Source organism: Elgaria multicarinata, chromosome 3 (assembly GCF_023053635.1).
Source record: "Elgaria multicarinata webbii isolate HBS135686 ecotype San Diego chromosome 3, rElgMul1.1.pri, whole genome shotgun sequence".
NCBI classification, from domain to species: Eukaryota; Metazoa; Chordata; class Lepidosauria; order Squamata; family Anguidae; genus Elgaria; species Elgaria multicarinata.
The window spans coordinates 148990630-149256022 of NC_086173.1; the positions used below are offsets into that span (position 1 = coordinate 148990630).

A 265393-nucleotide genomic window follows, 5' to 3' on the forward strand; every position below is an offset into this window, starting at 1 on the left:
AACATGCCATGATGGCTTTAAAAAATCAATTCAATACCTCAGGAGCAAAATTAAATTAAATGGATGAATGGATACTGTTGTTTTTATACTGTTTTAATGTTTTTTTAAAATTTTTGTATACTTTTAATGTTTACTATTTTTAATTGTTGTAAACCGCCCAGAGAGCTTCGGCTGTGGTGCGGTATATAAATGTAATAAAATAAATAAATAAAATAAATTAATAAATTAATAAATATAGTGCAAAGTTCATACACATGAAATCAATAAATTTCTACAGTACAAACATTTCAGCTTCGTGTTCTTTTGCATGTTCACAGAAGTAAGTTCAGCATGAGTTCAATGGCCTTTACTCCCAATAATCTGTGCATAGTGTTGCACAATCTTATAGTTTATGGCACATTCCCATTATTATTATTATTATTTATTTATTTATATAGCACCATCAATGTACATGGTGCTGTACAGAGTAAAACAGTAAATAGCAAGACCCTGCCGCACAGGCTTACAATCTAATGCATCTTTACTCGAAAGTAAGCCCCACTGATTTCAATGCTTAGTTCATTTAGGTGTATATAATTTTCCTTATAATGCAGAGAAGAATGTAATTCAACAAAAAGGTGATTTGGGAGGGCATGATAGAAGTTTATCAAACCACTCATGAGGTGGAAGAAGTAGATAGACATTTCTCTGTCCCAGAATACTTGGGATCTTCTTCCCAAATAATCCCTACAGAAATACATATTTACAGTGCAATCCTATACATGTTAATGCAGAATTAAGTCCCTTCAGTCCATTGGGGCTTCCTCTCAAGAAAGTGTGCAAAGGATTTTAGCCTGAAGGGTGATTCTCACATCTGAAATCAGCCCCAGCTGTGTTTTGAGTTACACTCAACTTTTGCGGGGCCCTCAGGCCAAATCCTGCAATCAGCCCTTGAATTCTGCAGTAAAAGAGAGAATGCATCTCTGAGCACATACAGAGTGTCTTACCTTTACAGTTGAGCAACTACATCTTGACCCACAAATCTAAGTTTGGGAATAGACTTTTTTAATTTTAGGAATAGATTTTTTTTAATAATGAAAAACATACTGCTCAGAATTACACCCAGCTGCAAAAACAAGTTAGAAAAACACCACTCTTATCAACATCCACCTAATGAATAACAAATTGTTATTAATGTGTTTTAATGTGTTTTTATTCTGTTTTTATTCTTTTATCCTATTTCTTCACTGCTCCAAAACTCTTGAATGGGGAGCAATATATAAAAATATAACAACAATAATAACAACAATAATAACAACAACAAGAACTAATATATACATCAGTCGCATTAGCAGAGATGTAGCCTTCTCCAGCCATGAACTTCCTCCATGTCTTTGGTGGAAGTCTCTCCTTTTCATTCAATTTCTTTGCTTCTGCAAACATGAATGAACTTTCCACATTATACAAATGTTCTATTTAAACTTCCTTATTCCTTTGAAACATTACTATTCATAACACAAACAAATTGATTAGCCTAACAGTAGGTCATGGGATGTTCCATAATTCCTTTATATTCTTCATATTTGATTCTTTGTCCTTTTTCTTCTTAAGTGCTTCCAAGTTACAGGATGAGACCTCTAAGCTCATCTGATTTTATATCTCACCCTTCGTCCAAGAAGCCCCCATACAAGAGAGATTGCCCCCATTTTTATCCTCACAACAACCACGTGAAAGAGGTTAGGCTGAGAAAGAATGGGTGGGTCTGGTAGTTTTACTGATGTGTGGCATTAAAATGTATTAAATAAATACAATATTAGAAATGAAGCCCTGGATGGGTAGTTCTGGGCTGGGCATGCTGCAAAGCAGATATTTATTTATTTTCTCATGTTCCATATCCCACCCTGCCGCCACAGAGCATACATGGAGACAGCTCCTGTTTTATCCTCACAACAACTCTGTGAGGTCGGTTAGGTGGAGTAACAGTAACTGATATAAGGTCCCTCCACAAGAGCTTTATTTATTTATTACATTTCTATACCGCCCAATAGCCGAAGCTCTCTGGGCGGTTCACAAAAATTAAAACCATAATAAAACAACCAACATGTTAAAAGCACAATTACAAAATACAGTATAAAAAGCACAACCAGGATAAAACCACGCAGCAAAATTGATATCAGATTAAAATACAGAGTTAGAACAGTAAAATTTAAATTTAAGTTAAAATTAAGTGTTAAAATACTGAGAGAATAAAAAGGTCTTCAGCTGGTGACGTGGCTGCTTTGTGGCTGCTGTGGGAGGATTTGAACTGGATCTCACTGGTCCAAGTCAACACTGTAACCATGTCTACTCCACACTAGCTCTAATTCTACCATTGCTTAGGCACAGATATGTTTTAAAATGTATGACAAGGTAACTTTTTACATACATATCTCATGTATGTAGCTGAAGGCTGCACAGTTGGTCTGACAGGACAAGAACATAAGAGCCATGATGGATCAGACCAAGGGTCCATCTAGTCCAGCATTCTGTTGGCCAACCAGCTGTTGACCAGGAACCCACAAACAGGACACAAGTGCTACACCACCCTCTCACCCATGTTCCCCAGCAACTCAGTACATAAGCTTACTGCCTCTGCTACTGGAGTAGCACATAGCCATTAGGACTAGGAGCCATTGATAGCCTTCTCCTCCAGGAATTTATCCAACCCCCTTTTTAAGCCATCCAAATTGGTGGTCATCACTACATCTTGTGGTAGTGAATTACATAGTTTAGCCATGTGCTGTGTGAAGAAGTCCTTCCTTTTATCTGTCCTGAATCTACCACCAATTACTTTATGGGATGACCCCAGGTTCTAGTATTTTGAGATACTTCATGGTCAAGGTGTAATGAACTCACCATCTGACTTAGGCTTGGTTTTAAACCTATTAACTGATCATCGATTCTAGCCAAAGCCAAGAAAGAACATCTCTCTCTTTCCTGGCTTCTTACATACCTCATTATAAAATCCACAATTAATAGCCTCCATTACAGCAGAGAACATACAATACTGTCAGTGACCCTATTTCAGGTTTTAGACAGAAAATTTCAATAACAAAGCGTGACTATACGTTTAACAGCAATTGTCTGCTTGGCTATATTCAAGATTAGAATTGTCAAAGGGCAGCGCCTTTTAATAGTGTAATCCCATTAGAAATAAATCCCATTCCATTTTGGTAATTCCAAGGAAATCTACATGGGAAATAATCTCCTCTTGTCTGTTAACGCATACAAAAATAATTCTACAAAATAAAACATCTTACAAGATACACCGTCTATTGTTTTTATGTGGGTTGTTAACTGCCCTGGGTTCCTTGTGAGGAAAGGACGGAATATAAATATAAATAAAATACATACAATAAATCATATCTCATCAAGGATCAATTTAACATTCCTTTTTTCCCTTCCTCTTCTTTTTTTTTAAAGTCTTCGCTGCCCAAACAAGAGTTGTTGTCTATGACAGTGTGATCTAAGAGTTTACTGTGCTAGAAGTCCATTTTTATTCCTTATTCCTGTTTTAAATGCTAGCATTTGCCTTCTCATCACTATAACCTTAAATCCCTTGGAAATTGCTCAATCTATCCCAGAGAGGTCAAAGATTCTTATCTGACCAAGACACACCATTCCCTCGCAGACATTCCATTCCTAAACCTGATTGTTCAGTACCTAGAAAGTGGTAAAAGGACAACTGATGGCTGAGAGATAAAACCACAGGAGTCAAGTTCTCTCCCTCCCTTTTCAGGCCCTCCCTCCCCCACAGAGGTGTCAATGCTCTGGAACTAGGACAATGTATCAAAGAGCCTTCAGTGCCCATTATCTTGCAAAGGGGGCTGTCAAGTTATCAATGGCTCTTGCAAGGCCTTGATGGCTCTCCTGTGGGGTTGGTTTCCTGGAGTCCTTTTCTCTCTGGCTTACTGGAGTTGCAGCCACCACCACCACCCCCACTGCCCACCTCCAAAAGGACCCATTGGCTTCCCCCCAACAATGAGGCATTCACACCTCCCTATTCTCCCTGACAGTGCCCCCTCCTCAAATTTACCCTATAGTTGTAAACAACTTTTTCTACTGGCTTCAGCTGTATGGTGGAAATCAAGGTCATCTAATCCCACTCAAGAACACCCCCCTCCACCCATTCACCTACACACTAACCATACGTACTGCACCTATTTAATAAGTACCTATTTAATCTTATGTTTCATGTGAGCTGTTGTAGACTAGTGGCTAAGATACTGAGTGATGAAATGAAGAGATCTCTGGTTTGAGTCTTGCATTAAGCAACCATTCTCTCTCCTACTGAGATGCAATCTAGGGAATAATAATACTGATGTATTTTACAAGGTTGTTGTAAGGATTAGAACTTGATAGTGCATATAGAATCATAGAATCATAGAATAGCAGAGTTGGAAGGGGCCTACAAGGCCATCGAGTCCAACCCCCTGCTCAATGCAGGAATCCACCCTAAAGCATCCCTGACAGATGGTTGTCCAGCTGCCTCTTGAATGCCTCTAGTGTGGGAGAGCCCACAACCTCCCTAGGTAGCTGATTCCACTGTCGCACTGCTCTAACAGTCAGGAAGTTTTTCCTGATGTCCAGCCGGAATCTGGCTTCCTTTAACTTGAGCCGGTTATTCCGTGTCCTGCACTCTGGGAGAATCGAGAAGAGATCCTGGCCCTCCTCTGTGTGACAACCTTTTAAGTATTTGAAGAGTGCTATCATGTCTCCCCTCAATCTTCTCTTCTCCAGGCTAAACATGCCCAGTTCTTTCAGTCTCTCTTCATAGGGCTTTGTTTCTAGACCTCTGATCATCCTCGTTGCCCTCTTCTGAACACGCTCCAGCTTGTCTGCGTCCTTCTTGAATTGTGGAGCCCAGAACTGGACGCAATACTCTAGATGAGGCCTAACCAGGGCCGAATAGAGAGGAACCAGTACCTCACGTGATTTGGAAGCTATACTTCTATTAATGCAGCCCAAAATAGCATTTGCCTTTCTTGCAGCCATATCGCACTGTTGGCTCATATTCAGCTTGTGATCTACAACAATTCCAAGATCTTTCTCATTTGTAGTATTGCTGAGCCAAGTGTCCCCCATCTTGTAACTGTGCATTTGGTTTCTATTCCCTAAATGTAGAACTTGGCATTTATCCCTATTAAATTTCATTCTGTTGTTTTCAGCCCAGCACTCCAGCCTATCAAGATCACTTTGAAGTTTGTTTCTGTCTTCCAGGGTATTAGCTATCCCACCCAATTTGGTGTCCTCTGCAAATTTGATCAGCGTTCCCTGCACCTCCTCGTCCAAATCATTAATAAAAATGTTGAAAAGCACTGGGCCCAGGACTGAGCCCTGCGGCACCCCACTCGTTGCCTCTCCCCAGTTTGAGAAGGTTCCATTGATAAGTACTCTTTGAGTCCGATTCTGTAGCCAACTGTGGATCCACCTAATAGTTGTTCCATCTAGCCCACTTTTAGCTAGTTTGTTAATCAGAATGTCATGTGGTACTTTGTCAAAAGCTTTGCTGAAGTCAAGATATATGACATCCACAGCATTCCCACAGTCCACAAGGGAGGTTATCCTATCAAAAAATGAGATCAAATTAGTCTGACAGGATTTGTTCCTGACAAATCCATGTTGGCTTCTAGTAATCACTGCATTGATTTCAAGGTATAAAGCACTTGTATACCTGAAAGCACTCTATGATTACTACTACTACTCTATGATTACTACTACTACTACTACTACTACTAATAATAATAATTATAATAATAACTAATACAGCACATCCTACATGACTGTTTCAACTACATTACAGTCCTGAATGCTGATATTCTGGGGGTGAAAAATATCAATGTTTATATGGAGTTAGAGCAAGTTGTTGAGTGACAATGAATATGGACAAGGCTGGCGTTCGGATAAACAGCACCCTGGGTGACCGCCCAGGTCGCTCACTCTTAAGGCCAGCCTTGAATATGGATGAGCATCTGAATGTAGAAATGGCCCTCTGAGGCTTAAGTGAAAAGTGTGTGTGTGTGTGTGTGTGTGTGTGTGTGTGTGTGTGTGTGTTGACAATGTTAGGGTAAAAAAACCAACCAGAAGGGAGGGAACAGGGAAACCAGACAAGTCCAGATTCAGTGATCATTCTTTATTGAACTGCACGTGTAGGAGGAAACTCAACCTCAACAGGTCGAAGATGAGTTTCTCTACCCATCATCCACAACCAAGGATCTCTCTCTACTCTCTCTCAGTTGCAATGGCAACTTTTATAACATTCCCTGCCCCTCCTGATGAGCTCATGGCTCCTCCCTCCTCCCATCCCTTATTGATTGCAGAGTTATACATTTTCCATAAATGAAACTATTTCTAACAGCTCACAATACATAATATTGTGACAACTATGCCCTGTTTATGTAACTTACTGTACCAGATAAGCCCCCCATGCAAGGGCGGGCGAAGCTAACTTTGCTGACCATTGGGGTGGTTTTCGTGATAACAAGGAGCAAGCGCCGAAGCGTCTGGGATAATGGCAACTTGGATCCGGGATGCAAGCCTTAGAAGCTGTGTTTTTGGAAACTGCTACATTTGCTGACCCTGCTTTGGGGGTGGTGAGTGCAGGGCAACCTTGAGCAACCAGCCAACTGCATTCTGATGACTCTTTATGAATGAACAGAGGGAAAGGAGGAGGGGTCTGGTGGCAGAGTCTTGAGTGCTTGGTGTACACTTTTCCCCCCAGAAAGGGGGTCTTTTTACCACCTTAACAACAGCGCCTTGAACTTGGTTATCTGGCTTGCCCCAAGCAATAAAAGCAACACACTTAGTCAAAGAGCAACATGCTAGGACAACTCATTGCAGATATCAGTTGTCTGTAGTTATGTTAGCCGGGATTTCCAAGTCATGCTGAGAACCCAAGGTTTGTTGTTGGGTTGTTCATTCTCAGCATGGCTTTTCTTTTTCTTTTCTTTTTTTAAAAAAATGTACATGCTTGCTTAGAACAGTTGTTTTGTAAATTGCCCCAGCAGAAATGGCTTCATTGACGTTGTCCCTATCTTCAAAAAGGGCAAAAAGGAAGAACCTGGGAACTACAGACCAGTCAGTCTGACATCCATCCCTGGGAAAATTCTGGAGCTGATTATAAAGAAGTCAATCTGTAAACACCTTGAAATCAATGCAGTGATTACTAGAAGCCAACATGGATTTGTCAGGAACAAATCCTGTCAGACTAATTTGATCTCATTTTTTGATAGGATAACCTCCCTTGTGGACTGTGGGAATGCTGTGGACGTCATATATCTTGACTTCAGCAAAGCTTTTGACAAAGTACCACATGACATTCTGATTAACAAACTAGCTAAAAGTGGGCTAGATGTAACAACTATTAGGTGGATCCACAGTTGGCTACAGAATCGGACTCAAAGAGTACTTCTCAATGGAACCTTCTCAAACTGGGGAGAGGCAACGAGTGGGGTACCGCAGGGCTCAGTCCTGGGCCCAGTGCTCTTCAACATTTTTATTAATGATTTGGACGAGGAGGTGCAGGGAACGCTGATCAAATTTGCAGATGACACAAAATTGGGTGGGATATCTAATACCCTGTAAGACAGAAACAAACTTCAAAGTGATCTTGATAGGCTGGAGTGCTGGGCTGAAAACAACAGAATGAAATTTAATAGGGATAAATGCCAAGTTCTACATTTAGGGAATAGAAACCAAATGCACAGTTACAAGATGGGGGACACTTGGCTCAGCAATACTACAAACGAGAAAGATCTTGGAATTGTTGTAGATCGCAAGCTGAATATGAGCCAACAGTGCGATATGGCTGCAAGAAAGGCCAATGCTATTTTGGGCTGCATTAATAGAAGTATAGCTTCCAAATCACGTGAGGTACTGGTTCCTCTCTATTCGGCCCTGGTTAGGCCTCATCTAGAGTATTACGTCCAGTTCTGGGCTCCACAATTCAAGAAGGACGCAGACAAGCTAGAGCGTGTTCAGAGGAGGGCAACCAGGATGATCAGGGGTCTGGAAACAAAGCCCTATGAAGAGACACTGAAAGAACTGGGCATGTTTAGCCTGGAGAAGAGAAGATTGAGGGGAGACATGATAGCACTCTTCAAATACTTAAAAGGTTGTCACACAGAGGAGGGCCAGGATCTCTTCTCTATCCTCCCAGAGTGCAGGACACGGAGCTGGACATCAGGAAAAACTTCCTGTTAGAGCAGTACGACAATGGAACCAATGACCTAGGGAGGTTGTGGGCTCTCCCACACTAGAGGCATTCAAGAGGCAGCTGGACAACCATCTGTCAGGGATGCTTTAGGGTGGATTCCTGCATTGAGCAGGGGGTTGGACTAGATGGCCTTGTAGGCCCCTTCCAACTCTGCTATTCTATGATTCTATGACTCCCGCAGTAATTACACCTGCCCCAAAAGGTCCTTCAGCCATCACTTTTGGCTCCTCCGCCCATCCCCCTGCTTATCAGACAGGTCAGGGGGAGCCCCATTGAGTAAGAGAGTGACCAAGAATGAGCCTGTTTGCCCCAGCTACCCATCCCACTGGGTCAACATTGCCAGGCTCACTGCAAAGCTCTACCCATGTATCCTCTTCTATGCAATGTTGAATCTTGATCTTCCCCTGCCCCCCCTCCCCCCATAAATTCCCCACTGGACCTAACCCTTATTGTGCAGTTGCCATGCCTCATTCATGGAATTTTACGCATTGTTCCAGATGACATCATCTTCCATTTGTACCTCTCCCATGTTTTCCCACCACGTCTGTCATTTTTCTTACCATGGAAGATCCATTAAGGAGAAGGAGATGGAATAGCTGCACAATGTCCTTTGATTGGTAACAGTAAGAGCTGCTTTTCTGGAAGCACCCTCTGTGACCCATCTCACTGGTTAGACTGATCCAGAACCCAATACTCCTACTGGAAATGGCCAGATGGGCATGACATCTGAGCCCCTTTCCCCCAATTTCCAACAGGGTGATCCAAACAGCAACCTCTCCTCCTCTAGTTACCCACATAATCCAGACCACAGTATAGCACGAGCAGAAAACAAAGTTGCCATAGATCGAGCTCGTTCAGAAGACACCTTAAACCATGGCTTTAACCACAGTGAATAAGGCTTTTTGCTTTATTCACTGTGTTTAAAGCCATGGTTTAAGGTGCCTTCTGAACACGGCCAAGCTTTCTAGCTTAACCACCATGGTTAAAGCCATGGTTTAAGGTGTCATCTGAATGGGGCCAGTGTGTGCTATTGGTGTTTGCCCGCTGGCAAGGCTTCCGTGCTTTTAACAATTGCCTGGCAGAGGGAAATCTTTTCCTCTTTACAACAAACCTGTAAAGTAGGTGATGTTATTGTCCCTATATTGACTCCCTAAATTGCTCTTCTTAAAAAGAAAAAAAATATTTTGTAAGTTGTAACCGTTGATTGTTATATATTTAAATATGACAAGAGTCAGTAGTGCTCTCCCCCTGCTTTCGCATTTGCACCCTCCATTTAGGATTCAGCAACAGAGCACCCTCTCCCTTAAAAAGTCCCGCCCCCTAAAAGTGTGAGGGTTGCCAACTTTTTCTTTACCACTCCTGCTCTTGTGCCCTTTTAATAGCACCTTGATCCACGGACATTTGGCAGGCGATCAAGGTTTACCAGCTGACTTACCATTCAAGCTGGGGATAAAGTTACAAGACCAGATCACGCAATCCTAGAAAGGTGAGGCTGTGGTACTACCTATAGCAGTACCAATAGCAATCTCCCCCAATAAATAAATAATATAGAAACAAAAACACACAAGCATTCAGACATGCAAATTATTTGCATTTCCATTTTTTTTAAAGATCATCATTTATTCAGTTTGTGGTGGATGGAATAAACAAGGTCAAGTTGTGAGCAAGTGAACCAGACTGGGAAAGAGTGATGTAAGGAGACGGAAGGGCCTGGGGGGGAGATACTGGAGACAAGAGAACAAGATCCTGTCTTCAAAGATCTAATCACCGTCCCTCCCTCCCCCCTCCCTGCAAGGTTCCTGAGCCTTTAATAGCTGCAATAACAAGCCATTTCCAGAGGGGTAGCCACAACAGTCTGTGATAGCAAATGCAGGGGGGAAATCAGAGTCTAGTGGCAACTTAAAGTCTACACAATTTGTTATGGCACGACACTGTCCACTTCATCAGAAGCAGAAATCAGCAGAAGAGGCATAGAGGCCAGGAGAGGGAGAAATACACTGGCAATACATAAAAGGAGTGTTTGTCATTTTTGGTCTCCCTTCTGCCCCCTACAGGTTAAGCAGCCTTGAGGACACACCCAAGCCTACCATGCATAGCTGGGAATGTACTTAGGAGCAGTGACTGGCCAGAGGTAATTTATGCAAAGGTGTGGCCAGCTGCAGAAGTTTCTGACAGCTGCAGAGGTTTCTGGCAGGTACAAGCCCCCCCCTCCCGTACCCGAGGCAGAAAGAAGAGAGGCAGATGCTCTATAAACATACAGCAAGCATACGATGACACATACGACACTGATGTCTACTATGGCAGACACATGGATAAGGGAGTATGTGTGCCTGCGAGTGTGTAGCTTAGGGCGGGGAGCTGTGCTTATTGGAGAAGACATTCCCTCCCCCCAACATTTTAGAGATGAAAATAGGGCCACACCAATTGTGGGCCCATTCAGAAGACACCTTCCACCGTGGGTTTAACCATAGAATCATAGAATAGCAGAGTTGGAAGGGGCCTACAAGGCCATCGAGTCCAACCCCCTGCTCAATGCAGGAATCCACCCTAAAGCATCCTTGACAGACGGTTGTCCAGCAGCCTCTTGAAGGCCTCTCGTGTGGGAGAGCCCACAACCTCCCTAGGTAACTGATTCCATTGTCATTCTGCTCTAACAGTCAGGAAGTTAACCATGGTGGTTAAGCCAGAAAGCCAGGCTGTCTTCAGAAGACACCTTAAACCATGGCTTCAGCCACAATGAATAAGGGTTTTTGTGTTGTTCACCATGGTTAAAGCCGTGGTTTAAGGTGTCTTAGAATCATAGAATAGCAGAGTTGGAAGGGGCCTACAAGGCCATCGAGTCCAACCCCCTGCTCTTCTGACTGGGGCCATTGTCTACTCCACTTTTCCCCTGCCTGTGGGCCTCCAGATGTAATAATAATAATATAATAATGATTGGCAGTTGCTCTCCAGGATTCCCAGGCAGAGAAGGATTTTCCCATTATCGGTTTTGTTTTTTAAAACTTAAGAGATGCCAGATATTGAAACTGGGTCCGTTTGCATGCAACGTATGTGCACCACCACTGAGAGATGGTTCCATTCCCATTGTGTTTAGTTACCCAGTGTAAAGCTGCTGAGGCAAGGGTGGCAAGCTTGTTGTTCCTTTGCAGAGAAGCCTACTGTAGTGTAGCTGGTAGGGTGCTACATTTAGACTGGAACTGGAAATGAAAAATCACTATTCAGCGGGGAAGATCATTGGGTGGTCTTGGATCAGTTATTGCACACTCATGATTGGTCACTCACAGAAGTTTGTGGGTCCTTTTCACAACATCAACAACCTCCAGGATATCTCTCGTGCTTTCCCCCTTTTATCCCACTTTCAAAAAGATCAGAAATAAGCTGAAATAAAAATTAACGAGTCATTGGAGTCCACCAGGAGAAGAGCCTTTAGTGTGACGGCCTCTTCTCTTTGGAACTCCCTGCCCCTGGAGGTCAGGCAGGCACCAACACTAGGCTGCTTCTGGTACCTTCAGAAAACTCTATTTCACGAAGCTTTCCTCAGCTGACAAGCCACTGGTTTTATTGGTCCTTTGTTTTAAACTGAACAATTTTAATTTGCTGTTTTTAACCTTCCTTTTTACTCTTTTATTCCTATGTGCACTGCTCCGGAATCTATTTTCGATATGGAGTGGTATATAAATATTGTAAATTAATAGCAGTATATAATGCCACAGTAGTGCTATAATACAGCCACTAGAGACGCTATTTCATTGAACATAAAGAGCATTACCAAGGAAGTTTTCAATTTCAAATCAATTCCAAATCAAGACTCCAAAAGAAGAAAGCTTGGTAAGTGTGATTTTTGCTTAATGTAGAGAAGCTCCCAGAGGCCTCTGGTTGTCCATGGGGGCGGGGGGGAAACGGGATGCTGGATTAAACAAGCATTTGCTCTGATCCAGCCCAACCCTTCTTAGGTTCTTATGGACTCTGCTACATGCTTGCTGGGGATGATGGGTGTTGTAGTCTAACAACTCTGAAGGGTGCCAGGTTGGGGAAGGCAGGTTTAATTGTTCAGTGATTCGATGTTTCAATCGCCCTTCTACAATATAAACTCACTATGACTTTATGACGATGCCTATTATGCCATGTACATGCATTATCTTTAAAGGAAGCATGTGTTTTGCATCAGACGAATGGCTTTGAACCACATACAAATCAAATCAATTGATTAATCAATTATTCAACTTAAACTCATACGATAAATCGTATACATTTTTTTTAATTTGGTGATAGCCCTGGACGCATGCAAGCTACACGTAATTCTCAGATTCTATTTAACGTTGTTATAAACTGCAGGTGTGTTAGCTATTGCATGCACGTGCACGCGCACACACAGGGAGAAAAGATCTAGTTTGTGCCACGCATGTAACATGTCAACAGATGAACAGATTTGACACTCAAGCCAAGGGGTGGGTTTCTTTGCTGTAAGGGTTCAAACTCGCATAGGCTGTGGGAACAGAGAGAATGTACAAACACCAACCCACTCATACATTGTAGGGACTGTTGAGATTCGGGTCTCTGTCTTTACAAGATTTATGTATACTCCATGCTAGCCCGTGACACAAACCAAGGTGACCTGAGATCCACAGACCCTGGCACACACATGGACCCCTGATGAGGAGCTCCGTGCGCAAGCGGGCGCTTCAAAACATACCGGGAGCTCATGCATGAGCAGGGACTTCCCCATTCATTTCAATACCCAGGCAGCACCATGCTTGCATCTGTTGACAACATTAGCATCAGAGCACCTCACGCACATGGGTACTTGCATGGAAACTTGGATTTACACTGCTCAAGTTGAGGAAAGGAAGGGATTTTCTGGATCGTTCAGTGGATGTACCATTGTGTTTATAATGAATCCCTTTGCTGGGTCCCACCCTTAGTCAGCAAGAAATGAATGTGCCTAGAACACATTCTATATCCTCTTGCGCAGTGCACAGGAAGAGAGGCAGTGGTGAGCAGGTCGTGTTTTGGGAAGCTCATCTGCCATTACTGATCTCTTTCAGGTTAAGCTTCCTGACGAGTTTCCAAAGCCAGGATCCTCCTGAAGACAGTTTGAAGACCGGTGGGTGTGTCATGTTGTACAGTATTAGATGGTTGTGATGCAATAGGATTTAATATTTGATCACAGAAGGCCTTCATCCATTTTTGGTTTTCTAATAGATTGGCAGGCTAAAGAGCATATTTGGAAGCAGAATCTAGGAGCACTTTGGCAGTATGCCTGTATGGATCTAGAGAGCGCGCAACACAGAACTTTATCTGTGCGCTGAAAGCCCTTGACACAAATCATAACGCTTTCATAAACTCACTGGGTGTCCTTTGGCAAATCTCTCTCTCTCTCTCTCTCTCTCTCTCTCTCTCTCTCACACACACACACACACACACAGCTAAGCCATGATTAGGCCATTGACACTTTTGCAGCAAATGGTTAGTGAGCATGTTTAAACCATGGTTATGTAGCCACTATGGTTAGGAATGGTTCACACAACACGCTAAGTCATGGTTCACATGATACACAAAGCCATGATGTTTGGCTCAAAATGCTTAACCACTATGGCTTAGTGGGGTTGTGTGAACAGGGTCTTTCTCAGCCTTTGAGAGCCCACATCTATAATAATGAAATAGGATGTAGGTCTATTTGCACCTGTCACTGCTGTAGCTCCAGGAACATGAAACTTAAGTCAGCTGAAACTTGGCATGCAAACTAACAGGGCCCCAGGAGTGTGCACCTCATGGTTGTTTGGTTTTGAAAACACACTAATTAATTTTTATTAATTTAAATGTGTCCATGCGTTTGTAGCCTGCAGTAACACCTTCAGTCACTAGGTGGTGGACTTCCTACTAGCGCTTAGGGTTGCTGTAAACACAATTTGTAGCCAGAGGAGCTTAGTAGGTTGAGGGACAGAATTATAGACCTTCCCCCTGTGGTCTGGGGCAGCCCCCTCACTGAGGGGAATGGAGTGGGCAGATCCCTCCCTTGGGGCTAGAGGGGTGTACCATAGCCAAGGGGTGCTAGGAGTGGTGCCTTCTCTCAGATAGGGCAGGCACAATGGGTGCAATGAGGACATCTGCGTAGCTGCTTGAAGGCTTTGTTGTATCAGACAAAGGACTATTCCAACCTGTGAGAAGCTGCATGATTTTGCTAGCCTGTAATATGGGTATAATGTTGGACTGCACTTGAAGGTTGTTGTAAGAATTACTGAAAGGATGTATACAAAGGTTTTTCAGGGCCTAAGAAAAACCACTAAATATGAATATTATGTATTATACTATCATTGGTCATCATCCTGATATCCTTCGAGTCCATTCTCCATCAACTCACACAACCCGAGATCAAGCTGCCACCAAAGCAGCAACTACACCAGCATGGCGATGCGAGACTCAAGCAAGCGAGCCAAGTCAGGTGCTGCAGGAGAAGGTCATGTACAAAACATTTCATTGAGACACATCTACAGTGCTATTACGTGCAGTGCATGGATTTCAACCCACAGGTAGCTTCCGAAACACCGACAGCCGCAAGATTAGAATGTGGTTAACGTGTGAACGAGAGTGAAAGGCAAATCGCAGAAGAGAGTCTGTCAAGCTTCTTGCATGTACAAATTCCACATCCTACACAGACATGGAATTAGGTAGTTGTATAAACATGATGGCATTCATGCACATATAGGGAAAGGTCTGGCACACAGAATTTCCTAGTCCATACAGAGGCTTATTAGGAAGGTGAGATCTAAGGGTAGCCGGGACAGGGCCTTCTCAGCAGTGGCATCCCAGCAAGGGAATAACCTCACTAAGTGACTTCTCCATATACCCTTTACTGCCAAGACCCATTTTTCTCTGACTTTTAATCTCATGCAGGCCCATTGTCAGAGGGATGTTGTATTGAAGCTTATCCACAATAACTGTCCATAACTGTCTGTTTGGAAGTTTTAGCAATGTCAATGCTGTTGCCTTTAAGTCCCATTGACTGCGATACTTGAATATTGAACAGTGCCTTTGGCTGTTCATAGGAAAAGACGTAATTAAATCATATAAATAAATAAAATGAAATTAAGCTAGTGCCCCCAATTCAGTTGTGCTTGCAGGCAAATGGTCAGGCATAACTGGGGACGCTTGATATTGAGGCATGCAGCCACCTTTTGTATCAAGACAGTTCAACAGGGCCCAGGGAGGGGACGGCCCTACCGTTAGGCATGAGAGAGGAGGCCACCTCATCCAGGTGATGTTGGGTCTCATGAAAGGGCAGCAAATTGTTAATTATCTAATGTATTTTATTATTATTATTATTATTATTATTATTATTATTATTATTATTTCTATTGTATTTTGACTGTCAGGGACGGGAGGAGGTGCTTTGGGGATTTTCAGCCTCAGGTCCCAAAATAATTTGACTGTGCTTGGGTATTGTGTACCATGATTTGCTCCAAGGCAACCAAATGCCTTGAGCCAATACACTTCTAAACGTGCATATGCGTCCACATCAGCTATGCAAGAGGAAGGCTGCTTCTGCTCATAGAAGAGTATTGTAATACTGATGAGCATCTAATTGCACATATGCATCCACATCAGCTATGCAAGAGGAAGGCTGCTTCTGCTCACACATGTTTCACTAGCTGGATTGGGTAGGGTAAATGCTTTCACCTGGAAAATGAATGGAACCAGGAGCTTGAAAATGGATCTCTAACGCAATCAGAAACACTAGGGATGCGAGCTCGTTGTCAGGAAGGTGTTGATTTGAAGGAGATCTATGATCAAAATCTCCTAAAAGCTGTCTTACCCAGTTTAAACTAATTCCCATTAGTGGGATGATAGGAGGAAGATGGAGGAATAAGTGAGACAAATGCTGTCTTCCTTTAACAGAGCAAGATAGACAAACAGCACCTAATGGGTGCAGGAGCTTTTTGTGAGTCTCTGAACCTTCCCAACATTAATCCAGGAGGTGTAGATGTGGTTGAGAAAAAGAAAAAAAACTGCCCTTAGGGAGGACATCGGTGTAGGGTGGAGGTATCGAAGAGAGGGTTGTGGATCTCCATCTCTCCGCTCTGTGGAAAGAGGAGAGGAGAAAATGTTAATCAAGGTGTTCTTAGGGCTTCTTTAAATGAGCGACTTATAGCATACTCATAACTGGCCACTCGTAGTTGTTTGACGACGCCATGAGCCTCCTGCATGTCTCCCGTTCCATTTCCCAGTTTTAGGGTTAAAAAATAAGCCTCAGAAAACCCAACTCTTCTGAAATATGTCAGGACTTGTCAGGATTTCCTGCCGTGTGAAGGCAAAGTTCCTCTATAAAATGCCCAGTAGAGGGCATTGTCCCGTTGAACCGTATGGGCCACATGCTCGCTGCTTTCTTCCCCATGTAATTTCAGCTCATTTCAAAAGTGGAAGAGAAGCAGGAAGCAGAGCGACGGTAAGAAAACGCCAGGGCTGGTGTTGGGAGTTGGCATCATTGGGCACCTGTCAATGCACACTTTGCAGCAGTTAAGCCTTCTCCCAATCCCTGAAGCCCCCCTGGCTCTGCTGTTCCTCCAGCTTGCTGTTGCTGGAGGAATACCTGCCCCATTGAAGTGAGTGAGCAGAGACAGGAGCAAAGGGAAGAAGGAGAAGCCTCCAATCACCTTGTCTTCTCCATCTGGGTAGATTGAGCCCGAAGGCAAGCGAATAAGCAGCGATGATAGCAGGGAGAGCAAAGTGGGGCCAGGCTACCTGCGGGATCGCCTTCTCCCGTACAATCCGCCCCACACACTCAGGTCCTCTGGGAAGAATCCACTTCAGCTAGCAAAAACTAGATTAACAACTGTTACCCAGAGGACCTTCTCTTCTGCTGCTCCCAGACTGTGGAATGGCCTGCCGGAGGAGATTCGTCAATTTGACAGTCTTTTAGAATTTGGAAAAGCAATAAAGACTGATCTATTCCGGCAGGCCTATCCAGTGAAATTTTGGAATGTTTTCAGGATGTTTTAATCATGTATGGTATGTTTTAATTCGTTTTAATGTGTATTTTGTCTCATGTTTTTGTACTGTTTGTTTTACACTTTGAATTGTTTTAGTTTTTGTGAACCGCCCAGGGAGTTTCGGCTATTGGGCGGTATAAAAATGCAAATAATAATAATAAAATAATAATAATAATAATAATAATAATAATAATAATAATAATAATAATGCCCACTCAGGGACGGGGCCCACTGAGGACAGATTGCCTGAAGGCCCCTAAAACCTGAAGACAACACTGATTCAGAAAAGAATTTTGCCTGGGCAATGAGACCCTTTACTGGCTCTGGCCTCCTGGCTTGTTCTTTGACATCCCAGGTTGTTCTCTGGTCCTGCCCCACCCTCTCTCTCTCTCTCTCATTCACACACACACACACCTGACTCCAATCCTTGATTCCCTGACTCCTTCACATCTGGCTCAGCTCTGATAAGTGAACAGCTTGTTACAGCTCAGCAGGCAAGGGTGGTTCTGGATTTAATGGTCTTACAGGGGTCCCGCTCAGTTTAGGCAGTCATGTGGAAATGTGTTTTGCATCAGGCCAGCCCTACCATCAGGCAGAGTGGGGTGGCTGCCTCAGAAAACAGGTTTGGGGTGTCATGAAGGCCAGAAAGTGGTTAATTATTTAATTTCTTGTAAATTTTATTTTTACTACCAAGGACAGATAAGGAGATGTGTTTGTGGGATTCCCCACCCCCACCCCCCCAGTGCCAAAATAACTTGGCTTGCTTTGTATATTATGTGCTTTGACTTGGGTGGGCACCATTTGCTGCTCTGCCTCAGGCAGCAAAATGTCTTGGGGCCTCCCTTGCTTGTACAGCAGAGACTCCAAGACGGGTTATACATACCGGTGCCAGTCCTGGACACTCGAACACGGTGTAATCTCCATTTTCAGTCTCTGACTCTGTGGAGAGTTGTACTTCAGGTTTCGGGGATTCTCTACTGGGGAAGGAGATGACAACATGAGGCGAAGGATTTCAGCAGCTGCAATTGGAATTCCCTTCCAGAAACATCCTCCCTGTCCCAACTCTAGGCTAGCTATCACTAGGCCAGCTATCTCCAAAATACACCATCTTCTCCTTCCATCACTGTTCATTGCCATTCGCCAGGGGGAAGGAACCTGTTTCATGAAGCATTATGACATGGAGGCGATGATGAAGGTGCTGCTGCAAGACTTCTTAAAGTGTTGGCCTTACAGTTGGGACGTTCAGGGGGGATTGAGCAGGGGGTTGGACTAGATGGCCTTGTAGGCCCCTTCCAACTCTGCTATTCTATGATTCTATGATTTGTATTCCGTTTCAGGCTGTGAGTTGTCTATTTATCTATCTAATTTTATAGTCTCCATAAAACATTCTCTGAGCAGCTCACAATATTAAAAATATACAATATAATTTTAAAAAATACATTGAGATAAATGCAGCATCAAAACAATGTGAAATAAGATCAGGAACAAATCCAAGAAAACAGAATAAAAACCAGCAAAGCAAAAACAGAGTTAGCTGCTAAAATGTGATTTTAAAGGCCTGGGAGGGAAAGGCCTTGGCTTGGTGCTGACAAGGCAATGTAGTTAGTGCCAGGTGGGCCTCTCTAGGGAGTACATTATTTGGCCAGGGGGCAATGACTGAAAAGTTCCTTTAACTCATAGTCACGTGCTGTACCTTACTTGGTGCGGGCCCTCTTGCTGTTGGATCGAGAGAGCTGCTGTAGACTTGGGCTCCAACATGTATCTGATTAATTGGTGAGATCAGTTCATTCAAATGATTTTTTACCAGTTCAAGAAGTGTTCCCCAAATAACTGGTCAGCAGCTTTTAAACAATTCTAACTATAAGCACTTACTGCAGATGTGACAGAAAGGGAAAATGCCTCTTTTAAGACGGTGCTGGCTGGGACACTGGTATCCTCTCAAAAACAGAGGGTGCTTTTTTCTGTAGAACTATTTTTTTTCTTCATGTGCAAATTTATGCAGATTTAATTTAATCAACCGCCTAAAACTAGGACAATAAAGGGCACAATCTTATGCATGTTTAGACAGAAAAAGTCCTACTACTCCCAGCATTCCCCTAGTCGTTGTGGAGGCGGCCACCACCACTTTGAATATTTAAGCCAGGGTGGAGGCACATCACAGCTTCCCATTACGTGCAAACCTGGGATGGTAGGTTGTTGGAGTGGTTGACAAGCCACCCGCAATCCTAAAACAGCCCGTAGGTTCTGGGTGACTTGTCAACCACCCCAGTTGCCCACCCTTGCTGGGTTCACACGTAATGACAAGCTACAGTGCCCCCGCTGCAGCTCAGATATTTATTTGTATTTATTTATTATTTTATTTATTTGTTACATTTTTATACCGCCCAATAGCCGAAGCTCTCTGGGCGGTTCACAAAAATTAAAACCATCATAAAACAACCAACAGGTTAAAAACACAAATACAAAATACAGTATAAAAAGCACAACCAGGATAAAACCACGCAGCAAAATTGATATAAGGTTAAAATACAGAGTTAAAACAGTATAATTTAAATTTAAGTTAAAATTAAGTGTTAAAATACTGAGAGAATAAAAAGGTCTTCAGCTGGCGACGAAAGGAGTACAGTGTAGGCGCCAGGCGGACCTCTCTGGGAAGCTCGTTCCACAACCGGGGTGCCACAGCGGAGAAAGCCCTCCTCCTAGTAGCCACCTGCCTCACTTCCTTTGGCAGGGGCTCACGGAGAAGGGCCCCTGTAGATGATCTTAAGGTCCGGGTAGGTACATATGGGAGGAGGCGTTCCTTCAAATAACCCGGCCCCAAACCGTTTAGGGCTTTAAATGTCAATACTAGCACTTTGAATCGGGCCCGGACCTGGACTGGCAGCCAATGAAGTTGTAAAAGGACTGGCGTAATGTGATCTCGCCGGCCAGTCCCTGTTAGTAAATGGGCTGCCCTGTTTTGTACCTGCTGAAGCTTCCGGACCGTTTTCAAAGGCAGCCCCACGTATAACGCATTGCAGTAATCCAAACGAGAGGTTATCAGAGCGTGGATAACTGTAGCTAGGCTATCACTGTCCAGATAAGGGCGCAGTTGGTATATCAGCCTAAGCTGATAAAAGGTGCTCTTTTATCAAAGATATTCAAAATGGTGGCTGCTAGTGCAACAACAACAAAAACCCCAGGGTAATTCAGCTACTTGGAAATTCTTTTTAGCTGCGAACCGAGTCAGAGAGTTCTAAAAAAATAGAGCACTTACTCCTCTCCGGTGAGCAGTTTCTTCTGATGTTGATAGTGGTGCACCTGGCAAGATTCAGCTAGTCTAGAGTCCATGTACTGAGGGGGATCAGAGAGAACATAGATGAAGAGAAGCCCTGCTGGATCAAACCAAAGGCCTATCTAGTCCAGCATCCTGTGTCCCACAATGGCCAACCAGGTGCCTCTGGGAAGCTCCAGACAGGACAAGACGTTAATAGCACGTTCCCACTGTTGCCCCCTCTGATCCTGGAGGTGTTACATAGCCCTCATGAGGACTAGTAGCCATGGATCGCCTTATCCTCCATGCATTTGTCTAATCCCTTTTTGAAGCCGTCCAAGTTGGTGGCCATCACTACATCTTGGGGCAGTGAGTTCCATAGTTTAACTCTGCGCTGGGTGAAGAACTACTTCCTTCTGTCTGTCCTGAATCTCCCACCATTCAGCTACATGGGATGTACCCAGGGGGGTTCTAATATTATGAACTGAAAATTGTCAGGGCATTTCCTAGTATCTTCCCCTCCCCGCCCTTCAACCAAGGAGCAACAAATGACAAAATCACTTACTGCACTGGGCTGATGGTATCGGTACTGGCTCCCTCGTGGGGCTGTGTATGCCATCTTCTGAGCCAAGCGAACCTCTTTCTGTAGCCTGGAAATTAATCATAGGCTGTTGCAACAAGTAAGAACTCCCTCCCTTGTAAACTGAATACTGTGCATATCTGCAACAACACCACAAACTTATTTTAAAGTCAGAGAGCAGCTGGCCAATATCTTGACATAAGCCTTATCTTGACATAAGAGCAGCCATGTTTAATCAATTTGATTAATCCAGTTAGAAAAGTCAGACGTTGAGCATCGCTAAATAAGCGGCACAACACCAGGCATATGCATAGTTACAGATGCTTATTTCATTATTATCCTTTTCTGTAACAGAATGATGCTTATTCTAAAGAAAATATATCCTGCATAAGGATGACAGAAGCAAGCTCCATTTTATTTCTGTGGTCATGATGGTGGTATGATTTAAGCACGTTTAAAATACAAAACTGCACATGCTCAGATTGTTTCTTTTTTACCAGGGAGGACAAACAGATGGGCATTTTTTTTCTGTAACAGGAATGTAATGGTAAAACTGGAAGCAGTTGTAGAACACACAATGGCAGTGAGGTAGGTAGGGGACAAGAGAAATATTAGTTAAGTGCTTCAGAACTCAAATAATGCACATCTTAAGCAGGACTGGGGGACCATTTAGTTCAGGGCCAAAAAATTACTCTGTTGTCTTCTCCTTGGCTGAAATTTTTAATCTCCTCTGGTCAGAGACCTATCTTTTGGTTTATGGAATTCTGTAAAAGCGCCAATGAAATTGATGGAATTATATAAATCTGGGATGGGCAGGAGATAGATAGTCTAGAGCAGCCTTCCTCAACCTGGGGTGCTCCAGATGTGTTGGACTGCATCTGGGGCATTCTGGGAGTTGTAGTCCAACACATCTGGAGCGCCCCAGGTTGAGGAAGGCTGGTCTAGAGTCAAAGGGTAGATCAGGATTTCTGATTCCCAGTTGTTTAACAATAGCAATCTTACATAAGAAAGTGGTGGTGTAAAGCTTATTACTAGAGATCTACCAGATCAATTTTGCTCATTTTTGTTTTCAACTGAAGCCAGAGCAGTCAGTGTAAATGTGCAGAAAAATTAGAAGCTTCAAAAAGGTTCAAAGCTCGAGCTTCAGGCAGCTTGGGAAGGGAGAACAGAGAGGGATGAGGCAAAGGGGAGGTTAGTGTAAAGTATATGCCCACACTGTGCATGTAATGTAACAAGTGACACAGTGTACATAAGCATGTGTAATAATGCCTACTCCTGCGAGCTCTTAGAGTGCTGGACCAATAAAAGGACAGGCACAGACTCTTGGGAAAGGGGCTGAAGAAAAGTCGGTGACAGAGTAGGAGGACGAGAAGCTGAGAAAAACTGAAAGGACACCAGAGGGAGAAGAGAGAGAAAAATCTTACATCACATATTTTTTATCTCAAACTTGAAGAAATAGTGAACAATCTTTTTAAAAAGAACATTTTGTTTTTGTTTCTGCCTTTGTCAGTTTATTTGTAGTACATTTGTTTTTAAAGTGTAAAGTTGTTCACGTCGCAAGGGAATGAGCAAACATATTTTTATTCAATCATTCTCAGACTACACTTGTAACAAAATGAATTCCCACCACCACCACCATTAAGTTATTCTGCTGAAATAAAAACCGCTTAAGGTAACCAGGAATGGTTTTTTGTATAGAAGGACTATGAGCTGCTTTAAGCTCTGGTACTCAGCAAATGCTCAGAAGCACACTGTTCTTTAATTTTAAGTGTATCTCTTTTGTAACTAGCTTCAGTTGGTGGATTTGGGGGTGCTAGAAAAACACAAAGTAAATCCCACAAGGCTGAAGTCTGCCTTCCCTCGATATTAATATTGTTAGTAATAATACAACAAAATTATAATAATCTATAATAATAAAGGAGGATGTGTGTCCATCTGTCAGTGCCGGGGTGGTGTAATGGTTAGAGTGTTGGTGGACTGGAACTGTAGAAATCTGGGTTCAAGTCTCCACTCTCAGACCTACCTCACAGGGTTGTTGTGAGGATAAAATGGAGAGGAGACTTATGTAAGCCGCCTTGGGTTCCTAGTCAAGGATTATCAATATCTCAGCACACTTATTAAACAAAATGGAGACAATACCAAAGAAATCAGAAGAAGGTTAGGTTTAGGCAGGGCAGCTATGAGAGATCTGGGGGAAATCCTTAAAATTAAAGATATAACATTGGAAACCAAAGACAGTTTTATTCAGGCCATGGTATTTCTGATCTCCATGTATGGGTGCAAAAGTTGGACAATGAATAAGGTGAATAGAAGGAAGATCAACTCCTTTGAAATGTGGTGTTGGGGGAGAGTTTTGTGGATACCATGGACCGCGAAAAAGTCAAATAAGTGGGTTCTAGAACAAATTAAGTCAGAACTCTCACTAGAAGCAAAAATGCTGAAATTGAGACTATCCTACTTTGGACATACAATGAGAAGAAATGACTCATTAGGGGGGTAACCCCAATAATGCTAGGGAAAGCAGAAGGTAGAAGGAAAAGAGGAAGACCGAACAGGAGATGGATTGACTCCATAAAGGAAGATACAGGCATGAAGTTACAAGATCTGAACTGGGTGGTTTACAACAGATGCAACTGGAGGTTGCTGATTCATAGGGTTGCCATAAGTTGAAGTCAACTTGAAGGAACATTAACTAAGTAAGTAAGTAACTAGGGTTCCTTAGAGGAAAAATGATGGGATATAAATGTAACAATAAAACAAATTAATGGCACCATGAATCCTAGACATCTAAAACTACAGATAACATTCTGTGGAAATATTTAACCCTTCATATCAAGAAGGTTAACTAAGAGCTACAGATTTAACCCCCTCCTGTGTGGGAAGCCCCCTCAGGGGAAAAGAGGAGGCATTCATTGGGGTGCTTCCCTCAGCCAAGGCTGGCTTAATATCTTCAACACTGCTCACTGTGTCCACATACTGGTTTTAGCTTGATTAATGGTTTAATTTGTTTTTAGCTGTGTATATTTATTGTTTTATACTGTTTGAATGATTTTATCTGTATGCCGCCCTGAGATCCCAGTGATATTGGGCGGTATGCAAATGTTTTAATAAATAAATGAAATAAATAAATATTGAATGAAGGGCCATTCCAATCTGTGTGAAGCTGTGTCCTTTTGCGCGAATTCATAATACAACGAATGAATAAAAAGGGGCAAGTGCAATTCCTACCTGTACCAGCAAATGGCAGCAACCACTAGCCCGGAGACGCCAGTCACTGTGCACATCACCACAAGAGCTGTAAGGACCACAACGAACCCTTTTGAGTTCCAGACAAATGGGCCTGACCAGAGACCACTTTCCTGGCTGCACACACATCCTGTTCCCTTCTCCACGCACCCTTGAGCTCTCCTGCCCCCCCCCATCTTTCCTGAATGACTCATACTCACTGAGGGTCACCGCTTTGTTCAGACTAGTAGCTGGGGGCCGGGACCTTTGCTTGAAATCCACTTTCACTCTCCCTGGGACTGTGGCGGCCGAGAACGGAGTGCCTTCGTACAACTGTGAGGGAACTGGGCTGCTGCTTGCAGAATAGGAGACGTTTGTGGGGACAGAGGTGGGGAAAGGGGTGAGGGAGGGGAAGGGGGTGGGAGAGTTGGGTGGCTCAAACATCTCAGTCCTGTCTGAAAGGCAAAGGAGGTTTTCATTTGAAGAATCCCATTTTCCAATCCTAAGACCGCCCCCTACTTGCACATTGGGTCTTGCCACTTTCCCTCAGGGAAAGCGCTCCCTAGTAAGTTCAGTAATATAGCAGAGCGGTTAAGCCTAAAATTGTGCACTTTGGGTTAAAAATATGGAACTTGGGACACTTAAACAGTGACCCATACTGAAATATATATGGATCCCAGAAAGCAATGCCCCTTCAAGGGCAGGGGACTGGCAAATGAGTTATTCAGTCTTTTAGTCCACATATCACATTTAAAAACATCTTACCCTATGTGTTGAAGAATCCTGAATCTCTCAGAACCTGGAGAGCTACTGCTATTCAGTGTAGATAAGTAAAATTAAGCTATAGGGACCAAATGATCTGGATCAGTGGTTGCATTCAGACGATGGCGGGGTGAAAGAACCCATCATGGGTTGCAAGTCGTGAATTGCAGGGCGAGTATGAAGCCACCCCTGCCACGCCATGCACCCAGTTTGGATGATATGTTCAACCCCCACTGCATCGTAGGAAATGATGTACATCACGGCCACATGATCGGGACACACTGGGGCCAGGAAAGAACCTACAATGGCTTCTTTCACCCCGCGATTGTCCAAACCCAGCTAGTAATAGGGTAGCTTCGTATGTTATGCATGCCAGCATTACCCTACCATGAGAAGAAGTGGGGAATTGATGGTGGGTTTGCATACCAGGCAGGGGGGTCTCTATGCTGGGTGGTTGCAACCCCTTCTCGTGCTTGGCCAGGAGGGAACGGATGAGTCCAGGCAAGTCTTTGGGCCTCTTCTGGGTTTTTGTTTTGCTTTCTAAACGAAAAGGGGGAGAAAACAAGGCACTTTAAGCACAACTCACACATCCCCTCCTCCTCCCTGCTGGTCAGCTGTACCTATTACAGCACCATTAAAAGACATGGTTCTACTTTACAGAGCAACGTAAGCAAGAAAAACTGCCCCACTCTCAGTTTACATGGGAGAAAATGCGAAGTCCTTTAAGGAAGCAGATGGTGGGTGCTAGGGACGCATGGGATGTAATTCAGGGACAAAGTTAGCATGGATGAAAGCCGTGGGGAAGCAGCGTTGATAGGGTTATATGGCAGGAATTGTTAATGAGCATGGGCTTTCCAGCCAGGAAAATCGCAGCACTGTTGACAGACAGCCGTAACACTCAGCAAATATCAATGGACTGAAAACAGTGAAACCCTTCCCCCCACCCCCCCGGCAGTTCTGCGCAACTTTGAAAGCCTGTAGCATCTGTGCTGCTATGGTTCTGCACTGCTACAGTTCATTGAAGTTACGTGATATTCATCATAACTGCCCTTACTTTCGTCCCCCAGACTTTACTACTGCAATGGCTTGTCGAACCTCCCCCTGCCCTGAGTTCCCGTGCCTCCCCTGCACTGGGATCCGCCCCTAGCTACGCCCACTCTCTTAATCCAAACTGAAGACACTATTGACAGACCACAAATAACTGTGGTGACATAGGAGCAATGTAAAAAGTGGTGGTAAAATGACACATTGAAAAAGCTCACTTTCATGGGGACTAGAACAATGTGACTGCGAGTTGGCAGCTGCATCATTTAGACAATGGGGCGCAACTGCACAACCACGACAGGGTATACAGAGTGTATAGACATGCCTAAGGAGTCTCCACTGGATGTGGAAGAACATCCAAACACTGGGTGCTTTCACATTAGAGCCCTTTATTGCTGCTGAGATGTTATTATTATCATTGTTTATTGATGTGATATCTTGTCTTTCCACCATAAAGTGTGTTCAGGGTGGCTAACATCAATAAAATGCAAGATGAAATACAAAATTATAATCAAAGCATAAAAGCAAGTCGATTACCAACAGCCAGTGTGGTGTAGTGGCTAAAGTGCTGGACTGGGAGTCGGGAGATCCGGGTTCTAGTCCCCAGTTGGCCATGGAAACCCACTGGGTGACTTTGGGCCAGTCACAGACTCTCAGCCCAACCTACCTCACAGGGTTGTTGTTGTGAGGATAAAATGGAGAGGAGGAGGATTATATATGCCGCCTTGAGTTCCTTGGAGGAAAAAAGGTGGGATATAAATGCAATAATAAATAAATAAATGTTGACAAACTTAAATTCAAAAAGCACTCACCAGTCAAACCTACTTCAGCAAACTGACAAGTCCATTTAAAGGCCCAAAGGTTGTCTGAATGAGAACGTCTTTGCCTGCTAGTGGAAGGGCATCAATGGAGCTAGCCTGATCTCCTTTACATGGAGGACTAGACCTTGGGAGCAATCACTGAGAAGGCTCTCCCTTGCATTCCCGCTAAACGTACCTACAGTGATGGTGGGACAGAGACAAGGCTTTCCCCAAGTATCTTAAAATCCAGCCAGACTCCTATGGGAGAATATGGTCTTTCAAATAATCTGCCCCCAAGCTAGATAGGGCTTTATAGGCCATAAAAACATTTTGAATTGTGCCCCATAACAGATCAGTAACCAGTGAAGCTGTTGTAACATAAAAGTCCCATTATCCCTAAAACCTACCCCAGAAACAGTCTGGCTACAACATTCTAGAGCGACTGAAGTTTACGAACACTTTTCAAGGTAGGGGAAGAAGAAGGACCGAGGGGACAGGAGCAGGCAGAAGTAACATCGGGGCTTGCTCCTACTGGACTCTCCCCCCCCCCCCCACAGGGCAAACTGCCATCTTGGCCCTGTGGGGAAGAAGAAGGACCGAGGGGACAGGAGCAGGCAGAAGTAACATCGGGGCCTGCTCCTGCTGGACTCTTCCCCCCCCCCAGGGCAAACTGCCATCTTGGCCCTGTGGGGAAGAAGAAGGACCGAGGGGACAGGAGCAGGCAGAAGTAACATCGGGGCCTGCTCCTGCTGGACTCTCTCTCTCTCTCTCTCTCTCTCTCTCTCCTCCCTCCCTCCCTCCTTGACTCCTTTTCCTTGTGTGTCATGTCTTTATTAGACTGTAAGCCTGAGGGCAGGGACTGTCTTTTTTGCTAAATGTAAGCTGCTCCGAGAGCCTTTTTTGGCTGAGGAGCAGGGTATAAGTATGATAAATAAATAAATAATAAATAAGGTAGCCCCACATAGACTGCATTGGGGTGGTCCAAATGAGATGTAACTAAGGCATGTCGATCTTACATTCTGCTCTTTTTGGCACCAGGGGAAGGCTGTGTTATTTCCCCAGGCATTTTAATCTTTCAGTTTCTGTTGTTTTAAATCTGTTACTGCATTTTAAACCTTTGCACTGCTGCTAGGTTTTATTTTGGTTTTGGTTTTTATTTTATACTGTCGTTTTCCATTTTTAAACTTTTGATTTTGTGTTTTATCATGTTGCATTTTATAGCTTGAATCGTTGTGAACCACCCAGAGAGCTTCAGCTATTGGCAAATCAGACACGTAATAAAGAAATAATAAATGTGTCACTGTGGTCAGATCTGATATTTCCAGGAACAGGCATAGTTGCCATACTATCCTTAGATGTGTAAACACACTGCCTACCACCAAATTCTCAGGATCCAGGTTCAGGGCTGAATCCAGGAGTACACCTAAACTGCAAATCAAGGCCAGTGTAAGCCTATGCAGAAGGGATACTATCCTACAGGAGAGAAAGAAAGAATGAAAGAGAAGATGGAAGGAAAGAAGATAATTGAGAAGGCCAGACCCTTCCCTTACTTATCGCTGAGCCTCTGAGTGCGATTTCCCTCACACGATTGTTATATATGGATAAACGAGATGTCGACCAGAATGTATTTTGTATGCTGAATCATTCATTACCACAACCTGAACATCCAAAACACAAAGACCATACCTTGCTTAGGGACCTTCTTTGGCACACAGTCGCCACCAGAGTCCTCCTCATAATTGGGGAAGCAAGGGCCACAGCTGGGCGCTCCATCAGGCCCGCAGCCCAGACGTCGACGGAGTAGGCAGTTGAGTTTGTACCTGGCAGGGCAGAGGGGGTCTGCAAAAGAGAATACCGGAATGGGGAGGGGAAGGAAGGAAGGAGAGAAACCAGCTTCAAATCAAGACGGGCAGCAAGTTTCTTTGTGTCGTTTTGCCAGATATCCTCACACACCCCATCCCAAACTGGCATTCTTCCTCCCATTCTGGAGCCCCGGCTTCTAAGGACTAAGCTACATGTTAACACAGCAGCACATCCAGTCTTTAAAGGCAAGTCTTCCTTCATGTACCTGCAGAGTCGGGTAGCCACTTATGAGTCACCCAAAAAAGAGTAAATACTGCAGCAAAAAGAAAGAGAGGGGACAGGTTTGCATGAAATTGATATAGGCCTAATGGCCCAGTGGGGATTACTCACCGCCACCCCACACCAGCGATACTGCAGGGTTTGGCGGCACAGCGGCAGCAACTCAGTGCCGTAAAGACAGCTTAGGAAAGTTACTCTTTTTTCAGCCTCAGTCTCCCTATCTGCAATATGGGGTGATAATAATACTGACTTTACCTACATGGTTATGTTAAGGATTATAACTAGAGAATGCATGCGAAGCAGTTTGAACACTTGAAAGCACTATGCAAAAAATATAAGCTATCATCATCATCGTCATCATTAGTACTGCATATGCCCTGGAAGAGCAGGATATAAAATTTAAATTAAATAAATGAATAGTTGTGCACCTAAGAATGTAAAGTCTGAACACAGCAAACACGTTTGTAATCAAGAAGGATCTGTTCCTTTTGTGATTTAAGTTTTTGAACAGGAGTTAGGGGTTGGAAAGTAGGGTTGCTGCCTTGTTTGTGCCTCAAACAGGGCTTTTGTGGGGCTTCTAACAGGCAGAAATTAAATTTTATTTATTTATGTATTTATTTATTACATTTTTATACCGCCCAATAGCCGAAGCTCTCTGGGCGGTTCACAAAAATTAAAACCACAATAAAACACCCAACAGGTTAAAAACACAATTACGAAATACAGTATAAAAAGCACAACCAGGATAAAACCACACAGCAAAGTTGATATAAGATTAAAATACAGAGTTAAACAGTAAAATTTAAATTTAAGTTAAAATTAAGTGTTAAAATACTGAGTGAATAAAAAGGTCTTCAGCTGGCGACGAAAGCAGTACAGTGTAGGCGCCAGGCGGACCTCTCTGGGGAGCTCGTTCCACAACCGGGGTGCCACAGCGGAGAAAGCCCTCCTCCTAGTAGCCACCTGCCTCACTTCCTTTGGCAGGGGCTCACGGAGAAGGGCCCCTGTAGATGATCTTAAGGTCCGGGTAGGTCCATATGGGAGGAGGCGTTCCTTCAAATAACCTGGCCCCAAACCGTTAAATGTCAATACCAGCACTTTGAATTGGGCCCGGACCTGGACTGGCAGCCAATGAAGCTGGAAAAAGACTGGCGTAATGTGATGGCGTAATGTGTTAAAGTATTTCCCATCTCTGTATCTTTGTATCGAAGGATGCTGCACCTGTTGAATGCCTGCTTCTCACAGAACTCTTAAAAGCACAAGGATCTTGTCAGGGAAGGGGAGGGAGTCCGTGTCCTTGGAAAGGTTCTGTGGACATGGCTTCTATGGACATAGGAAATCCCAAGGAATAGGGCTTGTAATAGAGAGCTGGCAGCCAGGATGTCTTTGTCCTCTATCAGCAGTTACATCTAGTCCGTTAAATTGTTGAAGGTTGGACCAGGGAACAAAACTCTGGGGTGGAAAGAAGGAAGGAATTGTTTCGCCCAAGGCTTTAAAGCGAGGGCTCATTTCTGAAGCATGGGATCTAACAAGAGAAGAGCATGTATAGAGTGTGTGTGCCCCCACCCCCCATCTCACTGACATTATCCATAACCCAACCTATTTGGAATTTAGCTGAAGGGGTTTCAGGTCAAAGGGGATGGATAAGCAGGCAGCCTAGGATCCCCTAGGGTGGGTCTGAGAAGTTAGAGCAAAAGGGAGCAGAGATTAGGCAGGGCATTTGATGCCAAGGCTGCCGGAGAGCTGGGTCTAAGCTGGTGTATTACATCTCCCCAGCCCAACCTCCGTCTCCATTGATCGCTTCTTTCCAAATGGTTTATTGTTCCCCGGCTTTCTTTTTTTTAGCCCTTCCTCTGCTCTGAGGAGCTGAATATTTATTTCACGTTCTGTTTTCCTCCCTCCTTCTCCACATTTAGCTTTTCTCTCCTCTCGCATCGGTCTTCACTCACATCCTTTCCGCTCCCGCACGCATCTTCCCGAAACCCCGATTCTGCATCCCCTCCCCACCCACAACCAGGTGCCCCCCTCACCTGCTTCCCAGTTGGCCCCCGTAGCTATCAGGACTGCGAAGAACCCCAGCCATCGTATCGCTTTGCTCAACATCTCTCCTTTCAAAGAATGGATGGATCAGTGTGTGTGTGTGTGTATGGGGGGGGGGGGGGAGTAGTGTCCACCCAGGTTATAGCAAGGGGTTGTCCCCCTTTGCAGCCGCTGCTGGCATCTAGCCGAATGCGTGAAAAGACCTGGAGCTGCCGGGGGAGGGACTGCGGATCTTTATGAATGAACTAAAGAGGGGAGGGTGGACCGTGTGTTGTGTGGAGGGGGGAGACAGGGATGGAGAATTAGGCGGAAGAAAAACCTTCCTCCATACCTTGAGTGCATGCCAGGGTGGGGGAGGAATGGGGACAGATTGATTGATGGGTAGCTGGATAGATTGACAGGTTAATTGAATGGAGAGGTAGAGGCTTGTATAGCACATGCAATGGATGTATGACTAAGTGAATGAGAAGCTGGTGTGTTCAGGGTCTGGCAATTTCCAGGCCCATAGCTATGGGGAGCAGTGGCATTCTACTCCCCCTTGTATATTTTTGCATGCACATCCAATAATAATAATAATAATAATAATAATAATAATAATAATAATAATAATAATAATATATTTCTTACCTGCCTCTCCGATTGGATAGAGGTGGGGAACAACAGTGAGCATAAAATACTGATTAAAAACATAGTACACACTATTTAAAAAAAAATCCTAAAAGCATCCTAAAATGTAGATCCCCCCGCCCCCAATCCCAATATTCCTCTCGCAGTTTTGGGGACATTTTAAATTCTTGAAGAGTGGTAATGCTACATATCTGAACCAAAAATCTCCAAGATTGTTCAGTGTGTTATATTGTACGATTCTTACTTTTGTCTGTTTAAAAAACAAAATTTTCTTTCTCTCTCTTTTTTCTCCAAGGCTTAAGATCTTTTATATATATATATATATATATATATATATAAAGCCTTTGCGTGAGAATACAGGTTTTGAAAAACAACATGCAAATTTATAAAATGTAAGCAAGTGTGCATGCCCAGACACGTGCACATACCAGAGTCAGAAAAAACACACAATGATCAGTATTTGGGGACACGGGTGGGGAATCTCAGAGGGCTAAATTGGGGCCCTTGGGCCTGAGGTTTTGCAGCCTTGAGGTTCTGCATTAATGATGTGTTAATTCAGGTGCTCCTTCCAATAAATGGCTGCATCTCAATTCCGGAGTAGCAGAGTTCCATGTAAAAAGTAGTTGCCAAACAGTGTAGTCTTATACATGTCTACTCAGAAGTAAGCCCCATCAATTCAATGGGACTTTAAGTGAAGTATGCTTAGGATTGTAACATAAATTATATTAACATGCTATTAAATTAGCTTCTTATTGTACGGTGATCACCCAACATCTATTCACACTTGACCAATAAGTCATCCAAATTTGTCAAGGAATAACTTCAGATATTCAAAATCAGACTTAATCTCTTCATTATCCACCTTAAAGCATACCTGACAGATGGCTGCCCAGAGGCATTCAAAAGGCAGCTGGACAGCCATCTGTCAGGAATGCTTCAAGGTGGATTCCTGCAATTAGCTGGTGGTTGAACTCAGTGGCCTTTTAGGCCCCTTCCTCTATTATTCGATTATTTATTTATTTATTTATTTATTTAATGCATTTATATCCCGCCTTTTTTCCTCCAATTAACCCAAGGCAGCATACATCCTCCTCCTCTCCACTCTATTCTCACAACAACAACCCTGTGAGGTAGGCTGGGCTGAGACTTTCTGCCTTGCCCAAAGTCACCCAGTGAGCTTCCATGGCCGAATGGGGACTAGAACCTGGATCTCCCAACTCCCAGTCCAATAAATAAATAAATAAACACTTACACACAGTGATTATTCTTTATAAAGGGGTTATGCCAAAGGAATACCATTGCCTTTCTCTAACCGCTCAAGGAAAAAATCCAGCCAACACAATAAGGGTATTTGTGTTTTTCAGTCTCCATGAAGACACATCTTCCCACAGCAAGAAGATGCAGTTATAAACATAGAGACAACGTGTGGGGGCCATATTTGGGGGAGGAGGACTATTTATAGTTATTGTTGTTGTTATCATCTTGGGGCCTCAATATTAACCTTTTACTTGTGTCAGGTTAACATAACACAATGGAAAATTAAATGTCACTAGTATACGCCATCTGTAAAATGGGTAGAGTTTCCTAGCCTCTTTTCTAAAGACCAGCAAGGAAAAGTTGCCAAATTTACAAATGTGCAATCTTTGATAATATGCTACTTGTGTGCATATTATATTTTGTGGCTTGATGTGTAGTCTGTGGATGAGATCGTGTGCTTGAGTGCTTTGTGCATGTTGCTTTGTGCATATTTCTAGTTCTGGTTCTGTGCTTGCGGCAGATAGTTCTAGTCTAGACTATGATATTTTGATCGCGGTGGCCTCATATAATCTGTGGGAGTTTACCTTCTCCTTGAGTTAGAATTTCACCTTTGATAAAGAGCCTAAACAGCCTAGCTCCTATCTATAATCTTGAAACCTCTGTGTAAGAACTCAGGAGCTACCTAGTCTGGCCACCTTTTCCCTGGTACATCTCCTATTATTTTTCATAACTGCATGGCAGGTAGTAATCCAACAGGTGTCCTTAATCCCAGCTGAGATGCAGTGATGAGGGAAAACTTCACCTGTTGAATTTCTTGTTTGTTGTGCCAATGTCCTGGCACAGGATCTGTGCTAGGACAGGGGTGGGGTGGGGATGACAACACCCCCTATCCCACTCCCCACTTAGCGAGGCCTAGTGCAGCCTTCTCATCTCTACTTCCATGCCAATGGTTGCCATAGCAACCATCTCTCCTGGTTGCCATACCGTAAATTCCTCCAGCTTGGACTCTAGTGTTGCCATGACAATGGAATGGCAGTGGGGGAGGAGAATAAGGCTTCATCCTCATTTGGTTGGAGAATGATGCAGTTATTGATGGAGTGATAGAGGCAACAAGCATGAATAAGGAAGTCTCAACAGAACATTAGAGGGGAGAGCAGAAGAATGACATTATATTTTTGCGTCTTTTATATTTAAATAATATTAGCCAAATATACGTTATATCAAAATGGTGTAGATACGTTGTTTGTTACAGCAAAAGTTTACGATTTAAAAACAAGTAGTGCCCTGGAATTCTTTATTTTTGGTCATGGGAAGGGGAGGGAGAAATACAGATGAAACAAATATGATGGATGAATAAAGGGAAGAGAGGGAATGAAATAATCACCTCATAGAGAATAAAACTGCAAGAGTGAGAAGGGAGCATAGTGACAAATTTTTCACAAAACCAGCAGAATGAAAGGTAATAAAAACTTTTCTCACATGGAGTTTTTAAAAAGTATTTTTGTGTGTGAAACTTTTCTCTCTGTGTGTTGATGCAAGGGAAAGCCATTTACAGAGCAAGGTGAATTCAATGTCACTTCATTGGCTGAGCTGTCGATGTATTGTAAACCTAGGCTTTGACTGCATCATCTGTGAATGCTTACTTGAGTGTAAGGCCTGCTGAACCTCTGCATAAACATACTAGGTCGGACTGTTAGATTTAGAGCATTTTGTCTAAGGCAGCCTTCCCCAACCTGGTGCCCTTTAGGTGTGTTGGACTACAATCCCATAATCCCCCAACCATTTTATGGGACTTGTAGTCCAACACATCTGGAAGGCACCAGGGGCAAAATCTAACATAAGTCTGGCCTGGCTGAGTGTTAAAATTTGTTTTAAATGTTAGCTGGTTTTATGTTTGTAAATTTTGTATATTGATTTTTAATGTTTAGTCTTTTAATGTAATCCTTTTAATTTTTGTAAACTGCCCAGAGAGCTTTGGCTGTGGGGCAGTATATAAATGTAATAAATAAAATAAAATACATAAAAACCCTACTTAGAGCAGACCTATAAATAAATGGAATTTATATTAACTTTTTTGTTGTTTATTCGTTCAGTCGTTTCCGACTCTTCGTGACTTCATGGACCAGCCCATGCCAGAGCTTTCTGTCAGCTGTCGCCACCCCTAGCTCCCCCAAGGTCAAGTCTGTCACCTCCAGAATATCATCCATCTATCTTGGCCTTGGTCGGCCCCTCTTCCTTTTGCCTTCCACTTTCCCTAGCATCAGCCTCTTCTCCAGGGTATCCTGTCTTCTCATTATGTGGCCAAAGTACTTCAGTTTTGCCTTTAATACCATTCCCTCAAGTGAGCAGTCTGGCTTTATTTCCTGGAGTATGGACTGGTTTGATCTTCTTGCAGTCCAAGGCACTCGCAGAAATTAACTTAAATTAAAGTTAATTTAAATTAACTTAAATTAAAGTTAATTTAAATTAACTTAATCCCCATTCATTTCAGTGGGTTTACCCTAAGAAGAATGATTTTGGATTTTGCCCCAGGTTGGAGAAAGCTGGGCTAGGGTGCCCAACTTCAAAGGAGAAAAAGGCTCCTGCACCATTACGAGCTAGTAGAAGAGGGAATTTCTGTAGGGACACTTGTCATGCAAAGGTAAGAAGAACTTCATCTGCAAGTTTATTTTATTCACAAAAAATATTTTAGATACTACCCCAATATAATTAGTGTAATATATAGGCTGTGAATAAAACATTCATATAAGAAGCATTTGTAATGTCTTCATTTAAGTCAAGGTAATTCCATAAATGTAATTAATGAATGCTTGTACTTGTAAATGTTATGCTGAATAAAATGTTTTATGTTGCAAGTATAGCAATTTGCTTCTGTGAATAAAAACAACTTCCAATCTCTTGGTATTTGTTTATTTTTATTTAGTTATCCTTTTGAGAATCATCAAACAGAGGTGTGGCTATGAAAGAGTTTCTTTACAGATAGCCTGTGAGAAAACATGGGTTAGTTCTTCCTTTTTAAGAAGCATTTCATTTAGAGATATGGGCGAAGGTCTTCAGATTTGATAAATTTCTATCTCATCATTCAATGTGTATTTCCAAAGAAGCTGGTGTTAGCTTATGAGCAACCAACCTGTGTTTGTAAGTGATATATTTGTAAGCTAATTCTAAGTTCTGTTATTACGTAAGGCTTGATTAATAAACCTTTTCTATTTTTTTGTGGTAAGATAAAACTGCTACATATTTATATTTATGTTTTTATTATTTTAAATGTTTCCACCTGTCAAGGAAATTCCCTGATTCAGTAGGAAGGGGACAGGACTCCAGGCATGTCCAGATTCAAAGACTTTATTCAGGATCTACCTACGCAGGAGAAAGCTCACCTCCACCAAACCGAAGGCTGAACTCTCTACAAAGCTAAGCCTACAATAGCTGTTTATAAAAGTCTTCTGTAGTATACTAAATGGGATGTTCTTTTTTTTTTCAATTTAATTTTTAATTTTTTTTATTTCTAATAATACCACTTAACATAACATACAAACTAAACAACGAATACAACCAATTACATAACAAATTACTTGAATATATAAGTATTAACTGCTTGTTATCCATAAACAATCAACATAATCCAACCAGTGCACCCCCTTCCCTTCGGGATCACTCCTGTTTCCAGAATCTTAGCACCTCTTCTGGTGGCGGATTTCCACTTCCCTTAGAAAACACAAAAATTAGGAACTGTTTCCATATCACATCAAATTCGTTCGTCTTTGCTATACCTCTTCTTACCTTAATATTACATGTCAATTTATCATTAATATCAATATCAATGGGATGTTCTGAGAAGAATAGAATAAGGAATGCTCTGTACAGTCTAATCAATGGGAAATTGCCCCAGCTTCATATGTACTGTTTTTGTAGATTCAAAATTGAGGCTGATTCAACAGAAAATGATGTTTCATGTATATTACACGCTACAGAGGCTTGTTAAGAAGAAGCTGGCCAGCTCTGCCCAAAGTTGGCATTGTAATGAGGATAATGCCTCCTTTAGACATATGATGTGGGCACATCCTTTTCGTTGAAAGTCATTGCTCGTATAAATTTTGCTCTTGAAAAATCTGGGATAATAGTGGATGTTCATTCACTTTTAAATTATTTTCCTACTTTGTTGGGATTAACAGATGGACAGGAAAAGTGGATGGTGAGAGCATTTACAGTTGCAAGGAGACTTATACCTCAGGCTTCGAAGGGTAATACCTGTTTAAGTGTAAATAGAAGGATGCAACAACAGCTAGGCCTGTAACTCGTGCTTTATTCAGAACTGAAAGTGGAAGCTGCCATGAGGCTAGGTGCTGTTCCCTTGAATAGTTTCCCCCCGGGAACCTGTTGTCCTTGACTTCAGTTCCACTAATCATGTTACACCTTCTCTATTTTACAAATACTTTTAACCCGAAACATGAACTACTGAACTACAACCCAACTTCCTCCCAGTGGTTATTAATATAATTTCCTAAATCTTAAGATAGAGGCTTGCTAAGTTACATAGTCTTGGAGGTGCTGTGGTCTTTTCAAAAGTCGACCATACTGAGAGTATCCTCTCGTGGTTTCTGTGTCTGGTTCTCTTTGGGGATCTTCTTCGTTCTCTGTTGCATTCACTTCTGGGTAAGTCTCATTTTCTTCATTCCTTGATGGCATCTTTTTGTCTACCAGATGCCCCTGGATGTTCTGTCTTGTGGAACGTAAATGCTTTCTGTTTCTGCGGATCACTTGCCCTTCTTGTGTAACCACTTCATATGACTTGGGTGCTACTTCACCTCTCACCATACGTTTTGTCCATTCCTTCTGGTTCATAGCTGTTGGTTGTATATTAACAGAGGTGCCTGGTCTTATAGGTGGTAGGTCCTTGATTGCTCCTTGGTGAAAAATTTGTGCCGCTCAACTGTTTCATTTTGTTTGGGGGAACAATAGGCATCTAGGGCTCCCAGAACTGCTGTCAGGGTAGAATCTGTGCTCAGCTTTAGAGTGGTGCACACCTCTCTTCCCTGTTCCCCTAAGAGATAAAACAAAAGCTTTACTTTCCTTGTTGTGTCCTCTCCTTCCACAGTCAAATCTGTGTACAGCTTGAACTCTTCCTTCCATCGGGCCCAGCGCTGAGTGAGGTTGCTGTCTGCGAGATCTAGAGATGCAGGAGGCTTCAGACCAAATTCCATAGCTTCAAGATTCTAATTGCTATATTTTTGAGAATTCAAAGTCCAACCGCTGCCACCATGTTTAAGTGTAAATAGAAGGATGCAACAACAGCTAGGCCTGTAAGTCGTGCTTTATTCAGAACTGAAAGTGGAAGCTGCCATGAGGCTAGGTGCTGTTCCCTTGAATAGTTTCCCCCCCGGGAACCTGTTGTCCTTGACTTCAGTTCCACTAATCATGTTACAATACCCAAAACCCATCATTCAATGAACTGAAGATCTTACGCTCTTGCTACATTTCAACGTATCTCTTACAGTCGTTGATCTCATATGGATGCTTATTTAGATATACGGACTGCTCATATTAACTTACGTATATGAAGTGGAAATGTTACATCCTTCTTTTCCCGTCCTTGTATAAAGGTAATGTAAATGATTATTGTGCATAGATATGTTGTTGATATGTGGGGTTTTCCCACCTCCTTCTCTCTTTTGTTGATCCCCCTCACCTTTTGTTTTGGTTTGTTGGTTTGTTATTGTCATATTTGCAGAAAAAATATATTAAAACACAAACACACATAGGCTTGTCATGTTGTATGAACCTAGCCATACTCTGGATTTTAAAGATGTGTGAACTATGTCAATGTGAGTGAAACATTTGTTTGACGTTCAGTGAATTGTACCTAGAGATGCTTTGCAAGCAGAAATAATGACTGGTATTCATTAATTCATTTAGGATGCAATCCTATTGGGATAGCTGAAAGTCTCTGAATTCAATGGACCCATTCAGAAGACACCTTAAACCATGGCCTTAACCATGGTGAATAAGGCTTTTTGCTTTATTCACTGTAGTTAAAGCTGTGGTTTTATTTATTTATTTATTGTATTTATTGTATTTATATACTGCCCCATAGCAGAAGCTCTCTGGGGGTTTTACAAAAGTTAAAAACAGTAAACATTAAAAACAAATATACAAAGTTTAAAAACATAAAAAGCATAAAAACAATATCTCTATAAAAACAGCTATTTTGGGGTCCGTTAAAAACAGTACTGTTTAGGGTGTCTTCTGAACACAGCCTGGCTTTCTGGCTTAACCACCATAGTTAAAGCTAAGGTTTAAGGTGTCTTCTGAATGGGGCCACCTTTGCTTCCATTCTTTTCCCACTCTACATTTTGGTAAGATGGGCTTTTTTCGCCTGTCTAGCTGGAGCTCTGTGGAGTGGGAGAGAAGGAGGCTGGGGAGGCCCAAGGATGCATTGTAAGCCAGCCTCCCCAGTGCCCTCCCCATCGACTGGCATGCCCACTTTCCCTTCTCTCCAAAGAGGCAGCTGGCACAGTTCTTTCTGCACTTGCTGCAAGGGGACGGGGGTGTAGAGCTCTGATTCCTGGCTCTGAGGTTGGAATGGAGTCTCCAACCTCAGATCCAGGAATCTGAACTATCCTATCACCCACCCACCCACCCCACCTTCTCTCTCTCTCTCTCTCTCTCTCTCTCTCTCTCTCTCTCTCTCTCACACACACACACACACACACACACACACACCACTATCTAGGGGTCATCAGCAAGGATTTATGACTCCTGATCTAAAATGATAAAATAGCATGCCTGTCTGCCTGTCCAACTAACCATCTGGCAGCGCTATAGGGTCAACACCATGCAACTTAGGGCTCATCTACACCAAGCAGGATATTCCGCTATGAAAGCGGTATATAAAAGGCAGGAGCCACACGACTGCTTTATAGCAGTATTGAAGTGCACTGACAACTGTTGGGGCCCATTGACACATACCATATCCTGCTTTCATACCAGTATATCCTGCTTGGCGTGGCTCCTGCCTTTTATATACTGCTTCCATACTGCTTTCATAGTGGAATATCTTGCTTGGTGTAGATGAGCCCTTAGACAGCTGAAACTTGACATGCATACTAAGAGGTCTACACCTCTAGTTATTTTGGTTTTTAAAAGTATTAATTAATTTTAAGGTATATCCATGTGGTTGAAGCTTGCAGGGGGTAGACCTTTTTAACCAGCACATAGTTTTGCACTCCGTACAAGTTGAAGCCAGGGGAGATGAGTAAGCTGAGGGACAGATACACCTGCCCCTCCCCTTTTATCAGGGGTGCACCATGGCAGGGGCTGTGCCGAGAGTGCCACAAAGATATGGTGGGCACAGTGCGTTCAACTCTGCCAGCTATGTAAGTTAGCTCAAAGGCTTCGCTGTGTCAAACTGAAGTCTATTCCAACCACTACAAACTGAATGTCTGTCTCCGTGAAGAACCTCGATGGCCTTCTCTGTAGCAGCACCCATCCTCTGGAAAACCTTCCCTCCGAATCCCTCGTGCAGTTTGGGAGGCGGAAAATATAACCTGATGTAAACGTCTCCTGAAAAGACATCTTTTCCTGCAGACTTTCCCCGGGCTGTAACTGCCGCTGGGTTTATTTTGGTTTGACATCGTATTTTTTAAAAATTTTAAGCTTCATATTATGTATTTCATGATTTTAATTTTTGTGAACTGCCCAGAGAGCCTTGGCTATTAGACAGTATAAAAATGTCATAAATAAATAAACGCAACAACAAAATTCTTCCCCACACCCTAAATTACACTGCTGAAATGGAGAAAGCTTGGGGTAACCTGGAGTGGATTTTTGTGTGGAAGAACTGTGAGCTCCGTTCCTGGGCCCAGAATTCTATAATTCCAAGTGTTTGTCTTTTGTACCAAGCTCTGGTGGATTTCAGGATTCTAGTAAAAATTGAAGTAGAGCCTGGAAGGCTGAGGTCCACCCACCCACCCACCCAGCCCCTACAATATGTTTACCCAGGAGTAAGTCTTCTTCCCAGGTAAACGGGTAAAGGATTGTACCTTAAGTGTGGAAACTGGGTTGGGGAGTGTGTGCGTGTAAAAAATAGGAACCTGAAGGGTGTGTTATCTTCTTGATGCAACCCAAGGTGTATTTGTGGGTGGGATCATGGCTAATATAGTTGAACATTGTTTTGTCTTGCTAATATAGTCAGACTATGGAAAATGCATTGCTTAGAGATGGGGAAAAAGCGTTTTGCAAGCATTATAGTAAATAGTGTGTATTGGTTTTAATGCTGGTTTTATCTGCTCTGCTGAATTTTCATTACTCTTGAGCTGTCCTGCATTTTTGTTTTAACTATGATTTTATATTTATTGTTTCATTAACTTTATTTGTTCATCATCCCAAATGTGTTATTCGGGGATGGCTTAGACTTCTTTTAAATAGTTATGTGAAAAGATAAGAGTGAATCACCTGGGATATGGTAGTAACTTCTTTTTGTGAACTGCACAGAAAGCTTCGGCTATAGGGTGGTATAGAAATTAGGGGTGTGCATGGACCCCCCACTCCGCTTCACTTCCAGATCCGCCATTTTTCGGATCGGGCCGCTCCGCCCCGCCCCCACTCCGCCTATGCCCACTCCGCTCCGCTCGGAGCTCCGGATCCGGATCGGAGCTCCATTCCCCCCCATAGGAGGGGTTACCGGGCCCTGCCGCCATCGCCGCCCATGCGGCGACGGCGGCAGAGCTCGGTAATGGGGAGGGGGGCCTTACCTGCCTCCGTCCGCAGTCCGTCGCCGTCTTCAATTGAGCCCGCGGTTCCACCAGGAAGTCTGGGCCGCAAGAGGCCCAGACTTCCTGCTGGAACCACGGGCTCAATTGAAGACGCTGACGGACCGCTGACGGAGGCAGGTAAGGGAGAGGAGGGGGGGTTACCAGGCCCTGCTGCTGTCACCGCATGGGCGACAGCGACAGCGGCAGGGCCCGGTAAACCCCACTTACCTTTCCGGCGGAGCTCCGGATCGAGGCGAAGGATCCGCCTTCACCTCGATCCTCTTCGCCACGCTCCGCCGGCCCCCCAATCCTCTTCGCCTCCGCCTTAAGGGCAGGCGAAGCCCCCCGCTCCGCTTCTAATTTGCCGGTCCGATTAGAAGCGGAGCACATCCCTAATAGAAATGCAATAAATAAATAAATATGATTTTATTTTAATCATATAAAATAATACCATATACAGATATATAATACAAAAAAGAAAAGAAAAAAATGATATGATTGGAAACGATGTTTCTGCCTTACCAGCCTTCCCCATCCTGGTTCCTTCCAGAGGTGTTACACTACAACTCCCATGCTAGCTGAGGATGATGGATGTTGTTGTCCAATACATTCTGGAAGGCACCAGGTTAGGGAAGGCTGCTCTAAATCATAGTATATTTGTCATTTTAAATTGGTCTCATTTACGTTTCCCAAAAAGAGCTGTGGACAACTTCAAACTGAACTGGAGGATTAGACCTTCTTTGCTATGGGGTGACATTGTCAGCTTTCTGCCTAATTACTATGAATAGGTTAGTCTGGGCTTTTGGGTTGTTGTGGTTTGCTTAATTTGACTCTGTACAGGACTCAGGGGTATGACAAAAGAACTTTAACGTTCATTTAATGACTTTGTGTCCTGAACGGGCAATTCACCTGCGAAGGTGGGGGTGTAAACTGCATGTTTAACAGATTCTTATGTTTGATGAACAGCACCTTGGAAGAGACAGACCCTAGAGGTAGGCAACCAGGTGCCCTCCACATGTTCAGGGGTTTGATCTACGATCTGCCTTCCACGAGAGGAAGGGAACTTCTAGAAAAGCAATGGCTCTGCTTGTGGAAGGTCCCTCCACCCAATTTTTATGTGTCCCAGTCCCCGCCCCCCACAAACCGTCATTCATCCAGTTCAGCAAGGTCCCCTAATCCTCTGTGTAACATTTCCGGGGTGTTGGAGGAGCTGCTGTGGGAAGTAGGGGGGCAGGAAAGTCCACTTCTGCTACTGAGAGTCGATCCAGGATAAATCTGGACCTAACCCCTGGACTAAAACTAGCTGTGCATGTTGGGAGTTACAGTCCAAAATATATCTAGAGGACACCGGATCACCTGCCCTATTCTGAAAAATATGCTGCACCTGATCAGGAGAGGGAGAGAGCAGGTCTTCACCTGCTGGTCCTATCCCTCCTGTGGCATCCGCACCAGTTCTTTCCCTCATTATTCACACGTTGGGGATGAAGGTCTTAAGAGGGGAGGCAATGACATAGTTCGCAATAATAATAATAATAATAATAATAATAATAATAATAATAATAATAATAATTCTTACCCGCCTCTCCCTCTGGATCAAGGTGGGGAACATTAGATACAAATACCATAAAATACATCAAACTGATTAAAACATATAAAACTAATACAATCTTCTATATATATATATATATATATATATATATATATATATATATAAGCCCAGAGGCCTCCTCCAAGCCAATTATGCAAATAGGAGAGAAGGCAGAGGCAGTGGATTGGCCTACTGGTTGGTGATGTCACAATGACATTGCCAACCAGTAGGCCAATCCAATGCTTTGTCTTCTCTCCTATTTGAATGTTCTCTCCTATTTGCACTTATAGGCCAATCCACTGCCTTGGAAGTTCTAAGAAAAATAACTGCCGTCTAGGGAAGTTCCAAGATAGAAAGCCAGAGGGCTCCTCCAAGCCACTTCTAGGTTTTGCCCTCTGGCGCCTTCTAGTGATGTTTATCGGAACTGCGACCTTCTATGAAAGTTCCAAGAAAAATAACTGCCACTAACTTCCAGCCTAGCAGAGGGGCCAAAACCCACTAACCTCCTCACCAGACTGTTTCTCCTCACAATTAGAAAATTGTGAATATGCCCCCAAAACGTAAAGGAACTGTTGTCGAAGACGCAGCAATGAGGGAACTGGCTAAAAGGCAAAAGGCAGAGCGAAACAGAGCCCAACGTGCAAAATTGTCTGATATACAAAGAGAACTGTCTCTGCAGAGGCCACCAGTGAGGGAGGAAGCAGCAGCCAGGCACCTCTCCACCGTGCCTGGGTCCAGCTCCAGCTCAGAGCCCCCTCCCTCCTGCTGTCATCTGTAACTGCTGAACTTTCCAACTAAGATTGTAGTGCCTGAATTTGCTTTCCTTTTCCCCCTCCTCCTCCTCCTCCCTCCCAATCCCCTTTCCTTTTGTGTCATGTCTTTTAGATTGTAAGCCTGTGGGCAGGGACTGTCAAGAAATACTTTTGTAAGCCGCTGTGAGGGCCTTTTTTGGCTGAATGGCGGCATAAAAATCCTTAAATAATAAAATAATAATAATAACGTGACCGCCTTCGCCATCGTGTTGCAAATATGACTCCTCAGAAGATTACACAAGGTCATGTGTTGTCCCAGGGAGAGGTTTCATCTCTCTAATGAATGTAATGTGCCAAGGGTTAAAGATGGCTTCTCTGCCAAAGGGTGGCTACATATGGCTATATGCCAGATTTGCATTCCTTAATGGTGGACATCAAAGGGAAAAACTTTCAACCAATAGAGCATTGAATGCAACCTATGAGTCGTTGAGATTGTGCACCTTAACTTGAAAATTGAATGTAACTCAACTTGCTAATCCAGAACTGACCAATAGAAGGGTAAGAAAGAGACTAACACCCTCTTGTAGTCAGGGCCTATATATACTGTGACATTCCTTTGTTCTGGGTGCCTCCATCTTGTGGAACTGGAGAGCACTCCCATACTGTAGTATCGGAAGTAAATGGATTAAGTGTATTCTCCAGCCTCGTGTGTTTGATTGGCTATTAACGCGCCGGGGAAGCGGGCCTTTAAATCCCTGGTTGAGGGACAACAATCATGAACCACATCACCTTGCGAAGATGCCGGCACAGCAAATATTGCACCAAAGACTTGGTAAGGCAACCCGACGACAAATACAACCAACCAGAAATGAGGCTGTTCTTCACGCTGGTGAAATTTTAGAAGCAAATATTGATGCTCGTAACTGGTCCCATGGACACTATTTGCGCATTTTGTCAAGCAAAGCATTTTGTTGCAGAACAGCCATCTGACAATTTTTTTATGCAATGCTGCCATAAAGGCAAAGTTAAATTGGATGCTATAAGGTCAGCCCCTGTTATTGAACAGTTAATGAAAGGACAACAGTGACCAGAACTGTACACAGGATTCTAAGTGTAGTCGCACCCTATCTCTCTCTCTATAAAAGCCCAAGACTGCTCCTCCAAGCCAGTTATAGTTTTTGCCCTCTGGCGCCATCTAGGGACGTTTCTCGGAACTGCGGCCTTCTATGGAAGTTCCAAGTTCCGAGAAAGAAATAGTTTTGTCTCATGAGGGTAAATTTGATAGAAGGATGGGAAAGAACAGGGGAAGTTGATTCAAAATTTTAGCCCAAGGACAGACATTAGAAAAGGTGGGCGTTTATTTGCCAGAATAAACCATGGACAACTGTATGTGGCAATGTCCAGAGTCCGACGGTCTGAGGATAATTGATGGGGAAGAACAGGGGAAGTTGATTCAAAATTTTAAAAAAGTGTATACCAAAAATATTGTATTCAAAGAAGTGCTAACAAAATAAATACACCTGTCGTATGACATGCTTTTTTGCTAGTATTAAAATAACAGTCAAATATCTTAAAATTCAACTGGGTAGGCCTGCCGGAAGAGATCAGTCTTTATAGCCTTCTTGAATTCAGAAAGACTATTAAGTTGATGGATCTCTCCCGGCAAGACATTCCACAGTCTGGGAGCGGCAGAAGAGAAGGTCCTCTAGGTAACAGTTGTGAGCCTAGTTTTGGCAGACTATAGCAAATTCTTCCCAGAGGATCTAAGTGTGTGGGGCGGATTGTATGGTAGAAGGTGATCCCGCAGGTAACCTGGACCCAAACCATGTAGGGCTTTAAAGGTAATAACCAACACTTTATACTTCGCCCCAAAACTAATTGGCAATGGCCTGGATCAACAACGGCTTGTTGTTGAATTGTGAGTTGTTGTTGAATCATGGGTTGTATTACATACAGGCCCTGCACTATGTTTCAGCTATGGGTTGTTAACCACGAACAACCTAGAAGGCGAACTCATGGTTTATTGTTAGGTTGTGAACTCTGGGTTATTTGTGGTTAACAACCCATAGTTAAATCATAGTGCGGGGTTCTTATGTAACGACATCCTGGGCCAGATCTACACCTCGTGTCATATCAGTACAATCCCATAATGACAACACTACAGCCCTCTTGTGCATTTCTACCCTGTAGCACACACAATGATGTTTGTTGTAGTATTTTGGATAAGGAATAAAAAGCAGGAAATAACGCTAGAAAAGCGGTGTACGGAATGCATAATGTGCCCCAACAGTCATCAGTGCACTTCAGTACCGATAAAAAGCACTCATGTAGATCTAGCCCAGATCTCCTTGGAAGAAGGGCAGAAATAAAATGTAATAATTAAAGGCATTGGTTTTCAAATTAGGGACTCTACTTCTCCTTATGATATTAACGGGGTGTAGCTGTACTATCTTTCTCCTACTGTGGCTATCATCTAGCTAACAGCCCTATTAATTAAAGAATAGAAACTAGGCATGTGCTCCGCTCCGATTAGGAGCGTAGAAGCAGTAGCGAATTGGCCTGCTCCGCCTTACCCAGAGGCGGAGTAGAAGCGGACCGCAGACCCCTAGAAGCAAGGCGAAGAGAAGCGGCCATTTTTGGAGCGCTTCTCTTTCCGCGGAGCGCTCCGATCGCCATCTTGAAAACATTTCGCCCATAGGACTGCATTGCGGAAAAGAATCGGGGATAAATGGGTTGTTTTTGAAGCTATCGTTCTGGAAATTCTTGTGCTCTCAGAGAGTCGTGGATGGGGGTCATTTTGAGACTACTCTCACCTCTCTGCGTGGTGCAGGTTGCGTGCTAGAATTTTTTAAAAATCGGGTAAACAAACGGACAGCGCGGGTCAAACAGCGTTTTTTGCCCATAGGATTGCATTGCGGAAAAGAATTGGGGTTAACTGGGTTGTTTTTTAAGCTATCGTTCTGGAAATTCTTGTGCTCAGAGAGTCGTGGATGGGGGTCATTTTGAGACTACTCTCAACTTTCTGCGTGGTGCGGGTCGCGCGCTAGAATTTTTTAAAAAATCGGCGGGAAAAATACCTTTTTCAAAGGGCTGAGGGGCAGAGTCAGCTCCCGGTCATGATCCCATGATCCCAAAGTTGGAGGAGGGGATAGGCAAAACGGGTAACTTGGGATTCTGGGAAACTTCTCTTTCTTAATCTGAATGGGCTTTTCCCAGTGTTTTTTAAAACAGTAGCCCCACCAAATGCACAAACACAACCTGAAATCATATACTAAGCCAATAATAAGAGATAGAAACACAGCACTGCTACCCACCCTAACTTTGGGGAACAACTGAAAAGATGTGGTGCAAGGGGATGAGCTCCCCTAGGGCATCTCATTGTGGACATGCCCCCACTCTCTCCTGTACTTGGAGGGCCATCAGAGCCCTCCAAAGAGAGTAACCCGGTGGAGCAATGCCTATCATGAGTCGAAGTGAGCGTTCTACTTCTCTTAGTGGTGGAGCAATGCCTATCATGAATTGAAGTGAAAGTTCTACTTCTCAGAGCTGTTGGTAAAGCAATGGCTTTCATGAGTCGAACTGGCAGCTGCTTCCCTCTCCCCCAGGCACGTCCCCCTATTACTGGTAAAAGACAGATATAGCCTTTTTTAAAAAGTTCTTGTTGTTTATTCAGCAACACTGCTGCTTTTAATTCCACCCCTCCTTCGTTTATTTATTTATTTATTCCATTTTATATGCATTACTGGCTTATCCTTGGCTCACTTCCTTATTCCCCCAGAAATGTCTGCTGCATGCCTGCCTGCCTTCCCTCCCTCCTCCCCTGCCCACCTCGCAGGGATGTTGTGTGTGTATGGCTTTAACTCAGGGGAGAAGTCCTTCCTGCGCTCACTTGGAGTTTTGGAAGTTCCAAATTTTGCAGGCTTAAGCCCCACCAAAAAACGGGATGATGGGACTGCCTTGAGTCTCGGCGTGCGTATGTATCCCTGGATAAGCTTTCATGGTGGTGAATTTGAGGGTTTTTTTAACTTGCAAATTGATGGAGCTATGGAAAGGGGTGTTGGATTTTCATAAATTCCCCAAAAATCAGGGGATGATGGGACTGCTTTGAGTCTGGGCGTGCGTGTGGACACATGGATAAGCTGTCCTGGTGCCGAGTTTGAGGTTTCTAACATGCAAATTGACGGAGCTATCCCAAGGGGTGTGAATGGGGTGCCCAATTTTCAAAAATTCGCCAAAAATCAGGGGATGATGGGATTTGCTTGAAACTTGGCGTGCGTGTGGACACGTGGATAAGCTTTCATGGTGCCGAGTTTGAGGTTTCTAACTTGAACAGAAAAAACATTGTTTACTTTTTTAGCTTTCAATGCAACCCTATGGGGGGAAAAACGGAGCTCCGATCCGGATCCGGAGCTCCGAGCGGAGCGGAGCGGAAGTGGGCAGAGCGGGGGCAGGGCGAAGCGGCCCACTCTGAAAATGGCGGATCTGCAAGTGAAGCGGAGCGGTGGGTCCGTGCACACCCCTAATAGAAACCATCAGTTTTCTATTGCTTAAGAATCAGATGACTATTCCATCCAATAATCCCTGACCTAACAACCAGATATAAATCAAACACCATTCGTCATCACAGAAGTCGATTCAGGATCAGGTTATTTCTTAATCTACCATCTTCCCAGATACCATCAACCTGTCAAGGCATGGCATGCCTCTGTTACCAGTTACTGAAGTCAAGACCATAATTGAATTTAGCCAAACCTAATCTGGATTTATTCTAGCCTCTGGCTGTTATTTCAGGACCATCTGGACATTCTTTCACTGTTAAAAACCCTCTGTTAATATGGTTATTTATGGTCTGAGATATGTCGATCCTCTCTTTCTCTCTCTCCCACTCTCTCACTGTTAGTTTTAACTCTGCATTGACATGATGCCTTCCCAAATGATCAGGTGCACTGTTGTGATAAGCATACCCTTAAATATCTGGTATTAATGACAAAGAGTCTTGTAGCACCTCAAAGACTAACAAATTTATTCTGGCGTCAGCTTTCACGGACACTGTCCACTTCATCAGAATATTTCAGAATAAATTTGTTAGTCTTTAAGGTTGTTTTTGCTGCAACAGTCTACCCCTCTCGAAATGGTACGAATGATTAAACCTTTTAAGACGTATTTCGATACAACTATGTACAGGAGACCTGCCCTCCTTTTCATATGGTCACCCCATTGGGCAGAATGAGGCAGCCACCACAGATGGCAGAAGCTCAAGGGCATGGAGTGGCGGCTAGATGCTGTGTGCCATGCTTCCTGCCCTAAACCCCCTACATTGGCCTGCTGCTTTCAGGGGCGATGGAGATTCAACTGCCAGGCCAGCCAACCTCTGTACATGGAATGGGGAGGGGCGCCATCTTGTCCTTTGCTTGAGGCATCAAAATGTCATTGGCCAGCCCTGCTTGTGGGCTTGTCAGAGGTATGTGGTGGGTCATTGTGAGAAACAAGATGCTAAGCAAGATGGACTTTCTGGTCTGATCCAGCAGGGCTCATTCTTAGAGCCTTTGCTCTGATCCAGCCATACAGCTCTTTTATGCTCTTATATAGCGGTGGCTATTTGATATATAAAAATGGCTGTGATTGCAGCTGAGGAACGAAGTTCACAGGTGCCTGAATGAAATGTTTTATTCTGCTTGATGCGTTTCACAAAGCACCAGGCACTTTCTTCAGATATCAGAAACAATCCTTCCTATGTATCTTCTATCTCAGTGGTTCTCAACCTTCCTAATGCCACGACCCTTTAATACAGTTTCTCAAGTTGTGGTGACCCCCAACCATAAAATTATTTTTATTCTTCGCTACACGATCCATTGTCATGGGATGGTTTGCTAATGAAAATAATACATAACAATAGCTTTAATAATACAAAAGATGATACATGACATAGTTCAGTCAATTCAGTTTCCTAAGACCATCGGAAATATGTGTTTTCCGATGGTCTTAGGCGACCCCTGTGAAAGGGTCATTCGACCTCCAAAGGGGTCCCGACCCATAGGTTGAGAACCGCTGTTCTATCTTGAAATGCTCAAAAGCATAGGAAGTAGGGGTGTGCACGGACCCCCCGCTCCGCTTCTCTTCCAGATCTGCGATTTGCGGATCGGCCCGCTCTGCCCCGCCCCCGCTCCGCCTATGTCCGCTCCGCTCCGCTCGGAGCTCCGGATCCGGATCGGAGCTCCGTTTCCCCCCCCCATAGGCTTGCATTAAGCTAAAAAAGTATACAACTTTTTTTCTGTGAAAGTGAGAAACCTCAAGTTTGGCACCATGACACCTCATGGGGGTATACACACACACGCCAAGTTTCAAGGCAATCCCATCATCCCCTGATTTTTGGGGAATTTATGAACATCGGGCACCCCATTCACACCCCTTTCCATAGCTCCGTCAATTTGCACGTTAGAAACCTCAAACTCACCACCATGAAAGCTTATCCAGGGATACATACGCACACTGAGACTCAAGGCAGTCCCATCATCCCCTGATTTTTGGGGAATTTATGAAAATCCAACACCCCATTCACACCCCTTTCCATAGCTCCGTCAATTTGCACGTTAGAAACCTCAAACTCACCACCATGAAAGCTTATCCAGGGATACATACGCATGCCAAGACTCAAGGCAGTCCCATCATCCCCTGATTTTTGGGGAATTTATGAAAATCCAACACCCCATTCATACCCCTTTCCATAGCTCCGTCAATTTGAACGTGAAAATCTCAAACTCACCACCATGAAAGCTTATCCAGGGATACATGCACGCCAAGACTCAAGGCAGTCCCATCATCCCCTGATTTTTGGCGGGGCTTAAACCTGCAGACATCTCAATGGGGCCATTTCAAAGGAAATCCCAACATGCCATGAACTGGGGAGTAGAGATAAACCTATGAAATCTTCTTCCACACTTGAAAAATGGATTTGGAACTTCCAAAAGTCTAACTTCTTCCCTGAGTCAAAGCCAAACACACACAACATCCCTGCGAGGTGGGCAGGGGAGGAGGGAGGGAAGGCAGGCAGGCAGGCAGCAGACATTTCTGGGGGCATAAGGAAGTGAGCCAAGGATAAGCCAGTAATGCATATAAAATGGAATAAATAAATAAACAAAGGAGGGGTGGAATTAAAAGCAGCAGTGTTGCTGAATAAACAACAAGAAGAACTTTTTTTAAAAGGCTATATCTGTCTTTTACCAGCAATAGGGGGACGTGCCCAGGGGAGGGGGAAGCAGCTGCCAGTTCAACTCATGAAAGCCATTGCTTCACCAACAGCTCTGAGGAGTAAACGCTCACTTCAACTCATGATAGGCATTGCTCCACCACTAAGAAAAGTAGAACGCTCACTTCAACTCATGATAGGCATTACTCCACCGGGTTACTCTCTTTGGAAGGCTCTGATGGCCTTCCAAGTACAGGAGAGAGTGGGGGCACGTCCACAATGGGATGCTCTAGGGGAGCTCATCCCCTTGCACCACATCTTTTCAGTTGTTCCCCAAAGTTAGGGTGGGTAGCAGTGCTCTCTTATTATTGGCTTAGTATATGATTTCAGGTTGTGTTTGTGCATTTGGTGGGGCTACTGTTTTAAAAAACACTGGGAAAAGTCCGTTCGGATTAAGAAAGAGAAGTTTCCCAGAATCCCAAGTTACCCGTTTTGCCTATCCCCTCCTCCAACTTTGGGATCATGTGATCATGACCGGGAGTTGACTCTGCTCCTCAGCCCTTCGAAAAAGGTATTTTTCCGCCGATTTTTTAAAAAATTCTAGCGCGCGACCCGCACCACGCAGAGAGCTGAGAGTAGTCTCAAAATGATCCCCATCCACGACTCTCTGAGCACAAGAATTTTCAGAACGATAGCTTCAAAAACAACACAGTTATCCCCGATTCTTTTCCGCAATGCAATCCTATGGGCGAAATGTTTCAAGATGGCGATCGGAGCGGTCCGCCTGAAAGAGGAGCTCCGAAAAATGGGCGCTTCTCTTCGCCTTGCTTCTAGGGGTCCGCGGTCCACTTCTACTCCGCCTCTGGGCAAGGCGGAGCAGGCCAATTCGCTCCTGCTTCTGCGCTTCTAATCGGAGCGGAGCAAATGCCTAATAGGAAGGATTCTTCTCTTTTGTTTTGTGATATATTGGTGCCTCCCCCTCTTGCTATTTTTCTGTGATTGCGGCTGGCCAGTTTGCGCTGGCATACAATCCCATATTTTTTGCTGAGTCATTGGGGTGTAACTCATCGGTTCAGTGTATTTGACTCATCCCAGTGAGGAAAACAGGCTGTTATGAATTTAGGAATCTATTAATCACGGAGGAGAAGGTTGACCTGGCATGCATTACTGAGACTTGGGTGGGAGCTGGGTGGGGTTGACCTGACTCAGCTCTGCCCACCTGGGTACTCAGTGCAGCGCCAACACAGATTGGAGGTCCGGGGTGGGGGAGTTGCCGTTATTCATAGATCTTCCATCTCTATCACCAGGAAACCGCTCCACCTTGGAGCAGGCCTTGAGGGGTTGCATCTGGTGTTGGGCCATGGAGACAGATTGGGGATGCCACCCAATCTGTACCACCCACCCTGCTGCCCAGCATCCTCCCTGACTGAGCTGGCGAAGGCGGTCTTGAGTGTGGTGTTGGAGGAACCCAGGACAGTGGTTCTGGGTGACTTCAACTTCCATGCTGAGGCCGTTTCTGGAGCTCCAGCTCAGCACTTTATGGCCTCCATGACAACATAGGGCTGTCTCAGTTTGTCATCGTCCCAACACATGAAGCAGGGCATACCCTTGATTTGGTTTTTGCTCCAGTCTGCACATTGAGGAGTTGGTAGATTGGGGGGCCGGGATGGAGTTGACTCACCATAGGGAAGCAATTTTGGACAGCATCTCCACAGCAACCAGAATAAGTGCCCTGGCTCACAATTTGCTACACCACTGAGGTTTCTCTGGATTGAACCAACAAAGGAATTGCATGGTGTGTGTATGTGTCAAACAAGGAGGTTAAGCAGGGGGTGTCAATTTATTTAGAACATAATGAGTCAGAATTTCCCCCAATATCTTACCTTTCCTTGAAATCAGTATCCAATTACTTCTCTGCTGCCCCCTGGTGGAGACAATGAACTCATACGATTGCTGTCCAAATAGTCTTTTCTAACCCATTTACTTCAACCGGGACAAGAAGAACATCATCAAGAGTAGGGTAACAATATGAAAAGGGGGACAGGGCTCCTATATCTTTAAAACTTGCATAAAAAAGGGAATTTCAGCAGGTGTCATTTGTATGCATGCAGCACCTGGTGAAATTCCCTCTTCATCACAACAGTTAAAGCTGCTAAAGTATAGCTAGAGTGACCAGATACAAAAGAGGGCAAGGCTCCTGCAGCTGTAACTGTTGTGATGATTGCACTTTTAGTCACTTCTGGCAGGCCTACCCAGATGAATTTTAAACCTAAGAATTTTAAGATGCTGTGATTGTTATTTTAATAGTGTATTAGTAAGCGGAGTGGTCAATGCCTCCCTTCGCCAAGGAAGGGTCCCAGCCTGTTTGAAGGAGGCAGTGGTAAGACACACACTGAAAAAGCCTTCCTTGGCCCCCACTGTATTGGATAACTACTGGCCAGTCTCCAACATCCCATTTTTGGGCAAGGTATTGGAGCGTGTGGTGGCCTCCCAACTCCAGGGATTCCTGGATGAGACAGATTATCTAGATCCATTTCAATCTGGCTTCAGGCCTGGTTATGGGACAGAAACAGCTTTTATCACCTTGGTGGATGATCTTCACTGGGAACTGGACAGGGGCAGTGTGTCCCTGCTGGTTCTGCTGGACCTCTCAGCAGTGTTCAATACCATCGACCATGGTATCCTTCTGGGCTGCCTTGCTGGGATGGGTCTTGGAGGCACTGTTTTACAGTGGCTCCATTCCTTCCTGGATGGGCGGACCCAGAAGGTGGTACTGGGGGACTCCTGTTCAACTCCTTGGCCATTGGCCTGTGGAGTCCCTCAGGGCTCTGTTTTGTCCCCTATGCTATTTAACATATACATGAAACCGTTGGGAGAGGTTATCCGGAGTTGTGGGGTGCGGTGCCACCAGTACGCTGATGACACCCAACTCTACTACTCCTTTTCACCCAATTCCAAGGAAGCAGTTTCTGTGCTAAACTGGTGTTTGTTGGCAGTAATGGATTGGATGAGGGCGAACAAATTGAAGCTTAATCCAGACAAGACAGAGGTGCTCCTAGTCAGTCGAAAGGCAGATCAGGGAATAGGGATTCAGTTTGTGTTGGATGGGGTTACGCTCCCCCTGAAGATGCAGGTCCGCAGCTTGGGTGTACTTCTGGATTCAGCCCTGAGCCTGGATGCCCAGGTTTCGGCGGTGGCCAGGAGTTCATTTGCACAGTTAAAGCTAGTGCTCCAGCTGCACCCGTTCCTAGAGATGTCAGACCTGGCCACGGTGACACATGCCTTAGTTACATCCCGATTGGATTACTGTAACACGCTCTACGTGGGGCTGCCTTTGAAGAGTGTTCGGAAACTCCAGCTGGTTCAAAGAGCTGCAGCCAGATTGTTGACCGGGGCTGGTTACAGGGAGCAGACAACTCCCCTGTTAAAACAGCTCCACTGGCTTCCAGTCTGTTTCCGGGCACAATTCAAAGTGCTGGTTATGACCTATAAAGCTCTATATGGTTCGGGTCCAGGTTATTTGAAAGAACATATTCTCCCTTATGAGGCTGCCTGTGCTTTGAGATCTTCTAGAGAAGCCCTTCTTTCAGTCCCACCTTCTTCACAGGCACGCTTGGTGGGAACATGGGAGAGGGCCTTCTCGGTGGCTGCTCCGGTGCTCTGGAACTCTCTTCCTGGGGAAGCTAGGCTGGCTCCCTCCTTGATGGGCTTTCGGAAGCAGGCTAAAACTTTTTTGTTCAAGCAGGCCTTTGGAGAATAATCCAGCCCTCCATCTATGTTAATGTCTTATAATTTTGTTGTGTATTTTTTTAATTGTTTATGGTTTTGTTTCCCTCCTCCCCCCATGTATATTTTAAACTTTGAAAGGCCGCCTTGAGGCCCAGCATTGGGCAAAAGGCGGGATACAAATAAATATAATAATAATAATAATAATAATAATAATAATAATTTTAACTAATTCTATGTATTACTAGCAAAAAAGCCTGTCATACAACAGGTGTATTTATTTTGTTAGCACTTCTTTGAATACAATATTTTTGGTATACACTTTTTTGAAATTTTGAATCAACTTCCTCAGACCGTCGGACTCTGGACATTGCCACATACAATTGTCCATGGGTAAATACCAGTTCTGGCAAATAGATGCCCACCTTTTCTAATGTCTGTCCTTGGGCTAAAATTTTGAACCAACTTCCCCTGTTCTTTCCCATCCTTCTATCAAATTTACCCTCATGAGACAAAACTATTTCTTTCTCGGAACTTGGAACTTCCATAGAAGGCCGCAGTTCCGAGAAACGTCCCTAGATGGCGCCAGAGGGCAAAACTATAACTGGCTTGGAGGAGCAGTCTTGGGCTTTTATAGAGAGAGAGATAGGGTGCGACTACACTTAGAATCCTGTGTACAGTTCTGGTCACTGTTGTCCTTTCATTAACTGTTCAATAACAGGGGCTGACCTTATAGCATCCAATTTAACTTTGCCTTTATGGCAGCATTGCGTAAAAAAATTGTCAGATGGCTGTTCTGCAACAAAATGCTTTGCTTGACAAAATGCGCAAATAGTGTCCATGGGACCACAGTTAAGAGCGTCAACATTTGCTTCTAAAATTTCACCAGTGTGAAGAACAGCCTCATTTCTGGTTGGTTGTATTTGTCGTCGGGTTGCCTTACCAAGTCTTTGGTGCAATATTTGCTGTGCCGTCATGTTCGCAAGCTGATGTCGTTCACGACCTTGTGTAATCTTCTGAGGAGTCATATTTGCAACACGAAGGCGAAGGCGGTCACGTTCTCTTTGTATATCAGACAATTTCGCACATTGGGCTCGGTTTCGCTCTGCCTTTCGCCTTTTAGCCAGTTCCCTCATTGCTGCATCTTCAACAACAGTTCCTTTACGTTTTGGGGGCATATTCACAGTTTTCTAATTGTGAGGAGAAGCAGTCTGGTGAGGAGGTTAGTGGGTTTTGGCCCCTCTGCTAGGCTGGAAGTTAGTGGCAGTTATTTTTCTTGGAACTTCCATAGAAGGCCGCAGTTCCGATAAACGTCATTAGAAGCCGCCAGAGGGGTGGCTTGGAAGAGCCCTTTGCCTTCTGTCTTGGAACTTCCCTAGGTGGCAGTTATTTTTCTTGGAACTTCCAAGGCAGTGGATTGGCCTATAAGCGCAAATAGGAGAGAACATGCAAATAGCCTAGAAGTGCAAATAGGAGAGAACGTGCAAATAGGAGAGAAGGCAAAGCATTGGATTGGCCTACTGGTTGGCAATGTCATTGTGACATCATCAACCAGTAGGCCAATCCACTGCCTCTGCCTTCTCTCCTATTTGCATAAGTGGCTTGGAGGAGGCCTCTGGGCTTTTAGATAGATAGATGATGATGATGATGATGATGATGATTAGGGTGACCATATGAAAAGGAGGAGAGGGCTCCTGTATCTTTAACAGTTGTATTGAAAAGGGAATTTCAGCAGGTGTCATTTGTATATATGGAGAACCTGGTGATATTTCCTCTTCATCACAACAGTTAAAGCTACAGGTGCCCTGCCCTCTTTTAAATCTAGTCACTCAAGTATAGCTCCTGCACCTTTAACTGTTGTGATGAAGAGGGGTACATCACCAGGTGCTGCATGCATACAAATGACACCTGCTGAAATTTACTTTTCTATGCAACTGTTAAAGATACAGGAGCCCTGTCCTCCTTTTCATATGGTCACCCTAATGATGATGATGATGATTAGGTCCTTTAACAGTGCCGCGGCTTGGTCACTTTAAGAAATATCAATGGACATAACTCTCTCTGCCCCCTCTCTAATTTCACACACGTTAAGAAAAGGGTTTTCCTTTTAATAATCTGTGAGCCCTTAAAGAGCAATGGGGTAATCATCCCTCCCCTTTAAGACGAAGAGGAGTACTACAGACATCAGAGAGCGGCCCCTTTAAGAATCTTCTTTCTCTTCCCTATTCGCTTCCGAGTGCGTCTGAAGTCAGCGTTTCCGTTGTCCCGCCTTCTTCTTTGCCTCACGGCGCCTGCGCAGCCCGGGAAGTTCTTTCTGGTTCTGAGGTTTGGTCCACGCGGGTGCTTTGCCACTGTACTTGGCAGCGGCTGCAATGGTGAGTGGAGGGGAGTCTGTGTGTGACGTCACAGCCCTCCTTTTGTGACGCAGTTATGTTTGCTCATTCTTAAAGTAGAGGTGTCTGAGTTAAGAGGACTGTTCCTGGGAGGCTGTTTATCTATTTTTAGGGAGGCAATACAGGGTCAGCCTTAGCAGTCGGGGAAGCTGTTTGCAAGTCAAGGGGTGGATTTATTTGCACTGGTGGCGTGTACTGATGGAGATGTACTGTTTTTAATCGTTGAAGATAGCAGGGAGCCCCTGTTTGGCTAGAAAAGTAGACAGGCGGGGTAGCTGTATGTATTTAAAACGGCCAGTTTATTTAATTAACGTAAACTTATTTTTAGTCTGCCTTGAAGGGTGAAACACTCCCAGAGAGGCTTATGTTGCCTTAAAGAATAATGCATTTATTTATTTTATTACGTTTCTATACTGCCTAATAGCCGAAGCTCTCTTGGTGGTTCACAAGTGTAAAAACCACAAAATACATCATAAAATGTAAAGGTTTAAAGCTGCAGTATAAAAGTACAAACTGAAATAAAACCTAGCAGCAAGGCAGAGATCTAAAATATAGTAACAGATTTAATGCAACTGAGCTAAAAGATGAAAATGCCTGCGACAATAAAAAGGTCTTTACCTGGCACCAGAAAGAGCGCAACGTAGGTGCCTGGTGAGCTTCTCCAGGAGGCTCATAGCCGGGGTGCCATAACAGAAAAGGCCCTCTTCAAGGTAGCCACTGCTTCGCTTCCTTTGGCAAGGGCTACCAGAGAAGGACTGCTAAAATTGATATTTGGTCTAAGGAAGTGATCCTTTAAATAACCTGGCATGTATTATGGCATAAGGTAGCTGTCATGGGCTAGATCTCACTTCACGTTTTATTTATTTACTTGCTGTTTGTTTGAAATGCCTGTACTCCACCCTTCCTTCAAGAGGAGCACAGAGCGGCTTATGATATTAATAAAGCAAGTACCCATAAAATAACTATAAAGTCCTACTATCAGCTGTTTAAAATGCAAGAATGATAATCTAACCTAAAAGCACCAAAACCAACAAGTCAGGCACCAAATGCTGTTGTAAACAACAACAAAAAATACATGAAGTGTTGTTCTAAGTTGGCAGGCACATATAAATATGGATGGAATATTTATAATCAGTTACCTAGGGAGGTTGTTGGCTCTCCCACACTAGAGGCATTCAATAACCCTCTTCATCACAACAGTTAAAGTACAGGAACTATACTAGAGTGACCAGATTTAAAAGAGGACAGGGGACCTGCAGCTCTAACTGTTGTGATGAAGAGAAAATTTCACCAGGTTCTCCATATATAAAAATGACACCTACTGAAATTCCCTTTTCAATACAACTGTTAAAGATACAGGAGCCCTGTCCTTTTCATATGGACAACCATCTGTCAGGGATGCTTTAGGGTGGATTCCTGCATTGAGCAGGGGGTTGGACTCGATGGCCTTGTAGGCCCCTTCCAACTCTGCTATTCTATGATTCTATGAGTCTATGTATGTGTGTATGCATATAAATAGTCACTGGTGCAAAACGATGAGCCCCTCAAATGGGGGCAGGACGTTGGCTATAGGGGGAGTGCCAGTGGGCCGGGAAAACTGATGTGTTGTGAGTAAAGGTGAGCATCATTTCCACTAGCTGTTAAGGCGAGAGGGTGTGTGCGTGTGTCCTTAGCTCAATTTGGAGATGGGAGTTTTAAAAAGCAGTAAGTGTGTGGAACATGCAGTGGTGTAACTTTGCCTTCTGTTGAGGGATGGGAGGGTTAGACTTCTGGATCATGTGTGCATATGTGTACTGTAGTCCATTTGGCACACATCACCGCCTGCTGAGCAGTGTGGTTCAAGTTATGTGTGTGTTTGTTTCCAAGTTCAGGATTTCTCTTGGTGATTTCTTATGTTCATTCTCCCTTCTGTCTCCCCCGCCCCTATCAGCTCTTCTACTCATTTTTCAAGTCCCTCGTAGGAAAGGACGTGGTGGTCGAGTTGAAGAATGACTTGAGGTACTTCTCTTTTTCTCCCCAGCTGTTGGGCTGGAGGCAAATCTTGCTTCTCTCGGGGAAAACTCCGAACTCTTGGCTCCCAGTTCCTGACTCTTTCCTTAGCTTCTACCTTCCTTTGCCCCTAGGCACGGGTGGGCAACTTGGAAAGTAAAATACTTTCCAGGTATTTTAGCCAAATAAGTCAACAACAGAGTCAGCACGTCTTTGCTGTACAAAGCTCTTGTAAGACGATTTCCTCATCCTAATTGTAACTTCGATTGTATATGGTTGTTTTTAATCTTTTGTATCAGGTGTGTTAACTGTGCTTATATATTTTAAATATGTGTATGTTTCAATAACCTTTTGTTGTATAATGAATTAATGATTGTGTTTCTATAGTTTTAATGATGACTGCTATTGTTTCTAATGGGTCTGTGACCTCAAAATAAGATGATTATGATATTTTAGCCTACAGCTCCCAACATCCCTCACCATTGGCTACGCTTCCTGGGGCTGATGGATGTTGTAGGCCTAACATCTGGAGGGCCACAAGTTGTCCACTCCTGCACTGAAGGAGCAATGGCTTCCTTTAGACCCTACTGTGCTGTTAAAATAGAAGGTATCCTGGTTAGCTTTTAATTGTGTCTCCCTGCCCCCTTTTCTTACAGTATATGTGGGACGCTGCACTCTGTGGATCAGGTAGGAATTGCTTTCAATCTTTTTCCTTCCCTCCTGGCAGAGAAACCAGCCAGTTCCTTCTGTATGATTAGAGGAGAAGCAAAGGAAGATATTTTTTTAGCACCTTGGCACCCATTCTTAACATTTGTTTAGAACTGAATACAGAAGATGGGTCTCCAGTTAATAAATTGGATTTTTGGCATAATAGATTTTAATTTAATAGGAACAGACTAATTAACAACAATTAACAATAGATATAATATTCTAATTGTGTTGTCTACAGCTGTATTGGTAATGTATATGTTATCAATTGACATATTGTTATAATTACTTGTTAAAATAATTATTTAATTTTTTGGGGGGGGGAAAATCTTTCCCTCCTGGAAAGGAGGAGAACACATTTTTAAGGATTGTATTCTGCCCTATCCTCAGGGCTAGGAGTAGATTCACAGAAACATTCATTCCCTAGGTTCTATGAAGAACAAGTGAATTTCTGTCTCCAAGAAGCTCACGGTTTGAATGACCCGCTGAATGGGGAAAGGGGATGTGGTGTGCAAGCAGATCTGTGAAACGCAGAGCATCTGTGGAACGCAGAGCATCTCTGCATTGGGGTTTTAAGGCAGCCTTCTCCAACCTGATACCATCCAGGTTTGTTGGTGTACCACTTCTATTATCCCCAGCCAACATGGCTATTGGTCATATTGGCTGGGGGTAATGGGGTTGTAATCCAACACAGGATGTCTTCTTGATCAACTCGGAATGCAGGACACTGTAATGGGCTCAAGTTACAGGAAGCCAGATTCTGGCTGGACATCAGGAAAAAAATCCTGACAGTTCGAGCAGTATGACAATGGAACCAGTTACCTAGGGAGATCGTGGGTTCTCTCACACAAGAGGCATTCAAGAGGCAGCTGGACAACCATCTGTCAGGGATGCTTTAAGGTTGATTCTTGCATTGAGCAGGGGGGTTGGACTCGATGGCCTTATAGGCTCCTTCCAGTTCTACTATTCTATGATTCTATGTGGAGGGCAGAGGTTTGGAGAAGACTGAATTTTGTTTTTATTGTTTGGTTGTTGATTATTTCTGAATAGGCATGTGTAGGATTGCGTCAGGTTGGGGGTGGAGTTTGCCTCCCCCCCCCCCGTCTTTTGGCAGTGGGGCTTTTTCTCTCACTATATAAGCCATAGGCTTATCTAGGGAGCGACAACGGCTTGGTGTGAACCTCAGCCTGGCCTTGTGGGTCTAGTGGTGTTGGTGGGCACCATATTGGAGATCCCTGATGTCTTCCCAAATGCCATCAGAACAACCCCTTATTGGGATATGTTGCTCTAATATTCACAACCTTATTTTAGTTATTGCCAGACTGGGCTTCTGGCCAATAATCTTATAACAGAGTTTTTGCAGCGGTTTCCAGCACAGTCAGCACAGATACAGATTAAGACAGAGACTTTCAGTAGGTTTAAAGAAACCTTTACTGGCATATAAAATATAATTTAGTTATGGCAATCACAAATACAAATACTTACATACGGTCAGTCAAAACAGCTCTGATACATGGAGTGATACAGCGATACAATGATCTCTGATACATGTACATGGGAATACAATCCTTTTTATAGGCTAACTGTACAGTGATGCAACTGCTTGCAATCCCTTAATTGAAACAATCAAGACACCAATTATTCAATCATGACATCAATGTCCAGGTGCAACGTTGACCTTTAAGTTTTCTGCTGAGTCTTCTGATTCCTCCAGCTCCTCAGCAATTAGTAAATCCCTGGAAACATAACCAGGATCCATTCCAGGATCCAACACCCCTGTCCACTGGCAGGTCTTGGAGCCAGCCACCTGCAGGGTACCTGTTGGCTCGTTGAGAGACTGTATTCTGGAATGAGCTCAGTCGGCCTCCGTTCGAAGAAGTTCAAAACTCAAGACCCACATCTTGACTTCTTAGCTAAATAGACATAAAGATGGTGCCCTAAGGTGGATGGGCAGCCATGAGTATCCAGGGATGTATAAAAGAGCTGCTAAGCTTATTTTGGCCCTCCTCAACTCTCACAAGACTGGGAGCCGTCCCCGTCTCACTCCTTGAGTGGTTTGCATCCAGCTGATTGTGATAACTAACTTTAAGAATGGGTGCTGAAGTTTGTATTTTTCCTCCTCCCTCCTCCACCCCTTTTCCATGTATGTCATGTCTTTTTTTATTATAAACCCAAGGACGGGAACTGTCTTACTACTGACATTTTGTAAGCCACTCTGGGGACTTTTTTGGCTAACAGGAGGGTGGGGATAGGTAAAAATGCTTTAAATTAATTAATTTAAAATCTGCTATGACTGTCAAACCCATTGATGGCTTAGCTTTCCTCTTGCTCTTCTTTGGCTTTGCAGTACTTGAACATTAAGCTCACAGACATCAGTGTGACAGATCCAGAGAAATATCCTCACATGGTGAGTAAAAGTCATAGATGGGCGCTGAGATGTCTTGGGAGGCAGAGATGGGTATCTTTTTTTAAGCTTGTAGCCCAGCCTTTCTCAACCTGGGGCGCTCCAGATGTGTTGGACTACAACTCCCAGAATGCCCCAGCCAGCTCTGCTGGCTGGGGCATTCTGGGAGATGCAGTCCAACACATCTGGAGCGCTCCAGGTTGAGAAAGGCTGTGCCAATAAGGCACCATAACCAGTACATGAATATTACAGTTTTGGCAGGGAAGCGGGGGGAAATTTGAGGTACCTTAATGATATCCACAACCCCCATTTCCCAACACTCCCAATTTTATTTATTGAAACTATTTTTACACCACATTTCAGGGCCAGAGGTCTTTTCAAGAGAGATCACAACTAAAAGAATTTATGTAATATTTATTTAATAGATTCTTATACCACTGAGCATGATAATATCTCTATGCGGTTCACAAGATACCATATACATAAAACACATAGAAATACATAAAATGGCTAAAATATTAAAATCAATTAAAATTCAATAATTTGAATTTTATTTGGTCATGGTATATAATGCATCTATGACTGCTGCTTTAGAACAGGTCTATCAGCTGTTTGCAGCTGCTTACATCAATTTAATTTTTCTACATTAAAAAAAATAGGCTATTTTTATTGCATTGTATTTTGTACTTTTATGAATGGTTGTAAACAGCCCAGAGAGATTTGGCTGTGTGGCGGTATAGAAATAATAAATACACAATGGCAAAAATGTTGTAGGAAAGGAAGAGGAAAAGAGAGGAAAATATAAATCACTGGCCATGGAAGTTAAAGAACTATGGCAACAGGAAAAGGTCACACTTATTCCATTAGTCACAGGCATCACATCAAAAAACTATACAGAAAACCTTCAGAAACAGGGCCTCTAAAAATACATCCACACCAACGTCCAGAAAGCAGTCATACTTAGGAAAGGAACCTCTCGTGCAAGCACTGAGTCATTGCTTACTCTTGGAAGGATGCCAGGTTTCGCTGACGTTTTCTTGGCAGGCCTTATAGCGGGGTGGTTTGCCGTTGCCTTCCCCGGCCATGATTACCTTTCCCCCAGCTAGCTGGGTACTCATTTTACCGACCTCAGGAGGATTGAAGGCTGAGTCGACCTGAGCCGGCTGCCTGAAACCAGCTTCCAGCTGGGATTGAACTCAGGCCGTGGGGAGAGTTTCGGCTGCAGAAACTGCTGCTTTACCACTCTGCGCCACACGGGGCTCAGTCATACTTGGCAAAGCCCGGCATGTCCGTTTAAAAAAAAACGCCGTGAGCAAGAAAGAGATGATATAATAATACTAATAAATAATAATATTTCCAGCATTGCCATAAAAGGACCAGGGCAGCTCTTTCGATCGGGACTAGTGCATGGGAGGCTTTAACCTCCCCTTCCTTCCAGAGACTCTGATGTGGCCGGGATTGTTGTTTTTGTACCGCTTCACTTTTTATATACTCTATTACACTTCCGAACCGCTCAGTAGTCGAAACACTTTGAATGGGAAATCCGAACCCAGTTCGATGCTCTTAAGGTCACCACGCTGATGCTCTTCCCCCTCCTTCCAGCTGTCTGTCAAGAACTGCTTCATTCGCGGCTCCGTCGTCCGTTATGTCCAGCTGCCGGCTGATGAGGTCGACACGCAGCTCCTGCAGGACGCCGCACGCAAGGAAGCCCTGCAGCAGAAGCAGTGACGGGCTCTCCTCTTGTCTGCTCTGTGCTCCCCCCCCCAATCCTGCCTGAGGCAGAGTTGGGGGATGTAGGAAAGCCATAACCAGCATTTTTCTGGAGGGAATCTGTGTGTGTGCGTGCATCCATGTCCAACCATCCCAAGGGTCCGCCTGTTGGGTGAGAGAATGTGTGTGCATGTTGGTATTTGTGTGTTTTTCTGTGTCCATAGTGGAGTTAACTAACCTGTTCTCTGTTAATATTTCGAAGGTTGTGTACACTCTTCCATTCTGCTCTTGCAATCCCCTTGAGACGTTTTGCTCAATAATGGGAGTGACTTTTTTTTTTTTTTTTAACTTAGAACCAACTAGCAATTTTTATTTCTCTACCAATACCTTCCATTCCCCCATACACTACCGTTCCTTTCATCTCCAAAATATTACTTTGCACTGCGTAGCGGTGGGACAATTCCCTTTTGGCAGAGGGCGAATATTCCCATTTCACGGTCAAAATAAGCCACCTTCCCTTCTCCAACCTGGGGCCCTCGAAATGTGATGGACTACAACTTCCGTCATCCCCAGCCAGCATGGCCATTGGTGCCTTCCAGATGTGTGCCACAATTGCAATCGGCTATGCTAGCTGCAATGATGGGGGTTGGAGAAGGCTGCTTTACGAGAAAAAGGGAAATCAATTTCACCCCTAAAGGAAGTATAAGACAGGAGGCTTCTGTACTTTACAGCGGTCACAAGGGATGGATTGTTTGCTAGCTTTGTCCATTAGCTATCTAATGGTTTGTCCTGCCCTACACCTTGGGGCTAATGCTGCTGGGTGTCGGCACGTCTTGGTTTATTCCCCAACATGTTAAATGCAAATCACGCATTTGTTGGTATTCCGGCAGGTGTGTAAGGAACCTGCAAGCTCCCAAGATCCAGAAGTGCCAGTTTTACTTCTCTTTTGTGATCTGTATAATTCCACCCAGGCTCACCTAAAGGCACGAAGTCTTACCAATTATATCTCTATGTTCTCTTGAGCTGCCAGAGGGGCCGCTGAGGACAGTTCCCCTTGAAAACGAAGTTCCCGTTCTTCACTGGTTTGATGCCGCAAGCCCTGTATTCATTTAACGTTGTGTTTCCGATTGTTTTCTTATCCTTGTAATTTCTGGTGTGTGTGTGTGTGTGCGCGCGCATGTCTTTTAAAAAAAAAAGACCGTAAAAGGATGGAAGATGGTAAAAGGATGAAAGAAATGATACGTAGAAATCATTTCTACTATGGCAGAATAAAAGTTTAAAAGATGTTCGCTGTGGGATAATTTCAGCATTTGTTTTTTTAAAAATAAAATCACAGTTTTGCATAAATGATGTGCAGTAAGAATATGTACTTGATTTATTCCCCTTTTCTAACCCTTGGGTAAGTGAAGGAGCCACTCAATGGCATTACTGCATTTTAAGTAGTCATCATCTCTACATTCTGAAGGAAGGCGGTCTTTATGGGTTAAGAGCTAAAACATTGCCTCAACATAACCACATGTAACGATAACTTCCTCATGTCGTTTATTTATTTATTACATTTCTATCCCGCCTTTTTTCCTCCAAGGAACCCAAGGCGTCATTCATAACCCTCCTCCTCTCCATGTTATCCTCACAACAACGTTCTGCACAATTTGGAAGTTCCAAGCACCACGTACAACGCATTACAGTAACGTCACTGAGAGGTTACCAAAGACTAGATCATCGCAGCCACTGTGCCTCTTCAATACTTATTGAGTTAAGCCTTTTATGCCCTTCCTATGTTTTATATAGGCTTCATGGGTCATCCTTTGAAGCTGATTGTTGGAAGATTCAGGACAGATAAAAGGACAGCGCGTAGTTAAAACTATGGAACTTGCTACCACAAAATGTAGTGATGGCCGCCAACTTGAATGGCTTTAAAAGGGAGGTTAGACAAATTCCTGGAGGAGAAGGCTATTAATGGCTACTAGTCCTGATGATTCTATGCTACCTCCAGCCTCAGAGGCAGTATTTTATTTATTGCGTTTATATCCTGCCTTTTTTCCTCCAAGGAACACAAGGCAGTGTACATAATCCTCCTCTCCATGTTATCCTCACAACAACAGCCCTGTGAGGTAGGTTGGGCTGAGAGTCTGTGACTGGCCCAAAGTCATAGCGGGTTTCCATGGCTGAGTGGGGACTAGAACCCAGATCTCCCGACTCCCAGTCCAACACCTTAGCCACTACATCACATTGGCTCTCAAGTGCAACATACATGTTCCTTGTGTTAGTGAAGATTCTCTTCTCCCCTGATCTGGGGATGATAAACAAGTGCAAATCAGGAACGTTCTACAACCCACCAAATTTCTAGCTGCCATTACAAAACCACCTCTGTTCCCTCCCCCCCAGTTTAAAGCAAGCGTATGAAGTCCAGCAGCACTCCTAAGTGCCCTGCTGGATCAGACCAAGGGTCCATCTAGTCCAGCACTCTGTTCACACAGTGGCCAAATAGCCATCGGCCAGAGATCAACAAAGTAGGACATGGTGCAACATCACCCTCCCACTCCTGTCTGCCTACATTCTGTCCTGTACCACTTGGCTTTACCTCTGGAGGTGCTGGCCTCTATCACAAAGTGAATGCTGCCAGTTTCAACCATCACGCATTTACCATGTCCCATCACAGTAACGGGTTTTTTTTTAACAATCAGGATATTGTAGACACGTGTACCAAATTTCAGCTTTCTTGTTGGTGGTGATCTACTATTGCCTTTTTGGGGTTGAAGGGGATACATTTAATCACTCCTATGTTGACGTTTTTCTAATAATTGGGCCTCTTGAACGACATCTATACCAACCTTCAGCCTTCTAGCAGTATTTGAATGATAAGCCTACAAGCCTCACCTCTTGCTTGACGCTACTATTTCAGCCCATACTGCTGGTCCTCATAAACCATGCTCCCTACTCAACAGGGGATTGGTATCTTTACTAATTGGGAGATGGGACTGTAGTGTCACCATTAATACAGCCATATCCAGTTTTTAGTAATTGAGGGTCTTGAGTAACAACTCCAGTTGAGGGCCAACTTATGATCATGATGATCACACGTCTGGCTTTCATGTGTGTGTACTGGAAATCTCTCCTTTCCTGGCTACACCCTTCTCTACATCCACATAAAAGGCAGCTGGGGGTGATTATATCAAGCAAGAGAAAACTACACCGAATCATGGGCCTGTGCACATATTTTGTGCATTAGAGAAAGACTCTGTCTTTCTATGGACATGATTTCAAGCACACTTTCAAAAAAATGTTGTTCCTCTTGGTCTGAGTTACCCCAATGTGCTACGATTTAAGTCTTAGCTCCAGCTTTCTCCCCATTTTAACCCTGATCATGTTTCCCCCCCAGTATGAGTTCTCTTGTGATTAACAAGCTGTGAGCGTTGACTGAAGTGCTTCCCACAGTCTGCACATCCGTACGGCTTTTCTCCGGTGTGCGTCCTCTTGTGTTTCGCGAGGAGGGAGCTGCGCGTGAAGCTTTTCCCGCAGTCTGAACAGCTGTACGGCCTCTCGCCGGTGTGGCTCCGCGCATGCGCATTCAAAGCCGACAGCTGCTTAAAGCTCTTCCCGCAGTCTGAGCACTTGAATGGCCTTTCGCCCGTGTGGGTCCTCTCGTGCGCGAGGAGAATCGACCTCTGGTTAAAACCTTTCCCGCAGTCCGAGCACTTATAGGGCCGCTCTCCCGTGTGGGTTCGCTCGTGCACAGTGAGGGCCGACCTCTGGTTGAAGCTTTTCCCGCAGCTGGTGCATTTGTGCGGCCGCTCTCCCGTGTGAACTCTCCTGTGCGCGATGAGGTGCGAGCGATGCCGAAAGCGGTCCCCGCAGTCGGCGCATGGATACGGCCGGTCTCCTGTGTGGACTATCTTGTGAGCAATAAGGTTTGAGCAATGGCTGAAGCGTTTCCCACAGTCTGGGCATTCATAGGGCCTCTCTCCTGTGTGCGTCCTTTTGTGTACGGTCAGACTGGACCTCTGGCTGAAGCTTTTCTCACAGACGGAGCATATGTGCCGTTTCCCTCCCGCCTGGACTCTTTCAAGGGCTGTACGGTCACCCAGAAGGTGCTCTCCTCTTGCCTTTGCTAGTGGGCAGTTTTCCTGCCGGCATTCAGAGACTTCTCCTTGATCAAGGCGGTGGGAAACGTCTTGTTGGCCTCTTCCTGGCAACATCCAACATGGTTCCGCTTCCCTGGAATGTTCTGCCTGGTTTTGCTTCTCCTCCTGGGGCTCCCCATCACCTCCTAGAGGGAAGAGAGAAATGAACATCATTTCCCCCTCAGTGCACAGTAATAAGATAAAACAAGACGGTGGGACTCTTTCCAGCACGATATTCTCTCTAAACCAAATAGATCCTGTTCAGACGACACTCTAAGCCATGGTGGTTAAGCATTTTGAGCTAAACACGGCCTGTTCAATAAACCCTGCTGGTGAAGGCTTTTGGTTAAGCAGCAGGGTGTAAGGTGTCCTGTGCGTTACATTTTGCTAAACCCTGCTCACTCACTAGTCACAGTCGGACCATCTGCAGCAGGGTTAGCGGCTCTAACAGTGGCTTAAACTGCTGTGTGCGATAGCACGGCTTGTGGTTAGTGCTAACCCGAGAGTTCTGCTAACCACAGAGTCAGAAGTGTGGTCTGAACAGGCCCGTTTATGGCTTAGCGTGTCGTGTGAGCCATTCCTAACCATGGTGGCTACATAACTGCGGTTTTGCACCATTTGCTGCAAAAGGGTTAGTGGCCTAACCATGGCTTAGCGTGTTGTCTGAACATACCCCCGTCTTCTAATCTCCACAACCTTGTCTCCTCTTCTTCTACGTTCTCAGCAGCTGCTCTGCTCTTTCTGGAGATTTTGTGTGTCCACCTATTTAGTGCCTTTCATGATCCGTATATGTCTCTCTTGTCTGGACCTCCCCAATTTTACTTCTCCCTGGAATGTCATTTTGGACATGCCATTCTGGGGTTAACAATATTAACACCCCTTAGTGATTTTCCTATATTAAGTGGCATATAACAAATCCATAAACCAATGCCTGTACTGTTAGTTAAAGAAAGGACTGAAAATCCAGTAAAAAGTTTTGGAAATCAGAAAACGATATGAGGATTTTGCGGACGTGGTGCTTTCCCCCTGCAAAATAGTTCAGTCCTCTAGTAGAAGTGCTAACCAGAATAAAGTATTCCATAGTTATTCTGAAGGCAGCTCAAAATGCCTTGGGATTCATTGGATTTTTTTTTAAAAAAATAAACTCATATATTAAGCATTTATACAGATATATTTGTCAAACGTATATGCAGCCTTTAGATGAGGCACACAGCATAAGGACCTGAGCACGTCTGCTTAGCTTTAGCAATGCTGCAGTATCTCGTGCTGCTAGCCCACTCCCATCTTGATAAGGTTTTAACATTTTTAGGGCACAATCCTAAAAAATTGTGCCCTAAAAAAAACAAAACAGAAAAAAACCCCTCCTACGACTGCCAGCATAGCTAGCTGGGGCAGGCTGGGAGTTGTAGGGCTTTTTTCTGTCTAAACATAGAATAGTAGAATTGGAAGGGGCCTTTAAGGCCATTGAGTCCAACCCCCTGCTCAATGCAGGAATCCACCTTAAAGCATCCCTGGCTAGTGGCTGTCCAGCTGCCTCTTGAAGGCCTTTAGTGTGGGAGAGCCCACAACCTCCCTAGGTCATTGGTTCCATTGTCGTACTGCTCTAACAGTCAGGAAGTTTTTCCTGATGTCCAGCTGGCTTCTGGCTTCCTGTAACTTGAGCCCAGTATTCCGTGTCCTGCACTCTGGGAGGATCGAGAAGAGATCCTGGCCCTCCTCTGTGTGACAACCTTTTCAGTATTTGAAGAGTGCTCTCATGTCTCCCCTCAATCTTCTCTTCTCCAGGCTAAACATGCCCAGTTCTTTCAGTCTCTCTTCATAGGGCTTTGTTTCCAGACCCCTGATCATCCTGGTTGCCCTCCTCTGGACACACTCCGGCTTGTCTGCATCCTTCTTGAAGTATGATGCCCAGAACTGAATGCAATACTCAAGATGAGGCCTAACCAGGGCCGAATAGAGGGGAACCAGTACCTCGTGCAATTTGGAAGCTATACTTCTATTTATGCAGCCCAAAATAGCATTTGCTTTTTTTGCAGCCACTTCACACTGTTGGCTCATATTCAGCTTGTGATCTACAATTCCAAGATCCTTCTCACTTGTAGTATTTCTGAGCCACATGCATAGGATGGCACCCTTACAATACATCTACTTGCTTTGATTTGTGGCACAACAATGATTATATCCATTTATGGTGAAAACTTTTCCACATCAGTAGATGGCAGTTCCAAGAATTCACTTCTATAGTAAGCAATTTAACCCTCCTACCTTACACCCTCCAGATATTTTGGACTACAACTCCCATAAACCACAGAAAGCATGGCCAATGGACAGGGATTCTGGGAGTGTTGTCCTAACTATTTGGAGGGCACCAGGTTGCCTGCCCCTGGTGTACCCCACACCAAACGCATTTCATTTGGCATTCTATTGTTTTATTATCCAGCCTTACCTCTTCTGTATTACTGTTCACCTTCTAGAACCAGATCAATCAATGTGTTGGGCAAATATTTTTGATCAAGGTATTTTGGAATTATTTGTACTGAAAACCCAGCTGGGAGAATAATGCCTTCTTCATAAAAGGCATGCGCTTTGAAAACGTGTGCCGTAAAATTTGAGACATCAACAGTGAAAGGATACCCACCCACCCTGAGGTTTAATTTGGGAATTCAAGATGATCCTCAGATTTAGGCACCAGGAGTCCTTACCTGGTGGGCTGGCATCACAGTCAACCTCCTGTTTGATCTCCCTAAAGAGTAGTCCCTGCCTGGTGTCTGATGAAGCCCTCTCTCCCTCTGGGCAATGTACTGCTACCACCTTAATCAGCTCCGGTACCTGAAAAAAATATGAGGATCCCATTTAGGGCAGAGGCTTGGAGGGCAAATGCTAGGCATAAGACCTAGATCTATCAGCCTTTCCCAACCTGGTGCCCTCCAGGTGTGTTAGGACTATAACTTCCAGCTACCCCAGCCAGCCTGGGAGGGTATCAGGAGGACACCAGACGAAGGCAGGCTGGCCTGGAGTCTGCAACTCATTCACTCTCACACCTAATCTGGACCACAAACAAGAAAAGGGCCGTCTGTAAAAGTCAGCATTAGAATAATCTGTTCTGTGTGTGAAATCACTGCCTTGCTGGTCTTCAAATATTAGTGTATGCAGTGCAAAATGCTTTCACACACATCCTCTCAGTAAATCCTTAAATCGTTACAACAGCCCTGTAAGGTAGTCACTATCTCTCTTACTGAGAGGGGCTGAGATTTAAACTGGTAGACTTGGTGGCTCATAGCTCACGCCTCAATTACCAGGCTATGCCATAGCTGAACATTGCTTTATAGCACCTGATGCCGTCTCAGCTGCAATACTTTCCATGGAAGAGCCCTGCTGGATCAGACCAAGGGTCCATCTAGTCCAGCACTCTGTTCACACAATGGCCAACCAGCTGTCGGCCAGGGACCAACAGCACTCTCTCACCCATGTTCCCCAGCAACTTATTGCCTCGGATACTGGAGGTAGCACATAGCCATCAGGGCTTGTAGCCACTAATAGCCTTCTCCTCCAGGAATTCATCTAACCCCCCTTTAAAGCCATCCAAATTGGTGGCCATCACTACATCTTGGTAGTGAATTCCATAGTTTAACTATGTGCTATTAGAAGAAGTCCTTTTATCTGTCCTGAATCTCCCACCAATCATCTTTTCACTGTTCATCCATTCTACTACGAGATGCTGTTATGAAGCGAAACTGGGTTTTCATTCTACATCCCCTTTGGACCACCAGCCTCTGACCTCTCACCTGAACTTCTGGATGCCTCAGCAGGAAATCCTCTGCCAGGGTCACAGCCCAGGAACTGGTCTGCGGTCCGCCATCCCGGACCCATTTCTGGACTTCTTGGGGCAGGATGGTCAGGAACTGCTCTAAAACCACCAACTCCAGGATCTGCTCCTTCGTGCGCCTTTCTGGCTTCAGCCACTGATGGCAAAGCCGCCAGAGCTGCCTCCAGACCTCTTGGGGCCCGTCGGCTTCCAGGTAGCGGAACTGCCGGAAACGCTGGCGGCCTGCGTCTGTGTCCAAGATGGTGGCGTCTGCGTCCAGGTCCTCCTTCACCTGCCTGCAGTCGGCCTCGGCATTACCTGACAGTTGGCCACCAGTTTGTTGGGCTTCCAGGCACATGCCTGGCAGGAACTGGGCCAACTCTCTCGCACCAGGCTGCTCACGGGAATCAGCTACTCCCTCACAGGGGGGCAGAAAAGCCATTGTCTGAACTGGCACAGTCCCTGGCAACTGTGGGTTTCTCCATTCTGACTGGGGGAAATCTACTCTTTTCAGAAACGCCTGCAACTGGGCCTCCCAGCACTCCTGCAGCCGCTTGTGAGGTTCCTGTTTGACCTCTTCTGATGGGGTCCGTTCCTCACAATCCCTGAAACTCTCCACACGGATAGAACAAAGGCGGTTTCCTGTGCTGTTCCTCAGTTCAGGGCCTGTGGGCTCTGGCTCCTCTGTTTTCAATCCCTGATTCAGCATTGCTTCAAATGGGAAAGCCAGCCCTGGCGCATCTCCTTCTACTGCAGCCATTTTCTCCCTCCAAAAGGGTGGGGTGGGGAGCAAAGCTGAAGTGGTGCTCCTACTTAGTTGCAAAGGCTCAATGCGAATTTCTCAAACTTAAAATCTCCACAGGTAGAATGAAGTATTCCTAAACAGCAGAGAGGGGATTTTCCCTGAGGGAAAGATAAGGCAATAGGTAAAAATGAAAGAGAATTGGCATTTGTAGACTTGGGTCCACGAAGCCTTGCCTCAGGATCTATTCTCCACAGCTCTGGGTGTCCATTGGTGCCAATGGAAGGGTTTTTTCCTTAGCTTGATTGACACAAAGGGGTAATTTTCAAGGGGGGATTGTAGTTGGGGAGAGAAGGGTTAACTGTTCCCTCCCCACACGCTGCAACATCCCACCCCACCCCACCCCCACAAAAGAGCTCTCACTGCTATGGGAATGAAGCTTAGAAAACACTTTCCCCATTGGTTTTATTTATTTATGTGTGGTATTTATATACCACTACATACAATAGAACCCCTAAGCAATTCACATATAAATATTAGAGTCGCATTTGAAATACAATATTAAAAACAATTCCAGTTCGATAAGAGCAATACAAGGAACAGCATGGTGGATTCGATTACAAGCTGGGGAAAGCCTGTGTGGAAAAGTGTGGTTTCAGGAGACTTTTGAAAGATGCCACATTTTCTGCCTCACGAACTGCATCCCAAAGGGTGGATACTGCTGCCGAGGTATCATGTGGCGACAATCCGCTTATTTCAGAACGACCAGCAAGGGCTCATCTGAGAGCTAGTGTGGTGTAATGGCTAAGGTGTTGGACTGGGAGTCGGGAGATCCGGGTTCTAGTCCCCACGTGGCCAAGGAAACCCACTGGGTGACTTTGGGCCAGTCACAGCCTCTCAGCCCAACCTACCTCACAGGGTTGTTGTTGTGAGGATAACATGGAGAGGAGGAAGATTATGTACGCCACCTTGAGTTCCTTGGAGAAAAAAAGGTGGGATATAAATGAAATAAATAAGTAATAATAAATCTGACAATCTTTAAAAGTCAGCTGGGTATATATAAGGGAAGACAGTCTGCTAATTATCCTGGCCCCAATTTATCCTGGCTTTCTATGACAATAACATAACCTTGAACATGGCTTGGAAGTTGGTAGGCAGCCAGTGCAGTTCTTTTAACACAGGTGTTATGAGAGCAGGGTGTCCTAGGCAAGATCTACACTACTGCTTTATAACGGCATTGACTACTGTTGGGGCCCAAGATGCATTCCATATACTGTTTTCAAACCATTTTCAAAGTGTCATATCCTGCTTGGTGTAGATCTGGCCCCAGTGAGCACCTTATCTGCTGTATTCCGCACTAGCTGCAGCTTCTGAACCAGGCACGAGGGCAGCCCCACATAGAGTGCAAAAGGTGCAGGGGCAAAAATACCAGCATATTTCAGCCCAAGGCTCTTACTACCAGTAACTAAACTTCAGGAGAGGAATTTCAAGCTTTTAGAATGTAGAAACGTTGGGGAAAGGGGGCATCAGGAATGCTAGATTTCCCCCCCACACCTCTAGAAAAGCTTCCTTGAAGTGTAAATCACTTGCCACAGATTATTAACCTATTAATGCAACAATTCCTGGAAAAATAAAGTGCTGGTGGGGTAGAGAAAGAGGCAGGTGAGTAAAGATTATGCTGATCATCTCAACTAAGAGCATGATAGGTTGTGTGTGTGTGTATCATATTGGTGTATGTGTGCTACACCTGCCTTTTTTATTTTTATACCAAGCAAAAAAGGCAGAAATGACAATTGCTACTTTTTCTCTTACAGCGCTCCTTCAAGTTTAGCAAGTTTAGTGTGGCAACCAGAAATCCAACAGGTAAAGCATTTGCCAGCTCTGCAAGCGCATGCCCGAAAAAGCTGCCACAGACTTCTGCCTGTGTGGTGCATCCAGGCCCTTTGGGGTTGGGTAAGGGAGCAGAGGCAATCATCCTACACAGGCAGCAAGTCTGAAGTGTGTGATAGCAGCAGGACAGAGGCAGATGCAGGAGGAGAAGGAGGACTTGCTTCTACCTCTCTACTGTTGTGTAGGTCAACAGACACAGCTTTGCATGATAAAAGCTGCATCCACCAAATTCTCTTCTTAAAGATATCCTGCCCTGACCCTCCTTTGCATCTTGAGCAAGGAAGATGCAGCACTTCATGATTCCTTTTGCTCTTGTGGTCCTCACGCCCCTCTGTCCATTTTAAAATTTCCTGCCTGTCTCGATCTCCCTCTGCCCTCTTTAACTCACCAGATTTCCTCCCGCAAGCTGTGAAGAGCCTCCATCCAGCGCCTGAGAAATTCAGAGTCTATTTTCCCACGGGAGGTGGGAAAGGAAGGAGTATTTTGTCCATTTAACCCTTAGGAAACAACACGCTCTAATTCAGGGGTGGGGCACCCCTCCAGATGTTGTTGGACTACAACTCCCATTATCCTTGCCATGCTGGTGGGTCTGATGGGAGTTGGGATTCCAAGAACATCAGGAGAGTCTCAGGTCCCTGGGTGTTTTCCATTTGGTTAGTCGTACAATTTCCTTGACCCCTGAGCTGCAGCACCGAATCCCTCCCACCACGAGGAGGCACTCGCCGCTATAACCCCCCCTGGCTGCGGGCCTTTGTGCGGAGGGGGCCCTCTCTTGCTTGCAGCCACAGACTTCAAAAAGGGAGTTAAATTGCCCTCTCCCTAGCCGGCGCACGACTGAAAGCAGGCAAGCCGCGTGCTCCAGTTGTCTTTCTATCTCTATGGTCACGCAGCACTTTCTCTACCATAGAGTCGCACACCGTCGCAGCCCTAGTCGACACTTCCGTTCCAAAAGCGCACTGGTTTCTCACTCGTTCGGGGCGTTTGCCAAAGAGGTGGCAAGGGCTAGAGCGAGTCAATTCTATGCTCGTAGGCTCTTACGGCCCAGTGGCGGCTTTCAACGTTTACCGGAAGTTTAGGATGTATCTCATTCTCCAACTGACTTTTCTCGTGTCGCCTCTATGATTGTCTGAGCCGGTTGCCCGACCTATGACAAGAGGCCCCCTGCTTAGGGCTGTCTAAGGAACTGCCCGTGTGAAAATAGCCTTCATACGGGATATGATGCAAGTCGGCTGTAATATAGTACAATAGTCACTGTATACGATTGATCCCGCCCCTTTTTTCCCTTTAAAACTTATAAACCCCGACTTCGTCCCAAAAAGGGTATCTGGATTTTATCACAATTCTTTAAAACTCAGTTTTATAAATCTGAAATTTAGGAGCATTTAAATAGAGATTGAGAATATATTTTCTCCCCCTCTTCTCCATTTCCCTGTATTAGGTGTTTGTTACACAGCACATATGGGGATTTGATGATGGCCTCTAACTTGACTGACGTACAATCCTATGCATGTCTACTCAGAAGTAAGTTCCACTGAATTCAATTGAACGAGTACTCCCAAAGAAGTGCATAGGATTGCAGTCATAGTTGGCTTTTTTAAAAAAAGAGGAGCAGGGGGAAGAACTGGCCAAGTTCTTGGAATTAAGTGTAACCAATGGCAATCTCAGTGACACTTCCAAGAACAGAAGCAGTCTGCAGAGACTAGGAACAATCAACAGGGAATGGCTATCACCTTAACGATTCTTATCTTCCTCTCGATTTTATTCCCACAACAACCCTGTGAGGTAGGTTGGGCTGTGAGTCAATGGCTGAATTTGGACAACACACTAATCAATGGTTGTTTCCCATTCTGTTCCTATTACACACACACACACACACACACACACGGTTGATTAGCGTGTTGTCCGAACTCAGCCAATGACTGGCCAAAAGTCACCCAGTGAGCTTCATGGCTAGAAGTGGAGGCTAGAATCCAAGTCTCCCTAGTCCAACATTAACTACTGTACTACACCACACCAAAATGTCTCTTAGTGTGGACTAGATAATCCTTTTAGCCTGGGAGTAATCCTATTAAACTCAGTGGGACTTACTTTTGCTGTTAGCCTAGTTCAGACAGGAAATACTTACATTCTGATTAAAGAGCTATTTTCATTCCCTGCTCTCATAAACACCTTATGAGATCAATTGTTAATGTTCTCTTCTTAAGAGTTGTGAAAGAAGGGTAGTTGTTCCAAGGCCACCAAGTCATACAGCATTGGAAAATCTTGAACCCAGACCTTCAAAGGTCAAGTTCAATTTTCTACCATATAGCAAAATACAGCCAGAGTTTTGTATCTATTACATGGTAGCTGTGAGGGATGGAGAGGGCAACCTGTGCTAAAGCCATCTTCACATGCAGGGAAGCAGTTACTTAATTCTGCCACCATGCACAAGGTTTATCTTGGCTCACCTTTTTGCGTGTTCCTTCGCATAGGTTAGTTGCAACATCTGTCCTAGACCAGCTAGAGTGATCTGGCTTCAAATCTCTGCTCAGTCATGATGTTTATTGGCCGATCCTGTTCAGACGACACATTAAGCCACAGTAGTTAAGCATTTTGAGCTAAACATTATGGCTTAGCGTGTTGTGTGAACCATTCTTAACCATGATGGCTACATAACCATGGTTTAAACACTCTCACTAACCATTTGCTGCAAAGGGGTTAGCGGTCTAACCATGACTTAGCATGTTGTCTGAACAGGTTCGCCCAGTCATAATCCTTCAGCCTAACCCAACTCGCAGGGTTGTTGTGAAAATAGAAATGGTGTATATGTGGGTGTGAGTGAACTATGAACATTGCATTGCGCTCTTGGGATGTGGAAGGTGTAAATGTATTATAAAATAATAATAATAATAATAATAATAATATCTTCCAAATGACCGAGACCCCTGACTTTCTGGCTTAAAGCTAGCAGGCCTGGAAGCCAAGTTGAAGCTACTCAGCCATAGTTGGGGGAAACTGCATATGTGCATAGGATGCTGGCTTTATTATTGCTTCATATAAACTGACAATAATAACAAGAAGGAAGTGCTGATTACTTATAATCAGCTATATGGTGACTATATGGAAAGGAGGACAGGGCACCTGTATCTTTAACAGTCATATTGAAAAGGGAATTTCAGTAGGTGTCATTTGTATGCATGCAGCACCTGGTGAAATGCCCTCTTCATCGCAACAGTTAAAGCTGCAGAAGCTATACTACAGTGACCAGATACAAAAGAGGGCAGGGCTCCTGCAGCTTTAACTGTTGCGATGAAGAGGGCATTTCACCAGGTGCTGCAGGCATACAAATGACACTTGCTGAAATGCCCTTTTCTATCCAACTGTTAAAGATGCAGGAGCCCAGTCCTCCTTTCCATGTGCTCACTCTAGATTACTAGGCTGAAGAAGGGAGGAGGTACCCATAGCGCTTGTGCATCCTAAGAGCACGGACAGTCCCGTCAGAATCTGAAAATGTGCAGCGAGCTGGATACAGAATGGATGTATTGATGTTCCCTGCAGTTTGTGATGATGACTCAGGCTTTGCTGTAGTCGGCTACAGGCTGGGTCCTTCTGCAAAGAGAAAGTAGCACGTGGGGGATAAGCAGCAACCGGCTGGCGGTGCAGGTAAGGAGGGACCCCGCCCCCTCCCTCCTCCAGAACCCCGATGTCCTGGCTGAGCCCCCAAACCCCTCAACCCCCTCTTCCCTTTCCAAAGAGCCCCCATGCTTCCCAATACCACCTCTTCCCATCTCGCAGGGAACACAGCAGTCCTGCCTCCCAGTTTCCTGTTCACAAGTTCGCTGTAACTGCTTTCTTCCAAAGACCCCAGGATTCTTGGATTTCAGGCATGTCATCCCTATCCTCATGGGAAATCACGTTTCTCCCACAGAAACCGGATTACTGGCTTCTACCAGACTAATTCATTCTCTTCCCTGTTCTCCTCCAAAGAACCCATATTCTAGGTATCCAAACCTGCTGGGTGATTTGTTTGTTTTTTAATGGGCCGTATGGAAGGGCAGGGTGATGGGGAAGAGGGAAATTTCCCATATTTTACCTCAAGCCAACAGACGTGTTTATGGGAGAAGGAGTCGGGGTATGTGTGTGTCTTTCATACTTCTGTGTTATATTACGAGATATTGCAGTGTTTTCTTTTAAATATTTGTATGCTTCAAATAAAATCAGCCTTGCCCAACTTGGTTGCCTTCCTGATGTTTTGGATTGAAAGTCCCAGGACCCCTGACCATTGGCCATGCTCGCTGGGGCTGATGGGACTTGTCATCCAGTTGTTTTGGACTGCACCAGGTTGGGGAAGACTGAAATAATCCATTCATTTTTTGACAGCTGTCCTCGCAATTTACCCTTTTCATTCACTCCTCGTGCCCGGGGGAGAGGCAGATCTGGCTGGAGTCTTGGGAGTAGTAATAATAATAATTGAGAACAGGGTAGCAGTTGCTGAAAGACTGGATTCCTGATGTGCCTAGAAAGGGAATAGGATTTGAAAACTTGGGATAGTGCTGAAAGTCCCAGGACCCCGGCTCCTCCCAGGAATCAGATACCTTCCCTCCATATGATAGTACCTAAAGAAGGGTTCCCAAAAATCATAAAGTTGTGAAAGAACTATGTGTATGCTTGAGAGATGGGGATCATGGAGAAACAAAAAGCTTTTGGTCTGTCTGGGTCATTTGCATTTTTGCCCTAAAAAACAAATTGATGAGTCATTGGAGGACTGCTGTATATTGCATCACCTAAGTGACAGACTGTTGCATGTTGAACAGAGTCAGGTGTATTCTAAAAGGTAGGGAATTCCTTAGCCTATGTATCAGCTCCTCGGTGGTGGTGAGATAATCCTGTGTTTGAGGAAGGAAAGAGTCCTATTGCATACTCCAGCCTAGGAGTTGCAGGACGTTTTTCTGTCTAAACATGCATAGGATCGCATCTTAACTGGCTTATTGCGTCATAAAGGTCATTTTGTCACGAAAACCCGCCGCTGTTCATGAATAGAAGAACTCCCAGGCAATCAAGCAGAAGAGCTATTGCAAACTGGAAGAAAGCTGGTTCTTCCTCTAAACCCACCCCCCACTTTCTTTTTGTTTTTCACTGTTGGTGAGCCACAAATGAAAAGGGTAGATAAATGTGATGGGTAGGCTAATCCCCCCCCTTTTTTTTTGAGGACTAGTACTTGTTTTGAATAGAAAGAACACAGCATCTTGTAGTACCCTAAGTACAAACAAATTTATTCTGGCATAAGCTTTCGTGGACACTGTTCACATCATCAGATTTATTTGAATAGATTCGTGAGGATTGATGTACAGGGGAGAAACCCCTGGCTACGTTCAGATGCAAGGCTCAACCACAGTTTAGTGTTATGTGCCAGCCCTTGTGTGATGTGACTAGAAGCTTCCAATACTGTTTTTAAGCAAACCACAGTTTGCTAGTTCATCGGAATCCTGCAAGCTGGTTTTGCCCACAGACCAGCATTGCAATCTACGGTGTGTTTCCATGGTGGGAGCCTACATACTTACAGCCCCCTTCAGACTGGTGTTGAACATGCATTGGCCAGGGGTCGTTGCTGGCACACGCATCACTGTCTAGAGGGCAGGGCTAGCCCGTGTATTCTTGCTGATCCCTCCATGTGCTTGGTACTCAAAAGTATCGATTTCTTGAATAGGTCTTATGGTTTGCAGCAAACCTAGTCCGGAAGCCTCTTACTGGCCCCATTCAGAAGACACCTTAAACCACAGCTTTAACCATGGTGGTTAAGCCAGAAAGCCGAGCTGTGTTCAGAAGACCCCTTAAACCATGGCTTTAACTATAGTGAATAATTCACCATGGTTAAAGCTGTGGTTTAAGGGGTCTTCTTAACACGGCCTGGTTTTCTGGCTTAACCACCGTGGTTAAAGCCGTGGTTTAAGGGGTCTTCTGAACAGGCCCATTGTGGCACGTGATGAAGTGGGGCAGGGAGTGCATGAGCTTGAGCCTCCTGGTTTCTCATGCTCATAATGCTAAATCATGATTTAGTGCAGTCTTGTGGTTAACAACTCACTTGGTCACCATAGGCGATCAGGACTGCCATGCAGGTGAGCGTATAGGATTTCCTGCAGGTGAAAGAGTGAGCTGGTGGAAGAGGGACGGATCTCTCTGCCAGTCGGTTTGGTTTCTGTGCTGGCTGCAGGGGGAAGAGAAGCTTATTCCTCGTCCCTATCGGGATGCCCACCAGCCTGCGAACTTGGAAGCTGACAAGCGTTCGATGCAGGGCGGGAGGAGCACTGAGGCAATCTTTGCCGCCATGCTCCTTCTGCCCTGTATTTAGCTAGGCCTGCTTTTTCACCCGTTTAACTGGGGCTCTGCGGAACAGGAGGGAAGGAGGCTGCGGAGGCGACTTTTCATAAGACAGCCAGCCTCCCTGGTTCCCTGCCTGCAGAACTGCCCCCTTTCCCTCCTCTCCAAGCTTGCTTTTGCAAAGGGGTGGGGGCGGGAAGCTCATGCTCCTGGGTCTGAGGCTGGAGCACTGGTCTCTGACCTGGGATCTAGGAATCCGAACTGACCTATGCCCCAACAGTCTAGAGGCCATAGCATTACTCCCTAGGTGATATGAGTGGTGCTAGGTTCAAGGTTTCATATCATATTCCTTGCTATGGGGAATCTGTGGCCCTCCACATGTTGCTGGGCCACAACTTCCTTCCTCCCGGATCATTGGGTATGCTGGCTGGGGCGGATGGGCATTGGAGTCCCAACGGCACCTGGAGAATCATGGATTGCCCACCCTTACAGTATATGATACCTGTCCCTCAAGGGCTGGCCTTTCGCCACTAACTCTTTTGCCATCCTTTGCTTCCAGGTCCCTCTGTCTCCTCACCATGTCCACCCTGTATCTTTACCCGCACCCTGATAACTTTCAGAACCTCCGTGTGCTCGTCGCAGCCCAATATGGCCGAGAGGAGCCCAAGGTGGTCGGGCTGCCTCCCGACATAGAGATGGGGAACTCCTCCTTCTCCCTGCCCAAGCTCCCGGCTCTGGAAACCCAGGCGGGCATCTACGTGTCTGGCCCCGCAGCTGTTTCTTCTCTGCTGTCCCCGGATGCCATGAGAGGGCAAGGCCCTGAAGCAAGCGCTCTGGTGCGGCAGTGGATCAGCTATGCCGACTTGGAAATCGCACCTGCGGCCTGTGCGTCGGCCTTCTCTGTGCTGGGGATCTCCAAGCAAAGTAAACAGGTGAGAGGCAGGACGCGTGGGCCGTGCTGGTGGCGTGTACCATAGCTGGTGTGTAGTGCAGTGGTTCACGGGGTGAGCGGTGAGTCAGAAAGCCCCTCATTCAGATCAGAAAGGGGGAAGGCGCCAGTGCAGAGCCGAAAAGGAGGAGGGAACTCTAGGTGCACTAAATACTCTTAATCTGACCCAATTCTAAAAAAATAATACTCTTCCAGGGCACGACCAAACACAGCTCAAAATTAATATTTCGCAAATTATTTTTTTTAAAAGATGTTGTGCCAATCAAACTGTTTTGTGCAGCTTGAAGTGCCCTCCCCCCTTCCCTCCCCCTTAAATCTGACCTGAGCCACAAACTTACTAGGCAGCCTTAGGCAAAAAGGAAGAGGCTGTGAAAAGGTGCACAGGGAGGACGTGCCTTGGGAAGCAGAATTGCACTCCCGCCGGAAGCATGATTTTGCTTCCCAGCATGTCGTGCCCTGTATGCGTGCCTTGTTTTAAAGGAAAGCCTTTGCTTTTTTTGCTTCCGTGCTCTTGAATTTCAGCAGCAAAATTAGAGGCACGAGAGCAGCAGAGCAAAACCAAACCAAACCAAAACAGCAGAGCAAAATAAACGTAAACCAGCTAACTAAATCAACTATTGACATGCCTCCAATACGTTGATGGTGCTGGGAGAAACCTGTGTGCCACTTTTGGAGGAAGGAGAGGGATAAAAATATAGTAAAATAATCAGAGAGGTCCCAAATTTAATCCTTTATGCCAGAGGGGGCTGTGTTCCATACGTGGTATACGAGCCCTATCGTGCGCACTCTTCTCCTGCCCAGGTGATAGATCGTGCTGTGGCAGAACTCCAAAATCTTCTTAGGGTGCTGGATGAGCACTTGAAGCTGCGGACGTACCTGGTGGGGGAGGCCGTGACGCTGGCTGACGTGACCGTGGCTTGTTCTCTGCTCCTGCCGTATAAACACGTGAGTCTCCTTGAAATCCCACCCGACGTACACTCTCCTAATATTAGACAGAAACCTGGTATGCCCATTTCTAGACAGGCCCTCCTTCCGGTCTATTTTTCGTAAGGGGTGCTTTGCAACTTTCAGGAATTGGCAGGTACTATGAGTTTAATCAAGGGTGGGGAGAGGTAGAACATTTGCAACGGCAATTACGTTTTATCACATTTCATGCATAAAGAAATAAAAGCAGAAGTATCCTGTTTACACCGTACCAGTGATTCTAACCTTGATGATTTCCTCTGGGACTCGGAACTTCCACATAAAATACAATGAGTTTTACCCTAAAATGATCGTGTAGAGAAATTAGGAAATTAATAGATTGGATCCACAATTAGCTTCTGCCAGTGGTAGCATCTCTTGAGCAGAGTTCTGCTCAGAACACTCCTGCCAGTGGAAAAGGCTGCACAGAGGTGATTCTTGCTGGTTTCCCCCTTGTCCTGCAGTCTCCAGTGCTACTTGCTACTCTGTTCTGGAGGGACCCCTAATCCTCAGGAGTAGAGGTGTAAAATTCTGGAAATTTTGAAGCCATGGAAAAAACCCACGGGAAAAAAACGAAAATTTCCGGGAAAATTGAAATAATGCAATATTAGCACTTTTTACAGATTGAAAGTCACTTTGTTACTTCAGGAACCTAAAATGTAATTATATCCAAGTTGGTTTGGCATACAATTATTAGATTTGGTTTATTAAAAGTACAGTGTATTCAAACAATTATTACAAATCGAGTTTACTTTTTAAATTTTAAATGAAAGGAACCTCTTTGGTTCTGCCAGTTTATGAGGAGCAGGCAAAAAACAATTAAAAACAACCACAACAGAAGAAACCACCAACATTACTAACAAAGAAAATTATTTATGTCTCCGCTAGTCCTCCACAATGTCAAGTGGACATAAAGCACCCATCCCCATAAAAAGAACTGAGAAAAAGGGGGGCCGAGATTCAATGAATATGCATGAAATTTAATCAGACTCATTTCCTGAGCTATAGCTATCTCTTACCAGTTTCAGTCTTTGCTTTAATGGCAGTGGTGCCCCCTAGAGGCAGAAATGCATTTTGCTCTTGCATTTGAGAATTGTAGTCTGTTTGCAACCTAGGACTTGCTTGTCCTTGGTGCACAGAAATTGTAATAATCTGATACTGTACATAGTTTTTAGAAATCATTTGGAGAAGTAAATATCTGAACGCCTTGTCTAAAACATTTTATGTATCATGGTAAAATAAAACATCCCGTAATCCGTTTTTTTCCTTCAATTCTTTGGGGAACTCCCCCCAAAAAAGGCTTTGGAAAAAAACAGGAAAAAATGTTTTCCCCCCCAAATTTTTTGAGTTTTTTCTGGGCCTTCATATTTATTTATTACATTTTTATACTGCCCAATAGCTGAAGCTCTCTGGGCGGTTCACAAAAATTAAAACCATAAGAAAACAACCAACAGGTTAAAAGCACAAATACAAAATACAGTATAAAAAGCACAACCAGGATAAAACCATGCAGCAAAATTGATATAAGATTAAAATACAGAGTTAGAACAGTAAAATTTAAATTTAAGTTAAAATTAAGTGTTAAAATACTGAGAGAATAAAAAGGTCTTCAGCTGGCGACGAAAAGAGTACAGTGTAGGCGCCAGATGGACCTCTCTGGGGAGCTCATTCCACAGCCGGGGTGCCACAGATCCACTCCTCATGAGTGGATTTCATGGAAGCCTGCAGTAGGAAGGGGGATTTGATGAAACTTGCCTCTCCCCCATTCTGCCGGCGGGATCCCTTCACAGGATCAGAAGCCTTCTGCAGAGGGAAGGGAGCTTTTCCATTCGTAGGAGGCGAAGTCCCCAACATATTTAAGCGTATCGTCAAAGGATGGTGATAGCATGACTTCAGCGGTGCCCGTACCTTTGCAGTATTGGCAGTGCAAGTGCTATATGTGTTTACTCAGAAGTAAGTCCCACTGAGTTCACTGAGACCTGCTCCGACCTAAGTGTGTATAGGCGTGACACTTTTGGCAAAATAAGCCACAGCTTCAGTCAATATCAGGGTTTTGAAAAGACAGCTATAACTCAGCTCTGTTACATTTGGCATCTGGATATCCACAGACGAAGGTTGTGTTTTCACTCGGTTATTCATCTGCTTAAGAAGCCTGAAGATTTGCACAAACGGAAGCACCGATAGTCGTCTCATTCGCATTTCAGCCTGAATTTCATTCGGAATTGAAATGCTACTTTAAGGGAATTGCTTAAGGATTTAATCTTGTTGCAGTGGTTCGTTCTGCGCAGCCGGGAGCTGCCGTTAGGATCCAGTTTGAATAAAAAGGCAACGAATACATCTGTATATGCCAGTTGTTCCCAGCTGTCCGTCACACTCTGGTATGATCAAGAAACATGGCCCCAGCAAGTTGGGGCAATGTAGATAAGGAGCCGGCTTGATTCTTAATGGCTTCTGCACACTTGTGTGAGATAAGGCTAAGAATCAGTGGGCTGCAGTCAGCAAGGCCAAACCTGTCCCAGGAAAGGATGTATCAGGCACTTGTGCGCTCCGATTCCTGCAATATATGTGCTCTCTCTGTCTGTCTCTGCCCCCATACCAGTCATATTGTTGCGTAATTTAAGCGTAATAATAGCACGTTTGAGACCCAAAGCCAATTTCTGTTAGTTTTAAATGCAGACTTGCAGTAATTCCCGTATTTCTTCAATTCTAAGACGCGCTTTCCCCCCATATAAACATCTCTAAAAACGGGGTGCGTCTTAGAATCGTGGGTGTGTCTTAGGTGTTTTTTTTTCTGTTGGCAGTACTGAAATTAGTGTGCGTCTTACAATCGATGGCATCTTACAATCAAAGAAATATGGTATTTGCATTAGAACGCAGGAAGGATCAAATGGAGGCAATAGCAACAAAATCCCTGAAATAATATTCTCAGTTTTATTCTTCATAGTCATAAAAAATGTTTCCTGGACTAGTGCCTCCCAAAATCCATGCCCCCCCTCCCCAATCAGCCCTATTTATAATGGCGTCTCCCTATCTAACAGCTCTCTTCATCTAATTGTTAATACTACCCCCCTCACCGGATGTTTTCCCTAGGTCCTAGGCCAAGCCCTTCGCACTTCTTACACCAACGTTACCCGTTGGTTCCTGACCTGCATTAATCAGCCAGAATTCCAAGCTGTTCTGGGTCCAGTGAAGCTGTGTGAGGAGGCGCCTGGAGTGGGTACCCCAAAATCGGCTCTCAAAGGTAAGATGCTGCTACTGTTATCCTCGGCTGAGGGCAAAGCCAGTTCAGCAAGGAATAGCACCGCTGTGTTGAACCTGTTAATCAATTCAGCCTCCCCCAACCTGGTGTGCTGGACTACAACTGCCTGGGGCTGATGGGAGTTGTAGTCCCACACATTTGGAAGACACCCGGTTGGGGGAGGCTCTCATAAACACAAGCAGTCAGATTTTTTGAGGGGGCACTGGGGAGAAGTTGGGTCTAATGCAGGGATGCTTAACCTCTGACCTGCAGGCCTAATCCTGGCATGTGGGGTTGATCTGGCTTGCGGAGATTCCACATCCTGCCTACAGAGCATCCTTGGGTTCTTCCGATGGGTGGGGCTTCAAGCCCGACACCCTGGAGGACCACCCCTGGAGAAATCCCCACTGTATCTCCACTTGGCAGTGGGGAGAGTCGGCCGGCATTGGGAGGAGGGTTCACTCATCCCAGTGCGAGACAAGCCTTTTGTGTGGCGCACAGCGGCAAGTCAAGGAGTCAGCCAGCTCTGTGAGGAGCCCCTGCTCTTCTTGGCGCCAGTCAAGTCCTTTCGCATGGTGAGCACCGCCTGAAGCCAGGGATGTCGGTGGGTAGAGCGTATGTAGAGACATGAAAGTCCCTGCCTGCTGGTGATGAATCAAGGCTTATTAACCGGGCCGCAGAGCGGTAAAGCAGCAGTTTCTGCAGCTGAAACTCTCCCCATGGCCTGAGTTCGATCCCAGCGGAAGCTGGTTCTCAGGCAGCCGGCTCGGGTCGACTCAGCCTTCCATCCTCCCGAGGTGGGTAAATGAGTACCCAGTTAGCTGGGGGAAAGGTAATAGCGGCCGGGGAAGGCAACGGCAAACCACCCCGCTATAAGGCCTGCCAAGAAAACGTCAGCGAAAGCTAGCGTCCCTCCAAGAGCCAGTAATGACTCAGTGCTTGCACGAGAGGTTCCTTTCCTTTTCTTGGGTTCATTGCTCTTTGGTTTGCCCTAAAGAACCAGCGGTATCTCCTGAGGCAGAGTTGGCAGAGCCACCACCCAAAAGTGCCTCCCAGCTGAAGAAAGAGGCCAAGAAGAAAGAAAAACTGGAGAAGTTTCAACAGAAGAAGGAAAAGAGCCAGCAGCAGCAACAGGGGGAGGTAAGGATTCTAGAGTGAAATCAAACCCTTCTGCTTCAGGGTGTGTATGTGAGAGGGGCGCTGCATTTTTTGAGTGCTCCCTGTCCCAGCAAAAACTCACTTTAAGAGCTGGTGCCTGAGCTTGCTTTTTTCTTCCTCTTCCCTCCTCATCCCCTTTTCCTTCTCTGTCATGACTTTTAGATGTTAAGCTTGAGCATAGAGACTGCCCTACTGCTGATATTAGTAAGCTACTTTAGGAAATCTTTTGTCTCAAGAGTGGAGTAAAAAAAATATGCCTTAAATACATAATCAATTAAAGGCTAACATATTTACTGTGGCATAAGCTTGTGTGGACTAGAGTTCACTTCATCAGATGCGTGAAGTATAAATGGCTTTGTTAATGACGTTCCTCTTTCATTTGTTTTCTTTGGATCTGGCTTTCCTTTGTCCTTGATGGCTTCTTTTAAACTGTGGTTTCATTCTAATCCAATTTCAGATTAGAGTATTAATTGTAGAACATTCTAAATCTAATGTAGTCTAATCTAATTTTATTATTCTAAACAGTTTTAGGAACCATTTTCACCGAAAAGGCCAACAGTGGAAGGAATAATGTGCAATCGTATGCATGTTTGGATAGAAAAAAAAACAGGCCTATGAGCCCCAGCAAACACTAGACCATCCTTGCTTGCTGGGGGATGCTGGGAGTTGGACTTTTCCCCATCTAAACATGCATAGGATTGCCCTTTAGGTGGGCGGGGCTTAGAATAGCAGACAGAAGTTACCTGGGTTCAAGAAAATAGTGAAAAAGCAGGGGACATTGTCATAGTACGTAGAACCTGTAACTACCTTTCTCCGCACATCCTGCTTCTTTGCAGAAGAAGCCAAAAGCTGAGAAGAAAGATAAGAAAGATCTTGGAGTCATGACCTACAACGTGCCGACCAAGCCAGGGGAGAAAAAAGGTATTTTACAGTGGAGTGAAGAAGAGTCAGCTGGGAGGGTCGGAGCTCTTTGCCCACCATGTTATCTCTACCTATAAAGCTGAAAGTATGTGTGTGGGTTTGTATGTCCGGAAATGTTTACCTACTTCCGGAGGAGTTAGAAATTTGAAATTTGGCATGCTGATAGGTCTGGCTGTACAATGTACCAGAAAAATCTAAAAACACTCATTTTTTCCCCAATTTAAGTATTTTAAAAGAATTTAATATGAAACATAGGCTTATGCCTATAGCTGGCAGCATGCCTTGGGTGGAACGCCCAGCACGCCTTGGGTGGGAGGCCAGACTTTGGCGGCCGTTGTGAGAAAACACTTTGTATGACGATCTGCTTCTCAAGGACTGAGTGTTCAACCTTTGAAGCTACACAGAGCTGATTCCCTATGCTCCTTGCCAAAATAGAAATCTCCTACCAACTTAAAGACGAATGAGTCGCAGAGATCTTGGTTATTTATCAGGGACCTGGGCAACGCCGAGTATATCAGCTGTTGTTGTTTATTCGTTCAGTCGCTTCCGACTCTTTGTGACTTCATGGACCAGCCCACGCCAGAGCTTTCTGGGCCGTTGCCACCCCTAGCTCCCCCAAGGTCAAGTCTGTCACCTCCAGAGTATCATCCATCTATCTTGCTGCCAGCTACTCTTATATAAAAGGGGAGCAGAACCTCAGCCCCAGGCGCCAAATCTGGACATCCTGGGGTTCCAGTCTAGCCCTCCAGGGTTCCTTGGAGGGCCACACCCCTTCCCCCCCCAACTACTGATCATTTAATGGTTTCCCAGCTTTTGTGCAGCTTTCCCCCCATCTTAAAAGGTTGAAATGCTTTAGGGTGGATTCCTGCATTGAGCAGGGGGTTGGACTCGATGGCCTTGTAGGCCCCTTCCAACTCTGCTTTTCTATGATTCTATGATTCTATGAAATGGCTCTCCTAAGGCTTACATACTGGCAGCAAGAGCAGGGATTTTGGCCCCACCCCTTTTCCTTTGGCCCCGCCTACTGCTGGAAGGCAGCTCCTGCAAGCCTTTCTGAAATAGAATTTGGCCCCTGCATGCCTGGCAAAACTTGGTTGTGTGTGTGTGTGTGCTGTAAAGAGGGAGGTCAGAGGGAATCGAAATGCATAATGTACAAACGACGATACTTATTATAGTGGGCATTCACAACATAGTTGTTGGGTAGGGTGACCATATGGAAAGGAGGACAGGGCTCCTGTATCTTTAACAGTTGTTTGGAAAAGGAAATTTCAGCAGGTGCCATTTGTATGCATGCAGCACCTGGTGAAATTCCCTCTTCGTCACAACAGTTAAAGCTGCAGGAGCCTTGCCCTCTTTTGTATCTATATAAGAAACAGAGAGGAGCTCTTACAGAACATTTGTGGATTGTGCATTAGTATTCTATAGGGTTCATTAAAGTATTGATATTTTCACAACCCCTTCTTTTATATGTATTGTGGTATTAGGTCAGGGGTATACTTTCATTCAATGAACCATTAAGACACTGTTTCCTTAAGGAATTCTCCACATCACAGGCACATACCTTTCTGGAGGATCCACTCCCTCTTTTGCATCTGGTCACTCTAGCTGTACTAGAGGTGCTGCATGCATACAAATGACACCTTCTGAAATTCCTTTTTATGTATAATTGTTTAAAGATACATATGGTCACCCTATTGTTGGGTGGTAACACACCCTCACATTGGGGAGCTGATGAACACATGTAGTGTGTGATTGCTTGCAAATAATGAGCCTTGTTTACTGGCAATTCCTTCTTTAATTTTTCACCTCTACATAGAATCATAGAATAGTAGAGTTGGAAGGGTCCTATGAGGCCATCGAGTCCAACCCCCTGCTCAATGCAGGAATCCACCCTAAAGCATCCCTGACAGATGGCTGTCCAGCTGCCTCTTGAAGGCCTCTAGTGTGGGAGAGCCCACCACCTCCCTAGGTCATTGGTTCCATTGTCGTACTGCTCTAACAGTCAGGAAGTTTTTCTGGCTTCTTGTCACTTGAGCCTATAGTGCTGGATTGGATGGCGTCAGAGAGTGGGCTGGGTCTGCTGGCCGGGTGCTGTGCCCATCCCCGCTCACTCCACCGTTCTGCTTTCTCCTTCTTTCCAGATGTGACCAGTGCAATGCCTGACTCCTACAGCCCACAGTACGTTGAAGCTGCTTGGTACCCATGGTGGGAGAGCCAAGGTTTTTTCAAACCAGAGTATGGGGTGAGTGTGGGACTGGGGTTACTGTGATCTCCCTGCCAGAACTCGGATAACCTCTCCCACTCCCTGGCAGTAAAACAAGGTTGCGATCCTAGGCGTGTTTAGTTGGAAAAAAAGCCCTACAACTCCCAGCATGCCACAGCCAGCTAGTAGGGGGGATGCTGGGAGTCATAGAATTTTTTCCCAGTCTAAACATGCATAGGATTGCACCCTAAGTAACTTACAAACATGCCACCCTTCCGTGAGACCCAGGATCAGCTGGCTAAGGCAGCTGCCTCACTTTGCCTAATGACAGGGCCGGCCCTGGGTGTCTGAGTAGGTCAACAGCAGTGAAACGGGATGCCATTGCAGCTTCTCCCAGCCTCTTCCTTCCCCAGTTCCTTTTCCTGCAGAGCAGCCACCTCTTCCCTTCTGTGCTACAACTAGGGGGCAGAAAGAGCCGGCACACCAGAGATATGTGCCCAAGGGGGTCCTTCCCTTCCACCCCTCTTCACCTTGACCTGAGAAATGCCACAGGTGAAGGGAGGAGGGAGAAACGGAAGCAGTAAGCAAAAAGCTGGGAGGGGTCGGAGGTGGTGTCAGAAACTGAATCCAGGACTCATCAGTCCCAAAACTTGTGCTCTATCTCTGCCCCATTGCTGGCTCTCCTGTAAGCACTTGGGGGTCTTACACTCCCTAAAGTGCTTGTTCCATGTGGGGAGGGATCATGGCGGAAGTAAGTTTCAACCGTTGGATGACTTCCCCCTAAGTGTGGTCTGGCCTTCCTCGTCCCAGCCACAGGCAGGGTTTCTCATGCCTCACATCAATATCTGAAGGAACACCTCCTCCCATATGTACCTGCCCGGACCCTAAGGTCATCCTCAGGGGCCCTTCTCCATGAGCCCCTGCCAAAGGAAGTGAGGCAGGTGGCTACCAGGAGGAGGGCCTTCTCTGCTGTGGCACCCGGGCTGTGGAATGAGCTCCCTAAGGAGGTTCGCTTGGCACCTACATTATATGCTTTTAGACGCCAGGTGAAGACCTTTTCATTCTCCCAACATTTTAACAATCTATAAATACATTTTAACATGGTGTTTTAAATTTGTAATTTTGCATTGCTGCTGTTTTTATCTGGTTGAGCTTTTATATTGTATTTTATATTATGGTTTTATACTGTTTTATACTTTGAATGTTTTTAATTTTTGTGAACCGCCCAGAGAGCTCCGGCTATTGGGCGGTATAGAAATGTAATAAATAAATAAATAAATAAATAGTTTTCTCCCCTTTCCAGCGCCGCAGTGTCTCTGAGCCGAACCCCAGCGGCCTCTTCATGATGTGCATCCCTCCGCCCAACGTCACAGGATCTCTTCATCTTGGCCACGCGCTCACCAATGCCATTCAGGACTCCCTGACACGATGGTGAGGCCTCAGCCTGGATACATCATTTCCCCCTCTGCCTCATTCCTGGTGCCCTGGTGGTCCTTGATTTTGCCTGCCCCCCTGTTGTCCCTTTGCCATGCCTGTGAACTGTGCTTATTCCAAGTCACACAAGGGCCACTATTCCAGGCACACACAGAAAAGAGAATATGAAAAAGACCTGTGTACCAAATCCAGATCCCCCAGAATTGCTGCTTCTTGCCCTTGCAGTTGTGCAGGTATTTCTGGGTCAGTGCCCAACATGGTTCCTTGCCCGCCTCATGTCTGGCATGGTTCTACCCTTAAAGACGGACTAAAACTCATTTCAAACAAATAAACGAAAACAGAACAAGGTACACAAAACAGTAAAAACAGCAGAGTATGTTTTCTTGATTTGCAACCTGGCTAATGCAGGTTGCTAAATCGAGATAGTCTTGGTACAGAGTTTTTACAATGCAAAGCAGCCTTGGGAGGTTCCTATTTTGAGCAGAGGAATGATGGCATAAGAACATAAGAAGAGCCCTGCTGGATCAGACCAAAGGTCCATCTCGTCCAGCACCCACTGGCCCCCCAGTTGTCAACCAGGGACCAACGAAGCAGGACACGGTGCAACAGCACCCTCAAACCCATGTTTCCAAGCAACTGGTGCATATAGGCTTACAGCGTCTTGATACTGGAGGTAGCACATTGCCCTCAGGGCTGGTAGCCCTTGATAGCCTTCTCCTGCAGGAATTTATCCAACCCCCTTTTAAAGCCATCCAAATTGGTGGCCATCACCACATCTTGTGGTAGTGAGTTCCATAGTTTAACTCTGCATTGTGTGAAGAAGTCCTTCCTTTTATCTGTCCGGAATCTCCCACCCATCAGCTTCATGGGATCTAGTATTTTGAGAGAGGGAGAGAAATGTCTCCCTATCCACGCTCTCCACACCAGGCATGATTCTGTACACCTCTAAGGGGCTCTTAATCCTTCCCCAGTGCTACTTTTTCCACTGGAAATCCCACTCCCCATGTGCGTGCTGGTGTGTGTGGGGGAGCAGCTGGGGGTTTGGTGCTTATGAAAACCAACCAGAGGGAAAGGGGACCTGCACCCCACCCTATTCATTTCCTGTTTATGTCACTAACTTGTGAGCTCTCCCCGTTCATTCTCAGTGATGTCACGGATGTTGGCCAGTAGCTGCCTGCTAAACTCAAGCAACCAACCGTGTTCTAGGCAGAGCGCTCAATTGCAAAGACCCCGCTAGCTGGGGAAAGAGCTGCATTTCCCCCAGTGGCAAGGCGCTGCAGCATCAATACTGGGAAAATCCCAGCAATCCCCAAACAGAAGGGTTGAGCTCCATCTGCTCACGTTCCCTTATGAAGTGTTGGTCTGGAGAGACGCCCACCCAACTCAACCCCACTGTCTTGCAGGCACCGGATGAGGGGGGAGACGGCCCTGTGGAACCCTGGCTGCGACCACGCTGGCATCGCCACGCAAGTGGTGGTGGAGAAGAAGCTTTGGAAGGAGCAAGGGAAGACGCGGCATGACCTCGGCCGCGAGCGATTCATCGAAGAGGTCTGGAAGTGGAAGAACGAGTGAGTGATCCTACTGACCCCTTTTCTAGCACCTTACATGGATTCGTGTAGCTTCTCACACCCTCTACCAACGTGTTGTGGTCAGCATGTTCTTCTGTGTGTCTCTTCTGGCAGGAAAGGTGACCGGATCTACCACCAGCTGAAGAAACTGGGCTCCTCGATGGACTGGGACAGAGCCTGTTTTACTATGGACCCAGTAAGAACTGCAGCAGAGGGGAAGGAGGGTGTATGCGTGTCTTTCAAACCGGTGGGGGGGCCTCCTGCATTAACTTTCCCTGACGAGTTCAGGGGGTGACAGTTAATGGGATATGGCAGTCACCTTTGAAGGCACTTCCGTTAGATCAATGTTCTTTTCACCCAAGGACGAAATCCAAACAGCCCTTAAGCACGACTCCACCATTCCAGCGACAGCGGGTTCAAAAGCGCTTTATTGATTAGTAATCAAGGCCTGGTCTCTTCAAAGGGAGCAATCAGACAAAAGACATAGGGAATACAGTGCAGTATTTGAGCCTGCAAGGGGCAGGGCCCAGTAGCAGCATAAACCAATCAGAACATAACACTGGGGCATAGCTAATTATGCTAAACAGTTCTGTAAACAATACCTTTGGCCTGACAGTAAGTTACAGACGTTAACTCTGACACAGCAGCACTGGAGCCAGGGTTCTTGTTTATGTTAGGTAAGAAGGATGCACTCCAGGAGACATTCTCATACAGGACATCATGACATTTTGCTTGGTGTATTTCACAGTTTCCTTTTAAAAATGGAGACACTTATGCTAACATTAGACAACTATGCTAACACTTCCTCCCCTTACAATTAGTCTGTAAGGTAGGTCAGTGTTTTTATGCCCCATAATACAGATGTGGTCAGTGCTTGATCTTCAGAGACTGTGTTTTGACCAAAGTATTCCAGAGGTCACTGCTGAGCTGAGAATTCCGTTGCCACTAAAGAAAGAAATTGGTGGCGTCCAAGAATGCCCCAGAAGAAGATCTTCATTTGAAATGCATTGGGCCTAATAACCCAGTGCAGCTTCCTCCCACCTGGGGCCCTCCGGATGTGTTGAACTACAACTCCCATCATCCCCCAGGTGGCATGGCAGTACTGGCTGAGGATTATGGGTGTTGCAGTTAGGGACATTGCAGGCACCCGACTGGTTCTGTCGGACTCCCCTGCGTCGGGCCCTCCAGACCCATTTGGGCACCCACGGCTTGTATGGAGGTGCTGTGAATCAAGTGCCCGTACTGCCCCACAAGAGGGCAGCAGCCGTCTGTCCTCGTCCAAAGCCTCCATTTTTGTTGTGTCCAATGGAGGCTCCGGTGAATGCCTGCCGGATGCTTGCCAAGTTGCCAAAGAAGCTCGCACAGCGTACGAGTGGGGGCAAACGGCGGCGGCGGCGGCAGGGCGAACGTCTGATGAGTCAGACCCAGGTGAGTTCGCCCATCCCTAGTGCAGTTAAAGGCATCTGGGGGGTTGTAGGTTGAGGAAGGCTGACCTGGTGGGTTCCGCTGCTGCTTTTCCAGCCATGGTGCCTTCCCACTTTTCCTTCCTTGAGCCGTGAATTGAACCAGGGGATTTCTAGCTCATGCTCTCAAGTATTAAGTAGCCTAGGTTGGTAGCCAGGGATTAAGGGCATGCGCTGACAAGCTTCTTCCTGACTGAGATGGCTGAGCCAGCAATGCAACCTAGAGGTGAAGTCTTTTGCTCCCATGTCATACTCTTTGCAGGAGGAAAGACAGGTGTCAGTTGCACCTAACGTGACAGTGCAAAGGCAACGATTACGATCATGACGACTGGAAGCCCAATTCCAGTCCAAATGGATTGATTGCATCTGCTGGAGGGTGAAAGGGGCTAAACAGCAGGGATGGGTGAACCTATTAAGCTAGATTTTGTTGCCATTTTTCCATTGCTGAGCTCGCTCCACCCTGATTCCATGACAGCTTTTTTTTCCCTGCATGGAAATTTGTACGTATCCGAGTAAGGATTTCTGACTGCAAATTGCGTTCAGGTCAGTGTTTGGTTACTGTGTGTGTGTGTGTGTGCGAATTGGGTAATCTTGTGTAAAAATACGGGCTCAAGTTACAGGAAAGCCAGATTCCAGCTGGACATCAGGAAAAACTTCCTGACTGTTAGAGCAGTATGACAATAGAACCAGTTACCTAGGGAGGTTGTGGGCTCTCCCACACTAGAGGCCTTCAAGATGCAGCTGGACAAGCATCTGTCGGGGATGCTTTAGGGTGGATTCCTGCATTGAGCAGGGGGATGGACTCGATGGCCTTGTAGGCCCCTTCCAACTCTACTATTTTATGATTCTATGAATGCAAGGAAAGTCTCACTCACCCCTACTGAACGGAGTTGTTCATTCGTCTCCTTGTATCACCCACAGAAACTCTCCAATGCTGTCCAGGAGGCTTTTATTCGGCTGCATGAGGAAGGGGTCATCTACCGAAGCAAACGCCTGGTCAACTGGTCGTGCACCCTCAACTCTGCCATCTCAGACATTGAGGTGACTGGGGCAGGAGAGAACGTAGGACATGCGTAACCCCTCTCTAACGTAAGGCCAAGGGAGTGGAGTCTAACGACTCTTGCTATCCCTTTCTCCCCAGGTGGATAAGAAGGAGTTAACAGGCCGGACGCTTCTGCCTGTCCCCGGCTATAAAGAGAAGGTTGAGTTTGGGGTGCTGGTCTCCTTTGCCTACAAGACCAAGGGCTCAGGTGAGTCAAGAGGCCTGGCTGGCGGTTGGGCCTGGGTCCGGACTGGAAGCCTTTCTCCTGGACTCTTCATTGGCTGTATCCTGGGGACTATCAGTCTCGGAGAGGAGCAGTAAACCACTGTTTTCCTTCCTAGATGAGGAAGTGGTGGTGGCTACGACCCGTATTGAGACCATGCTGGGGGACACGGCAGTGGCAGTCCATCCCCAGGATCCCCGATACCAAGTAAGGAACCCTAAGAACAAAGTTATGGGTGTAGTCCAGGGGTGAAGACAATAGCCAAGAACTCAGAAGAAGGTTGGGTTTGGGAAGGGCGGCTATGAGAAATCTGGGGAAAATCCTTAAAAGTAAAGATAGAACATTGGAAACCAAAGTTAGGATTATTCAGACCATGGTATTTCTGAGCTCCATGTATGGATGCGAAAGTTGGACGATGAATCAAGCGAATAAGTGGAAGTTCAACTCCTTTGAAATGTGGTGTTGGAGGAGAGTTTTGCAGATACCACGAAAAAGATAAGTGGGTTCTAGAACAAATTAAGCCAAAACTCTCACTAGAAGCAAAAATACTAAGACTGAGACTATCCTACTTTGGACATATAATGAGAAGAAATGGCTCATTAGGGGGAAAACCCCAATAATGCCAGGGAAAGCAGAATGTAGAAGGAAAAGAGAAAGACCTAACAGGAGATGGATTGACTCCGTAAAGGAAGATACAGACATGAAGTTACAAGATCGGAATAGGGTGGTTTACAACTGATGCAACTGGGTCGCCATAAGTCGGGGGGGGGGGGGGCGTCACCATAAGTTGAAATCGACTTTAATGCACATAATTAACTACTAACTAACTAACCGGGGGGGGGGACTTGATTCCTGGGGACCATATTTGGCCTTCTGGGGTTCCCACGCACCATGACCCCTTTTCCCAACCACCAATTGGTGGTTTGCTGCCTTTTGTCCAGTTTCCCTGCAAACCTCCACATCCCCCACCCCCCCAAATTCTCAAATGTTGAAATGCTTCTCCTATGGCTTAGATAATAAGCTACAAGATCTGGTATTTTGGGCCCACCTCTTTTTCCTTCGGCCCTGCCCACTCCTGCAATGTGGCCCCCGAGAACGCCACCAAAGTTGAATCCTGCCTTCGGGCTGAAAGAGGCTCCTTACTCGTGGTGTAATGTTCTGGATTAGACTTCAGAGGAAAGAGATCCAGCTGTAAACTCATTGGTAGGACAAGACCTTTGGGCTTACAGGTGCTTTCTTGAGTGTTGCTGCTCCCATGTTCCCAGATGTGGTCAGTATTCCCAGGCTGAATAGGAAGCACTGCCTGTAGAATGGGCATATTGGCCCCTTGATAAAAGCCCCCCTTGTTGGAACAAATTTCCAACAACTTTTGCCAGAAACTAATACCTTGTTTTCCCCAGGATAAAACAAGAACCTGCCAACTTGGATAGCAGGAGAAATGGCAGTGGGAGAAGAGGGGAGTTCAAACTTGGGCATCGTTTAAGATAGAAAGTTGTGATTTGGGGTTGAGCATTCCAAGAGTTGAGCATTGAGCTGTTGCAGGTGCCATCAGAAGATTCTGTAAGGATTGGTTGTCCGAGAGAGGCATCCAGGAAGCCAGAACATATTCTAGATTTATCTTTTCAGACTGTTGCTTATCTGGATGATCTGGGGATACTTCAGCGAGTCTGTTCTTCTCTCCCAATTTCTCTTCCAGCATCTGCACGGCCGGTGCGTCCTGCACCCGTTCACCGGACGGCTCTTGCCTATTGTATGCGACGAGTTTGTAGACATGGCGTTTGGAACTGGTACGTCTGGGGTTAGTGGCCGGCTGGCGGGCAGGAGGGGATGTGCGTCTCTAACCCCAATTTAAAAGTAACAGCTCCACTGGCTGTAGGTGACTTCTACTTGCTGGCAGGATTGCCTTGAGGTGGTTAAGAACAGAGGAGCGCTCCCGGCGGGTGTGTTTATAAGAAAAAAATTAAGTTCGAAGAGTCCTAGGTGGGACTGTGGGTGAATCCAGGGCAGCCTTCCCTGACTTGGGACATTCCAGATGTGCTGGGACTGTAACTCCCATTATCCTATTGGACATGCTGGCTGGCAGTGATGGGAGCTGTAGTCCTTCCATGGAAGATGCCAGGTAAGAGAAGGCAGATTTAGGGGCTGCAGTGGGTGGTCCTGTCAAAGAAGAGCAGTGTGTGTGTGTGTGTGATAGTACAACATTGGAAGTGTGATAAATCAGGAAGAGCCTGCGTAAAATAGCTGTGGATTGGGGATAGAAGTGAGGACTCCAAGGGAAAGAAGTGTCTTTGGTGTTAATGGAAAGGTAGCAAGGACATCTGGCTAGCTTCATGTCTTCAGTTGTATTTTAGAGGCAAACGGAGTTGTTGGGGAATAAACCCAAAGACCTTGAGTCGGATCCAAATAAGAGAGCCCCTTCTTCAGTTCCTTGGGCTGCAACTTGCATTAAAAAGTTCCTCCTCCTCCTCCTCCTCTCCCTGCTCTCAGGTGCTGTGAAAATCACGCCGGCCCACGATCAGAACGACTACGAGGTCGGCCTGCGCCACGGTCTCGACTTCCTCACCATCATCGACGAGGACGGCTACCTGGTCAACGTGCCCCCTCCTTTCTTGGTACCTACGGGATGAGCGGCGTGCAAGAGTGGAGCTGGGAGGATCTCTTTGATCCCTGTCTGGATCGGTTGGGATGGGACGGGCTTTAGTTGGAAGTGTCTGATACGCGAGGATCTTATCTTGGCAGTACTAAGGGGCGGGGCTTAGGGAGGGGACCTCCGTGCCCCTTCCAGCCCTATCGTCACCTGCTTCTCATCTCCTCTTCCTCCTCCTCCTCTAGGGCATGAAGCGGTTTGATGCCCGCCGAGCAGTGTTGGAAGCTTTGAAGAAAAAGGGGCTCTTTCGGGAGGTGAAGGACAACCCCATGGTGGTACCTGTCTGCAGGTGAGGAGAGGGATAGCATTGGTGTGAATAACCTGTAGACCCGTAGTGGGAGAGCTCCATTCTCCGGGGAGTGGGCCCAGGGGCCGGGAGAGTCTCTTGCCAAGCCCCGAATAACCGCTGCTTCGTGGATATTTGGGCTGCGGAGTATCAGCGGTGTCATCTAGCACGAAGGGCTTCACAGTTACAGAGCCACGTGCGTCCCGGCACATAAAACATCCAAAGAGAGTTGTGATGTTGAAGTGAAGCAAGTAAAACCTTCATTTTTCCCTTTTGGGGATGTATCAGCCCGCTGTCATTTGCTCCAATCAGGACAGGAGCAAAGGAAGTGGTGCTTGCAAGTAGAGAAAGGGGCGTGCGAGCCCAAAGCGTGGTCCTGATGGCCAAACCACAGTTTGGTGGTAACGTACGAACCCCGGGAGATGTGACGTGGTCAAAGCCATGCTATTGGTTTATTTCATTCATTTAAGGCAACGATATACTGTCCCGCCTAATATCTATCCCAGGGTGGTTTGCACTGCAGATTAAAAACAAAGCAACATTTACAACAGAACGATTCAAAATCAATAAACATAATTAAATATCAGTTAAAGCAGCAGGAGCGAAAACTTTATTTCAGTGGTTAAAAGGCAGTATTCAAGTACGTAGAATACAAACTATGAAGGGGCCAGGTAGGCCTCTGGCAAGCCTGTTTTGGGAGGGAATTCAGTAACGGGGACGCCTTAGATGAGCGCACCCTTTCCTTTGTTGGGCAGGTTAATACAGGAGTAGTGGGCACTTAAGGGAACCGGGTCCCACTTCTCCTGGGTAGCCAGGTTTTGACCAGGCAGAATTCTAGAAGTCTTTATATCGTGTAGTGGGGATTAACTCTGGGCCAATGGCACCGGCTGCATTTGTGGGCCTCAGCTAATTCTGCATTCCGCTTTCCTGCCTGACGCTACAGCCGTTCCAAAGATGTGGTGGAGCCGCTGCTGAAGCCCCAGTGGTACGTGCGGTGCGACACAATGGCCCGGGGAGCAGCCGAGGCGGTACGCCGGGGTGACCTGCGGATCGTGCCCGACTTCCACCTCAAAACGTGGTTCAATTGGATGGACAATATCAGGTGGGGTGCTTGGGTAACGCCCACTCCCGGTGACGTCGCCGAACGTGTGGCAAATGGAGGGAGGGGACTACAGTGTTGGGGGAAAGAGCAAAGGGGGCAAAAAAAGATGTCTGGTGGCAGTTGGACAGGCAGCTGAGGAGAAGGAGATGAAGAGAAACCTGAGGGGAAAATAGAAGAAAAAGCGAAGAAGACAAGATGTTCGAAAGTGGAGTGAACACAGGCGACAGAACTAACAAGTAGGGCCTGCAACAAATGTAGTCTGGTTCTAGCAACACTAGAGTGGCCATATGAAAAGGAGGACAGGGCTCCTGTATCTTTAACAGTTGTGAAGAAAAGGGAATTTCAGCAGGTGTCATTTGTATATATGGAGAACCTGGTGAAATTCCCTCTTCATCACAACAGTTAAAGCTGCAGGTGCCCTGCCCTCTTTTGTATCTGGTCACTCTAGTATAGCTCCTGCAGCTTTAACCATTGTGATGAAGAGGGAATTTCACCAGGTGCTGAATGCAAACAAATGACTCCTGCTAAAATCCCCTTTTCTATACAACTGTTAAAGATACAGGTGCCCTGTCCTCCTTTTTATATGGTCACCCTAAGCAACACACACATTTCCCCTTTGGTTGTTTTTCTCGATGGGTTGCCCCTTGGTTCGCCTCCCCTTCAACATTTGTAATACTTCTGCAACCCGGTGCGTTTCCGCTGTGCCTGCTGATACCTCCCTCTCGTTTCTCAATGGACCTATTTTTGCAGCATGGCTGTTGCCACTCAGCACCTAAGTTCGGTGTGAGAAGGAATGATAGGCAGAGAGGAATTGTTTTATGTCAGGGATGGGCTGCAGTTTCGCTAGTGACAGACAAGTGACACCGTACCACGGACGTACAAAGATCTGGAACCCATTCCGATGTCTCTGTTGTAGGGGAACGAGAAAAGACAAGACGAGATAGAAAAATTGGGCAGGGGGGACTGGAAAAATTGCAGTGAGTACAACTATCAAAGACCGAATAAGATTGTATCATTCCAAATCATTCAGGCATCGAAATGCGTGAAATTGAGTCCAAGTGGTGTTTGGGATTATTTCGTGTGTGTGTGTTTGTTTGTTCATTGTTTAATCGGTTGTTTAATCGGTTGTATTAGCTTATTTTAATCAGTGAGATAAAGAAAATGTACATATTCATTGGCAATCACTTTTGAGTCTAATTAGCCACTTCTGAACAGTGTACATTATTTGTTAAACTTCTTTAATCTGAGGAGTGACGCTTAGAGTAAGCAATCCATTCTTTTTGTGTTTTGCATATTTCAGCTAGAATGAAACTGGAATGATATTCTCTAGTTTGGGGCATTGGTAGTCAACTTTCCATCTTGCTTTGATTCCCCGCCACCACCCCAAAAACAGATTTGTATGTGTTCTGGTGGGTTCTTCTGTGTGTCCACGCGCACACGTGCGTTCTGGTCCACTGGAAATCCTAGAATTCTACCCTGCAGGCTTTTATGACCTCTTTCTCCCTTTCGGCTCTAGGGATTGGTGCATTTCTCGGCAGCTGTGGTGGGGCCATCGTATCCCAGCATATTTCGTGACTGTTAACGACCCTTCGGTGCCACCAGGAGAGGTAAGACCTCCCAGCCATTGTGCGCAGGTGGTGGTGAGAGGGGCCAAGGAGCCGAAGAAATGAAACACGAATTTTGGTGGGGTGGATCTATAGAGGCATCAGCGCTCTGAGCACGTGGCTGGGGGACGGGATGGTAATGGGAATAGGGTTGGAGAAATGCAGGGGGAAAGAGCTATGTTTCTTCACACATTTTCTGTGTTCTCTTCACAGGACACAGATGGTAAATACTGGGTAAGTGGCCGAAGCCAGCAAGAAGCAAAAGAGAAAGCAGCCAAAGTCTTCAAGGTGACCCAGGAGAAAATCACCCTCCGGCAAGGTACAGAAAATCAAGGTTTTTGTGGGGGTGGGTGGGGAGAATTAGCAAAAAAGGAGGATGTGAAACACCTGGGATCCTCCAATTGGATGGGGTGGGGGCTTGCTACACATCACCCCACTGGAAACGAGATGGGCATAAGGACATAAGAAGAGCATGGCTGGATCACACCAAGGGTCCATTTGGTGTGATCCAGCTATTTTGGGCTGCATTAATAGAAGTATAGCTTCCAAATCACGTGACGTACTGGTTAGGCCTCATCTAGAATATTGCGTCCAGTTCTGGGCTCCACAATTCAAGAAGGACGCAGACAAGCTGGAGCGTGTTCAGAGGAGGGCAACCAGGATGATCAGCGGTCTGGAAACAAAGCCCTTTGAAGAGAGACTGAAAGAACTGGGCATGTTTAGCCTGGAGAAGAGAAGATTGAGGGGAGACATGATAGCACTCTTCAAATACTTAAAAGGTTGTCACACAGAGGAGGGCCAGGATCTCTTCTCGATCCTCCCAGAGTGCAGGACACGGAATAACGGGCTCAAGTTAAAGGAAGCCAGATTCCAGCTGGACATCAGGAAAAACTTCCTGACTGTTAGAGCAGTATGACAATGGAATCAGTTACCTAGGGAGGTTGTGGGCTCTCCCACACTAGAGGACTTCAAGAGGCAGCTGGACAAGCATCTGTCAGGGATGCTTTAGGGTGGATTCCTGCATTGAGCAGGGGGTTGGACTCGATGGCCTTGTAGGCCCCTTCCCACTCTGCTATTCTATGATTCTATGATTCCATCCCATCCAGCATTCCGTTCATACACTGTCCAACCCAGCTGCCCACAGGAAGTCCACAAGCAGAACACGAGCGCAACAGCGCCCACCCACCTATGTTCCCCATTCCCCAGTGTGCTGTAAATAGGCGTACGTCCGCTGATCCTGGAGGTAGCATATAGCCATCAAGACCAGTAGCCCTTGATAGCCTTGTCCTCCAAGAATCTGTCTACCCCCTTTTAAAGCTATCTGAATTGGTGGCCATCACTACATCTTGTGGCACACAGCTGTTATGTATTTACTGATTTATTTAAAGTATATCTGCCTTGCCCTTTCCTGATATAGTCCCTGACTGCTCTTCTGTCTGGGCTAAGTGCAATGTATTCGACCAGGTGGGATCTCCTCAAGGTTTTGAGCAGACGTCTTTTCCAGCTTCCCTGCTATTTGAGACCTTTTAACTGGAGATGCTCAAGATTGAACTAGAGACCGTTATACACAGGAAAGATGTGCACAATCGTACAGCTGCAGCCTTTCTTCTACCCAGTCCCTAAACTCCTGTCTGCCTGAACAATATCATAATCTCTCTGTGTGTCTTTTTACCGTGTGCTGATTGCTGCCTTTTTATTTACCTCTACGACTCTTTCAGGGAACCAAATTACTCTTTTTTGAATGGAAGCTGGCTTGTTTTGGAATAAACAGACAAACACACGCCTTTGTCTCTCTGCTCTGCTCAATCGTTCTGTGCATTTCTTGTGTCCCATTTCTAGATGAGGATGTCCTGGACACCTGGTTCTCGTCCGGTCTATTTCCTTTTTCCATCTTTGGGTGGCCAAACTCTGTAAGTCCAATTGCGACGGAGGTTTATGAGGCTGGGCCGTGAGTGCGTGCCTTCACTCTTCTCCAAATTGCAGTCCCTTGCTCTAACTCCTTCTTCTTCTTCTTCTTCCAAGAGTGAAGATCTCCAGGTTTTCTACCCTGGGACTCTCCTGGAGACGGGGCATGACATTCTCTTCTTCTGGGTGGCCCGCATGGTCATGTTGGGTCTCAAGCTTACAGGGAAGCTGCCATTCAGAGAGGTGAGAAAGAGGCTGAATTATTTTCTTCCCTGATACTGGCAGCATTATCCCTCCCACCACCACTCTTCATGGCTGTGGTCAGTTGCGGAGGCTTGTTCTGAATGCAGAATCAATGCTCAAGCGATGCAACCAGTGGAAGCGACTGTCTGCTGTGGAATTTTCTGTGTTTTCTATATGATGAGTTCTACAAGATACAATCCCTCATGAAGGCAGCACAAAACTCTGGTTGGGTTTTTTTTACTTTAGTTATTATAGTGCTCTGTACAGATGCTTATTTATCCCTGTGGGGTTACAGATCTCTTGTGTGGTTACAGACTTGATCCGATTCTAGTCTTGAAGTGAGAGTTGAGGAAAGACTAAAATGCCGACTGTTTGAAAATGTCCCTGAGGATCAGAGGGCCAGTTCCAGAATTGCGAGCCTCCCTCCTCTTGGCGCCCAGGGGCCTGTTCCCAGCACACCTCTGCCACGGCCTTTCTGTGGTTCCTTTCCAGGTTTACCTTCATGCTGTCGTCCGGGATGCCCACGGCAAGAAGATGAGCAAATCGCTGGGGAATGTGATCGATCCATTGGACGTTATCACTGGCATTACACTGGAGGTGATCTATGGTTTTAGGCGGGGGTGGGCAGATCTCAGGCTTGTGGGATCTACTTTGCTTTTTCCTAGAACCCCAAGATCCACCAACCGGAACCTGTGCAAAAGACTTACCCTGAGAATTAAATTGATCTGAGCCCAGGAGTTTGTTTTGAGTAGAGAACCGAAACTGAATGGCGCTCACAAATCCTTCCATACAACAACCCCTCCCGGCCACCCCGGGTTTTCTTCATTTCAGTAGTGTCATGTTGTTGCTCTTTCATCCTACAGAAGACCAACTTTCTCTTCTCTTCCTCTGTAGGGCTTACATGCTCAGTTGCTAGAGAGCAATTTAGACCCAGCTGAGATTCAACGAGCAAAGCAAGGACAGGTATGTGTCCATCTGTCCGTCCCAACCCCCTGGTCATGGTTCATGTTTGCCAAATGCAGATGGTGCACTGCTCACTGTTTAGATACATACATTGACACACACAAACTTAACAAAACAGCTGCAAGTCTAAACATTATTATTCAGATTCCTGGATAACTCTTCCATGGGAAGCCAGTTTAATAACCTCTTTCAGTTTTGACGCCTTGATTATATAGGTGGTGGTGGTTATTATATCTCGCCTTTTTCCTAATATTGGGTCTAGTTTTAGGGGGAATGCTTCAAGACAGGAGTCCCCAACCTTTTCGGCTTGGTGAGCACATTTAGAATTTTGAGAGCGTGTCATGGGTACTCTCACAAAATGGCTGCCATGGTGGGGAGGGGGCTGCTTGCCCATTCATAAAATGGCTGCCATGATGGGCAGGGCTGGTCAAACAAATATTCACTTCTCAGCAGACAAGCTAGGAAGGCTAAAAGAAAAGCAATTTCCCCAAGAACCTAAGTACAAGGCAGAGGTGGAGCCTGAGCTGCAAAACACCCCCAAAATCTTTTGAACCCAAATAAAGATGGTGCTGGAGAGCAGCCTTTTCCTTGCAGCATGCCAGCCTCCCCGTTGAAAATGCAATATATTTGTATATATTTTAATTCTTAAGAAATAAAATAAATATCAGGAGAAGGAGGGAGTCTGGCAAGTGCCAAGAGAGCAGTCCGTGGGCATGTAGTTTGGAAACCCTACATCGGGCTACTTTTGTGCCTAGTCCAGAAACTTCAACTAGTTCAAAATATGGCAGCCAGGTTGGTCATCGGTACACCTAGGGGTGACCACATTACACCAACTTTGAAATCTCTTCACTGGCTGCCAATTCGTTTCCGAGCGAAGTACAAAGTGTTGGTTATCACCTTGAAAGCCCTACATGGTTTGGATCCAGGCTACCTGCGGGATCGCCTTCTTCCGTACAATCTGCCCCACACACTCAGGTCCTCTGGGAAGGGTTTACTCCAGTCAGCCACAACTAGGCTGACAACTGTTACCCATAGGACCTTTTCTTCTGCTGCCCCCAGACTGTGGAATGGCCTGCCGGAGGAGATTCGTCAGCTTAAAGCTCTCTCAGAGTTTAAGACAGCCGTAAAGGCTAGTCTCTTCCAGCAGGCCTACCCAGATGAATTTTAAACCTAAGAATTTTAAGATGCTCTGATTGTTAATTTAATATTGTATTGGTTTTATATGCTCTTTTAACTAATTTTATGTATTATATTGTGTTTGGTGTTTCCCACCTCATTCCAGAGGGAGAGGCGGGTAATAAATAAATTTTATTATTCTTATTATTAGACCCCAGCTTTAAAGCTAGGATGGTAGACCACTGGGAGCCCTATGTACGATATATGTGTGCGTGTGTAAAATACATACTTCTGGTTGCTTCACAGAAAGCAGATTACCCCAGTGGCATCCCAGAATGTGGGACTGATGCACTCCGCTTTGCTCTCTGTGCGTACACATCTCAAGGTAATTTACCTTACCTTCATCTCAGAGAAGCGCCCACCTTTGGTTACCTCATTCCTGGCCTCTCTCTTTCTTGCCGATGTCGGAATGCTCCTCTTTCTCCCCTCAGGCCGGGATATAAACCTGGACGTGAACCGGATTCTGGGCTACCGGCACTTCTGCAACAAACTGTGGAATGCGACCAAATTTGCCATCCGTGGCCTTGGGGATGGATTCCAGCCACCGCCCAGTGCAGAGGTGAGCCTGTTCCCAGCGGTTCTTCTACATTTCCCCCCAGCCTCCATTCCCCAAATACTTTACAGCAGTGGGATTGGCCGTTGGTGCTACCGTGAGTTCAGTACAGACTGTGGAAGAGTGGACTCCTCTCCCCCCGCCCCTCCCCCCACACTCACTCACACCCATCGGGACCACCAGGAGCACTTCCTTGTTAACAGGAAATGTCTGTTGCAGCTCAGCGGCTCAGAGAGCCTCATTGACGTTTGGATCCTGAGCCGCCTGAGCCACGCCGTGGAGTTATGTGACCTTGGCTTCCAGGCCTACGACTTCCCTGGCATCACCACAGCGGTGTATAACTTCTGGCTCTATGAGCTCTGTGACGTCTACCTGGTGAGTGGAATATCTTTGAGGGCTTTTGGTCCCCTTTCTGTTTTAAGGGGTGCAACAACTCTGCTTCTGGACTAAACCTGTGTTGGAGAGAGAACGTTTATCCCTCACCAACCCACCGAGACACCCCAAGTACACACGAATATATAAGCTAGTGGGGTGTAATGGCTAGAGCCTTGTTTTGAACGCGGCGCCTCCAGTTTCAAAATGTCTGCTCGGCCGTGAAGCTCATTGTGTGGGGTACAAATCTCACCCTGGTCTACTTCGAAGATATATTTTGAGGCTCTTATGTCACCAACGCCCTGCCTCATTAACAGACGTTCAGATGACGTCATCCCCCACTCGTAACCCTCCCGTGTTTTCCCACCGTTTCTTGCGTCTTTTTCCTTACCACCGGAAATCTGTTAACAAAACTAAGATGGAACAGCTGCACAGTAGTGCTAGGAGCCCGCTGGCTGGAAGCACCCTAAAACCCTGTTCCAAGCCTCCTGGAGGAAGGGAGGAATGCAAATGCCATGTTAAAACATAATATTTTAAAGAGTGCTGGACATACCCTGAAGGACCAGTCTTGTATTCAACAATCCGCCTGAGCGCTAAGGAGTTCCATGCAGGTATATGAGCAGCTGGGACAAATGGTTTTCATCCCTCCTCCATCAGCCCACTTGGTAGATGGCTTTTTTTGTTTTGACTGTTCTGCTAAAGAGGCTAGAAGCCACAGCCTCTGTTAGCTTCAGAGTACGGGGGTCCCATCCTCTCAGCTGCTAGTTTCTGAGCAAGTTTGTAAAATCATATATATGTCTGTGTGTATCTATGTATTGTCTCCTCCTGTGTTTTATGGCTTTAATTTAAAAAAAAACAAGTTAAAAAAAACCATGTTTTTAATATTATTGAACGTTTAATTCCATTTTAACTTTTGTAATTTATATTTATATGTTTTAATTCTACATGTTTTAACTTGGTTTATGGTTTAATTGGTTTTTAGCTGTGTATATTTACTGATTTATACTGTAGGCTTTTATCTGTACGCCGCCCTGAGTTCTTATTGATATAGGGTGGGATATAAATGTTTTAAATAAATAAATAATAAATAAATGTTTTAATCTTGTAAACCGCCTTGAGTCCCAGTACTGGGGAAAAGGTGGGATATTATTATTATTAATAATAATAACAACAACAACAACAACAACAACAACAACAATAATTTGTTGTGAACCACCCAGAGAGCTTTGGATGTTGGGTGGTATAGAAATGTCATAAATACATACATACATAAATGCCTGAGGTTTGCTTCTTTTTGCTTCTCCTTCCCAATACCATTTCCTTTTGTGACTTGTCTTTTCGACGTTAAGCCCGATGGCAGGGTCTGTCTCAAAATTAATCTAGGTGAGTCGCCTTGGGAGCCTTTTTTTGGCTGAAGAGTAAGGTAAAAATGCTGGAAATAATATTTATTTCTTTGCAGGCTAGTAACTTGTGTGGGCTGCATTGCATTAAGGCAGGATTTCCGAACCCTCACGCCCTTTTTACGTTCACCCTTTAGGAGTGCCTAAAGCCTGTGTTTGCTGGTCCAGACGAAGCCGCGATCCAGACGGCCCGGAACGTTCTCTACACCTGCTTGGACGGCGGACTCCGTCTCCTCAGCCCTTTCATGCCCTTCGTCACAGAAGAGCTGTACCAGCGGCTGCCCCGAAGGTCTCCCTCCGACGACCCTCCCAGCATCTGTGTCACCCCTTACCCCAGCACAGACCAGGTAAAGATGCAACGAACTCTCAAACTCCTAGTCTGAACCATTGTGGTGGGGAATCCCAGGGGCCCACACTGGTGTGTGTGTGTTTCTGTGTGTGTTTTTAAACTTTTGTAAACCGCCCAGAGAGCTTCGGCTATGGGGCGGTATATAAATGTAATAAAATAAATAAATGAAATATGTATGGATAAATACATAAATTATATATGGATGTGAAGCAGACAGTAAAACTATAAATATAGTTAGTGCAATTTTTTCTTAGGATTTTTTTTTTTGAGATAGAGTTAGAAATGCAAGCGATGAAAAGGAGACCACACAAATTATTATTTTTATTTATTTATATAGCACCATCAATGTACATGGTGCTGTACAGATTACACAGAAAATAGCAAGACCCTGCCGCATAGGCTTACAATCTAATAAAGTTGTAGTAAACAATAAGGAGGGAAAGAGAATGCAAACAGGCACAGGGAAGTGTAAACAGGCACCGGGTAGGGTGAAGCTAACAGTATAGAGTCAGAACAAACTCAATATTTAAAAGCTGTAGGGAAAAGAGAAGTTTTTAGCTGAGTTTTAAAAGCTGTGATTGAGTTGGTAGTTCTCAAGTGTTCTGGAAGAGCGTTCCAGGCGTAAGGGGCAGCAGAAGAAAAAGGACGAAGCCGAGTAAGGGAAGTGGAGGTCCTTGGGCAGGCGAGAAGCATGGCGTCAGAGGAGCGGAGAGCACGAGCGGGGCGATAGTGTGAGATGAGATTATTAATTGATTAATCGAGCATGAATGCCATGACCGCCCCAACGTCATTATTATTTTGTAAATAAATAAATCAGGAAAATAAATGCGTTGGATTGTCAAAGTAGGGAAATCGGTGTTCGCTCCAGGGTGTCCTTTGGATCATCGACTTCATTCTTAAATTGCGTGATGCCGAAAATATCATTCAGGAAATACTTTTTTTAACCCTTTTCCTGACTTGCTTCAGTACTGCTGGAGAAACGAAGGCTTGGACCACGCCATTGACTTCGTGCTGAGCATCGTTCGGGCTGTGCGTTCGCTCCGAGCAGATTACAACCTCACCAAGACCAAAGCTGACTGTGAGTCCAGGGGGTGAGGAGAGGGGAGGGTTTTTCCCTGAAAGAGGGAGACGGGGAGAGGTAGAACAAGGAGTAATAATAACCAAAGTGCTACCGGAAGCCAAGGGAGCTTGTATGATATGCGCAAACTCTCATCTGCTGGACTTGTTTTGCCTCACTTTTTTCTGCTTCCGCTATCTCAGGAAGGAGCACATGGGCTGCGCAGAGTTCTCAAGCTCTGCCCGCGGATCCTGCCCGTTCCCTGCTCCAGGTTCTGCAATTTCACAGGGCTTTGTTCCCACGCTTTCAGGGCCATCTCTGCAACCTGAAGGACTAAGAACGTATTTTTGAAAAAGCTTTGATGGTTTGCGATGCTGAATTTCGCACCCGGTACTAATTTCTGGGCTTGTGCGGCATTGTGGAATTCACAGAGGCCTGGGAGAAGGAAAACTGGACTTGAGAGGCAAAAGAAATGGGAAAATAAGTAGGGTTTTGTGGTTTTGTGAGGGTGAGTGGGAATAAAGTGTGCTAGCAAGCCAGGGGGTCTTGCCACCAGTGGATCATGAATCCACTCTGGGTTTCAGTCAGACCTCTGCACCTTGGATAGCTCTTTTAGAGGTCTCCACCCTACTGACATCGGACCTACCAGCTTCCACTGCTCGCCACGTTTCTGAAAGCGATTTAGGCTTTGGAGAACCTCCAGAAGGAAGAAGGTTGTCCTTGGCAGCTGGGCAGCTACTGAGATCTGTTCCCAACACCGCCGTCCCAGCCTGGCACAGGGACAGAATAATTACAAGGGTGCTTTCAGTAGATCTAAGTCATGCGGAGGGCGGTCAAAGGAGTAGAGGGTCGTCTACAAAGAGTCTTGAGCACAAGTTGAGGAAGGTACAGTCAGTCCAGCACCTGATCTTCTCTAACTCCACTTCTCAGGTTACTTACAGTGCCTGGATTCTGAGACGGCCGCGGCTGTGGCGCGTTGCTCCGAATACATCCGCACGCTCTCCTCTTCCAAGCAAGTGCTGGTTCTGGAGCCAGGGCAAGCGCCCCCTCCTGGCTGTGCTGTGGCTATCGCCTCCGACAAATGCACTGTCCATCTTCTGCTCAAGGTAACGGAAAGCGCTCGCGCAGTGGGGTGGCCAGTAGCCGGGAACCAAGGAGATCCATGGGTCTTCGGAACAGAGCACTTTTCTTCCTGATTTTGAGAAGACAGCCTGTGGTCCCACTGTAGCCGTGTTGCTTTCCCTTCTCCGTCACCATGTTGTTCTCAAACTGCATATCTGCAGCGTATCCACAGTATTTCATGTACAACTGCAAAAACTGAAGCCGGCCACCTTGAGAAACCCATGTTTCTAGCCCTCAAGGTCATGAAGAAGAGCTAGAAAGGGGTGGATATAGTATGGTAAAGACTTCAATCCTGAATGGGTTTGAACCTGGGGCTCTAGCAGCTGTTATGGTCCAACTCTTTGCAATCTACAACAGTTCTGTCCCCAGCCATCTCACTTTACTATCTAACTCGGTCTGAACTCAACCTTCAAGAAGAATAAGCTGTGCAAAAGAAGCACACCATTTAAGTAGATTTAATCATAATCCACAATCGCACATCGTGGTGTTTGTTTCTTCTCTTCTGAAACTTTCAGGGAGAGATTGGACTCTTGCTTTCCAAGCTTTTCTCAAAAATGATGAGGATTAGGATTCCCCCGCCCCCCACCCCCTAGAAAACTAAGAAATGTCAGGCTATGCAGTACAGCGGTGGCCAAAATTGTGGACACTTTTTGAAATGTTCACGTTTTGCAACTTTGCATACTTATATAGAAAGTGTTCTGTTTCACGAACTTCAAATGTTTATATATCAATTGAAAGAGAATTTGATGCTGAATTCAATACAAGAATCAGAATGCAAATATCTGCAGTACAAAAAAAGCTTTGCTTACTTTAGTCTAAAAACAAACAGGTGTGATTGAGTGAAGAAACAACTGGAATTGCAAACCCTACTGGCCAATCACAGTCCTTGTTCTGGGGACCAATCACATGGCAGTAGCTACGATACATCATGTTTCAAGTTGGGGAAAGTCAGTTTTGCTGTGTGTTCTGTAACTGAAGCGCAGTTGGAGATTGTGTGAATATTTGAAGTATTTCTCAAATTAAAAGTGTACATCATAAATAGAACAATGGCACCAAAGAAAAGAGTTGATTGGACACCCAGGAAAAGAAGCAGGATTGTTTTATTACGTGAATCGGGTCTTTCAATTGATATATAAACACTTGAATTTCGTGAAACAGAACATTTTCTATCAGCATGCAAAGTTGCAAAACATGGAAATTTCAAGAAGTGTCCACAATTTTGGCCACCACTGCATACTGAAGGCTAAGGCACGCTCTTCAGTGCAGTATCCACTAGGGGGAGCTGCCTCTTTTTGGGAGTGGTGGAGACTGGAGAGGCAGGCACAAGGGTGTTCTGTTGGTCCCTGGGAGCGGAGTGATTCTCCCTGCTGTCCAGTAATAGGCACTGTGGCCTCCTCCCCTGCACCTTTCTATCCTCCATCTCAGGGCTTGATCGATGCCGAGAAGGAGATCGCCAAACTGGCTGGCAAAAAGGCAGAACTGCAGAAGCAAATCCTTCGGTTGCGTGAGCGCATGGACAGCCCAGACTACGCTGCTAAGGTGCCCGCCAAAGTCCGGGAGGCAGACGCAGCCAAGGTAACGCTCACCCTCCCCTATAATGAGGCAGGGTCATGGATGCTGGGCAGTAGGTGCTGTGTGCCTGTCGTAGGGGAACACGAGTGGGATTTGTGGTACAGGAATGTGAGTTGGGACTGATACTGACGCCCCGACAACAAACCTATTTCGTTTCTCTTTCTCCAGCTGAAACAAAGCGAAACCGAATTGCAGAAAGCAGATGAAGCCATCGAGAACTTCAAGAAGATGATCTGAAATCGAGGGAAGGGATCTACGGGACTGTTAGAAGATGTTTATCCTGAAGTTAGGGTCGGGGGAGGCTGCCGTTTAAAGCCAAGCCCTTCTCATTTGAGGAAAGAGGACCTGTTTCTTCTTTTCAGCTCTACTTGGTTTATTCTATTTTCGGTAGAGACATTAAAATATTTTGCTGAGTTAGAAGGCGGACTCCTCATTGGCGTGAAGAAAGGCAAGGGATGGAAGGAGGTGGCGGCCAGTGAGGATGCACGGTCCTTTGGCTCCGTGGACTGGTTCGCTTTGGGGTGTTCATCGCTTGTTGACTGCAGTGTCAAGTGATGGCTTTGTGCGTATGTGTGGTGAGTGAATGGGGCCCTCACAGGTAGGCTTTTCAGATGACCACGTATGCAAGGCTTTTGAGGGAGCCAGTCCACACATTGAGCTATGATGAGTCATCATGTGTCAAATAATGAAAAATAAAGGGGGGAACATACAATCCAACCCTAAAGGTCAGTTGAGAGTTGTCAGGGCCATGTTTATTCCATGTCAAATACACACGCACACACACACACGCGCGCGCGCACACACACACACACACACACACACACAGAGGCATTCTATATTCTCTTAGCCAGAGTTGCATTCTGCTCCCTTCCCAAATTACAGAAATTGTGCATTTTTTATTTATTTACTTTGCTATTTCGCATAATTTATGTTGGGAAAGGGCAGGGAGCAGTGCAGGTAGCTAACCCCCACCCACCCCAATCACCAGAAATCTTACTCATCCAGCTCTCGCAAAGAAGCCAGAGGTTGCCTATGCACTTAAAAATAAACTTGGTTTTTATCATGCATGGAAATGAGAATTTCAGGAAACTTCTGTGCTTTTTCTGCACTTCCGCTTTCAAATTACAGCACACACACATACATGTGATCCACATTCTTTCTCTCTCTCTCTCTCTCTCTCTCTCTCTCTCTCTCTCGCACATATATTAGACTAGCTGGGGCCACAGGACTGATCTAGGGCAAACGTTCACACGTGGTGTTCTCTCTTGCACTTACGTAGTGTGGCCATGTAGCATTTCTCATGTTGCAGGACAGAACACAGGTATCATGCTCACACAAGTGGGGAAATTAACTTACCCTCCTATTCCAAACCTTCAAAATGCAATCTTTTTTTTTGGCACCGCTCCTCTCCTACTTGGCCGTGATGTGCTTAAGTCACAGTAGGAAAGTGTGCCCCAGCCACCAAATTTTACCTAAAAGGTTACGCCCCCTTTCCCCACCTCATTGCTGATCAACGTGTGATAAGTTCATCCACCCAGGAATTTCCTAGTCCTCAAAAAGCTCAAATGTTGAGTCATACCCCCCTCTCAGTACATTCGCACTGTGCTGGCTAAAGTGCTTTTAAGAGGCTGAAAGTATTAGTACCAGGGCTTGAGGAGGAACGGTATGTACGTTGAAACAGGGCTTCTGGACTCCTCCGTGATAATTCTGCAGCCGCCTCCCATAACTTTGCCCTCGACAGTGGTTTGCTGTACGGGATTTTTATAGCCGATGAAGCTTTTCATAGCACGGCTATAAACATTTGCTGCGGACGGAGGTGCTGTACAAGCCACAGCAGGGGAGCTGGCTGGTTGGTCACCCTAGCACTCCCCACCACCATTTCTCTCCCGTAGGGCTCCTAGGCTCCTTGCCTGCTAGCCCCACAGCCCCACCTGACTCTCAGAAAACAGTAACCCTGGCTTCAAGTCCATTCCTGCCCACCGCCAGCCCCCGGCAACCCGGTAGGACACTCCTGGTACACAGCAGTCTCTTGCTATGACTCAGCTCCTTTTCTGAGCCAACAATCCACTTAGGTTAATATGGAAGAACCTTTTCCCTGATGGGCTAAAATCTCTCTCTTGTGGGTTAGCTGCACTGCAGATCAGCAGCTGAGAGAGAAGGCCCCGGCACAGCTTTTAAAGTTGGCACATTATATGCCCTCCTTGCCTTTTCCGTCCTATAAGCGCGAAGTGCTTTCTTAGACACCCTTATTTCCTTAAGATTTGCCACCTCTTCCCCACCCAGCCCTGTTGACACAAGCTCTGTTCCTTTCGGAGCAACTGCCTAAGAGGCGATTATGTGCCAGGTTGCTGTTAAAGACACACCAAGGGGAACAGTTTCTTCTATACGAACGGGTGGGGGTGGGGGAGGCATCTTTTGCCATAGGCTGCAAAATACTTTGGGACAGCTCTGATGGAACAGCATTGTCCACTGTACCTGGGGGTACCAGATTAGTTTAGGGGGTCATTGGACAGACCTCGAGGTGCCCATAGCTCTGCCCTTAAACAGAAGAAATTGGCTGATGGTGGAGGGGGGCGGCTTAAGAGGAATGGCCTGGTGGGGGCCATTGACACCGTTGGCTTTTCATCTTTTAACCCATACCTTTACCGAGGCTTCTGCTTCTAGATTCTTTGTGGGATTAAGATCGGCTCCTTTACACATCATCATCATCATCATCATCATCATAAATTTATTTTTTACCCGCCTCTCCATTTGGATCGAGGCGGAGAACAACAAGAAGTGTAAAATACATAAAACTGAATTAAAAACATAGTCTACATTATTAAAACATCCTAAAAACATCCATGTTACCCCCACCCACCTCCACCAGGGTTTTTCTTTCTCTGGCTTTCTAGATGTTTTATCACACAATCACAAGATAGTGCTGTGATATAGCTGAATTGTGCAAATGCAGGAAAGTTTCATTCTTCCAGTTCTAAACAATACCACACTTTCCTTGATTGAAAAAAAGAAAGGCAGGGAAATGGTTGCAAAGTACGGGAGAAGCCCCGGAGGAGGAGAGTGTCATGTAAAGGATCCGCAAACTACTGTGAGTGATCAATCAACAGCATACAATAAAAGCCTCATGCAGAAAGGCTCTGTGCCTAATAATGATTGTATCTCTGGGTGGATGGGGCTGGGGGGAAGGCTGGTGACATCTGAACTCAGCAAAAACAGGATAGAGTTTTGTGACACATGAAAGACAAGTTTATTCTGGAATCAGCTTTTGTGGACACACTGTCCGCTTCATCAGAAGCATGAGGGCTTAACCTTAAGTTTGCAAATTTAGATACACATGTTTGGGGGTGCTGGTGCTGGATTGTCCATGAAAGCTAATGCCAGAATAAACGTGTTCGTCTTCAAGGTGCCACAAGACTCTTGGTTGGTTTTGCTGTAAGAGATGACCAGGGTTCCCACTCAAAACCCACTGAGCCAACAGAACTAAAGCTAGAAACCAGCCTTCCTCAACCTGGGGCGCTCCAGACGTGTTGGACTGCACCTCCCAGAATGCCCCAGCCAGCTGGCTGGGGCATTCTGGGAGTTGTAGTCCAACACGTCTGGAGCGCCCCAGGTTGAGGAAGGCTGCTATAAACCAACAGTCCAGAACATTCCAGAAGGGGTTGAAGAGGGCTTGTGGAAGGCAGGGCTCCTGGGATCTTAAGACAGGGATGTGCAGGAGCAACCAGTATCCTCCTGGATTCTCCCCAAACCCCTTAAGTCTTTGGGGGAGGAGAGGAGAAGAAGGAAGGTAATGTTGGAAATCATGTGCACACCAAAAGCTTTTGCAAGGGGTGAGGCGGAGGAGAGTTTAATCATTATCCTTTAATGGCTTGGGGTGTGGTGGGGAAAGGGAAACAAACTCGCAAGGATCTTCCTTCCTTCCTTCCTTGCTTGCTTCTAACAGCAGCCTGAGCCACAGAAATGCAGCAGGTGGGGAAGCTTCCTTTTGCATGGACAGTAATGAAGGTTAAATTCTGGATCTCTGGGTGGATCAGGCACCCCTTGAAGGCCAGCCAGGACTGTTATTTATCTATTTACAATATTTATATACCGCTCCCCATTCAAAATTTCAGAGCGGTGTACAAGGCAAAATAAAACAAAAACAGAATAAAACACTTTAAAATAGATTTTAAAAGAAGCAAAATGTACAGTGGTCATTAAGGAAAGGCTTCCTGGAATAATGACTTTTTCATTAGGGTTGGCGCCTGCCTGACCTCCAGAGGCAGGTAATTCCACAGGAGGGGGGCCACCACGTGGAAGGCTCTTCCCCTGGGGGACTCCAATCGGAGGATGGGTCTATGCGGAACCACCAGGAGCGTGCCCTCGGATGACCTCAGTGATTGGGCAGGTTCGTTGGGGAGAAGGCGGCTGGGTTTTGTGGGAGCCGGGTGTATGGGTCTGGGGAGGCCAGCCCGAACGCCTGGGTCCCCCGGGGAGGAGCCGTTCAGAGCCGAGGGTTGGCTCAGAGGCGCTCCCCCGGCCTCGCCCTCCTTCGGCGCCTCCGCCGCGTCCTCTCGCAGCTCCGGCTCACGCGCGCGCTGCTGTAATTATAGCCCCGGAGCGCAGGGGCGACGGCACCGCCACCGGCTGGCACCGTCCCCGCTCGCCAGCTATTAATAGGGGCCGGGCTGCTGCTGCTGATCCGGGTGCTGCCTGGGCACGGGGAGAGATCCTGCGCAGGGCAGAGGGGCGGCGCCCTCGAAGGCGGCGGCGGCGGCGCAGCCACAACACCCCCCCCCCCATCGCCCAGGCAGGGGCGCAGAAGGGGCAGAGGGCGCCCCGGGGACGCGCGCCGGAGCCCCTGCCGATTGCTCAATCGTCCCTACCTGGTAGGTCCGGCTGTGTGTGCGCGCGTGCGTTTTCTCGGGGGCTGAGCGAGGGCAGGTTCTCTGGGGAAAGGGGGGATTGCCGAGGGTCCTCGGAGGGAAAGAGGCTTGGGATGCCCCGCGTTGGGCTGCTCAAGGGCGTCTCAGCGTCTCTTTCTGTTTTATTATCCAGGATTCCCCCCCCCCCCCAACCTGCAACAGGGAATCAACCCACTTCCCTTTGGTAGAGCCAACCTGGTGCCTCCTGGTCTTTTTTGGACTACAGCTCTCCTCGTCCCTGAGACCATCGGCTGTGCTGTCTGGGGCTGATGGGCGTTGAAGTCCAGAACATCTGGCGGGCACCAGGCTGTGGGGAGCTGTCCTATATCTATGTGATCCTCCATCTTTTATATCTAGTTATCCTCCTCCTCCTTTTTCTGTTGGTTGTTGTTGTTGTTGTTTTAAATAACAAACAAAAACAGCTAGAGGTGATGTGCCACTGATGAGACATACCTTTAAATAGCGGCGGAGGGAGGGGGGTCGGTGTAATGCAATCACAGGTCATGTGTCCCCCCTCCCCCAGTAGAAAACCTGTGCTTTAATGCCTATCACCCACCCTGTGTTTACTCCTAATCATTTTGGTCAATTAGTCATTTTGGTAAATTTAGTAACCATCCCAGTCTTCAGTCTATGCTTGCATGTGATGGGAAGAGGAGCCCGTAGCTCAGTGGGTTACATGCTTTGCATGCAGAAGGTCCCGGTTCGATCCCTGGCTTCTCCCGGCAGGGCTAGGAGAGAATCCTGCCTGAACCCCTGGAGAGCTGCTGCCAGTCAGTGTTGACAATACTGGGCTAGATGGACCAACGGTCTGACTCTGCATAAGGCAGCTCCGCGTGTTCCTCTGCTCTCGCCTGGCTCGGAGCTGGTGAGGTTAAAGGCACTCTGCATGCAGTTAAAGGTGCGGTTTCTTTCACATGGTTGTGGGCTAAACCTTGCATTCAAAACAAAGTCTGGGATGGATTGTTGATATGTTCTGGCTCAAATGAAATGGGGTGGTTTGGGGTGGAGGACCATGAGTAACAGTGTAATAGGGAAGTGTGTTACTGTTTCTGTGGTGTGTTCAGGTGTGTGTTGAAAGCTGTGAAGGGTGGGTGTAACTCGTATGGCACTCGATTGTATGCAACTGAAAGCCAAACTAGCCACGATACCATTCACACAGTTAGGAATTTTGTGAATGGCTCTTAAAAAGTAAATTGCAGGCACTGGGGCAGGATTTGGCCCGTAGCAGGGTGTGCATGTGCAAAGGATTACACACACACACACACACACACACACACGCACAAAGCCTGTGCCAGGCAGTTCATTTAGTTTGGCCCTGAGGGGGTTCTTGTATAAATTTGGAGGTAGATGTGTAATTTGCACAGGCATATACAAGATAATTGCTTTTGAATCTGAAATAAGTAGCATAATGTCATGACTTCAGGTTATGTAGTTCTCTACTCCCTAGGATTTTAGAAAGGATGCGATGACACAACTCTTTAATTTAGCCTTTTAAATTCTGCAGTTGTTCAAGTGTTTTACTGTTTTTAATGTTGTTGTTAGTGGTTTTATTGTTTTAAATTGTTACGCACCAGCTTGATGAGTTTTAAGCCAATAAAGCAATACATAAATGTTAACAATAACATCAATAATGAATAGCAAATAGTGTCACATACAGATTTTTTTTTAAACCCATCTATACTGGCAAATTGCACACGATAGTGTCAACAAACAAAATGAAAAAAGCATTAAAGTAGATTGTTATTGAGAACTTTATCCATATCAGCAGGCGGCTAAGTGGGTTTGTAGTAGATAAGGCTGATGTAGTTTTGCCACTGTAAAAGCAAAGAGAGTGGGTTTTTGTTCTTATGGATGAAGTAACACATTTATAAAAGAACAAAAGGGAAAAAAGATAACGACAGGACAATTGAATAAATAATTGGATCCCACTTATTGATTATTGTAAAAAAGAATGTCTTGCTTCCAGAAATGCAGTGTAGTTTTTCCACGCTCTGAATCCAGTGATTATTTGATTCTCTAACCCCAACCCTGTTTTCTTATTTCTGATCGAATATAGCTAAAACTAAGTATAGTATTTGCTATTTTATTTTAATTAGAAATTATCAGGACTAACTTTGGAATAGAATTATAGTAGGTTGTATATGTTTTAAAAAAATAACTTCGCAATTATGGTTCTTGTGAAAGCAAAGAGAGACTTTTGTAATGGTGTTATCCCATTTTAAAAATTGAATCAATTTGTACGTCGTCCCTCAGGTTCAGCCTCAGGCAGGATTAGGGTCTATTTATGCCACGGTTCTGTGGGAATGCAGCAGCAAAGGTGCAGAATGTGGGCTTAGGCTTTTAACCAGTGTAGTATGGTGGCTAAGGTGTTGGACTAGGAGTCGGGAGATCCGGGTTCAAGTCCCCACTGGGTGAATTTGGGCCAGTCACAGACTTTCAGCCTAACCTACTTCACAGGGTTGTTGTTGTGAGGATAACATGGAGAGGAGGAGGATTATGTACGCCGCCAGGGATGCCTTTAAGGTAGATTCCTGCATTGAGCAGGGGGTTGGACTCGATGGCCTTATAGGCCCCTTCCAACTCTATGGTTCTGCTGCTTCCTAGTTCCCTATTCACAATCACTACAATAGATTCAGGGTTGGTGTGCTTTCCCTACTAAGAGGAAAGGGTTATATTTCTTTTTAAAATGTGAATAGTGTGGGAAGTATGTATGGGAGGCTTTTCCCAGCCTTTCTCATAGGCAGTACTTAGAACTCAGGGATGCCTAACTGATTGGCAGTAGACTCAGGACAGACCAAAAAGAAGAAAGAAAGAAAGAAAAAGCAGTAGCTCTATGGTTGAGAACGTGCTTTACATGTGGAGGGTCCCAGGTTCAATCCCCAGCATGTGCAGGTAAGGCTAGGAAAAGAACCCATCTAAAATCCCGGAGAGTGTAGAATGTCCTTCCCCAACCTGGTGCCCTCCAGATGTTTTTGAATACAATTCCCACGAGCCCCAGCCAGCATGGCCAATGGTCAGGGGTGATGAGGGCTTTAGTCCAAAACATCCAGAGGGCACCAGGTTGTGGAAGGCTGAGCTTAGACTCTTCATGGGGAGGCTCCCTTGCTCCATGGGAGAGCACCTGCATTGGGTGCTGAAGGTCCCTGGTTAGATTCTCAGCATCTTCTGACAGGGCTGGAGAAGACCCCTGCCTCAACTGGAGAGCCGTTGCCAGTGTAGAACCAGATGGACAGATGGTCTGACTCACTATGAAGCAGCTTCCTATGTACTAATGATGCTCACACAAGATGTAACTAACTTATGGAACTCACTGCCACAAAGTGTGGTGATGGTAGTAGGTGGCTTATCAGAGGTCCCCAGTGTGTAGCTCAGGGGCCCCTCCAATGGCTTTCTGCGAAGGAATTTTCAGCATGGTGCCTGCGGGCGCCCACAAAACTTTTTTTTAAAATCCTCCATTATTTTATTACACGTACATGGATTTGTATGTATTCATAGCAATGAATATATATATACAGTATATGAAATGCATACAACTTTCTAGCAATTATACATAGGCTTCAGTGAAAGTGGACCAAATATCCAATAAGTATCCATTTGAAGGTGGAGTCTATGTGCCACCCAATCCAATATTGAAAGTGTTATAAGGACCTCAATACATTGAATTATAGGAGGTGAGTGTTTATCCTTCCAATATTGTAATATCAGTCTTTTAGCTTTCAAAACCGTGTAGAAAATCCATTTATGCTGATCATTTGTTAATTTCTTTGAAACAGGTAAATAATCTAAAAGAGCGTGTACATCTGTGAATATTAAAGGCTGTAGCAGTGCAAAATTTATCAGTGTAATATACTTCTCCCCAAAATAGGCAACTACTGGACACTGCCAAACATATGTTTGAAAGAAGGATTAGCTGTATTGCACCATCAGCAATTAGCCAAATTAGACACCTTATGAAAGAGACGCCGCGGTTCCGATAGACACGAAACAAACGTATTTGTTGGAGAAGATACAGCCTAAGACCATAGACGTGAAAGGGAGATGCCAAAGCATTGATCCACCGATCATGCATTTTGTGTTGGTGCCCGCAGCAGTTTCTCAAATTCCCAGATGCGCTCACGCGTCCCACAAAGTTGGGGACCCCTGGCATAGATGGCTTGAAAAAGGCATTAGAACAATTCATGGTGGATATATCTGTACAAACCCTTCAGGTGAATGGAACCTCCAGGTAGAGAGGAAACCAATCTCTGCGTACCAATCTCTCCCCCGTCTTTGACGGGGACAAAGAACTGGGGGAAGCCATCGTCTACATGTCCTGTTTATGAGCTCATAAAGCATCCATCTGTCTATCCTTGGAAACGGACTAGATGGACCTGGTTCTGATCCGACAAGTCAATTTTGATGTTCTCTTCACTGTGAGTTCAGAATTGTAGTTAAAGTTAGCAGGGCTGGCGTTGACCATAGGAACAGGCTGAGGACACAGCTCTAAGGGTGTCAGTTCAAGTCAAGAGCACCATTGGAGTCCAGCTTTCCACGCTGCTTCTAACACGGCTGCCTTCCTCTGTGTGAACGGGAGAGTGTAACTGGACATCCAAACTCTCTGCGATGTTGCTGGGTGCTTCTGCGGCACGTCCCCAATCTGTGCGAGGAGCCAGCCACCCTGGAAGGAGTGCAAATCCAGGTGCTCCCTCTGCATGTGCGATCCATCTGTTTCTCTGTGCGATTTGTTCAGTTTGGGTATGTGTGTATGTGTGTGAGAGAGAGACGCAGGAGCTGTTATCTTTGCAACTCAAGCAGCCTACCTCGCCAGCCAAGTTCTAAGAAATCACTCATATCTCAACTAACATGCCGGGGAGGAAAAAGCAGGGGGAAGAAGACCACTAAAAGGAGAGAGGAGGGGCCGCCATGGATTTGTGTGCAATGAACCAACACTGAAACGTGTTCAGTGCTACCACGTGTGTGTGTGAATGTGAATGAGCCTGCTTGCTTAGCTCACCCAGAGCCATTTGCTCAGAATACTTGGGACCACAATACCTGACGGAATGTCTCTCCCGACGTGAATATACCCGGTCACTACGTTCAACATCTAAGGTCCTCCTCCGGGTGCCTACTCCGAGAGAGTCTCGGAGTGTGGCAAAGAGGGACAGGGCCTTTTCGGCGGTGTCCCCCAGACTATGGAATGATCTCCCTGATGAGGCTCGCCTGGCACCAACGCTGCTATCTCTCCGGCGCCAGGTTAAGACTTTCCTCTTTGCCCAGGCATATGGCGGCACATCTCAATCACCCACATGTTTAGTTTTTTTCAACGGTTTTTAATGCTTTATGTGTGTATGTTCTGTGTTTTAGAATTTTAAATTTTGTATACTCGTTTTTATCTCAATTTTAGAATTTCTGTAAACCGCCCAGAGAGCCCTGGCTATGGGAGCGGTATATAAGTGCAATAAATAAATAAATACACCTGCCGTCTGCTCGTGTTTCATTGCAGGGACTGATGTGCAGTGAAGCCCTGGACCTCCCATGTGACAAGTCAATCGCCCAATGGGGTGGGGGGGATCCCAACCTCTTCTTTTCGGTTAGGCGAGGCACCTCAGCCCTTTGCCACTGGAGGTGGCAGATTTGCAGTCAGGTGCTGGTACCTTTCGTGGTGCAGAGGTAAGAGCAGGAGGTATGACTGGCAGGAGAATGAACCTGCCTAGAACAGAGGGTGTTTACGGGGGGCATTCACTCCTTGCACAGGCGCCCATTTCCGCTGCCTGACCAGCATACACGTGCAACACATGTGTTTGCAGAGATACGTATCAACATTTGAACGGGGGTTACATGGGCGCGACTTGCGAGTGGATAAATACATGGCTGTATGGTCTGCTTTTCTTGAAACCTATGCATAACCCCCTTTTTATTTTAAATGAACGGTATACCTGATGGAAAAAATAATGATATTCATATATATGTATTTTTTTCCTTATTTCTTTTTCACAATTTATTTAATTTTGTTCTGTTAATATTCATGATAAAAAGGGAGAGAGAGAAAAGAGATGCATTTTGTCACATTCATGCATTGCACACTACTGTTTTTTTTTATTTTTATGTGCACGCTATAAGATATTTGAAGTGGTCGTTTGTGCTTCAAAGCTCTGAGATTCTGTGGCTGTTCAGCTGCATTCAGCTGATGGTTTTTCTGTGGAAGCCCCAAGTGCGCTCTCCTAAAACCAGTGGTAAATTTTGAACTGCAAGTGCTCATGACAGGGCCCATAGCCACACCTCCACAAATGCAGGCAGCTGTGTTGATCCATATCTGGATATGTGAAGTGCTGTATATGTGTGCATGGGATAGCTCACAACAACGTGTTGTTGCGAGGATAGCAACAACAATTTATTGTGGTGGTGGAAAATACCCCTGCTCCTACGAGTGTGAGGATTCCAGGAGAACAGGGAACAGATTCAGGACAAATAGAAGGAAGGACTACTTCACACAGCTCATAGTTAAACTATGGAATTCTATACCACAAGATGTGATGGCCACCAATTTGAATGGCGGGGGTTGAATAAATTCCTGGAGGAGAAGGCCATCAATGGCTACTAGTCCTTATGGCTGTGTGCTACCTCCAGGAGCAGAGGCAGTATGCCTATGTACACCAATTGCTGGGGAACATGGGCAGGAGGGTGCTATTGCACTTACGTCCTGTGTGAGTCCCTGGTCAACAGCTGGTTGGCCACTTCGTGAACAGGATGCTGGACTAGATGGACGCTTGGTCTGATCCAGCAGGACTCTTCTAATGTTCTTATGTAGGGAAGTCTGATTTGGATGGCAAATAACATCAGCATCTCTGCTAACCAAAACATCCCATCGCTTCGACCCTGCAAGACTCAGCTTCAATAGACCATGCTTAAAACTAATCCCATTAAATAGGGATATTGGAAGAAGGAAAACTGAGGTCCAGAGGGAAACATTGGTCAGTTTCTAGCGCTCAGGATGCTAAAGTCTGTGGACTTCATTCTTTTTTAAAAAATTATTTTTATTAGACTACTAAATAAAAACAAACAAATATAACAATTTAACATACCATACATAGAAAAAAAATCAAATACATAACAGATGACTTGAATATATAAATGTTAACATATAATACTTTATCCATAACATAATCCAACAAGTGCTCCCCCTTCCATTCGGGATCATTCCTGTTTCCAAAATCTTGTGGACTTCATTCTAAGCCAGCAAAGCACTGTGGAATAAGATGTGGTGATGGCCACCAACTTAGATGGCTTTAAACGGGATTTAGGAGAATTCATGGTGGATAAGGACATCAATGCCTTGGCTATTAGTTGTGATGTCTATATCCTTTAGATCTGGGAAAAGGGCAGAAAAGGGCAACCAAGAGGATCAAGGCGCTGGAATAAATCCCCTAAGAGGAAAAGTTACAATGTTGGAGACTTTTTGCTTTAGAAAAATGGCGAGTAAGATATGATAGAGGTGGATGCATATACACATGGTGTGGAAAAAGTAGATAGGGAGACATTTTTCTCCCTCTCTCATAATACTAGAACTCATTGGGGTCATTGCATGAAACTGATGGATGGGAGGTTCAAGACAGCTAAAAGGAAGGACGCCTTTTGCACAGCACATTGTCAAAGTGTGGAATTCGCTACCACGAGATGCAGTGGGATGGCCACCAGTTTGGACGGCTTTAAAAGGGGATTAGTTAAATTCCTGGAGGATAAGGCTATCAATGGCTGCTAGTCATGATGGATGAATAAACCCGCCCAGTATCGGAGGCATTGTGCCTTTGAATACCAGTTGCTATGGAGCGTGAGGAGGCGGGTGCTTTTGTGCTCGGATCCTGCTTGTGTCTTTCCTAAAAGAATCTGGTTGGCCCCTGCAGGGAAAGAGGATGCTGAACTACATACGTTTTTGGTTTGGTCCAGCATAGTATTTCTTATAAGATCTTGTATTAAGTTTAAGCAAGAGTGCCGACGGGTTCTAATTATTATTATTTATTTATTTATTTATTTATTTATTTATTTATTACCCGCCTCTCTGATTGGATAGAGGCAGGGAACAGCAGCAAGCATAAAATACATAAAATACTGATTAAAAACATAGTATACACTGTTAAAACCATCCTAAAAACATATTAAAAGCATCCTAAAATTCCACTGGATAGCCCTGCCGGAAGAGATCAGTCTTGATAGCTTTCTTGAATGCTAATAGACTGTCAAGTTGACAAGTCTCCTCCGGCAGGCTTTTCTACAGTCTGGGAGCAGCAGAAGAGAAGGTCCTCTGGGTAATGGTTGTCAGCCTAGTGTTCACTGACTGAACTAAATTCTTCCCAGAGGACTGCGTGTGTGGGGCGGATTGGCGTAATGCCTTGTGACTAAATAATAATAATCCTGAGTAGGTGTTCTTGCTTTTTACATTTGAAAAACATCATGGAGGTTCTAGAAAAAATAAGAGGCAAGCCAAAGCAGGACCGAAGTTAAGCAGTTCTTGCTGCAAAAAGTTTGCCCAGAGGGCAGATGATGCTGCCTCCTTGCTGAAGCTATGCAAGTCTAAAAGCGTCATCAGACAGGGGATAAGATCATGGTTCCCTACCGTCGCTTCTCCGCCCCCGCTCCTGTCCCACATTCCTGGGGAAGAAAGAGGAAGTAAACAATGACCATGTGGCCCATTCAGGGGGCATTTTTATCACGCTGCTTTTCCTGAACACAGCAGGAAATAGCGGCACATTCTGTTCACCCCCCCCCCAAAAAAAAGTTGGATTAAAAGTGGTCCATTTTGTGACAGGAAAAAAAGGCAAGAAGGAGCGGGAGGTATGTGGGAGGCGGATGGCACGAAAAACTATGAGTAGACAGTAGCAAGCGTGTGATAAAATGCTTTTCTGATGAACCCCTGTGTCCCCTCAGAAGACTGAGGGGAGACATGATAGCACTCTTCAAATACTTAAAAGGTTGTCACACAGAGGAGGGCCAGGATCTCTTCTTGATCCTCCCAGAGTGCAGGACATGGAATAACGGGCTCAAGTTAAAGGAAGCCAGATTCCGGCTGGACATCAGGAAAAACTTCCTGACTGTTAGAGCAGTGCGACAATGGAATCAGCTACCTAGGGAGGTTGTGGGCTCTCCCACACTAGAGGCATTCAAGAGGCAGCTGGACAACCATCTGTCAGGGATGCTTTAGGGTGGATTCCTGCATTGAGCAGGGGGTTGGACTCGATGGCCTTGTAGGCCCCTTCCAACTCTGCTATTCTATGATTCTATGATCTATGCCTGAATGGGAGACTATCAGAGAACTCTATGTATCTTGCAATGAGAGGCACATAGGATTTCACCTTAAATGAATAAAACAATAAATTATTACTCAGGGAAGGTAACATGTGAAACAATCTCTCAAAATCTTTTAAAATAGTGGAAAAGGTTCTTTCTGATGACAGAGGCCGTGCATCTCCCGCTCCATTTTCCTATTTGCATTAACTTCAGAAAACCAGACTCTTCTGGGATAAATTGATATTTGGTGGGTTTTCCTGCCGTGTGCATGTAAAGATGTGCTGTAAAATGCCCACTAGAAGGTGCTGTCCCATTCAACTGCATTGTGGCTGTACAAGCCATGTGGTCGCTGCTCTCTTCCTGCTGTCTTCCTCATGTATTTACAGCTCATTGCAAAAGCGGAAGAGATGCACGAAGCAGAGCCACGGTAAGGGAACGCGGTTTCCCCACCATCTGAAGGGGCTCTTTGACTAGCACATATAAATTAATGTATATGGATGGACATACAATGAGAGCTCATGGCTTCCTTTCCTTCCAACCCCATCTTCAACCACCTATCCAAACAGAAAAAGTAAACTTCAGTAAACTTAAATGGTTAATGAAATAGTTTATCTTGCAGTTGATTGGGCTGTGGTTTATAATACACTATCTGCAACTCACATTTGTCAATATTGACTAGCACACCATCTCTGCAAAAAAAGAAATTAATATTGGGTCACTCCACAAACACTTTCAACTTTAAAATGTTACGGAATCTACACACGCAGTGGAATGATGTGGTAGAGTGGACTGTACCATGTCAACAAAGAGTCTTATGGCGCCTTAAAGACTAACTCACCTGCATCAGATGCATGAGGAATTATGGAGAACTTTTAAGTTTTTGCAGGACATACATTGGTTGGGTGTGGGGAAGAAACAGTGAGGGCAGAAGGAAACTAAACGTTGGAAGTGACAATCACATGATTAACATTCACAGTGCAGTTCTTGCTGGCACTAGGTAAACCAAGTAACTCATGTGATGTGATAAAAAATCCATTATTCTGATTCAAGCCTCCGGCGGTAGAATTCGTCAACAGGTTTAGTTCTAACTCAGCCATCTCTCTCTTTCTAGCTTCTCTCTGAAGTTTCTTTGTTCCACATTGGCCACTTTAAAGTCAGTATGTGAGAGTCGCGGGAGGCTGAAGTGTACTCCCATTGCGGTGTCGAATTGTATCCGATTACTCTTTTCCACAGAGACTGGCCTTGCGTGTTTGCTACATACCCAAGGCATTGGGAGAATGTTTCACTATGTTCCTTCTTTATCAATGCTTTTTACCATGCTCAGCCTTTACCTTTGTTCTGTGACGGATACGACTGTGACTTGGGTCAGTCCAGCATCCTGCCCCTGATTCTTCTGGCGTTGCCTTCCTTTCCCACTGGGCAGATATAAGAGAGATTAGCAACAATGTGCATTCCCTGGCATTGCTGCTCAGTTTTATTCCGACTGTACTTTTATATTATAGTTTTAAGCTTTTATAGTTTATATTATTTTCTTGATAACAACTCTGCTATTCTATGATTCTATGAAATCCCCTCTTCATCACAACAGTTAAAGCTGCAGGTGCCCTGCCCTCTTTTAAATCTGGTCACTCTAGTATAGCTCCTGCAGCTTTAACTGGTGTGATGAAGAGGAAATTTCACCAGGTTCTCCATATAAGCAAATGACACCCGCTGAACTTCCTTTTCAATACAACTGTTAAAGATACAGGAGCCCTGTCCTCCTTTTCATAGGGTCACCCTTGCTTTGGCTATGGGGTGGTACAGAAATGGAATATATATATATATATATAAAAAAAAATAGACGGGTGATGCTCAAGGAAGGGCAGCTGGGACGGGACCTGCTGGACCTTCATGGTTCGCTGTGCAAAGGCTGTGCAGGAACGTAGAGCAGCTGCCAACGCAAACTCTGTTTCTTCTTCTCCGTTCAGATAAATGTATCCAATATGGACCATACCCTGGCCTGGCTCTGGCGTCTCCTGTGGATGCTGACACTGCTGTATTTGCCTCTCCGAGAAGTCCATGGCTTCTTCCCCAATTTCTGGTCTCGCGCCATGGCTCTCGCCTGGGAGTCCGTCACCCACCAGGACATGACCGAGGAGGCCATTCTGAACGTCACCGTGCGCCTCCTTGCAGAGACGCCTCGCCCCGGCAAGGGGAAACGCATCCGGGAGGAGGACTTCAAGGTGAGAGGGAATGGGATCCACACACCTGAAGGACTACCATGATTCCAAAGGCCAGGGTCCTTTAAAACTGGGAAATCTTGTGAATGAGGCAGCAAGGAATGATGGGGTAGAAGGCAAGACTCTTCTCTCCATCTCTCTGGAATCTGATTTGGCCTACAACTTCCATCATCCCTCACTATTGGCTATGCTGGTTAGGGCTGATAGGAGCTGTAGGGCTAACCAACTATGTCCTTATTGAAACAGAGAAAGCCTAGCTACAGTTATCCATGCTCTGGTGACCTCTCATCTGGATTACTGAAATACATTATCCGTGGGGCTGTCTTTCAGATGGGGGGAACCGTGTCTCTGCTTCCTGCTTCTCTTCCACATTTGCAATGAGCTTTTACATAAGGAAGAGAGCAGCGACCATGTGGCCCATACAATTCAATGGGACAGTGACCTCTAGTGGGCATTTTATAGTGGAACTTTGCCTGCACAAGGCAGAAAACATGACAAATATTGATATATTCCAGAAGAGTCGGGTTTATTTTTTTAGCTCTAAAACCAGAAAATGGAGTGGGCGAAGCACAGGAGGCTGACGTCAGAATGACCCATGAACATCTGTGAGTGGCCAGTCACGAATGTGCTATAAAACGCTTGTTTAAAGAAGCTCTTTGAAAATGATTTGGAAACTTTGCCTGGTCCAAAATAGGGCAGCGAGATCGATAACAGGGACTGGCCAATATTGTCAAACTGCAAGACCCTTGCCCTCTTTTGTATCTGGTCACTCTAGGCAGGGCTCCTGCAGCTTTAACTGTTGTGAGGAAGAAGGAATTTCACCAGGTGCCTCATGCATACAAATGTCACCTGCTGAAATTCCCCTTTCTATCCAACTGTTAAAGATACAGGAGCCCTGTCCTCATTTTCATATGGTCACCCTAACTATGTTCAAGTGCAGAAACACCTACATTTGTAGGATTCCCTTCCTGGGACAAATAATGATTTGGGTGGGGATTCATTATGTTACAATTGTGGGAATGGCACAAGAGGAGGGTTAGCCCCCTTCCACCGCTACAAAACAAACTCATGCTGTGGATTTTTCATCATCTCATCTAATTTGGTCCCCTTGACTCCCTTTTCGGGCGGGATCTACCCTGCCCTGCCTGAGGCAATGGGAACTGTCTCTGAGCTGACTAATCCTCTCATCAAATGATGGTACACCCCAGAATCCTTTGTGCTGCGGCAGAGGTCCCTAGAGCAAACTCTGTTTGGGCAGAGCCTAGCTTGTTGAGATAGTGCACGCTGTCTCTACCTTGTTCAGCCCTGATGCTAATGTGGGCCCATTCAGAAGACACCTTAAACCATGGCTTTAACCACCGTGCATAAGGCTTTTTGCTTTATTCACCATGATTAAAGCCATGGTTTAAGGTGTCTTCTGAACATGGCCTGGCTTTCTGGCTTAACCACTGTGGTTAAAGCCATGGTTTAAGGTGTCTTCTGAACACAGCCTGGCTTTCTGGCTTAACCACTGTGGTTAAAGCCATGGTTTAAGGTAGGGTGACCATATGAAAAGGAGGACAGGGCTCCTGTATCTTTAACAGTTGCATAGAAAAGGGTATTTCAGCAGGCGTCATTTGTATATATGGAGAACCTGGTGAAATTCCCTCTTCATCACAGCAGTTAAAGCTGCAGGAGCTATACTAGAGTGACCAGATTTAAAAGAGGGCAGGGCACCTGCAGCTTTAACTGGTGTGATGCAAGGTCTCTCCTAACCTGATGTCTCTTCCCACCCCCAGGACAAGACTCTCCTGGCGGATGACATATTTGCTGCTTTCTACGGCCCTGGGGTATCGGCAAAGCGTTTCCGCGCAGCTATCGCCCAGGTGGCCAACGCCAATGCCGCCATGGACTTTGCGAATACTACGCGGGATGACCCTGTGCTCCACTTCGACTCAGAGCTTATCCACTCCACCAGTGCCTGGCTGCTGCAGGCCCGCAAAGAGGTCCTTCAAGCCGTTCGCTCTGAGCAGTATGATGTTGCCCGAGAGAGGCTGGGCCAGCTGCTCCATTCCTTACAGGTGCTTCCCAGTATTGGCGGAGCCGTACACATGGGCAGCGGGGGATGGGGTAGCTGCTGTTGAGCTAGATCAGCCTTCACCAACGTGGGCTAGATCTACACTACTGCTTTATAGTGATATTTATTTATTTATTTATTTATTACATTTCTATACCGCCCAATAGCCGGAGCTCTCTGGGCGGTTCACAATATTGGAGCACACTGATAACTGCTGGGGCCTATTACACATTCTCTATACCACTATCATAATGTTATTTCCTGCTTTTAATTCCACATTATCCGAAATGCTGCAACAAATGTCATTGTGTGTCCTATGAGGTGTATCTGCACAAGAGGGATATAGCGTTATTATGATGGGAGCGTAATGATATGACACGAGGTGTAGATTTGGCCCTGGTGTTCTGGATTTCAACTCCCATCAGCCCCAGCCAGCACGACCAGTGATCAGTGGACCTGGGAGCTCTGACCCAAAATACCTGGAGGGCCAAATTTGGAGAAGGATGAGCTGGAAAGAAACAATATAATCTTGGTCCTAGGCCTCTACTGTTTTGCTCTAAAGTAGTACTATGAAAGTAAATAAATTAGGAATGGATTGTGGTCTTGGGCTCTTGGTCAAATGTGGCTCTGTATTTTTTTAAAAAAGCTTTAAAAACATAGCATGCTTTACATCATGCCTGAGGACCCCTTTCTCAGCATACACCAAGGTGCACTACCCCACCCATGTTTTTAATTAACATATTTTCATACTAGCAGCTGAGATTGTTGTGAAATAGGTTTCTGTTGAGGCTGAAAACTATGTATCTGCCTTGCACTCAGTTAGGGTAAGTAAGTAAGTAGGTGAGTGGTACTGAATTGATAACATTATTATAGTCATATAGGGTGACCATATGAAAAGGAGGACAGGGCTCCTGTATCTTTAACAGTTGTATTGAAAAGGGAATTTCTGCAGGTGTCATTTGTATATATGGAGAACCTAGTGAAATCTTCTCTTCACCACACTAGTTAAAGCTGCAGGTGCCCTGCCCTCTTTTAAATCTGGTCACTATAGTATAGCTCCTGCAGCTTTAACCATAGTGATAAAGAGGGAATTTCACCAGGTTCTCCATATATACAAATGACACCTGCTGAAATTCCCTTTTTTATGCAACTATTAAAGATACAGGAGCCCTGTCCTCCTTTTCATATGGTCACCTTAAATGTATCTATTCAAGTCACTGTATCTAGCCTGTTGCTCAAATATATTTATCTTTCTTCTGTTGGAACTTCTATTTTTTTATCTCCCTTTCCAAATTTGATTTGTCTTAGTAGGTTGCATTGTTGCAAAGTATGAATACATGGGCTATTGGGTGGTGTAGAGACTTAATAAATAAATGAGTTCACTTTGTTCTGTTAGGAAATACCTTTCTTTTCTTTCCTCAGTCCCACCAATGTATCATTTCAAATATTTACGACTTGCCTTTCTACAAATAGCTAAACTTAAACCCCAATAAAAAAACAATACAAGAGGAATTATCACCCCTCCAACCCCCAACCCCTCAAAGGTCTGCAGGAGCTACAGTCAATAAAATAGCAGGTACTAAACCAATAGCTTCTCATAATCTTTCTTTCTGGCTAGGATTTCTACAGCCATAGCAACTGGGTTGAACTTGGACATCAGCAGATACACCCAGATCTGGCCCAGCCAGGCCGTGAAATCAAATCCATTGCGGAAGGTAACAGACTAGTGTGATTTTTCTCTTACGCTTCAGGAATTTACCTCAACATAGGAGGAGTTGTTGATGTTTCAATTTCTTAAACTCCTTTCTTAGAAAAAAAAAGTCTCAAGTGTTTTTACAACAACAACAACAACAACCATATAAAAATGCAAAACGCTTTAAAACAGCTAAAAACAATTAACAGTAAAATACCACAACCCAATAAAACAGCTAAATTAAGCAGCCCACTGTAGTCCACGAAATGTTAACCTGGCATTGAAAATATGAAAATGTCGGTGCTGGGCAGACCTCATAACCTATCACCACATTGGGTTTATGCTGTGTCTAGTTTGGGGAAATACCCCAAAAACTTGTTGGTTAAATTGGGGAAACGGAGGCCTCTGCTTTGTTCATTCGGGGGACTTCATCCAGGACTCCTGGGTCCACGTTCTTGGGCTTTCTTTATTGTGTGCCTCTCGTATCCTTCAGCTGGCGTCCGGACTTGCAGCGACTGCTCAGAGTGGACATGTGAAGAAAACCTCTTACAAGGCATCACTGCTAAAAGGCTTCTGACAACGGGTTACTATGGCACCCAACCAGAAAAACCAATTGGTATGTTTTTGTCGCTTAGAATAGGATGGCGGCGCAGTGGGGGGGGGGCTGTGTTTTGAGGCAGAGGTTTTGTTCTCAATCTTAATTTGTATTCCTTGTGCGTCTTTGCACAGTTCACATTAAAACCCATGAGAATAAAAACTGGTTTTACCACAGTTTAGAGAAGTGCTTTTTTTTCTCTCTGTCTCTCAGGTTCTTCTCCTGTGATCGAGATTTTTTTTCTTTCCCCACCAAAGCTGCTTGTTTCTTTTTCTACTTCCTTGCGTGTGTATATATTTTATTTTATTATAGAAAATAACAAGTTCAACTTTGTCCTGTTGAACGAAAGAGCTGTGTCATGCCCTGCCGTAGATAATGTATGAAGGAGAAGCCGACCGTTAAGAGTGATTCTATCTATTCAGTGAATTTCTCTTTTGTTCCACGAGGCCTAACGCTTAGCTGTTTGCTGCCTCTTGAGGCAAGTGGGTTTTAGCATTCGCCCTCACTTTAGAAAGAGAGAAAACAGAAAATGGTGGCACCTAGCAATGGAACAAATCATTAGGGGCAAACTAGATATGATGCTAAACTTTGAAATGCAGTGTTCTGTTTTGTTTTTATTGTTAGCAGGTTTTTGTCTGTACCATGATGTGTGGGAAGTGACGTAGCTTTTTCCTGCCCTGCTGGGACCCTGATGAAAATTACTGCCACCCAGTGTCTTTAGCCCCGGAAGGCAAACTCCCACTGGTGATTGTGGGAACTTACTTTCCAGGGCTAATCGCCACTGCGGGGTGGGGACAATTTTTGTCAGGATTGTGATGGGGGGAGGAAGGTTTAACCTCCCACTCTGCACACCATGATCCAGGTGAAAATCAGGAGCCTCTACAGTGGCTATTAACTACAAACTACCCACCAGTATACTTCAAGTGATGCATTCAGGGGTGACATCTGGCTCTCCAAGGCTCACTTCAGGATTTCCCAGAAGTCTGAGCCCCTTTCGCTATTGTTTGGTGATTTCTCAGCATTTGTGCAGTTTCCCCCCTTTCTAAAAGATTTGAATGCCTCTCCTAAGGCTTAGTTGATAAGAGCTTCTATCTAAAATAGGCTGTAATTTTTAGAAATATTTTTGCCCCACCCCGTTTGCTTTCAGCCCTGCCCACCACTGGAATGCAGCCCCCGAAAGCTGCTACAAAATTGGCCCTTAGGCTGAAGGTGGTTCTGCACTCCTGGTTTAGCAGCTTAGTTTGGTTCTTACAGACCAAGGTAGAAGCCCCTCTTTTTAAAAAAAAAAAAAAAAATCTGAGGTTGGAGGTAAGCATTTGGTACAAACACACATACGAGTCTGAATCTCCTCAGAGTGAGGGTGAGGACTTATCCTGCGATAGAAATTGGTTCCTTATGGAAGTTTGTGGGTCCTTTTACATGATGTCGTCAAGCACCAGGGCCTCTCCTGTGCTTTCAGACCTTTATCCCATTTTTTAAAAGATCGTGGATAATGAGCTAGTTAAATATCACAAGTTGATTTTCTCCATGAAAAGAGGAAGTAGCCCGACAACACAGCACCATCTAGTGGCTGTATAATGAAACATATAGAGCTTGCAGATAAAGGAATTCCCTAGGGGAAAAACAACAACAGAAGTGCGTGAAAATCCCACTAAGAATATGGAACAGAAGCCCTGATAAAGTTGAGGGATGAAAAGCTAGAGGTGGAGAAGCTCAATGTTGGAATACTGTCCTAATTGAAAAGAAAGCTCTTTTTCTATAGGAACAAGCATGTTGGGCAGTCATTCTCTACTTACATTCTGAATGATACAGTCTCAGGAGGGACTATGCGGATAAGGACAGACTGTACCATGAGCTTTTTAATATGTCAATTGCCCCTCATCCGCACAGTGTCTGTTAGCTCGACCTAGGCCCTTTCTACACCTAAGGGTTATCCCAGGAAAATGGAGATATCAACCCTGCCTGTTCCTGGGATCCCTTGTGTGGCATTTCATAGAATCATAGAATAGCAGAGTTGGAAGGGGCCTACAAGGCCATCGAGTCCAACCCCCTGCTCAATGCAGGAAGCACAGGGATGATCCCAGGACGATCCCGGAATAAAGGGCTGGTGTAGACATGCCCCTAGTTTCTTGAACCTGGAAGATTATTTTTCTAGGAGGTTAATATCACACTAGTGTACTCCTAACTTTTCCTAGAATTTGGGTGTTTATGTCGGTGGCTCACTTCCTTCTTCTGTTGTTTGATATTTTCCTTTCTCCCCAGGGAAGTGTAGTCATGGCGGGAGATTTGACGACAGCCGCCACAGAGAACCTCGTGGCGGTATCAATAAGGACAGCTCATCCTTTTTGTTCTCGCCCCACCATTATCTGCATAGTGAGGCGGCGGCTCTGGCCCAGGAGGCCTCCAAACACTTCTTGGAGAAGCTGTGGCGAGAAATGGGGAGCAAGCCGTTCATGAGGTAATTTTGCTTGTTGTGTACATAATATCTCCTCCTCTGTCTGCGTGTGATGCTCCTAACCTTCCTAACAAGCCTGTGGCTTTTTTTTTACTTTCCCCCTTCCTGTTGCCAGCATGTAGGCCAGGGATGGAGAACTTTAGGTACGCTCTGTCCCCTGGCCCCCTCTTTCCAGTTGTTTGGGCTTTTGTGCACAATTTCCCCCCTTCTAAAAAGCCAGAATGCCTCTCCTAAGGTTTTGTTACTGGCAATGGGAGCTTTAAGCTAAACTATGCTGGTATTTTGGCCTCACTCTGTTGGCTTTGGCCCAACCCATCACAGGAACGCAACCCCCCCTCCCAGCACCTCTGCTAAAGGCTATCTTGTCTCTTGATACCATGTGTGTTTTCCTCTGCAACCTACTTCCCCACCTCCATAGTTCCTGCATCTGCACCTCCTTTATTAAGGCTTATGCTTTCTCCTCCCGACATGATCTCATCTGCCCCACAGCAACCAGCCTTTCATTTCCTTAGACCTTGCGTAAGCTGTTTTTTCCCCCTTCCAGCCAAATGTGACTTTCCACATCTCATATAGAAGCTGCAATATTTGTCATCATTCTATTGTGATGATTTCTCCCCAGCCCCCGTGAGCAGCTAGAATGTTCATGAAGCTTCCGTAGCATTACAGCACCCTGGCTGATCGGAGGAACGCTGGAGGTTGCCTTATGCTAGCGGCTCTCCAGAGTTTCAGGCAAGAATATTTCCAGCCCTTCCTGGAGATGCTGGGAATGAGCCTGGAACCTTCTGCCTGCAAAACGTGTGCTCTACCACTGAGGCACAGCCCCTCACCTCAAGTTTCATCTTGCTTTTGATCTAAACATTAGATTGGAGCTAGATCTATTGAGGAACACGTTGTTTCTGAAACCATTCCAACTTTGTAACATCGTTATTTTAGCAGTTACGTTATTTCACGCCCATCCCTACTCCCTGTTGTTGTTTTGTATGACAGTTACAGGGACAGGAGAAAAAAAGGTGTGTGTGTGTGTGTGTTTATTTTGCCAGTTGGCAATCATACTCTGGGTAGGCTTGGGCAGGGAACAGAGCTAGGCAAAGCTGGATGCGGTGAGACAAAGACAGAGATTGGGAGAGTCACTAGCAAGGCGCAGCAGCAAGGAGGGACCCTTCAAACGAAAGAGCTTGCCCAACCTGGAAGCTTTTAGCACGGTTGGCACCTTGGCACGTCTACTGCTCCGGCCTACTGATGCTCAAGAGACTTCTTCCAGATCTCTGTCTGGCCATCTTGTAGTTCCCTTCTTTGGCTAGAGCTTAGCAATGGTGCCCAGGCCAAATCTGCATCCAATTCTGAGCCCCATACTTCAAGAAGGATGCAGATAAACTGGAGGGAGTTCAGAAGAGGGCAACGAGGACGATCAGGGGTCTGGAAACAAAGGCCTACGAGGAAAGACTGAAAGAACCAGGCACGTTTAGCCTGGAAAAGAGAAGACTGAGGGGAGACATGATACACTCTTCATGTACTTGAAAGGTTGCCACACAGAGGAGGGCCAGGATCTCTTCTTGATCCTCCCAAAGAGCAGGACATGGACTAATGGGCTCAAGTGACAGAAAGCCAGATTCCGGCTGGACATCAGAAAAAACTTCCTGATGGTTAGAGCAGTACAACAATGGAACCAATTACGTAGGGAGGTCGTGGGTTCTCCCACACTAGAGGCCTTCAAGAGACACCTGGACAGGCATCTGTCAGGTATGCTTTAAGGTGGATTTCTGCATTGAGCGGGGGGTTGGACTCGATGGCCTCATAGATCACTTCCAACTCAACCATTCTATGATTCTATGAAATCTTCACCTCCCCCGACATGCCTCAGTTTGAGAGATTGCTGCAGACCTGCATCCCAGCAAGTATGTAGGGGAGCCGTGGGCCCTACTTTACAGAGGACAGTCCTCTGTTTCAAGGGTTGTCCAAAGTCTGTTTCAAGATAAAGAACCATAAGAAAGGATTGCCCAAGGGCAATCCACGTGAAGTGGCCCATCAACAACGAGTACCTGAATGACAGCTAACTGAGCAGGCACACAAGTCACAATTTCCTGTGCTATAATAATTACGTTTAAATTTGCATTTATGTTTTAGCCTATGTGAGTGCTATGCAAATCTGTGTCCTCATTTTTTGGTGATGCATTTCCTCTTTCTGGGCAATGTGGTCACTTTAGCCACGTGTTTGAATAACAATCAAGTAGGGTCTAGAATACAGAGGAAGTAGAGGTTGGCCTCTTTTGTGGCAGGGAATTAGAGCCGAAGGACTGTTGGGTTCTTTCCAACTCCTATGAAAATTCAGTTGGCTCAAATCCTAAAGGAGCTATCCAAGGTCCTGAACCCATTTGGGGGCTATAGTTCAGCATCTTGGTTAGCTCTGTTAGAGTTCTGGCTGGGATTACAGGATAATGGCTGAAACACAGTTTCTGCTCTCTTGTTCACAGGCTACTGGATATCAGTCCAACCACAGGATTGAGCTTTGTCGTGGACACCACTGGAAGCATGGGAGAAGAGATCAATGCTGCGAAGTTTCAGGCACGACATATCATTGACCGGCGCCGTGGCACTGCTCAAGAGCCAGATTTCTACCTCTTAGTGCCTTTCCATGACCCTGGTAGGATGATTGGCATTTGCACAGTTTCACTGGGGGAAACTGGGTTTGTTTATTAAATGTGTGTCCCACTTCTACGCCAAATGGTAGTCAACAGCAGTAAAATGCGAAGTTTAAAGGTAGAAAATATCAAAAACATAAAAAAGGACAAATAAAGCACATCAAAATACCACTGGAGCCAATTGAACAAATCACAGTGTATTTAGAGTGGCTATGAAAAGTCAGGTTCTCTGGTTAAAGGCTTGCTTGAATACAGATATCTTTGACAGCAAAAAGTTATCAGAGATAGGGCTAGATGGACCTCCTTTGGAAAGGAGTTCCAGAGCCCAGGAACAGTCACTGAGAAGGCCCTCTTTTGAGCTTCTGCCAAACGCACTTCAGATGTTGACAGGACAGAAAGAAGGGCCTTGCCCAAAGAACTGAAGATCCAGGCTGGTTCATATCAGAGAATATTGTCTTTCTAGAAGCTTCTAATGTAACTGTGAGAATTGCTATGTCCTTCATTGATGCTAAAGCAGATCAGGATTTATACTTCACCCACAAGAAAGGGAAGGAAAAGTGCTCCCATTTTGCTTTACGAGCACACTTGTATGTGTGAATTGGCCATTGCAGGCCAAACAAGACAGATGATGGATAGATCTTTAATCATAGTGCCTCTGTTTAGATGCTTTTCAGTTGAGTTGGTTCACACATTGAGCTGAATTGAAAGTGCATGGGTGAATGGGCCATTATGTGTTCTTTTGTGCTCTCGCTCTCTCATCTCTCCAGGGTTTGGCCCGGTCCATAAGACCAGTGACCCAGAAAAATTCTGGAAAATCCTTGACAGCATCAGTGCTCTGGCTGGTGGGGATGAGCCGGAAATGTGCCTTTCTGCATTGGAGGTAAAATATTCATATGAAGCCCTGGTATCTGCATAACTGTATGGATGAGAATTACTTAAACCATGCTTCATGGTCTCCAAGTTCCATTCAGGGGGCTCACAGAAAGGATTGATGTTTTTCTGATTATGGAGATGGAAGCCATTTTGAGCAGGGATGGAATACGGAGATGGAGATGGAAGCCATTTTGAGCAGGGATGGAATACGGAGATGGAAGCCATTTTGAGCAGGGATGGTATATGGAGATGGAAGCCATTTTGAGCGGGGATGGAATACAGAGATGGAGATGGAAGCCATTTTGAGCAGGGATGGAATACGGAGATGGAGATGGAAGCCATTTTGAGCAGGGATGGAATATGGAGATGGAGATGGAAGCCATTTTGAGCGGGGATGGAATACGGAGATGGAGATGGAAGCCATTTTGAACGGGGATGGAATACGGAGATGGAGATGGAAGCCATTTTGAGCAGGGATGGAATATGGAGATGGAGATGGAAGCCATTTTGAGCGGGGATGGAATACGGAGATGGAGATGGAAGCCATTTTGAGCAGGGATGGAATATGGAGATGGAAGCCATTTTGAGCAGGGATGGAATATTGAGTAGGCTAACAAGACCCTTGCTTGGGGTCTATGATTTTTCATAATGAAGTACTGGGGCAGTGGACTCAATTTTACCTTAAAAATTTAAGCAGATCAAGGGATCCTTCCTAGCAGGCTGGCCTAGGGCCCCTGATTTTCGTAACGCAGCAGTAGTTTTGACAGCAATGCAGAGGTTGAAGAGACGGGTTCACCACAGGGCCACACTCCTTTTCCCTCAGCCATTGGAATTCAAGAATTGTTTGGTGATTTTATTCAGTTCCCCCCCTCATTCTAAAAAGTTGAAATTCCTCTCCTAAGGCTTTATTACTGACAGTAAGCGTCATCAGCCTAGCGTTTTATCTCCTGCTCATTACTGCCCACTCAGGGCTTTTCACGGGTCCTTTTGACGACGACGTCCACCTCCTGCACATCTCCTGCCCCTTCTGCTCGTTTTCCTGTCGCAAAAGAAGACCCGGAAAAATCCAACTTTGTTCAGCTATAGTGAAACGTGCTGCAATTACCTGCTGTGTGTAGGAGAAGCAGTGGGATAAAAAACACCCAATAAATGAGCCATGTGGTCATTGTTTATTTCCTCTTTCTTTTCCATGTGAAGAAAGAAGTATTGTGGGACAGAAGCAGGGGGGGGGGAAGCGATAGTAAGGAAATGTGATTGCCCCCCTCTGATGATGCTCTAAAGAGTGTTAAGCTAAAATATTCTGGTCTATTTTGATGTGTTTTTTGCCTCACCCGCTTTGCCGTGTGACACCTGAGAGCTTCTCTGAAATTAACTTTGTACCTCAGGCTAAAAGAGGATCCCCACTCCTGGACTAAAGCCTCGGGCAAAAAAACCTGCAATTGGAATTCAAGAACTATGAGCCCAGGAATTTGTTTTCAGAACTGAAACAAAAGTTGACTCCTGGTCGCCTCAAGCTGTCATTTCAGCAGTATAATCTGGGGTGGGGAAAAATCATTTTGTTGTTGCTATTGTTAAAGAATTAGGGGTCAGAAATCCTTGTAGATCTATTTATTTATTTAATTATTTATTACATTTTTATACCGCCCAATAGCCGAAGCTCTCTGGGCGGTTCACAAAAATTAAAACCATCATAAAACAACCAACAGGTTAAAAACACAAATACAAAATACAATATAAAAAGCACAACCAGGATAAAACCACGCAGCAAAATTGATATAAAATTAAAATACAGAGTTAAAACAGTATAATTTAAATTTAAGTTAAAATTAAGTGTTAAAATACTGAGTGAATAAAAAGGTCTTCAGCTGGCGACGAAAGGAGTACAGTGTAGGTGCCAGGCGGACCTCTCTGGGGAGCTCATTCCACAGCCGGGGTGCCACAGCGGAGAAAGCCCTCCTCCTAGTAGCCACCTGCCTCACTTCCTTTGGCAGGGGCTCACGGAGAAGGGCCCCTGTAGATGATCTTAAGGTCCGGGTAGGTACATATGGGAGGAGGCGTTCCTTCAGATAACCTGGCCCCAAACCGTTTAGGGCTTTAAATGTCAATACCAGCACTTTGAATCGGGCCCGGACCTGGACTGGCAGCCAATGAAGCTGGAAAAGGACTGGCGTAATGATCTACTGCAGATCACCTGGAGAACTGCCAGTAGATCCAGCTAAACTTTCTGACCACTCCTGACGTAAAGCTTATCAGTTGTAACATTTTCCTGGCTGCAAAATGAAACTACCTAGTCAATCATTTATGTATTGTGATTATTGGTTTTACTGAAACTTTAAGGCATTTCTGTTAAATGCTAAACTAACTGGAGGCTGAGCCAGATTTGAACCTATAAAATGGAAATCCTCTTGGGGCTTTTGCTGACATTTTCTTTTGGCTGCCGTTATGGCTAAAGCGTTACAGGTTGTGTGCTTGTTAGAATGATAAGAATCTCGTTGAGTCTTTGTCCTCTTCTCTAGCTTGCCCTCCAGAGCTCACCAGCATACTCTGAGATCTTCGTCTTTACTGACGCATCCGCTAAAGATGCTCATCTCAAGAACAGGGTGGAAGCTCTTATCCAGGAAAAGAAATGCAAGGTTGGCTGAGTGGTTTATTTGATACGAGACTTCCAATTTTTGCTGTCGGTGGCGTAGTAAATCAGTGCAACATATTCCACTCTCTTACTGCAAAGAAAATAAAGCTTCCTTCCTTCCTTCCTTCCTTCCTTCCTTCCTTCCTTCCTTCCTTCCTTCCTTCCTTTCTCCATCTAACATCAGGTGACCTTCCTAATCACAGAAGATCCATCCAAGACCCGTGCGAAACGGGAAACGCTTGCTCCAGACCGATTCAATCTCTACATAAACCTGGCTCACAGCTCGGGAGGCCAAATCATATTTACAGACAACCGAAACATCCAGGAGGTGGCCAAGATCATTGGTGAATCCAGCATATCTTCGGTAATGGGGGTGGGGCAAAAGGGCCCCTTTGTAGCATTGGAGTGTGTGCTCTGTCCACTTCCTTTTAAAGGATTATAATATTTGACTGATCAATTGATTAAAGACTGCCGCGTGGTCTGGTTCATTTCAGTTATGCTTCTCATCTGCTGAGCTGTGTGTCATTTTCACCATTAGCATTTTTACCACCAGCACTAAATCTGATAGATTTTCTTTAATCACAAAGATACTGGGAGGGAAGCAACTGATCCATTGCTTGACCATCTTAATTTTGATTAACTTGTTATTTTTGCAAGCTTAAATATGTTTGAGATGAGCTCCCTTCGTTGTCCTGGCACTATTAAAATGTCTGTTCCGTCTCTTATTGTTTCTCCTCCTGATCACTGCGACGCTGCGTTCATTGGCCTTCCTTTGAGAAGGAGCCAGTGATATGCTACTGCTACAGCAATTGACGCTGTACTAGTGGAAACCCACACTTGTGCAAGATCAATAGGACTTGAGAGCACAATGGTTTTCCAAGTAAACTCATTGCACTAGCAAGCACTATTAACACTGGATATTGATTTCCACAAGTGCAACGTCAATAGTGATGGCATTCCATTGGATCATTATCTTTATCTCCATTATCTCCTGTCGTTCCTGCTGTGAATGCTGCTGTACATATTTATTTTCTCCTTTTGTCTCTTTAATCATACCACATCTTCGTTTCATGAACTTATTGGCTTCCATTTTATCTTCTCTATTAAATTTTAAAATAAGTGATTTCATAGAATCATAGAGTCACAGAATAGCAGAGTTGGAAGGGGCCTACAAGGCCATCGAGTCCAACTCCCTGCTCAGTGCAGGAATCCACCTTAAAGCCTCCCTGACAGATGGTTGTCCAGCTGCCTCTTGAAGGCCTCTAGTGTGGGAGAGCCCATTTCACTTCACTTGCTCCTTTTTTCCCTTTTTCCTTTTTTTGCGGGTATGCAAAGTAGGCATGGATAGCCTAGTGCTTTGTCAGAACCTAGAACTAGAACTCATTGTGCTCAAACAAGCTAGGTTTTATAAGCCAACAAGAAACCCTGCTTTAAAGCTAGTTTACTGTCCTTACTTGTTTGGGTACAGTAAACTTAGGGTGACCCTATGGAAAGGAGGACAGGGCTCCTGTATGTTTAACAGTTGTATAGAAAAATGAATTCCTGCAGGTGTCATTTGTATGCATGCAGCACCTGGTGAAAGTCCCTCTTCATCACAACAGTTAATGCTGCAGGAGCCCTGCCCTCTATACTAGAGGTGCTGCCTGCATACATACGACACCTGCCCTTTTCTATACAACTGTTAAAGATGCAGGAGCCCTGTCCTCCTTTCCATATGGTCACCCTGCTTAAAGTGACAAGCTAACATGATCACTTTAGGTTTGGATTACATGCACGTGCGTCACAATAGACATAATTTTAGGAGATGTGTTCCTTCACCTCTGATTCACATGCCTTTTCTAAGCACTTTCAAAATATTTGTGGTAAATGAAAATCTGCTGACCAATTATTTGGCCCTATCGTTTCAGTTTCTCAAAATGTTTTAAGGTTTATTTTTAAGTTGATTTAACAAACATGTCAACTAAAAGTTGAAGCTTCTGGTTCTACGATGTAACAGTTAAAGGCCATTTTCAGCTTCAAAAATATGTTGTAAAGGTATGCACATCGCTAGGCCTTCCAATAATTTTTCTGTTTCAGATTGCACATTCCATGTGTTTCCTCACTAGCCATCTCTCACAAAAGTTGGGAATCTGCCTTTCCAGGTGATCCTCTTCCGCCACCAGAAAGGAAACATCTTCAGCCATAAGGGGCCTCGGCGGAAGACAAAGAGGCAGGCCACTGAACTGGAGATTCACCGGTTCTGGATTGACAGCTTGGTAGACAAAGTGGTGGTGACTATCCAAGGTGCCATCCGGGGCTTTGAAATCAGGGACCCTGCAGGTAGCAAATGTTTTTTTTTTTCTCATTCAGAATCTTGATCAAGTCTTGTCTGCTCGCTTAAGTGGATTCCTTTTATGTTTTGGTTCTTCAGCTTCTTTTTGTACTTTGGAGCCCCTGCAGAGGCTCCATGGTTAATTAAGAAAAACTATGCATTCATTAGTCATAGACCCCAGCTGTTTTTAAGGGAAGTGTTAGAGCAGTGGTTATTAAACACTGTTTTGTGGAATATTTAGGCTCCTTAGAAGCTTATGAGAAGATTCCTGGACTGAACAGGCTGTTGGACTCAGTGGCCAAAATGGACCCTTCCAACTCTATGATCTGTTTTGCATGACCATTGCAGCCTACCGTGGCTTATATTAGCCATGGTGAGTTGTGGTGCTCATGGGCGGCAGGTTGGTAATCTAAGCACCAGCTGTCTCGGCTTCTCAGTACCCATGGGCTGTTTTAGGGTTGTGAGTGGCTTGTGAATCACTCCAGCAACCCACCCTCTCTGGGTGTGCATGTAATGAGAAGCTACAGGTGGCCCTGAATATTCAAATAGCCACCGCAACAAGAAGCCACACAGGGAAATTGTGTGACATGCAAACCCAGAATGCTGGGTTATTCAATGCTGGGTTGTTTAGCCCCTGAACAATCCAGTGCTCCAGGTTCAGGCTCAACAATCTACAAATGGGCTGATTGTAAGTTGTTGATTAAAAGCAGAAGTGGCTGGTATGCTGGCTCTCTCCCGCTCATCCCCAAGAGACCATGGGTTGTTTAAACCATGGGTTGTCATTACATGCAAACTGGCCCAGCCTCTCTGTTTCTGCAATTGCTGGCCGGCAGAACAAACAGGATGTTTGTCCATGGTTGATGGGCATCCTTCAACATAATTGATCAGACGTGTAAGTCCATAAAGGAAAAAAGAAGGGCTAAAATGGTGCATTCTTTTTCACTGAGGGGGAGAAGAAATGATTTAATTAGGGGTGGGAGGTAGATGTGAGTTAAACATTTTTAAATAACTTCAGAACTATAGGAGCATTTTCTCAAATAAGTTGCTTAGGAAAGTTGAGGAATCTCTTCCCTTGAACTTTTTTATTTTTTATGAAGTTTTTGATCAGTGCCTGCCATAGTTGCTTTTAAGCTTCAATCCTATAGCAACCTACCATGGAGTAAGATCTACTGAACTTACTTCTGAGTAATACATATAGGAAGGCAATGTAAGGTACAGAATTAGGGCTGGACCCTATTGGCCCAAGAGGAATCTTCTGCTTAAAGTAGGAGAGTTTGCAGGTTTGGCTCTGCCTTTACTCTGTAAAATGTTTAGCCTAGGAGTTGATCCAGTTTATCTTCTAAATGTAAGATACTTTTTTAATGTTGTGTTTGTAATCGATTTTTTTAATTAACTGTATTGCATTATTGTTAGCAGCCTTGACCACCTTTTTTAGCAGAAAGGAGTGATATAATGTTAAAACAAGCAAACAATAAATAAATAAATACTGATGACTTTCCCATAACCTTCATTGCAGGTGCATCTCAAACTGATGCATCAACCCGTGGTCCCTTAGCCACGATCCAGTCCATTGGTGGCATCTACAGAGCATTCCTGTCTTCCCCTGTCCGAGCTGGCCAATGGATGTTGAAGCTTCAGTCGAAAGGCCACTATTCTGTGCACATCCAGGGTGAGATGATAATGGTGATGATGAATATTCCTTGGCCAGGAGTCCTCCCAAAGTGGCATACAACAGTAAAACTCGCACCACGAAAACTGGTGCGGAAATAAAAACATTAAAAACATCACAGCGGCAAACATTCTAAAAAACCCCAATAAAGACCAGCATTAAAAAAAACACGGTAAAATGAACCACCATAGCTACAACCTAGTCTGACAAAACATAATCAGGGAAGACCAGATTAAAGTAATACATTTTCAAGGCCTTCCTAAAGGCCTGCAATGATGCGCCTGGCAAACCCCGTTGGCAACATCATAGAATCATAGAATAGTGGAGTTAGAAGGGGCCTATAAGGCCATTGAGTCCAACTCTTCTGCTTATTCCAGAGGTGGGGGGCCACTGCGGAAAATGTCCTCTTTTCCTCAGTGGCTCCACCCACCTAACTGTCTTCACCGTTCGGCAAATGAGAAGGGCGTCTCTTGCTGATTTTAAAGGGTGGACAAGCTGATATGGGTGGCCCTTCACCAATATCAGTTTAAAAGGATTAAACTGAGGGCGTCTTTAAATGAGTGATTTATTGCAGGCTCATGACTGGCCACTCACGGGTCATTTTGATGATGTTGTGAGTCTCCTGCATGTCCCCATTCTTTCCCCTGGTTATTCCCCTGGTTTAATAAATAAATACCTCTGGATATCCCAATTCGTCTGTAATATCTCGGGATTTTCTGCTGTGCGGAGCTGAAGTTGTGCTACAAATCACCCACTAGAGGGCACTGTCCCATTCAAGTATATGAGCAGGGAAGTTTTCAGCTATAGACCACGTGGTCACCTCCCATGTAAGTCAGCCCGTTACAATTGCGGAAGAGAAGCAGGAAGCAAAGTGTCGGTAAGCAAAAACAATTTCCCTTTTAATCTAAAGAATCCCTGAGGCACTGGCTCAGTGAGACCACAATGGGGTGTCCCATGTTTCTACATGTTTTCTGTATTATACAAATGCACTTGCGAGTGCCAATCATTATGGATCCATTCTTAATCTAAAACCATAGCTATGTGTTTGGAATCTTGGATCAATGGATCCTATACAGGATCGCTCCAGTGCTCCAGACCAAATACTTTCTGGTGGGTTACTTTCATGCAAACATGCCTTTTAGCAGACTGAAGCATTGCTTTTTCACAGTAGTCTGAAAGTGGGATTAAAACCGTGATTTTACATAGCACAATATTATATTATATATATGCAGAGCTACTGTGGTGTAGAGGTTAGAGTGTTGGACTGGGGCTTGGCAGATACGGGTTCTAGTCTCCACTCAGCCATGAAACCTGCTGTGTGACTTTGGGCCAATCACTAACTCTCAGCCTAACCTTCCTCACAGGAAGGTTGTGAGGATAAAATGGAGAGGGGGAAAAGGATCAGGTACGCTACCTTGGGCTCCTTAGAGGAAAATGGGATATAAATTTAACAAATAAATAAATAAATATTTGTCAGTGCCAAATATTTACTCAGAAGTAAGTCCTATCCAGTATAGGTCTCTTACAACTGTTCCTTAATTAGGTACTTCTTCACTGTAGCTTCTGCTTTGTGTTCAGCAGGCAACCACACAATGTTAATAAACTGGTTTTTAGTTAACAAGTTCTGGTTTGAAGCCCGTAGTTAGTAAGTTCAGGGTGGGTGAGCTTTGATTACCAGCTTCCAGGGTAATTGCTCACTTATTTTTTTTTCCTCATCACTATTGCAAAATACCGGACATAACAATTAATGACCACTTGCTCTGGAAACCAGTAAAGCACCCTGCCCTGAGCAGGAACTGATTGATTATGGGCCAGTACAGCAATGTTGTGTCCCCAGTGAACAGAGAGTGATTAGAGCAATAGAAGAAGCAAGGAGAGAGATTTTATTAGAAAGTAACAGTAGGTCTGCAAAGCCTCAATGCAATGGGCAGGCAATGCTGCCATCTGAATTCTCGGTAAAAAGTGAATGATCCGAAGTGTCAAGAACCCCCGTTTTCTTTTTGCACTTTTGTGTGTAAGACTCTATTTACGTAGTGATACAAGCACCTGTGTGTGTGTGTGTGTGTTGTGATCTGGAGATGTCTCTAGCTCCAAGGTCAGAGTGAAACTCAGTTAATTGGACTGAATGATCTCAGCTGTGCTTCTGTGGGAACTGTTTTACACACCCCCGGGGTTTGAGAATGCTGTTCCAGCCAACCTGTGATTGGTTAACAGAGATCTCCTTGGAGTTGTCAAGGCCTTGAGCATAAAAAGAGAAGGGCTGTAGCTGCCCATTCTTTTTGCCTCTCATCTTGCTTTTGGCTTGCAACTTTGAGTATCACCTTTTGGGGCCCTGTCCTATTGAAGACCTGTGCCTAGGTATGTAGAGACAGGTGTAGGTAAACTCCCCCCCCCCGCCCAAAGTATTGTATCCAAATGTTACTCTGGTTCTTTTATGCCTTTAACTCATCCCCCCCACCCCGTTTTCTGCTTTCACCATTGTAAATAAACTTAACACCTTCCTCAAGAGTTGGGTGTGCTTCCTTCTATGTAAGCCTTGGTACTAAATCCAGAGCCTTTTGCTTGGTTAATTGCTATGGTTTAATGTTTGAGGCTTGGGAATAGGGTGTGGTGGAGTAAATCCTTATTCCCAAAGTCTTAAGAGTGTCCTGCAAAGTCTGAGAGTCCCCTGGCTCAGGGGGCCTTACTGGTGGTGGGCCTTACTGGTGGTGGGCCTTACTGGTGGTGGCACCCTACTTACTGCTGGGACCTAGGGCCACCCCATTCCTCCCTTCACTCTAAGGATGCTATTTCCAGACTTTAGAAGTTAGCATGGAAGCAACTGTGTGGATGGAATGGATAGAGAGTCACTTATTGGATCCCTGGCTGCCCTTTCGTTGGCAACGGGAGGGTGCCTCCTTTTGACGTTTTCAAACATTTGTTCTTGGTGGCAGGTCAGAGCAGCCTTGACTTCCTCTATTCCTTTGCTGTTCCAGTGGATGGACGCCACCCAGGGCTTCTGATGGACAGTCACCCTATAGAAGGTACGTGTGGGATCCTTGCCCTTCAGTGGATCAGTGTTTGTTCTGCACAGCCATGTGAGACCACTGAGTGGGCAGTGTTATCATGATTGCAAATGAACCCGGTCTGATCCAGCATGGCACGTCTTGTGTTCTTGTGGTCTTTCCCACTATTAAGCCTCCTCTATAGCTGGCTGCCATAGCTGCCCCCAAAGGGGTACAAACATGTGCAAAACTATCCCCCTAACTTGGGTTCCATGTCATACTTAGGCTGTGGAAATCTTCTCTGCCTCTCCTCTTTCTTCCTAGGCTCTGCTTCTAACTTCCAGCTTTGGTTTTCCAGCCTAATCACAGGGTTGGAGATTTCCGGTGTCACCCCTACCTAGAACCAGGCATACTTGAGATCCTCAAGATTAGGTGTACAGTCCCGTTAGCTTTCAACTTGCTTTTCGACAGGCCTGCCTACTTACCTGGTGGTGATGGCGATGGGTTTGAATCAGTCAGAGACTGGCCCGGTTCAGCTGCAGGCCGTGAGCTTGGAGGGGAGGACGGGCAGCCTGGGGGAGCTAAAACTGCAAGGGAGAACCAGCCGGACTGACCTCTTTGTGGCCGAGCTGCCTCCGGGACTCTTGAACAGTGGCAACTTTTCTGTGGTGCTACGTGGCATGGACGGCGAGGGGCGGAAGTTGGAGAGGGCTGCTCCTCAAGCTGCCACCGTTGTGGGATCCCTGCTGGAGGTAAGGGGGGAAAGCTGAGGGAAGTGGGGCGTACATCTCACCTTTGGGGGAACCTCTGCATCTTCCACCCACAGGCCATGCTTTAGTAGAGCGAACTATAGAGATACTGCTGTATCGCAAAGTGTAGAACTATTTGCACTCAGCGATTCCCACCATGAATCTACCAAACTTCGCCAAGCCAACCAGGTAGAGAAGAATTGTGGGTGCGGTTTGTAATGATGCAGTGAAGTAAAATGTCCTTTCTCCCCTTTATCCAAGATTGTTCATCCCACGGGGGGGAAATCATGTTTCTGTACCATCGCGTCTCCGCCCCCGCTTTTGTCCCTCATTACTTCCTCTCTCTGCCCAGAGGGAAAGAGGAAGTAAACAAAGACCATGTGGCCCATTCAGGGGCAGTTTGTATTGTGCGACTTTTCCTGCACACACAGCAGGAGATTGTGGTGCATTCAATGCTTTAAAAAAAAAGTCGGATTAAAAGGGATCTATTTTGTGATGGAAAAACTAGTGGGAGGCACGCGGGAGGCAGACGCCTTCGTCTAAAGTGGGCAGTTAGTGAACATGTGATAAAACGCTCATCTGATTTGCCTCCAACTCTGCGTGTGAATTACTTTCAAGTGGAACAGCCTCCATGTGAGCTAAACTAGACACTTTGGCAGCAGGCCTGTGGTCAGGATTGCGTTGCTGTCTGATCCCATGAGGCAACCTGATGTCCTCCAGATCTATCGGACTCCAGTGCCCACCATTCCCAGCCAATCTGATCTTTTAACAAATTAATAATGGGAACAAACAAAATTTGGAATAACAAATCGCTGAATCCAGCCAAAGTTCTATAACTTGCACCCTGATTTGTTCCAGCTGAGCAGAGAGACCCCTGCCTTCCCAGGAAAGCCTGTTACCATCACCTGGAAAGTGACAAATCCTGGCTCATCCAAGCAGTATGTTCTGAAAGTGAGCAGTGTCCCCCAGCTCCCGGCCAGCATCTCCAGCTCCAGGTAATTCTGGCGAATAAACAACATTGGAAGACACCAATGTTTGGGTATGCTCTAAGTCTTCCACCCCTTCTTTCCCTGTCCACAGGTTGGACTGTGCCTATTGTGCAATCGCACTGCAAACAAGCACGGAATACAGATAATTTTTATGACGCCTATGTGAAAGCATGGATGGAGGGACAATAGCGATGAATGAACTAGTATAATTCTGCTTGTCTTCTGTAGAACTGAATGTAGCATCCATGGAGCACCTAAGTGGTCTCCCATCCATGCGCTGACCAGGCCTGCCTTCAGACTATAGCCCTGGGATGCACTTTCCACCTCTTGGGGCCTTTGAAAGTCAATACATGGCTATCTGATCTCATTCACATGCCACTGTATATCTAGTCTTTTGGGAAGGAAGGGCTACAGCTCAATGGTAGAGCACCTGTTTTGCATGCAGAAGGTCCCAGGTTCAATCTCTGGCATTTCCAGGTAGGTCTGGGGGAAAGACACCTGCCAGAAAATCTGGAGAGCTGCTGCTGGTTATTGTAGTCAATACTGAGCAAGATGGACCAGGGGTCTCACTCAGAATAAGGCACCCATTAGGGCTAATAATGTAACTCCTTTTTCTAATCAATGAAGGCTCAGATTCTGGCAGGTCCTTGTGGAGCGCTTCAAACGGCCTGGAGGCGAAACCTGCAGCCCCCACAAGGCTACGTTTTGCTCAAGCCATCGGTCAATATTGTTATCTTGTAACTTCCTGCTCTCCTTCTCTGCAGGCTACAATTAAGCCATAATCAGACAGCAACAGGACAGATCTCTCTGGATGTCCCTGATACTGCTGCTCCCGGCTCTGTGATTACCATAACCCTGCAGGTCATCACTCTCCAGCCAGCTGGGGAACCTGGCTTTGCCCATGTCCATCTGCTGGTGATGCCTCGACCTCCAGTGAGTCTTGTGGGGAGGGACATGAAGAGGGCACCAGTTGAAGAGTTTGGGGAGCCGTTTCTTTACATCAGTAAAGGGGGAGCATGTTTTCCTGAGCTTTTTTCACCATCTTCCCCCCCCCCCATCCATTTCTATGCCCATTTTCTGGAAATCAACTCTCTTTTAGAAACCTAAAAATAGCATTGAGCGTCAGTGTGGTGTAGTGGTTAGAGTGTTGGACTGGGACTAGGGAGAGCCAGGTTCTAGTCTCCACTCAGCCACGAAGCTCACTGGGTGACTCCGGGCCAGTCACTGACTGTCAGCCTAATCTACCTCACAGGGTTGTTGTGAGGATAAAACGGGGAGGAGGAAGATCACGTAAACCGCCTTGGGTTCCTTGCAGGAGGAAAAAGGGCAGGATATAAATGTAAAAAATAAAATATCCAGTGCTCTGGCTCCAACAATGATGAAATAGATTCTGCTGCAAATTGTATAATCTGGGTGAAGTGGGGATAAGCCGTCACCAGTTCATAGAATCATAGAATAGCAGAGTTGGAAGGGGCCTACAAGGCCATCGAGTCCAACCCCCTGCTCAATGCAGGAATCCACCCTAAAGCATCCCTGACAGATGGTTGTCCGGCTGCCTCTTGAATGTCTCTAGTGTGGGAGAGCTCACAACTGATTCCATTGTCGTACTGCTCTAACAGTCAGGAAGTTTTTCCTGATGTCCAGCTGGAATCTGTCCCCACACAACATCAGGTGTACTGCCTCTGAATTTATAGGTTCTGTTTTTGGCTAGATAAAAGGCATGGATAAGGCAAAGCTTCCATGAGCTTTCCTTTCCTTATCCTTTGTGGGTTTTTGTTTTGTTTTGTTAAAACCATCTAAGCTAGTATCCGTCATGGCACCTGCAGGAGTGAATCCCTAATGTCATTTGTGCGTCTAGCAGTGTAAGCCTATCCGTGTTTACGCAGAAGTCCGTTTACAACCCGGTGAATTTAGGAATTCAGCCTTTGCCTAAAGCAGCGCCTTTAATCCTACATAATGAACCAATTCCTGGGTTCTGTTTCTTTGTTGTGTTTGAATCGTACGTGACTGGGAAAGTAATTGCAGAGTGAAATACCCCAGCGCTGTTACGTTCCCATGTGACATAGCTGTTTCTTCAACGGCGCGGGGAGGTGTGTGCATGTGTTTTCAGCTATGCTTGGCTGAACAAATTCCTTAAGATTTTTTTTTTTTTGAGCTCACTCTTCAGCCTAGGATATCCAAGGAAGCTTAAAGCCGAAATATGCCACAATATAATCCAATAAAACCACAAACACCACAATAGAAGCGAAGTGGTGGCATGAAAACAGCAGAGGAATCTAAATATAAACCCCTAGCATAACGCTTTTAAATTCCTAGGCAAATAAATTTTAATCTGGTGTTGAAATGATAGCAGCGTTGGCATCAGTTTGAGCTTCAGTGGCAAAGGCATTCCAGACAAAGGGCATGACCCCAGAGAAGGATCTCCGCGGGATTTCTATGCAAGTTTGACCTGGTAAAGAAATCTCGCGAAGAACCTCCCCTGAAGGTTTTAAGATGCAGGCAGGTTGGTACAGGAAGAGATGCTCCTTCAGGTATTTGGGTCTCCAGCCATTTTCATCTTTAAAGGTAAGTGCCTACATCTTGAGTGGGGCTTAGAAGCAAATTGGCAGCCAGCGTTAACTTTTTAAGAACCAGTGCAATGTGTTCCCATCTGGCTTTATGTTAGAATTCTGGCATCCACATTCTGCAAAATTTGGAAGTTCCAAGCACCACGTACAATGCATTACAGTAACGTCACTGAGAAGTTACCAAATAGACTGGATCATCGCAGCCACTGTGCCTCTTCAATACTTATTGAGTTAAGCCTTTTATGCCCTTCCTATGTTTTATACAGGCTTCATGGGTCATCCTTTGAAGCTGATTGTTGGAAGATTCAGGACAGATAAAAGTACAGCGCATAGTTAAAGTATGGAACTTGCTACCACAAAACGTAGTGATGGCCACCAACTTGAATGGCTTTAAAAGGGAGGTTAGACAAATTCCTGGAGGAGAAGGCTATTAATGGCTACTAGTCCTGATGATTCTATGCTACCTCCAGCCTCAGAGGCAGTATTTTATTTAATTTATTTATTATTGCATTTATATCCTGCCTTTTTTTCTCTAAGAAACCCAAGGCGGCGTACATAATCCTCCTCTCCATTTTATCCTCACAACAATAACCCTGTGAGGTGGGTTGGGCTGAGAGTGTGTGACTGGCCCAAAGTCACCCAGTGAGTTTCCATGGCTGAGTGGGGACTAGAACCCAGATCTCCCGACTCCCAGTCCAACACTTTAGCCACTACACCACACTGGCTCTCCAGAGGCAGTATGTCAATGTACACCAGTTGCTGGGGAACAGGGGTGGGGTGGTGCTGTTGCAGTCATGACCTGCTTGTGAGTTTCCATCGAAAGCTGATTAGCCACTAGATGGACCCTTGGTCTGATCCAGCATTGCTCTACTTATGTTCTTATATAAAACTAGGTCAGTGGTTCCCAAACTTTTTCAGATAACCGCCCCCTTGGTTCCACAAACTCATGCCCAGTGCCCCCTACCCTACACTATAAAAATCATATTCAGAATAGCGGTTTTCAACGACCCACTAAGGAAGATAGCAATACAATTAAAAACAATAACAATTAATTGAATATTTATTCAAAATCCGAAGCACCCGCCGCAGGCATGCCGAGGGAGGGAGGGAGGGAAAGGAGAGCGAACGCCTCTGTTTTGCAGCCGGCGTGGCATGGCACACCAAGCAGGGTATGTCTCTTCATTAGCATTTTGGTGCTTTTGAAACATTTCAATTCACCGTTAAAAGGACTCTTCTTAAACGGTATTAATACATGTGTGGATTCTTCCCCTATATGGCTTGGGACCTTCTCCCATAAAAATGTCCCTGGGTTTTAAGACCTTCTGGAGAAGTGCTTCTCAGAAAAGACCACCTCAAGCGCCCCCCTGCTGCCCCTTTGCCTCTTAACTCCCCCCTACGCAATCCCACTGCCCCCAAGGGGGCAGTACCGCCCACTTTGGGAACCACTGCTCTAGGTGGCTGACAGTAAACTCGTAACCACTATACGATAACTGTAAATTACCTCGGATGTCATCAAAGTGTAAATCTGTGTACTAAATCTGCATTATGGAGGACTACAACTCTGGGGGAAGCCCAGTAGCCTGTCGCAAAGGTGCTTGGGGATGGGTGAGGCGAGTATGTGTGAACCGTGGTTCTCTTGTATTTTTGACCACCACCACCCCGCCTCCACCCACCCACTCACTCCACGTCTGGATATATCCTAATCTATTCCTGTTCCTCTTTGCCCACAGGTGCAGATCCTCTCACACCCACACTGCAATGTCACTTCTGTAAGTGGTTCCTGTGGCCCACCAGAGTCCCCTTGTCACGGCCAGCATTGGACGGCTACTGTGCGAATCTGGGACCAAGCTGGCGTTCGCTCGGTGCAGGTGGATGGCGCCGCTGCGGTCCCTCACCAAGCTGATGGGCCGGCGGAGTCGGTCACGTACGCCTCAGACTGTTGCTCGCCACGGGCTGAGCTGGTGGTCACCAACCTGCTGGGGGAGAAGTATCGGTGCCAAGTGGCAGCACCGCCGCCCGCTCTTCCTGGCAAGGCAGTGGCAGCACCGCCGTCTGCTCTTCCTGGCAAGGCAATGGGTATCGCGGCAGCTGGTACCACAGCCTGGGGGTGGGCATTGACAGCCCTGGTGGCGATGGACTGGCTAGGGCTGTATGACTTCATGATAACCCATGTTGCAACTAGGGATGGGAGAAGCATGCTCAAGGTCACTGAAATCCTCTGAACTTGACTTCAAAGCTCAGTGTGGCTCGCTCTCGCTTGCAACCTGTTTTTCGGTTCGTTCGAATGGGGCAAGTGGTGCCTTTTTCAAAAAGGCGCGCATTTTGCAAACTGGAGCTTGGGAATTTGAGAACATTTTTGGAGAACACATGCTCCTCTTTGCGGTTGCAAAGGGGGGTGGGCATTTCTGAATTATTTTTGAAACCGAATTCTTACACAACCTGCGTGGGGAAAGTTCCCAATGTAGAGGCTGCCCTCTGCTGGGTTCTTGTGGTATTTCACTTTGGTTTGGAGCAGATGAACAGGCCTGGCAAAAAAGTGAGGATGCAGAACAGAGGAGCAGTTCCTGAAATTTCGGCTACTGTGGAAGCAGCAGATGAGATCCCATGATGGGACCACTGATTCATATTGCACTGAGATTCACAGAAGGCCAATCTGAAGGAAGCGTAGGATAAGGGTTCATCCCTTTACCAGATCTGTATAGCTCTGCTCTTAATAGTAGAGCTAAATATAGACCAAAAACTTCCATCAGACAAGTGAATTTTCGTGTTTCCCTACCGTTGCTATGGCCTGCTGCTGCTGTCCCACAATAGTGATGAACTCTTTACACGGGGAGAGAAAGAGGAAGCAGCAACGACCACATGGCCCATTCAGGGGCCATTTATATTGTGCCGCTTTTACTGCACACAGCAGGAAATGGCAGCACATTCCGTTTAAAAAAATCGGATTAAAAGGGATCTATTTTGCGATGGAAAAACAAGTGGAAGGAGCAGGAGGCGCGTGAGAGGCGGATGTCGTCGTCATCTAAAGGACGTGCGGACATCTGTAAGTGGGCAGTAGCGAGAGTGCATTAAAACGCTCATCTGATGACGCTCCAAGTCTTTCTTGGTCTTGATATGGAGAGAATAGAACTCATGAAGTCGCCTTCTATTGAGGTAGACCATTGGTCTCAGCGGCCTAGTATTGTTGACTTGTCAAGCTGTTGCTCTCCGTGGTGTGTCTGTTGTCATTTTGACCCTGATGACTTAAAAATGGCAGGATCGAAACGGAGGCTTCTGCCTGCCAAGCATGTGCTCTACCACAGAGGTATGACTGTTCCCAAGAGGGAGCACCACAGAGTCTTGTGGGGGGGGGTCTGAACCCACAGTCTTGCTGCTATGAGTTCCATGCCCTGGATGGCATTACTAGCCTTGGCGTTACTAGTCCCAAGCTCTGAGCTTGACATCCACGTCTCTTGCATTCTTTCCCCTTATCTGTCTGTGCCCCTACTGTTTTCATTGTTTGTCTCTCTGTTGATCTCTGCAATCTCTACTTGTCTGTTGCAGCCCTTAATCTTTGCGCTTCTGCACAGACCTCTTTTATTTTTTGACCTTGCCACCAGAGGTTTATTCCCTTCCAGTCATAACAGCGTTTCTCTAAATGAGTGATAAAACCTGCTGACTTACTGGGCTTTCTTCTTGCAGAGCCATTCCGGGATTACAATGGGCACAATAAATATGCCTCTCTCTTTCCTCTCCCCTCCTTTTTTGGCGGTTCCCGTGGTGGGGAAGTTCCATATGTTCCATTTAAATAGCCAGCAGATGGCGCTGCAACATTTCAGGAGTATACTGCTATCCAGGAAACAGACCAGCTTTTTGATAACGGTGTAGATTTCTTACTCTATTTTGGCAAGTTAAATCTCAGCAAAATAAACCTCAAAACCAGTGGGAGAGGCACCGCAGGACGGTGATGTCATGAAAAGGATCCGGAAACTTCTGTGAGAAACCTATCTTGATCGCTCTACATATGCTCCATGTGAAGGAGCCCACAGACACTGGTTGCTTGCAGATGAAGCTTTTGTGACAGCACCCTGCCTTGTTCAAAAAATGTTCCAGGGTCTAGATGTTGGGGCCTTCCGCTTGCAGCTATCTTGTGTTTTCTTAATGCTTCTTCCATCTTTTCTCTTACCACAGATAATCCATTAAGTAAGAAAAGACAGAATAGCTGTGCAATGCCTTCTCAGTGGTGGCTCTATGAACTCCTTGTTTAGAAACACCCACTGCTGTTGCATCACTTTTGCCAATGGCCTACAAGAATTGAAGCTGGTTTTGCTTTGGCTTCAGCTAGAGGCTCAAGTGTGCAGGAGAGCTACATCCCAGCATATGTGTCTGTGTGGTGGGGTTGGCAGGAATTTGTTGTACATAATTATGGTGCATACACCACACAGAATGCAGAAACATCTCAAATTTATTCCGCAAGTTTAAAAATTAAGCATGGAGAATTTTTTAAAAGGTGCCATGCACTATTGACACAGTATTACAGCCAGGCCAGTGATGCTGGTGGCATTAAAATGTGCACATACAAAGTGTCTGCCAATGCGTACACACACACATATGCACACACCAATGTGCATATATATATACTGGGTCCAGCTATCACCCACCGCTGTCCTCTTGCACTTTCTGTAACTTTAGTTCCAACTGAACAGAAAACAAAACATTCTTAAACTGTTTTTCATTCCTTATAAGTCCCTAGCCCCTGCACCCATCCTTCTAAATTTTTGCAAGTTTCTCATCTAAAACTTCCAAAAGCTCTATGAATTTTCATAGATCTGCATATATATTTTTGGGCCAACTGATCAAAATCTCTCTCTATTTTTATGCAAATTATTTTTTTATTGCCAGATGTTTAGTTTTTGCCGTACAAGATGAATGTTTTGTGTGTATATGTATGTGTATATAGAGAGGTTTCTTTAATGGATAAAGAAGCTTGAAAAAATTGTTTAGCCTGGTGTCAATGAACTCAATTGCAATTTAAAAAAGGTGTTTTGCTTCCTTTTTGTTAACAACTCCACCACTAAAGTATTTAGTGGTTGTGCTCTTGGGTGGAACTTTCTCATCACCTCCGTTTCCCCCCGTTTTTGGTTCAGGGAGGGGGGTAGTTTCAGAAGCTGAGTAGTTGATTTAAATAATTCAATGCATTCAAAGACATTTGTGTTTTTTTTAATCACACATTAATTCCAGCCAGTTCCTTTATATGGTAACTTTAGAATAAATACAGATTGTTAAAGGGGAGGGAGGGGACCTGAAGGGGGGAAGGTCGAGGGCTAATGTAGGGTTAACATTTGACTACTGTTTAAGAGTAGGGAGTTGCTTTCTTTGTTCTTCAAGGCTGTAGCCTTTTGGGGTGGATCGGATTCAATGAAAAACAGCCATCCATGAGCCAGCCATTGGGGGTCTGCTGCTGGCATCAGTGAGAGCTGATGACTAAGGTTGCCGACACGTGATTTAAAAATTATCTTCCCACTGGGCTGAACTTGGCAGGTTTAATTGAGTTGGGGATGAAGGCCAGTGAGCCAGGGTGTAGGTCATAGAAAAACAATAATCTCCCCTTCTCAAGTTCTAAATCCCAGGTTTATTGAACAAAATACTCAGTACTGCATGTGAGGCAAAAATACTAAATGGGCAGATAAAATGAGCTGATTGATGACAACTCTAAAGGTGACACCTACGTGTACCCACAGATGGGTGCCTGACATGGGATTTGCCCCATAGACAAGCAGGATTTGAAAGCGTCTTTCCTTGCTTGTATCATAGGAACGTTGGGAGCGGATTAAAACTAGGCGATGCTATTTCTCCATCCAGCCCTATGTTGTCTAGTCTGACTGGCAGCAGCTCTCCAGCCAGCCATGTAGAGGTCTTTCCTATCACATCTGCTGCCTGAGTCTTTTAATCGGAGATGTCAGAGTTGTCATGCTTTTGTCACACTCATTTGCTTTTGGGGAGTTTCCAACAAGAACCAGAAGTAAGGGCTGCATGTCATGATGGCTATATATTACCTCCAGTACTGGAGACTGGATGCCTCAGTATACCAGTTGCCGAGGAACGTGAGTGGATGTTGTTGTGTTCATATCCTGCTTGCCGGCTTTTCCACTGGGGCATCTGTTTGGCCACCGTGGGCCCAGAAAGCTAGACCCTTGGTCTGCTCAATATAGCTCTTACGTCCGTATGTCATTCTTATTGTGCCGATGTATGTCTATTTTCTTGGCTTCATGGCTATTGCTGTTCTATCAGCTGAGGATCCTAGAAAATAATATGACAGGAACTACCCCATTAATACGGACATGACCTCTTCAAAGGGAAGAATGAAAGGGGAAATGTAACAGAATGGTATCAGATTGAATTAGAGAAGATGTAATATGGTATGGGGTTTGTGTGCGAGTGTGTAATGTTGATTTAATTAGTCTTAGGTCCACAGAAATAACATCCTAAAAGAAAGGGAATACAGAGTAGCTTAGGCCACTAAGTACAAGAGCTCGATATGGACCTGTGCTACTCAGTTTCTGTTGCTTGCTCTGCCATAGATATCGCTTATTCTCAGTTCCAGCAGCTACAGAACAACAGCTTATTTCACTGACTTGATGGTAGGATGCAGAAGTGAAATAGAACCAAGTATTTGTAAATTAAAAGTGGTATACAGTTAATCAAGGCAGGACCCCATTCGCTCTCCAGAAGAAGGCCTTGCTGGTTTTGGTTTTTTTGGTGCGGGAACAGAAAAAGAGTGGCATCACTCAGCATCTAGGAGGCAGGAGGAAGTGACATCAGTACAGACAGCAGTACAGTTATACTGGTGAATAAGAGGGCTGTGAGTTCTGGAATTCTGCATCACTGCATTTGTGCCACCTTAATGTCAACATCCTAAAATTGTTTTACGAAAACAAGGTTCTCAACCTGACAGCTGGAATGAGACATCTGAAGCAAGTTGGCCAGAGCAGGTCAGGTCAGGAAACAGCACAATTCGTAGCCTTGTCCTCATCGTCTCATGGCTGTGACTTCTTTCCTTTACAGACCAGATCCCTTTCACCTGTTCTTTTCCATAGATCTCAATGCTAACAATAATTCCCCATCTCAAAGTATCTCCCAAACAAAATGTGCAATTATGCAAATTGAAGGGAAATATGCACATAGGTATCACTTTCCCAATAGGTGGCTTAATACGTTCCATTGAAGAATTGAAGGTACTGCAGTCACATCATTGGGGTGGGGGGTGGGGGCGGTATTGCTGCCAGAGGCAGATGTAATGGCATAAAAGAGAAGACAACAGTAACCTCCCTGACCAGAAAGATGGTCATTTGTCTTGGGCTCAGAGAAGGAAGCGATGTCACAGGCATTGTGGATAGAGAAGAAAGTGATGTCACCATGTTCATCGTCAACCGAACCTTGACGGTCAGATAAAGGTGGACTCCTTATGGCTGGGCAGTCGGTAACCCCGGCTCTCTTTAAGTTGCTTGGAAAGAGCTGCTTTCTCTTGCTCCAGCTGGGCAATGCGGTCGCTTTTTTCAGACACTTCCTGTTAGCCGGACAGACAAAGGATTATGTTAACATAACCATTCTTCCACCGGTGCCCCCTCCTCCATTTTCTTGTGCCAACCTTTCATACTGAGCTTACTTGAGTGTCCCCCAAAGCATCTAGAGCTAGCCCTGTCTTACACCACTAGGGTGAAGATTGAATTCTGGGGGGAAACATCAGAAATTAGATGTGTGATAAAATACGCACTAATAATCTAGGAACATTGTAAGCTGCCTTATACGGAGTCAGTCCATCGCTCCATCTAGCCCAGTATTGTTGACACTGACTGGCAGGGGCTCTCAAGTGTTTCAGACAGGGATGTTTCTAACCCTACCTGGAGATGCCAGAGACTGGACCTTGGACCTCACACATGCAAAGCAGGTGCTCTACCATTGACCCACAGCCGCTCCTACTTATGAAAATGGGCTTTCTAGGTCAGGTGTGGGCAGGTTTTGGGCTCTGCTAACTCCAAAGTCCAGGTTCAAATTAATGGGGGTGGGGACAGTTATCTATTGCACCCAATAAGCCATACACTGTATATACAAACACACATCTACATCTTGAATTATTATAGATCAGGGATTCCAGTAGAGTTCGCCAAAAGCAACAGTTATATATTAATATTTTACAGGTAATGGACAGCAAAGCTTATACCAGAAGCCATGGCAGAAGTTATATATTTTTAAAATTCAATTTTACTTGCTATTTTTAAAAAAACCCTGGGAGTCAGAAATTCAGGGTGATCTGCTGCAAATCACCTAAAGACCTACCAGTAGATTCTGATCTACCTTCTGCCTGCCCCTGTTCTAGATTGTAGGGAAATGCTACTCTCTCTCTCTCTCTGAAAAATAATCTAGATTTTTAAAAAACCACTTACCCCCCCCCCCATAGCAGCTGTTATTATATTATTTTGATTACTGCCAGATCATAAAGTCTTCATTACTGAACTTAAAAGCATTAAAGGGGTATACGTGGGCAGAGTTTCAGGGGTAAGGTGGGCACCCTTTAATGGTGTCCAAAATCTATGCCCTGAGGAGCTTAACCAGGGACAAACCTGAGGCCACCATGGGTTCCACTACTGCAGGACCAACCTTTGGTTTTCTCATTTTTGCAAACTTCGATTTGTAGAGAACCTTTGTTTTACAGTTTGCATGAAAATTCATACACACTTGTGAACATTTCTATTAATATGTATTTGTGTACGCAATTTTGCCCAACACACACATTTTCTGCAAGCAATTTCCTGAATATAGTGCATTTTTAAATGTTATTTTCACCAATACACACATTTTGTATACATATTTTTTTATTGGAGAACTCCACAGCAAAATTCGGAGAACTGCGAATTTCAAAGGCAAGCTGAGTTCATGCATTGGTTCGAAAATGTGAAATTAGGTAAGTCAACCTTTGTGAGTGTGTGTGTGTACACACACACACACACACACAGAGGACCAGTTTGTGGGTTTATTTTTCCTTTACCTTGATCAGCAGGTGGTTCTGTTCTTTGAGGACAGTGACTGCTTGCTGTTGAAACTCCTTCTTTCCTGATGAATAAACAGGGACCCCAAAACCACCCGGTGGAACTTCAGACTGAAGAAGAGGAAAACCTACGTAACTCTGTGAGCGTGACTCCCCTCCACCCCATCACCAGTTTTATTTAGCTCTAAGCATCGCTCTTCCGCCAGGGGCTTTGCAATGTCCAATAGGCAGGCAAGGTATGTTTGGGGGGGGGGGGGAAGGTCCAGGAGGAGCGAAGGGACAATGAAAGAGCAACTCAAGTAGAACTTCAGGTCATATAGTCACAAAACTGTACAAACAGGCAATGGGTGTGTGAGATTTCACCCACCCTTGCCACTTCCATGCATTTGATAGAACATCAAAATGACTCCTATTCGAATTTCATACTTGCACGTGCTTGATAACATACAATGCTTATCCCCCCCACCCCCCTCCTCTCAAAATCAGGAGCAAGCTAAGATTGGCAATAGGTGCACAGAATTCTATGCAGACCCATGGCATTTGGGGCCAAACTAGACAGGACATTAACTGCGTGAAAGCACTTAAGAGGCATGTTTTGTGTAATGTAAATAGCAGCCATGGGCTGCTATCTCAGGACCTCTGGGGAAGAGGGGAGTTTAACCCTTTCATAGAATAGTAGAGTTGGAAGGGACCTATAAGGCAATGGAGTCTATCGCCCTGCTCAATGCAGGAATCCACCCTAAAGCATCCCTGACAGATGGTTGTCCAGCTGCCTCTTGAAGGCCTCTAGTGTGGGAGAGCCCACAACCTCCCTAGGTAACAGTTTCTATTGTCGTACTGCTCTAACAGTCAGGAGGATTTTCCTGATGTCCAGCAGGAATCTGGCTTCCTGTGACTTGAGCCCGTGATTCCGTGTCCTGCACTCTGGGAGGATCAAGAAGAGATCCTGGCCCTCCTCTGTGTGACAACCTTTCAAGTCCTTGAAGAGTGCTACCATGTCTCCCCTCAGCCTTCTCTTCTCAAGGCTAAACATGCCCAGTTCATTCAGTCTCTCCTCATAGGTTTTTCCCCCCAGACTCTTGATCATCCTTGTTGCCCTCTCGCTGTGGACCCAATGAAAGTAGTCTCCTACGAAAGTTGCCATTTGCATTGGGAAGAAAGCCTTTATTAGTGCCAGTGGCGCAGGGGTGTTGAACCTAATCTGTCTGCTTCCCTTTCTGCTTCCCCTAAATGGTAATTTTAAAAATCTTCCCCCACAAGGCAACAGTCATTTTTGGCTTGCCTCGGTCACAGACCTCCAGTCCCCATTCCCCTCAGTCCTCCTGACCTTTCCGGGAGAGGTGAGCAGATTTTTCAAGCACAGATTCACTTCCTGGATCTTGGCCAGCAGCAGGCAGCTCTGGTTGGCATAAGGATCTGGGAAATAGCTCTGCAATCGTGCAACAAACAAACAAACTCAATTCAGTACGGAAAATCCAATTGTAGCCAATCTAAAATTAGAAGGGGGGGAGAGGAGTTTTGCATTTCATATACAGCCCTTTACTCCAAGGATGGGCAACTTGTGGTCCTCCAGATGTTACGGCACTGCAACACCTATCATGCCGCACTATTAGTTATGCCGACTAGGGCTGTTGGGTGCTGCAGTCCAACAACTTCTGGCAGGCCTCAAGTTGCTCATCCGTGCTTTACTCTCTATGTGAAACTGTGCGGATTTAGTCAGTTACACGAAGTACACATAACTGAAATAAAAAAGCGAGAGGGGAAAATAATCCAGACTTTCCCCCACACCAAAATAAAATGCAACCGGGGTGGGTGTGGGTGGGGAGATGAGTGCAGGACAAGGACCATGTCATGTGAGCACCACACTGCAAATCCATATGCCAGGAATGGCGAGTGTGCGATGAATCGCTGGTGTGATGGAGTTCTATATCCTGAGCCGGCCTCCTGCTCCTTTTTACCTACTATGGAATATCCATTACACCCACGCGCACACCCACAGCTTCTCCAGTCTTTGGCAGCTCCAAGACAAGCCCTTTATCATTCAACTTCCCTGTCTCATTCGGGGAATTTTACAGGCGTTCCAGACATTGTCGTCTTCCATTTGCCAGCCCAAGCCTTTCCTGATTTTTCTTAACACAATTTTTTCCCCCCCTACAAGCTGCACAGTGGCTTCTGCCTGGCGGCGCTAGGGCTCCTCCGCCTGGGAGCACCTTCAAGACTGGGAGTACTTACTGCCTCTGCTCCCATGCGCTTCTGGCGCCTCTGGGCTTCCAGCAGGTGGCGCTGAAACCAATCGCGCACCCGGTCGACCATTTCCAACCCTTGCAGCAAGGCGTCCCGTTGCCGCTCCAATTCCTGCATCCGCTTCAGCTGCAAGTCAGAGAAGAGAAACAGGATTCCAGATTGTTGTTTACGGGGTGGGGCGGGGAAGCTGAGACGGCTTCAGAAGAGGAAAAACAAGACAAAGTCTTGGGGACCATTTACGGTGGCACTAGCCAGCCTTTCCTAAACGAGGGCCCTCCAGATGTTTCAGCCCACAGTTCGTATCAGCTCTAGACAGCATGGCCACAGTCTGCCATACTGGGAGTTGTAATGCAAAACATCTGGCGGGCACCCAGTGGGGAAGGCTGGCATAAGCTTTTGTGGATGGAAGAAGAGGACAGCTGCAGCTCGAGGGGGCAGAACACGTGCATTGTACGTCGAAAGCTCCAAGTTCGGTCCTTCCAAGGATCTTAGGTAACAGGGCTAAGACACTTTTCTTTCTGCATTTTATGGATTGCCAAGTGCCTTTCGTTCCATCACCCACTCAATGACGGAATTTTATTTATTTATTTATTTATTTATTTATTTATTTATTCTATTTACATACCGCCCCATAGCCGAAGCTCTCTGGGCGGTTTACAAAAGTTAAAATAGTGAACATTAAGAAGTATACAAAATATAAAAACAACCGTGTAAAACAGTATCCATTTTAAACAAGGACAGTTCTGGAACTGAATTTTTTCAGATCTCCCGAATTTGCACAAATTCAGATTTGTGGAAAGGCACACTTGCGAAAATGTGCTCACCCCCCACCCCCAAATGCACATTTTCATGTTTTAGCCTATGGGGGAAATGTGCATTTTCAGCTGGTGTTTTTATAATTTTATGTAAAGAACATAAGAAGAGCCTTGCTGGATCAGACCAAGGGTCCATCTAGTCCAGCACTCTGTTCATACAGGGGGCAACCAGGGACCAACAAAGCAGGACATGGTGCAATAGCACCCTCCCACCCATGTTCCCCAGCAAGTGGTGCACACAAGCTTATTGCCTGGGATACTGGAGTTAGCACATAACCATGATAGCCTTTGCCTCCAGGAATTTATCCAACCCCCTTTTAAAGCCACCCAAATTGGTGGACAGCACTACATCTTGTGCTAGCAAGTTCCATAATTTAACTGTGCGCTGTGTGTAAAAGTCCTTCCTTTTATTTGTTCTGGATCTCCCACCAATCAGCTTCATGGAATGAAGTATTTTGAGTTCTAGTATTTTGAGAGAGAGAGAGAGAGAAATGTCTCCCTATCCACATGCATGCATAACTTCGTACATCTCAATCATGACTCCCCTTAGCCTCCTTTTTTCGTACTTTTCTAAGACTAAGTTTGTATAAAATTCTGGAAAGTAAAAAAAAATCTGGTCCAAATATCCGTGGAATCTGTGCGACTCGGGAAAAGGTGATCTGCTGCAGAACCTGTAGGTTGGAGTCATAGAAAACTGAACACATTCATAGAAATCTGAACTCATCCTAAAGAGCTTACAGTCAAAATTTTGACAGTAGGGGGAGAGAGAGAGAGAGGTGGGGATGGGAGAGAGACAAGAATGAGCAGGAGTAGATGGTGATTTAGATGTGCTTAGGCAGCAGTTTGGTGTCGAGGCTTCATCAAAAAGGAAAGAAAGAAAAGAAAATGTGGCATGGAGGGGTGTTTGGAAGGAAGAGAGGGCTGGTGCTCTACCGTTGCTGGATGGGAGTTACGGGCATCGGGAGCAGCAAGAAAGAAAGGAAACATGATTTTGCAGGCAGCAGGATTTGGAAGAGTTTGAATCAAAGGCAGAAAGAAAGGGAAAGGGCAAACTCATCGAGGGCTTTAAGGTAAGGGCTAGTAATCTGTGCTGGGTGCAGTAAAGGCTGAAGAGTATTTTATTTAAATATAAGGTTCATTGTAATATAAAATAACACCAGGACTAATATTAGTACGCAAGACAATCTGCAAATTCAAGAAAATCTATAAGCCCCAGATTGCAATAAAAACAGAGCACTATACAACAAAACATCACTTTGCAACAGCATCATAATAACCCAGCAGGACAGCAAAGAAATCAGCTCTTAAATACGCTACCAAAAAAAAAGGAGGGATAGAAGTGTCAGTTTATCTCCAGAAGGTATGGGGAGACAGAAATGGATGGGGAGGGAGTTCCAAAGACAAGGTGCCACAACGGAAAAGCCCTTGCTACCGACAGCAAATGCATATGCATTGGGCATGGGCAGAACACGTGTCAGGATCCCTCCAGCAGATGCTCATTGATGAGGAAGTTCATATGGAGGAAGGCATTTCCTCATTTGTACGCCGCCCTGAGATCTTGTTGGTATAGGGCGGGGTATAAATGTTTTAAATAAATAAATAAATAAATAAATAAATAAATATGTAGGATTTCATGGCTCATGCATCTTTCATTTTAGAGTTTAAACACTGGATTTCTGGGCATGGGGTAACGTCTAGGAAGGTCAGAGCGAGGATGGTGTTGGTGTGTGTGTGTGTGTGTGTGTGTGTGTGTGTGTGTGTGTGTTTTGTGATCCCAGATGCCTGGTGCCATGATCACTCACCCAGAAGAAGAACTGCAGTGCCTCCAGACTGCTGAGGGCCGTGCCCAGTGGGACGATGAGGATGGTGTAGCCTCTTTGAACCGCCATCGTGGCGCTGTGCTGGCAGGAAGGCAGCAGCGCCCAGAGCAGGAGGGACGGCGGCCACCCTGGCATTCTAGCAGGGCAGGGAGGTCCCCTTAGCTCACCCCCGGGTCAGGAGCGGAAAAGTATTTGGAGGCAGCTACCTCGCCTTGACGATTAACTCTTTCCTGGCCACCCTCACGGTTCGTCCACTCCCCGTCCACTCCGCCTCCAGAGAACAACGCCGTACCTGCTCCCCTGGGCCTGACGCTGTCGTAGCACCACACACCCACAGCCCTAATTCCTTCGAAACTAGCCTGGTTTATTTCTTAATTATCTCGCCCTTTAGGCCAAGAAAATGGCACTCCAGGCAGCTAGACCGAATAAAAATACAATCTTAATTCGACAGAACATAAAAACAAATAAATCCCCCATTCTTCCTCAGAGTCTTTCAGAGCCCTCCCTCCGCCTTACCCAACTCTCTTTGCTGCTAGCCCCATTTCCTGCGGTTTCCTGCCACAACCCTTCACAAACCCCACCACCGGCGCCCCCCAACAACCCCTCCTTTGCAGTGGCCTCCCCCTTCCACTCTGTCCCCACTTCAGCTTCCCACTCGCTTCTGGCTGACACACGCCTCTCCTCAGTCACTTACGCCTTTACACACTGCTCCCTTTTTCGTCCGGACAAGCACTTCCGCTACCACCATCCGCACTCTTTCACCTCCTCCCTGCTAGCCTTCCACATTCACGCTCTTCCTTCAAACCAGTTCACACTGACTGCTTCCCCCCTAACCCCTCACTGTCTTTCTTCTCAGCCTTTTCCTCTGCTTGCCTCCCCGCCCCAGAAGGATCCCTCCCCTGGCTTGGGGTAAACCAGCAGTGTTCAGAAACTCCCCACCCCACCCGTCCCAGTTTGCCCCAATTTGCTGAACTCAGCACTTCCCAATGCATGCTGGGAAATGCTTTAAAGCCTCAGTTGCCTTGGACAATGGCAGCCATAATCCCAGCCTTTCCGGCTGGCCGAATGAGTTTGGGGAACAGGGAGAGGTGAGCAGAGTGACTGCGTTGCCATGGGATTAAGGCCTTTGGATGAGGGAAGGGCTTGTCACCTCAGTTCTGGTATCTTTTGAGCCAGCTAGCCCTCGCTGGAGACAGACTCATTTAATACAAATACAGAGATTTTATTATTATCATTATCATCCATCATCACCATCATCATTTATATCCTGCCTTTTTACCTCCAAGGAATCCAAGGTGGTGTACATAATCCTCTTCCTCTCCATTTTATCCCCATAGAATCATAGACTATTAGAGTTGGAAGGGGCCTATAAGGCCATCCAGTCCAACCCCCTGCAAAAAGCAGGAATCCACCCTAAAGCATACCTGACAGATGGTTGTCCAGCTGCCTCTTGAATGGGAGAAGCCCACAACCTCCCTAGGTAACTGGTTCCATTGTTGTACTGCTCTAACAGTCAGGAATTTTTTCCTGATGTCCAGCCGGAATCTGGCTTCCTGTGAGGTAGGTTGGGCTGAGAGTTTGTGACTGGCCCAAAGCTACTCAGTGAGCTTCCATGGCCGAGTGGGGACTAGAACCCGGCTCTCCCAACCCCCAGTCCAGCACTCTAGCCACTACACCACACCAGCTCTCAGATATAGCCAGAAAGTGCTTCAGAACCCAACTCCGTCTAGATGGGCCCCTGAAGGCTAACTGGGGACTCCAGTATCAGAGGCAGTATGCTTCTGACTACCAATTGCTGGGGAGAAAACAGCAGGAGAGAGCTATCGCCCTTATATCCTGCTTGTGGGCTGCCCATGGAGGCATCTGGTTGGCCCCTGTGGGAAACAGGATGCTGCATGAGATGGGCCTTTTGTCTGAGCTGGCTCAGCTTTTCTTATATTCTTAGCTCTCACCTGGGTTTCCCTCTCATAATCTTCTGAGGCGGAATGCTGGCAGTCATAATTCTCTGAGGGTTTTCTAGAATCGGATACCATGATCTCCCACCCCACAGAACAACAATTCTTGAGGCTCCTTGGACTGAAAGCCAGGCCCACGATTAGAACCTGCTTACGTCCCGTGGCCTAGACAACATAGCCTTAAACAGAGCACCTTCAAAGGACAATTATAGCCTGAGGTGGTGGATTCTGAATTAATTAACAAAATTGATTTGTATGGCTTTTATTCCTGCAAGCGCCCTGCCACACTCACAGGATTTTACATCATGTGTGTGTCCAGACATATTTTGTTTATAAGCTGCCTGGGTTTCCTCAATAATTCTTCATTTTTTTTTTCTTACTACAAAAGATCCATTAAAGAGGGAAAGAGGAAAGAGCCACACAATGCCTTTTGATTGGTGGCGCTAGGAGCTCTCTATCTGAAAGCACCCTAAGATTCCCACTACCAAAATCTAAGATTAAAAAAACCCCAAACCTCCCATTTCTAACAAAGCAGGGAGTCCCTGGCTGAACAGGTAGCTTAGCTACCATGTTTAGGGTGACCATATTTTGGAAACCAAAAAGGAGGACAACATGGTCGGCCCCAAGGGGGTGTGTCCAGTACCAAGGGGGCGTGCCCACCTGAACGTAGCCTTGGCCACATGTCTGATTTTACAGCACACATTTAAGACAAATCTGTTCTACATAACATCTTAATGTTAAAATCACTGAAATAAAGAACAAGTGAGAGATTCAATGTATCTGAAATTAACTTTACTCACTCCTACTTTTGTAGGTTTTGCTGTACTTTGAAGCTTTTGCTATACTCTCTACGTTACATTCTCCCCTTCCCTCAAATATCTTTTCTGACTGTATCTTCACTCATTGCAAGCTGCTGTTGTTGTTAACAGGGTTTGCTACTGGCCCCAGATGTTTCAAATTTGGTATGGCTAAAGCTCTACCTAAAAGCTATCATGGTGCCAACTTTCAGCTCTTTATCTTTAAAAATGACAGTTTTTAAAATAATAATTATAAAACCTCTTTTTTAAAAAAATTCCTAAAAAATCAATGGATGAACGGATCTGTTTCCAATTTGGTGTGGATAAAGCTCTACCTAAATCCTATCATGGTATAAAGTTTCATCTCTTTATCTTTAAAAATGACAGTTTTTAAAATAATAATTTTAAAACCTCATTTTTAAAAAAAATCCTAAAAAATCAATGGATGAACAGATCTGTTTCAAATTTGGTATGACTAAAGCCCTTCCTAAGAGCTACCATGGTGCCAAGTTTCATGTCTTTATCTTAAAAAATGACAGAGTTATAAGCATTTTTGTTAATTCCCATTAGAGCTGTTCTTTGAAAAAAAATATCCGGATTTCCCCTCCTCCTCCCGGATTTGCCGTCAAAAACCTGGACAAATCCGGGCAAATCCGGTCATATGGTCACCCTATGTTAGCATGGTAGACAGGGCCGGGCAAAGCTGGTAATAGGCCCGGGCCAGATGGGAAATGTAGGCCCCATTTCAAACAGCTCATTAAGTATTTTGTAATCAGTTCTAAATACATATAAACTAGAACGATTTATAAAAAAGGAAATGGCAAGCACTTGTATTCAAGATGTATATAAGACATCACTTCTTCACATTCAGAAATACTTTACATGCTTTTCTTTGGGCAAATTCATCATCAACAAGAGAAAAATCCAGCAACTTTGCCCAGGGGGACTCGGAGTAGCCCCCTCAAAATCATAGGCCCGTGCCAACTGGCCCCACTGCCCCCCCCCCTCTGCCCAGCCCTGCATGTAGAGCCGTTTCCCGGAGCCCCTCACTCACCATGTCGTATTCCATGGCATTGGAAATGGTGTGCCTGCGCGGCTCCTTTGGGATTCGGATGCTCCTGCGTCGCCCAGCTTGGCACAGGGAGCTGTTGATGCTACGGGATCGAGTGACTCCTTTCCCATCCGATTCGCCTGGTGAAAGAAACGAAAAGGGCGATTAGATAATGACTTCCATTTAGTATATTGTTTAGTAAAAAAAAAGTAATTTGTTAATTTTTTTAAAAAAAATATACCTACATACATTTGATTTTCATTGGCTGCGTTTGCACATAACATTTTAGGTTAGCCATTGGTTGTTGCTTTAGCCATGAATGGTCTCACAGGTGAGCAAACAAACCACTGCTTGGTTTTCCTGTTTCTCGTTTGTTTCTCTCCTGCCAATTTTCCCAACCTTCAGAGCGGTTTTTGTTTTCAGACTGTTCTTGCAGGGCCCCTCTGTTTTAGAATAGACAGCAGGACAAAAAAGCCACGGTCCTGGATATAGGTATCACAACAAACCACGGTTTAAGCAAGGCAGGCTTCATAAGCTAACAGCTAACCATGGCTTCTGTTTGCAGATTGGAGCTGGTTAACAAACAATGGTTTGTTTGCAGGGATGGGTTTAGACACAACAAGTCAGATTTCAACAATCCACACCATGGCTTAGCGTTATGTGTGAATGAGGGCAATAAATGCTCACTGAGGATCAGTGATCCTTTTCTTGAAATGGGGTTAAAGTTAGGGTGACCATATGAAAAGGAGGACAGGGCTCCTGTATCTTTAACAGGAATGTAGAAAGGGGAATTGCAGCAGGTGTCAATTGAAGAAGGTGAAATTCTCTGTCATCACAACAGTTAAAGCTGCAGAAGCCCTGCCCTCTCTTGTATCTGGCCACTCTACTATAGCTAGTGTAGCTTTAACTGTTGTGATGAAGAGGGAAGTTCACCCTCTTCAATTGACACTTGCTGAAATTCCCTTTTCTACATTCCTGTTAAAGATACAGGAGCCCTGTCCTCCTTTTCATATGGTCACCATAGTTAAAGTGAACTGCTACACTACTAAGTCTACTAAGATCCACCGGCCCTAAGTTCAGAAAATACCTTAAACTATGGCTTTAACGATGGTGGTTAAGCCAGAAAGCCAGGCCGTGTTCAGAAGACGCCTTAAACCATGGCTTTAACCACGGTGAATAAGGCCTTTTGCTTTATTCGCCATGGTTAAAGCTGTGGGTTAAGGTGTCTTCCGAATGGGGCCAGTATGTGCCAAACCACTATTGTTAAAGGCAAAGGAACAGAACCAGTGAAAAAGGGCGAGCCCTATTTTTGCCACTATATGTAGTTCATTCCCCAATTTCATGGATTTCTCTCTCTCTCTCTCTCTCTCTCTGACCTTGTGTCATCCTGGCCACTTTAATTGAAGTCACTAATTGCAGGGACTCATTGATTAACTGAGCCAGGCCTGGCTCTGGTCCAGTGGGATTGATTGCCCCAGCTGATTTCCTAGAGGCAGAATTAATGAGAGGGCAGGGAGCTCATCATAAAAGCAAATGAAGTGCCCACAGATCTCTTACTGTCTCCTTCCAGCCCTATTTCTGTCTGGGTCCCTTGATCCTATCCTCCAGCTTTCTTCTTGCTGTGATGATATCCCAGATCGAGGGGGACCAGCAGCCAAAAAGAGCTGCCAAGGCTCCTGTACTATTCATTGTTGTCACCGGGGGTATCTCGTCCTGCAGAGGCTGGAAAAGTTGCACCTTCTGAAATTCCTGCTTCTATGCAGCGATTAGCCATGGAATCCCGTTCTTCTTTACATCTGGCCACCCTACCCACACCAAAGCTCTAGGCAGAGCAGGCATGATAGAGCATGAGTGGAGAACTGTGGCCCTCCAGATGTTTCTGGACTACAGTTCCCATAATCCCTCATCTATTTTGATCCACCTCCTCAGCTAAAAAGGCTCCCAGAGCAGCTTTCATGCAAACAGTAAAACAAAACAGTCTCTGCCCACAGGCTTACAATCTAAAAAGACACCACACACAAGGAAAAGGGGATGGGGAAGGAAGAGGAAAGAAAATTAAGTTGTCTTTCAGCAGGGCTGGTGGAACGGCCCTGCTTCCTGTCTCATCTCAAAATCTCTCATCTCATTGGTCATGCTGACTGAGGCTAATGGGAGTTGGACTCCAACAGCATCTGGAGGGCCACAGATTTCCCACCTGTGTGAAAGTTTTATAAAATTATGCATGGAGAAAGAGAAGTCCATCACAACCACCATTCAAAATCTCATCATAATACTAGAGTTCAAGGTCATCCAATGAAGCTGTTTCAAGACAGACAAAGGGAAGTCCTCCTAACCACACAGAGCACAATTAATTTCTAGAACTTACTGCCGCAAGAAGTGGTGAGGGCCACGTGTTTGGATGGCTTTAAAAGAGGCTTTGACAAATGCACTAATGGGAAGGCTATTATCAATGGCTACTATGCACAATGGCGATGTGCCGCCTTCATATCCTGCTTAGGGGTTTCCCAGGGACCCCCGTATGCTGGAATCCAGGTTTTTGAAGGCCCTTGGGCAAGAATTTAGAGTGACCATATGGAAAGGAGGACAGGGCTCTTGTATCTTTAACTGCTATGTACTCTGTTCAGCACCATGTACATTGATGGTGCTATATAAATAAATAAATAATAATAATAATAATAAAAGAGAATTTCAGCAGGTGTCATTTGTATGCATGCAGCACCTGGCGAAATTCCCTCTTCGTCACAACAGTTAAAGCTGCAGGAGCTATACTAGAGTGACTGGATACAAAAGAGGGTGGGGCTCCTGCAGCTTTAATAATTGTGATAGAGAGAGAATTTCACCAGGTGCTGCATGCATACAAATAACACCTGCTAAAATTCCCTTTTCTACACAACTGTTAAAAATATAGGAGCCCCATCCTCCTTTCCATATGGGCACCCTAGGCAAGATACCCTCCGTGGACCCCTCCCTCAATGAATCCACCTTCCTCACCACCATTGTCAGCAGCTGCTTATAATAATAATAATAATAATAATAATAATAATAATAATAATAATAATAAATAATTCTATTTGTTACCCGCCTCTCCCTCTGGATCGAGGCGGGGTACAACACAAATAAAAACACCTCCTCTTCCTCATCATTGTACCACCTGCTTGCTTGACAAGCGGAGACCCAGCTGTCTAGGTCAGAGGGAGAAAGGGGCAGGTGAACAAGTAGATTGCAACAGGGAAGAAGAGGAGCACGTGCCTGTTTGGTGCATTCTCTTCCCCTCCTTATTGTTTTATTATGATTTTATTAGAATGTAAGCCTATGCGGCAGGGTCTTGCTATTTACTGTTTTATTCTGTACAGCACCATGTACATTGATGGTGCTATATAAATAAAATAATAATAATAATAATCCAGGGGGCTCTTGTGAGGAGGCTTCTGATGGGGTTGGGGCCCTTGCCAGAAGTCCAATCGTGCCTACCTTTGACACCGGCCCTGAAGAATGGTTGGACTGTTGGCCTGATCCAGCAGGGTTCGTCTCATTTTGCCTTTTTTGTTTTTGCAATACATATTTGAGATGGAGGTAATCCTCTCTCCAGGCCCGAATCTACACCAAGTAGGATATTGCACTATAAAAGCAGTATGAAAGCTGTATATAAGAGGCAGGAGCCACACTACTGCTTTATAGCGGTATTGAAGTGCACTGACAACTGTTGGGGCCCATTGACACATACCATATACTGCTTTCATAGTGCAATATCCTGCTTGGTGTAGATGAGGCCCAGCTCCCTGCTTCCCTCCGCCCCTACCTAGTCTCTAAGCTCCATCACACCAGCGTTATAGTCTGCTGTTGCAGTGAATTACATGCAAAGGACTCAGATGACGCTGACCATGTCCTGCTGTGATTGTGGTTCTTCCCCTCCCCCTGCCCTCTTAGCGACGTATTTTGGCACGCAGAAAGTCTGGTTCTTCCAGTAATGTGAAAGCACACCGCTCAAACTTCAATGTGTATTTTCATCCATAATTTTCAATCCGATGTTCTGTGGGCGTGTTTTTAAGGGGCGGTATTGCTGACGAAAGAGAGGGGTGTGCCTTTTTTCCAGCGGGCTGCATAGCTTCTCTCCCCTCCCCTTTCCCTCTCTCCTTTTCAATAAAAGGTAGTTTTGGAAACAAAGGGGGATAATATGAGGGCAAAAGTGTAGGTGTGATGGAGCCCTTAATCTCTCCTTCCTCTGTGACCAGAGGCAGAGCAGGAAACAACCTGACGAGGAGCGGCACCAGTGGACCGTCTCCAAGTTGGTCAGTTCTATGGGGAGCAGCCAGGGTACAAGGACGGTACAGCAGAGAGTGAAGCTGAACAATCCAGGGAACCCTGCCCAGATTGCATCTGATACACAAGAACGACTCTGCACGGGATGTACGGTGCCAGTCGACAGGCACAGATTGAATTGGCAGGCGCCCAGACAATGGAGCCGCTCCGGGCCAGCTCAGCAGATGGAGGGATGCCCGTGGCTCGGTGCCAAACACGGCCAGCAGCCAGATTCCCTTCCCCCGTTTGCAAATAGCAGCTGAGATAGCAGCTGTCAATCAGCATGGGAGCCTGTTATTCCCAATGTAAACACTCTCTGTTACTACCCCAGCGCTAACTTGCTGCTGATGTCTCCCATCAGAATGGACTTGTGGTCTTTTCTCTCTTCCTGCTCCAGTTAAGTTGATTCAGGCATGGATTTGGGGGTTTCTCACCGGGATTACATCAATGCAAGGAAAATGCTCCCTGTCCCTTCCTCCAGGCTTATGCCAAGAGGAAGAGCTCCATCTGACGAGTGTTTTATTGCATGCTCATTACTGGGCACTCACAGAGTTTGCTCAGGTCCCTCACATGACGTTGTCTGCCTCCCGCGCCCCTTCCGACCTTCCTTTCGCGACAAAAAGACCCTCTTTAAGTCCGATTTTTTTAAAACATGGAATTGCTGCTCTCTCCTGCGGTGTGCAGGAGAAGTAACACCATTAGAACAGCGGACTGAATGGGCCTCGTGCTCATTGTGTACTTCCTCTTTTGAAAGAGGAAGTAACTGAGGAACAAAAACACGGGCAGAGACGCGACGGTAGGGAGCGTGTTTCCCCCCGGTGTGATGGAGCTAAAAGTGTCATTTGCCAAAGTGAAAGTGAATTGGACTTTAATACAAAAGTGCTGTGTGCACTGGATTGGTCCTAACATTGGCTAGAGCATTACCACGAAAAGCAAGGACGGGGAAACTCTGGCCCATGGGGGAAGGGATGTCCCAATCCAGCCTGCCAACTTCGCCCCCAGGCCCCGCCTGGGAAGCTCTTATCTCTGGTCAGCAGCTGATCATAGGTAAGAGATTTTCTCTGCTCCTCCTCCCCTGATACACTTTCTGGCCCCAGTGGTGGCTATTTAAAAACCTAATTGAAACGGGGGGTGGGGGTCTCTGCTGGGGAGGAAAGGGCTAGTCCTATCCTTCCCAAAGCTGGGGGGGGGGGAATCACCCTCCCCTCTGGCAATCAGGTTTTTAAAAACACAAGAGGGCATTTTCAAGAGGGAGGAAAGTATGTGGTCTGGGGTGTGTGTGTGTGAGTGAGTGAGAGAGAGAGAGAGAGAGAGAGAATGGTGTGTGGACAATTATTATTATTTTCTTCATTTGTATCCCGCCTTTTGCCCAATGCTGGGCAATCAACTTTGTATACTGTATTTTAGGGTGACCATATTTGGGAAACCAAAAAAGAGGACACCTAGTGTGTGTGTGGGGAAGCAGCTTTCTGAGTCCTGCAGAAAGTACGTTATTCCCCCGCCACCGTAAAGAACCCGATTGGAGTGGAGGAGGGGAAAGGATTTCCTTCTGCACCACCACCATCCACTCCAATTGGGGCCTTTTCTATAATGTCCACGAATGACCCACTTTCCCCTTTAAGACCTCAATTGGAGCTCGGGGTGGGGGAATGATGTGCCTCAAGAAAGCATGTCATTCCCTCCTGCCATGCTAATGGCAGCCTTAAAGGGGAAGGTGTGTCATTCCAGGACATTACTGAAAATTATAGAAAATCCCCCCTGACACTATGGAAAGAACAAAAACCAGGACAAATCCGGGGAAATCCTGACAGTTGGTCACCCTACTGTATTTTAATGTTTTTAAATCTCTATAAACTGCCCAGAGAGCCTGGGCTATGAGTCAGTACAGAAATGTGATGATGATGATGATAGGGGCCACATACCAGCAGTAGATGTGGCCTCAGCCACTGCTGGCACGCGGCCCTCCAATGTATTTCCCCTGAGCCAACTTTGCCCTTGGGCTGAAAAAGGTTCCCCATACCTGATGAAAAAAACAAGGGTGGGGAACCTGTGGCCCTCCAGACTGTTGGACCCACTTCTATCAGCCCACGTAGCAGGGCCAATGGCTGGGGATGGTGGAAGTTGTGGCTGAGGCAAAGTAAAGCTCCATCTTGGAGTGGGGGAACCGCCACTCTACAGTTAAATTCAAAGTTGCAATTACCAAGCTCAAAGGTAAGGACTCTACATTAGGGTGACCATATGAAAAGGAGGACAGGGCTCCTGTATCTTTAACAGTTGCATAACAAATGGAATTTCAGCAGGTGTAATTTGTATATACGGGGAACCTGGGGAAATTTCCTCTTCATCACAACAGTTAAAGCTGTAGGTGCCCTGCCCTCTTTTAAATCTGGTCACTCTAGTAAAACTCCTGCAGCTTTAACTGTTGTGATGAAGAGGGAATTTCACCAGGTTCTCCATATATGAATTTCCCTTTTCTATGCAACTTTTAAAGGTACAGGAGCCCTGTCCTCCTTTTCATATGGTCACCCTACTCTACATGCCCTTCTGTACAAGCCTGATGGGCTAGGCCTCTTGGCCATGTAATATTTGTGGTATATCCATTCCGTGATCCAGACCAGGATTTCAGAATGCCTTGGGTTAATCATCATAGAGTTTGCAAGGTAACTGGTGGGGGCTCTGGAAAGAAGAATATAGGAGTCTGCTTTTGGTGTGTATAAGAAAAGAAATATAAAGTAAAACATCATGTCTGAGTCTGAATCCAGAGTCTTATTTCTAAGAGTCACATCCTTCTGAGCACAACAGCCCCCTCCCCACCTTTCGATCTGGTCTGTGCAAATTGCCCTTTTAAAGGCAGTTTGATTGGCAGGCATTAGCAGGTGTGATCATGTTTAGATCTGTAGACCAAACTATTCTAGGGTGTTTTTTTTTTGTCCTAACCAATTGGCAACCCTACTTCTCCCCCACCCCAATAATTCTGTTGACGGGCCTGCAGGAGTAGAGTCCTGCTGCGCCTCTATCAACGGCTGCCTAAAAGGCTGCCTTCTCCCATACAAGGCTGCTTGAGTTTTTAGTTTTTCAGGAAAGGCCCTTTTCTAAGTCCCCCCATCTTCACTGGCATGTGTGGTGGGGATGCAAGAGAAGGCCTTCTCAGTGGCCGCTCTCAGGAGTCTAGACCACCCTGAGGAAGGAGGCTAGGTTGGCCCACCACTCACTTGTCCTTCCACTGGCACATAATGATGGTTTTATTCAGCCAGGGCCTTTGGCAGGTAAACTGGCCTCCAGCTGAAGTGGGTTGTAATTGGTTGGGTGCTGCTGATTTCTTTTATTATTGCATTTTAAATAGTGTTTATAATGTATTTGCTTTTAGGTTTTAATTAAGATTTTATTTAATTATTTATTTATTTACAATATTTATATACCGCTCCCCATTCAAAATTTTGGAGTGGTGTGCAAGATAAAATACAATAAAAACAGAATAAAACACCTTAAAATAATTCTTAAAAGAAGCAAAATGAAAGGTGAACCGTGGCTGGTCATTAAGGAAAGGCTTCCTGGAACAATGACGTTTTCAGGAGGCACCGAAAGGAATACAAAGTTGGCGCCTGCCTGACCTCCAGAGGCAGGGAATTCCATAGGAGGGGGGCCACCACACTGAAGGCTCTTCCCCTGGTGGACTCCAATCAGAGGACTGGTTTATGTGGAGCCACCGGGAGCATGCCCTCGGGTGACCGGGCAGGTTAGTAGGGGAGAAGGCGCTCTCTCTCTCTTTCATCTGTATTTTAGTGTTAGCCGCCATGAATGCCATTTTTTGATGTAATGGCAGGATATAAATCAAATCAATAATAATAATAATAGTCATGAAGCGATATAGAGCCTTCATGTTCATACCACTGAGTCTCAGTTGCTGGGGGAACAGCAGTAGTGGAAGGGTATTGCCTTTGAGTCTTGTTTCCAGATTTCCTGGAGGTATCCAAGAGGAGGAAAACAATATTGGACTAGACCAGGGTAGGCAACTGGTGCCCTCCAGATGTATTGGACTACGACGCCCACAACCCCTTTCCATTGGCCATGTTGCTGGGGATGATGGGAGCTGTAGTCCAACACATTTGGAGGGTGCCAGGGTGCCTGGCCTTCAACTACACAGACTTGTGACCAAATAGGGCAAGAGTGGGGAACATGTGGCCCTCCAGATGTTGTTGGACTGCAACTCCCATCAGCCCAAGCCACCATAGCTAATAGCCAGGGATGATGGGTGTTGCAATCCAACAAGACCTAGAGGACTACACATCCCCCAACCTCGCCACAGGGCTCTTTGTTATGTCTTTAGGTTGGTTCTGGATAAGGCGTTTACTGTGCCATTCATCGCCCTGCCCCATTCATGGAAATTTATAGGGATGGACCAGAACCAATCATCTTTTATTTATGACCCTCCCATGTAGGGTGACCCTATGAAAAGGAGGACAGGGCTCCTGTATCTTTAACAGTTGCATAGAAAAGGGAATTTCTGCAGGTGTCACTTGTATGCATGCAGCCCCCAGTGAAATTCCCTCTTCATCACAACAGTTAAAGCTGTAGGAGCTATACTAGAGTGACCAGATTTAAAAGAGGGCAGGGCACCTACAGCTTTAACTGGTGTGATGAAGAGGAAATTTCACCAGGTTCCCCATATATACAAATGCCACCTGCTGAAATTCCCTTTTCAATACAACTGTTAGAGATACAGGAGCCCTGTCCTCCTTTTCATAGGGTCACCCTACTCCCATGTTTTCCTGCTGCTGTCTTTTCTTCTTCCAACCAACAAAACAAAACAAAAACCCAGTTAAAAAGGGAAAGGCGAAATAGCTGCACAATGCCTTTGATTTAGCGCTAGAAGCCTTCCGGCTGTACCTCCATATGGAAGAATGAAAGTGCTGCCAGAAACATGATGAAGTGAGTAAAGTTCACTGTGTGTCAGCTGCCAGGAGGGAGGAGGTGGGGATTATAGGTGTGACAAGCAAGAGCCCAGCTCTGGGACTGTGAGTAAAGACAGAGGTGAGAAATGGAACTAAGTGAACTAACCACAGATAAATCAATCCAATAATACCCAGCCTGCTATGAAAACAGAACCACAAACAGACAGAAACAAAAAGACAAGGAAAGGCACCCTCCCAACTATGCAATAACCAGAGCTTAAATGGAAACCAGACACACCCAGGGTTGCCAGGCCACCACCCAGAGATTCACTCTGTCCATAATACTACGGATCAAGCAGGAGACATCCTTTTGTCTGCCCCTCCACCATTCCCTGCTCAGTCCTTAATAGGCAGTGCACTGGTGCAAGTCAAGCTCTCTACAAGAGGTGGAAGGAAGAAACAAGGAAGAAACAGGCCAAGAGCTGCAGCTGTGTCCTGTCTCAACTGGTAGTTTTAAAGCAAGGACAGACAAATTGTGGTCCTCCAGATGTTTTGGCCTACAACTCTCCTCATTCCTAACCAGTGGTCGTGCTGGCCAGGGCTGCTGGGAGTTGTAGGCCAAAACATCTGGAGGGCCACAAATTGCCCGTCTCTGTTTTAAAGGGATGTGGTGAATCTCTCAACTGCAAGCTGACAATGCCAGATACCACAGTATGGAAGTAAACTTCATGTTCTTTTAAGGCCTTGGAATGGAACTATTGTATTTATATTCTGCCTTCCCTCTAAGGACTTCATGGTGGCTTGCATTATGTGTCTCCTATCCCTCATTTTACCCTCACAATAATAATGGTGAGGTAGCTTAGGCTGCGAGATAAGGGCATGATATATGAGATATGAGCTTCATGGCTGAGTGGGACTTGAGTCTAGGATGGGACTGGATCACCCCACTCTACTGCTTCTTCTAGATAATAAGATAAACACTGGGATGCCACTGAAAATGGTAGCCTCATGTCAATCACTCCCCTTCCACCTCCATAATGTATAGCACAACTTACATCATGTCTCAAAGTTTTCCTTCCCATCCCCCCAGTAGCAGTCAATAATTTCAAGTGAGAAACACACAGCATAATGATACCAGAACTCACTGAGCTACGACCACAGCTTACAGAGAGGGGAAAGGTTGAACTTGACACGGGGCTGCCAGTTTTGACGGCAGCCCTGTATTTATTGTATTATTATTATTATTATTATTATTATTATTATTATATTTATTTATTTATTTATTTATTTATATAGCACCATCAATGTACATGGTGCTGTACAGAGTAATACAGTAAATAGCAAGACCCTGCCGCATAGGCTTACAATCTAATAAAATCATAGTAGAACAATAAGGAGGGGAAGAGAATGCAAACAGGCACAGGGTAGGGTAAAACTAACAGTAGAAAGTCCGAACAACATCAAGTTTTAAAAGCTTTAGGAAAAAGAAAAGTTTTTAGCTGAGCTTTAAAAGCTGCGATTGAACTTGTAGTTCTCAAATGTTCTGGAAGAGCGTTCCAGGCGTAAGGGGCAGCAGAAGAAAATGGACGAAGCCGAGCAAGGGAAGTAGAGACCCTTGGGCAGGCGAGAAACATGGCATCAGAGGAGCGAAGAGCACGAGCGGGGCAATAGTGTGAGATGAGAGAGGAGAGATAGGAAGGAGCTAGACCGTGAAAAGCTTTGAAGGTCAACAGGAGAAGTTTATATTGGATTCTGAAGTGAATTGGAAGCCAATGAAGAGATTTCAGAAGTGGAGTAACATGGTCAGAGCGGCGAGCCAAGAAGATGATCTTCGCGGCAGAGTGGTGAACAGAAACCAACGGACTGATGTGAGAAGAAGGAAGGCCAGAGAGAAGAAGGTTGCAGTAGTCCAACCGAGAAATAACCAGTGCATGAACAAGCGTCTTGGCAGAAGAGACAGACAAAAATGATCGAATCCTGGCAATATTATACAGGAAAAAACGACAGGATTTAGCTACTGCCTCAATATGAGGAATAAAGGAGAGCGAGGAATCAAATATAAAGCCAAGACTACGAGCTTCCTTGACTGGAGTAAGCGTGACATCATTGACAGTAAGAGAGAATGAGAGATGAGGAGAAGGTTTAGGAGGTAATACACATTCAGTTTGGTATAATGAACCTGCGTGGGCTTTCCACAGATGTTGTATGTACCTGTGTAGGTTGGTGGGGGAGCCAGCTGCCTCAATGCCCCTCTTCTCTCCCCCCCACTCCTGTGCGTAATCATTATAGCCAATTCTGGGAATTGGAGGAATGACTATGGGAACTTCAAGACAGAACTCTAGGAATGTTCACTTCCAGCAGGTCCCCTCACAGCTTTAATGACTGTGTGCAGAGAGACTGAGATCAAGCCTGCTGGTTATGCCCCCATGGCCACAGGAGCCACGTCAGCATCAGGGTCATGCCCAATGGAAGCAATCTGACTCCACCTGCACTCGTTCATTGACTATAGAAGAGAGTTTCTATTAGCCTTCCCCCAACCCGGCACCATCCATGTGAGTTGGATTCCAACTCCCATCATGTTGGCTGGGAATGGTGGGAGTTGTAATCCAACACATCTGGAGGGCCTCAGGGTTGGCTTATATCAACACCCCTACCGTTCCGATCCAAACTAATGCTGGTGTAGAAATTGCTACAACTACTAGCAAGCAAAAGAATTGTGCACCCACTTGCAGGGCTCGTGGTATATTGGCTAGGGTAGTTATTCTTCTCTGGTCAATGAAGTTAAAAAGGTTGTTGTAACAGTCTACCTACGGAGGTTGTGGGTTCTTCATCTCTAGAGGTTTTTAAGAAGAGGCTGGACAGCCACCTCTCATGGATGGTTTAATTGTTTTTCCTGCACATTGCAGAGGGTTGAACTAGATGAGCCTTGTGGTCCCTTCCAACTCCACAATTCTATGGAAAAAAATAAGCGCTGGATCAAAACTGGCCACCACAGTCAAAGGATCATAGAGTTGGCAGGGCCCTTTGGGGATCATCCAGTCCAACCCCCTGCTCAGGTGCAATGCAGGGTGCAGCTACAGCATCCCTGATAGATGGCTGTCCAAGCATTGGTTCTAGTGGACAAAGTTCAAGAATTTCCCCCTTAAGGGTAGATAACTACCACCCTTCTGGCTTAAGTTTCTTGAATGAACAGATGCACATTTGGACGATGCCCACTTCGTACATTCTGAGGCAAGGGAGACAATGAAAGGGTGAAAATTAAGGGTACAAGTGGTTGGGTCCTGCATCCAGAAACCAGGATGTGGTGACAAGAAAAAACAGAGTATTGGAAGGGGAACCTCAAAGTGACTGACATGGAGTAAAGCATTTACACAGTCCACTGCCCAGCCTCTCAACATAGGAAAGAGCAGAAAGCAGAGCCACTGAGAAGCCCAGCTGGTATGCAAAAAGCAGAAGTGGCAGCTACCTATGCCCACTTGGTTGCAAGGAAGGAAAATCAGAGGTCCAAGGAGGAGAGTATTAAAAAGACAACCTTGTCAGGTATCCAGTAAGCTTAGCCACTTTCAAGATCTAGGAATGTTAGCTAGCTGCTTTGGTTTGCTTGCAAGAAAAGCAGTGTGCATGCACACGCACACACTCACACACTATCTATATGCTTTAGGGTGGATTCCTGCATTGAGCAGGGGGTTGGACTCGATGGCCTTGTAGGCCCCTTCCAACTCTGCTATTCTATGATTCTATATATATATAATTTTAAACTTGCAGTCAGGTTTATATTACTTTTGTGGCCTTTTTCTTTATTATTTTTTGTTTCTGGTTATTTTTCTTTTAAACTCCTCCGGGAGTACAATTGGCAGGCGGTATAGAAAGACAAAATACCCATAATAAATACATGAATCAATAAAACAATTAAAATTCTTTAAATAAACAAATATGTCTAGGGGTTGGCCTGCCATGAGGGTGTTGAGAGAACAGGCCCGCGTGGTATTCACCCCTTTCGAAGAATGTGGCTGTAGGAATCCATTCCCCCCTTTCATTTAAATATGTATCTCATACCTCACTAAATTCCCTCATGACCTGAAAAGAGCACTAACAAGACTGGCCCAAGACACTTTACTGCCTGAAGTGGGCAGCAATTGGCATCCCGTCCCCACCAAGTGAAGATGCAAAGTACCCCCCCCCAAAACAGCCAAGTTATTTTGACACCTGAGGCAGAAAATCCCATAAGCACCTCTCCCCTTCCCTGCCAGTAAACTACAGTAATAACCAATGAAATAACTAATAATTCGTTGCCTTTTCATGACGCCCCAAAACCTGCTGCCCGAGGCGGCGGCTGCTTGTGTGCTAAGCTCCATGATGCTCACACAGTGTCACAGAGAGGAGACAGAGATGCAATGCTTGGATCGCTGGTTGGAAGGTGACTCCGGCCATTTCTATACCTGTCCTTCCACCACCTCCGCCCCGATCGTCCCGGGATCATCCCTGTGCATGCAAATGACACACAGGGGATCCCTGGAGCAGGCAGGGACGATCCCTCCATTTTCCTGGGATAATCCTTAGGTGTAGAAAGGGCCTCCGTCTTCTCTATCTGGTGCTGTAAAGGGAATCTGGAGCACACACTTCGGATTGCGCTCCGCCACACAGCCTGGAGTCGCAGAATGTTTCGTGCTGGGCCCGCAGGAAGGAAAATGCAAAGCGGTTTATAACCCACCCCAGAGCTGTATCTCATATAGGTGTGGGCAGGTGTCCGATAAAGAAAATGAAGGATGGACAAGGGTTGTGGGGAGCCTGGGGGGGATGGGTAGGCAGGAGGAGACATGGGGGCCTGGCTGGTTATTTATGCCGACTCCTAATCCCACTCCCACTCCCTACCTCCATCCAGTGCGTGGCCCATTAACAAAAGCTCCTTACCACGGAGGGAAGTTGGATCAGAGCAGCCGGGTAAGAGGATTGGTCGTCTCCATGGCTGGGGAGACGGGATCAGGAGCACTAAACTCCTAGCCGTATGGTGCCCCGACTGAGCTGCCGTAGGCCTGCCAGGAGCATGCAGAGATGGGGGCAGGGGGAGAAAGAGAGAGAGAGAGAGAGAGAGAGTGCTCCTGGCACAGACCCCACAGCGTCCTTTCTTATTATTATGTCTCCTCTTTCCATCCTTTCCCTGCTGATTCTGCCCCTCCTCCAAACACGCAGACCCGTCTTTCACCTCTCCGATTGTGGGCTGGAAGGAAGAGGGGCTGCCTTCAGGCAGGTAGCGAAGACGTAGCTATTTCAGGTTCTTTTTCTAAATAAGTCCTGTGATCCTATTGATTTTACTGTTTAAAATAGTGGTGTAGTGCAGCCAAGCGCACGCAGGCCTGTTTGATTAGCGGGCCGTGATGACATCATCGCCCACCCCTCCTCCTCAGCTTCCCTGTTCCCTCTGATATGGTTCACATGACAGCCCACCGTGGGTTAATTTACCCAAAGGGGCTGTCACAGAATGCCAGCAGCCCATGGGGCCCCATGGCCTGCTTCAGAGTTATTCAAGGGTTGTCTAACCCTCAAACAATCCCTGCCACCTGGGTTCGCACAAGTGACAAGCCACAGCAGGCCAGGTGCCCTGTGCAACCCACCCGCTACCCTCCCTGGGTAAACTAACCCACGGTGGGCTGTCATGATATGTGAACAGCCCCTCTGAGTTTAGCTGCAATCCTCACGGTACCTGGGGGGAAATAGATTTTTTCAGCAAGAATGTATTTTTCTGGGTCTGTTGTAACGCAAATTATTATGTGGTGGCTCCGCCTTGAATGGGCAATTAAGACCCATTAGCTTTACAACAGTCCTGAGTTTTTAGACTGTTCTGGGAACCCTGGATCAAGAGATTGTACTTCAAAACTTACTTCTATACCACTGGTTTTAAACGTTATTTTGAAATGATTTTATGGATTTGTTGGTTTGAAATGGTTTTATGCTGGTTGGTCTTGTTATAGGTTTGGTTAAGGTTTTTGGTTGCCTATTGTTTTCGTGATGATTCTTCAGTGTCTCTTTTAATTTTGATGAGTAATTATATTTTATTTTTATTTTTTTATAAAAGCCGCCATGCTTTTTATTATGGAAGCCACATTTGCCCTAAAAGGTGGGTAATACATATTTAAAATAAATAAACAAACTAACATTGATTTATTCAGAAGAAACAGGAACTCCCATTAAGAAGTACTGCTTAGAAAACCTGTTTGAAGAGGGCCAGTGAGGTGAGTGGTTGACTGCTGTGGTGGTGGTTCTAAATGTGAGCTGAACACTTGGCTTGGATCCACATTAACCACCCGCCATTTTAGGCCATGGCTAGACCTACCGGGTCTAGCACGCTGGAGGGGGAGTATGATCTCACGATATGGTTTATTTATTTATTTATTACATTTTTATATCGCCCAATAGCCGAAGCTCTCTGGGTGGTTATCGCGAGATCTCCCCCTGTCTACACACGGCACGTGACGTCCCAGATGGAAGAGGATGTCGCGGCCTCCATTTTGTTTTGTTTTTCAATCGGAGACAAGCACACGAGTGCTTGTGCGCAAAAGGTTAGTTTTTTAAAGGAAAAAAAGCCCTCCCACTCCCCCACCCCCGATAGGCACAGAGCTCCTGAGGAGCTCTGTTCCCCGTTCCCAGTTCCTCGTGTTTATCTGTGAGGAGCCGGGACAAAACTGCAACACCCGGCCACACGTCTTGCAGGGGAAAATGGCATGGCGATATCCCGGGGAAAGGGAGGGATCATCCCTCTGCTCCCGGGATGCCCTGTGCATCATGTGGACACACAGGGACGATCCCAGGATGATCCCTGGGACATCGCCTGGTCTAGCCATGGCTTTAGATGATCCCAAGTGCAATGGCCGATGTGATGGCGACATCAGGTTGAGTCTTGCATTTGGGGTCATCTAAGATGGCAGGCAGCTGACATGGAACAGAGCCAAACAGCTTGGCTCCTTCAAGAGTGCCACCGTCCACCAGGGAAACTTGGCATGGAGTTGGCAGGGCTGTGAGTAGATGGGCCAGGAGTGGATGGGCCCTTCTGAGCACCTGCCCAGCCATGCTGACCCCTGGACCCTGGGCACAATGCCTTCCATTCTGAAGTGCAATAGTCTCAGCAGAGCTAGGCCCCGTGACTTTTCCTGCATTTCTCAAACGTGAGCCAAAGCATGTAGCAGAGGAGGAGGAGGAAAGGGCTGGAAAATCACACCAGGTCTGGTGTGAAGCCCAATTAATGCAACCAATCAGACCTTGTTGGGAACAGAATGTTGGAGATTTTTAAAAACCGTATTCAGTGAAACAGGTACAGTCATACAGCATCAGACCAAAGACCTGCCTGGTTTACACTGTTCCGCCTTTGCCATGAAAGACACCTTTGAGCCTTTTATGTATGAATACAATTAATGTGGACTATTTTTTACATGGTAGTACTCACGATTCTTCTCCACCTTTTATTGTCACGATAATCCTACTAGGGTAATTAGGCTGAGAGAAGTAGTGCCTTGCCAGGGAGCATTGAGGGATTTGAACCTGGGTAACCCCGGTCCTAGTTCAACATGGTAGCCACTGCACCACACTCTCAAGCCTAGTATCATGGGCTAGGGCTGCCCACTTTGAAAGGCTGCTGTGCTGTGCCTTTAAGAGGTCCTGGGTGTGCAGAACATTAGCACAGCCTTCCCCCAACATATAGTGCTGGACTACATCTTCCATAACCTGCCATCCAGCATAGCTGGGCATCATGGAAGATGTAGTCCAAGACATCTGGAGGGCACTAGATTGGGGAAGTCTCCATTAGCAAGTGAGAATGCTGATCCCTACGCTATGAAAAGATTCACCTGTGGATTTCTGCAAACTGAGCTGCTATTTCACCCCTCCACTCTGGTCTTCTGGCAACGCTAGAAGCAACCCAAGACCACTGCAGGTTTCTTGGGACCTACAAAACCTGGAGCCAGGTCTCTGTCCTCTTACTTTTCCATTCTTCATTACTTCCATTGCTCGTAAGGCCTGACCTCCCCGCCGCCCAGTCCCAGGAGCCAACTTCCCAGCTCTCCACTGTAGGCCCACCAAGCTGGAAGGGACCACAAGAAAACGCAATCTAGCACAGATCCACCCAAAGACAGGCCCACTCCCCAGAAGCCCCTACATCGATCTCCTACTATGGAACCCGGTCCGCATCATGCGCCAAGCAGAGAAGCAGGAATATTACAGGACGGTGCAGAGCGACTTTCCCCAGAGAACAAAGAGTCAGATTCATAATCGATGAATTTAAGACACAATCCTCTGCATGTTTAGACAGAAAAAAAGTCCTACAACTCCCAGCATGGCTAGCTGGGGAATGCTGGGAATTGCCTGACTTTTTCCTGCCTAAACATACATAGGATTGAGCCTGAAACAAATTAACAGCCACAGCGAGAAATCAGGAGGCCCAGTTTCCTGCCTCTGCTTCCCCTCCAGTTCACACATACTGGACCACCTTCCCAGAAAACCCAGGAGCCTTAAAACCATGGAAAATACTCAAAAGGTCATCTAGTCTGTCCCTCCGCCACTGTAGCCTTCTGCCACAGCATCCCTGTGGCCATCTGATCTAAGCTTCTTTTTTGCTCCATTAGATCTCACTCCTTTCCCAGAGAAGAAAGGCGCACCAGTTCCCAGCCCCGTTGCTTCGGACTGCCACGCCCCCTTCTCAGAGAACCCAGGAATCCTAGCTTTGTACTCCAACCCAGAACACCCCTGCCTCCGAACCCAGGCCTCTGGGCCTTCTCCTGCTTCACTTACGTATCCGGCTCAGGTTCTTCATTGATTGTGATGAGCTCTGTCCACCCTCGGCTTGGCTGGTTCCCGCACCCTCTCTTGTCTTCTCTGCTTCTGCTTCTTCTTCTTCTTCAGCCCGGAGGAGGGCAATTCTCAAACCAGCCACCAGGCGGGGGAAACTCAAATAGCCCCCACAAGGTTCGGCCACCTGCTGTAAGGCCTGGAGAACCCCAGCTGGAAGCTGACATCTTTCTCTGTCACCCTGGCCGGTCACTCCGGAGCCTCCCCGGCCCCAACGACTCTCGATCTCCGAAACGTGGATGGTCCCGCTCCGCTGGTCATCCAGAATTTCAAAGAGTGTCCGGAGACTCCGGAGAAAGGGGCGTGGCAGGCGGGTGCTCCGAATCGGAGGAGGGTCTTCTGGGGTGGGGGGAAGGGATGGGGCTGCCAGCCCCCCAGAGTTCATCTGAAGTGGGGCTTAGGGTATCTAGTGGCAGGGGGGGATTTCCTTGGGAGGTCTGTGGATTGGAAGGCAGGCCTCCTAGGTTCTCTGGGAGAGGCAGTGAATTCTAGAAGGCAAATTGGGAGAGAGTGGGGAGAAAGCTGGACGCACACGAAGTGAAGCCGTAGGACCACAACTCCTGGGGAGGGGAGAAATGGGGGCTGGGGGAGTCAGGGCATCTGAGTCTTCTGGGAAGGGACTGGACTACCGGGGGTCTGGAAGTCAAGAAGGGGACACTCCCGGCCCTTCTCTCTGCCTGGCTGTCTGGGCGGTCAGGGTTGCTCTGATGCTTTGCTGAGGTCTCTAGTTTGTCGGAGTCGGAATATCTGATTGAGTCAGATTGGCCAAGCTGGTCCAGGAAGGGGGGGAAGCTGGGGGTGGAATCATGTGACCCATCCCAGATAATCGCCCTGGACGCCAGATGATTAGCGGCTCTGTCTAACGAGGTGGCTTCCCCTCTGGGGCAGAAAGAGAGAGAGAGAGAGAGAGAGAGAGTTTTCCCTGGTGGATGACTGAACTCAGAATCTGGGGTCAGCAGGGTCATCTTTCTTTCTTTCTTTCTTTCTTTCTTTCTTTCTTTCTTTCTTTCTTTCTTTCTTCCTTCCTTCCTTCCTTCCTTCCTTCCTTCCTTCCTTCCTTCCATGCAAATTTATTTCTCAATGTTATTTGTTTCCTATCAGCCCTCCCTCCCTTTAAGTTAACAGGGTTGCCATTAAGATAGGGTAGAAAGGAGCTATCCTTACACACACACACACACACACACACAGACAGACAGTCAGACAGACAGGCAGGCAGGCCGGCCAAGTCTACACTTTGTGCCAAATCATTACAATCCCATCATGGTAACACTATATCCTTCTTGTGCACTTACATCTCGTAGGACACGCAGTGACATTTATTGCAGTATTTTGGATAATGTGGAATAAAAAGCAGGAAGTAATGCGATGAAAGCGGTATATGGAATGTGTAATGTGCCCTAATAGTCATCAGTGCACTTCAATACTGCTATAAAGCTGTAGTGTAGATCTAGCTAGAGACGAAAGAGACACACAGAGAGAAACATTTCAATGAGGGAGTTATGAACTCCCTGCTTAGACACCAGTCCTGTTTGCATCCATATAATGTTGTGTGGTCAGTGGAACCTTTCATTACGGTACCAAAGGCTCAAGACAGGCATCTCTCTGCCTTTCCATTTGCCAAAGGTAGTTGCCTCCAGCACCTGATTTTGTGTGCCATTTAAGGGCAGTAAATTGACAGTTCTTCAACCTGTCAAGGTGCTGCTTGGGGCAGGAGGAAGCACATGCTATCTGAAAAGTTTTTTCCTCCAAGGAACATAATCCTCCTCTACATTTTATCATCACAACAACAACCCTGTGAGGTAGGCTGGGCTGAGGAGTCTGTGACTGGCCCATAGTCATCCAGTGGGTTTCCACGGCCAAGTAGGGACTAGAACCTGGATCTACTGACTCCCAGTCCAACACTTTAGCCACCACACCCACTGGTGGGAATAGAATCTGGGGAAATGAGGGAAAGAAAGAGACTAGATTGCATATTCATCATCATCATCATCATCATCATCATCATCATCATCATTGTTATTGTATTGATAATAATACAAGAGCATGTGTAACCTTTGCTTCATGAATTCACTGGTTTTAAGTTTTAACCTACAAAGCCCAACAGAGGGGAGCCTTTGTTTAGTGCCATGTGCTGATGTTCCACCTTGTGGCCAATGCCTAGAACTGCTCCATATTTAGTACTAAAAAAAGAATAAAAGTTAATCTTCAGGGATACAAAGCAGTTACCATAGTATATTTTCCTGGTTTGTTTTCTCTTGGTGAAAGAGTATTCAAGGTTATGAGTTATGCTAGTGATGGGGAAACTGTGGCTGTCTATATGGTGTTGGACCCCAGCTCCCATCATCCCTGATTATTGGCCATAGTTATGTGGATGATGGGAGTTAAGAACATAAGAAGAGCCATGCCGGATCAGGCCAAGGGTCCAGCATTCTGTTCACATGGTGGCCAACCAGCTGCCCATGGGAAAACCCAGAGGCAGGACATGAGTGCAACCGCATCTTCCCACCCATGTTCCCCTGGAACTGGTGTACATAGACATACTGCCTCTAATATTGGAGGTAGCATATAGCCATCAAGCTTAGTAGGCATCGTTAGCCTTCTCCTCCAGGAATTTTCTAATTCCCCTTTAAAGCCATCCAAATTGGTGGCCATGACTCCATCTTCTGGAAGTGAATTCCATAGTTTGACCATGCCCTGTGTGAGGAAGTCCTTTCTTTTATCTGTCCTGAACCTGCCACCAATCAGCTTCATGGGATGACCCCCATTGAGTTCTAATATTTATGAGAGACACAGAGAGAGAGACAGAGAGAGATGTTTCCCTAACCAATTTCTCCACACCAAACTGGGGAAGGGTGTTCTCAGCCATTTCTCACCTACATGGGAGCAATAATATCTGTCTACCAGCCATCTGACCCCCAGCCTATTTCTGGGGCAGAAGTTAGAGGTCGGGTCTGCAAGAACATTCTTTCTGGTTTGTTATTCCATTCATTATAGTTATTTAAGAAAATGTTATTTATTTAATTATTAATTTGTTAAAGACGACATTTGTTTTGGTATTTGTTTGCTTATATGACATTTGTGAAGTTATTCACTTTAATTATTTTGAGCTCTTTTCCCCTTCTCGTATTCCCCTCACCTCCCCACTGCTTCCGCTTATGACAGTGGCAAATACAAGGCTGATTTCAGCAGCTATCTCTTGGTGCATTGAGGCAGCCAGGTTGTTCCGGGCAAAGTATAAAGTGTTGGTTATTACCTTTAAAGCCCTACATGGTTTGGGTCCAGGTTACCTGTGGGATTGCCTTCTCCTGTACAATCTACCCCACACACTCAAGTCCTCTGGGGAGAATTTACTTCAGTCAGCCAAAACTAGGCTGACAACCATTACCCAGAGGACCTTCTCTTCTGCCACTCCCAGACTGTGGAATGGCCTGCCGGGAGAGGTTTGCCAACTTGACAGTCTTTCTGAATTTAAAAAAGCTGTAAAGACTGATCTCTTCCGGCAGGCCTACCCAGTCGAATTTTAAGATGTTTTATGTTTTTAATCACTTTTATGTATTTTATGTTTTTGTATTCATTGTTGTTCCTTGCCTCGATCCAGAGGGAGTGGCGGGTAAGAAATTGTTGTTGTTATTGTTATTGTTATTATTATTATTATTATTATTATTATGGAAAGGAAAGGAACCTCTCGTGCAAGCACTGAGTCATTACTGAGTCTTGGAGGGACGCCAGCTTTCGCTGACGTTTTCTTGGCAGGCCTTATAGCGGGGTGGTTTGCCGTTGCCTTCCCAGGCCGTTATTACCTTTCCCCCAGCTAACTGGGTACTCATTCTACCGACCTTGGGAGGATGGAAGGCTGAGTCGACCTGAGCCGGCTGCCTGAGAACCAGCTTCCACTGGGATCGAACTCAGGCCGTGGGGAGAGTTTCAGCTGCAGAAACTGCTGCTTTACCACTCTGCGCCACACGAGGCTCATCATTATTAAGACATTACTATTATTATTTATTAGGGCTTGCTGGTAGGATAGGCCTCTGTTTGAAGACCTGTCAGACGACAGTTCTTTCTTAAAGGGAGTCTTCTATTCGAAAGGATTCCAGTCCAAACCCAGTTGGAAGGTAAAGAACCATAAGGAGGGAGAACAGAGCAGGGGCCTTGAAGGTGCCCATCAATAGTACCTGGAAAGCGGATTGAGCAGGCAAATGGGTCACCTAAGGGGCTTCTATATGCTGCTGCTTTGGTAGCTGATTCCCTCAAAATCCTGCAGCATCGCTGCTGCGAGGTGGAATCGATAAAGAGCACAGGACATCCGACCAGGAGAAACCGCAGTGCCGGCGACCATTCCACTTGTCAGGCCCGCCCACCTGCCAGACGTCCCTGTACTTACCCTGCACTTTGATCCACCCCTAACAACACACACGTCCTTAACCGAGGCCAGCACTGACAGATACAGAAACAACGTGGTGACCTCGAAGCAAAAAGTCACAGTAAAATGACACCGTGAAAAAGCGCAGTTTCGGGGAGAAAAGCCCGACGTGGCTGCATGTTGATGGCTGTGTCATAGAAACAATGCAGCGCAACTACGCAGCTGCGCAGCCTTGGCAAGGTATACAAGGCATATAGACAAGCCCCCTAGTCAGTCTTCCACACTATGAGGAGAGGTATTGTGTTTCTTATGTAAATTATAGTAATTGTTTCAAGATTTGCATATGCACATTTTATGCAAACTTATGTCCCCTTTCCCTCTTTTTTGGAAACAGTAAATGGCAGCCCTGCTCGCTGGTTTTAGCATATTTAGCAAATTTTACAAGATCTTAATTGGCTTCTAGGGGCAATTCGTAGTGACTATTTTAAACTATAAACAATAAGACCCAGTTCACTCATAATGAGAAGCCACCATGGGTGAATTTCCCCATGGGGCTTCTCGTTGTGGCAAAGGCCACCATTTTGAATATTTGGGGCATGGCAGGGGTGTGTCGTAGCTTCTCATTACATGTAAACCAGTGAGGATGGGTTGTTGGAGCTGTTTTAGGCTTGTGGGTGGTTTTTCAACCAACCACCCTCACTGGATTTGCATGTAATGAGAAGCTGTGGCACGCCCCTGGTGCACCTCAGATATTCAAAATGGCAGCCACCACCATCATGAGAAACCCCTTAGGGAAATTCACTCACTGGGACTTCTCATTATGTGTGAACTATGTTTAAATGGCTGGAGACCATTGTATCTAAAGACCTGTATAAACCTGCACTTGGCAACAGCACTGTTAACTTTGTAGGGGCCCAGTGAATACCGTTTTATTTTTTCAGGCTTTTAATGCTTTGACTCTTCTGCCAATTCTTTTAAGATTGGATTTTATATAACATTGTCTGGATATTATTATTATTATTATTATTATTATTATTATTATTATGGATTTGATTGTTGTGAGCTCTCTTGAGTGCTTAAAGAGTTGAAAGGAATGGTGCAAAAATGTTAAATACATAAAACAATGTAATTCCCCAGAGGGGAAAGAAATAATAATAATAATAATAATAATAATAATAATAATGTGTACACACACATACTACATAAAAATAACACAAATTGCTTTAACGAACATTAAAAGGCTTCACTAATGCTCTCACAAGCCCTGCCCTAGCTTTTTCGGTTCTGTCAGACCATTCATCCCCCATCTAGGCCTCAGGCTGCTTCTGTTCTGCTGTGTATGTTCCTCTTTCTATCCTGATTTTTCGTTTTCCTCCCTAGCTTGCCTTTTTTGGGGTCAGGGTAGAGAGCAACGATGACAGCAGCTGTGGAATAGAGCTTGGAAACCCCTTTGCTAATCTCTCCCAGAGCGGGGAGTGGGGAGGATGTGGTGACCAAGAGAACAGATGCTCCTTGGAATTGTCCGGAGTTGCCGTGGCTGCCTTCATTTCCTTGCGATAGTCCCTTAAGGACACCAGAAAAAGAGATAGTGGAAACCATACTTGAGTAGTAGTATCAGTGTGTGTGTGTGTCTTATGGTTGTTCCTCCTCCTTGACTAAGTTCTGTGACAGAAAATTAACAGATGAAGCTTTTCCTGACATAAAGCTGCACCTCTTGAATATCTCTGCCAGAACTGCAGCTGTTAAAGGCATAGAACCTCTGTCATAAAGGGCCTGAGAAACCGAGAAACCAGATGATATATTTCTCACCACCACCCTATTTGAAATTGAAGGGAGAGGGGAAATATAATTAGCTGACTTTTCTTCCTCCAGCTTTACCCAAGCTCATATTCACTTAGAGGGGGAAACTGCCCCCAGAACTCATTTGAGCAGGATTTCAAGGGGGAGGAAATCACTGCAACAAACAAAAATAAGTAAATAAACATTTGTGGCAAAATATTTGCCAGTCGCCTTTTCCCAAAGAATCTGTTCTGCATAGGCTAGAGCCAGATCCAATGATGATACAGGTAGCAACCAGTTCTAGGACAGCCTTCCCAGAGACAGTTACGTAGCGCCTTCCCTGTGGTTATCTCGGTGCCAGGTGAAGACTTTTCTGTTCACTCAGGCCTTTTAAATAACTCATGTAGGCTGGGCTTCTATGGGCTCCATCACACCTACTTTCCCCCCTGATTTGTCTCTGTGGTTTCTAGCTCCGTTTCATTAGTATGTCAAGCTAATGGCACCTTTCACGTGAGTTTGTGGGATCATGCTATACCGATGAAACCTTCCACTTCACCCCACCCCTTCCGCCTTCAGTTCATTGGTTGCAACATTGTGATGGCCGTGGGCTCCTTCCTCCCCCTCTCTGGCTTTGATGTCTAGTGATTTACTGACATGGTGCTGGAGGAAGAGAACCACCCGGCCCTCCCCTTTCATCAGCAAGCTCTCCCTTCAAAGCACACGCCTTCAACAAAGGAAATAGCAAGAGGACGGCACTACGCGGAGGCTGAAGGGCGCTTTAATTCAATTTGGGGGAAATAATTTAGACTTTCCCTGCTCTAGGAAAACATGAAAAGGGAAGGGGAAGAGGCGGCGTTTCTGCAGGACAGGTGCAACGTCACCCGAGTGCTGTGCTGCAAAACCGCAAACCAGGCTTGACGAGAGTGCGATAAAACGCTGGTGTGATGGAGCCCTCAGTTAAAATCACTGAGATTTTCGGATGCTGTTAGTTTTGTTTGGTAGTGGCATTTTATGTTCCTTTTGATCATATGGCTATTGTATTTAAATTGTTTTTACGTTTGATAATTGTAAGCTGCCCATACAAAACTTCGTTAGGGAGGTAGCATACAAAAGATGTAAGTAAACAAACAAATCAACAAACAAACTGGTGGCATTATTTTAAAATACAGCCTCTCAGCCAACTTGATCCCTACGAAGAATTGAGATGAGTTCGTGCTTTCAGGCTGTTTCTGTTGATATCTTTTAATTCCACCTTCTCTGAGGATCGGTTTAGCCTATACAGTAAATCTTCTTTGGAAATAGATGTTTGAAAAATATCTTAAGTCTGATTTGTTGTCGTTGTTGTCTTAAAACACAACTATGCAGAGGTACTTGTGCGTAGACCCATTGACCTCAGTGGACTTGCCTGCTCCGGCTGGAGTGTGCATGGGAGATATGCATAGGACTTCCATCTACAATAGGCAAGTAATAGATTGAAGTGAGATATTTTTGTACTACACTAAATGATTTATTAGGGAAAGAAGCAGAAAATCAGTCCAGAAAGGCAGCCATATGTACCTCCTCTTGTATGTACCTGCCCGGACCCTAAGGTCATCTTCAGGGGTCCTTCTCCATGAGCCCCTGCCAAAGGAAGTGAGGCAGGTGGCTACCAGGAGGAGGGCCTTCTCTGCTGTGGCACCCCGGCTGTGGAATAAGCTCCCTAAGGAGGTTTACCTGGCACCCACACTATATTCTTTTAGATGCCAGGTGAAGACCTTTTTATTCTCTCAGCATTTTAACAGTCTATACATTTAATTTTAACTTTGCTGTTTTAAATTTGTATTTTAAATTTGTATTTCTGCACTGCTGTTGATTTTATCCTGGTCGTGCTTTATATGTTGTTTTATACTTTGAATAGTTTTAATTTTTGTGAACTGCCCAGAGAGCTTTGGCTATTGGGCAGTATAAAAATGCAACAAATAAATATGAAGATTTTAAATAAATAGTGCCAGGGGCCAACTATTTAAACTTCTTTGCCTGTATGGTCAAGCTAGCCTTGGCTTAGCTCTAGAGATCAGTGAGCTCCAGAGGAGAAGTCTGTTGTCATGGGCACTGGCTACCCTCTGTTCAGGCTGCCTTCCCACCCAGCTTGGAGTTCATATCCCCTTCCTTCCAGGCCATCACACAATCCATGGCCGTAAATTCTCTCTTTCTTTCTGACTGTACTTTTGATTTTTAGTAGTGACGGTGGGGCAGCCCCAGAAAACTCTGTTTGAAAACAGCCAGCTCCTGAGTCTCATTCATAAGCGTGCCCAGCACATTTCATAAGCGTGTGTACCCAGGGAATTTTATTTTATTTTTTTAAAGGCAATCCTTTACTCAGTCATAAAAGACATTTATTTATTAAACACTAGACACTGATGCCCTACTCTGTGTTTGACTTGCCTGACTGTGGGAGGGGCGTTGCAGGAGATGAGGAGACGCTCCTCACAACGCATTGGTGGGGCGTTGTGGTGACACTGGCCAGTGGAGGGGCTTGCGAGGCGATATTACTTTCGCGGCTCCTCCTGCTGGCCTCTTTAAAGCATGGCTCCCAGCAAAGAAGCTCCTAGCAGAGTGATTCCTTTTTGTGCCTGCTGCCAGGAGCAATAGTGTGCTGTTGGGTGAGTGTGTGTGGCAGTGGAGCAGCTGGAGGACCATTCCCACTGCATCTGGATCCCCTTCTGGATTCCTACACAAGGACCCCTCAATTCAGTGCTCATTGAGACATTAGGGTGTGCCTGGGCACACCGGGCACACCTCTTACACACACCTATGGTCTCATTTTGATTCTGCAAGGTTACGTACACTCCTGTTTCCTTTTTGTTGGGTAGTTTGTCCTGCTGGTATCCAGGGTGGATCCCTTGAATGGCTGGATAAAAAGTGCAGGGTGTGAGTATTTGTGCTCCAGCCCTAAGGAGAGATTGTCTTTCATTGCGTACATCCCAGTGATTTAGAAGGCTGACTGGAGATGACAATCTTATAATTCTATGTAGCCATGAACACACGCCTGTGTGTATGTGCATGGCATTATATATTATACTAATTATGTTTTGTAATGGGTTCTGTGTAGCAATGCCTCAGGTTTCTGTCCATTGGCACAGCATTATGATAATTATGGGGAGGAGCAAAATATAAAAATCTTGAATGAATGAATGAATAAACAAATGTCTGTCGCCTGTAAACAAACATGACCACCTGTATTGCATCATCAGGGAACATATTGCATCATAAGGGAGCATGGCAGTTGGGCTGGGTGCTGAGGGCCCTGGAGTCACAGGGCAAAAAGAGACTGGTATTGATGGAGGAGGCTCCAGGGTTCAGCACGTAAATGCGTGCTGTGCCAAATGTTTCTTAACGTCCAGTTTTTGGTGTGAAATGTTCAGGGTGAGTGAATTGTTTGTGGAAACCCTCGTTTTCATTCTCTTGCTCTCTCTTTTTCTGGCCCTGTTCACAGCAGTCGTTATCCCATCTGCTGCTGTTTGCTGGATTTTGTTGTTGTTGTTGTTTAACTTGAAAGGGCTTTTTCACTGCACAATCCCAGCCAATCAGGGAAAATGCCAGTAAAGATGGTGACATCACAGCTCACAGAGCTGATCAGAGTTCACTGCATTATGATGTCATGGAGGGCAAAGAAAGCTTCTGAATTGGGAGGGAGGGTTTGACTGATGCTCTTTCCTTGCTGAACTGGTCGTTTCATTGCCCACCAGAACTATGCAGGAAAAACTCCCCTCTGATTCAGCTCTGGTTGAATGGGCATGAGTAGCTGGGGGCAGAATGTGGGTGGAGATGTACCTCTTCCCTTATATCTCTGCGGAGAAGGTCCGCCTGGCACCTGCTTTGTTATCTTTTTGGCGCCAGGCAAAAACTTTGTAAATTCTCTCAGGCTGTTAATCCTCTGTATATTTTGGTGGCTGTACTCTGTTTGTTTGTTTTTCTCTTAGTTCTGTGATACGTTTAGATCTCTTTGTCATAATGCTTGTTGGTTTTGCCTTTGCTGCTTTTAATGGATGGCTGCTTTTCATTGATTTGTTTAAAAATTAGGCTGGTTTTGATTGGATTGATATGGATTTTGTATTTTATTCATGTTTTTTTTATTGTATGTCGCTCTGAGAGCTATTAGCTAAAGGGCGACTAATGCATTTTAGAAATAAAGTATAAGGTATATTTTTAAAAAAGAAAAAGATGAAAGATGGCAATTCAAAGAAAAGGCATGGGATATTCTAGGGGTGGGCAGACTTCTACAGTCTCCCCCCCCCGCAATGAATATAGCCCAGTGGATTGTAGCAAATGGGTTGGATCCAGCTGTCTTCAAGGTGGATCCAACCCATCACTTGAAATGTGCAGCCTGAAGTCACATTCCCCATCACTGTTGGTCCACTTTGGCTAGAGGTAGCCTAAAGCTTTTTAAGGCAGAATCCTATGCATGTTTAGACAGAAAAAAGTTCTACAACTCCCAGCATTCCCCAGCCAGCTATGCTGTAAATTCTAGGACTCCCCCCCCCCAGTTTATTTATTAAATATTCTATTTTTTTATTTATTAAGTATATTTCTACCCTGCCTTTTAGGGAAAGCTTCACAGAGAGCTGACAATAACAATGTTAGAAGCAAGATAAGAGAACAAACATGATAAGAATTACATCAGATGAAAAGCATGTAGAAGGGACTTAAAAGCTTGTTGGATTAAAAAAGTAGTAGTAGTAGTAGTAGTAGTAGTAGTAGTAGTAGTAGCCTTTAAGGACTGCTAAAGGCCAAAAGAGAAGGGAGAAATCAGAGTTTTCGGGGGAGGAAATTGCACAACTGTGGAGCTACCACTGAAAAGGTTCCATTGCTCAAACATACCAACTTGAGTGACCTTTGTGGCAGGTACCTGGGACTTTTGGTGCTTCTGCCAGAAAATCCAAAAGAGAAATGAATAATAAATGAAATTATGTCAATAGCCTTTACTCTCACTGTAATAGTTGTACAGGCTCTGGCTTCTGAAGTTAACTCAATGTAAGCTACCCTTTGCAGGAAGGGCAAAACCTAATAATACTAATATTATTATTCGTAGATTTTGCTCTTCTTGCAAGGAGCTCTGGTTGATAACTGTGGTTCTCCCCTTACTGTTTTCCTCCCTCACAACAACCCTGGCAGCTGGTCTAGGCCGAGGCTAGCTCAAGGTCACTCAGTGAGTTTCGGGGGTGAATGGGAATCAGAATGTGGTTCGCGCCCCCACCCCGCCGTTCAACACTCTAACCACTATACCACACTGTCGCAGTCTCTACAGCCAGAGTTACTCAGCTGAGGCTCGTGTGTGTGTGTGTGTGACTGAAGTAGTGGTGGTAGTGGGGTGGGGGCACAGGAAGGCGCTTCAAGGAAAAGGGAGGATGGCTTCGCGTGAGAAAGGAAACAGTGGCATCCTGTCAAACGGAACAACCCAGCACTTACAAGGAGGGACAAAACGGCGCAGAGAGAGCAGCCACGACACGGGGGAATCCCCTGGGGGTGCTTTCAGTCCCGATCTAGAGCTCCCCTCTCGCCTTCATACTCCCCACCCACCCTTGTTCTAACAACAGCTGGAGAAAGATGTCACAATATTTCTCTAAAGTTAAACAATACGAGGAAGAAAACGAACTGCATCTCTATCAGCTGTTCGGAAAACCTGGCCTGGATCACTTTCTTCCAAGTTTGCTCTCTGCACAGCAGCGCCTCCTAGTGTCATAATGGCGTTAGTACGGACCCTAGAGGAAAGTGCCCCCACCCCCCACCCCCGGTATACCGCCTTGTTCCCGTTCCTGAATGCGTGGGGCGAGAGTGGGATGGGGAAGTGGCTCGAAGAGGCTCGTTGTTTGTCATCTTCCGCGCCGCGTTTTTCTTTCTCCCGCGAAAGAACCTAGAAGTGAATGACGGGTTGTTTTAAACGTTGCGGCTTCTGGCCAGTCTCCCATTCATCAGAGCGCACAGAGGTTTATTGTGCTGTTTCTAGTCCACACACACACCTACTCCCAACAGTTTCCTGTTATAAAGTCAGGCTTATGATAGTGAGGGCTCTATAGGTGGGAATCTACGGGAGTCCTCAGCGGAGCCCCGACCTCTCCCAGAGAACCTCAGCTCCACACATACAAGTTACCCACCTAAGAACTCAGGAGACCTGGAAGATGAGTTACGAACTCAGTTGTTAATTAATTACTAAGAATGGCCAGGGCTCAAGTCTGCCTGAAAGCTGAATCCCTTTTATCCAGATATGTGGAAGAAGGATGTAATCACCTAGTGAAAAGAAAAATGCACTTTGCACAGGCCCAGAGACACTCCTGTCATTACGTCACAGATTCCAGGGCTGGAGTGTGCACTGGTGAAAATTAAGCTCTGGGGAGGAAGATATTCAACAGGAATGAAAATCAAAAAGAGAGAGAAAGATTAGACTCTTAATTGGGAATGGCAAATTAGCCATTGTTTCCACATTGGTCTTGAAGAGGAACCAAAATGATGAAAGCGATATCTTTCTGAGTAACACAGATGTCCATGTTATGAAGAATTCTGTGAACTCTGCACTCTTTTCAAAATATACACACAGCCAGTCCCCACTCGGCCATGGAAGCTCACTGGGTGGCTTTGGGCCAGTCACTCTCAGCCCAACCTACCTCACAAGGTTGTTGTGATGGGCATAAAATGGAGAGGAAGAAGATTATGTACACCACCTTGGATTCCTTGGAGGCAAAAAGGCAGGAAATAAATAAATAAATAAATAAAATCTAGAGAGAGAAGGAATGAAGTGTTAAAACTTGTGCATACAAGTGGCTTATCCCACTCAGATTCCTAACAAATCTATAATGGCATAAGCTTTTGTGAACTTGAGTCCATTTTATGACTCCATGAAAGCTTATGCCATAATAAAAGTGTTAGTCTTTAAGTTACTACAAGCCCCTTTTGTTGTTTTTGCTGCAATAGAGGAACACAGCTTCCACTGGAAATGGTCAGATATTTTGGTACACATTATTTCATCATAGCATTGGTCCAAAGGAGAGCTGTCATTTTCTCCCACCTTGTAAATAGCAAGTCGGCCTTGTCTCATACCACTGACACACTAAGGGAAGGTCTGCACTACAGATGTTATATCAGTCGTGTTTCTCCCCGAAAGGACCCTGCAAGCTGTGATTTGGTGAGGGTGTTGGGAATTCTTTGTTGGAGATGCCTAGCAAGCCCTATGAGAACAACAGTTCCCAAGGTTCCCCGGGCAGAAGAGAAGACTGTCACTTGAGGCACAGGTGAACTCAGTGGCAAAGAGCACCTTTTATCAGCTTAGGCTGATATACCAACCGCGCCCTTATCTGGACAGAGATAGCCTAGCTACAGTTATCCAGGCTCTGATAACCTTTCGTTTGGATTACTGCAATGCGTTATACGTGGGGCTGCCTTTGAAAATGGTCCGGAAACTTCAACTGGTACAAAACAGGGCAGCACGCTTACTAACAGGGACTGGCCGACGAGACCACATTACGCCAGTCTTTTTCCAGCTTCATTGGCTGCCAGTCCAGGTCTGGGCCCGATTCAAAATGCTGGTATTAACATTTAAAGCCCTAAACGGCTTGGGACCAGGCTATCTGAAAGAACGCCTCCTCCCATATGTACCTTCCCAGACCCTAAGGTCATCCTCAGGGGTCCTCCGCAAGCCCCTGCCAAAGGAAGTGAGGCAGGTGGCTACCAGGAGGAGGGCCTTCTCTGCTGTGGCACCCCGGCTGTGGAATGAGCTCCCTAAGGAGGTTCGCTTGGCACCTACATTATATGCTTTTAGACGCCAGGTGAAGACCTTTTTATTCTCCCAGTATTTTAACAGTCTATAAATAAATTTTAACTTGGTGTTTTAAATTTGTAATTTTGCATTGCTGCTGTTTTTATCTGGTTGAGCTTTTATATTGTATTTTATATTATGGTTTTATACTGTTGTTTTATACTTTGAATGTTTTTAATTTTTGTGAACCGCCCAGAGAGCTCCGGCTATTGGGTGGTATAGAAACGTAATAAATAAATAAATAAATAAATCTCTTAAATAAATGTAAAAATGCAGGATTTATGTAGCGAAAGATTTCCAAAGAGGGAAGCTGGCCTCCTTAAAGAAGCAGTTATGTATTACATTTGAATCCCATCTTTCCTCCAAAGAGCTTGGGGTGGTTTACATGGGCCCCCTTCTGATCTCACAACAACCCTGTGAGGCAGGCCCAATGACTAACCGGCTCGGGATTACTCAGTGAGTTCTTGTGGTTGGATGGGGATTGAACCCAGGTCTCCCTGATGTAGGTCCACCACTCTTAACTCTTTAAGTCTGCACAATGAGCATATGTACTTGGGAGTATGTTGCACTGAACTCAAGTATAGCATTGCACTTAGGGGAACCATATGAAAAGGAGCACAGGGCTCCTGTATCTTTAACAGTTGCATAGAAAAGGGAATTTCAGCAGGTGTCATTTGTATGCATGCAGCACCTGGTGAAATTCCCTCTTCATCACAACAGTTCAAGCTGCAGGAGCCCTGCTCTCTTTTGTAACTAATTTGAAAGTTTGAAAACTCTCCACCTCCATAACCATCTTAAGACGGTTTGGAAGAAGAAGCAAAGGAGACAGAAGAAGGCAGAGAACATCAGAGCCTGCTTCAGTTGGAACCCCTCCCCCCCCAAAAAAACAGGGCTAACGGTATGGTGACCATATGAAAAGGAGGACAGGGCTCCTGTATCTTTAACAGTTGCATAGAAAAGGGAATTTCAGCAAGTGTCATTTGTATATATGGGGAACCTGATGAAATTCCCTCTTCATCACAACAGCTAAAGCTGCAGAAGCTGTACTAGAGTGACCAGATTTAAAAGAGGGCAGGGCACCTGCACCTTTAACTGTTGTGCTGAAGAGGGAATTTCAGCAGGTTCTCCATATATATAAATGACACCTGCTGAAATTCCCTTTTCAGTACAACTGTTAAAGATACAGGAGCCCTGTCCTCCTTTTCATATGGTCACCCTAGCTAACGGTAATCATGACCCTGTGGGCTGTTGATCTGCCCCTCCATTGGGAGATGAGAGGGGGGAGCAGGGCCTTCCCAACAGTCTCCTTAATTTCTTTTTCTTTTCTCCCTCTTCCCTCCCCCTCCCCTTTCCCTTGTGTTTCATGTCTTTTTTAGAATGTAAGCCTGAGGGCAGGGACTGTCTTCTTTAGTGATTAATTTGTAATCTGTTCCAGGAGCCTTTTTGGCTGAGGTGTGGGGATAAAAATATTTTAAATAAATAAGACTCTGACTTCCAGTCAGTCTTTCACCTCTCCTATTCTTCCCCACCTGCTTTTTGTAACATCTTGACTGATGAAGAGATCTGAAGATCTCAAAGGCTTGCACATTTTGTTGTTGTAATCTTTGAGTTGGCTTTATGAAGTATTATGCCATATAGATTTTGGAACTTTTTTGTGGCCAACATGGTTGCATTTTTTGGGGGGGGGGATAATTGTCCTTTTATAAGTTTATCAAGAGTTCTAGGCAGACTTCAGCATTCTAAGGGTTTATCCTGCTGCATTAACCCTAACCCTCACTTGAGTTTTAAGTTACAGAGACTCTGAGGTGGTAGAATGATGCCTCTAGCAACTCACACAGACACCTAGCTCAGCCTTCGTGAACCTGTCACCATCCTGATGTGTTAGAATTAGCTATGCTAGCTGGGAATTGTGGGAGTTACAGTCCCAACTCACCTGGAGGGTGCCAGGTTCACGAAGACTGGGCTAGCCTATTGCAAAGGATTCTGGGGGAATCTTCTAGGATGCCTGCTCTGTTCATGTGGGGCAAAAGTTAAGCGTATTGGCTCTAGCCACCATCCCGCATGGCCACAGCTCCAGCAGCTGAGTGCCACTTTCTTGAAGGAAAGGCGGACTCTAAATTAAAAGGGAAGATCAGTACCAGTGGCAAAAGCAAGCCTCTCCATAATTACTGGTGCTCTATTTCAGGCTGGGCAGATCTGGATCTACTACTGTTTGCTGTAGATCAGCAATTGTTTAACAACCACTGTAACAGAATGAATCCACCCCCACCCCCTTCCCAATTATATTGCTGAAAGGAAGAAAGCTTGGGATGAAAACCAGGAGTGGATTTTTGTGTGAAAGGACTTTGAGCTCCATTTTTTTGGTTCTGGGACTCAAAGCAAATTCCTTGGCCTCCGAATCCTTTAATTCCAAGTGTTTGCCTTTTTGCACCACGCTCCATTTGGTGGATCTTGAGCTTGGACTAAAAAGCAAAGTGGATCCCGCAAGCCCGATTTCTACCTATCCTTGCTCTTAGTGAGGAGCTTCCCAGGAGCCATAATTTCTGTCTCTGCTTAAAACTGATCTCTCCCTATCACATTCCTGCCACGTGTTACCATTTGCATGCATTCCACCTGTCCCTATGTACCAGGACAGTCTTGATTTTCTGGCCCTGTGTGATTCTCTTCTCATCTTTTGCTCCTGTTTTGCCTTTAGGGTGGAGGAGGCAGAACTTCAGCCTTTCCCCTAGCTCCCTTTCCCCTGACAAAACATCCCAGGTTTTGCGCATCCCCCACCCACCTCAGGCTTAGTGATTGGCAGTAAGAGCTGAAAGCTAAAGTATGCTGGTATTTAGCCTTGCCCCTCTGCCCCCACCCCCAATATTTTGCCTTGGGTCCTGGCCACCTCTGGAATGCAGTCCCTTCCACCCTTCCCCAAGTCCCTCCAAAATTGAATTGACCTTCAGGTGAAATTCAAAGGCTCAACACCCCTGCTTCAGGGAATGCTCTACTGGGCACTGAGCCACAGCAAGAAGGGGTAAAGAAAAAGAAAGTGAGAATATCTGTCTGCTACGGAGGCATAATATGACTCACGCTCAATAAAAGGCTATGTAGAATGTTTCATACGATGTCTCTCTTATCGAAAAGCTGCTTCACAAGGTTTCATCTGTAGAGTAGAGATAGGCAGCGTGGTGCCCTCCAGATGTATTACTATTATTATTATTATTATTATTTATATCCCGCCTTTTTTCCTCAAAGGAACCCTCCTCCTCCGCTCCATTTTTATCCTCACAACAACAGCCCTGTGAGGTAGGTTGGACTGAGAGTCTTTGGCTGGCCCAAAGTCACCCAGTGAGCTTCCATGGCCAAGTGGCGACTAGAACCTGGATCTTCCAACTCCCAGTCCAACACTTTAGCCACACTGGCTCATATTGTACTACAACTCCCATCAGTCCCAAGCATGACCAATGGCCAGGGGTTATGGTTGAAAACATCTAGAGGGGGCCAGCTTGCCTACTTTACTTTTGCTGTAGAGTAACCAAGGTCCAGGGTCCAGGTGGGGCTAAGCAGACAGAGTCAGATTTGCTTCTAAGTAGTCGGAGTAGATGCTAGACATTCTACGTCCAGATACATATCCTTGAAGTATATACAGGCCATTTTAGTAATAAGGACTAATAATAATAATTTAGCCATAATAATAACATTTGTAGTAATAAGAAATTAGAAGCAGTAGTAATAATAATAGGAGGAGGAGGAGGAAGAAGAAACAGGCCAGAATATGGGGGTGGGGGGAGAGAGAGAGAGAGCAAAAGAAATGAAATGGAGCAGGAGCAGGAGAAAACTAGAACAAAAGGCAGGAAATTAATCTATTGTATTCCTTTCCTTGATGGGAATATAATTCCAAAGGGCCATTTATTCCAATCAAGAGAAGCCACCTGGTTATTCTATGAAGTTCACAAGTAGGGCTGTGCATACACACCAATGATCTGCCTTGGAGGCTGGCTCAGAGCCCCTGAAGCAGCCCTGGTTCGGCTCGGGGGTGCTTCGGGGGTTGTCTTACCTCCCTTGGCGCTGAAGCTGAGATTCAGGCCCTCCGAGGCGACTCTCTCCCCCCCCTTACCTGCCACTATCCCCTGCCTCCGTCCTTGTGTCTGGTGGCTTCTGCTGCCACCGATGCATATGACCGGAAGTAGGCCGCCATGGCCTACTTCCGGTCATATGCGTCGGCAGCAGCGGAAGCCACCAGATACAAGGACAGAGGCAGACAGAGGTGGCAGGTAAGGGACTGCTGAGGGCTGCTCCAAAGCGTCGAGGTGCCCCGAAGCTTCGGCTCGGATTCGGGGCCTTGGCCCTAGGCGCTGCACAGCCCTGTTCACAAGCATGTGGGATGATCATTTATCCCTAGTTTGGGGATGCTCAGAGGTCTACTGCTTCTGAAGGTTAATGTTCCATTGAGTTGCCACGGCTGGTTAGCTATAAGTAGACTTATCTGGTCCTCCATAAAGTTGTGCTTGTTAAAAGGCAAGAGAGATAATTGTGTCCAGAAATTACTACCAAATCAGACCCCCAGATTTTAGTGTTTGGAGAGAGAAGATAATTCCTAAATGTTCTCACCCCACCTATCACAATTCTACAAACCCTTGTCATGCCTTTCTTAGTCGTGTAACTGAAACCAGCCTCTGAATTAACTTTTTAAAATGTTGGTTTTTTAAAAAAGGTAGGCATCTAAATATGCAATGAATGAATGTGGCAAAGAGAAGTCTTTGTAAACAAGTGCAACTTGTCACAAGAGCAGCTCTCAGCTGAGTGTACACTTGTGGCACACCCAGTTTTCCAGCTCTGTATTACGTGAAATATATCAGTCACTTTGATTTCAGTGGAACTGTCTCCCAAGTAATATGCTTCACATTGAACTGTATAAGCCGAAAGATGGGTCTCCTCCACTATCCACAAAGACTGGAAGAGGGTACCCTACTCCTGGGGGGGATCTACACTATTGCTTTTAAAGCACTTTAAAGCACTTTGAAAACGTTTTGAAACCTGTATATGCAGTGTGTCCTGGGCCCCAACAGTTGTCAAAACTGTTATAAAGCGCATTAAAGCAGTAGTGTAGATCCCCCCCCCCTGGTTTCTACAGCAAGGGTGGGTGGACTTCAGGTTTCCAGGATCTACTTTGCTGGGCGGCTATTGTTTTTACTACAAGCCTGAGATCCACCAATTGGAGCTTGGTGCAAAAGACATACACTCTGAATTAAAGGGCAGTATCCAGTGGTACACCTATAGACAAGTCTCATTCACCACAATGGGTCTACTCTGTGTAGGAGTGCCATTGGATACTGCCTAAAGAATTCAGAGCCCACGATTTTGGTTTGAGTACCAGAACCCACCCCAAAATCCCCTCCTGCTTTTCATGCCATTGGTCCAATTTTAATCAGGGAAGAGAGTCATTTTGTTGTGCTGTTGTTAAAACCACTGGGAGCCAGAGATCCTCGCCCATCTCTCTCAGTAGATCCAGATCTACCTTCAGCCCACCCACGGCGCTCTTCCCGCCGAGTAAACGGGATCGGCGGGTTTTCATTATCATGACCAAAGCCTGAGAAACCTGTTCTACCGGAGGCGACATTTTGGGACAAAAGAAAGGAATCGTGTGTGTCTCGTCGGAAGGGCTGACTCCCTCCAGCTACTTTTAACGATGGTGGTGTTTTTTTAAATGGTCTCCATCCTCAACCTCCCCAAGCTAAAAACAACCCAAACCAACCCTCCGCTTTTAAGGAGGGGCGAGGAGAGAGGGATTAAGGTGTGGTTATGCGCGTAATGGGAGAAAAAGGCGCAGAGAAAAAGTGAATCAGGTGTGGGGAGGCCGCGCTCCCCCAGCGGCCCAGCTTGGCCTGGCCGATCCCCTTCTCTTCCTCCCTCGCTCGCTCTCTGCTCCCATCCGCCCATCTCCTCCGTGGTGACTCAGAGCGCGCTCGGGCTCAGTTCCTGGGCGTGGCCCCCGCGAGCCGCGGAGGGAAGTTGGTTGAAGTTGCGAGAGACTCTTCAGCGCTGGGCGACTCGGCCGCCTTTTCCTCCCCCAGCGGACGCCTCGGATTCTGGTTTCAAACCCGAAGAAGCGTGCAAGCAGCCTCCCCCTGACCCCGTCATGGCCGAAGAACAGCCCCAGGTTGAGCTGTTTGTAAAGGTAAGAGGGCTCTGAGTCTCTCTCTCTCTCTCTCTCTCTCTCTCTCGTGTGTGTTTTGTCCGGTGCGCCTTTTTCTACATCCCCCCCTCTTTAGAGGAAATCGAAGAAAGTGGAAGCTCAGAAAAAAATGGAAGACGATAAACGGCTGTCTCTGTGTTACGTTTTATTGCGGATCTCACCCCCCACTTTTTTAAAAAAATGATCTCAGTCTCCGGAGGAAAGAAAAGGCAAGACATGCCTCTCCGGTTTGCCTACCCCCCCCCCCCATTTCCTCCCTGGCTAGGAACTACTGTGAATGAGAGCCAAAAAGGGGTGTGAAGGAGTCGTGCCCCCCCCATCTTCAGCAAGGTTTAGGGTATTTGTTTGTTGTAACTTTTCCTGACAATGGATCAAGCCTTCAGCTTCGCTTACTTGGGAGTAAGCCGCATTGAACTCAGTGGAGCTTGCTTCTGGGCGGACACGTGTAGGGTGGTGCTGTTAGCTCATGTTTAGAGTCGAGCGCTTGAAAACAGTGGGACTTCAGTTAGTCGCGATTCAATGGACCCATTGATTTCAATGGGGCTGCTCGAAGCACGATTAAGTCTGGATGCAGCCCAGTATCTTCCTATTCTCTCTCCCCCCCTCCATTTCCAACCCACTTCATGGCTTATCTCTGCTTCTTGTATAATGAGGAGTGTAAGGGTCTGGAAAAGTAGCCTTTCTGTTGCAGCCAACAGAAACAAAGAAACGTGTGCTGGCTGTTAGGTTGTGATTGTGTGTCTAAATCCTTGCAACTTGACAACCTTCTTTTTCTTTTTTCCTCTATCCATTTTCTCTTATTTGTGGTGGCTGTCAGAAGTTAAAAGAGATTGTTTGTCTCTTTTTTTGGCAATTAGAACTGACACACTTTCACTGTTCCCTTACTCCAGGGGCAAGCGATATGTAGCCCTCCAGATGTTGTTGGACTGTAACTCCCATCAACCCCAGCCAGCATAGTGAATGGTGAGGGATGACTGGCAGTCTAGCAACACCTGGAAAGCCACAAATTGTCTTCCTTACTAAATTGGGTGGTGATAATAGTGACAGGCAGGTGTGCACACTTGCCTTTCTTCCCCCACCTGGTGCCTATTTCAACCCTACAACTCCCATTATCCCCAGCCAGCATGGCCATTTGCTGATTTAAAAAGTCCCTTCTGTACAAATGAGTCTTCCTTTTTCAAGTCTCTTTTTTTCCATTTTTACTCTCCTTCTTTGTGTTTTTCTCCCTTTGAGGCCTGGAAACTAAACTGTTCTTAGCTCACCCCATATTTCGAACGTTGGTTTCTATTCCCCGGCTTCCCCGGCTACTGGAGCCCTTCTTTTTGTGTGAGTGTAAACTGATGAGAAGCGTAAGCAATTTCAAAGGGAGATTTCTCTTTAAAAATATAAATAAATCTCGTCTCTTTCCAAATGTCAGATTCTCTGACATCTGCCGATATTTCTGAATGTGGCTTTCTGCCTGCCATTCTTCCTGGTAGGAGGATACTGAAAGTTAGAAAAAGGGCTGAGGCTCAGAGATGATCTGTGGTCCTTTTCTGTTGCTGATGCAAATCGGTTGTCCAGACTCATTGACAAACACAGAGTGCGGTCAAAGGTCAAATCTGTATTCTCGGATGTCAGCCAAATCTGTGTGTGCTGATGAAGATGACGTGCCACCTCCCATGGCCCCATCCTTTTTGGTTTTCTAGCACTCCCATCTATAGGGGCTTGTGGCCTTCTTGGGCAGGATGTAGCAATGAGAGCCAGATCCATGCTGCCTGCTTGCTTCTCCTGTGTGCTCTCCTTTAGAATGACCGAACTATGTTAGAGTCAGTCAGGGCTGTTCATTCATTGACTGTCTAGGATTGTCTTCTCCAGCGGTAGGCATCCTGGAGCCCTCCAGATGTTTTGTATTGCAACTCCTATAATCCCTGACCATTGACCTTGCTGGTGGTGGTGGGGCTCATGGGAGCTGTAGTCCAAAATATCGGAGGGGGATGCTAGGTTACCTCTCTCCCTGGTCTGCTCTGATTGACAAAGACTCTCAGATTGTACTCAGGACTCCCCCCCCCCCCACCGTTGTCTTTTACCTGAGACTGCTTTTTATCTGGAGATGTCTGGGGAATCAAACCCAGGACCTTTCGCATGCAAAGTGAGTGCTGTGCCCCATTTGCGGACACGGGGCTGGTGTCCCTATCCAGCCCTTGTTCTTTAGCCAGTCTCTTATTCTGCCTACATTACTTCCTTGCAGGCCTTTTTGAGACCCTCCTCCAAACATTGATCTCCCTCATTGGGCATCAATGAGCCTACAGACACCTCTCATGGGGTCTCCCCAGCTCCCTGCGCCTCTTGTCTTTTATATTATTTCTTAAGATTTTTTAGGGTGAAAGCCTATGTATGTTCAGACAGAAAAAAGTCCTACAACTCCCAGCATGCTGACTGGGCAATGCTGGGAGTTGTAGGACTTTTTTCTGTCTAAACAGGAATAGGATGGCACTCTTAATTATTTTAATTGGAAGGTGAGTATGCTGCAAAGTGAAGGGCTTTTGTAAATTGCCCAGAGAGCTTTGGCTATGGGGCGGTATATAAATTTAATAAATAAATAAGGGCTGCTCCCCAGCGCCATCTTTATTTGGGTTCAAAAGAGTGGTTTTGTGTTTGGGAGCTCAGATCCCAACTCTGCCTTGTACTTAGGTTCTTTCCTTTTAGTTCTCACCACTTTGCCTTCTGGGAAATAATTACTTTTTGACCAGCTGCACCCACTACAGCAGCCATTTTATGAGTGGGCAGCCCCCCCAATTAGATGGCAGCCATTTTGTGAGAGCACCCCATGACACTCTCCCAAAGTTCCAAAGATGTCCCATGACCCCAGGAGGTTGAGGAACCTAAGGGTGGTACTCTTGCTTGCATCAGTTGACTTGCTGGGCAGATTTGAAGTGTGACTTGAGCAGTGTCTATCCTCTTATTTATTATGTAAAGTGCCTTGTCCTCAGTAAGTTCTGAGGTCCACTAAGATGAGAGCTTGTGAGTTTTATTTATATTTGATAGTGTTGCTTATAAATGCCGAAAGCGTGGGTGGTGAAGCAGTGATTGGCTCCACCTTTGCCAAGTAAAGCCACAACATTCCTGCCTCATGGTAAGGCTGTCTCAGCCATTTCCATCCATTTCCCATGAACTGTTACTGCTTTTAGCACTTTCCCATATAATACCTTCATCTTGCACGGGCACCATTTAGGGAGTATAAGAGAAGGTATTCTCTCCCACCCACCCCACAATGACCTGGTTCAGATGACATGCCGTGGTTTGTCATGGGTTATTTAACCACCAATGAGCCATGGTGGTCATGTGCTCTCGGTTGCATATGCAACCCCTTCTTAGGGGCTGTGTCATTTGAACCTGGCAGAGGTGGGTTAAACAACCATTGCATAAACCTAAATCAGACCATGGGTTATGTGAGGGTTGTTTAACCCTCGTGTAACCCATGCTTACCAGGTTTGCATGACATGACAACCCTCATGTGCGGGCTGCATAGTCAAAATGGCCCTAAGCACCACAGCTTCACCTCCCGAATAACCAAAGTTTTCTGGTTGGTGTACAACTTAAAAACGTAAAATCTAAAATAACACTAAAACAGGTCTTTTAAAGCAGGATGGAAACATAGAACCACTAGCATCAGCACTCAGTAAAACCAAAATAAATGGCAGCAGGGATGAAACAGTGTGAAGTTCTAGAAGCGCTAAAACCAGTTCCCCGAAGGCTTGGGAAAATAAAAAAAGGTCTCCACCTGGCACCAAGAAGACCATAAGCGGGGCGTCAAAGATATAGAAAAATATTATATTTGAGGTTGGTCCAAAGATAGCTCGCAGCTGGGAAAAGGCCAAAGTAAACAGGTAACATTTTCAATAAATGGCTAAAACATGCCAGTATTGAGGCTAGAGATGGCTCAGACATGTCTCCAAAGAGACAATGGGGCCTCCCTTGAAGAACATAAGGGGCTGGGAGATTTAGGGGGAGATGTTCCTTGAGGCAACTTTTGGAATTACCAGACTACCTTGGATTCAGTCAGGATGACTTTAGAGCATCCTTTGCCAAACTGGTGCCTTTCAGATCTTTTGGGCTATAATTCCCAGCATTCCTGACCATTGGCCATGCTGGCCAAGGCTGATGGGAGTTGAAATGCAAAACATCTGGAGGGCACGAGCTTGGGGAAGGCTGCCTTAGTGTATGGGTAATTAAACATCAGAGGAGATGCTCTTTTTGTAACTTGGTCCCAAGCCGTTTACGGCTTTAAAGGTTAAACACAGCGCTTTGAATTGGGCCTGGCAAAGGACTGGCATGATGTGCGATTGGGTTGGCCAGTCCCCTGTTTTTAACTTTTGTAAACCGCCCAGAGAGCTTCGGCTATGGGGCAGTATATAAATTTAATAAATAAATAAATGATCTAGTTGCCCTGTTCTGGACCAGCTGAAGTTTCCAGATGTGTTTCAAGGACAGCCCCACATATAACACATTGCAGTCATCCAAATGGGAAGTTACCAGAGCTTGAATAACTGTGGCAAGGCTGTCTCTATCCAGGTAGGTCACAACTGGGATGTCAGTCTCAGCTGATAAAAGGAACAGCTTGATCACTGAGGCTGGTATTGCCCCTCTTTCAAAGAGGAATTTCCCACCCTTAAGGCATCCCTTCCCTATTAGATGAGCTGAGCCAAGAAGGCCAAGGAGCGAGCATAGGAGTGCTCAAGCGAACTTGACCAGCACTTTGTCCTCATCCTCCAAATTCAGCAACTAAAGTTCATCGGGGCCAATTCATCATGCTGTATTCTTCCTCCCAAGTGTTCCTCTCATCTCCTGGCAATCCATCCACAAGAATAAGCCTTTATTTCTCAAGTTGCCTGCTCACCATAGGTGACCAGGGGCTGGATGAGGAGGGTGAGATCGCTCCATCCTTCCTCTTCCTGCCTGTTTGTTTTCCATATTAGGTGCAGAGGGAACAAAGTCTCTTTCTCCATCACTGTCATGGGAACGCAGCAGGCTAGAAGGGGAGAGATGGATTGCTCCGTCAGCTTGCTTGGCAGAAGGCAATTTTGTTTTTGTTTTTTACTAGCCTGCTAAGAGGCTACTAGCCTGCATTTCTGTGCTGAATTACCTCTTTTCTGCAGCCAGCATGGAAACACAGCTTACTAGCACTTTAACAGGCCAGTAAATTTTTTTGCAGATGAATAACCTTTTAAGGTTTATTTCCAAGGCTGCACAGGCTTCCCTATTACCAAATGTGAAAGTCTACTCTTCTCCCTTTTCTAATAATGTCTTGTGGCAATCATCCCAGTGGGTAGGGAGAAGTGCAGAGTTAAGGCTGGAGTGTCCAAGTTAATGTGTACCTTTTTGCAGTATTAATTTCTGAAGCTCGTTAAGTTTTAAAGCTTTGTTCTGGGAGCGGAGAAGTGACTCCCAACCTATGGCATGCCACAGCATTCCTCAGTTGCAGGGGTGTGCAACCTATGGCTCTCCAGATGTTGTTGGAATCCAGCGCCCATTGGCTCTAGCCAGAATGGCTAGTGGTCAGGGATGATGGGAGTTGTAGTCCATCTACATCTGCAGGGCCACGGGTTCGCCATCCTTACTCAATAAGATATGGTAGTATTCAGTCTCTGTCTAAAATACTGGAGTGTCTCTGCTTGTATCTTTTAAAATTCCGTTTAGTACAACAGAGAGAACGACCTTCTTCTGATGTCATTTCAGCATCAAAATGAAACTAGTCTCAAGATTGGTCTGTGCCTGAAATTGAGAGATCGCTTGGGAACCTCATTTAAGCTGCTTTGGGCTTCTTGACGGAAGAGCAGGATATAGATCTTCATAAATATTCATTTATTTATTTATTACATTTCTATACTGCCCCATGACTAAAGCTATTTGGGCAGTTCATAACAATTAAAACCGCAAAATAGAGCTTAACGTATGATGGTGCTCTTCAGACAACATGCTAAACCATGATGGTTAAGAATTTTGAGCTAATCATTATGGCTTAGCATGTCATGTGAACCATTCCTAACCATGGTGGTTACATAACCATGGTTTAAACATGCTCACTAACCACTTGCTGCAAAAGGGTTAGCGGCCTAACCATGGCTTAGTGTGTTGTCTGAACAGGCCTGATATCAAATGTAAAAGTTTAAAATGACAGTATAAAGTAAAACCAAAATAAAACCTAGCAGAAATGCAGAGATTTAAAATACAATAACATATAAAATAACAGAATATTTTATTTATTTAATAGCAATTAGGATTGCAGGTGGCCCATGTCTAGTTCCAGCCTGCTATTTCTCCTTCTCCCTACAGATCTATACATTTCTCTCTCTCTCTCAGCTGTGTTCGGACAACACAGTAGTCAGTGGTGGGTTAATAGTCAACTCCACAGTTGATTATTGAGGGGGTGCTCCTCACACAACAGGATTATAATCAACCGTTGTGTGGATTAAGGCCAGCCTTGAGTTGACTATTAGTCAACGGTATGTTTGTTTGACACATCCCTGCCCTCTCTCCTCCTTCAGTCCTCCTGCTGGTATCCCATCAGCCATTGCAAGTTCTGCTGGCTAGACTAGAGTGGCAGCCGTCACTTTGGTTGCTCTTGCCAAGGGACTCTGTCTTGGTGAAAATAACCAGCTGTCAGTGACAAATTAGTCAATGGTGCCTGACACACGACATGATAACCAAGGGTTGTTCAGATAATCAACTCTGCAAAGCGTTGGTTATTTGTGTTGGTTATTTTGGCTGAATAACCAATCGTGGTGTGAAAAAGTCCTGACAGATGACACAATAATCCACCATTGACTATTTAACCCACTGTTGACTATTTAATCCACTGTTGGTTATCGTGTCATCTAAACCCAGTCTCTCTCTCTCTCTCGCTCAAGTTCTGTGGCACTCGCCTATTCCTCCTTACCTCCTTGGTAAAACCTTCCATGTTCAGGACAACACACTTTTGAATACCTGATGTTGGGGACAAATAGGAGACGAATATTGCTGCTTGTATGCTTCCCAGAAGCATCTGGTTAGCTGCTGTTGGAACAGCATTCTGGACTAGGTAGGGACATGAGAAGCTGCCTTATACTGCATTGCTCCGTCTATCTCAGGCCTTAGCTAGACCTGAGGTTTATCCCGGGATCGTCCCTATTCATGTAAATGACACACAAGATATACCAGGAGCAGGCAGGGACGACCACAGGACGATCCTGGGATAAACCTTAGGTCTAGCTAAGGCCTCAGTATTGTCTTTCTACACTGACTGGCAATGGTTCTCTAGGGTTGTGGACAAAACCTGGGTCCTTTTGCATGCAAAGCAGGTGCCCTGAGCAGGGTCCTTCACCCAAAACTGGAGATGTTGGTGGGTCTGAGCTGGCTAGGTTCTTCAAATGTTCCTAAGTCTTAACCTGTCTTCTCCCTACGCTGAACCTGTTCCTAGATTTCATTCAGTACTGATATCTCCTTGTCATCCATACTTGTGCTGTTCCTGGCTCTCTGTATGGGAAAGGATTATTTGGGTTCCATCTCCCAGACATGATTTGGGGTGCACATCCAATTGGAATGAACTGTAGACCTCACAAAGTAGGAGTATGTGAATCCTCAGTATTTGGAAGAGTGGAAGCCGAGCAATACTTCTCATGTCTCTAGTCCCAAGTGGAGAGGAGACACCCAGGATGACATCATAGGGTTGTAGCTTTGAGTAGCTTCACTACTTCCTAATGCTAGCCGGAGAACATTAATTGATATCTGTTGTTTAATTTTCTTAAATTTAACTGGATTGGAGGGTATCAACAACAAGAATAGGCAGACCTGTTTCGTTTTTAAGAAAGGGGAAGTTTCTTCTCTCTCCGGAGACAGACACAATAGCCCACTGCTCTGAGCTCATTAACACGGGGTGCTGAGGTCAAGTAGTTTTGTATTCTTGTATGTAATAAGGCAACTTTCTGCAACCTGGTGCCCTCCAGATGTGTCAGTCCACAACTCCTATCATCACCAGCAAGCACAGTCATTTGATTCACTCCAACGGGCCCCAAAGTTATGCAGTGTATTCCCTTCCAACACACGAAATGGCAGGTTTTGTTAAAGGTAGCTCTCTGTGGCCCCCTCCCAGTGATTGGCCTGGGGTGTTGCGATGGCATGGAATGCTCACAAACATACTACTTTTTCATGGGGAAGGTGTCTATAGTAGAATGTGGATAAACAATGAAATTTCTCTTGGGGAAATTAAAGGTCAGCTTACCTATAAAAACATCACACGGTTTAGGGAAAGGAGGGACCATGTGCTGTTGACAGGAAGGGAGTGCACAAGCAAAAGGAAGATATGTTCAAAGTCTTTTTCTAATGTCGGCCAACTTATATATTATTTGTTTTAACCTTGCCCAAACCTGGAGGCTTGGAACAGGTAAATGCCTTTATATTACAACTTGTGAAGGTAGGTCAGTAATAGCACAAATGGAGAAACTGAGGTAAAAGATAATTGACTTGCTCAAGGCCATCCGTTGTGACCATGACTGAATTGAGACTGTAGGTTTTTTAAAAACCCTATACCAGTGTGAGACCCACTTCCCCATGAGATGATCTCACAACGCTTGAGAGGACCGCCCTGTGTATAGCGTGTAAACACGCCAAGTCACTAACTCAGGTGGACAGAAGTGTTTATCATCATCCAAACTGGCATAAAAGCAGCTGCAGTGACATTGGCAACCATGTCAGTGAAGGTGTGTGTGTGTGTGTGTGAGTGAGAGAGAGAGAGAGAGAGAGAGAGACAGAGAGACAGAGAGACAGGGAGACCAAGACAGAGACAGAGACAGAGACTGTGAATGCACCACCCATGCGTGTGGGGGCAGTCACATGGGACTGTCCTATCCAACCATTGGCTGAAGCTGAAAAAGGGGAGAACCCCACCAGAAATGTCAAAAAAATGCCAAAGACGAAGGGATAGAAAAAAGTATGTTTAATACAATAAAATAATCAGACACATTTCTGACGCTCAGGTCCCTCCTCAGGGTAATTTGTTAGAATGTAAGGGATATCATCTGCTTCATAACCTCCAGTCTCCTATACTATCTAATCATTGTCCTCTTAGCAGGGTTCTAATCAGTGAGAAAGAACCATGTGTTTTCTCCTTGGCCGCATGTGTGCAGAATTCACATGTGCTTCCCTGGTGGCATGGGATTGTACCATGGGGAGACAACTCCAATGTCTCGGCAGGTGCATCATAACATCCAAAATGTCACAAATGAAAAGGAGAGCACGCCTGTTTTCTCACACAGAAAACCGCTTCCTTCCTCCAACCATGCATTCCGGCATGGAGGCTGGACTAGATGACCTTTGAGGCACCTTTTCCAGGTGTAAAATTCTCTGAACTGTATCTGAAGTCTTCTCTGTGTCTGCTGTACGTTGCTGTCATTTACTTGGCAATAGCCCTGCCCTGCACTGACGGGAAAAAGACAGGGAGGGGCAATAGCTCAGTGGTACAGCAACTGGTTTGCATGCATAAGGTTCCACATTCGATCTCAGACATCTCCAGGTAGTGCTGGGGGGGAAATCCTGCTTAGGATTGGTTTGCTGCCAGTGTGGCCATGGGCACCAAAGTAATGGGCATTTGGTGGGACTTGGGGAAGAGGGACAGTGGGGAGAAATGTGGGGGAAGGGCTGCTACCCCAAACAAGAGCTTCTACCAGCATTTCAGTTGGTGCGATTGTGCCCACTGTTGGTAGGGGGACTGCAGGCATGGGAAGATAGAGGCGGTGCAAAATCCCCATGCTTCAGCTGGAGGGGGCGGAGAGATTGTGGATGGGCATGCAAAAGGGGTGATGCTTATATCTCTGCACAGAATTGCTGGAACATGTCCAAACCATACATAGCATGCACACACACACGGCAAGGGTCACCCATGTCACGCGAGAAAGCTACACGGAGTAAGCAGAACTTAGGAAACGTGAAGAGAGCATCTTGGGATGAGCTTTTCGGGGAGCGTGAAATCCCCCCCCCTTTATGGTGCAACATTAGGTTTATATTGACAAGGGCATGATGAATCGCTTCCCATCGAGAAGCCCATGCAGAGCAAGGTGTGGCATGACACAGGCGCCTGACAGTCTTATTTATTTATTTATTTATTTGGAGTATTTTTATCCCGCACCTCAGCCAAAAACGCTCTCAGAGTGGCTTACAATTGATCAGTAAAGAAGACAGTCCCTGCCCTCAGGCTTACATTCTAAAAAAGACATGACACACAAGGAAAAGGGGATGGGGAGGGAAGAGGGACAATTGTGGAGCAGTTCATGGGCAGGGTAAAGGCGTGACAGGGCTTTGTTTGCAATCTGTTACTAGGCGGATTTCGGAAGCACTTTCTGGCAGCTGCAGTTTTGGCTACTCTTGCCAGGGGATTTTGTAGCCAGTGAAAAATAACCAACGGTGTATGCTGAAATGGTGCCGGATAGACGACATGATAACCAACGATCGTTCAAATAGTCAATTCTGCAGAGCGTTGGCTATTTTGGCCGAATAGCCAACTGTGATGTGAAAAAATCCGGACAGATGACACAATAACCAACCATTGACTAACCAACTGCTGACTATTTAACCCACCGTTGGTTATTGTGTTGTCCGAACACAGTCAGTGTGTGGCTGCTGTGAAAAAGGCAAATTCCATGTGGGGCATAATTAGGAAAGGAATCAAAAACAAACCTGCCAATATCATAATTCCCCTTATACAAATCTGTGGCGTGGCCACATTTGGAATACTGTGTAGAGTTCTGGTCACCACACCTAAAAAGATATTGTCAAGTTTGGAAAAACTGCAGAAAAAGGGCAGCTACAATGATTAAACGGCTGGAGCGACTTCCTCATCAGGAAAGATTAAACACTGGGGACTTTGCAGCTTAGAAAAAAGGCAAGAGGAGTCATCGTAGATGCATAGTTTGGAGAATGTGGCTAGGGAGACAGTTTTCTCCTTCTCATAACATTACAACCCAGGGGTCATCCCATGAAGCTGATTGGTGGGAGATTCACGACTGATAAAAAGGACTTCTTCACACAGCACATAGTCAAAGTACGGAATTCACTTTCAGAAGATGCAGTGATGGCCATCAGCTTGAAGGTCTTTAAAAGGGGATTGGACAAATTCATGGAGGATAAAGCTATCAGTGGCTGCTAGCCATAATGACTGTATATTTCTGTGAACCGTCCAGAGAGCTTCGGCTATTGGGTGGCATAAAAATGCAATAAATAAATAAATAAATAAATAAATATTCCCTCTAGTAACAGAGGAAGTCACTGGGGAACATGAGTGTGAGGGTGCTGTTGTGCCCATTTCCCAGTTCTTGGCTTCCCATAGGCATCTGATTGGCCACTATGGGAACAGGATGCTGGATTGATTGAGTTTTGGTCTGAGCCAGCATGACTCCGCTTACGCTTTCAACTGTGTGCTCTCCATATGTGGAGCCACGTCATTCCCAGCCAACATGGCCAGTGGTGTTTCACTGTTTTTAATATTTTTTAAAAAAAATGGCAAAAAAAGTGTTTTAGGGTTAAATAAAAGATTGATTAAAAAATAAACGGGATGATAAATGGTGCTCACCTCAAAGGTTATAGTGAATGTATTTGTGCTTTTAACCTGTTGGTTGTTTTATTATGGTTTTAATTTTTGTGAACTTTGGCTATTGGGCGGTATAGAAATGTAATAAATAAATAAATAAATTAAATAAATAAAACTTAAAATGGCCGCTGAGGGGAATTGGATCTTCCTCTTCTTCGTCTGCAGCTGCTATGCCATGCCCCCTGGTTTGGACAGGTGAACAGACGGAGAAAAAGTGCAATTTCCCTAATGGTGTGGGATTTGCAGTTGCAATTTCTTTTGTAGCTTGCTACAGAAGAACAACAGTGATTAGTGCTAGGAACCACTAATCATTGTGGAATCCGTGTAAAACCAGTGCTCTAGTATAAGGAGACAGTGATATTTATGTATGATTCATTTATTTATTGTTTTTAATTATCTTTATTTCTTTTTAAAAGCAGTTCTAGACTGTACAGCAGTTAGTTTGTGGGCAGTATACAGGCACTTACATATGAACAATATCATAAAACAGAATAAAATATCAACTAAAAAATTGAGAGGAATTAAGGCAATAAATACCAGATAAGCCTTTCCTACAAGTGTCTCCTCACATAGGCAGGGGCTAAAGTCTCTATTTTGCATCCAAGCACCCTGATCCTGTCAGCAAACATGTTGTTTGAAGACCATGACAAAGTCCCTTCGATAAAAGGTCTTGACTGATGAATGTTCTGGCACCAGCAAGATTTTCTGCTAAATTGTCTGTCAGCTGCCGTTTTTAATCGGAGACAGCCTAGTGATCTATATGGCTGCCTCATGAAAAAACGTTTCAGGTGGGCCTTTTTGTTTTCCTAGTCACACTGTGAAAAAAGAACACTATTGTGATTGCTGAATGCGGCAACAAGGGAGCAATGGCTAGCTAAAATCTGTTTTATTTGCCTCAGGATAAACAGGTGTAGTGCTTCTTGGGAGAGAGGACTGAAAACAAATCAAGAATCATAAGGTCAGTGTGCAAATCTACAGGGTATCCACTTTTGGATTACTTTGTGGAGTTTGGCCCTGAGCAGGGCTGGCGCCAGACTATTTTGCGCCCTAGGCAAGGCAAGCTACTTGCGCACACCCCCAGATTGCCAGCTTCGATTCAGCTTCGACTCTTCTTGGAGTTTCTGAACTATTATATTTTCCTTTTATTATGTTTTTTTTAAATCAGCTAATTTGTATAAACCTGTGACCCTTAAAGGGCAGTACTGCGCCCCTCTGAGGTCTGCGCCCTAGGCCTAGTTGGCCTTATGGTAGCGCCGGCCCTGGCCCTGAGACAGTGTGGCATAATGGATAGAAGAGGCCTACACAATTTTTGTGACCCATTAAGTCAAATGCGGCCCACCAAGGACTTAGTAATGGGGCATGAATTATGGGGAAGGGAGTCCTGAATAAAATCTGCAATCTTCCCCCTCTTTTAGCAACCCCCCCCCCCAGTAGCCTACTAAAAGATATTGCCTAGGGGGTCGGCCCCTCTCCTGTAATTTGAACACTTGATAAACCTTGTTTTTGTTGCCTGCCTGAGCCTGCAAACCTCAACAACCAACTCGGGAATTGTCTCGCGTGTAACAAGCTGGAATATGTGGTTGGCAGGTTGTGTTAGGCGTGGTAGAGCCTAAGTAACCCCCTTTTTAATTTTCTTATGCCTGTTCAATGGTTTTAATTTTGTGCTGTTGTCTTCTGTCTGTAATTGTTGCTTGAGTTATTTATTTTCATTGGTTACACATTGTCTCGAGTGTGTGTGTGTGTGTTTTGAAAGGCAACTAGGGTATTTTTATAAACAGAGAAGTAACTCTGTACAGGCCTGGGATGAAGCAGGACTAGGAAAACCCGTCTGTCTCCCTCATGTCCCCATCACCTTGGATTTCTCTTCCGTCAAGGCATCTCCTGGCTGTTATCTTTGGCAGGTGCCGTTGTAGTCATTGTAAAGAACTGTTTTCTCAGCTGCTTTGCCCATGACTAGATTCAACTGGGAGAACGACACAAGGAGGAGAGAGAGAGAGGAAGAAACAGCAGCAGGCAAACATGATGCTTGTGGTAGACCAGATAGAACACATAGAAGTCGGCAGGGCCTATGTGCATTCAGCAATAGCTCTGTCCAAAGGCCAAATAGCGCTATATAAATATTGATAATAAATAAAATAGTAAATAACTAACAGTGATTCAGTGGAGCAGAATCTCTGCAAATTTCCATTAAAGAAGGAAGTGTCTCACTCTCAAGGCTGCACGGACAAACTTGAAAACATGTAGATGACCCCTATGGATGTCTCAGAAGCCAGTGTGTGGGGTACTGAATAAAATTCCAAGCGGTCAGGGAGATGAGTCTTAAATACCCCTGCATCATCATCATCATCATCATAAAATACCTACAATTTCATCAGCACTTCAGAGCAGTCTAGCCCAACCTGATGCCCTCCAGATATTTTGAACTTCAACTCCCATCAGCTTTGGCCAGCACGGGCAGTGGTCAGGTGTACTGAGGATTGCAGTCATAAACAGCTGGAGGGCACACGGTTGGGCAAAAAGCTGTTTCAGAGTGTTCAAAGCTCTTCACAAACCTTACCTTGTTGTTCTTATAATGCCCAGTACGGTAGGCCAGCGTTACTGCCTGTATATTGCAGGTGAAAGGAGGCCTGTGGTGATGTGGCTAAGCCCATCTAGTGAGTTCTGATTTAAGCCAGAGATTTCCTGATTTGCAGTCTCTTAGTAGCTATGCTATATCTTCCCTGCAGGGACCGTAGCTCAGTGACCAGAAACCATGCTTTGCAAGCAAGGCCTCAGGCCCTTCCTTTAGACGGGTGTTACAAAAGACTTCTTCCTGAGAAGAAGTTGTGGTTGTCTTCCTCAGAAACTACCACTCCGAGTTGGCAATACTAGACTGGATGGCAAATAGTCTCCCCTGGCAAAATGCCTACTTTCACACATTCCAGGCTGACAGAAATGTAACCGCATGTGTTCATACGTGCACTTTGGTCATGTGTTCATAGATGCACTTTGCTCCCCAGCTTATTTCCCCTGCTTCGAAAGGCATTTGGATTGTAGCCCAAAGAGAAGAACTTGGCTGGCTCTTCGCACCTGACAAATTGCGGTGCTGAGCTTCATCTAAAAATAAGACTGTCACCAAATTTAGTCTGTCACCTGACTGCTTGGCTTCTCGATGAATTGATCAGATAATTAGTTGATTGATTTTAAGCATTTATTGCAGGGGTGGGTAACCACTGTCTCAGGGGCCACATGTGGCCCTGTGTGGTCTGCCATGGGAGCCCTAGAGCTATGAATTTCTGCCCACCACTGCTGCATAGGGCACATGAGGAGAGCCATCCCTATGCCATCCAGTTTCCCAGCAAAATGGGTCTTCCAGTAGTCTGCCAAACTGTTGTTTGGTGAGATCACAAAAGCCCAGTTCTGCTGGGTGTGCAAGGATGGCTGCCCTCATGCACCGTATTTCCCAACAGTATTGCTGGGAAAGGGACGGAAGAAATGCTTTAACCCCCCCCCTCGTAATTCTGTTCTCTGGGGATGGGGGTGGGCAAGGGTAAAGCCTCCCTCCTCAGTGATGCTTTACATGTGTGTGTGTATGTGACCCTACCCCCAAGAGAGCTGCTGTACCATTAAGAGGGAGAATTCTCCCAGGGGTGGTTTCTCCTATCCCTGAAGCACTATTGCAGGCAGAATCCAACATTTAGAGCCACAGGAGCCTTTCAGAACCTGGCAATCATACTTCTCAGGAGTTTACAAAGTTTCTGGACTTTCGCATATTTTGTGTAAATTAACCGAAATGCTGGTTTAGGAGATGGATTTTATATATTTATCGCACACAGTAAAACAGGCCTTGTTCACTTCCTCTTCCTTTCTCTCTCTGCTCCCTGGAGTAATTCTCTCCTACCTAGCTTAATATGGGGTTTTTTTTCTGTTTCGCTTTCCTTGCTCAATGTCTCAATCACAGTTGATTGCTGGCTGCTGTATGTGCGCGCGTGGGTGGGCGGGGAACATGTGTGCGTCTGTGTCTCCGGTTTGCTTCTGTATCTTTTGTGAATCATGCCAAAGGCTGTGTCACAGCTGTGTGTAATCAGCCAGTGAATTCTTGATTCTGTTTGAATAGGTTGAACTAATTCAGAGCTAAGAAGAATGACTTTGGAGCAGAGGTAGGCAACCTGCAGCTCTCCAGATGTTTTGGCCCACAACTCCCACCAGCCCTTACCAGCATAACCAAAGGTGAGGGATGATGGGAGTTGTAAGTAAAAATTTCTGTAAGACCACAAGTTAACCCTGATTTAGAGCCAAGAGTCCTGGGTTCTTGCTGGGAGGGATGGAATAGCTTCCCCTAAACTGGTGCTCTCTGGATGTTTTGGACTATGACTCCCATCATCCCTGGCCATTGGCCAAAGTCACTAGGGCTGATGCGAGTCGTAAGCCAAAACATCTGGAGGGTACTAGGTCGCCTATCCTGATGTACACTGAAAAAATGAACGGTATCCACATTGTTTCATAAGAAAAAATTCAAGACTTGCAGCATCTAAAACCCCTTATTGAGACCAATCAAAATGTCACAAAGTAATGAGCAAAGCTTTTGAGTTCCAGGACTCTTGATGAGGCAAGATGTTGAAGCAAATAAAAAAGGTCTGGGGGGAAGAAGTTATTACTTCCCAAATCAGCAGTTTTTAAGATGGAATGCAGGAGGAGTTATGCAGACATAATTGGATTAGCTTCACTTGGTTCAAGCCAAATAGCAATATGCATTCAGTACTGGAACACAGCGAACCATAATGATTTAGTATCATATATAAGTTAAAAAATAATAATCAAGTAGTACTTTGCTTCTACCATAATTGGATATTTTCACTCCTGTATTATTCTGTGATTTTAATGTGACCATTAAAGTCTTAGGTCTGCTAATTGCTTTAATGACGTTTTATAAAACTGAATTTATGTTGATTCTGTAATTTTAAATTGTGTTATATTTTGCAAGTTGCCCAATGAATGACAGTTATTGGGTGACTGATAAATAAAGTATGTAAACTAGTAAAGAGAAACCTAGACTTTATGTTAACATAGATGGGGATTAATTTTAGTTAATTCGGCCAGTTAATTTGAGTTAATTGGGTGTTTCTCACACTGTCTGAATTTGATCTTGCGTGTGTGGATCCTGCTGTGTGTGTGAGAGAGAGATGCGGGAGGGACTGGCCGCGTTCACACAAAACGGTAAACCAGAATTTCTGAGAATTCTGGTTTATCAATAATGAGCAAATGTATCCTGGTTTATGGGTCCTCTTGCAGATGTGAGCAATAGAAACGTGACAAAGAACTGATGGACAGTGGAAAGCTTAGCATTGCATCCGAAACAAACCAGGAATCCAGGTTCAGACCCAAAGTTATGCTTTCTATTTCTGGTAATTTCCTGGTCACTTTAGCTAGCATCAGACTGCTTGCTCATTGTGGGACTCCGTTCTCATGGACGGCACAATCCAAGCAGCTTGGAGTTGAAGGTGGAGCTCTAGCAAGTGTTAATTTTCTGCCATTTCAGTTTGCCTTTAAAAAGGAGAGGATATTTATGCTTGCGTTAAGCTCTGCTGCTCCCTGCTCTGAGCTTTTGTGGTGTTTAGAAATGTCCAATACATAAATATTGGGCTAGAGAGAGTTGGGCTGCCAGGACTCTTGGCTTGAAGAGAAGAGCAAAGGTTAGCATAAAGGGTGGAGGCTGGGAACAAAGTCTCCTTAGTGTGTGTCTGTGTTCACTCCTGCATGAGACAGAAACCCAGAGCCCTGGTTTCTGTTTTAACTATGCCTGCATTTAGCAGCAGCAAAATGTCATTTCTCCAAAATTGCTTGTGTCATCAAGTATTTATTTTTCTTACGCTTGGGACAGGCTTCCCCTTCTCGGGGACAGTAAAACCCAGCTGGGCTTAGGTCCAGGTGTTTGCCTACAGTGCAGACACACTTCAGGGTGGGGCTGTCTTGGTTACCAAGCAGAGGTCCGCTCTGCCTGCTGCCTCTCCTACCTTGGCAGGTAGGGCTGCCACATTCAGAATTTGGCAGGGCAGCGGAACCTTTTAAGAGGTGTGCCCAAGGAGAGAATTCCGCCAGCTGCAGCTTCTTCCTTCCCTGCCCTGATTCTCCCTTAAACGATCTTTAAAGGCTAACCCTTTCAGAGTCTGTACCCACCAGCCTCATGGACAGGTGTCTTAACAGGGCAGGGATCAAAAAGATTAAAGACTGGGTGAAATCCAGGAAAGGGAGTTCGGTCTAGGGCAGAGGTGCAGAATTTCAGATGTGGAGGCCAAATCCAGTCCGCCACCCCCTGCCCCATTTTTGTTACCCCAAACAGCTGTTTTGTGTTTTCCTGGATTTTGCACAGTTTTGACCCCCACCCCACTCCTGTCCCCAACATGATGCCAAAGGAAGGATATGGTTATACACCCCCCTTTTTTTGTTTACTTCTAAAGAATTCTTTCAAGGTTTGTGGCTATCTAGAGGAACTGGGCTTCTTCTGCTCTTGTGTCAAATGCTGCTGGTGGCAGGGTGTGCCAGCAGACCACTCTGGTGCCTTGGCCTGCCACCCCCTCCTCTGCAGGACTAAGTGCTGGTGAGGCGAGAAGGGTTTGGAGAGTTAAATTAGGGGCCAAGATTCCTGAGTTCTCTAGCGGTGGGATTGAAGTATGTAGCACGGTGTCTGTGGCTCAGATCTCCTGGGTCCTTTAGGAAAGGATATAGCAGCCTTTCCCAGCCTGACGCTCTCTAGATCTTTTGGACAAAAAAAAGTCATGACTATTGGCCATGATGGCTGGGGCTGATGGGAATTGTGGTCCAACACATCTGAAGGAGGCAGCAGGGTGGGGTAGGCTGAGAGATAGCAGGAACCAGAGCTTCTGGCTTCTCTGGGAGTGGAATGCGTTAGGGTGAAGATAAGCGGAGGGCAGGGTGCATAAGCAAAATCTGACTGCTTAGAAAGGAATTTCCTGCCCGGAAGTCTGAACAGAAAGGCTCCGTCTTGGCAAAATGTTTAAGTCAGGGAATGACATCTACTTGGGAAACACCCCCCCCCACTTCCCTCCCACAGATCAGAGTGAGCTGGCTCAAACCACAGTGTAGCTTCAGCTGCCCCCACCCTTATGTCTACACACACCCCTTTCTTCAGAAGCTGGTTGACTTTTTCATTTTTATGGCTCATTCTGACTTGATCTTGTTCCAGGGAAGGGCATATTTTCTCCATGTATGGGTTTGTGGTTTTGTTTCCGAGCAACCCAGAGAGTCGTTTTTTAAACTAAAAGCTGGCAGTGGCTGAAAACGGAAGGTCATAGTTATAATAAGAATAATTAATCACGCATAGAAAAATGGTCGTTTAAAAGCACCGGCGAGGATCGTTTAGGGGCGGCAGACTCTGAAGGGGTGGAGTTTCACATTTCAGAAGCAAAAATCACATTTAATCACATTAAATGAAGGAAGAATATGGCTGGGTTTTCGTTGATGGTATCGCAGAATATTTAGGGGGACCTGTTGAGGGCTGTGTCCTTTTATTTGGGAACAGTGGAGATTGACACCGTAGGGTTGTGTGCGTCTTGCACAGTGAGAATCCAAAATTTGTGCCCTGAATACAAAGTAAGCAACCGTGATGGCATTCACTTATTTTGCAATTATTTATTTATTTTATATTTTTATAACATTTACTTATTGTTAGCAGTTCGGTTTCCCTAGACGTTTTGGGATGAAATCCTAAGCATATTTAGACAGAACTAAGTCCTACGATTCCCATGTCCGGAGTTGTAGGATTTTTGTCTGTCTAAACATGCGTAGGATTGCACCTTACGTGTAACTATTGCTCTTACCTGCCTCCCGCCCCAACTAGACAAGCTTGTAAAACACACAGTTTTGCCTTCTTTCAAAAAATACGAGCAGACTTTTTCCTTGCCCATGCGAGGTTTTATTCGTACTCCTGATAGAACTCCCGGAATATGGAAAAAAAAATAAATCAAAATTATGGGCAAGCGGCAGCCTTAAGTCAGGAGGCCATCTTGCTGTACAGCTGGCTCTGTGTTTCGTTCTGTTTGGGCATCTCCATAGCAACTCTTGTCTGTGTACCTGTCAGTCGGCTGGCTGATGCAATCGTTGCTACTTGAGGAAGCAGAGTCCTGGCTGTCCCAAGATTAGACGGTGGCAACAGACTTCCCTGAGGATTTGAGGGAAAGTGGTCTGTTCCCATAGTAATCGTTGGTGGCTGTAGGCCTCTTGGAAGATGATTTGTCTGTCGCCATGGTAACTGTTCATAGTTACTATGCCAGTGATCCTCCTCTCCTTGGAGACTGTTGCCAGAGGGGTTCCCTATTATCTTAGCACACAACTGTTCCCAGGGGCGTTGACTTGTGACATGAGTAGCCGGGGAAATCCAGTTTTGTTTTCCTTTCCTTTCTGATTTTTCCAAGATGCTGTCTGTCAGCGGTGGGCAACCGTTTCGCCAGTTAAGGCCAAGGTATGACAGTGTGCCACTCTCATATGCATTAGAGCCAGCATGGGGTGTAGTGGCTAGAGTGTTGGACTGGGAGCCATGAGATCTGGATTCTAGTCCCCCGTCACCCATGGAAGCTCCCTGGGTTGCTTTGGGCCAGTCACAGACTCTCAGCCCAACCTACCTCACGGGGTGGTTGTTGTGACGATAAAATGGAGAGGAGGAGGATTATGTACGGCACCTTGGGTTCCTTGGAGGAAAGAAGGTGGGATATAAATGTAATAAATAAACAAATCAATAAATAAATTAGAACAGGTATCCAGTCTGGGGTATGTTTTGTTTTCGTTCAGCTGATCACAGGAGAGGTGGCCAGGACTATATGCCATGCCCAGGGAGCACATCCTCATGCTCCAGCAGAGATGTGGCACATGGAGTGTGTGGCATGTTTGAAACCCATGTGCCACAGGCCCGTCATATATGCTCTATATCTGCCTTTCCTAACCTGGGCCCCTCCAGGCATGTTGGACTACAACTCCCAACAACTCCCTGCTCACATGCTGGCTGAGGATTATGGGAGTTGTGGTACAACATATCTGGAGGGTGCTTGGTTCGAGAAGACTGCTCTATATCCTTCTCCAAGAACCCAAGAATTTTGGCCCTTTGGCACCCCACTCCCCCAATCCTGAAGAATCTGGGCCCCCAAAGCATTCTTATGCCTGATGGCAGACAGGGCTCAGGTAAGTGCGATGCAGGGAGCCTCCGATTATGTGGTGGGGAATGAGTTCTATTTAGCCCTAGCAAATTAAGTCCAATGGAGGCTGTCGGCTCCGACATCAATGGGGTGGTGAATCCACTCTGGCTTTCAGTCAAAACTTTAAAGGAGCTATCTACCGTGGATAGCAACTTAGGAGTTCTGATTGAAACCCGGAGCGGATTCACTGCCCCACTGATGTTGGAGCCAGCACCGAGAAACTCAGTAATTTATACCCAGTTCTTCTACAGCTATATTCCATTCTTCTGCGGTTCTTCTACTCAGGATAGTATTACAAGAAAATGACATCAAATATATTAAAGACTGTCGCTTTATCTACACTGCCTGTTAAACACTGTCCCCTTAAGTACCGCCCAGCCTCTGTTTCTCTGGTCCCTCTCTTCGCTTGGGGACAACACTCTTTGAGACCAAGGACCAAATTCAATTTTGGAGAACCTCCTGGGGGGCCGCATTCAGTGGTGGGACGAAAAATAGCAGTGTATTACAGCTTAAAGCTCTTACTACCGGTAACTAAGCCTTAGGAGAGGCATTTCAACATTTCAGAACGGAGAAAAAAACATGCAAAACTCAGGAAACCAGGTTGGAGAAGGACCGTATCTCAAACCCTGCAAGGGTAGATGAGGCTCAGAAAAAGCAGCTTGTCCACAGCCACCAGTGGACACCATAAATGTGCAAGGATTTGAATTTTGCTGTTCCCATCTCATTATACTACCCATTATCTGGTGCCATTGTGTGCAGGCTATCCCATATATATATAATATATGCAAGCATCTTTCTCCCTCTGGTGACATCACATGATGTTGCACTCATGGATACTTTTATGTGTGATGACTATGAGCCTGCAACATTTTTTTGCTGGATTTACCTGGGCTGTAGTTCTTTGTCTACAACATAATGCCAAAGGAAGGATATAGTTGTTCCTTCCCATGGATTTTTGTTTACTTCTAATGAATTCTTTCAAGGGTTTGTGGCTCTCCAGAGGAAACAGAAGAATCAGTATTTCCCCTGCCCATAGATAGTTTTCTTTCCCATTACTGTTATCCAAAGCATTCTAAGACATGCCTTTTACCTAGTTACAATATGGTTAGTCTGTATGTAGAATAGATTTATTTGAATATGCACAAAGATAGGTCTCTGCCCCAAGGACCTTACACTAAAATTTGATCAGCGTAAAAGGGAGAGATAAGGGTAACAAAAGGAGGAATGTGGGTGAATGCTGGAACACTTTCGTAGGAAGCTGCCTTATATTGAGTTAGACTAGGGGTCCACCTAGCCTAGGGTGACCATATGGAAAGGAGAACAGGACTCCTGAATCTTTAACAGTTGTATAGTAAAGGAAATTTCAATAGATGCCATTTGTCTGCATGCTGCACCTGGTGAAATTCCCTCTTCATCACAACCATTAAAGCTCCAGGAGCCCTGCCCTCTTTAGCTAGAGTGACCAGATACAAAAGAGAACAGGGCTCCTGCAGCTTTAACTGTTGAGATGAAGAGGGAATTTCACCAGGTCCTGCATGCATGCAAATGACACCTGCTGAAATTCCCTTTTCTATGCAACAGATATGCACAAGCTTGGGAAATATGCGAGCTTTGCCCACGAAATGTCTTTGTGTTTTCAGGTACAAGCTGGGCTAGTTCTGGTCTTAAAATTCTCCTACTTTCCCATTTCTCTATGGCCATGTTCCAAAGCAGAGAAATTGCACCATCTAGTGGTAGGAGGTGGGGATTTTACTTGCAGCCCGGTGAGAACTCGTGGTCAAAGGTGAATTCAACTAACCCAACATTGCCACCACCTAATCATTCTGTTGGAGAAGGTTTGGAATAATAGGGTACAGCTACGTTAGGCAGAGAGACTCATTATATCTCTGTCCCCCAATCCCAGATGAACATGAGCTACATGAGATAAGTTTTTTTTGTTTTGCTGAATGGTGGAATATGGTTCATAACATCTAAGCCTTAATATTTTGTTGTTGTTTTCCTAGGCAGGCAGTGATGGAGCAAAAATTGGGAACTGCCCTTTCTCCCAGCGGCTCTTCATGGTCCTTTGGCTCAAGGGAGTCACCTTCAATGTCACCACGGTGGACACCAAAAGGTGAGTCAAGTAACCACCCATCCTGCCTTTGATGGTCTCTCATGCATCTGTGTCCTACCAACAGGGACAGATGAGAATTTTGCTTGGTTTGCAGTTCGATCTGAACTTACCTAATTTGCACTCTCTAGACTTCTACGTGAACCCAAAACGCCCTTGCACACTGAAACTTTCCATGCATTGCATGCAAATGCATCAGTTAAAGAATGGCCACAAAAATGCATATTGTAAGACAAAGTGTGCACAAAATGCACATATTAGGGGGACGTATGCACAGAATCAGTATACATTATGGAGGGGTGGGGAATGCGTACATTTTAAAAAGTATGCCCCAAAATGTGTATTAGGAGAAATGTTCGTGAAAAAAATGTATGCATTTTTGTGTGGACGTTTCAAGACAAAAATTTCAAATTGTAGCAGAAATGGGGTGGAAAAAAATGTAACAGGAAATTCAGTGAGCTGAGGAAAAGTGAACTTGGCATAGCACTCAATGTTAGGCCTACTTAGAGTAGACTCATTGAAAGGAATGGGATTTTGGTTAGTCATGACTAATTTAACTCTCATTTATTTCAATGGAACTACTCTAAGTAGGATTATTATTGAAGACAATACAGAATCACTCATTCCAACCTGCTAATTCTGTCAATTTAATTTTATTTCACTCCAGTGACCCTCCTGTAATTACAAACACCTTGTTTCTCCCCCCCCCCCCTTGTAGGAGGACCGAGACAGTGCAGAAACTCTGCCCGGGAGGTCAGCTACCGTTCCTGATGTACGGGACCGAGGTCCATACGGACACCAATAAGATCGAAGAATTTCTGGAAGAAGTTCTGAGCCCTCCCAAGTAAGAGCGAAATGAGGCTATGGGGCTGATTGGGAAAGGGGATTCCTGACTATAGAAGTGTATGTGGGGGGATCCACCCCCAAGGAAGCCTACTTTATGGTTGTCTCTGGGGTGAACCGCCCAGAGAGCTTCGGCTGTGGGGCGGTATATAAATGTAATAAATAAATAAAATAATGTTTCATAGGTACCCCAAGTTGGCTGCTCGCAACCCTGAGTCCAACACAGCCGGTCTTGATGTATTTGCCAAGTTCTCTGCCTACATCAAGAACTCAATCCCAGCATCCAATACCCGTGAGTACCTTGCCCCCCAAATCTTTAGTGACTTTCTCCTGTGAATGTTTTGGTTCTCGTTTTTCACTTTATCTTTGTCGTTGTATTGGCCACCCACTTTCTCTGACTCCTGGGAGCTTGACTTCCTCATTTTTGCTTTGGCATTGGCTTCTTTCCTTCATATGCTTCAGTAGATGCTTGCTTTTCATTAGCTGATCATATCTCTTGCTTTCGCCTCACCCTGCCCTGCTCTTTCTGCTTCAAAATTAATCTTGGTTCCCATGAATTGTTACCCTGTATACCAGGGCTGCACAACCCATGACCCCTCCAAGGCCTTTGGTGCTGTCCCCCATGGGTGCCCTGACCTCCCCACTGCTTCCATTGAATTCCCCCCCCCAAAAAAAGATAGCAAAGAAATAAATGGGGAAATGGAGATCTCAGTGTAGACGGCTGGGGGAAAGGAGAGATTTTCTCCCTCTCTCCCAAATTCCTAAACCTCAGTAGACAAGGAGGGGAGGTTTAAACCTCCCCATCCGTTCACACTGAGATGTATGAGGGTGGTGGTGGGGGAAGAGTGTTCATTGGCCATGAAAGGCTGAGTATCTCTTGGGGAGGGAAAAGGGAATAAAAGGGTGTGGGAATGGAATAGAGTCTCCTGGGATAGGGTATGTCTGTCTGAAACCCAAGCAGGAATACTCTGTACTGCAACATTTTGTTGTAGTTCTCACTTCTAGTTTTGGTGCCCCTTTCATTCTTCTTGGTACTTGCCTTAAACCTTATTCCTTCTTTTTTTGGTTCCCTTCTGTCTTCTCCACCTTGACCCCTGGGGTCTGATGCCAATTATTTCCCCTTCATCCCCACCGGCTTATGTTTTTCCTTTCCCTTCATTCTCGCTTGAGTCCTTCCCATCATTTAGCTATTTTTAATTTCCTAAAATTTGACCCCATTTCCAAAATTCTTGTTGACTGACTTTCCCCCCTGCCTTCTCACTGGTGGTGATGGTGGTCGTCTTCTTCCTCCTCTTCCCTTTCTGAATCTCATTGGCCCTTCAATTGGTGCCCTGTCTTTCATCTCTATCTCTTTTCCTCTCACCTTAAATCCTATTGGGCCCCTTTCCAACGTAGTAGTTACCACTTGGACCTTTCCAGACGTGTTGTGTTGGACTTTGGATTTTCATTGGTTCCACATATTCCTCCCCCCCTCCCCCCGCTTCATTTCCTAGATTTCGAGACAGGCTTGCTGAAAGCACTGAAGGTGCTGGACATTTATTTGATAACGCCGCTTCCAGAGGAGGTGGATGAGAACAGTGCCGAGGATGAGGGCCAGTCCAACCGCAAATTCCTCGATGGGGATGAACTCACGTTGGCGGACTGCAACCTGCTGCCCAAGCTTCACATTGTCAAGGTGAAAACCTCTCCTCCTTCAGGGGCGGCCTGCCTCCGAATGATCAGCTGCTGGGGAGCAAGCAGCAGTGGGATGGAGCTGTTGCATTCATGCCCTGCCTGAGGGATTCCCAAGGGCTCGATTCAGTTTCAGTGAAGCCCTTGGTGGGCTTCGCTCGGTAGAGACTGGTGGCTCTGATGTCAGAGGAGCGGTGAATCCTCCCCAGGTTTCAGTCTAAAGGAGCTATCCATTGTTTCTAAAGGAGGTGTCCATGCAGTTTGGTTTATTTTTTTCAAGCAAGCTACCTTGAGAATCCATGGGCTGAGTTAGGGCAACATGATAGTCAACGGCAGGGTAATAATCAGCTCAACAGTTGTTTATCTAGGGGGTACTCCCCACACTACATAATAATCAACCGTGGTGTGGATTAGGATCAGCGTTGAGTTGACTATCAGTTCAGGCTGAGTTGACCCTCCCCCCCCAATCCTCCTGCTAGTATCCCATCAGCCCTTGCTGCCGAAAATCTACCCTGGTGACTGGACTTGAGGGGTTGCCACTGCTTTGACCACTCTTGCTTTGCGACTCTGTGGCCGATGGAAATTACCAACGGTGGCTGGTGAAATAACCAGTGGTGAAATAATATCATGTGGTGTGGTTCAGATAGCCAACTCTGCACAGCGTTGGTTCTTTGTGTGGGTTATTTCGGCCAAATAATCAACCCTTGGTTAAAAATCACTGCCGCACAACACAATAACCCATGGTGGGTTGAATAACCAACTGTCAGTTATTTAAACCACTGTTAGTTATCATGTTGAATGAACCCAGTCATGGTTTGTTGTTGGGTTGTTCAGGGTGGCTAACAAGCCACCCTGCAGAGAGTGTCCGGGGTTCAGACCACATGCTAACCCACGGTTCAACAAAGAACCCATGGTTCAACAATAACCCACACTCTACCACTGAGTGTGGGTGAGTGTGTTTTGTTTTAACAGCTCCAATATGTCTTTGCATGGGCTTGAATAAGGGGCAGAAGGAGAGTTCTGAAGGGTTAGTTTCCAAAACAATAGGTTCTGGAGCTCAAGTCTGCCTAGAAGTCATCACCTTCACCTGGAAATGCCATGCCATTTCCAGCCAAACCTGTGAATATTAGCAGTGGGTGTCTCAATGAGGAGAAAAACACACATTCTACAGAGGCTCAGTGGACTTTTCTTTAACATTAGCATTTAAAATATTCCAGGTCTGAACTCAAGCATGGAAATAGATCCTGGGGTTAAGCCCCGGCAGCTCCCGGATGAAATCAAGTGCCGTGTATGTTTAAAGAGAGTGCCTGGGGCAGAGCAGACTGCTTCGGAAGTAGGCGAGAAGAGAAAAGTCTTAAGCTTGAAGCTAGTAATTTTGTAACATTCCTTGAAAATAGATGGATATTTATGGAAACTGCTTATCTATTGCCAACAGGATACTGGGGAAATAGCTTAAACTGATGTCAGCTGCCCTTTGCTCCCCTTTTTTCGAACTCGATGTATACCCTGCGCTTTAAAAAAAAAAAGGCAGCAAAATTCTGTGCTGTGATAACATTTTGCATAATCTATTCTGCTTTGCTAAGAGCTCTGCAGGACACCAGCTCCAGTGCCTGATCCCTAGGAAACCTATTATTATTATTATTATTATTTATTTATATAGCACCATCAATGTACATGGTGCTGTACAGAGTAAAACAGTAAATAGCAAGACTCTGCCGCATAGGCTTACAATCTAATAAAATCATAGTAAAACAATAAGGAGGGGAAGAGAATGCCAACAGGTACAGGGAAGGGTAAGCAGGCACAGGGTAGGGAAAAACTAACAGTAGAAAGTAACAGTAGAAGTCTGCACAACATCAAGTTTTAAAAGCTTTAGGAAAAAGAAAAGTTTTTAGTTGAGCTTTAAAAGCTGTGGTTGAACTTGTAGTTCTCAAATGTTCTGGAAGAGCGTTCCAGGCGTAAGGGGCAGCAGACGAAAATGGACGAAGCCGAGCAAGGGAAGTAGAGGCCCTTGGGCAGGCGAGAAACATGGCATCAGAGGAGCGAAGAGCACGAGCGGGGCAATAGTGTGAGATGAGAGAGGAGAGATAGGAAGGAGCTAGACCGTGAAAAGCTTTGAAGGTTAACAGGAGAAGTTTATATTGGATTCTGAAGTGAATTGGAAGCCAATGAAGAGATTTCAGAAGCGGAGTAACATGGTCGGAGCGGCGTGCTAAGAAGATGATCTTTGCGGCAGAGTGGTGAACAGAAACCAACGGGCTGATGTGAGAAGAAGGAAGGCCAGAGAGAAGAAGGTTGCAGTAGTCCAACCGTGAAATAACCAGTGCATGAACAAGCGTCTTGGCAGAAGAGACAGACAAAAATGATCGAATCCTGGCAATATTATACAGGAAAAATCGACAAGATTTAGCTACTGCCTCAATATGAGGAATAAAGGAGAGCGAGGAGTCGAAGATAAAGCCAAGGCTACGAGCTTCCTTGACCGGAGTAAGCGTAACATCATTGACAGTAAGAGAGAATGAGAGATGAGGAGAAGGTTTAGGAGGAAAAACAAGCAATTCAGTCTTTGCCATGTTAAGCTTCAAGCGACGATGAAGCAGCCAAGCTGAGATATCTGAAAGACATGCCGAGATACGATCGTGAACATCAGGAGAAAGTTCCGGAGATGACAGATATAGTTGTGTATCATCGGCGTACAGATGATATTGGAGACCATGAGATTGAATAAGCTTGCCCAAGGGCAACATGTATAAGGAAAACAACAACGGGCCAAGCACCGAGCCTTGCGGAACCCCTACTGAAAGGGAACCCCTACTGAAACCTGTCCATCTTTGCCTGCCTGAAGTTTCACCAGTCATTGCTCACTCGCCATCACGCCTATTTAGTAGTAGCCATAATGACTAGAAACTTGCCTGAGATTCCTAGGATGCTAAACCTGTTACAAATTCTTCCTTGCATGGAATCTTAGAACATGCACAAAGGCCAGATTTCATAAATGCACCAACATTGCAAATTATTATTTTCATTGTTGTTATTATTAATTATGTTTATCATAGAATTATAGAATAGCAGAGTTGAAAGGGGCCTATAAGGCCATCGAGTCCAATCCCCTGCTCAGTGCAGAAATCCGCCTTAAAGCATCCCTGACAGATGGTTGTCCAGCTGCCTCTTGAATGTCTCTAGTGTGGGAGAGCCCACAACCTCCCTAGGTAACTGGTTCCATTGTCGTACTGCTCTAACAGTCAGGAAGTTTTTCCTGATGTCCAGCTGGAATCTGTGTTCCTGTAACTTGATCCCGTTATTCCGTGTTCTGCACTCTGGGAGGATCGAGAAGAGATCCTGGCCCTCCTCTGTGTGACAACCTTTCAAGTATTTGGAGAGTGCTATCATGTCTCCCCTCCGTCTTCTCTTCTCCAGGCTAAACCTGCCCAGTTCTTTCAGTCTCTCTTCATAGGGCTTTGTTTCCAGACCCCTGATCATCCTGGCTGCCCTCCTCTGAACACGCTCCAGCTTGTCTGCGTCCTTCTTGAAGTGTGGAGCCCAGAACTGGAAGTGTGGAGCCCCATAGCTGAAGCTCTCTGGGCGGTTTACAAAAATTAAAACAGTGAACATTAAAAACAAATATACAAAATTTAAAACCACAAAAAACATAAAAACAGACAATATCCATTTAAAACAACTATTCTGAGGTCAGTTAAAAAAAAACTCAGCATATGCTGTTAAATGCCTGAGAGAAAATTATCTTTGTTTTCACAATCCCAACAGGTGGTGTCCAAGAAATACCGTGGCTTCACCATCCCTGAGGAATTCCGTGGCATCCACCGCTATCTCAAGAACGCTTACGCCCGCGAGGAATTTGCCAGCACTTGCCCGGACGATGAAGAGATCGAATTAGCTTATGAGCTGGTTGCCAAAGCTTTGAAATAACAAACTTGAGAGTGGGAAAAGGGACGTGGGGCCTTCTGTGGCAGGGTTTGTTGGGGTTGGGCCCATTGAGGGACCATTTTTTATGTATGTACTTGTGTTTGGCAGCAGGAAGGGAGGGGGGTTGTCTAATTTTCCGTAAGGGACAAAATGATTTGAATTTAAATATGACCAAGAATAAAATAAAGTACTTGTTTTTAAAAGTACCAAATTCAGTGTTTTATCTGCCGCCTCCCCAGATAGAATCATAGAATAGCAAGAGTTGGAAGGGGCCTATAAGGCCACCGAGTCCATCCACTGCTCAGTGCAGGAATCCACCTTAAAACCTACCTGACAGATGGCTGTACAGCTGCATTGATCAGAAGCAGCTCTCTGCTATGTTGGAATCGTGAAGTGCTAGTCCAACAAAGGCACATCGGGGCCGATTTTGTCATTCCGAGGTATTCCAGCAGGTAGAGCAGGGAATGTGGAACCTGACATTTGGTATAGTAAACCTTTGAGTGTGAGTGTGTGTGTGTGTAATATTCTGATTGGCTATTGAAGGAGCTTGGCGGGGTTGGAATGCTGGGATCCCCCTGTGGTTTTGAGAGACTTCTGATTGGTCCTCCTTCTGGCGAGTGGGAAAACTCTGGTTGGCTGCTTGCGGTCAGATGGCTAGCATCATCAGAGTGCTTAGAGTCGCCTTGGATTTTATCAAGTGCATAACTGACCATTAACGGCCATCGGATTATTCGAGTTGGATGCCCAGAAGGGCTGAAGGTGATTTGCCCGTGTGGCCACGTACAAAGTCTTTGTGGCTGAAAAGAAAATTGAATGTATGTTCCCCCCAGTTCAGTGTAGATTTCAGTGTGTTACCCGTTGAACCACACTGGCTTGGACTGAGAAAAATCAGGGGTGTTGCAGCTGGTTGAACTTTTTCTTACTATGAAGCTCAAGCACTAGGGGAGACTGTTCACTGGGGAATGGGGAAGAAATTGGGGTTCCTTTAGCGGCTGCTAGAGGGCCCTCTTTCCGTTGATTTCTTGGGATAGTTCTTCATTGGCTGATCCCATTCACATGCGTGTGTTATCAAGAATACTGAATACTGTGGTCCCTTGGAGGTCAGCATCATAGAAATCCTAGCTAGAAGGCAACCAACACACCTGAAATTCAAATCTCCTTTGTAATCAGGACATTCTCTACCTTAAAAGATAGTTAATAAATGTTTCTTGAAACACATCCAATGAGATTTTTGAGGTCTACCTCCATTTCTGGATTCCCTCCCCCTCGTTAACAGATGGCAGTGAGTAAACCTAGAAATCTTGCAGAAACTTCTATAGTTCAAGCCGTTATTATTTATCATCATTATTTTATTTTATTATATTCATTATTATTTCATCATCATCACTTTATCATGTTTTTTTATTTCATTATTATTATTTCACGATTACTGTTGCTGTTATGATAATATATGGTGGTTTGGAGAGTAACATAAGTAAATGACAAACCAGCTCAGGGCCCAACTCACTTGCCGTCCGCTTCTGATAGCAGGGGCAGAGAGAGGGGTCATGAAATGAAAGCAATGGGAAGGACACGGGGTTTCTTTCTCCTCCTCCCTAATATTCACACATTTCCTCCTGTTTTCCTTAATCCCAAATCAATCGTGGCATCAAGCAGCTTAATACAATGCATTAAAAAGATCCCACCTATAAATTCACTTGAGAAAATATCCAAAGAAGGGGGAATAAAAAGGGGCGGAAAAAGAGAAAATGGGGTTGAGACTCTACCCTCCACCCCCCACCAGCACTTTGGGGCTCATAGATCTGTTGGGGAGCTGAGAGGAAGGAACACCATGTCATGGGTGGTCCCAAGACATTGCACGCCTTTGGGTGGGGGACGACTTTTGGGTTGATGGACTCAGAAGAGGGCGATCAGGATGAGAGGCAGGGGGCTGAGAGCCAGCAACCGCCAGACAGCACTGAGCTCCCCAGCAGCGCGGTTGCAGAGCTCAGTGGAGCAGCAGTAAGTGTAGTAGGTGAAATTGGTTCCCAGCATGGAGCGGGTGCCATGGACTCCACACATAGAAGGATCGCCACAGGTCTTCTCATGGATTACTAGCTCGAGAGCACCTACAGGGGAGAAATGGGGAAGGAAGGTAGACAGAAGATCAACGGTAAGCCCTATATGTGTTGATTTCCCCCTTTCCCCTGCCATCACAGGTTAAATCCACCTGATCTTTCTAGTAAACCTGCATCCCTACAATTGGGGCTTTCTCTGTTCTGTGCTTCTCCTGTTGTGCGTGGGAGTATCCTCTTTTCCCCCTTTAAAGCTAGTTCTTTTATTTATTTATTTATTTATTTATTTATTTATTTATTTATTTATTTCATATTTATATTGCCCAACAGCCTAAGCTCTCTGGGCAGTTTACAACTAAAACCATCAAATCCAGATTAAAACTTTAAAAATCACATAAAACCAGAATAAATTACAGTCCAGGGAAGGCTTGTTTAAACAGATACGTTTTTAGGAGGTGCTTAAAAGTCATTACAAATAAATAACATGTAGGCCAGCCTTCTCCAACCCTGGTGCCCTCCAAATATATTGGACTGCAACTCCCATAATTCCCAGCCAGGGTGAGGCTTTTGTTCATTTAAAGTGGGGAACAGAAGAGCTCCCCACCCTCCAAGAGGGTGCCTTCTGTCTTGGGTGCCACCTTGGGTGCCTTCTGTCTTGTCGTTTGGAGCATCAGGGGATGCTCCAATCTAGAAGCAGGAATGGCCGACGGCACGGAGATACACCCAAACAAGGTTTGAATTCATCGTTATCAAGAATGGAACAGGAATTTTTTTAAAGTTAGCTTCAGAATCTAGACAAAAGGGACCTGCAACAAAATGTTGCAGTGTTATTTCTGTACCGCCTAATAGGAGTGCTGCTGTTCAGGGTTCCAGCCACCCATGCCTTCCTCTAAGATATTATAAGATTAGTGTCTCAAGCGAGGCTTCCAACTTCCACGTTGTGTTCCATTTTCTTTTCGAACTAATGCTCAACATTCTCTTGCTACCGAACATGCATATTGCTCATTGGGCTGTGGTGGTTGTTTTTCCGCCCCTTAATTCATGTACATGTGGCATTTCTGCCAACCTCAGGATTCCCCTGAACATGTCAGTGCCTTCCTCTTGTTTCTCAGCAGCCTTTCTTTGGATCAGTTCAGACAACATGTTTCTCAAGTGGTGGTTTTAGAACTCCGCCGTGGAGTTTTTATACCACTGTTGAGAAATGTGTTGTCTGGAGGGAAAGCTCCACCCACGGTGGAGTTCTTTTAGAAAACACTCCACGCTGAATATCCATTAGGGGTGTGCACGGACCCCCTGCTCCGCCTCGCAGGCCGATCCGCCCATACTCTGCTCCTCTTTGCCACGGAGCTCCGGCTCCGAATCGGAGCTCCGCAGTGGAGGGGAGTGGTGCCAGGTAAGGCCGGGAGAGGAGGGCGGGGGGGGGGGTTACCGGGCCCTGCTGCCGTCGCCGCCTGTGCGGCGACGGCGGCAGAACTTGGTAAGGGACCAAGGGGGAGGGGGGCCTTACCTGCCTCCATCCGCGGTCCGTCGTCTTCTTCAATTGAGCCCGCAGTTCAACCAGGAAGTCTGGGCCGTGCGGCCCAGACTTCCTGGTTGAACCGCGGGCTTAATTGAAGAAGCCGAGGGACTGCGGACGGAGGCAGGTAAGGGAGAGGAGGGGGGGTTTACCGGGCCCTATCGGGGCGACAGCGACAGCGGCAGGGCCCGGTAAACCCCACTTACCTTTCCGGTGGAGCTCCGGATCGAGGCGAAGGATCCGCCTTCACCTCGATCCTCTTCGCCACGCTCCGCCGGCCCCCCAATCCTCTTCGCCTCCGCCTTAAGGGGAGGCGAAGCACCCCGCTCCGCTTCTAATTCGCCGGTCCGATTAGAACCGGAGCACATCCCTAATATCCATGCTGTGCAGAGGAGAGTTCCCTGCACAAGGGTTGTGTTGTGTGGAGGGCTCAGTGGAGTTTTCCATTGACTTGACTCTTCCCACTGGCTACCGAGTTCCCTGGCAAGAGTGGCGAAAGGAGGGCGTGCCACTCTAGGAGAGCCACCAGGATTTTTTTTTTAGCAGCAATGGTGATGGGATACCATTGGGAGGATAGAGGAACTGTCAATCAAATGTCGTGTTGACTTTTACTCAACTCCACTGGAGCCCACAGTCACACAACAGTGGAGTTAGAACATGTTGCGTGGTGAGTACTCCCTACAAACTCAACTGTTGAGTGGAGTTTTCCTACTGCGTAGAGAAATGTGTTGTCTGAACTGAGCCATTGACTCCATTTCTGCTGGCACTCATCATCTGAGTTCACTATTAGAGGGAGCAACAGCTGGGTCAGAACCATTCACAGCCCATCTCTAAAATGTTTTCTGTCTCTTCCCTCCTCCCCACATTTTCTATCCCGACCCTCGACGAAACAGGATCAAGTCATCAAAACCATATGCAAGGATGGAAATGTTGCAACAGAACCTCTGTGCCCTTTCGTCACAGATGTGAGGCATCTCTGCCCCGGGCCGCATGGTGTGGCGAACTTCAGGCAGTCCAGCGGGGAGACGGTGGGGAACAGGCAGGTGTAACATCGCAAGGGGGAACCTAAATGCAAAGAGCAACAAAGACAGTCTTAAGACACGAACGCTTAAGGTCTGGTCACCACACCTAAAAATGGGAAGGCTTCCTGAAATAATATTTTCAGGAGGTGTTGGAAGCAACATAACGCTGGTGCCTGCCTGGCTTCTAAAAGCAGGGAATTCCATAGGAAGGGGGCCACCACACTGAAGGCTCTTTTCATGGTGGACTTCAGTCAGGCCATGGGTCCCTGTGGAAACATCAGGAGCATATCCTCAGATGACCTCAGTGACTGAGCAGATTGGTAAGAGAGAAGACGTGGTGTAGTGATTAGAGTGCTGGACTGGGAGTCGAGAGATCTGGATTCTAATCCCCCACTCAGCCATGGGTGACTTTGGGCTAGTCACCTACTCTCAGTTTAACCTACCTCGTAGGATTGATGTTGTGAGGATAAAATGGAGAGGAGGATTATGTACACCATGTTGAGATCCTCGGAGGAAAAATGGTGGGATATAATAAACAGGCACTCTCTCAGGTATCTTGGTCCCAAGTTGTTTGGATCTTTGTATACTAAGACCAGAACCTTACTGGTCTGGTAGGGAATAGCCAGTTGGTGCAGTTCCCTCAGCAAAGGAGTTGCATGTTTTGTTTACTCATGACTAACTTAAGTCCCATTGATTTGGATTTTACCCACTGTGACCAAGTAGTTGGTGGTAAGAGAATACGGAATAGCTGCGGTTTGTTATTTCCACCACTAGGGGGCATTGTTTTCCTCCCCATTCCATTAATCTTGGGCTAGGATTACTATTTCCCTGTGAGTAAATAGTCCACCACCACCCTTTCCAACTCTGGCACGTGTTCCTTATCTGCTTCTTATTTTCAAACAGCTTTCGTTTTATTCCAGAACATCATAGCTTGATATGGCCTTCTATTTATTTAACTTATTGCAGAACGATTGCAGTCAAGACCTGAGTATTCGGATATGCTGGGTGTGGCCAGAATTCTATCTCTGTCCCCTGAGTGTTTTCCTACTCCTGGTTCAGCACATGACTTGTTCATTCCCCATCTGGAGGATTGCCAGTATAGAGGCCAGTGTAAAGAGAGAGAGAGAGAGAAGATGGGTTGGAGCCAGATTTAGGCAGGATCAACCTCGCTGGTGTGGCAGGGAAACACCATCCCCAAAAATCTGGTGGAGGGACTTTCCTCTGGCAGAAGGGCCCTTTCTCTCACGGAAAGCCATTACTGGATGCAGCCCTTTCAGTGGGTGCTGCTTCTCTCGCCCGAGCAATGATGCAATTCCGGGGGAAACTGCATCAGCTGAAATGCCACACTCTCCAACACCTTGTGAACAAAAAAAGTTGCATGTTTGAGGCACCCCCTAAGTTCTCATGCTGAGACATCCACGAACATCCACGTTATGCATTTGCTGAAGACTCTGCCTCCTATACAATGTATTTGTTCTGCGAGGGCCTGCCTTCCACTTTCTCGAAAAGCCAAGAGGTTTGCTTGTTCCTTTGCTGAAAGATATTTCTGAATTCACAAAGGCAGAAGTGTCCTACAGTACTTCCACACGGGGCGTGGGGGGTGGCCCTAAACATTCAAAGGCCTTGTGCGGCTGTTCCGTCTTTTCTCCCTAAATGGATTTTCCACAGTAGGATAAAAGGGGGAGAAATGGTGGGGGAAGCACCGGACGACCACAAATGGAAGACGACGGCATCGGCTAGGATTCTGGAATAGATTTTTGAAGGGAGCAGGAAGGGGAGAGATTTAGGAGTTCTGCCTCCCATTTCTCCCTGCCCTCTTCAAAAAATTTTTAAAATACAAACCTTGAAAAGCCTTCGGGTGCCACATTCTCCTTCCTGCTCCTGCATCTGATGAAGATGGACTGCTGGTGGGCAGGCAGAGAAAGTTGGATTCCTGCATTGAGCAGGGGGTTGGACTTGATGGCCTTATAGGTCCCTTCCAACTCTACTATTCTATGATTCTATGCTCCCTGCCCACACAGACCTTTCAGTTTCCGCTCTCTCTTTCTCTCCCCAATCCCAGTCACATTGGAGATCATGCATTGAAATAGCACTTTTTATCAGCTTAGGTTGATATACCAACTACGCTTTTATCTGGGCAGAGATAGTCTAGCTACAGTTATCCATGCTCTGATAACCTCTCATTTGGATTACAGCAATGTGTTATTCGTGGGGCTGCCTTTGAAAACAGTCCGGAAACTTAACAGGGACTGGCCGGTGAGATCACATTACGCCAGTCCTTTTACAACTTCATTGGCTGCCAGTCCAGGTCTGGGCCCGATTCAAAGTGCTGGTATTGACATTCAAAGCCCTAAACGGTTTGGGGCCAGGTTATTTGAAGGAACGCCTCCTCCCATATGTACCTGCCCGGACCTTCAGATCATCTACAGGGGCCCTTCTCCATGAGCCCCTGCCAAAGGAAGTGAGGCAGGTGGCTACTAGGAGGAGGGCTTTCTCCGCTGTGGCACCCCGGTTGTGGAATGAGCTCCCCAGAGAGGTCTGCCTGGCGCCTACACTGTACTCCTTTCATCACCAGCTGAAGACCTTTTTATTCTCTCAGTATTTTAACACTTAATTTTAACTTAAATTAAAATTTTATTGTTTTAACTCTGTATTTTAATCTTATACCAATTTTGCTGCGTGGTTTTATCCTGGTTGTGCTTTTTATACTGTATTTTGTATTTGTGTTTTTAACCTGTTGGTTGTTTTATTATGGTTTTAATTTTTGTGAACCGCCCAGAGAGCTTCGGCTATTGGGCGGTATAAAAAAGTAATAAATAATTAAATAAAAAAATACTAATTTATTGGGGACAGGCAACAAAAAATAGGGGCTGTCCCTGGAAAGTTGGAACTTATGAAATCCTTCCTTTCAGATGCAGCAGGGATGTTGAACTTGTATAGCTCCTTTAGAAATCTGACTGAAACCCAGAGCATATTTACCATCCCACTGGAACCATCCACTGGAAGAGCTGGAAGTCCTTCCAATATAGATGGATTAGATCTCCTATCAGCCTCCAAGCCCAATTGTTAAGGATGATGGAAGTAAAGAAATAGTTTAGACCCAGCCTGGGGAACATGTGGTCCTCTAGACAGTGTTTGAATTACGATCTAGAGGGTCGCATATTCTCCAGCCCTAGTCTAAACTATATTCCTTTGGGGCATGGAGCTACCTTCTTGTTACTCTATAAAACGCAAAGCACACTGATGGCATTATATCAACGATTCCCACACTGGTGGCCTCCCCATGTTTTGGACTTCAACTCCCATCAGCTGCAGCCAGCATAGCCAATGTTTGGGAATGCTGAGTGTTGTAGTCCAAAATATCTGGAGGGCACCAGGTTGAGGAAGTCTGTACATAAGAAGAGCCCTGCTGGATCAAACCAAAGGTCTATCAAATACAGCATTCTGGTCACGCATTGGCCTATCAGCTGTCGAGCAGGAAGCCACAAGCAGGTTGATTGCGCTAGGTTGATGATGATGAACAATCAAATTTACTCCCCCTTTTCCATAGGACCAAAATCATGGTTTGCCATGAATCCCTTGTTTCGAATGCCGATCTGGCATTCCTCATCTCTACACACAGCCTTGCTAGCATCTCTTGGCTAGGGTTGCCTATGCTGCCCCTGGGGCCTTTAAAAGCAGGCTGGCATGCAGAAATGTAGCAGGCCGTGCTTTCCCCTTCCCTTCCATGCCAGGAAAAGTTTCACTTGCTACATTTTGGTCTGTCGGCCTCCTGTTAAAGGTATGAAATTAGGGCCAGTAGCAACCACGATGCAACAGTACCCTCAGATCATCTAACCAATAAAAAATATATTCCACTTTGCTTGTAAGTCAAACAGTCTTTGTCAGAGTCCCTAGTATTTTCTTTCTATTTTCATTCAGCCACATCAAAATCCCAGGGATTGAATGGCCCCTGCTCCAACTTCTTTGCTCAGTTACGTCCACTTACCTGGCGGAACGAAGATGAGCAAGGTCCCAAGGCAGACCAAAAGGGTGACCTTCATGTTGCGCTTTCTCTTGACTCCAGCTCTTCTTCTGGGCCAGACAAGGGCCCCTTTGCCTTTAATTTTCCACCCCACTAATTAGCAGCCTTCTCTATCTGGTTAACTTTAATTCAATATCCGGGTTTAGAGGAGGCAGGGAACACAAGAAATGGACTAGGGCAGTGTTTTTTGAACTGTTCCAAAGCACCTCTGGCCTCCTTAGAAACTCATTGGCACGAAGATTGGTAAAGGTGGACACACAGCTCAAAAAACCGCGTATCCTGCTTGTTAATTAGTTAAGGGCACAAACCTATATATGGAGAAGGCTATCAATGGCTGCTAGTCCTGGTGGTTGAGTGCTACCTCCACTTCAGGCTTTGCCTCACCCCCATGCAGGGAAAAGCTCTTATTGCTGATCAGCTGCTGACCAGGGATGATAGGTTATCCCTGGTGGGAGAGTGGGCAGGGTCTGGGGAAGAAGTGGGTGGGCTGGATGGGGTCCTCCCATTTCCGGCTGTATCTGGCCCACAGACCAAAGGTTCCCCATCCATCAAATAGAGAACTGTCATCTGTCAAGTAGGCCACCTGGCCACCCTATGCAGCTGCCCTGTAGCCAGATATATCCATGAAGTGTTTGCAAACCTAAGGATTCAATAATATAAATTTAATCAAGACAGGATAAATGAAGTTGGTATTGTTTTGTGAAAGTTCGATCCTGACGTGGGCGGTGATTTCCAGCCTATGAAACAGCCTCATGCATTAAGTCACAGAAATCAAATCTGGGGCCCAAGGCAACGGTTAATAATAGCCCTTTTTAATCTAGTTTTGCCCTGAATTAAGGTAGAGAAAGGCCCGCCATGAGTAGCAGGGCTCTTGCCGGTTGCAATCGAGAGCTCACTGCCTTGTGCGTGTGCCAGGTTTAATGACTGGCTGTTCTTATGATCTGAAGCTTTGGGGATTTGGGATTAACGAGTCTAATTGACTTGGCTCTGAGCCTCTGGGGTGGGGCTAGCAGGAAAGAAGAGCACACAGACAAGGCCTCAACAGCAGCACAGTCACCATCAACAGCAGCCTCCAACCTGGCCCGCGTACGTGCAGATTGCGTCGTTGCTGCGCGCACGTCCTGTTATGGGAGAACTGTGGTCCGCAGAACGACACGGCAGACAGAAGAGGCGGTTCAGGATAGGAACGCTGGCGAAATTGAAGGCAGACTAAAATGAGTTTGGATTTCTAAGAGTCTGGATTTTTTTTTACTTTCCTGAAATGTACACAAATCCATTCGCAGGCAAATACGCAAATTTCTGCTGAGACATATGCCATGCTGGAAAATATTCCTGGGGGGAAATTGAATGGAATGGGGGGACAATGCACTAAATGTGACATGCTAACATAAATTATGTAAATTGTTGTGATTTATTTGTGTATTTTTCTGCATAATGGAATTTATTTTTAATCCATTTGTGAACAGACGCTGGAATGGACAAGTTCAATTGCAGCTTTTAAAGCTCAGCTAAAAACTTTTCTTTTTCCTAAAGCTTTTAAAACTTGATTTTGTTCTGACTTTTATACTGTTAGTTTTACCCTACCCTGTGCCTGTTTGGTGCATTCTCTTCCCCTCCTTATTGTTTTATTATGATTTTATTAGAATGTAAGCCTATGCGGCAGGGTCTTGCTATTTTATTGTTTTACTCTGTACAGCACCATGTACATTGATGGCGCTACATAAATAATAATAATAATAATAATAATAATAATAATAATAATAATAATAATGGACGACACTACACAATCCACAATATGACTATGGGATGGATTTCACAAACTCCAGACATCCCTAATTCAGACTTTGTTTTCGCACCCCCACCCAATCCAGGGCATTACTATTGAGTACCCCCCCCCCCCAAATTCTGGGTTGGAAATGAATTCGCCTAAGACCAAGAGGGGCATTTGTGATTGTAGGAGGTGCTTTAAATTGTTTGCAAGGTCTTAAGAGTCTGTCCTTGTATATAGTCTAGATGAAAATACACGCAGTGTATTTTAAGAGCATTGATGAATATGTATATGTACGAAACTGGATTTGACAAAGTCAGACCTGTGATCCTTCTGTTCTTTACTCAAGAGATGGAGGACGTGTGGCCCTCCAGGTAGGGCGGCTGCTTAGGCATTTTCCAAAAAGAGGACATATTTTCATGGTGTTTGTATATGTATATACTAATTTATATGTATAGATGCAAATTTAGATATAATCGCTATAATTTAAACTGAAATAAAATACATCTGACCATGGGGGACGGGGAGGGGAAGACTATGACCTCTGTCCTGGCTCCGTTTGCTATCCAGGTGCTAAGTATTGATGGGCCAATTCAATACGCCCTCCTTTGTTGGGGTTCTTCATCTTTATCCTGGAGTAGCCCTGGACAGCCCTTCAAATAGAGGGCTGCCCTTTGTAAAGAAGGACACAAATGGACACTCTACCTCCAGATGTTGTTGGACTACACTAGGACTGCTGAGAGTTACATTCCAACAATATCCAGAAGGATGTTCCCCACCCCGGGGCTTTCCAATGTCCTCGGCCGGCCCTATCATTTGCCAGAGTGAGATAGTTGCCTCAGGCGGCAGATGTGGGGAGGGCAGCAAGGTGTTGGAGGACAGAGCTGTGTGCTCCAGGCAGCGTGCCCTGCATCCCTTAAGCTAGCCTGCTGCTGTCAGGTGCAGCAGAGGATTCAAAGATGGCTTCTGTACATGGAGGGGCAGAGGTTCGCTATCTTGTCCTTCATCTCAGCCAGCAAAATGTCTTCGGCCTGCTCTGCCAATGACTCAGGTGGGAGAAAGACTCTAGAAAGGGTGGACTTGGCATGCCTCGTTCATTCACAATTTACGGAGGCCATGGTCCACACGATGACATCCTCCGTTTGTAATTCTCCCATGTTTTCTCGGAGCATCTTCCATCCTTTCTCTTACTGAAAGGATCTCATTTATTTATTTATTAAAACATTTATATCCCGCCCTATATCACGAGGATCTCAGGGCGACGTATCGATCAAATCATACTTATAAAGCAGAACAATAAATATACAATTCTAAAACGAACTAAACCATTAATATGTTAAAACCAGTATGAAATTTAGAACAGTAAAATCCAATTAAAACAAGACTGGTGGATGTAGCCATCAAAGGCTTTGTTTAAAAGCCATGTCTTAACCTGGCGCTGAAAGGAAGCCAGGGCTGGTGCCAGTCGGGCCTCCAGGGGGCGGGCATTCCACAGCCGGGGTACCACCACAGAGAAAGCCCTCTCCCATGTCCCGCCATAGCGTATGTTTCGCGTTGGAGGGGCACGGAGAAGGGCTCCTCCGACAGATCTCGGGCAGGCAGATATAGGGAGAGGAGCTCCCTCATTCTCATTCCATGAGAATGACAGGCTGTGCATTCTAAAATGGTGGTGACCGGAGAGGGGGAAAAACCCCTCTCCAGTCACCACCATTTTAGAATGCACAGTCCCACACCCTAATAAAACATTTCCAAATCTCTACTTTCCATCCAAAAGAAATACGGAACACTTTTTAGCTTAGCGCTAAATAAATACTGGAAATGTATTTGTTTATTAAAGGATTGCTTGTTATTACAGAAATGGCTACTCAAGTGAATTGGATCCTCCCTGTCCCCACCGAGGGCAGATATGTCATGCCCATGAGTATGGATGGAACACAACAAGATGTGTTCCATCTACAGGAACGTACAATATTCCAAATAGGTAATTGTCATTCATCTAGCCTCAGGGAACGGCCTTTTTTCGCTGGACTTCCTGTAATTCTGGGCTGTTGGTTTTTATTAGTAACCTTTGTTTTTCTTGATTTTAATTAGCAATCTATGTATGGACTGTATTGAATATGTTTTTAATGAATTTTTATTACATCCACTTTGTGCGGTTTTTACCTTGTACGCCGCCTTGAAAGGATCCCACCCTTAAAGGCAACTAAGAAATAATTTTAATAGATAGATTCATGTCAGTAGCTTACAGTAGAAAAGGAATGATTGATTAATGCCAGGAGCCAGCCATCTGGAAATCACTAGGGCCTTTCCAGGGCAGGATCTACACTACTGTTTATAACGGTTTATAATGGTTATGACAACTGTTCAGGCCCAGGACACATTACATATACTGTTTTCATAACATTTTTAAAGTGTTATAGCCTGCTTGGTGTAGATCGGGCCCTGTTGAGGCTGGTGACTCCAATTTCAGTATGGCTGTGAGTCCATTCTGGGTTTCAGTCAGAACCAGCCAGAACTCTAAAGGAACAATGCGTGGTGCTGAAACTATTTGGGGGATAGGCTTCTGCCTCTTGGACAGCTCCTGGAGTTCTGATTGGTTCTGATTGAAACCCAGAATGGATTCACAGCCCCACCGAAATCGGAGCCACCAGCCTCCAAAGGGCCTTTCCCAGCCCTGCTCTCTCGCATGAGATCCTTTGAACAGAAGGAGGCAGGGTTCAAACCTGAGATCTTTTGCACGCAAAACATGTGCTCTATGGCTGAGCTGCAGCCCCTTTCCAAAGTCGCTGTTTGTTGTGGTTACTTTCTTGTTTGTTTGTATCTCATAACAACCAGGGCGATATTATCTACACGGATCACGCACACAAATACACTTCTGTGAGGGATTCATGCCACTGACATGCGTAATGGCTGGAGAGGACATTTAATGGACCCTAACAACAGCCATTCAGTGTGTAGAAACAGACAGCTGGCTAGAGAGGCATGTGCTCCTCAGGAATAATCACATGGTGGTCTAACATGAGGTTCGTCTGCAGGCAGAAGATGTGGGATAATCCACAAACAAGGCCTCCCTCAATAGCATTCCTGTGCACAGATACACAGTAGGCAAACACACAGCATATTTTGCCCAGCCAGCGGGCTTCATTCGCAGATTGTGGGCTAGAAGCTAGAAAGGGAGAGAAAGGAAACTACACTAACATTTCCAAGGTTCTTATTTAATATATATATATATATATATATATATATATATATATATATATATAATGGGGCAGGGAGTGGAGAGCTTTGTGGGTGCCCTTCAATAAGAACATATGGAACATATGTGGGTGCCCTTCAATAAGAACATATGGAACATATGTGGGTGCCCTTCAATAAGGGACATATGGACAATGGAATCAGTTACCTAGGGAGGTTGTGGTCTCTCCCACACTAGAGGCCTTCAAGAGGCAGCTGGACAACCATCCGTCAGGGATGCTTTAGGGTGGATTCCTGCATTGAGCAGGGGGTTGGACTCGATGGCCTTGTAGGCCCCTTCCAGCTCTGCTATTCTATGATTCAATAAGAAGAGCCCTGCTGGATCAGACCAAGGGTCAATCTAGTCCAGCACTCTGTTCACACAGTGGACAACCAGCTGTTGGCCAGGGAGACACAAGCAGGACATAGGTTCAACATCACCCTCCCACCCATGTTCCCCAGGTGACTTGGATAGCTCCTTTAGAGTTCTGACTGAAACCTCAGAGTGGATTCACCGCCTCACTGACATCGGAGCCACCGGCCTTCACTGCCTGAGGCAGTTCACCTTAGCTTAGCTCACCATTAGTGTGATATCTATTAAAACAGTAAATGGAGACTGTTTTATACTGTTGTTTTTATATTTTTTGATAGTTTTAAATTTTGTAAACTTTTTTTTCACGTCCACAGTTTTTAACTTTTGTAAACCGCCCAGAGAGCTTCGGCTATGAGTCGGCTTATAAATATAATAAATAAATAAATAAATAAATAAATATCTTACTCACTCCGAATCCACGTGATGCGATAGTCAACCTGTTGCATTCCAGCAGTTTCTGCCCCTTTATCCGGCCCCAAGCTTTTTAGAGCTTTAAAGGTTTTCATTTTGCTGCTGCTCTATTGTCGCAAACCAAAACATGCTGAGTTGCCATTTTGAAACATTTCCTTTTTTATCGTTTATTCTGACATAACTATCGCTAGCAGTCACGGGAGCATTAGTCCTGAAGGGCAAAAGATACAGATCCCCAGAAAAACAAGCCACAGCACCGAGCCAAACGCCTCACAGGAAAGTGCAAAGCTTCCGCAGGCTGCCTATCCATCTGACCCAGGGTTATGTTGCTGCCTCACCTCAACTACAGTGAACAGCTAGAGCCAAGCTTATACAGTTAGCGGGAGCAAAGGATAACATTTTGGATGGTGTTGCTGTATTTGCATGTCTGACAGCTCCACCCACCCAACCAAAGAACCCGCCCCCCCAAGAGAAAAATAGCACCATTGCAGGACAAATAGTTGGAGCTCCTTGTTTTGCAAATATGGGTATCATAGAATCATAGAATAGCAGAGTTGGAAGGGGCCTACAAGGCCATCAGTCTATACACAATGAAATATATAAAGCTTCCCCAACCTGGTGCTCCTCCAGATGTGTTTGATTACAAGTCCCATCATTCTCAGCCAGCATGGCCCTTGTGGGCTGATGGGAGTTGTAATCCAACATATGTGGAGGGTGTCAGATTGGGGGAGGCTGGCCTTTGCAAACCACACACCTGTGTTTAGAAGTGGTGCCACCCAGCAAAAGGGTCCCTCAATTCTGCTGAACTTAGAAACAGTCCCCGACACCCGAAGGCACACAGCAGGCCTTTGTTGCCAATTGAACATGACGGCTTTGGTGGCAGTCTTTTGCCTGCTTATCTGGGGAGAAGCCTCCTGAATTCGGTAGGAGTTTTGCATAGGCATGTATAGGATTGTGCTGTTAATAGGGCTCCACGCATATTGGTGATCTACAATGTGATAACTTTTGACCTTATGTCCTGCTTGTGGGCGTCTCCTAGGCCTCTGGAAGGCCACTGTGGGAAAACAGGATGCCAAACCTTTGGTTTGATCCAGCAAGGCTCTTCTTACGATCTCAGTCCACTACAGAGCTCACTGGTGTGGCCCTGTACTGGCCCATGTACATTGATGGTGCCAAATAAATAAATAAATAAATAAATAAATAATAATAATAATAATAATAATAATAATAATAATAGTGTTTCTTTTCTTAATCCAAGCGACATGGGAAAGGGAGTAATTTGGTAGCAATAATTTAAGCTTTAAGAGATAGGTATTCACTGTGCCTGAATATGACACATAGTCTGACACTAGTTGGCACGTCTCTTATTAAACTGAACTGGTTGTCACTCTAATTTCCAAGGCGAGGTAGGCAGTGTCAGAGAGAGAGAGTAACACCACACTCTGTGTCCAAATGGAATCAGGGCCAATGGGGGCCAGAGTTGGACTTTGGTTTAATATTGGATGTTTAAGCTCTGTGTGTGTGTGTAGCATTTTCCTATCTCTATGAAGGAAAAAAGGAATTGTGAGCATCATCACACAGTGGGAAATCACATTTGCTTACTGTCACTTCTCTTCCCACGCGTTTTGTCCCTCATTGCTTCCTCTTTCGAAAGAGGAAGTAAACAACGCGCTCGTGGCCCACTCAATGGGCTGTTTTGATTGCGCTACTTCTCCTGCACACAGCATGAGATAGCGGCAACTTTAGTCTTTAAAATAAATTGGACTTACTGGGGTGTGTTTTTGTGGAGCGAAGAAGGCTAGAAGGGGCGGAAGACGCACAGGAGGCAGACGTTGTCATGAGATGGACCCACGAAAAACCGGGAGTGCCCAGTAATGAGCGTGCAATAAAACGCTAGTCTGATGGAGCTCTGTATGACGACACATCTCCACTCTAACTAATGTCCTTTGTCTAGACTGGAAAGAGAGATGTTTGGGTTTTTGCATGGTCCACCCCTCGTCTCCCAAGTTAGCAGAAGGAAGAGAGTGGGAATAAGCAAGGGACAGTAGTAAAGTATGGGTAGGGAGACAGAGGTGGGGTTTTTTGGTAATAAATCCACCATGAATACTCCAACGTTTGCCCTAACAGTAACTGTATGCTTTCACATGAGGACCAGAACCTTATAAGAAAACAAAGATTCGCCAAAATCTCAATTTTGTGCCACATCTAAGATCCTGAGAGAATTTCCATAACAGTGGCCCCACAGAACCATTCCACAAAGGAGAAGTGAAACATATCGCTGTATTCCTGCACTCTCTCAACTGAACCTTCTTTCTTTGTAGGTCATGTGGTGTCTTTCTCCCTTTAGCTCAAAATACAGACCCTTCTTTTGTTTCCTTAAATATGAGTGTGTGAGAGCATTTGTACCATCCAGACACACATTTCTTAGAGACTGAGGGTGGAATTGCATGTTCTAAGGCAGGCACGGGACTTTGATCCCCATGAATGCCATATAACATTAATACTGAAGAGACGTTTAAAAAGGGGAATCAGCAGGTGGGAGAGGGGTGAGTCACACTTCCCCCATCCATCAATTTCTCCTCACAGTCCTTTCCCCAGGCTATTTTCCCTGTTGCCTCCAAGACTTGAATTATGAAGTGAAAATTGACGATGGAAAGCTTAGAAAAATCCATAGACGCCTCCCAATTTTAGCCAAATCATATCCTTCCTCACCCTTTCTAAAATAAAGTTTCTAAAGGGACAACACAAAAGTAATTTGGTAAAATTACTATATTTGGTAAAAAAAGAAAAAGAAAAAAAAGGAGAAGCAAATTCTCAGGATGCTGAACTTTTTATTTGTAGGTTGAAGACCTATATCTTTCCAAGGCCTTCCTCAGGGGGTTGTAGGAAGATGTCTGCAAAAATCTTCTTATCAACAGAATGTCTTTCTCAGATTGTTAATAGTGTCGTGTCAGGTTCTTCAACTTAGAAATAAAAAGTTCAGCATCCTGAGAATTTGCTTCTCCCGTTTTTTTTACCTGATATGGGTGCTTTTCTCCCCTTGTTTTTGTTCCTTTCTATATTTTAGCATGGGGTTATCTCTCTGACGACCCTGTGAATGGAAATATGTTCTGCTGAGAGAAGAAAGACTAGGGGGGATCTACACTACTGCTTTTAAAGCGCTTTGAAAACGTTTTGAAATCTGTATATGCAGTGTGTCCTGGGCCCCAACAGTTGTCAAAACTGTTATAAAGCGCTTTAAAGCAGTAGTGTAGATCCCTCCCCCCCCCCCAGGAGGAAGGGGTGCAGGGGAGGTTGCAGGGGCAAAGTGGAGGTGTTTATCCCCACGGAGAGTCCAAAAATTCAGGCAGCTCTGTTCATCCATATCAACAAACCAGTCCTAGCAGTTTCCATCTCCACCAGAAGCAGGACTTATAAAGAAAGCTAATGGGTCTTAATTGCCAACTCAAAATACTTCACATTGCAACAGGGAAAAATATATTGTTGCTGGGAAAATTCATGTCCCCCAGCCACTGTGAGGATTACAGCTCAGCTCAGAGGGAACAGCGAATTCTGAGGGGATGGAAGATGAGATCAGCGTCCCTACTAATAAAAAAGTGCCTGTACTGTATCCCTTGGAGCCCTGCCTTCACTACACCACTGCATATTAATGAGTAAGGAAAGGATTAAGTAATCCCCACCTCGCCCGTTGCATTATCATTTATGGGCAAACATGAGTTCGCTGAGGTAACATGTATTTCTGAGCCAATGTTTGGGAAACAAAATATGGTGGGGTGGGGAATAGGGAATGAAACACACATTAAGAAGACTGGTGATATGTGGACTTGTTAATAAGACCAAGATAGAGTTCCTCTCAAATGAAGAAAATAAGACATAGTGTGACACGCAAGAGAGCAAAATTATTCACACCGCCAAGCAACATGTCAGACCAACAGTGGCAGCGTTCTCTCACGTGTGTTCAGAACATACTGGAGCAATTTAGAGACACATGTCCGAAATCAGCCAACACAATGGCCACAATCCAACACAAGAGTTCTATTATTTCGGTGGGTTTCAGCGCATCCAGTTCTCAACTTGAACGGCGGCCAACCTGCAAATGAAAACAGCTTTACCCAGGCAGAGGGAAATATCCGCGGTATAAACACCCTGAGGCGGCTCAGACTCCGCTCCTCAAAAAAAACAAAACAAAAAGCATTCCAGAATTTTCCACAGAGGAAAAACAGAGCGCTGCAACGGTGTAAACCAGGCAACTTCATAGATATTTGCATAATGTATTCTGGATTTGCTCGTAAAGGAGAGGGGGAGAGCAAGGAAGCCCCAACGGCATGGCCACAAAATATCCTGCTCAGCTCACTTATTATTAATTATTATTTACATTTATATACTGCCCCATAGCTGAAGCTCTCTGGGTGGTTTACAAAGATTAAAAAGATTAGATTAAGAAGACTGGACATTTACAAATTAAAAAACAAGAACATAAAAACTGCTAGCATTTAAAACTTACACTGGACCATGGCTCCATGATCTGGCATAAGGGGACCATGGTGTGAGGGGCCATAGCTCAGCGTTATAGTGTACCTGCTTTGCATGGAGAAGGTACCAGGTTCGATCCCTGCCTTCTCCAGATAGGGCAAAGAGAGCTCTCGAGAGCCATTGCTGCCATACTGGGCTAGATGGACCAAGGGTCTGACTCAGGGCAAGGCGGTTTTCTATGTTCCTCCATGTTTCCAAGCCTTAAAGGCTAGAAACCTTTTTTTTTTTTTTTTTTTTTTTTTTTTTGCGGGGGAAGGAATTTGGGGATCTCTCTAGATGTTGAATTCTATTCCTAGTACCAATTTATGCACTTAGAACCCTAGACCCATAGAATTGGAAGAGGGGCTTGTATAGGGTGACCATATTTTGGAAACCAAAAAGGAGGACAACATGGTCGCCCCCAAGGGGGCGTGTCCAGTACCAAGGGGGCGTGCCCACCCGAACATAGCCTTGGTCACATGTCTGATTTTACAGCACACATTTAAGACAAACCTGTTCTACATAACATCTTAATGTTAAAATCACTGAAATAAAGAACAAGTGAGAGATTCAATGTATCTGAAATTAACTTCACTCACTCCTACTTTTGTAGGTTTTGCTGTACTTTGAAGCTTTTGCTATACTCTGTGTGTTACATTCTCCCCTTCCCTCAAATATCTTTTCTGATTGTATCTTCACTCATTGCAAGCTGCTGCTGTTGTTGTTAACAGGGTTTGCTACTGGCCCCAGATCTGTTTCAAATTTGGTATGGCTAAAGCTCTACCTAAGAGCTATCATGGTGCCAACTTTCAGCTCTTTATCTTTAAAAATAATAATTTTAAAAATAATAATTTTAAAACCTCAATTTTTTAAAAAATCCTAAAAAATCAATGGATGAACGGATCTATTTCAAATTTGGTGTGGCTAAAGCTCTACCTAAATCCTATCATGGTACAAAGTTTCATCTCTTTAACTTTAAAAATGACAATTTTAAAAATAATAATTTTAAAACCACAATTTTTAAAAAATTCCTAAAAAATCAATGGATGAACGGATCTGTTTCAAATTTGGTGTGGCTAAAGCTCTACCTAAGAGCTACCATAGTGCCAAGTTTCATGTCTTTATCTTAAAAAATGACGGAGTTATAAGCATTTTTGTTAATTCCCATTAGAGCTGTTCTTTGGGAAAAAAAATCCGGATTTCCCCTCCCCCTCCCGGGTTTGCCATCAAAACCCGGACAAACCCAGGCAAATCCGGTCATATGGTCACCCTAGCTTGTAGGCTACGTAGTCCTGCTCCTACTAAGCAGGAAGTCCAGGGCCAGCCATACCAATAGGTAGAATAAGGTGACTGACTCAGGCTTCAGATGCTGGGACGTGGCAGCAAGTTGTTGGAGAAGAGAGGCCTGTCCTCCACACCCTGAGCTAGCCTTCTGACTTCACGTGCAGTGGAGGATTGCCGTCCCTTTGCAAGTATTGAGGAAGGGTTCAACTTTGCCTCAGGAAGCAAAATCCCTTGGGCTGGCTCTGAGGTAATCCAGAGCTAGAACATTCCCAACAGATGGCTATCCAGTCTCCGTTTAAAGACCTCCACCAAGGGAGTGGCCTAACATACAACTGAAATCTATCTTTGTCATCAGGGGTAAGTATGATTGGGCACTTGCTGAGGGCCCACAGTCCAGTAGGGGTAAACTTGAGAAGAGCTTTCTGGGCTTGCTCCCCTTCTTCATCAGGGTAAGCTGCTTGATCACCTGCCTCTCGCTCTGACCCAGGCAACAGTAGTGGCGAGATGGAGGAGCAGGAGAGGCCACGGCCTACTTGCTTCCTGGCTTCCTGCCTGTCAAGCAAGCAAATGGTAACAATAATGAGAGAGAAGGAGGAGGAGCAATACAGCTAGTGATGATGGTGGTGGTGGTGAGAAGGTAGGCTTATGGTAGGCCCATGGAGGGTATCTTGTCCAAGGGCCCTCAAAAACTTGGAGCCAGCACTGCTTCCCATAACTTAAGCCAGGGACGGGCAAAAGGTAGATCCCCAGATGGTTTTGACTTCAACTCCCAGAGGCCCCTGCCAGCAAGGCTCATGGTCAGGAATGCTGGGTGTTGAAGTCTCAAAATCAGGAGATCTGTTTTCTGCCCAGCACTGACTTATTCCCATTAGCGCTAGTCCTGCCTTCTAGGGCAGCACAGACCAAGTTTTTTCTTTCTTTCTTCTGTCCAAGAGCCATTCGGCTATTTGTGTGATGCAATCAAAGAATCAACACAGCTTTAGCCTTTTCTTTTCTAGAATACCCCCCACCCCCACGGTGGCTCAAGTCTCGGTGCTTGCTGCTGCTTATCTGCCAACAATAAGCACCGTTCATCTATGGGCCCTGCAGCTTACGTGCAACCTTCAGCAAATTCCGCGGTTCTCTGACATCTGGTTGCTCGCACTGTTGACACAAGTAAAACTATAACTTTGGAAATGCAATGCAAACACGAACAGAGAGATAACCCTGTCTACTCACGCATGCTTGTACACAAACACACAGGCGTGAGCTACACCGAAACAACAAAAGCATCAGTGCTCGGCCCTCAGAACGCAAACCATAAATACAAAGGCTGTGATCCCAAGAGGGGATATGCAGGCTCTCAGACAGAACTATATACTGTGTTGGAATTTAATTTGTTGGTTTGGCCGCCTCTGAAAAGGCCAAGCCTCTTTTCAAACACAGCAGAGGCTTGCCTCTTTGCCAAAATGGGAGCTGAGATAGTAGAAACAGCAAAAACTGCCTCTGTGTGCATAGTTCTTTCCCTCCCACATTTGCCCATGCTTTGGATTTCAGCTACAGACTTGTGGGCAAGCAGTTAAAGAGCCAACTTCACAAACACAGAACTGGTTTAGATCCTGACAAGTTAAACAAGACAAACATGGACACAACGAATCAAACTGGGCAGAATATTTCAGCAGACACGCATAGACACCCCCCCACCCAGACAACTGGCTACACAAAATGCAGACAGAGTAGGACGCAACTAGCTTGCAGTTACACAAGGCAGAGACGCAAACCCATATTTCAAAAGAGTGTGGAGTCTGATGACAGCACATAGGCTTGAAGAAGACACATTACACCCACAGAAAGGGGAAGAAACAGCGAGAAAGAAAACACACACAGATGGTTTGAACAGACAGTTTGACAACAAAAACATTAAAACACAAGCTGCCTGCTAAGTACATTCCCTCCTGCCTGCCTCTCTCCTTGAGCTAAGCCCACACGTGTTCTGATCCACAGAACTTTAAGCGCCCGACAAGAATGAACATAAGCCTAACTTAGTTACTGTGGTTTCCACGGGGATAAACTTGACATAGCGCATGGGATCACGCACACATTACAGGGGGACCATGCTTGCTCTCTGGGTAAAAGCAATGGACAAACAGAACTATTACATACGGTATCCAAGACAAAGGGCACTTCCAAGCAAGGCTTTTATTGTGCAATCATACCGCCGCATTCAGAGGTTATCGACGTCTCTTTGCAGCCCTCCCGCATCTTCTGCCTTTTTTCATATCAGAAAAAATATCTGCGAAGGAAAAAAAGATGCATAATGCTGGCCTCCTCTAAACTAGCAATTTATTGCATGCTCCTGATTGGCCACTCACCGGGACGTCTCTTGCGGTATCCGCTAGAAATTCCGTCATGAAAAGAACCACTTTTAAAGAGGTAACATCCTGAAAAAAGTGAGATCTTCTGCCATTAAATGGCGCTGTCTTAATGGAACTAAAGTATTCAATTCAAACCACATGGCCGCTCCTCTATGTCCATGTATGCAGCCTATAACAATTGCACGAAAAAGCAGGAAGCACAAATGTACTGGGTAAGCAATGTGATTTCCCCTTAATGTAAAGACGCCCGCTGTCCAGAAGCATCCAAAGTCATACGGACTGTGTGGAAAACCCTTTAAAACGCTGAAGAAGCTCTATTCAGGAGAAGCACTCATGTGTTAGAGCTGCACGTGAACAGGGGTAGCTGTGGCCCAGACATACGCACATAAAGCACAAGTTTGCAAAGATGAGGCCTATCTCTACGCTTATGTATTTGATTTGAACCTCGCCTTTTTTTTTACCAAGAACAATGGCACTCAAATCAGTTTACAATCATAAATAAAACTTGATCCAAACAACAATAAAGATGTATTAAAATCCAATTAAAAGCACAATAAGAATAAAACCAGCATCCAATCCACAGATCCGCGTCGACACCCAAGCCTTGCTTGAATAAAAATGCCTTTGCCTGCTGGCTTAAGGTCAGCAGAGAGGAAATGAACCTTGCCAGGGAGTTTCACAGCATGGGAGCAGCCACCGAGAAGGCCCTCTTTGGCATCGCCACCGATTGGTTTTGAAAGAAGGGTCTCTCCTGAAGACCCTGGCTGGCTGATATGGGAGAAAGCAGTCTTTCAAGTAGTTTTTTCTTCGCCCCTATGTGCAGATTCTAAGGATGGTGGTCCTGGTCATAGCAGAATCTCATGAGTGCTCACTTCTGAATAGGGCTGGAGTCTAACATGCATACATAACAGTATGCTTGGATTCAGAATAATTTTGTACACACTTACCTGGGGGTCAATACCAACGAAGTAATTGAAGAACAACTCTCTGAATTGACATGTTAGGACTGCACAACGTGTTACTTGAATTTGGGTACCACAGAAATCAATGGGGCCGGTTGGTCATGACCTAGGTCAGTGGAACGTCTTTCAGAGAAGCTTTTGGGGGCCACATTTCAGTTGGGGGGGGCAAAGGGAAAATGCTGGAGCTAAAAAAAACCAGTGTATTTTAGCTTAGAGCTCTTCCTGCCACTTAACTAAGCCTTAGGAGCCCAAGGTGGAAAACTGTACAAAAGCTGAGAAACCACTAAATGATCAGTGTGGGGCAGGAAGGGGGCACGGTCATTTGGGGGAACTCTGGGACGGGATTGGGACCCCACAGGAGTGGCTGTTAGCCCTCAGACCTGAGGCTCTGGACGGACTCCTGACTTGACCTAAAGATTTCAATGAGAACTAAGCAAAGGTAATGCACCATGCAATTCTGCACGTTTGCTCTAAAATAAGCCCCACTGAGTTCAATGGGACCTATTCCAAGATAATGAAGGATAGGCTTGCAGCCTTAGTCTGGAACAGCCCAATATCTGAGCCAGTGTGGAATAGTGGTTAGAATATTGGACTGGGAGTTGGGAGATCTAGGTTCTAGTCCCCACTCAGCCACGAAGCTCACTGGGTGAGTTTGGGCCAGTCACAGACTTTCAGCCTAACCTACCTAACAGCATTATTGTGAGGATAAAATGGAGGAGGATCATCATATTGTTTTATGTACAGTTGTTAGCCACCTTGGGAGGGCTTCTGCCCTGAATGGTGGCTAAAAAATGTTTTAAATAAGTAAAATCTAAGCCACCTTGGGATCCTTGCAAGAGGGAAAAAGTTGGGATATAAACATAATAAAAAAACAAAAAATAATAGAGGTATATTTTTATTACGTTTATATCCCACCTTTTTTCCTCTTGCAAAGAACCTCTGAGATACTAAGTGGGCAAGCACCCCTCACCAGCAATTTGGCACATGGGCCTGTAACGGCCCCAACACATGTTGGGCTATGTATCTATCCAACCCACTTTTGTATAACTCAAATCTTCATCTTTATTTAACAATACATAACATAAACAGTAAACAACTAATAAATACACAATCAATTCAGCAATAGATGGATAAGAAAATATCCACTAGATGGATGAGCTGAAATGGATAGAAGAGTTGAAAAAGCAGTGCAAAGCCAGGCCTTCAGGCTGCAATCCAGAGCAGCAGCACAGAACCAGGCCTGAGAGGTTTCTTCCAAACTGAGGAAGAGCTGCTAGTGCAAACAAGATGGAAATTCTTCCCAGGGATAACTCATCAAGCATGGCATCAAGGCCTGATCAGTTGCTACCAGATACAAAGAGAGTGAAATAGAGGAATTACAAATGCAAAGCCCAAGGGGGGGGGGGTGCACACAACCAACTAACATAATGCCTAGTTGGGACAGAATATGCACTAATAATCACTATGGCTGTCATTCCTTCCATTAAGAAATATCCTGTTAATATCACCATCCATTTATCTGAAAAGTTACCACAATGGAAAAATGCTAAGAATTGATATTCTTCATCAACATCCATGATGGTACAGTGCAGCCTTCCCTAACCTGGTGCCCTCCAGATGTGTTGGACTGCAATTCCCATCATTCTCAGCCAGCATGCCGGCTGGGAATTATGGGAATTGCAGTCCAACACATCTAGAGGGCACCAGGTTGAGGATGGCTGGCACAGCAGTTATGGGCAAAGGGAAATTCACCACATCCCCCACCCCTCCACTTTTCCCTTCGTCTCTTCTGGCCTACATTTTGGCCAAGGAAATAAATTGTGCATGACACTCCCACTGGGAGAGCATTCTTCTAGCATGTTTTCTACAAATGAAAATTGAGACATCCATTTCTACAATGTGGTTTTATTTCAGACATCCAAGTCTGTCTATATTGATGCATTATAGAAGATAAAACAAAAATATGTTCTGATATTATTAACCCAGGCTGGTGAATTCCAGTGTGAATTCTCAGTGGGCTTTTCTACAAGAGCCATTTATTGTGTGCTCGTCATTTCCTACTCATGGTTGTTTATGAATTCTTTAGACAATTTCATGACCTTCCAGTTGCACTTCTGTGACTAAAGAGCACTTTCAGCAAGTTTATTTTTAAATATTGGGGAAAATATGGCATTAGTTCTGAGAGCGAAAGATAGCACAATTTCCTCTTGTGTATTTGTACTATGCTGCTACACCACAACGCCACCTAGAGGTTATGTAGCAGAAAACCAGGAAAGGAAATGATCCTTGTGTAGTGCTCGGATCTCAATTTGAAAATAGGAAAAGCCGACTAACAGCTTCATGTAGAAAAGCTCAGTGTGGAAATGAGTTATGTTTGAATGTTTCCTTTACTGAGGAACTGAGAAGCATGTCCTTGACTCTGCAGGTAAGTCATGAATGACCTTATTGGCAAAGATGATCTTTCTGCCAGAATGGCATGTCCTTGATGAGCTAAGTGTGTATAAGCTCATGGGAGTGGTACAACAGACAACCATTTCTCCTTTTTAGCCTGTCTACTTTTGCTTATGCTTTGTCTTTCTAGCTGCAGGCCGAACTTCATTCAAGCAGTATTGCAAGCAGGTTATATGGTAGTAGAGCTCCCTGACATGGCTGCTCCAAGGAGGTTAAATATTTGATCCTTGCCACTGGAGCTGCTGTTGGAACAGTGATGGAAGATGATCACACCAAAATGAGTACAACCTCAGAATTAATTTGTTCTTAAAGCAGTTATTAGGTGCAATAGGAAGTCTCACTCAGGGTGTAGAGCGAATTATCAGTTCCAGGTGCGTCAGAGAATCTTGGTTAACAGCCATCACAAAGGGGGGATTGTTGTCTAGCATCTAGGTGGAGCCAGGTAAGTTTCTATTTAGCCTGGGTTAAAAAGTCAAATACATTCATTAGCCCTGTTCAGAAGATATCTTAAACCATGGCTTTAACTACGGTGAATAAGGCAGAAAGCCTTATTCACCATGGTTAAAGTCATGGTTTAAAGTGTCTTCTGAACAGGGCCAATAGTTTCTGTAGTAATGGTGGTTTTATTCCCTTAGAAACCTGATCTGATTTGCTCTACTGTTTTATAATTCTGGCTACTTAGCCTGGGAGTTATCAGTTTATGACTGTTCAGAAAACACCCTAAACCATGGCTTTAACCACGGTGAATAAGCTTTTTGCCTTAGTCACCGTGGTTAAAGCCATGGTTTAAGATGTCTTCTGAAGGGGGCCAGTAAAGTTTGCCCAACCATTCGCTTTTTGGGTTACATCTGCTTTATTAAATAAATTCTACTAACAGCTGAAAAAGCAGAGGGGCACCACAGAGTAAACATGACCATGTCCTAAACTTTGGACTTCAAAAGCCTTTGGTATTAGATAGGATGACCATATGCAAAGGAGGACAGGGCTCCTGTTTCTCTAACAGTTGTATAGAAAAGGGAATTTCAGCAGGTGCCATTTGTATGCATGTAGCACCTGGTGAAATCCCCTCTTCATCACAACAGTTAAAGCTGCAGGAGCACCAGATACAAAAGACGGCAGGGCTCCTGCAGCTTTAACTGTTGTGATGAAGAGGGAATTTCACCAGGTGCTGCATGCAAACAAATGACCCCTGCT

At 45.5% G+C, this 265393-nt stretch overlaps 7 protein-coding genes across 9 annotated transcripts; 4 read left to right on the forward strand and 3 right to left on the reverse strand.

The window, feature by feature from the left end:
- Positions 1-16245: 16245 nt before the first annotated feature.
- Positions 16246-31070, reverse strand: LOC134396000 (neural proliferation differentiation and control protein 1-like). Its single transcript, XM_063122312.1, has 9 exons — positions 30997-31070; positions 28571-28723; positions 25463-25580; positions 24500-24729; positions 24282-24348; positions 21039-21123; positions 20477-20553; positions 18104-18197; positions 16246-16311 (listed from the first exon to the last, which is right to left on the reverse strand). Exons 1-9 carry the CDS (start codon positions 31067-31069, stop codon positions 16246-16248), a joined length of 963 nt encoding a protein of 320 aa, XP_062978382.1. The 5' UTR covers position 31070.
- Positions 31071-57161: 26091 nt separating this feature from the next.
- LSM2 (LSM2 homolog, U6 small nuclear RNA and mRNA degradation associated) lies at positions 57162-65446 on the forward strand. Its single transcript, XM_063123502.1, has 5 exons — positions 57162-57270; positions 59219-59286; positions 59934-59964; positions 62333-62392; positions 63992-65446. The coding sequence occupies exons 1-5, from the start codon at positions 57268-57270 to the stop codon at positions 64115-64117; spliced, it is 288 nt and encodes a 95-aa protein (XP_062979572.1). The 5' UTR covers positions 57162-57267; the 3' UTR covers positions 64118-65446.
- Positions 65447-67464: 2018 nt separating this feature from the next.
- On the reverse strand, positions 67465-72788 carry LOC134395515 (zinc finger protein 154-like). The gene is made up of 3 exons (XM_063121681.1): positions 72009-72788; positions 70926-71052; positions 67465-68369 (listed from the first exon to the last, which is right to left on the reverse strand). The coding sequence occupies exons 1-3, from the start codon at positions 72786-72788 to the stop codon at positions 67465-67467; spliced, it is 1812 nt and encodes a 603-aa protein (XP_062977751.1).
- A 5457-nt stretch (positions 72789-78245) lies between these two features.
- On the forward strand, positions 78246-112890 carry VARS1 (valyl-tRNA synthetase 1). The gene is made up of 31 exons (XM_063122313.1): positions 78246-78302; positions 81517-81889; positions 82708-82851; positions 85960-86110; positions 87105-87247; positions 88102-88186; positions 90328-90428; positions 91693-91820; positions 93227-93391; positions 93506-93587; positions 95776-95895; positions 95996-96104; positions 96238-96326; positions 97816-97906; positions 98607-98731; positions 98952-99055; positions 99996-100154; positions 101671-101761; positions 101972-102077; positions 103598-103668; positions 103781-103906; positions 104399-104503; positions 104801-104869; positions 106292-106370; positions 106477-106604; positions 106818-106973; positions 108508-108717; positions 109686-109797; positions 110707-110882; positions 112324-112473; positions 112639-112890. The coding sequence occupies exons 2-31, from the start codon at positions 81536-81538 to the stop codon at positions 112705-112707; spliced, it is 3798 nt and encodes a 1265-aa protein (XP_062978383.1). The 5' UTR covers positions 78246-78302; positions 81517-81535; the 3' UTR covers positions 112708-112890.
- A 3950-nt stretch (positions 112891-116840) lies between these two features.
- Positions 116841-158045, forward strand: VWA7 (von Willebrand factor A domain containing 7). 3 transcript variants are annotated; one of them, XM_063122316.1, is made up of 18 exons: positions 116841-116857; positions 118066-118272; positions 128603-128857; positions 130633-130914; positions 132529-132625; positions 133097-133219; positions 135461-135656; positions 138125-138294; positions 139060-139172; positions 141682-141798; positions 141979-142158; positions 143936-144113; positions 145622-145774; positions 148708-148797; positions 149230-149510; positions 150366-150502; positions 151261-151429; positions 154794-158045. In XM_063122316.1, exons 2-18 carry the CDS (start codon positions 118261-118263, stop codon positions 155283-155285), a joined length of 3045 nt encoding a protein of 1014 aa, XP_062978386.1. In that variant the 5' UTR covers positions 116841-116857; positions 118066-118260; the 3' UTR covers positions 155286-158045. The 3 variants fall into 3 exon arrangements, with proteins under 3 accessions (XP_062978386.1, XP_062978387.1, XP_062978385.1); XM_063122317.1 differs by lacking the exons at positions 116841-116857; positions 118066-118272 and adding an exon at positions 117083-117338; XM_063122315.1 differs by lacking the exon at positions 116841-116857 and having other exon boundaries at positions 118052-118272.
- A 2278-nt stretch (positions 158046-160323) lies between these two features.
- On the reverse strand, positions 160324-189181 carry SAPCD1 (suppressor APC domain containing 1). Its single transcript, XM_063123503.1, has 6 exons — positions 188740-189181; positions 170774-170910; positions 164321-164458; positions 163416-163517; positions 162089-162199; positions 160324-160609 (listed from the first exon to the last, which is right to left on the reverse strand). The coding sequence occupies exons 1-6, from the start codon at positions 189179-189181 to the stop codon at positions 160487-160489; spliced, it is 1053 nt and encodes a 350-aa protein (XP_062979573.1). The 3' UTR covers positions 160324-160486.
- Positions 189182-208740: 19559 nt separating this feature from the next.
- CLIC1 (chloride intracellular channel 1) lies at positions 208741-238445 on the forward strand. The gene is made up of 6 exons (XM_063122318.1): positions 208741-208884; positions 231690-231799; positions 232515-232640; positions 232825-232931; positions 234133-234314; positions 238076-238445. The coding sequence occupies exons 1-6, from the start codon at positions 208846-208848 to the stop codon at positions 238235-238237; spliced, it is 726 nt and encodes a 241-aa protein (XP_062978388.1). The 5' UTR covers positions 208741-208845; the 3' UTR covers positions 238238-238445.
- The last annotated feature ends 26948 nt before the right edge of the window (positions 238446-265393 follow it).

What these genes read in the sequence shown, in the direction of transcription:
- LOC134396000 (XM_063122312.1), bottom strand. Translation starts at nt 31,069, where the DNA reads ATGTTGAGCAAAGCGATACGATGGCTGGGGTTCTTCGCAGTCCTGATA. An exon ending in GATACCATCAGCCCAGTGCA is followed by an intron (nt 20,554 to 21,038) that starts GTAAGTGATTTT and finishes GATCCCCCTCAG; the next exon opens with TACATGGACTCTAGACTAGC. An exon ending in AAACTGCTCACCGGAGAGGA is followed by an intron (nt 18,198 to 20,476) that starts GTAAGTGCTCTA and finishes CTCCTTCCCCAG; the next exon opens with TAGAGAATCCCCGAAACCTG.
- LSM2 (XM_063123502.1), top strand. An exon ending in CGCTGCACTCTGTGGATCAG is followed by an intron (nt 59,965 to 62,332) that starts GTAGGAATTGCT and finishes TTGGCTTTGCAG; the next exon opens with TACTTGAACATTAAGCTCAC. An exon ending in CAGAGAAATATCCTCACATG is followed by an intron (nt 62,393 to 63,991) that starts GTGAGTAAAAGT and finishes CCCTCCTTCCAG; the next exon opens with CTGTCTGTCAAGAACTGCTT.
- LOC134395515 (XM_063121681.1), bottom strand. Translation starts at nt 72,788, where the DNA reads ATGGCTGCAGTAGAAGGAGATGCGCCAGGGCTGGCTTTCCCATTTGAA. An exon ending in TGAGGCATCCAGAAGTTCAG is followed by an intron (nt 71,053 to 72,008) that starts GTGAGAGGTCAG and finishes TATTTTTTTCAG; the next exon opens with GTACCGGAGCTGATTAAGGT. An exon ending in CTGTGATGCCAGCCCACCAG is followed by an intron (nt 68,370 to 70,925) that starts GTAAGGACTCCT and finishes TCTTCCCTCTAG; the next exon opens with GAGGTGATGGGGAGCCCCAG.
- VARS1 (XM_063122313.1), top strand. Translation starts at nt 81,536, where the DNA reads ATGTCCACCCTGTATCTTTACCCGCACCCTGATAACTTTCAGAACCTC. An exon ending in ATGGTGGTACCTGTCTGCAG is followed by an intron (nt 99,056 to 99,995) that starts GTGAGGAGAGGG and finishes CTGACGCTACAG; the next exon opens with CCGTTCCAAAGATGTGGTGG. An exon ending in AGCTCTGTGACGTCTACCTG is followed by an intron (nt 106,974 to 108,507) that starts GTGAGTGGAATA and finishes TTCACCCTTTAG; the next exon opens with GAGTGCCTAAAGCCTGTGTT.
- VWA7 (XM_063122316.1), top strand. An exon ending in TCCGGGAGGAGGACTTCAAG is followed by an intron (nt 128,858 to 130,632) that starts GTGAGAGGGAAT and finishes TCCCACCCCCAG; the next exon opens with GACAAGACTCTCCTGGCGGA. An exon ending in TTGTGGGATCCCTGCTGGAG is followed by an intron (nt 149,511 to 150,365) that starts GTAAGGGGGGAA and finishes GATTTGTTCCAG; the next exon opens with CTGAGCAGAGAGACCCCTGC.
- SAPCD1 (XM_063123503.1), bottom strand. Translation starts at nt 189,181, where the DNA reads ATGAACTCTGGGGGGCTGGCAGCCCCATCCCTTCCCCCCACCCCAGAA. An exon ending in AGCGCATGGGAGCAGAGGCA is followed by an intron (nt 163,518 to 164,320) that starts GTAAGTACTCCC and finishes GCACGATTGCAG; the next exon opens with AGCTATTTCCCAGATCCTTA. An exon ending in TGCTCACCTCTCCCGGAAAG is followed by an intron (nt 162,200 to 163,415) that starts GTCAGGAGGACT and finishes CCTCTTCTTCAG; the next exon opens with TCTGAAGTTCCACCGGGTGG.
- CLIC1 (XM_063122318.1), top strand. Translation starts at nt 208,846, where the DNA reads ATGGCCGAAGAACAGCCCCAGGTTGAGCTGTTTGTAAAG. An exon ending in AGGTTGAGCTGTTTGTAAAG is followed by an intron (nt 208,885 to 231,689) that starts GTAAGAGGGCTC and finishes TTGTTTTCCTAG; the next exon opens with GCAGGCAGTGATGGAGCAAA. An exon ending in AATCCCAGCATCCAATACCC is followed by an intron (nt 232,932 to 234,132) that starts GTGAGTACCTTG and finishes TTCATTTCCTAG; the next exon opens with ATTTCGAGACAGGCTTGCTG.